At 40.6% G+C, this 288,358-nt stretch overlaps 4 protein-coding genes across 6 annotated transcripts in view; 3 read left to right on the top strand and 1 right to left on the bottom strand.

The window, feature by feature from the left end:
* The first annotated feature begins 7,257 nt into the window (after window positions 1–7,257).
* cux1a (cut-like homeobox 1a) lies at window positions 7,258–190,209 on the top strand. The gene is made up of 25 exons (XM_071547106.1): window positions 7,258–7,401; window positions 11,009–11,115; window positions 59,760–59,811; window positions 74,567–74,645; window positions 83,414–83,551; window positions 88,537–88,611; window positions 88,711–88,759; window positions 103,147–103,223; window positions 106,215–106,281; window positions 121,654–121,702; window positions 128,362–128,466; window positions 129,381–129,569; window positions 133,511–133,569; window positions 134,815–134,863; window positions 134,974–135,067; window positions 141,088–141,864; window positions 147,768–147,848; window positions 153,788–153,889; window positions 155,656–156,137; window positions 161,266–161,622; window positions 162,774–162,933; window positions 178,364–178,681; window positions 182,387–182,575; window positions 188,298–188,592; window positions 189,780–190,209. Exons 1-25 carry the CDS (start codon window positions 7,258–7,260, stop codon window positions 190,207–190,209), a joined length of 4,524 nt encoding a protein of 1,507 aa, XP_071403207.1.
* A 36,242-nt stretch (window positions 190,210–226,451) lies between these two features.
* Window positions 226,452–242,603, top strand: kctd7 (potassium channel tetramerization domain containing 7). 2 transcript variants are annotated; one of them, XM_071547113.1, is made up of 5 exons: window positions 226,452–226,766; window positions 231,160–231,195; window positions 233,864–234,033; window positions 236,417–236,595; window positions 238,962–242,603. In XM_071547113.1, the coding sequence occupies exons 1-5, from the start codon at window positions 226,452–226,454 to the stop codon at window positions 239,336–239,338; spliced, it is 1,077 nt and encodes a 358-aa protein (XP_071403214.1). In that variant the 3' UTR covers window positions 239,339–242,603. The 2 variants fall into 2 exon arrangements, with proteins under 2 accessions (XP_071403214.1, XP_071403215.1); XM_071547114.1 differs by lacking the exon at window positions 231,160–231,195.
* Window positions 242,604–248,708: 6,105 nt separating this feature from the next.
* rabgef1 (RAB guanine nucleotide exchange factor (GEF) 1) lies at window positions 248,709–271,124 on the top strand. Of its 2 annotated transcripts, XM_071547109.1 has the most exons (11): window positions 248,709–248,786; window positions 250,456–250,647; window positions 251,384–251,601; window positions 254,050–254,130; window positions 259,404–259,424; window positions 261,691–261,857; window positions 262,113–262,194; window positions 262,657–262,789; window positions 263,496–263,587; window positions 264,460–264,716; window positions 268,464–271,124. In XM_071547109.1, the coding sequence occupies exons 2-11, from the start codon at window positions 250,469–250,471 to the stop codon at window positions 268,872–268,874; spliced, it is 1,641 nt and encodes a 546-aa protein (XP_071403210.1). In that variant the 5' UTR covers window positions 248,709–248,786; window positions 250,456–250,468; the 3' UTR covers window positions 268,875–271,124. The 2 variants fall into 2 exon arrangements, with proteins under 2 accessions (XP_071403210.1, XP_071403211.1); XM_071547110.1 differs by lacking the exons at window positions 254,050–254,130; window positions 259,404–259,424.
* Window positions 271,125–287,456: 16,332 nt separating this feature from the next.
* Window positions 287,457–288,358, bottom strand: part of LOC139667624 (protein NLRC3-like) — an 11,236-nt gene continuing 10,334 nt past the window's right edge. Inside the window, exon 14 of the mRNA XM_071547115.1 lies at window positions 287,457–288,358. This exon is cut by the window's right edge and continues 1,090 nt beyond it. The gene's annotated coding sequence lies outside the window, so the exon portion shown is untranslated.

Below are 288,358 nucleotides of genomic sequence, written 5' to 3' on the forward strand. Positions count from 1 at the left end.
ACTAAAACATGTACCGCACTTTTGTAGGCGTGGCCTTTTTGCAGCGTCATCGCCATTCTTCATCTTTTTTTTCTGGTATGATTCAGACCGAAGAAAACAAACTAGTCATAGTATTCTGTTACATCACCACACGGGCATCTCAGTAGGAAAATAACAGGTGATTGTAATAAATTAACAGCTGATTATAATCAAATGACAGTCATAGCCAATGAGCTGTGTCTATGGTAAAGTGCCATATTGGTAGGAAATGCATGTGACATCATGGGAATGCTATGAATAGGTGTGATCACAATGAGCGCTTGGCACCAAAGAAAAGAGGATATATTGTTACAAGGTTAGACTGTGTAACCGACTGAAAGGTGGCTTGATCTCTCTTTAATAAAACACTCCAACATCGCAGCATCTCTTCCGTTGAAACCAGCACAGACATGATTATTCTTGAGACTGCATAGGGTCCCCTGATGGAGTCATTCCTATGTTCCCAGGGTCATATGTTCCCCAGATTTATATGGCACATAATGGGAACATGACAAAGGGTCCTATGTTCCCAGGGTCCTATGTTCCCCAGATTTATATGGCACATAATGGGAACATGACAAAGGGTCCTATGTTCCCAGGGTCCTATGCTCCCCAGTTCTAGGGTTAGGGTTAGGGTTTGGGTTAGGGTTAGGGTTAGGGTTAGCTTACCTTCAAAATCAAATAAAAGGATAACCATTGGTTTTGTTGTGTTTATATAGCTGTTTTGAAGCCTTGTTCCAATAAAAAAATGGATAATATTTATGAAATATTTTAACTTGAAACGGGTCAAATTTGACCCGAACACAATAGGAGGGTTAATGTGTGTTAACAGAATATTGAACTGGGGAACATAGGACCCTGGGAACATAGATACGCTCCCCAGCTGATGCCTTGTCATTCATAGTGATTTACAGCAGTAGTCCATTATGAATTATTAGCATGTGGAATGCAGTGTGTCTAGCCCCATAGCGGGTCCTTTCACTGGTCCTACAGCCTCCCTACACGCTGATTTAAGTGTTACATGTCGGAAATTACCGTATAAATGTACGATGATGAGACGGCATGTCGATTAATTGGATGGAGTGGGTTGAGTGTTACTGCCTGGAGGATGTCCTCTCCCTGTGATCACCATTTATATTGGAATGCTGTGCTCAGAATGTGCTGCAAATTAGTGTTTTCTCCAAAGTACCCTTTTTTTTATTTAACAGGAGCAGTTCTTAGTTCAGCGTTCTTTAGTGTTATATTGATATATCGTGCTGATATTACAAATGGGATCTGGTCCAGTCTGATATAATGGATATGATTGATACAGATTTATTGTAGAAGTGATGAACACAACTCTTGTTGTCTATGGCAGTGGTTCTCAACGTGGGGTCCGGGGACCACCAGGGGTCCTTGAGGGCGTTCCAGGGGGTCCTCAGCAAACTGATGAATTGTTAAACTTCAGCATTATTATGCAAGAAGTTAACACAATCAGAGAATGTAGAAGAATGGCTACTTTGGTCATAGTTATCTCTCTACCTAAAATACAGTCATGGAATTCTGGACAAAATCATATCTAACAATAAAAATATTCTCAGTTTTGAGTCAGAGGGGCAAACCCTCGTCAAATGGGGGTCCGTGGCCCTAACGTTGATTAAATTAGGGGTCCTTTATATGAAAAAGGTTGAGAGTCACTGGTCTATGGGAAGACCTTAGCCTGAACTGATTCTAATGTGACATTTTGATTAGGTTCAACACGTGTTCATGTATTTTTATTATTATTATTATTAGCAGGCTATTATTATCCTGGATATCAGTGGAGAGTTTTAGTGTCCCATTATCTAAATGCTGTTTCAGAGGCTTTTCTACCTTGCCAAGAATCTAAAAAAAACAAAAAAAAACAAAAAAAAATTTGCTATCACCAGCTTCAATCCCTAAAATCTATATTGGCCTTGAAAAACCCATATTGGCTGAATGTGTCTACGGGTCAGTGGTTTTCATTCCTATGCTATCGAGGGCCGAGAGTCCGAAATCAACAGCTGCTTCGAGATCTGATCCTTCCTCTCTCGTTTTATTTAAATACACTGGCCTTGAGACCCCTCTGCCCCTTATTGGCTGGCTTGGCTGTCCGTTCAGGCAGCAAGAGGAAGATCAGAGCCAAGGTGAACCTGTCCAGGCTCTGCTCAGCTAGGTCAAGGCATCCCGGGGAAATTACCCGAACCAACAAGCACACAGCATCATAAAATGTCGCCACATTCAGAATGCGTGAATAGGGTTTTACTTCATTTATCAGAGTGGATGGAAATGTTTTCTCTGCTGTTGTAAAGGGACAGTCCTTAAAGCAATCGAGGCACTTGAGCACCATGAAAACCAGAATATAAACTAATCACCAAGACTGAATGCAGCTGGGACGTTCAGATTTTCACTTTCCATTCATTTGAACGAGGCCACAAAAATAGCCTGAAAACTGATATTTAATCCTCACCAATGCAGAACTGTAAATGCTCGCACCACCGCAGACAGGTCACAGTAAGTCTGACCCACATCCACGTCCACTTAGATTAATACAGAACAGGGTTAATGCAATGTGACAAACATACAAGTCAGGCAGACCCATACTCAAACAGGACAGTATATCGAATGAAATTTTTTTGAACAAAGTGTTTATTTCTACTTACGCACATTTGAATTGGACACAGCTGCTTTGTCAGGAAATGAAAATAAAAACAACATGAAATACAAAAAAAAAAAAAAAAATTTAAGGGGAAGTATTCAGTTTGGCAAACATACATAAAAAATTATAAATCATGGCATCACATGCACCCACATAGAGAGGAGTCTCCAAATAAAATAAATAAATAAATATATAAATAAATGAAAGAAAAGTACCAGATATTAATCTTGGCCAAATTCACATTCAAGTCAGTACAGCTCCTTATCACATTGGTAATTTAAAATAAGCAATTACAGGAGCCCATCGGTTTGAAAACATGTCTGTCTTTACTTGGAGTTTTGCAGTTATTTTTTCCATTGAGTACATCTTGCCATTGATGTAAAGGTCATTTTTTTTTTGCCACCAATAAAAGGATATGCAGCAAGTAAGCCTTTCTCTTTTCCATAGCTCCATCAGGGATTTCTCCTATAATATTATACAATGGGTCTAATGGTAAATCAGTGTTCAAAATGGCAAGTATTTCTAAATCTAGTGAAATTTCTCTGGCATTAAAAAGGTCTTAAGACTTCCCTGTCTGAAACCTGCAGATACCCCGCTAAACTGGGACCAGACCACTTCAAGGTGCTTTCGTAGTCCAAATCCACTGACTAAAGGTTTAGTTGTCCTTTGATACCCACATACATGCACTCCTGTACTATTAATAGATGGGCCCAGTCGGACCACCTTCTTGGGAGACTGAGGTTTTCTTGTGTAAACGCTGACCCAGCTGTTTGAGCCCGGGGTCAGCGGACTGCAATTAGCATGGCGGAGCGACAAAGCAAAGTCTGTTGCAAAAACAAAAGGCTCTGATCGCAGGTTTTGCAATTCAACCAGATTAGCCCACCCTCCTTATGCCAGCAGCTGTTTGCCATTGGTTTGAAGCTCCGTTTGAAGTGGTCTCCTCTAGGTTGAGATGGATATACCGGGTCAATGTTGGCCTTTTATTAAATATCAGATATCCGGCCAGTCATGTAGTCCACCTCTGATATGATGGAGGTTCTTTCCTGACCACAGCTGTAGACAAACAGTCTGGTAAACCTGTTTTTCATACAATTTTTTTTTTTTTTTAGGTAGACACTTTTTATTTGTCCCTGTGGGGAAATTGGTTTGCAGCAAAATCACAAGGCATTTCATCACAACATTACAAAGTCACCAGTAGACATACTCAAACATACCCATATCATAATAGTCACCAATAGACATACAAAGTCATCAATAGACATACTCGCAGACATAATAGACATACTCGCAGACATAATAGACATACTCGTAGACATAATAGACATACTCATAGACATACTCGTAGACATAATAGACATACTCATAGACATACTCGTAGACATAATAGACATACTCATAGACATAATAGACATACCCGTAGACATAATAGACATACTCATAGACATACTCGTAGACATAATAGACATACTCATAGACATACTCGTAGACATAATAGACATACTCATAGACATACTCGTAGACATAATAGACATACTCATAGACATACTCGTAGACATAATAGACATACTCATAGACATAATAGACATACTCGTAGACATAATAGACATACTCATAGACATACTCGTAGACATAATAGACATACTCATAGACATAATAGACATACCCGTAGACATAATAGACATACTCGTAGACATAATAGACATACTCATAGACATAATAGACATACCTGTAGACATAATAGACATACTCGTAGTCATAATAGACATACTCATAGACATAATAGACATACTCGTAGTCATAATAGACATACTCATAGACATAATAGACATACTCGTAGACATAATAGACATACTCGTACATATACCCATACACATACCAGGAGGAGGGGGACGGGCCAGACCAGCTGGACATCTTTTGTGGCCAGGAAGGAGTGGCCAAAGTGCATGGGGGACAAGGTGCTGGTGCATTACCTGTTTAAAAATGTAATGGCTTGTGAAACAAATGAAAACGTGGATCTATTTTTAGTGAATAGAGGGGGGCAATATCGTCACCCAGATGGCAACAGTTCAAATGAGGAGGCAAGGCGGTGCCTCTGGTCACCCACAATGTTGTTTGCCTTCTTCAACGTTCTATCTCTGTAGATGCATTCCATACTTGGTAACGTAATCCCTAACAGTTTACTGGCCGTTGTTACAGTTTCTCTGACAGTCTTTTTCTGTGCCTCAGTAGCATTGCCAAACCAGCAGATGATGCAGAAGGTTAAAACACTTTCAGTAAAAGCACAGTAAAACATTTGGAGCATTTTGTTGTGGACATTAAAAGATAGCAATTTCTTTAGAAAGTACATTCTTTGTTGTGTCTTAGTACTTCAGATCAGTCCACAGGTCCCATTTAAGTTTATGGTCGAGGACAATACCTAGGTACTTGTAATCTGTAACAGATTGTACTGGCTCCCCATTTATAAAAGTAGGGTTGGAGGATTGCAGCCTTCTAAAATCAATGGACATTTCCTTTGTTCATTTGACTTCCTTGCACATCTTCTATGTATGAAAGTGGCTTCTGATTTATGTCCAAACTAGTTCATTTATTAGTTATGAGATTGCTTAGTGTCTTGAAACTCCAGTGGGTTTGAGTTTTTGCTCCAAATCAGAGTACGGACAGTGTGTTTTTGAAAGTTGGAATTCTCAGCACCTGACCAAGTAAGAGCCCTAGATGTAGGGCTGAACAATTAATCGAAATATTATCTAAATCGCAATATGGCCAAGTGCAATATCCAAATCGCAGAAGCTGCAATTTTTAAATAAAGGTAAAATGTATGACAAAACACCGTTATAAATGAAGTACTGTAGTGCTGCAGAGATGCCCTGGCCTACAAATCTTGTTCTCCAGATGTAAAAAAAAAACATGTTTCTTTGGTACAGACCCCAACAAATGTCACATCATCATAGGGCTGGGCAATATGGTTGAAATCAATATCATGATAATCATAAGGATTTTTCTCGATATCAATATATATCACGATATGGTTCATGTATGCAAAATCACGTTAAATAATCAAATGAATGTTCATCTCATTGAACCGAATGGTAATGTTAGGTGTGATGTCAAACAAAACAGAAATATTCAAATAATATTCCTACCATACCTCATTTTATCAGAGTTTTTAAGTAAAATTTGCTTGTCATCATCAATTTAGACGGCAGAAATGTGTGTCAGGATATTAAAATATCTTCATATCATCACGATATGATTCCACTGAAAGACAATAAACGATAATATTGAATTATTGCCCAGCTTTACATCATCATAACTTAAATAGTTTTTTCAGTGAAAATGAAAATGGTGATGCAAAAATGATCATTCACACTCATCGTGAATCATATCGCATTCATAATATCTATCAAAATAATCGCAATATGATTTTTTTTTTTTACCATATCGTGCAGCCCTACCTAGATGTATTATGGTGTGTTTGTGGCGTGACAGGAAAAAGCCTTGTTTCACCTTTTGAACAGGTTTCCTAGTTGCTGTTCCTCAGAAGGTATCGGAGACAATCGAGTGTTTATCGCCGCCGAGTCATGTTGTAACGGCTGCACGACTCATCGCTAAGTGGGGGCTCTTGTCTTGCCCGAACACGACGATGTGGAATTAGCCGTGACAGCTATGTTAATAATTCTCTTCTTGGCAGAGCCGCTCTCTCCGCTTGGCCCTATCTTCTGCTCCCCGGGTTCATTTCGGGTTTTTTCACAGCTCCGGCAGACTGTTGTGTCTTGTGCTTAAAACAAGAATTAATGAGCGCTCCGTTTTTTTTTTGTTTTTTTTTTTAGGCCTCATCAGCGGCGGAGCGGCGGAGCGGTGGAGCGAGGCTTTTTTTTTTTTTTTCTTTTTTTTTGGAAACCCACATATTTCACGCACCTGCTTACTTTTGGGGAAAAAAATTGGGTCAGCTGATGATCGACAAATTGGAAAATGAGTTTGTCTCTGTGTGGTTGTACCTAACAATAGGAGCTATAGAAGAAGGCTGTTTCGCTGTTGATTGGTTTCACTCTAGTAATTTAGACCGGCGGGTCCCCACCCCACCAGCTCTCTGTCCCCCCCCCCCCCTTTTAATGACCACAAAATTAAATTAGTGCTGCTGACAATCTCCATAGGCCTTAGTTGCCTTAGTTGTGGTGGTGGTGGTTTGGTTGGGGGGTGGGGGGGGCTGGTTTTGGTATTCACGCCCCCCCCCCGACACTCGTCACTCGTTTTTAAAGTCAGACTCTGCAACCCACTTAGGTTTCTCACCGCGGCCCCGTTTCTTTGTCTCATCCACGCAAAGACGGGGGATATAAGAGAAAAAGACAAGAGGAAAAGAAAGAAAGAAAGAAAGAAAGGAGAGAAGAAACGGCCAGAAAGAACAGGGCCCCCCCCCCCCCCCACCTCCCTCTTCATGTGTACAGCTGATAGCATCTGGCCAGGAAAGCACTCCAGGGAGCGGAGTAATCTGTTCCATCAGCGTTTACTACTGAACAAATTAACTAAGACAAGCACCGCTGCCTGAGCCAGCGAAATGCGTCCATTAGCCAAATTATAAAGCCATTATGGAGCACAATTTGGTCCATTTATTCAAACACAGCACTGTGCGAGGCGCCGTGGGCCCCCCCCCTCCCCCCCCCCCCGACGCAGGCGGACGGGCCAGGGACGACCGCGAAAGGCCGCTGGAACATACAGGGCCGTGGGCAAAGGCCTGTAAGGCATCCAGATGAAGGGCTTGGGTGGGTGGATTAGCTGTACCACTGCTTTGGTTTGATATGGAATAAAGCCGCTAATGGAGTCTGCCCCCCTGAATATACATGGCTCCATAAAAAGGCTGAAAGACTTAAATTGTCTAAATTCAAAGCCTCTACCAGTAGAATTTGACAACCTGCCGACCACCTGAGTTCCTTAGTGAAGAGTGAAGACATGTATACAGAAGAGGTGATGTGAAATTACTGAATAATGGAACTGGAATGAACTTGTGGAAGGGGGGCGAGTTATTTTTCCCAAGTCTGTCGCAAGTTAGTCTCAAGACTTGAGGCACACATCTCAAGTCAAGTCCCAAGTCTAAATGTAGATTACCGAGTCAGGGCCAAGTCAACTCCATGTCATTAATGTCAAGTCTCAAGTCTAAATGTAGAACACCAAGTCAAGTCCCAGTCTAAATGTAGAACACCAAGTTAAGTCCAAGTCATTAATGTCAAGTCTCAAGTCTAAATGTAGAACACCAAGTCAAGTCTCAAGTCTAAATGTAGAACACCAAGTCAAGTCCAAGTCATTAATGTCAAGTCTCAAGTCTAAATGTGGAACACCAAGTCAAGTCCAAGTCATTAATGCCAAGTCTCAAGTCTAAATGTAGAACACCAAGTCAAGTCTCAAGTCTAAATGTAGAACACCAAGTCAAGTCCAAGTCATTAATGTCAAGTCTCAAGTCTAAATGTGGAACACCAAGTCAAGTCCAAGTCATTAATGCCAAGTCTCAAGTCTAAATGTAGAACAGCAAGTCAAGTCCAAGTCATTAATGTCAAGTCTCAAGTCTAAATGTAGAACACCAATACAAGTCTCAAGTCTAAATGTAGAACAGCAAGTCAAGTCCAAGTCATTAATGTCAAGTCTCAAGTCTAAATGTAGAACACCAAGTCAAGTCTCAAGTCTAAATGTAGAACACCAAGTCAAGTCCAAGTCTAAATATAGAACACCAAGTCAAGTCCAAGTCATTAATGTCAAGTCTCAAGTCTAAATGTAGAACACCAAGTCAAGTCAGAACAAGTCAAGAGTCCAGTATCAAACCGTACCTGGGGACACAGAGAATAAACACATAGAAAGCAACACATAGAATAAACCAATTTTCACCACAAAGTTCTCATTTTTCTGCAGCCATGATATCTATAGTCAATGATAAATTGAGGTAAATATTCTATAGGTAGGGGCTTTCAGGTCTTAAATGATTAAAATATCATCAATACAGTTATAAAGTTTCATATCAAAGCACAACAATTCCACACAGTGTAGCTAAACCCACTCAGCTGTTCCTCAAGCCAGCTTCCCAACATCTAAAGGGATTTGGGCCGCAGAGGAACCGCCAATTGCTGTTGATAAAAAATATAATTATCCCCCCTCTCTATTCCCCCGGACGGGGCCGACGAGAGCTCCCCGGACGGCACCGGCACCGGGAGGCGGCGGCGGGGGGGGGGGGGGGGGGCTGGGGATTGCCGTTAATCAATTTGAAGTGATTAGGCCCAATCGTTTGCATAATGGGCTCAGCGGCGGTATCTGTTAATCAGTCTCAAGAGCGCCAACTCGATAGAGGCTTTTCACTAAGTGGGCGTCTCTCCTCCTCCTCCTCCTCCTCCTCCTCCTCCTCTCTTCCGCCCCGCCGCTGTTGCTTTTTTTTTTTTTTTTTTGCCCTCACCACTTCCCAAGATCCATCTGCAGAAGAAGAGAGAGAGGGAGGGCAGCTGCTATAGGCTGAAGCACCACTCAGCTGCCCCAGTCAAGCCTGCTTCATGCTTCATGTGGAAACAAAACGCGGTCAGAATGACATAATTGCGGCTGAAATTACCGGGCGTATTGATTTTTTTTTTTTTTTTTTTTTTTGGCTTTTAACTTTACATTGTTTTGATGAGTTAACATCAGGGTCCAAAATGAAGTTTTTGGCTCAGAAAAACTCAGAAAATTTACCAGCAAAAAATATTTTTTTACCAGTCATAAAACTACATCATGCCAAATTTCATGAAAAATGATTATCTTAAATTCTTAGTATGCAAATTCATGTTATCCTCACTTTAAGGAGCCCATTATGAAAAGTTAACATTGAATATACAGCTTTTATTCATATCTTTTTCAATGAAAAATCAACAGGTATGTTGCACCGTTACCTCATAGTACTTTTGGTACTCTGGTACTCATAGTACCAGTGCCACACACACACACACACACACGGGGCTCATGTCTTGTTCTGACGCCACCTTGCTGAAATCCCCTCTGTGACTTTTCTCATTGTCTATCTCTTCATCTTCATTTTTTTCTTTTGCTGATTTGACACTGGCGATGTGTCCGGGTCAGTGAGGGTCATATTAGCCTCAGCCGGTCTAAGCACATGAATACAGTGTTGTAAACCTGGCCGGTGATCCCATTTTATTTTTCCACCAAACCCAAAATTTACCCGCATTTGGCGCTCGGCGGGTGTTCATGTTGGAATATTTTATTTTCAGATTTATTTTACATTCATACAGAACACAGAACAACAAAGAAACCCCAACTCCCCACCCTTCCTGCGTAAACCCAAAATAAATAAAACAAAATAAAATAAAATAAAATAAAATAAAATAAAATAAAATAAAATAAAAGTGCATAGAGTGACACACAAAGAGACACTGCACCAACACAGTGTTATATCCTTTAAACAGGCCTTCTAGCTAACCAGAAATGATCATATCCCTATGGTGGCATCAGTGATGTGCCTATATACTCTAGGTAAGGCTGCCAAATTTTCAAAAAGGTGTTGTGGTGGGTGTTCATGTTGGACCCTGGTTAACATCGAGCAAAAATGTATGCGACTGTTCTCCAAGCGTCGTTTTCCAGACGTTTATTCCTGTAGTCTTTCAAATAAAAGTTGTAGAGTGTGTGTGTGTGTGCTGGAATCAACTTCTCCATTTTGCAGTTTGTCAGGTGGAACTATTGTTAATGAAACAAAATCACATCTAGGGCTGCAACTAACGATTATTTTCATTGTCGATTAATCTGTCGATTATTTTCTCGATTAATCGATTAGTTGTTCGGTCTATAAAATGTCAGAAAATGGTGAAAAATGTGGATCAGTGTTTCCCAAAGCCCAAGATGACGTCCTCAAATGTCTTGTTTTGTCCACAACCCAAAGATATTCAGTTTACTGTCATAGAGGAGGAAAGAAAGCAGAAAATATTCACATTTAAGAAGCTGGAATCAGAGAATTTTGACTTATTTTTCTTAAAAAATGACTCAAACCGATTAATCGATTATCAAAATAGTTGGCGATTAATTTAATAGTTGACAACTAATCGATTAATCGTTGCAGCTCTAATCACATCAGTAGGGAAACATAGAAATCTGGTCACTCAGCTCTATAGGAAATGAATGGGCTTCCACTGACTTGTTGACTGTGTTGAATTTTACTTGCATTTGGAGTTTCCCAGATTACATCTCTGCAAAAGGCATGGGAAATCCTATAGAGACCAGTTTAATCACTGTCAATGTTTTTTTTTTCTTCTTCTTCTGCCCCCTCACCTCCATCTCTTCCTCCTCCTCCTCCTCCTCCTCCTCTTCCTCCTCTTACAGAAGGACCTGGATGCCACCGCCACAGCCTTGGCCAACAGACAGGATGAGAGCGAGCAGGCCAGGAAAACGCTCATCGATCAGAGCCGCGAGTTCAAAAAAAACCACCCCAGAGGTAATCTCTCTCTCTCTCTCTCTCTCTCTGTCTTACACACACACACACACACACACACACAGTCATAGGATGCTGTGTCTGAGGATAAAGCGGAAACGGCAAATTGTTCATGCATTTCTGGAATATGAAGGAATTTTGAGATGTGTATTCCAGGCAGGGAAAGTCAGGGAATTATTTCTTTATTCATTTATTTGTTGATTTATTTATTTATTCATGTCCTTCAATATTCATAAAGTTCCACGCCTCCACACTGGGAGCAGTACAACCAAAACTGGTCTCATCCGTTAATTCTAAATGGCATTAAGCCTTAGCGTTAATAGATTAAATGACCATTTTATTTACACTATTGTAAGTGTGATTGTTAAGAAAACTTTTTAGGGTAGAGACACAAACTCATTTTCTTTTTCTCCCCAGTATCTCTCTCTCTCTCTCTCTCTCTCTCTCTCCACACACACACACACACACACACACACACGGTGACTCCATTGGTGGACGTTCAGCCGCCTTTTAGGGAATATTCTTATCGCATGGCTGGCCAAGGCCAGGCTGTTTGCCAGTTCTAACTGGCCTGTTGAAGTCCTGTCCTGAGCTGTGTGTGTGTGTGTGTGTTGTGTGTGTGTGGGGGGGGGGGGTGGTAACCATGCGTATGAGCTGCTTTAAAGGATGGGCACTTCTTTATTTACACGAAACACAGTGGTTAATTATGGCTCTGCAATTAAAGTGTGATGTCTGGCAGGTAGGCATACTGCAAGACGCACAGCTTTCTCTTCAGCTGAGGACGAATCTGTTCCATTGAATTTTTTTTTTTTTTTTTTTGTGTGTGTGTGTGTGTGGGTTCACGCCCCCCCCTCCCTCCGAGTTCTTCCATCGGTTAATTTTTAATCGGTGCCACTTGTTCTCGTGAGTCCTAGGAATAGATATTTGTACAAACCTTTTTAGCTCATGTATTTTTTTATCTGATGAAGCTTCATTTGGACCGAAACCTCATCGTTTGAATATGATGAGGAGGCCAGAAAGTCATTGGTATCGATCAACAACACTATCAACCCCCCAGATATAATATGCTCATATGAATTCTGTTTTGCCTTTGACTGAAACAATGGATTTGAACCCACAATCTTCCATATGAGAGATTGATGCTTCACCTACTGAGTCAAATACCACTGATAGCTTCTTTGAAGAGAAAATAAGTAAAGAGAGAAATATTATAATAACGCTGCATATGATTGAAAGCGCTAACTTTATAGAACTTTATAGTTCTCTCCATTAAAGAGTAAATTAATACTAAATCACATGGGGCGGAAAATTGCTGCTGCACTGCTCTCTATTGGTTGAAACTTTAAATCATGTTGCACAAGTTAAGTCATGTTTATTTATATAGCCCTTTATCACAAGCTTGTCTCAAAGGGCTTAACATCCCATCATATACAGTACATGTCATACCATACTACATCATTATCTATATCTATATACTGTATATCCCAAAGTCACATTGACATGATTGATGTTTTGTCAGACTTGGGAGAGAGTTTCCTATCAGTCGGTGATGTCATTGAAACCAGTGGTTCTCAACGTGGGGTCTGGGGACCACCAGAGGTCCTTGAGGGCGTTCCAGGGGGTCCCCAGCAAACTGATGAATTGTTAAACTTCAGCATTATTTCATTTACAAGAAGTGAACACAATCAGAGAATGTAGAAGAATGACTGTTATGACTGTTAGTTTCACTGTTATCTCTCTACCTGCAGTACAGACAGTCATTGAGTTCTGGACAAAATCTAACAATAAAAATATTCTCAGATTTGGGTCTGAGAGACAAAATCTCATCAAATAGGGGTCCGTGGCCCAAATGTGGACTAAATGTGAGGTCCTTGATATGAAAAAGGTTGAGAATCACTGATTTAAGCCGCTCCCCCTTTCCTGATTTTGATCATCTATATCTATTGATTCCCAAGTCATATTGAGATGTTTAATCGTTTATGTGTGTTAATCCCAATTAACATTGGCATGAGTGGCAGAGTGAGAGTCCTTTTGATTGGTGATGTCATTTCAGCCCTTAACCCTGTCCTGTTTGGCTGTATTTTGAGTATCTATTTCTATTGATTCCAAAGTCACATTGACATGACTGATGGATTATTGGACTCGGGATGGAGAGTCCTCTGGAGGGGTGATGCAGTTTAACCCCCTCCCCCGTTCCTGATTGGCTGTCTTTTGATTATCTATGTTTTATTGATTCTGAAACCACATTGTGACGACTCATTGGAAACAAGAGTTCCCTTTTGATTGGTGATGTCATTGAAGCACCTCCCCCTTTCATCATTTTTTGGTTCTTTGATCATCTGCTATTGATCCAACTTTGGGATTAATGGTAACTATGATGAATCCAGTATGCAGGACTTCATTGATAAATCTATTCTCACAACATTTAAGAGCTACCAGCTATGTGATGGAAGCACGATGCATTGTTTTAAGTAACCAATAAGCTGTATAGGGCTTTTGTCTTTGGTTTCATAGAGCCAAATTGCAGTGTATCATCCATATATGTCTGATAGAATTCAAGCCAGCCAGTAAAACCAGTCTTTAGTTCTTGTTTATTCTTTTACTCTGCACATTGCCATGTTATTGTGCCGCTGTGCTACTGGACACCAGGCCTGTTTTATCACCTGGGCGGCGTCACATTGGTTTCCCCTCAGTGACTCCTGTAAATGCAGGGAATGCGTGACTGGCTGGTCGCATGCCAAGGGCCGCAGCCGGAGCATCCGGCACCTCCGGCCGCCTTTCACCTCTCTCAACAACAGGAGAGACGGAGGATAAGACGGGAGAGTGAAGAGCTGAGTGATAGGTAATGAGGCGGCTAGAATAGGAGAGATGTTGGAGATATAGAGAGGTAGTGGCTTTAACACCGCTCCTCTGCTGTGCACTCACTGGCACTGGCACAAAATGTAAATGAAAGGGAAGGATAAAGAAAGAGGCTATATCTCTGTATACCCACAGTCCAGGCCAAACAGGCCAGAAATGGGCCAAATTATATACTGTAGATTGTGTAAAGGCACCAAACCTTTGCAGAATTAGAACTACTATTGCAGTGCCCGTTCACAAAGAAAAACACATAATAGGCGTAGGCTATCAGTCGCTTGCTTTGAGCCCCGCTGCTGCACAGAGCGCTGTTCGCTTGTTTATTCAAAGTTTATTAATATTGAACGTGTCGCGTGTCCAATCCAACACTGCACGTCCTTGGGTCCCCAGCAATACACCCGCCAAGTGTGAAGTAGATCGGACGAATGGTTCTCAAGATATGTGAAGGACACACATACAGACAGAGATTCCTTGCTTTATAGTATGATTGCAAAAATAGTACAGATGGGCCATGATGGCCAATTTCTTTCTGCGGCTGATGGGATTGAAATAATATGTCTACACATATGATGATGGCCAAGGAATACAACATCAAGGAAAACATCATAAACTGTTCAAATCATCATATAATGATGAATCCAATGATATTGAGTAAAGAAATACTGTAATTGTCAGAGAATTGAGAACATGGCCATTTTACTGTCATTCAGGCATGTGGGGAAATGAAAATGTTCTCATTCTCTTAAAATCGATTTGGCGTGCTAATACCGAAGTTTTAGCATTGTCTTTAAGCCATCCTAGAAGCTGCTTGTTAGCATTGCTAGCGTTACCCATTGAAACCAATGGTTATAGCTTGTTGCAAGGTAATTAGTTAGCTCGCAGCTAGCAGAACCTTTTGGTTTCAATGAAGAATACTAGAAACGCTAACAAGATGGAGTTTTTTTGGCCAGAGATGCCAATACAGAGACATATGCCACCAAATTATGGTCTCAGTGCAATTGTTTGGCTACAAATAGTGCTGAGTAACTAAACAAAATTTGGGTTATTTTTTGGAAATTTACCAACTTTGGTTCAATTATTTGAATTATGCAAAGTTCGGTTTTCAGTTTGATTCGATTTACTGAAATTCAACAAAAACAAAACAGTGGGATTATGCCGCAGGAGCTGTTGAGAGATATTTGCTGATCATTTTCTGCCCTTTTTGGAACATTTGGTGGATGCATCTGGTGCTTATATGAACTTTAGTAGATGATGAGAGGAATTTCATTTTTGGGGTGGACTGTTTCTTTAAGCAGTCGTATCCCAGGCGTAGCCCCGCTGAAGGGAAGAGCTTGTGTTCAGATGTCAAGGGGCTGTGATCTACTCGTCTACCTCTTTTACTCCACCTCCCCTCTTCTCTCTCTCCCCCCCCCCCCCCCACTTTTTTTTTTCTTTGCTTTATTCCTTTTTGGGCGTCTCAGGATTCCTCCCCCGGTTCCCACTCCCAGTGAGTGTCGATGAATAAATGGAAAAACAAAAACCTGTTTTGTCTCCAGCTCCCTAATAAATCAGGCTTCTTTTCCACTGAAGCTGTCCAGCATGGCAATTTATGTTGAGGCTTAATAACCCATTACTACATTAATCGTGCCGGGGCTTTTCGCTCGGAGGCTGTGTTCTCTGGGAATTCTCTGAACTCTGTACGAGAAGGAAGGGTCGGGGGGGGGGAGAAGTGTGACGAGAGACAAAGGGCGGAAAAATAGACAGCCTGCTTGCTAGAATGAGTCCCGAACCCAAGGTCCGAAACTTCAACGGGGCTCTGGCAGAGGATTGGACATTTCGTCCCGATGCTCAAAGCCTGAAAGCTTAGAGTTTAAGTCACTGTAGTATTTCTCTCTCTCTCTCTCAGATGGAAGCGGGGGGGGGGGGGGGGGGGGTGAACCTAATGCCAGTCTGTTTTCAAAGTGCTGAGTGTCACTTTGCTGAGCATCTTTTGGACTTGATCAGCTGACCTCCATTTTGACTCGGGAGTGCAGACTCAGCTGGTGCTGCTGGGACTTTTGACTCTGACTTCTTTCGGTGTTAAAGTGGACAGAGGAAGCATCGACTGAACTGCCGCTGAACTGAGTTTATTCAAATCAGTTTCGGTAGCAAGTCCGCATCATCTTAACGGTTGTTGATACGGAAATTGATACAGCAGATGGCTTCACGGTTTGATGTATTATCTATTCTAATGCGCAAGGATCCTCTGGCAAACAAATAACACAGTTTAATAAAAGAGGGGATTTCTGCCGTTATCTTCTCCTGACCTCATGGTTGCATGGTGTTACTACAGTGTTGTTTATCGTTTTTATTGTTTTATTTAGGATCCCCATTAGTTATTACCGCAGTAGCAACTATTCTTCCTGGGGTCCACACAAAAGACAAGACATTCAAACATCACATAATGGACAATCCACAATATCAACAAAACGAAATAAAAGTAAAATAAGAGAGAAAAAAAATAGTTCTCTCACATACATAATGTCACCTCAACAGTAAATGGTTAAAGCAAATAATAGAATAAGTAAACTAGGTATATATCAGTATATATAACTGCCCAATACTACTAGTGCACAGTGAAGCATTACCTAAGTTAGCACCACAAATATAATCAACCTTCAATACAGAATATCATATGTAGCCTAAACTGATTTCTTTCTGAATGATTGCTGTTCTTAATTTCTTTTTAAAACTGATTTTACTAGTAATCTGGGTTAAATGTGTTTCCCCTACCATAGAAATTGAACTAAAGCCCTGAATATGTTGCCCTGAGTGATTTTCCCCCCTTAGTTCAGTTCAGTTCATTTCGGTACGATGGAAAACCGGCCATAGGGATGGACTGAGCGCTCCAGTTTGAAGCCGGGCCAATCAGCGAACTATCGGGACTGGTTGAAGGTGGTTTACATGCAGGGGCCAGGAACGCCGACACCGGAACGCCGACACCGGAACATGTGTCCTGGCTCAATTTTTTTTCTTCAATCTCTGACAAAATATAGATACAGAGCAGTTCCAGTAGTCGCACAAACGATTCGTTTGTTTGTTTTACACACCAAGGTTTTGCCGGCTCGGCGGAGTTTGGCCCTTCAGGCAAATCGCAGTGCTTAAAAGTGGGAAAACTCCACCCAACCGGGAAGCCGGGCCACTTTAAAACAAACACACAATCCCACGACAGGCACAGATAGCGAAAATGCCCGGGAAAGCAGAAGCTACACATTCTTGTCTTATGTTCAACCCAATGTGAGCAATAAAGCGGATGTGTTCAAGTGAATTTAACTTGAATATAAGTTCAATTAAAAACAAAATTCAATAAAATTACCTCAGAGCTTACTTCAGACCCTTTAAAAAAAAACGTTGTAAGGAACTGGGAAGTTTTGAAAGGCTGTGTTCAACTTCCGGTCCGTTTTGCCAGACGGAGGTTCGTGAAACCTATCTTTTTGATCAAGATAGAAAAAAAAAACAGCCCGAATGCAAGTGGTGAGTACACACACCAGAGGGGGGCAGGTCATTTCAGAGGTTGGCAGATAACAAAATCACGGCAGGTATTGAAAATTGACATTGTTGTACCAAACGTTCACTATGTACCAAAGTGAACATTCACTTCAAAGCCATAGAACGTCTCGGATTCAGTCCCGGATGTGATCTCTAACCCAGTGACTCTCAACCGTTTTCATATCAAGGACCCCTAATTTAGTCCACATTAGGGCCACGACCCCCATTTGACGAGATTTTGTCTCTCATTGGACCCAAATCTGAGAATATTTTTTATTGTTAGATATGATTTTGTCCAGAATTCCATGACTATCTGTATCGTAGGTAGATAGATAACAGCGACCAATATAGCCATACTTCTACATTCCCTAATTGTGTTAACTTCTTTTAAATGAAATAACGCCCTCAAGGACCCCTGGTGGTCCCCGGACTCCACGTTGAGAACCACTGCTCTAACCATTCCAGACATCAGCGCGTTAGTTGCCCAGAAGTGCATGACGTACCGATACAGCTCAAGGGAGAGTATAACATGCGCTGTGTTTGTGGAAGCAGGTACGATTGGTTCTGTCAGGTTGACCTGCTGTTTTATGTCAAGGCTAAAAGCTGGGCTGGGCCTGTCAACAGAGCATTGAAGTTATTCGCTAGTTCCATTTACATGCAGGGAGAACACTCTCTCTCTCTCCTGTCTCCTACACGATTGATCCTGATCCCCCTTCTCTAGCCAAGGCCAGGTCCCATGGTGAGACAGGCTTTGGTCTGGGATTTGCACATATGTGAACAGTCGCCGCTGGCCGAGGGTGAAAGAGGCTTTAGTGCGATAAACTGCTCTGGAACGGTCACTGGAGCCGATTCCCCTCTAAAAAGTATTTAAATAAAGATATATTCATCCCCCTTCCCCCCCGCCTGCCTATTTCCCCACTCACACATTTTCACTTCAGAGAGGTATTAGAAGCATAGGGGCCGGGGCGTTTTTTTTTTTAAATAAAAAGCTATTTGTCGGTCCACCACATGTAAATACCCTGCTCAGCCTAAGTTGGCCTTTTGATAGGAACTCAATTCCAAGCCTTTAATCATAACTCAAACATCCAAATGTGTATTAAAAGGGTGTATTCAAGCTATGAGGGCAACAGTCTGATAAAATCAGCATATTGGACGCCATTAAAGTGCAAAAATAAAATGAAATGGGAAGAAGGCACGCAGAGTCGGTAATGGAAATAAAGAGAGTAAGAGAAATATATACAGATCTATAGAATATTGCGATTCTGGGTGATTTGGACGCTGCAAAGAAAAGGAAAAAAAACGTCAATTCTATAACTTATACTAGCCTTCATACCCTTTCAATTACAGATAAAAAAAATGGCTTTTAAATTCCCCGTGCATCGCTGCCCCCCCCCCTCCCCTTTTCAATCAGCAGTGACAAATATTTCACTGTGGCTGGTGTAATCGTCCGGTCTCCTCCAGCCTCCACTCCCGTTCGCCTTGCCTTGCCTGCCTGCCTGAGAAATGCTGCCTGGAGGACCGGGGGATTTCTCATTGCTGCCAGCCTCTATCAGCAGGAGCAGCAAAGTGAGCGTTCCTGACAAAGTGAATATAGTAATTAGGGCTGATCCGTTGGCATGGCGCCCATCCCCGGCTGACTGGCGTCTCGCACAGTTAATTATAGCCCTCCTGTTTAACACCACAATGCGGGGATATTTCAGCAGACAGACAGCTAAACTCCCCTCTATTCCTCCTCCTTGCCTTTCTAGTCTTCCAAAAAAAAAAAAAAAGCCCCACTATTGATTTCACAGGCAGAGCTGGTAATCTGGGGCCGACTGTGGAATTTGGGTGGGAGGACGGAGGGGGGAAAGAGCGGGGTACGTCCGTCTGACGGCGGGACGGGGGGGCTGAAATTACCCCCCCCTGCCAAGTTCCCCCGAATGGCGCTGAGATTTGTTTGCGGTGGATAAATCAATAAGGGAACTTAGTGTCACCCTTGCCGCTAACTTTTTGACACGATGGCATTTGAATACCTCAGATACTGTATATATGGGGATGGGGTGGAATTCCGTCACACTTCATGATGAATGTAGAATGTGTTTACCAATGTGTTTACCATATCCATAACAATTGCGTGACACAGTCTTTTCTCTTAATATATGGAGTTCTGCCGGTGGGAACTTTCTTTCTTGGCCATGGGCTAGGGCTGGGCTGATATGGACCAAAAATCATATCTCGGTATTTTTAGGCTGAATGGCGATACACGATATGTATCTCGGTATTTTCTACGAAGTGGGCTATTGATGTTGACTATTGGTGCTTTCACAAAATATTTACACAATGAGATTTTTGATAAATAATCATCAGTAATGTGGATGTAATGACCAAGTGGGTAAAAGCAAATAATAGAAAAGCTAGAACAGCCTGGTAAATTCAGAAAATGACATCACTTTACTGTACACTTTACAACACTTATGCCATATCACGATATTACGATATCCAAAATCTAAGGCGATATCTAGTCTCATATCACAATATCGATATAATATCGATATATTGCCCAGCCCTACTATGGGCGTGGATGATCAGGGGGGGCGTTTAAAATGCAACACTTCATTTACATATCGATTTTCATTGGCTTTGACGATAACGCCACGGTGACTTTATGAGTCACCTTTACCGTCCCGCAGTAAAGGTGCGCAACGCTGTTACCACTGAGTTTTATGAATATGGGCCAATATCTGCTCTAGAACAGGGTTCCTACGGGTGCTGGAAATCCTTGAAAACACTTGAGTTTTAATGTGGTGTTTTCAAGGTTTGAAAAGTGCTTGGATTTTGAATGAAAGTGCTCGAAACTGCTTGAAATTGTAACGTTAATTGCATTACTTTTCATAATAAATCGCTATCTGACTGAATAGTTCGATTTTTAGATAAAGAAATAAAATAAGTCGGAGAGAGAGAGAGCCTAATTGCTGTTGCCTTTCACACAAAATGAAGACGACTGGGAGGCTAACAGACGACATGCCGGGAGGTCGCCGTTTCAATGAGCGTTGGCTTGAAAACGAAAAATACAAATCACGGTTGAAACAAGGACCAACTCCTACATAATCGTTACAGCATTGCTGTCACAAAACATCATTTTGGTTGTTTATAGCACAGTAACATCTGATTTAATGTGATGAAGCAGTGAAATAATCATTTTGAGCATATATATGTATATATGTAATTTACCACAGCTGTAAGGTGCTGGAAAAGCTTGAAAATGCACCTTGAAAATGCTTGAAAAGTGCTTGAATTTGACTTTGGAAAAGGTGTAGGAACCCTGTTGAAAAGCGGTAGGGTACAAACTTCTATTTCTATGAAAAATGGATATCAACTATTTTGGCCGATAAAAAATATTCTTGGTAAGTGCTGCACTGGTCCTGATATCAAAATATCCATGTGCGACCCCACCGTTTCAATGAGGTTTGTCATACGGTTATGATATATATATATTGTCTAACAGGTATTTTTTTTAATTTTTCTTCAGAAGGTTATGATAATTAGTATCAAAGTATAAAGTATAATGGCTCCAGTGAGGCGTCATCCCTCTTTTGTATATTCCGCCAAGGCATGTATAGCAGGCCCTCGATAATTAGCCTCCCACGCACAAAGCAGCATAGAGCAACAAGCGGTCATTTCTTAGGTGCTGAAGTATGTGATTAGCATTTCAGCTGCTTCAGTGCCACATCTCAGCCAAATGAAAGGAATCCAGTGGGCGAGCGAAACTGAACTTTTGCACGAGACCCACCTCGTTACGCACAAGGGGGCTCTATCAGTGCCGGGGGCCGTAAACGTATGTAAGGTCGGTCTGTTTGTAAGGGCCCCTTCAGTAGTGTGTGGCCTCGCTTGACGTACATCAGTGACTGACCGCCATCCATGTCCCAGACCCTCCAGCATCCTCCTCTACCTCCTACTCCCAACAACCCCAGCCCTCTGAAACCAAATTCCCGCACTGCCACATGAATCCGCTGGTCATGGAATATCCAGAACATGATGGAATTGGAGAGGTATTTTCCCGACATGGAGAGTCAAGGGAATTTCATACATTTTCCGGGGGAAATCGGGGAGTTGTACAAACGGGTCACTTTCCAGGAATATAGCAGAATGTCGTCATCGTTATCATGTCCTTTTTCTTATACTATCACAACTTTCATTAGCTCTGGTCAATTAGAAATACGCTGATTTTGCTTTGTTTCCGCATTTTCGGTTTTAAACGCATCTTAAATTGAATTCAGTTCTCATTAAAAAGGTCTTAAAAAGTCTTAAATCTGTCTTTCTAAACCTGCAAATACCATACTTTTGTATACAGAGGTGAAGGCCAAACAGATTACAGTTACAAGAATGGGACTTCTGATCTCTTCTGATCTTCTGTCTTACATTTTTTGACGGGGGAGTCTGAGCTCGAGGGAAAGAACAACACGCTTCCTACAAAAACTAAAGTCCGGGCTATATTCGCCATTAAAACCAACCATTCAAGTGCCCCCCCCCCCCCTCCCCGCCCCTGTTGTTAAGCCTCCTTGTTTAATGCACTGGTACATTGAATATCTGCCTAAAGGATTTGCTCCGTCTGGCCAGTTAATGCCGCTCTTGATGGACAAACTGAGCTGACAGGAGTTTAGTGCATGCCATCGTCTCTACCCTCGTCCCGGGCTGCGATTAGCTTGTGGCTCTCCGGGATGAAAGGAATGGAGGAGAAAAAGAAGAGATCTTTTGCATGCTGGAGTTTTGTTTGTTTGGTTAGGACTGCAGGCAGGGTGAATGGGCATGGTCGGGGTTGCCCTCCCTCACCTCTGCTGCTTCCTCTCGGTTGGCATGCAGTGCGGGCCACTGGATGGCAGCCTGGACATGCTATCCTGCTTTAGACCAGGGGTTAAATTAAAGTAATAATCTGCAACATTTTCATATAAATAAATGTCCAATTTGCTATATTGATGTACCACAATAATGATTCAACCTATAGCCAGTTCATGAGCTTTCCCATTTGATGTTCACATCAAATGGGAAAGCTCATGAACTCATGAACCTTGGGACAGATACATAAAACTCTGTGTAGATTCAAGACTCAAAATATTTGTATGCATAAAATTGACAGTCTTCGCTTCAGACTTATAGAATCCTGCTTAAAGAGTAACTAAACCCCAAACCCAAATCTTTCACTGGCCTTCTGCTATTGGCTGGTCTTTGTGCCAGGTGATGTGACCACCTGTTGTACTCTATAGAGGGTGACATCACCTGGTTCAAACACCAGCCAATAGCAGAAGGCCAGTTCAGTACCCTACTTTTCACCAGTAGGTGTCAGGCTTCACCACAGATTTGGGTGGGGTTTAGTTACTCTTTAAGTGGTGTTCTGTTTTATCTCAACCATCTTGAAATAGTTGATACAACAGCATCTTGGTGGCTATCGCCGCTCATGCTAACTACCCGGTTCTTTTTCTAGCCTATTTGTTCCAAACAAACCTGAAAAGTAAAACGCATCACTTCCTGTGCAGCAGAGGAGTTTTCCCAGGAAAGAGCTACCAGACACCGGGTGTTCGGAACAGCAAATTGAAAAGCTTTCATGAACTAGCTATAGGTTGAATCACTATTATGGTATAGATAGAGAGGAGCAAAATGGCCATTTATTTATATGAAAATGTTGTGGATTTTTACTTTTTACTTCTTTAATGTGCCAGGAAAACTTTATTCTGATCATTTTGGCTTGGGCTGATATTTTATAATATTGAGTATCGCGATATATTGCGATTATCTAAGTATTTTCTGCGGTATCAAATATCGCTGAATAATTATTGTTATTATTATTATTCATTGCCTAGAAATGTTATGTGAACAAAATAAATAGAAAAAACCCAGAAAAACAAAAACAAAAAACAAACGTAATATCGTAGAAATATCGTATATTGCGATATTTTGGCCGGACCGCATCGCAATATTCAATTTGGGATATTGCCCAAGCCTAGATCTTGTCTTTTGCAAATTTCAAAAGGAAATGGCAACCATTACTCAAAATGTTTTGAAAAGAAAAATAAAGAAATAGATAATGAATCAAGAAAACTACAAAAATGACAAAGGCAGAACTAAGCTATAAACCAAAACATAGGCTAAGCCCATGACGTGGGCCCTATGCTAATAGGCCAGCCTTCCTGGTCACAATTCCTGGCTGGAGCGAGGCAGAGTGAGCGGGCACCCATAGGTGCTGGCCTCCTATATACTCTAATCCCCTCCTATGAAGAGAAAACATAATTAGTCTTCAATTAACGCAACAATACATCAAGGGTCTGATTCAATACAATGATTATTACATTGATATAACCATGTGACAAACATAATAAATTGCAATGACCCTATCATCAGTCTGATGCATTAACAAATAGATGTATACTTTTATCAATTTGGACCCCCCCCCTCCCCTCTCTCAACCACACATTCCACCCCTCTCTACAAATGAGGTTGGACTCCTCCGCCTCAGTTTCGCACTCCAGGTCTAAAACCGGAACTGCTAAGTGCAGGAGAAGAAAAATACACGGGGTAAGAGTAATTTGCAAACCGTTTCATTAAACGTGATAAATAATTTAACTTTTGAATGAATTATATGACGTGTAAAGATTGCGGAGTTATGTCAACAATACTGGTAGGCCTCCCAGTATGGCTGGAACACTGTAGTGAGACACAGACTACAATGAAAATGTGAGAATCTGACAATCAAATCCAAAACGCACTAACACTTAACTAACATCTCTTAGCGGCACCAAGATGTAATCTATGGTAAAGAAATGAAAGATAATGCAGGTAATGTTTGGAGGTGTATGTTAATATAGGGCATCGGGACAGAATCTCTTTAAAGTTTGTCTTTTTTTTTTTTTTCCATGCGGTGTTTCCATTATCTTGAGTGCTGACGTGGCTTTTGTACATCTCACACGCTCACATCCTCCTTTTCTTCTTCTCCTCCTCATCCCACCGTGGGTGGTCCTGAGGCGGGAGGTGCAGCCAAAAACTCCCCGCCGCTCAGGTTTCAAGTGAGGGGAGGAGGCTGGCGTCTGTCACTCAGAACTCTGTCCCGGACACACACACACACACACACACACACACACACACACACACACACGTACACATAGCTGAGGCTCTATTTACAAAGACTCCTCTTACAGCCAGTCAACAGCATGCTCGACTTTCCTTTGCTTTTCACCACACACACACACACACACACACACAGGCAGGCACTGTAGCAACCATTATCCCTCTATCTCTCTTTTTTTTTCTTCCTGTCTCCTTTGCTCATTCATTCATTCATGCTCTCTCTGTTTTTAACTCTCTCCTACTCTCATTCATCTCTTCTTCTTCTCCCCCCCCCCCCCCCCCGCCCCCTCGCTCTTTCTCCACCTCCTTTCTCCTACTGGTCTCGTATCTCGTTTATCTTCAGTCTTAATTTGTGTTGTTCTTCAGGTTCCGTGTTTGAGTTCATGATTGGTACACTTGAAACGGAGAGATCTGTGGATGTACCGTGTAGATACCCGTGACGCTTTCAGGTGATGTAACACACCCTCTGGCGGCCATATTGGAGGTCCTCAGCCAGTGGCAACAGTGGCTGTGAACAGCTGATTGTGTTTCTAAACGGACAACTTAGCCGCCTCAGCAGAATCGAATGGACGCGGTCCGTCCCCATTCTCGTGAGCGCGATATCTCAGGAACGCCTGGAGGGAATTTCTTCACATTTGGCACAAACGTCCACTTGGACTCAAGGACGAACTGATTCGAATTTGAAGGTCAAAGGTCACTGTGACCTCACAAAAGACGTTTTTGGCCATGACTCAAGAATTCATACGCTAATTATGACAAAATTTCACACAAATGTGTAATAGGATAAAATGATGAAGTGATGACATTTTATATCCAAAAGTTCACAGGTCAACTCCACTGTGACATCATAATGTTTTGCTTACCGCTGTAGCTGAGAAAACGATCTTGGGTCATTCTACAAAAACGGTGGAAGTGCTGTCACTTACTTTTGCAGACACCAAATCCTTTAAGCTGACCTAATAATCACATTAATTATATATGTTCAATAAATAAAGATTGTCCTTGCAATGATAAAACAAAGTTTATTGGTGGAGGCATACAACCGCGAGGCGGTTATTTCTAGTTTGACTGGGATCAATCTTTTTCAGCTATCTCTTATCCAGCCAGGTCTTTATACATTTAGACTTTATTACTACACAGCTAATTCTCTAATGGACCTCTATAATGGCACCAGCTGTGGTTGATAGATTTGTGATCTGCAACTGCAGAGCCTCTATAACTCCATTTTGTAAACTTGCAGCAGCTGTAAAAATACACAGCATGTAATTGGCTTTGATTGTAGCAAAGAGTAGATGATTGGTTAAGAGCAATGGCCCATTGTATAAGTATATGAAACCAACTCTACAAGTACAAGCAGAATGTTACTTAGAGCAGTGGTTCTCAATGTGGGGTCCGGGGACCACCGGGGGTCCTTGAGGGGGTTCTAGGGGGTCCACAGCAAATTGATGAATTGTTATACTTTAGCATTATTTCATTTGCAAGAAGTTATAGTTCATAGTTTCACTGTTATCTCTCTACCTACAATACTGATAGTCTTGGAATTCTGGACAAAATCATATCTAACAATAAAAATATTCTCAGAGTTGGATCCGAGAGACAAAATCTCATCAAATGTGGCTCTAATGTGGACTAAATTAGGGGTCCATGATATGAAAAAGGTTGAGAATCACTGACACAGAGGAAAGGCCTCACATGGAAAAGTTTTGGAATGAAATCACACATGAATATAAATCATGCTTTTGCAGACATTAACTTGCAAGCATGCAAGAGTTTGCAAACTGCATACATGACCTTAAATGTGAGTACAAAACAGTTGCTGCGAGGTTACAAAATAGAACCGTTTGTACAAATATTCTGTCATTAAATTAGAGCCACACAGTAAAGTATTAGACATGGGTTGAATAATACAGCATACCCATAACAGTGAGCTGGAGCTTGGCAGCCTTTAAAGAGCAAATCAACACTAATTCACATAAGGCAGAAAATGTGTCTCGCAGTGCTCTCTATGTGAAGATATGCAACATGTTTGAAAGTTTCAACCCATAGAGAGCAGTGCAACAACAGTTTTCTGCCTTAAATGATTTAGTGTCGATTTGCTCTTTAAGTCTAGCACTGTCAGTGTTAAAATCCTAAGTATAGCAGTGATATGGTTCAAGGCCCAGATTGGATTTCAAGGGCTTTCAACAAGCCTGTCCAAATATGGAATATACAGAACAAAGACGCCTACTGTTTCGCTCTACTTGTACATTAACATTTCACATTGTAGGCATTTAGCAAACACGGCTATCCAGAGTGATTTGCTATTGGTGCAAAATTATTATTATTTTTTTTGCAAATGGAAAAACAACGTCACAGAAACAGTAGAATATGTAGAAGAAGAAATAAAAATCTACACTGTTTTTTTCATTTATCCTTTATTTAATCAGGTAGTCTCATTGAGATAGAGATGTCTTTTCAGCTGCAACCAGCAGCTAGAATAGGTTGGTCCATCTGTCAGTCCATCCCAAAAAATGTTTTTATTTTTTTTGCTCGTTTTTATCATCTGTATCTATTGATCCCGAACTCACACTGACATGAGTGATGGCTTGTCGGACACGGGAGTGAGGATCCTATTGATTGGTGACGTCATTTAAGGAAAACGAAACTTATCTCAGCCAAACTCTCCCTGTAGTTCAAGAGGGTTTAGGCAGCTGTTCTAGCACCGTTCTCCACACACAGGGAAGCAGGCGTGTATTGTAGCCGCGATTCACATACTCTCCCTGTGCCGAATATGTGGGGTTATGGTTGAAAATTAAAAAAGAACACCACACAAGCATAAAGTAACATTCAAAGGCCATGAATATGCGGATGGCTCAATTTTGATTAAGGAAAAAAGCCAGATTCAACCTTATAATTCCTAGCTCACAAGTTTCATATTTATGTTTTATTTTGACATGAGTGATCATCTCTCATTGGACTCATTGGCTCCTTGGACTCAGGAGTGAGTAACCTATTGATTGGTGATGTCATTTAAACCCCCTTTTCTGATTGGCTTTTTGATTGTATCTGTTGATTCTGAAACCACGAGTCAGGAGTTTCCTGTCATTTAAGCTAGGCTTGGGCGATATCCAAAATTTTATATCGCGATACTGTCCCGCCCAAATATCGCGATATACGATATTATCGCACAGGGTTTTGGGGTATTTTATTTTATTCCTTCCAAATTCTTCCAAATTACATCCAATTTCTAGGCTGTTAATAATAATAATAATTCGAAATTTGATTCGATATCGCGGGAATATCGTGATATTCACGAAATATCACGATACTCGATAATATCGACTATCGGCCCAAGCCTAATTTAAGCACCTCCCCCTTTCATCATTGACTGTTTTTTGATCATCTAGCCAATTTCTATTCATCCAAAATGTCACCTTGTTGGACTCAGGAGAGAGTTTCCTATTGATTGGTGACCCCTCTTCTTTCTTGGTGTATGTATCCTCACACTGTATGTACAAATTAAGAGCTAACAATTAGGTGATGGGAGCAGGACGCATTGTTTTAAGTGACCAATAAGCTGTATCATGCTTTTGTATTTGGTTTCCAGCATGAATTACCTGCTTGCTCTTGAATGATACTCTATTACCTATCCATATTCAAAGGTATTTGTATGATTGTATACGTCTATTTGGGTACCATTGCGTGTATGGACACCAAGACTATAGCAATATTAATAGTGAGTCTTGGTGAAGAACACATATTGGTACGACAAATGGCGTATTCAAATCTTTCATTCCTTCCCCTTTCAGTGGTGCACTGTACATCAGCAGGGTTCAGGGTGGCAGTGCTTATTATGCTGTTAAAAGCAGAGTCTCAGTAGGACTGCTTGTTCAGAGTCCATTAGCATGAAACAGCAGCCCAGTAATGGGCCTCAACAGAAAGTCACCAGCGCTCTAACACTGCTGCACTCAGTGTGTGGATGTGTGTGTGTGTGTGTGTGTGTGTGAATAAGTTTACTCTGTGTCTAAAAGTTGATGCTAAGTCTCTGGACTTTTGTGAAATAGGCCAAATTGGATTCAGCTGGCAATGAGTTTGAGTTTTATTCAGCCTACAGGTGGAATAATAGTAATAACTAGTAATGAATATTAGTTGTAGTTTTATTCAGCCTACAGGTGGAATAATAGTAATAACTAGTAATGAATATTAGTTGTAGTTTTATTCAGCCTACAAGTGGAATAATAGTAATAACTAGTAATAAATATTAGTTGTAGTTTTATTCAGCCTACAAGTGGAATAATAGTAATAACTAGTAATAAATATTAGTTATAGTTTTATTCAGCCTACAGATGGAAGAAGTTGACTACACTTTGTTTTTCATTTAACCTCACTATTATAGTTTCCACTTATTCTGAGCCTGAGAACATAAAGTCTACTTCAGACATAAACTGGCACTTTCTAAATGAAACAATACTGTTTTATAATCTTTGCTGTAACTTTGAGCCCATGTTGTACGCTTATTATCACAGGAACTGATATGAATCTTTCTTAAGAGGATTTAGCTATAAAAGTCTCATTTTGGTATCTCTTTAATATCTTAAATTCCCTTTATCTCTTTAGTACAACTTCAGTAACATTTTTACCCGGGCTTACCATTTTTTTTTTACCAATTCCCACAGTTTCACAACCAGAAACCACCACCAACCCCCTCAAAGTGCATTGCAATTTTTTTTAGAGAAACGCAAAAATGGAACATTTTTGGCCACAGTCAGAAAAAAACGAGAAAAGAAATGGAAATGCTGGAGGGACTGCCTATGGCCAAAACCACCCCAACCACCCTCCTTGCTCCTAAGGTGGCACCTATAGTGACTATTACCAGCTCAGACATGTTGGTCCACAACCCCTGTGACTCAATGCCAGCACTGTTTGCTTGTGGATGTAATGGAATTTTGCTCAAGCCGTGCTGAATACAGTAACTCCGTTCTTATGAAGGGTAATGGTATTTCTCAGTGTGGGGGGGAAAACTGACCGAGCTAAAATGTTACACTGACCGGAGAGCAGATTATCCACCTGTAAGGAACGCGGTTGCTAGATTTGGTGGTTCATGGTTGCAAAACAGCGAGGTAATAGTGTGTTAGGGTCAGACAGGCTACAGTAAAATAAAGAGATAAATCTATAGTTTTACTAGTCTGTCCTCTCACGTCGATAATGGTGGAACATGTGGCCATCCTTAATTTGATTTATATTCTAGGTTAAAGGCCCAATATGCATTTGTATGTGCGCCACCACAGCCAGGAAATGACCACCACTGCTGGAGAAAATGTGAAATTAAAATGAGCATTGTAATTTAACTTCTAATCTAACTTTGTCTCTCGGATGTAAATCTGACAATATTATTGTTAGATATCATTTTGATCCAGAATTCCAGGATTATCTGTATTGTAGGTAGAGAGATAACAGAGAAACTATGATCAAAACAGTCATTCTTCTATATTCTCTGATTGTTTTAACTTCTTGTGAATTAAATAATGCTGAAGTTTAACAATTCATCAGTTTGCTGGGGACCCCCTGGAACCCTCTCAAGGACCCCTGGTGGTCCCCAGACCCCACGTTGAGAACCACTGATCTAAAACTAAAGTAAGTGTAGCCTAGTTCAAATGTTTTAGAAGTAATTATTATTATGATTAAAAACATTTTTTGCAGTACAACCTCAGCTTAAATCCTAACTTCGACCCAAACAGCAACAGGTATGGGACAAAAGTAGTTGCCTGTGTGTTTGTGTTTGTGTGTGTGTGTGTGTGTGTGTGTGTGTTTTGTAATGCCATCGACGTAGTATTTACATAGAGTGTATACAGGTGTACCGTAACACACTTTCTATTCTTAACACCAGCTCAGCCGGTTCCTAACTAGGTTAGACAGCACTTCCTATTATTTACCAGAGAGAGAGAGAGGGAGAGTTTGTGAAGTATGATTCTACATAGATGTATGTAGTCGGTGTGTAGATGTATTTCTTTAACAATGCAGACAGTATGTGAATGTGAATGCCTCTGTGTTAGCTGGGCATGCTAATGTGTGTGAGAAGCCAAAGCTATGCGGGTGTCGGTGCAGGCTCTACTGTAACTCAGCAGCCAGCCTCCTCCTCCTTCCTTGTTTCTCATTACTGACCTAATGAGTCACTGTCTGTGAATGCAGCCATGCGTGGACGTGAGGAGTGATGTTAATGTGTTTACTCTGGGTCTGTTCTGTTGGCTGCCGGTCTGCTGGCCCCGCCCAGACTCCCTCCCCCCCCTGCCCCCCCCCCAAGTGGCCTGACCCCCTCCAATCCCCCAACCTTCAGAGAACACACACAAGAATGGTAATAAACAGACTACATTAACAAAAAAAAAAGGTTATTTTTGACCTGCTACCTTGAAACTGGTGCACATCTACTCTGGAGCAAAACAACTACAAAATGTTGTGTTTGTGGATGCAGACGTAGGTATTTCAGGGGAAATGGGTCGGGTTTTCAGCAGGAAAGTCGGGAGTAGGCATAAAAAATTGAATGCCAGCTAACCTAATTTACATAGCTCACTAAATGTATTAATATTAAGCCATCTGAGTTAGGCTAAGTGGCATTCAATTAGATTAGATTAGATCAGTGGTGGAAAGAGTACTAGAATGTCCTACTCAAGTAGAAGTGTTACTTTGCTGATATTTTACTTAAGTAAAAATAAAAAGTAGCTCATTTAAAATGTACTCGGAGTAAAAGTTACTGAGTCACTTTTTTAGGAAAGAGAACATTTTCAGATGTGATCTTTCCCATGCAACTGTAAAAGGATGAGAGGACAAACTAGATTATTTTAATTGGAAAAAATAGAAATTACAAACTAAAATGAAGCGCAAAAACAAAGTAACACCAGATTACTCTTCTCTTCTTTGCTGACTGATTGTTCGTTGTGAATGGCCAATTTCTGACTGTCCAGTTTCTGATGCTTATATACAGTAGAGCCTATAAAATGTGTACTCTGTAATGGATGTGATTTGAAATGTAGTAAAGTACTGTACTTCAGTAAAAATGTTTTATTACTGACTTTAACAAAAACTCAAAAAAGTATAAGTACACGAAAGGCTACTCAATTGCAGTAACATGAGTAAATGTAATTGGTTACTTCCACACTTAGATTACATTACATTACATTGTTTATTAGCCACACAACCAAGACTGGTGGAATTTGTTGTCAATACAGCATGTTTAACTAACTATGTCATCTTACATAAATGCATAAATACAGTATACAACAACAAGCATTCAACATGGTAGCTGAGTCGTAACTAACATTAGCTTAACTTACATGCCACAAATATTTTTATGTTGGCTAACTAAGCTAACACCAATAGAATGGCTAAAGTAGCTAATAGCTAACGTCGCTATGTTCCTCTTAGCTACAATCTTAGAGAAAAATAAGTAAATGATCTACTTACTTGTGACAAAGTGTCTTCCATAAAAACAGTCATTTCATGGGTGCCAGTCTTTCCCAATTCAACGTGAATCAGCAAACTTACTAGCTCACTAGCAGCTCTTTATTGCTTCCGCTCCTCTTCTCGCTTTAATCTTTTCACCCAGGCCTTTTTTCTTTTTTTTTTTGCCACCGCGGGGGAAAACAATATCGCTAACAAACCGGCAAAAGCGGGCGATCGGGAGGAAACGCTTCAGATACGGACAGCCTGACAAGGTTTTTCCTGTTTTCGAGTAGACAAGTATGTCAGTTATTATCGACAGACTTATTATTTCAGCACACTGCCTCCAACAGAGAGGGAAATGTACATTGAAAAAATGAACTTAATTGGCCTCCATCAATGTCCTTTTTCATTACTCCAGTAAAGCTGATAAATGATCCCACACAGTGAAATACTTCGACATTTACCACTACTTCATTTAATCACCAGGTAAGATAATAAATTGACCTTGAATAATTTCACTTCATATTTAAAAATCTGAAGTAGGCTACAGCTATGCTTTTCAGACTATAAGTTTGAGCGACACTTTCGTGACACTGGCTATTAAAGTGGATTGTTGTTAACCATCTTATGTTAGCTAACAAGTCAGTGAGATTTCTCATTACTTTTGCACCCTGGACTGACAGTCAATACAGAGCAAACTATCCTGAGACCCACATGAACACAACTCATCTGTTGTATAGAGAGGAATTGGCTCAGTAATGTTAGCTTAGCAGCCTAATGTTAAAACAGCATGGTAGCTTTTAAACACATTTTAACATTCAGGTTATCTTACAAGAATATAACTAGATAATTACTGGTAACTTACTGACCAGTGACAAAATACTGGCCACATTATAAGTGTATTTACTGTCGGGGTCCCAAAGTTTCCCCCACTTCTATCATGAGCCACTGTCAGCTCCTCTCTCCTTACGGTCTGGATCCACATTTTTCTTCTCAACGGCTCCTTGTTTTGCTCGGGAACACAAAAAACTGTAATTCGTGATTTTTAAGTTTGTTGGCTGTGAATCCCACCACATAACAGCTTTTAGGCATGTTTCATTTGGGCAATAATGACAATGATGTGCGTTCAGTCACACAAAGTGAATGGCGAGCGGTGCAGTGATTTCCCCCACGATGGGCGTGGCCTATTTTATGCGCTGTCTCTATGGAAGCCGAAAGAATCCAGATCCGGATCCCCTCGAAAACAATGCCATTTCCACCCAATGCAATTCAGCATTTTGGTTGCAACCCATTAGCCTGGCTAATGTTACAGGTATAGCAAGCTAGCATAGCTAAAGTTTCAAAACATAAAACAGGACTAATTGTGCCAAAAGTCTCCTAGCTGTTTGTGAATTGGCATATACTGTATAACAGTATTTAGGAGGTATTTCCTCTGATGTTGTGGTGCTAAAGTTGGCTTTCTTATAATATATATAATATCTAATATCTTGGTTTTCATTTAAGATTTTCTTAGCTAATTAGGACAATGTATTTACCCAGTTTGTCTTCAGTATCTTGTAGGCAACTATTTTTTTTACTGTGCTAATATAGTCTAATTGTGTCTTTCTGTTATGCAAATGGTGGTTTGATCGAATAGGCTAGACCTACCGATAGTTAACATGGTCATTTGATATCAAATTAAAGCATTTATCCATTGGTTTGAGTGTTCAGGCTTGTAATGGAGCAATTGTGAGCAATTGGAGGAATAAATTGGTGCAATAAATGATACTAAAGTACCATCTAAAAGATTCCTCTGCTCATGTCAATTTCTATATTGTGTCTGTAAGTAAGTTGCCTTGAACAGGGCTCAAAACTCTTTATACCCAGTAGCTCTTCAGGAGTTGGCCTTCTTGGCAAATCCCCATGTAATTTTAATATAATAACTGGGCTGTTGTGATCAATGGAACTGCAGGACAGTAAGTCATTTTTTGTGGTTTCAAGAGGACATGAATTATGCAAATCTATTGTAAAATTGCACCAAATTGGTTTTGAATGGCCATGTTTTTCTGGGGGTGTACCCCTAGTCCCCCTGATAGGGGTACAAGTTTTGGTCTGGTTACGACATTCCTGCATGTCATTCCCTCTCTCACTCTCTTTCTCTCATATTTCATTCTCCACTGTATAATATAATATATCCTTAATATGACGCAAACTAACCAGCAGTTTGTAGGCTAAAAATCAGGTGTCAGATAGCAGCAGAGATCAGAGTGCATCTTGGTCAACATGAATGAATGGGAGTGTGCATGTTAATTTCATCTGTTCTATTGATATCATTGTTTTCTTGCTTTTCTTGCTCTACCTGCTCTTCATGTTTGGAAAACAAAAATGATATCTATGATGACAATTCTGACTAAAAACACGTCTTCCAAAATAATGACATGATAATTTGTTCGGAGAGAGTTGATACATGTAGGACATGTTTGGGTTTTGAAATATGTTTTCAGTAGGGGCCGAAAAAATCGTTTCAAGTTAATGCATGTCCATCGTTTATCACAGATACACATACCAAGATGTTTTTGGTATTCTATCAGTTTTTACACCAAACTGAAATCTAAGCCAACAGGTCCAGAAATTTGAAAAATCCAAACCTTAAACTAACACTCTCTCTATGTCTGTCACATACACACACACACACACACACACGTGCACACACAGACACACACACACAAATATTTTCTCTTCAAACACACAAAGTCAGACTCCAAAGCCAAGAATAAGAGCAGTTTAGCCTCAGAAGGGCATAAATTAAAGAACCTGGTGACCCAGCCCAGTCATTCTCCTGGTTAAACTGGGACATGTATGGGGCCCTGTCCATTAAAACACACACACACACACACACACACACACACACACACACAAACACAGTGGGTCAGTAGCTCTCTACACGTGGAGGTGAAGGATTTACTCCGTTTTCCATTAGCAATGGACCTTTTTATGGTTTTAATGTTTTTTTAGCGCCAGGTGAATATGACTTCTCTCTAAACTCTCTGACTGTCCAAATAAATTTTTACATTTCATGCTATAGAAGAGGAACATGAATTCAGCAAGACTTTAAAGGAGCATACCACTCAATTTAAGAGCTGGAATGCTGTGGGGCGCGCCCCATTTTGAGTTTCCCCAACTGAGGTACAAATAATGTAATTAAAAAAATAAATAAAAAAATAAACTAAACTTTGAACTTTGGATTAAACTAAATTATACTTCTGCGTTGAACCGGGCTGCAAATATATTGATTTGTAGGACACCTCATCTCGAAATTATAAAGACTACCAGATGTCACTTCATCTGCGGTGAGAAATATGCTAGAACACGAGCTTGAGAGAATGTAAACACTAATACTTCTTCTGTTATTATTTCTGCGTTAACAAAGCACGCCACTGCCGTCTTTCACCGATGCAGAACCATACGACTTACCTCATCGGGAAACCAGGGAACTTAAAATTAATCTTCCACCAGCTAGCCAAGCGCTTCCACAAAAATTGCATGGAGAATTGAAGAATCTTCTTTTCTACGATATGCATTTCTACAGGCTAACAGAGGGGTCGTCTCAAAGCCCAGCACTCCCAGCACAGCAAACCTTACCGAGGGTTTTTTCCGGCAAGCTGGGGTGGACCCGGTGTTATGACTTATGATAGTCCGCTCAGAAAACCAAATGTATTGTTTTGTCATATACCGTATTTCCTCTAATATTGGCCCGGGCCTTTATTTACCTCAACTGCAGAGGGTACCAGGCCTTTATTAGAAGCAGGCTTATATTAGAGACAGGCCTTTATTTCTAATTCCCTCTGTTTGATAAGTATATTTGCTCATATTTTAGTACGAAGCTTCCTTGTTTTCTGATCTGCTTCTGTTGGGGTTCGTTAGGTAGCGTTTTTTTTGTTACTGCAATGCTTTAACGATAATTATGGTAATCGACAACGGCACGCTCCAGAGACTTCCACCGGCCGAGCCGTCTTGTGGCATACTGCCATCTTGTGGCACTTGTACGTTACTACAAACTACAGTTACATTATATAACAGGCACCAGGAGTTTACCGGTATCCACCATTGTTTTTTCCTTTGTTTTTTTTCCCCGGCCTGTATTTGGGGCCGGCCTTTATTTGTTCGTGTCGACCACGGACCCGGCCATTATCGGAGACCCGGCTTTTAATTGACTACCGGCCACTATTAGAGGAAATACGGTAGTCCTTTTTCAAACACGCAAAACTGCGTCCTGAAGTGAACCAAAATGAAGACCAGAAGCTAACAAACTCAGTTCTCTTTGTGTTGACATTGTCCTCGCTTTCATAAGGCCCCAATCCAATTGCTGTTATGGATAACAGCTTCATGAGGTGAAAACAATAATAATATCATAATTTTACTGCAACATATTTACCACTGATGTTATCCAACTTGCACCGTCTTTCATGAAATTGCCCAAGTCCACCTCACCAAACAAATGTGCAAGCTGGGGCTGCTACACTGACGATGAATTGCAGAGTATTTGTACTAAGCATGCGTTTAGCATGTATTTCTTGTCTATAAAAGAGCCATTTCCACTGGTAATGTTCCTAAACATGGCAGTAAAACAGACCTGTATTTTGAGTTCTTACGCATAATGGAAATTGCAAAAGGCTTATTATACATTTCAAACCTTTCCGAAAATCTGTGCAAATATCTAGACAGTGAATATGGAGAAATAAATACTGGATTTGGGCTTTAACAAAACTCAGCAAAGAGCAAGTAGCTAAACATTAACTGAGCCATCCACTACAGTCTGTCTGCAGAGAGCTCATTATAATGAGTAAAACGGGACTTTGGCATTCTCCACCTGCCTGACAAATGCCGTTGTTAAATTAAACATTAACGTAATTTTAATTTTTCCGCAGTCCCCGGTGCCCACCAGCTGTGGCCCTTAGTGTTCAATGCAGATTTGAAATTATGAATAGCTGATGGCTGTAATGGATGTTTGATGTGGCGGCGTGGCTGTAACTCGCCCTCTGAGAGCCGCACTACAGAGGAAAGCAGATGTTTGTTTGGCGATAACAAATTGGTGTGTATATATAGGCATTGGCTCCTGCTTTCTCCTTCCCCTTGTTGATTCCGGGTCGGTGGATTGCACCGTTCACTCTCACTATAGTGTCGTATTCATGTTTTTTTTGGGGCATTTCTGCTTTATTGACTAGTCTACAGGAAACAGGAAAGATTGGAAGAGAGGGGGGTGACATGCGACAAAAGTCCCATGCGGATTCAAGCCCAGAATGCTGCCAGGTACATACATGGTATGCGCCACCAGAACGCCCATCACTATAGTATTTTGAGTTGCAAATTGAACTGAAATGAGAAACAGAGAGCCAATCGCATGTCTTATGTGTGGGAAGAAGGAATATCTTTCCTGTGTATGGGTATGTGTGAGAAAGAGCGAGAGATGAAATGTGGATGTCCTTTCTATCTTCCCTGTGTGAGTCTCCTTTCATGACTCCACATAGAATCAGCGGACCGTCACAGCATCCATTATCGCCTAATAGTCCAGGCCAAATAGGCCAGAAAGAGGCCAAATCATTCAGAATAGCATAAAAGCACCAAAATTGGTAAACATGTACAGTTTGTTCCCCTGAACATTTTCAGAATTGGAGCCAAAGTGAAACTGGCATTTCTGAATTGAGCATGATAGGATAAAAATAGATCTTCACCTTGGCCTAGAATATGACTAACGAAAACATAAACTGTGTAGCAAATTCAATGATATTGCCTAAAGAAATACCAAAAATACGAAGAAACTTTGCCATTTTCCCATAGACCTGGTTGTCACCACCTGTTTTGTCTGTGAAGCTGACCAATTTAACGTATCAAAGTAAAGTATCAAACCCACTTATGTCAATTACACATTCAAAATTAATAATTGCTAATAATCTAGGCTACATTGATGACAACATCACACAAATGACAAAAATAAACAAGATCAAAGGTAACCTATTTACGTCTATAAATGATTTTAGTGTCAGCGGTCATGAATCTTAAAGTGCATGATATATACACACTGCATGGTATCAAATATGACTCAAACAAAACGCCACACCACAGTATCACACACAGTAACACAGTAACAATAGCAGCGGTAGCTTGCTAGCTAACACTTCAACTTATACAAACGCTAGCTAATGTTAGCCAGCACTTAGCGTTAGAGTGTAAACACAGGGAAATCAGCTCTTACACTAAACAAAGCCTAACTGTAACGGTAATATTAGTCAACATGCTGCATTAGGGCTGAACAGTTCATCGAAATTTTATCGAAATCGCAATATTTGTTAAAGGTGAAATGTGTGTCAAAATACCTTTTTAAATGAAATATTGTGGTGCTGCAGAGATGTCCTGGCCTACACATCATATTCTACAGACTTAAGAAAACATCTTTGTTTGGTACAGATCCCCGCAAAAATCACACCATAATCATTTTAATACGATTTTCAATGAAAATGAGAATAATGATATAAAAATTGTCATTCCCTCTAATATCGCAAATCATATCGCAATTGCAATACCAGTCAAAATAATCGCAATTAGATATTTTTTCAAAATCGTTCAGCCCTATGCTGCATCAACAGTCATGTGATTTTAACATCAATTTGAACTAAAACTCACAGAGTAAACTAACTTCTAACCTTGAAATCAAAAAGGCGAACCAAAAACGATACAAACCAAGGCCCACAACAAAACAGAGAATAGGCACTCCAATATAACATTTTGCTAAACAACCAAAAGCGTTCGCCAAGTCACTCATAACAAGGTGTCCTATTGTTACCACCCTCCACGGCCTAACGTTACAAAGGGAAACGCAATAACGGTAGCAAAAGTAAGTTTACTTGCTAGCTAACGTTACAACTTAAAAGAACATTAGCTAACGTTTGCCAACACTTCCATTGTTCACAAAGAAAAGGCAGCGCTCTCAGCAAACAAAGCTTTATCGTGATGCTAGCTACTTAACATGTTGCATAATCAGTTGTGTTGTGTCAACTTAAAAAAAAATTCACACAGTCGCACCATTTAAGCCAGGCCGACGACGAAATACAAATAACGTCAAAACATCAAAACTGGTGATAAATATGTCCTAACATTCACACAAAAAAATATGAAAAACTAAGTCGGATGCTGAAAAATGATAACTTGAAAGGGAGTGTATCTATGTTCCCAGGGTCCTAAGTTCCCAGGGTCCTATGTTCCCAGGGTCCTATGTTCCCAGGGTCCTAAGTTCCCAGGGTCCTATGTTCCCCAGTTCAATATTCTGTTAACACACATTAACCCTCCTATTGTGTTTGGGTCAAATTTGACCCGTTTCAAGTTAAAATATTTCATAAATATTATCCAGTTTTTTATTGGAACAAGGCTTCAAAACAGCTATATACACACAACAATACCAATGGTTATCATTTTATTTGATTTTGAAGTTCTCTAACCCTAACCCTAACCCTAAAACTGGGGAGCATAGGACCCTGGGAACATAGGACCCTTTGTCATGTTCCCATTATGTGCCATATAAATCTGGGGAACATAGGACCCTGGGAACATAGGACCCTGGGAACATAGGAATGACTCCACTTGAAAAGACAAGAAATCTGTCCGTTAGTCCACAAAAAGATAACACTCCCTTAGCTGCTTCTGCTTCTGCACTTTCTCACTTAACGCCGTGTGCAAGGTGGAACGCGACTACTTAATCTTTTCCTTTCCCAAAACGAATGGTAGTGATCCCACCGGTCATGAATTACCTGGAATATCATGGAAAAACGAGAGATGTATTCCAGACGGGAACAATCTGGGGGATTTTACAAATGGCTCACTTTCCAGGAATATAGCAGAATGTGTTTTCTGACTTGTTTCACACATTCATCGGTTTTCAGACTGAAAAACAACATTAACAAACCAGGATAGAAGAAGAACAGGTCCTGGAAGCCCCTCTGACTTAGTTGTGGAAAAGTCATGAAATTTTACGTCAGGGCCATGGTGGGAACCCTGTTATGTGTAAATCTGTCTTTTTGGGATGTGATGATGTGTGTGTGTGTGTGTGTGTGTGTGTGTGTGTGTGTGTGCGTGAACACATGTCCATGCCTGGTCTCTGGCTCTCCCTTGGCGCTCATAGACGATCTCAAGTTATATTTTAACGGCGGCTCCATGGAAAGTTTCTCAGTAAATGGATCTTCCTGACATGCGTAACCCCACTGCTCTCCCACACACACCGCAACACACACACACACACACACACACTTCGACATCAATTGTTTGAAAAATCTGATTAGTTGACAGCATTTAGCATTGTTCGTGTGTTTCAGCGGAGGTGGTTCTGACATCTGCCATGGCTGCCTCACTCCGATGATGCTGGAAAGGGCAGAAAAAAAGTTGTTGGAAATAATTAGTTTGAGGGTTCGTTCACTGGAGGTATTTACGCTCAACATTTTTGAAATGTCTGCTAACAGTTCGGAGCTGACAGCCAGCGGCGCCGGGACACGAACTCGGCTGATATTTTTCATTGACTACCTGTTCCTATCTTAAAGGAATAGTTCACCCAAAAATGAAAAATCCTGTCATCGTCTGCTCCCCCTCATGCCAGATGAAACACAGGTGAAGTTTGTCCATATAACACACAGGGAGGTTGCCAGCACGACTCCATAGCAGCCTTCTCCAAAACAACTGAAGTCAGTGGGGACCAGTCAACAGGTCCCCATTGACTTCAGTTGTTTTGGAGAAGGCTGCTACCAAGTTGTGCTGGCAACCTCCCTGTGTGTGTGTTTCATTTGGCATGAGGGTGAGTAGATGATGACAGAATTTTCATTTTTGGGGTGAACTATTCCTTTAAGTAAAATTGTGACGGCATATTCAATCGTCTTTGCATTTTTACTCAATCCCCCCCCCACCCACCCACCCACGTGGGATCCATCGGTTGTGCCCACTGCATTGTTAACACTTGCCTTGAACGATTTGCTGTCACCTGTCAAGCTTTAGCGCAATAAACTTCAAATAGGTAGGGCACGATTTCATTTTATTCTCTCTGTCTTTTTATCGTTTATCGCTTTTGCATTGTGTCATTTCATAATCGAAGTTGCTTTTATTGAGAACTTCTATGCCAGTGATTCTCAACCTTTTTCATATCAAGGACCCTAATTTAGTACATATTACAACCACAGACCCCCATTACTATCACTTGGATGTAAATCTGATAATATTATTGTAAGATATAATTTTGATCCAGAATTCCAGGACTATCTGTATTGTAGGTAGAGAGATAACAGAGAAGCTATGACCAAAACAGTCATTCTTCTACATTCTCTAATTGTGTTCACTTCTTGTGAATTAAATAATGCTGAAGTATAACAATTCATCCGTTTGCTGGGGACCCCCTGGAACCCGCTCAAGGACCCTTGGTGGTCCCCGGACCCCACGTTGAGAACCATTGTTCTATGCGGTTGAAATGAGGAAAATCATTGCTTCTGCGTTAGTGCTAAATGTGTCCCGTAGCTGTTCATTGGGTGGTTGTTGTAGTCTGGTGAGTGGTCTAATTGTTTCAGTTGACACATGATGATTGTTCAGATTTAAATATGGATTTTGATGCGGAATATACTGCAAAAACTCTTATCTTTGTCTCCATCCTTGATGCTAAGCGCTCATTGCTGTGGTGTTTCTGCACTGCACTTCCCAGAGATCACCTGTCAATCAAACAGTGTGGGCGGGACTGTGACGTCTTGGATTTTCCTTGGATTTTCTGTTGATGAAGTTTGAGATTCTCTCTTCTGTCTATCAAGTCATGTCAAGTCGTGCTCATGCCTGTTCTTCTTGTGAACTCGGACAAGTATAGTGTGGACGCACATAATGTGTGTGCCTACGAACACACACAGCCAGCAGAAGCAGAGGGACGTGGCTTTTTTTTTTTTTTTTCTATCTCTTTCCCTGCATGTTGCAATCTGCACGGCTGGCTGCATCTCAGGTTTTTCTCCCGAAGCCACGGCTTAAAATAGGTCTCTTTGCCGCCTCAGTGCCGAACACTGCCTTGCTCATCAGAGCTAATTGCAACGGAAAACGTAATTTTTTTTTTTTTTTTTATCCTACCGCTTTTCTCCCCTCCTTCTCTCGACCGTGCCTCCCCTTGGGAAGAGGAGCCAGTCCTCGTTGGGGAAGAGTGATGGATGGTTTTAGTCTGATGGGTGGGAGGAAAGGGGGGCAGGGGGGTGGGGTAGGGTGGGGGGTGTTCTAGTCTACTGTGGTCTCCCATTGTCTTGGGTGTTTGGGTGAGCCCCCGCCCCCCCCCCAAAGGCTGCTGCTGCTGGCAGAGGGCTGGGGGTGGGGTGGGGTGGGATGGGCTGGAAGTTGGTGCTGATGCTGGTGTGGGACTATGGGAGATTCTTGACCTCATTCCCATACAAGCTGCAATCTAGGGCAGAGAGGGCAGTCGGGGTGGTGGGTGGTGGGTGGTGGGTGTCTGGGTCTGCACCAACTCACTAAATCGATTGCCTTTGCATTTTTTGGCAAGTGCTGTGATCTGGTTTCTGTCGACCTGCACAGCACTACCGCAAAGGCTTTAGTTAAACTTGCGTCAGGGTCTGCAGGTCCTCAAGAAGACTTAAAATGTCTTCAATTCCATAATCTAAACTTAAAAAGTTTAGAGGGCTTTAAGTCTTGAATATAAGCATTTTAAATCTTAAATTCAGTTTTAGAGGTTTTAAAAATCAGAGATGTGGACTCGAGTCATTGTGACTTGGACTCGAGTCGACTCGAGTCACTGTTTTGATGACTTGCAACTTGACTTGAGAGAAAATAAATGACTTGAGACTCGACTTGGACTTGGAAGTTAAAGACTCGTGACTTGACTTGACTTGAGACATGATGACTCGAATGACTTGTTTGTGTTCATTTTATGTTTTCAGTTTAAATAGTAAATATAAAGTAAGTGTCTGTGTACACGCTACAGTGTACAAGTGTCTGTAGTGTGTAACGTTACCCGGTATGTGAGCTCACTCTGGGAAAGGCAGTGTCCTGATTGGATGACGACCCTGTCAGTCAAGCTCCTCACTACCTGACGTTTTTTTCAGCGAGAAGCACTCGTTCGTCGTTACACCCCCCCGGTCTAGACTGTTTCGTATTCCTGGTGGTTACACGCACACAGTATTGTGTGTGTACAGTATTGTTTGATTACATTGTAGTCTGGCTGTCAGGATTTCACTGTTTAAAAGTGATGAGGAGGGAATATTTTTTTGATTGAGAAGAAATTAAGAAATAAATAAGCTTTTATAAAGTTATTTGTTTTTTGTTTGATGACATTTATTTCACTGAATATCAATAATTATAATACAAATTCAATTCATTGTCATACTTTTTGAACAGGTTAGATAAATTGGCCAATAATATCATTATTAGACAGGTACTAATACCTTGTCTTTTCTCTTTATAAAGACTGGATACTGCAGGTAAGACTGCAGTATCTTGGGGGGGGAAAAAAAGTGACTTGACTTGACTTGACTTGCCCAAGAAAAAATGACTTGGGACTTGGACCAAATGGCTTGAGTCACATGTCTGTTAAAAATGTTGAGGTTTCTTGAAATCATAGAAATCGTGTCATTCGGTGATATTGAAATGTTTGTTATATGTCTGTCATTTGCATTTCGAACATTCACTGTTCCGGATCGTTCCGGCCCAATTTAACCTATGGGTCATAGCAGGGGCTGAATTTTAGTGCGGGATTGCGGGTATTGCACATAATTTCATAGATTCCATCTCTCGCTAAGCATATACAGACAGGTTTCAATGATGTGAACTTGAAGGCACGCAAACATGGACCGCTGGCTAAAACGTAAATCTACATCATCTGACGGGGAACCCGCTCAGAAAAAAAAACCCCGACCCCGAAAGGACTAGCGCAAACAGCAGTACCAGTGATGTCAAAGTGAACAACGTTAATCCTCCGCATCCCCGGACAGGTAAGGGTAACGTTACTAAGAAGCAGCAGTCCAGAGACAAGTTTCAGGCTAACTGGCTCAGAATAGATCCGTGATTTGAGTGCGATCTGAGCTGCAGACTCTTTCTCATCTGGGATTCAGAGGAACGCTCAACAGAGAACCAGTTTAGAACATTAGAAATGAATTTTGGAGAACGACTTTTACTTTTATACTTTAAGTAAATTTAAGACCATGTACTTATATACTTTGACTTGAGTAAAGGATTTGAAACGGTACTTTTTTCAACTTCTACCAGAGTATATTTTTAGATGAGTGTATAAATTCCCCCTATGTGAAGCATTTAAGGGGGGAATTCCCCCCTATTTTGAAAAATGCATTTCAGGCACTGGGTCATAGGCATGCGATCCTAAAAATAAAACAGCTCAATCTTTTATACAATGCAGTGCCATTCTTTTAGACTCTCATTATTCACAAGTCACTAATCTAGAGTCCGAGTCCAGTCTGAAGTCATTTGAGGGGAAGTCCAAGTTCAAGTCTGAGGTCAGTTTGTACGCGACTCAAGTGCGACTCGAGAGGGAGTCACAAACTCCAAGGACGTGTGCAGATTTTATTAATTCGAAGGCAAAATTATTGATAAAGATACAGCTGTCCCGACTTTGCAGAAGGCAGTTACCTTACAATACTGCCACAACGAACTTGAGGAATCACCTGCTCAGGCATTACTTGAAGCTAAGGAAACAGAAAGTTGGAGTGGAGCGTCACCAGCAGGACCACAGCCCCGCCTCTCAGACTGTTCCCCTCACCACAGTCGGCCCCAGGACCCTCGCCAGACACTCGTAAACATGCCACAACTCATACGATGACAAGATTCATAAGCAGTGATATACGGCCCATTGGCGTTACTGGGGGAGAAGGGTTTAAGGATCTAATGAAAGAGTGGAAAGAAAGAAGACTCAGAGCCAGACTACAATCTCCAAAAACATAGTCCAGCTGTGTGACAGCACTCGTGATAATATAAGGACCGCATCGTATCGAGGGATAAAACCATCTCCTTGACGACTGATGGATGGATTCTAAATCGATTCCCGTTCCAAATGAAAATCAACCCAAAAATTTTACTTTTACGCTGGTTGGCATTCAACCAATGCAGCTTGAATTTCTCCATCTCCCCTGCCCACTTGTTGTGAAATGGATCAGACCAAGGCAATTGAACACAGATTAGCACAGATAGGCCTAAATCAGAATGAATGAATTACAAATTTGTTTAAATTAAACACTTTCTTCGATTCCAGAGTTTGGAGTTGAGATTGCAACAGGATTAGACTCCAATTCCGTTTATTAGTAGAATCGATTCTCAGAACTGACGTGATGGAATCAAGAATCGATTCTTTTGGAGTCGACTCTCCATCCCTAGATGTATAAGTAAAGTTTATTTATGTAACACCTTTCACAGAGCAAAGTCACAAACTGCTTCACAGGAGTAAAATAGTTAAAATAAGATCATCAAATAGTAAGAAACAATAAAACATAAAAACAAAGGACATATAAACACAGAAATACAGACACAAGAGGCTAGACAAAGGCCAGTCTGAACAGATGAGTCTTTAGCTGCTTTTTACAAGTGTCAACAGCATATATTGCATATATTGTATGTATTAGTTATGTCAATCCATAGTATAGATAATATCACCTATATTTTTCCTATGTATACCAAACATCAGCTCTTATTTATAGCCTGCCTTTTGTTTTAAGTAGGCCCAATCATGATTTCCTTTTAAAGAATTTTGCAACCTTAAACTTACATGTAGAACGTTGCAAAGAAAACAGGATCTTCTTCTTTTTTCCCCCTCTTACTCTGACTATCACAGACAGAATGATGTCACATTTTTGGAAGATGCTTTACAAATCCAGCCAGCGAAGAATGTACGCTCCTGAACAAAGCAGCCTTTCCGGATCCTACGCTCCGTCACCCGGCTCACCTGTCACCCCAACAGCAGCAACAAGTACATGACAGCAAATTACAGGATGTGCCACCGAGGGAGAGAGAGGGAGACTGAGACTGGCAGCAACTCTGACAGCACAAACTGAAGGGGGGGGGGTGTAACAGCTCTGGATGGAAACGTATTCAAGATGGCCCAGTGGAGGAGGACACTGGAAGTATACCTGAAGGAGACCCCGCTATCTGCAGAAGAAAACCCTTTGACTTGTGGTGGAAAGATACTGGAAGAGACAGATACCCTCATCTGATGCAGCTCACCTGCAAATACCTGTGCAGTCAGAGAGGAAATCGAAATAAAAAGAGAGCCGCACTTGACTCTGATCAACTCCATCCACTTGTATTTTTAGCCAATAACTTGTAGGGATCATATCAGATATCCCAAGTAAGACTGTATTGCCATGTATTACTGTGTTAATCCATTGCACTTAAACGCACATGGTGTAGCCTATGGGTCGCTGCTTTTTTTGTTTTGGCAGGTCGATTTGTTATAAGTCTCAAGGTAAGCCTACCTATTAAAGGAATAGTTCACCCAAAAGTGAAAATCCTGTCATCATCTCCTCACCCTCATGCCAGTTGAAACACAGGTGAAGTTTGTCCATATAACACACAGGGAGGCTGCCAGCACAACTCCATAGCAGCCTTCTCCAAAACAACTGAAGTCAGTGGGGACCAGTTCTTCAGAGTTCCAAAAAGACCTACAGTATATTTACACCATCATTTAGTGCAAATCTTAACTACAGCTGATTGATTTGCAACAAATAATGGTGTATAGGTCTTTCTGTTCACAGTGTGATTGTTTGGCTGTTTTTGTTTTGGAACTCTAAAGAACAGGTCCCCATTGACTTCAGTTGTTTTGGAGAAGGCTGCTACCAAGTTGTGCTGGCAGCCTCCCTGTGTGTTATATGGACTAACAAATTTCACCTGTGTTTCATTTGGCATGAGGGTGAGTAGATGATGACAGAATTTGCATTTTTAGGTGAACTATTCCTTTAATGTTAATGTTATTATATTAATAAGACTATTGTTGTTGCTGCTTTTGTTCAAAGAATCCTACGTTCTTGATGAAGAATGATGTATAGTAAAGTTAAATGACAGATGACATAGACCATCTTTGGAAAAACAAAGCCAATAAGTAAAATACACTGGCACACTACATACTATGCATGTATATTGTCAGTTACATTTGTTGTTTAGTTTTATTTATTATTTGAATTTTGTAATTAAGGACCACAATAAGAGTAAGACGGAGGAGTGGAAACAAGACTTTTTAGTTGCTGCGACTTGTGAGAAACGTGTGAGATAATAGTGCAATAGAAACTTGTTCCCAGAAGCCGAGACAAATAATCATGATTTATAATTGTGATCACAGCATTTAGCTGTGGCCACAATTTCTGCCATAATCGTGCAGCCTTATGTGAAATGTATAGTTTTCATTTTTTACGTTTATTTCAGTGGCAAAATTGGTCTTATATTTCAAAGTCTTTAAAAGTTTGTTGAAGTCAAGCGTAAAAATCTTCCAGAGCAGTGTAGCCTTGCCTCACTGCGTCTTCCCTAACAGCCTTTGACCTTCGACCCCGTCCCGACACTGAGGGGGGAGTCACAGCGCCCTAATTGTGAGGCGATCTGGCCCCGTCCAGACAGAAGGCCAGACTTTGTGTTTGAGGTCTGGGAGGATGGGGGTGGGGGGGGTGTGGGTTGAGGGGAAAGCAATTATAAAATGGCTGGGTCAATGTCAGAGGTCGCGTTGTGATGTGTCGGTGTCAGTGAGGTGAGGGCTGTCGGGTGGCTGGGCTACTATCGCCATGACGACACAATGCTATTATGTGATGCTGAAGTTGATTGATTACAATTTATCCAAACTAGGGTTCAACCAATATGGGGTTTGCAAGGCCGATATTTAAGATCTGTTTGACCTTATTCATGGAAAAGCCTCTGAAACAGAAATTAGACCATGGGACACTAAAGCGTTTCATAGAAACGCAGGAGAGTAATAATAATAATATTTTCTAATATTAAAAGATCAATATAAATAGAGCAAACCAATATACGCTGCCCGTCAAAGGTTTGGACCCACCTGATTGAATGTTTTTTTCCATTCTCTTAAAGCCATTCTGATCTAAAGGCTTATGCTTGAATGCTTGAAATTTCTTAAAGTTTCTTAGACAAATATAAATAGTGAAGTTGAAAGAAGTTTAAAGAATCTAAAATATAAGATAGTTTGGGTTTGTTTAACACTTTTTTGGTCGCTGCATAATTCCATTTGTGTTATTTCATAGTTTTGATGTCTTTACTATTATTCTAAAATGTGGAAAATAGAAAAAGTTAAGAAAAATGTGTTGTGTCCAAACTTTTGACGGGCAGTCCGTGTATATAATGTATATACATATATATATATATACAGTACTGTGCAAAGGTCTTAGGCATATGTCAAAGAAATCCATTAAGTGAAGATGCTTTCAAAACTAATGAAATGAAAAGTTTCTGAATATCAAAAAATTACAATAAACAGCAGTCTACTGACACACTAATGCAGAAAACAAATAAACATTGAAGACTTCTAAGAAATTTATATAAAAAAATCTATGGTGCCTAAGACTTTTGCACAGTATTGTGTGTATATATATATATATATATATATATATATATATATATATATCTATGTATAGTACTGTGCAAATGTCTTAGGCACATGTAAAAAACATCCATAAAGATGCTTTCAAAAATAATGAAATGAAAAGTTTCTCCATCCATATCAAAGAAATGGACTATAAAGAGCAGTCTACTGACACACTAATGCAGAAAACAAATAAACATCAAAGATACATTTTATATAAAAAAGCTAGGGTGCGTAAGACCTTTGCACAGTACTATATAGTCTAACCCTAATCTAAACTAAACTATTCTAATATAAGATGGTGTGAATTATTACCAAAGTTCAGGAGACAGGGAAGCACAAACTGAGTTTGATTTGTAATATCCATTCTTACCCATTTGGCAAGGAAAAATAAATTGTAAACGGTGCACACTTATTCATGCTGGAGTGTGCTAAACGTATATAAAATGAAAAACACATATGCCAGTATGGGTACATACTGTGAGCTCCGAGTATGTGTGAAAACCCTGGTGTCTGTGTGGTAATTATCCATATCACACGATTCATCAGAGAGAAATCAAAGTGGAAAGCAGAAAAAGAGGAAAAGAAGGGGAAAGATTGCAATAAAAGACAATTAAAATGATTGCTTACATAGCACCTCGACTCTTGCCTGGTACCTGAGACACACACACACACACACACACACACACACACACACGGGTCCCCAGAGCAGGGAGTGTTGGACAGCGCCTGAGGAAGAAAGCCTCGTCAGTCCTGAATAATTCACACCACCATTTCCAGCATTTCCATGCCAACTACAGATGGAACAATTTACCCCAAAACAAATCCTGGCTCTCTAAAACACTAAAACAGATCATGTGTGAAAAGAAACCTGCTTTTAATCAAGGTGATATAAACATAGAAAGCTATAAAAGACCAAACTTGAGTTACAGTAACAACTGAACTGAACTCTCTGGAAGGACATGAAAGCGATGGCGGGGTCAGTTTTGATGGTTTAAACTCAGACAGTCGACTGATTAATTGAGGAAGTTCTGCCTGTGGTTTGAAAACCATGGTTCTGCAATCCAGTTTAATTATGTGAGGGAAAAGACAGTCTTGTCAATCAATCACTATTGGTGTAAACACATGTGGACATACCTGTTCCAGCTCATCCAGTGCAGAAAGAGCCCTAGACCAGATAACTTAAAGCATGCTTATAGAGCAACTCTGCATTCTCATTTTTCCTTTGATATTTATTATTGAGAATACTAACGTTTCGGTCTCTCTTTAAGAGTATTTTAAACAATTCTTACAACAATGATCTTAATAGATAATGCTCCGCCCATTCTGTGTGCACAGGTGTGGGACAGTTATCCTCCTGTGGGAGTGTCTCTCAGTAATTGACAGTGACATGTGTACAACCTGTCGCATTGTAGTCCACACATAAGAAAAAGAAAAGAAAAACATGAACAAGTGAGACACCACGTCACATACTTATGTCTATTTACCAAAATATTTACAGAAATTGCATATTTAATGAAAGAAAACATCAGCCTCGGAGCTTTCACAAGTCATTCAAAATTGTGCAATCATATGAAATACTTAGTATCTTGAGCGCACCATAAATATGTCTGTTTGATCCCAAAGCTCCTTAGAGCATGACGTGCCATGGAATCTCATCGTTCAATCCTTTGGGGGATAAAGTTTGCAAATTAAATATCCAGTATACTTCTCTTCTATTAAGAATTTCATGTTACCACCTCTCTCTGAGTCACCTTTTCAGTGCCCTGGAACCTGAATGGTGAGATGTCATGTTTGAAGTCATTGAAATGTGCTGCTATTAGGTAATCTCTATCATTCCTCCTTATGGAGCTCTTGTGTTCACTTATTTTCTGTTTTGTCCTTTGATATCTATGCTATCCAGAGTTGATATTTGGTGAATAGTACAAACCTGTGGCAAAACTTCTCCATTGTGCTTTGTAGTAGAGTGTAACAGCTTAGCGAGTAGCTAGCTGTTTTTGTCTTGTTCCTTATCGGATGACAAAGTTTGACGGATCAAACGAGGACACGCGCTGATTCGCTGTGAGATTAGCCTATCACCAAGCGGCTCCCAGCGCTCAATTCGAATGGCCTACAGAACACAGCTACACCAGACGTCCAGTCGAAGCCAGTAAGCTTGCGAGACTTGACATGTGGCTCCACGAGACTAATCGTACCCCAATCTCGGAACCCATCGTCTATCAGTCTGACGACGATTAGACTCTGGGGGCGATGTCCGGTGTAGCCAGCGGACATCCGGACCAAGACTTCCTCTTCCGTGTGCCAGTCATTGTTTACAGTCCGATTAGCAACTTGAGACGCGAGAATGGAACGTTCCTCCACACAATACGCAAACATCGATACTTTTTGTAGGTGTTTTAGGTCCAGACGACATTTCGGCTAATCTCTATAAACAGATATCTGCATATGAGACATCGTCTCTCAACTCCAACTGCATACTCCTTTACAGGGCTTGCACCACAGAACTTAAATGGATAGAACTGTCTTTAACATTCAAATCAACGTTCCTGGATGGTCGGAGCGGCAGCCATTTTTATGCCTACCGTTGGGCTAGCTTCCCTATGAGCCGACTTACGGCAAGTCGCTGAGGTGTTGCAGCAAGAACCAAGAACCACAACTTTTACAAGTTGTTGCTGTCTTTTTAAGTAGGTCAAAAGTTTTGACATTGTGCAGTTAGTGGAAGTGATAATGAGTTAATCTGTTTCAGCCGATGTCCATCAGCTGTTTGAAGTTAGCGAATGATTTTGACGAGAAGAGCTAGCGAGAGAAGCACAATCTTTGATAACGCTGCGTTAACCTTGTCGCAAACAGCAGCTTTCCAGTGAGTTTTGACAGTTTGCTAAGCACTCATCTAGCTAAGACTCATCTGCACACTTCTCAAGCAAGTGTGACACACTTTACGGCCTTAATGCCCAGACTTGCGTTGTCACGATAGCAACGAACAAACCCTTAAAATTCCATAGTCACCATTTTAAGGTATATTAGCCAAATGATGTCACCTTCTATAGAGTACAACAGGTGGTGACATCACCTGGCACCCAAGATCAGCCAATAGCAGATGGTAATTTCAGTAGCATGCTTTTTACTATTAGATGTCAGACTTGGGTTTTGGGTTTAGTTCCTCTTTAAAGCCCCCTCTGTCAACTGTTTGAAAGGTAACCATGTCCTTACATACAGGGTGACTACAGATTTCTGCAAGTTAAATTCAAGACTCAAGACTTTTGTAACGCCAGCTCAAATTTAACACCAGTCCCCAAAATAAGCCTGAAGAATAAAGACAAACCCTGAAGACTAAAGGCAAACCCCAAAAAACAAATAAGACAGTAGCAGTAAGAATAAGAATTTTCTTCATGTTATTGCTTAATGCTTTTTGACAAGCACTCCTATCCCACGAACAAAATTTGTATTACTAGAAATACTATACTGAACAAAAATATAAACGCAACACTTGTTTTTGCTCCCATTTTTCATGAGACATGCACATTTTAGAGTGGCCTTTTATTGTGACCAGCCCAAGGCACACCTGTGCAATAACCATGCTGTTTAATCAGCATCTTGATATTGCCACACCTGTCCGGTGGATGGATTATCTTGACAAAGGAGAAGCGCTCACTATCACGGATTTAAACAAATTTGTGAACAAAATTTGAGAGAAATAAGCCTTTTGTGTGCATAGAAAAAGTCTCTCTATTTCAACTCGTGCAAAATGGGAGCAAAACCGAAAGTGTTGCGTTTATATTTTTTGTTCAGTAGAAACAAATGGCAGCAGTATCAGAGTATACTGTATGTCTGAGCAACCAGGTAGAATTCTGTGTCTGCTAATATCGCCTAACCTCCGTAACCGTGACATAACAGCAAGTGACAATGTGAAACGCTACCAACTGAGCTGTTCACTGCAAGGACACACAGGGCCTCGCATATTCTGCAGAGACATAGAAGACTGCACAAATACCGACTCTCATCTATAATCATTAGCATATACAGTAGGAGGAAGACGGAACGATGAGTAAAAAATAAGAAAGAACATACTTCTGTTTGACCACTGCAGGCACAAAAAATACAGAATTCTCTCCCAGTGGTGCAGATTGCAATATCAAGAAAGCAAGAATCCTCTATAATATACGCATGTTCTACCCCAAACTACCAAATTTGTTCGGGAAAAAAAAAACTATTTCTGTAGCGGTCTCGTTTGTGGACGGAGCGTCAAGACATTGTACGAACCTAGACGATTTCACCCCGCGGGCTTCTTTTCCATTCAACATGGGTCAGACGCACTCAAGCTCAAGAACGCCACGCACTTAGCGGCCCCGGCCATTAGGTACAGAAGACGGGGGGGGGGGGACGGGAGCTGCTTTAAGAAAGAAAAGCGGAATATGAAAAGAAGCATTGTCCGTGTCCTTGCCTGGCACTAAAGCAGCCGGCAGGCCCCGGGTCGGAGTTTTAGCGCTGCTGTAAATGGTTCATTTGTGTCGGAGAGATCCCTGAAGAGAGGATGGTAGCCGAGTGGAAGAGGGCCAAGCCAAAAAAAAAAAAAAAAAAAAAAGACCCGGGAATGCGTGTTGGGAAGTTCTCTCCACTTTCTCCCACTCCATTACTCTCTTGTAATCTGTGTGTGTGTGTGTGTGTGTGTGTGTGTTCTTGTACTTCTATCCTTGTGAGAACCGGTTTGAGCTTTACACCTTCAGAGGAAGGACAGTTTGGCCCGGTCCTTACTTCTTCAAGGGGCTAGTTTAGGGTTAGGGTTTTGGTTTAGGTGTAGGGTTATGGTTAGAATTAAAACTAGGTTAGGGAATGGATGTAGTCGATGGAAGGTTCCTCACAATTGTCATAAGACAAGTGTGTGTGTGTGTGTGTGTGCCCTGGAGTTCTGGGCTTCTTTCCAAGACAGGAAGCTTCATAGGATAGACGAGCAAGCAGTTTACACCTCTCTCTCTCCCTCTCTCTCTCTCTCTCCCCATCTCTGTCTCTCTGGCTATTTGTTTATCACTGCCTGTTTCAACCGCTACTGCCCCACCAATACACACACCACTTGGTTTCTGTTTTCATAGGACACCACACCATTTCCCTCCTGTTCATCGCAACGTCACCGCTAGGCATGAGACACGATATGAAAATTTCATGTCACGATTATCCTGGCCAAAATAATTGCGATTCACGTTATTATCCCGATGATCATTTAAAATATGCTTAAAACTCTTAAAATGGCACTAAAACATACTGGAATCACTTTACCTTACATTTTGTTAAGAAACAAATATTTTTATTGCATCATAGGACACATTTTTTTGGTGAACATCCTTTTTAGTGAAAAACAAACAAGGACAGATTCAGACTCTCGAGAGAAAAATCCATTAATATAAAGAATCTACCTATCAACCTGATATCCAAGCAATTCACATGGTTCAAAAGAAATCAGGAAATCAACAGGACTGCACGTTAGTGAGCTAGACAGCTTTTTCAAGTCGCTCGTGAGGATATTCACGATTATCCCGGTAATGGAAATTCACCAAGATAAAATTATCTTCAGTGTTTTTATCGCGATAAAAGATAAAATCATATATCCTCCCATCCCCAGTCACCGCCTCTGATTCTTTACGGAGAGCATTTGAAGTCCAAAACTCCTATTTCCTGGTCACAGCTTACTTGCCCCCCCCCACCCACCACCCACACACACACCAGCACCACCGCTCCTCCTTTCGCATCCGCTGCCACCTCCTGTACATCGCTCCCGTAGGGGTTTCTCCATGTGAGAAGACAGAAGAGGCGGGCCTCAACTTTTACGGGTCACATGTTGCCACTTTTTAAAGGGGCCATCAGTCATCCCTCGGACCTCCATGTGAGGATGGAGTCCATGCGGTCGACGTCCCTGTATATCAAATCAAAGACGCGTTCAATGGCATTCCCAGGCCTGTTTGCACGCGTGTGTGTGCGGTAACACACTGTACATCTGCATTTCACCGTGCATCTGTTTCTGTGTGTGTGGGGAGCAGAGGCTGGGGAGCAGTGTGTTTTTTTGGCCGGGGCCCCCGCCATGTTATGTTGAAACCAGATGTGGAGGGATGTTTCCTCTTCGTCACGTGGTCGGTTCCTCCGCTGCAGCCGCACAGCTTGCAGACGTTTCAGCTGTACAGTAGCCCGGCGCTGACAGCAGATCAGCTGGACCTCCACCAGGCCTCAGCCTCAGCCTCAGCCTGGCCCCGGCTCCGCTTAAAGGAACAGTTCGCCACACCGGAAAAATGAAAAACTCCGGTCGGCTATCTAGTTGTAGCCGGTTCGCTTCTGCTTTCACCTCATCTTCATCGGAAAAAAAAACAAAAACGGTTGAAGTGAATGGGGTCGGGTTGTTTAGAGCAGTGATTCTCAAGCTTTTTCATATCTAGGACTCCTAATTTAGTCCACATTAGAGCCACAAACCTCCATTTAATGAGGTTTTCGTCTCTCGGATCCAAATCTGAGAATATTTTTATTGTTAGATATGATTTTGTCCAGAATTCCATGACTATCTGTATTGTAGGTAGAGAGATAACAGAGAAACTATGATCAAAACAGTCATTCTTCTACATTCTTTAATTGTGTTAACTTCTTGTAAATGAAATAATGCTGAAGTTTAACAATTCAGCAATTTTCTGGGGACCCCCTGGAACGCCCTCAAGGACCACTGGTGGTCCCCGGACCCTATGTTGAGAACCACTGGTTTAGAGCAGTGATTCTCAACCTTTTTCATATCATGGACCCCGAGTCCACATTAGAGCCACAAACCTCCATTTAATGAGGTTTTCGTCTCTTGGATCCAAATCTGAGAATATTTGTATTGTTAGATATGATTTTGTCCAGAATTCCATGACTATCTTTATTGTAGGCAGAGAGATAACAGTGAATCTAGTCATTCTTCTACATTCTCTAATCGTGTCACTTCTTGTAAATGAAATAATGCTGAAGTTTAACAATTCATCAATTTGCTGGGGACCCCCTGGAACGCCCTCAAGGACCCTCTGGTGGTCCCCGGACCCCACGTTGAGAACCACTGGTTTAGAGCTCCAAAAAGGACATAAAATGATGATCAAATTTCTCTAAACGGCTCAATCAAGTTGTTTTGTAGCCAAATTATTTTTTTTACAAGAGAACGATTTCTGGTATGTTCATTCCTTTTGTATCCTCTGCATTACATGATTGCTTGTACTACTTGAAAGGCTGATTGTCTTCCTCCCAGTACTCTGTTCAGTGCAAGCTTTCCTGTAGTAATTACTCAAAGTGTCAACCAAGGTCTGGAATTGCCACCCACCGAGCACAAAATGTTGGTAAAATGTGTCTTTGGTGGATAATTCAATAAGGGTCACCGCCACACTGACCGCTAACTTTTTCAGATAATGACTTTAGAGTGCCTCAGTTATATACGGTCTTTTACACTCTCTGACCACGAGCCAATCCAATCAAAGTAAAACAATGGCCCCGTATCCAACCGACTCCTGATTGGCTGCCTGCTAGCCCTAACATTAGTTTGAAACTGAACAGAAAGAAGAAGAGAAAAAATAAGGCAGACAGAAAAAAGATCTGTTGTGTGAGTGAATGAGCAAGTTTAAAATGAAAACTCTGAATCTGCTTGTATCTTTATTAAATGTTTCACACTTATCTGATTATGTGCACAAAATAGCAGTGAAAACGGGTAGGGGGAGCGTACATATTTCTATGAAAATGTATATTCATTATTTTGTTTGTTTAGTTTTTTTTAGTTCACCAGCACTTGGCTGGTAAGCCAAAAAGTTAATTTCAGACACTGGTGTCAACTAATGCAAAAAAAAACAAAATGATGTAGGCTTACTTGTTAACATATAGTGATGAATTCATGTTCCAATTATATACTTTCATTACCTTAAAGCCATTCTGATCTAAAGGTTGTTGATGCCTATGTATGAATTTCTTTCCAAAGCCTTTGCCTTTCCATCAAGGCAAAGGGCGGCTACTTTAAAGCTTTGGTTCTCAACGTGGGGTCCAGGGACCACTAGGGGTCCTTGAGGGGGTTCCAGAGGGTCCCCAGGAAATTGATGAATTGTTAAACTTCACCATTATTTCATTTACAAGAAGTGAACACAATTAGAGAATGTAGAAGAATGACTGTTGTGATCACAGTTTCTGTGTTATCTCTCTACCTACAATACAGATAGTCATGGAATTCTGGACAAAATCATATCTAATAATAAAAATATTCTCAGATTTGGTCTGGGAGACAGAATTTAATCAAATGGGGGTCGTGGCCCTAATGTGGACTCTTTATGTGTCCTTGATATGAAAAAGGTTGAGAATCACTGCTTTAAAGAATCAAAAATATAAGATAGTTTTGATTTGTTCAACACTTTTTTGGTCGCTGCATAATTCCATTTGTGTCATTTCATCGTTTTGATGTCTTTACTATTATTCTAAAATGTGGAAAATAGAAAAAATGTGGTGTCCCCAAACTTTTGACTTGAAAAAATGAAAAAAAATGATTCCAGAACATGACTTTTTTTTTTTGCACACTTCCTAAGCAAAAATGACTCAAGAGCGCTTCTCTATTGGGAGTCATATCGGTGAATGTTGGTCAACTATTTCTCCTAACGGTTGTCAATGCAGCTACTGTATCAGCCAGTTTTATTGGGCATGTCTACTGGAGATAAGGACATTGTGATGCCGGTCAATGCGTGGTCCGCTCTGTCTTACAGCATACTCGGCATTCCTCAGTGGACCGGCCTCATGTGAAGGCCCTTATTTAGTCCAGCTGAGATGTATTCAGGGGCGTTCTGAACCACTCCTCAGGATCAAACACACACAGGCCTCTCGCCAAATGAAAGGACACATTGAGACCGGCTGTAATCAGATCTGCCTTAACGACAAGGCGTCGCAATTGAAACCCCCATTGTAGGAGATTCATAATTCGAGTGCGCTTGAGAACAAGGAGGAGTGCTTGTACCCTCCCTTTTTACTATTTCATATCAAAGTCACAAAGAAACAGCATTTCGATGGTATTCGGACCCAGAACAAGGCGGTTTTATACTGGGTGTAGTGGGTTAAGCAACTGTGAAATGCTTTTCTTCTTAAATGAATAAATCCCATGGTGTCTTAGGAAAAGGAAGCAGGGGGTTTTCACTGCTGTTGCCACTCTTGTCACTTTTAAAGGTTTTATTCGAGGGGGTTTGTTCCAAAAAATCTGATAGAATTTATTGGTTGGAATTGTTATGCATGCCTACTAGTACCACTAAAAATACATCATGTTCCAGGCAGTAAAAGTAATGTATTTTTATTTTTTATTTTTATAACTTTATCTTTATTGTTTTCTTTTTTAGAGTATACTTACAGAGGGTAAAAAAAGAAAATAAATGAAAAAGAAAGAAAATACAATAAAAGGTGAACAGAGCCTGAGAGGGAGGAACAAGTCTACATTGTATTTAAACAACATTACTATTTATGCCTTTTTTTATTTATATATTAGCTATTTTCCCCAGCCTTTTGCAAAACATTCTTCCTTCATTCTCTATATGTGAGATTCTCCATCACTAGGATATAATCTATGATGATCAGCCATTGTTTGTAATTTGGTGCATCACTTGAGCCAGTTCTTAGTGATAGTAGGGCTGAGCGATATGGTTTAAATCAATATATTGGTCTTCTGTATTCACAATTCCTTCCATATGACCCAGGTATAAAACAAGACAGGGTCGAGGGATTTCATAACCCAATACCTCACACAGAACAGAATGTATATCATCCCAGACAGGTTGTATTTTCATGCAACTCCAAAAAAAATGTGTGTGTGGTTTGGTCCCATGTGGTTACATAGTCTCCAGCGTGGTTGTTGAATATTCATTTGTTTACTTTTAATTTTGGGTGTGATGAAGTAAACGAATTTCTTCCAAATAAAATCTCTCCATCTCAGTGATTGTGTGGTGGTCTGGTGTATTTTCCACATAACATACCACATGTTTTATGGGATCTCTCCGTTCAGCTCTCTTTCCCAGTTAGCCTTAACATCAATCAAACGAAAAAAGTAATGGAATTTTGATGTACAAATATGACAAATTAAAGTGTTTCAAATTTTCAATGTGGATGTTTTGATATGGAGATTTAGCTCAGTGGTTCTCAACGTGGGGCCCGGGGACCACCAGGGGTCCTTGAGGGGGGATCCAGGGGGTCCCCAGCAAACTGATGAATTGTTAAACTTCACCATTATTTAATTTACAAGAATTAGAGAATGTAGAAGAATGACTGTTTTGATCAGAGTTTCTGTTATCTCTCTACCTACAATACATGGAATACTTGACAAAATCATATCTAATAATAAAAATATTCTCAGATTTGGGTCTAAGAGAAACAATTTCATCAAATAGGGGTCCGTGGCTCTAATGTGGAAAAAAATTAGGGGTCCCTGATATGAAAAAGGTTGAGAACCACTGATTTAGCTAACAAGGTGAAAATGTAATTGAATTTCATTGTGAGTTGTTGTACTTAAAATCCCCCGAGCCGCTTTCTCCTATTGGCTGGAAGACATTTTCCCTCCCCTCGGACCTTAAAATTAACGAGCGCTACTTTTTTTTTTTTTTTTTTTTTTTTTTTTTCTTCTTGCCTCTCTCGTCCTTTTCACGAGCGCTGATTTAACCAGAAACAGAAAACAACTGAGTCATGCAGAATGCGTGCAGTCGGAAAAGGAGGGCACGAGGAGGGGGGGGGGGGGGCGAGGCAATGTGCAAATAGATATACAGCAGCTTTTCCTTTAAGCACACACTGTCCTCTCCGCTCTCATTCAAGGATAGCACAAGGTGATACTCTTGTTGTTTTGTGCTCTTTTCCTTCCATCTGAGAACAGACCTTCCCTTAGGGATCTGTTGGCCAAATTGAGAACTCTGTATTCCTGTGTTTAACAGTGTGCTCTATGCCATGTGTATTGGAGCAAAAGGCCAGTGACTCTACACTCTCCATCACAGATGACACGAGATATTTCCAAAGCATTCCTCCACACCTATATTGATTAAATAAATGTGGAGATAAATAGCTAATTTATATAAAAAAATTAAAAAAAATCACTCAGGTGTGGTAAAAAAAAAGTCAAATGTTCTTGGTGTGTGCTGGTTCTCATTGAGTTCCCTTGGGGTAATAATCATCCTCTGTCTTTTTTTTTTTTTTTTTGTGTTGCAGGATCTGCGAAAGCAGGTAGCTCCGTTGCTAAAGGGTTTCCAGGCAGAGGTGAGTTTAAAAAAAAAAAAAAAAAAAAAAAATTCATTTGGATCTGTTTCGGGAATGCCCTTGCATGTTTTTTTGAAGCGGATCAGGGGTCGGCTACAGTTATGGAGGTGAACAAGTGCTCTCAGCGAGCCGAGGGTCCGGGACGTCCCGCTACATATCGGGTCTTTTTTTTTTACGCCGGATAGGCCGAGCTGCCAGCTGTTAAAGGGTGTTGAGCAATTTAAATATCTCTGCTTTCCCATGACTTCTCCGAAACCGATGCTGTTAGATATTCAAAATCATGTGAGGAAGTAGTAGCTCTAATTATATTTAGCCTGTTCGATTGACAGCTCAATGGGACTCACCCGGTTAAATAAAGGAGAAATAAAAAAAATAAATGTATCTGTATTGATCAATATTTTGCAAATATCAATACATTTTCCGCGATATCATATATATACTGTATAATAATTAGCATTATTAGTGGCCTAGAAATGTGATATAATTTGTAATTTAAAACAGAAAAAACCTTAAAAAAAAAAACGAGTGACACCCCCTCAGTCTTATAGTCATAATTCAAAAAGGGCTTGTATCTGTGTCCATATCAATTTTTAAAAAATGTCATTCCGATTGGATGAAAAGATTTTTTTTTGCTTAGCGCTGGCCAGATCCACAGCACAATTTCCTTTTTTATAATAGAAATGACAGTGAAACATTAATGCGAGGATAACATCTGATGTTTTGGAAATGAGGAGGGGGGAGGAGGGGGGAGGAGGGGGGGGGGGGGTGCGGGGGGGGAGGGACCAGTCCAGTTCCACATGTTAAAGCTGTCGAATTTTTTTGAAACTCGATGACTTTAACGCCCCCCCCCCCCCTCGAGTCCCTTAGCGGTCGTATTTTACATCGGTGTCGCTATGGCGATAACGCTGGAAGTGGAGTCTGCACGTTTCACACTGAACTGACCCCGGGGTCTCAGCGGTCTCCTTTCTTCTCCCCGCCGTTATACTACGCTATCAAAAACCAATTTGCGAGTGATATATATATATCGCGGTACATATCCCACACATTAAGGGGCTTGAACTGGGAACGGTGGGACATTTTTGATTTCAGTTTTTTTTTTTTTTTTTTTTTTTTTTTTCCCTTCCCTGAGACGACAGCCTTTCCCCTTCCACACCTCATAAAGCTGACATGTGCTGTCTGGGCTGGGCTAGATTCCTGCTGGCTGCCTTCCTCTCGTCTGGAGAAAAAAAAAAAAAAAAAAAAACCCAGTCCCCTTCCTCTCTCTCGTGCCCGGCTCTCTCTCTCTCTCTCTCTCTCTCTCTGGGGGACTCCATTATTTGTGTCCTTTCGTGAAGCACTCTCGCTCGCAGCCACGTTTAAATTGCATCCCTTGGAAAGGAAAAAATAAAAAATAAAAAAATATACATGCCAGCTCAAACTGCTCCCGATAAGAGGAGGCCATGTTAAAGAACCCCCTCGGAACAGAACAGACGTGCCTCTTTACCTCCGGCGTGTTTCGTCAGCCTCCCACTCGTTCCCCCTCTCCGTCCCCTCGCCGCCTGACAGCCATGTGTCCCGTCGTGCCGCCGCCGCGCTCTCGATATACCCAGGATGCAGTGCAGCGGGCCTGCTGATATTATCACCATGCAACACGGAGAGAGAGGCTACATGCCCGACTTACCCTCCTTTTTTTTTTTTTTTTTTTTTTATGTTGTGGCGTGGTTGCAGCAGAATGAAATTAAAGGGGGGGGGGTGTCCTAGCATATGGCAATTCTTAGTATTTCTGGTGATTTTGGTACTTGGAGGTGTGAAGTAATCACAGTAAAAAAATGGAATCATGTTACTATGCCGTTTCCCCACAGCAGTGGTGGAAGAAGTACTTAGATCTTTCACTTAAGTAAAAGTAGCAATACAACAATGTAAAGATACTCCATTACAAGTAAAAATCCTGCATTCAAAATCTTACTTAAGTAAAAGTAAGTAAGTAAACGTACTCATTATGCAAACTGTCCCCATTTAGAGACTTATATTTTTCATAAATTATTAGAATAGCTATTAATACTGATTTATTGACATACATGTACATGTAAGCAGCATTTTAAAGTTGTCAACGTGAAGCTAATCTTAACAGTTTAGCTATACTTTTGGGTAGTCTAATCTATAACAATGCTATTTTATAGTTATTTTAAAAAGATGATCAAATGTTTTAAATATAAAATATTGATCTGAAAAGTAACTAGTAACTATAGCTGTGAAATAAATGTAATGGAGTAAAAAGTACAATATTTCCCTCTAAAATGTAGTGGCGTACAAAGTAAGTACAAAGTAGCATAAAATGGAAATACTCAAGTAAAGTACAAGTATCTCAAAATTGTACTTAAGTACAGTACTTGAGTAAATGTACTTAGTTACTTTCCACCACTGCCCACAGTCACCATCTATAAAACACGCCCCCTTGTACAAGCCAGTCAGATTTTGCTCCAGTGTCTATGTAGACACTGGACTGTCTGAAATTGACCAATCAGCGCTAAGAGGAGGACGGGCCTTCCAGAATGGCCAGCCAATCAGAGCAGCAGCTCATTAGCATAAGAAGCTGCTTATGTAAAACAATCTATTTTCTTGTAGGTGGGAAACAAACACTGGCAAGTGAATAGCTAAAGCTACAACTAAACGATTTTTTTTTTTGTTCAAAGTCTTTTTATTTTACAAATGGTATACAAATGACAATGCAATTTTACAATATATTCACCCTGCCCCCCCCCCCCCAGTCATTCTCCAACAGAGCCCCACCCCTATTGCACCGTTGCTTCATCTTTAGCCAATAGTAGTTAAGCAAAACCAGACTAGTAAAACAATTTACAATATATACTAGACGTACACTGAGAGAATATATCAAGACATATATACTGTAAATCGGAACTCAGGCAAAAATAAATAAAATAAGATCATAAAATTAAATTATTATATTTATATATTTAATTATATATGTATACATACACATATATACATATATACATATACACATAGAACTACATTTTTTTTATTTTTACTGAAAAAAACTTAAATGTATTTTATGGACACCATGCAATTATATAAAGGTGCTGAAAAAGCAAATGATACCCCTCCTTTAAAGCTACATTATGTAACGTCACAATTTGGCGGCAGCTTGTGGCCATGAGTGGTACTGCTCAGTGTTTTTTTCTCCCCCGTCGCTTTTAGTGATGTCACCGATCTTTAGCGTGAACCTCCGTTTTTTGCTTTTGCTCGCTTCTGTTTTTTTCCCGGACGCCTGAAACGACGGCTCGTTTACCCAATATGTGAAACGCAACGCTTCCTGTGTGCCGAGAAATTGTCCCGCCACCGGTCACGTCCGACCACAGGAGCTGGGATGGGACACAACACACACACACACACACACACTTAGGCTACGTCCACACTAATGCAGGTCAATTTGAAAAGGCGTCTTTTCTTTTCCATTTTGGCCTTCCATCCATACTAGAAACGCCGGAAACTGATCTTTTCAAAGTGGATACGTTTTAAAATGCCCGTCTAGGGTCATAGTATGGGCGGGAAAAAATCTAGAGTTGTTCCGATACCGATACCAGTATGGGAAATGCCTCCGATACAGCCTAAAATGCTGGATCGGGTATCAGCGATTACGTGCTATTAGCCCCGAAAAAAAATCAACTTTAAAGTAGTTTCACCCGGATAAAACGCCCGTTTTCCCGGAAATCTATACTTAAATAGATTTAACAGTTTTTTAAAGGAATTGTTATTTATTCCTAGATTTATTTATTTATGTTCTTTTCCAGTTATGACTGACTGTCAAACTAGATAATAAAGTTCTATGGCATTCATTCTCTGTATGTATTTGTTCATGTTTTACAAAGGGTTTAACCTGAGCTAGGCCATAACAACAATGATTGCAATCATATCACATCCATACAGGGTTAGTAGTATACAGCTGTTAAAAAAATAATAATAATATATATATATTTTTTTTGGACGCACTGGTATCGGATTGGTACTCGGTATCGGCCGATACGCAAGTTCAGGTATCGGAAAGGAAAAAATGGTATCTGAACATCTCTAAAAAAAAATCCTTACCTATGAATGTCATGTGATCTTACTCAGGCGGTTACATAATGTAGCTAATGTGCCTGGTCAGACAAGTAGCAGAAAATGCATGTTTCTGTGTGTGTGTGTGTGTGTGTGTGTGTGTGTGGTGGACAGGATGAGAGGGAGCTTTAGGCCTAAATGGAAATGCAGCTCAGCACCGGGCTAGCGGGGCAAAACACTGACGACGGCGGGGCTACGGGGGGCGCTGTAGCCCTGAAGCGCCCTTTAAAATCCCCTGACCCTGAACAATGCAGGCTGACAGGCCGGGGCCAGCCAGGGGCCAGAGCGGCCCCCCGCAGTTTAACATCTCGTCCTGAAAGGGCCTACCCCTCGCCGCTCCGGAAAGTACGGGGGAAATCTTCGGGAGCGATTTGGGTGACATTAATGCTAATAACATGGGCTGCGAGACTTGAGGGAGTGAAGTGGAAAGAGACCTGTGTTTTCTGATGCCAGCCTCTTAAATCCCCCCCTCCTTCCTTCTCAAGTGCCACTTCTGCCGTAAATAAGAGCTTTAATGGAGAGCATCTTAACGGGGGCCCGCGGTCTCACTGGCTGCTGCTGCACTGCCTGAATCTGCACCGCAGCTTATTGCAAATATCAGATCTGTCATAAAGTCCTGCCTCAGTGTGATTTGAAGTCGGCACGATTGGAAAATTCGGTGTAGCGGCCGGTTAATCAGGGCTGAATTTATGCTAATCGAGGCTGATGATTTACAGTACCGTGCAAAAGTGTTAGGCACCCAAGATTTTTTTTATATAAATTTTATTTTTCTTAGATCAGTGGTTCTCAACCTGGGGGTCGGGACTCCCCAGTGGGTCGCAAGATAATTTTCGGGGGGGGTCGCGGGGTGATTTAAGGCAGTGGTTCTCAACCTTTTTCATATCAAGGACCCCTAATTTAGCCCACATTAGAGCCGCGGACCCCCATTGATGAAACAAATCTGAAGCTGTTTTTATTGTTAGATATGATTTTGTCCAGAATTCCATGACTGTATCTGTATTGTAGGTAGAGAGATAACAGTGAGAACTATGATCAAAATAGTCATTCTTCTACATTCTATAATTCTTCTTGTAAATGAAATAATGAAGTTTAACAGTTCATCAATTTGTTGGGGGCCCCCTGGAATGCCCTCCAGGACCCCCTGGTGGTCCCTGGACCCCATGTTGAGAACCACTGATTTAAGGAATAGGAAAAAAGCATATTTCTACTATACAGATGTTTTATCATGCCTATTTTTTCAGATTTTTCCTCAATTTTTGCTTTTTTTCTTGTAAAATACTGAATTGTTTTCAGCCTCTGTGCCTCTTTTGATAATGAATCAAATGAAACAACCTGAAAAGGGAAAATCATTCGTTGGTTTAAACTCTATATGCTTGTGAAAGGGATTGCGAGTAGACATTGCTTCGTTTTAAGGGGTCATGAGCCAAAAAGATTGAGAACCACTGCCTTAGATGTTTATTCATTTTTTTTCTGCATTAGTGTGTCAGTAGACTGCTCTTTATAGTACATTTTTTGATTTTTAGAAACTTTTCACGTAATTGTTTTAACTTTTTTCCTTTTACATGTGCCTAAGACTTTTGCACAATACTGTATGTGCAGCAATGTGCATGTCCGTGTTTATGTCAGCCGAAGGATGTTAATTCCAATATCTCACCTTAAGCACAATGTGTCCATAACACCGCCAACTGCAAAAATTTGTCTGCTGTTTTTTTTTCTCACTTAATATTTCATTTCGAAAGATGACGGAGGCGTGTAATGTTTTACCGATGTCTGTACGAGTGCATTTTGAATTCGGAACACGTCAAGGTGCGCTCATTTATTTATGACCCAAAATATTTCTCCTGCGCATTTTGCCCCTCGAATGTAAACGTGAACTCTTTATGTCGTCCGGATGCTTGTGCACGCCCGTGGTGAAAGTGCTTGTGTTCCAGTTAATGCGTCGAGGCTCGTGCATCATACAGTGCATCGATTTCTGTGAGCACCGTTTAGCCGTTTCATGACCTTTTTTTAGACTCATATAAGCCATGTATATGTGAAAGGGTTTAGTCACTACTGCTGTAGTTAAAGCTACACTAGGCGAGATCTTTATGTGAAAAATACACCCGTCAGTCTGAATCACCAAGTCGGGCTGCAACAGAGAAGAGCGTCCCATTCCCACTGACTGAGACGCTGTAGATTGGCACTATTTGTCCAAATTAAATGCTGGTGTGGTTACTGGAGGGAAATCGCATCCAAGCTTAAAGGAATAGTTCACCCAAAAATGAAAATTCTGCCATCATCTACTCACCCTCATGCCAAATGAAACACAGGTGAAACTACTATACTACACTACACTACAACTACTATACTAGATAAAAATAAATAGAATAAAAAGTAGAACTTTTAACTGTGAGGCAAGATATTGCTATTAATGTTAGGGCTTGGGACTTCTGGTCTGAACGTCCAATAAAAAAAAAAAAAAAGCTAACCCTAGTGCTACAGCATGTGATGACTCAGTGACGGCTCTGTGCTTGTTAACAGCCCTGCCTGGGCAGAAGTACAGATATAGACCTTATATATAGCCCAGACAATCCCCAATAAGAAACACAAAGATGGGATTGAATAAAAGAAGAGGGGTGACGTGTCTTTTTCCTTTTTTGAAGATTGCTGCAGACGTCTGTCACCTGAGCGGAGCTGAGATTCCCCCTTCATTGCCGACACCTCCCGATACAGGGCCTCTTCAAGTGGCTAAAAGCACTGCTTTATAATTAAATAGCGAGAAGTGCTATTTAACTTTCATGAAGCTCCCGGTGCAGGGCTGCCCCTCTCTCCCTGGAGCGCCCAGGCACCAGGAACTCTTGTCTGGTTCATAATGGTTCACTGTGGGCATTGACGAGAGGCCGAGGGGCCTCTATTATTGACAGAGGTAATTGCCCCTCCAGCTTAAAAAAAATGTCTGCACTGTCAGACTGTGGGGGGGGGGGGGGGGGGGGCAGGGGGGAGGATCAGCAAAGAGAAGACACAGTCCCCTGACCTTGGCAGACTGTCCAAACTTATCATCCCCGCATCCATCCAAGCATGAGTCGGGTCGGGGGGGGGGATGGGGGTGGCGTTTCTCACTTTGATGTCGGGAGCGCTCGTTGTGAGAAAGGATTTTGGACCGTTTCGGCGGCGGGGGGGGGGGGGGGGGAGGGGTGCGGCGGGGACGGAGTATCGGCGCGATTTGCGTGACCCAGTCTTGACCCGGTTGACGTTTCACAGGAAGATGGGGGGGGGGTGAGAGGGGAGGGGGGGTGGGTCACATGCTCCGCTCGCAGGCCGGAGCAGCACACTCACACACACACACACACACACACACACACACACACACACACACACACACAACCTTGGCATGGCCTGCAGGAGGTGACGGCGAGGGCATGATATGTGTTGCGTATGTTTAGGCTGCTGCGTTGCATGATAGCGCTCTTCCTCCCACCCTCCTCTTGTCAAGAAATCAGGAAGTGAGAAGACAATGAGGAGCACAACACCCACCATTGGGGGTATGGAGTCTATTCTCTGAGTCAGTCATTCTCAACCTTTTTCATATCAAGGACCCCTAATTTAGTCCACATTTGAGCCCCGGACCCCCATTTTATAAGATTTTGTCTCTCAAACCCAAATCTGAGAATATTTTTATTGTCAGATATGATTTTGTCCAGAATTCCATGACTATCTGTATTGTAGGTAGAGAGATAACAGTGAAACTATGATCTAAATAGTCATTCTTCTACATTCTTTAGTTCTCTAATTGTGTCAAACCTCTTGTAAATGAAATAATGGTGAAGTTGTAACAATTCATTAATTTGCTGGGGACCCCCTGGAACTCCCTCAAGGACCCCTGGTGGTCCGCGGACCCCACGCTGAGAACCACTGCTCTAAGTGGACAGCGAGTAGGTCCATCAGCAGATGTGATGTGATGGCTGTGGTACATGAACACAGTGACAGAGGAGGCCAGCAAGCTTGTGGGTCACTACCAGTTTTGCATTTTTGCAGTGAAATTTTGTGACAGCTGGTGTGTCTGTGTGTGTGTGTGTGTGTGTGTTTGTGTGCGTGTGTGTGTGTGTCTGTCTGTGAGGGCTTAGAGGGATGTGAAAGTCAAGTTGGCAGCTTGTACTGTGATAGTCTTGAGTAGGTGTGGGCCTGTAGACCAACTTCACTAAAGACCAGGAGCCGGATTCACTAATGTGTTCTTAAGATAGATCTTAAGAAATGACATAAGAGGAAATTTTAGGAAGTTCTTAAGAAGGCTCTTCAGTGCAATTCCTCTACATTTTCTTACTAACAGTCTCATTTCTTACGAATTTCTTTAATTTTCCTACTTAAGGACTTCTCAAAATAGGGCCTGAATTAATTCTGGTTAATAAACTTTAGGCTTACTGCCATTGAGGCTAGGAGACAAGGCTAGGAGGCTAGGAGACAAGGCTAGGAGACAACCCAAAGTGCCTCCATCTACAAAACAATTGAGGAAAAACCTATTTAGGGCAACTAGAGCAAAGATTTAAACATTGGTTGCTGTTGGTAACTGTAAAATTTGCTATCTTATTTTCAATAAATATGAGACAGAGGCCTACCTGGCCCTACACCAAATAAAGCTTTACAATAAATGTTCATCTTAATGTTAGGTGTAGGGGAACCTATGAAGACTTTGAACCATAACCTACTTGTCTACTTGTCTTGCGTAAGAGCTGTTGTGTGATTGGTTCGGGAGTTTGCGAGGCTTATGGGTATTGTAGTAGGTGTCATGGAAGCGTATGCGAGTGGCGATAAAAAAAAAAAGCATATTTTTCAACACAGAGGTTGAAATATTCACAAGTAATCACATAATGGAGTCTTGCTTCACCCCATACAAGATAATAAACCGACTGTAATTAACCAAAGAATGTTTGACGGGTGACTAACATGGGGGAATCACTTGTTGAACCACAGAACTACGTGACTAGCCAGCTCTACTGCTCAGTCAGAGGGAGGGGAATATTCTGTTAACTGCTTCATTGACATCAACAAAGAAACTCAATGGCAGGGGATCAAAGGTTTATGTTAAGAGCTTAACCTGAATAAGACATTAAAGGAATAGTTCACCCAAAAATGAAAATTCTGTCATCATCTACTCACCCTCATGCCAAATGAAACACAGGTGAAATTGGTAGCAGCCTTCTTAAAACAACTGAAGTCAATGGGGACCTGTTCTTTAGAGTTCCAGAACAAAAACAGTCAAACAATCACACTGTGAATAGAAAGACCTATACACCATTATTTGTTGCAAATCAATCAGCTGTAGTTAAGATTTGCACTAAATGATGGTGTAAATATACTGTAGGTCTTTTTGGAACTCTGAAGAACTGGTCCCCACTGACTTCAGTTGTTTTGGAGAAGGCTGCTATGGAGTTGTGCTGGCAGCCTCCCTGTGTGTTATATGGACAAACTTCACCTGTGTTTCAACTGGCATGAGGGGGAGGAGATGATGACAGAATCTTCATTTTTTGGGTGAACTATTCCTTTAAGAGCTTAACCTGAATAAGACATTAAGCAGAGTATGACCAATAGCCGGGATGCTCTGGCATGGAACTGTAGGCACTGTTGAAATGCGAAAAAAAAAAAAAAAAAATCAATAAAGTATCGGGCTGCAGTGTGCACCTTTACCATGATAAAGTCCCCCACATAAGAACAGATTTAGCACTGCGATCTGCACTCAAATCAAACCCGGGAGCAAAAAATGTGGCCAGACGTGGAAGCAAAACTAAAATTACCTCCAATCACCACTTACCAGAAAAATCGTAGGGGAGGCACTGTTGACAATATGTCTATCTCTCCGTCTCAGCACTTGGCACAAGCTGGGAACTTGAACAGCTGTGTGTGTGTGTGAGAGAGAGAGAGAGAGAGAGAGAGAGAGCGTAAAAGAGAGGGAAAGGGGGAGGTGACTCGCCCAGCCTGGTTAGTTCCAGATGTTTTCCGGCTGAAGCCCATCTGAAAATGTTTAATTTCTTCCTCTGGCCTTTCGGTGGCTGACGCTGCACCGGCTACTCGCTGCCGCTAACTGCCTGTCTGCGTTCATAAATCAAAACTAACCGCAACAGATCCCGGGCACCGAGGACTACAAGCTCTGTGTGTTATTGATTTTCTTTCTTTCAAGAAAAAAAAAGAAAAAAAGGCTTTGATAGACTCTTAAGTGGACAGTAACGTATGGTGCGGTTTGTAGCGGAGCTGTTGTCTCCTGTTAGGCAGGGGGAACACTGCCATCCCATGGGTTGCAAAGGAAACCGTGTGTGTGTGTGTGTGTGTGTGTGTGTGTGTGTGTGTGTGTGTTTTGCATGACAGTACCCCGACTCCTTCTCCTCCTCCCCTAGCCAGTGATGACCCAGATAGCTGGCGCTGACTGGCCTTGGTTCACCAGCAGTGCCAGGACTGGAACACTGTTCTAGCCCGGCTGAGCTGTTTTTGCCAGGGGGGTTTCATAGGGCTGGGCGGTATGGTTGAAATGAATATCATGATAATCATGAGGATTTTTCTCGATATCAGTATATATCACGGTTCATGTATGCAAAATCAGGTTGAATAATCAAATTAATGTTCATCTCATTGAACCAAATGGTAGTGTTAGGTATGATGTCAAACAAAACAGAAATATTCAAATAATATTCCTACCATACCTCATTTTATCAGAGTTTTTAAGTAAAATTTGCTTGTCATCATCAATTTAGACAGCAGAAATGTGTGTCACGATATTAAAATATCTTCATATCATCACAATATGATTCCACTGAAAGACTATGGCCTATAGCTTGTTTCATTATTGTTCCACCTATAAAATGAAGAAGAAAGTGTAGCAAGGATCTACACATGTTATCTACATGTGTAAAGTGAAGTGAATATATCTGGAAGGTGTATATAGTTCTACATGCCCTAGTCACTTTTGTACATATGTATGGCCTCCTGCAAACCAGTTAGTGTGCATATCATCCTGTCTCTATGCTAGAATCCTTCACATAATGTCTCATACTCCTCTCTTTGTTCTATATTCCATATTGATGTATTTTATAGTTTTCTAACTTGCCATCTGTGTCATAATCCACATATTTCACACTGTCTGTCTGACTCAGTAAGTTTTGGTGCCACTGACACTATTGCGGCTATTTTACATCCTGTTAATACTGCAATCCAGACTTTTTTTTTTTTGGACATGTTCATTCATACATTTCTACGGAGCCCCTAAAGTCCCGAAAGGTGATATTTTTTTTATCTTGTGCGCACAAGTTAATTATCTTGTGGGAACAAGTTATTATCTTGTGTGCACAAGATAAAAAAAATATCACCTTGTGCGCACAAGATAATTAACTTCTTGTGCGTATTTCGGGACTTTAGAGGCTCCGTACATTTCTACTTAATATGTCAGAGTGTTGGAATTGCCAGTTGTGTATGTGTATATAATAACCCTCATTTGTACAATTTGTACAAATCCTATTCTTTTTAAGCTGTATCCTCATGCTAATGTTGTAGCCTGATGTTATTGATGTAGCATTGTAACATAGTGTTACAGTAGTTGTGCTGCTGCTGCGGTTGCTAAATTGGTTGAAGTAGCTTACATAGCTAGCTAGCTACAATATTAATATACAGTATATTCCCAGATTGTGACAGGTGATCTTATTTGGTTGGGGCTGCAGCTCTGACTGACCAACTGCATCCATTATGTTAGCTTATGTTAGCAGTCAGCTAGGTTAGATTTATCTCCAAACCAACTAGGTCCATAATGTTGGCTAATCTTAGCATTCAGCTACATTAGAGTTATCTTCAAGCCAACTGTTAGCTAATGTTAGCAGTCAGCTACGTTAGATTTATCTCCAAACCAACTATTAGCTAATCTTAGCATTCAGCTACATTAGAGTTATCTTCAAGCCAACTATTAGCTAATGTTAGCAGTCAGCTAACAAACCAACTAGGTCCATAACGTTAGCTAATGTTGTAAATTGTAAATTGTTTAAAACTGGCCACATTTTTACTTTTTTTTATCTATTCCTTGCTATTTTTATTCTTTTATTTTTATTTTTTATTTCTATCCTATGTTATTATGTACATATAGCTTTTATGATACTTGTCATTTTTCCCTGTATATCCTTTATATTATTATATATCATTATTGATATCCTGTTACTACATTCGCTATTTGCACAGTTGTCGGAGTTGTTGCAACCCCATTTTCCTGCTGTTGTACATGTACAATCATGCATGTGACAAATAAATCTCTTGAATCTTGAATCTTGTTAGAAGTCACTACACTACATGTTGTCTTTCCAACATTTCCAAGGATAATTTTGATGAATATATTTTTTTTTGTCCAAAGAATGATTGAGTTTTCCTATGTTTCCACCTGCTTCCAGGTAGAGTTTTCCACCCAGAATATGACATTAATCAAATATGGACGCCGTTATTCATGACATGGAGACCAAACGTAGTACAACAGCACTATATATGCTATTGAATAGACTACTGTATAAAACAACTTCAAACGTCCTCTAACCATCCTCCCTTTAGCGAAGTCCCCTCTCTCCTCCCTCCATCTCTCCTCTGTCTTCTTTCTAGTGCCGGTTTGCAGTATTGCCTTCACAAAGAACTAAATCTTTGACCTGAATTTGACCTCCCCACCCGCTTCTTCCTCTCTAAGGACAAGGAGAATGCAGTACAAAACGTGTCAGAGCTGTGGGGCTCATATCCAGTTTAAAATGCAGCTTTCCCAGTATACAATGCAGGAATTTGCTTTAAAGTTGCTAAAAATTTTATGTTTGACAACTAGAATTCATTATTTCTTGGCTGTTAATTCTAGTCGAGGTGGAATGTACATGAATTGTTCAGATTGGCGTAAAAGCACCAAAGCCGATGTGCATGTACCTTGAATATTTTCAGAATCAGAACAATTGCACGAACGGTAACATCAGCTACGGCGGCCATTTTTCTTTCCTCTATTACTTGCAAATGGTTTTCCTCCATATCTGCTGAACTGACCATGCATGATATGATTGAAAAAATTTCTATGTTTTGGCAGCCAAGGAATACAATAGTGCTAAGGAAAACATAAACTGTTCATTGTCCATCGTGTAATGATTAATTTAATATACAAATTAGGGCTGAACAATTAATCAAAATTTTATCGAAATCGCAATATGGCCTACTGCAATTTTCAAATCGCAGGAGGCGCAATATTTGTTAAAGGTGAAATGTGTGTCAAAATACCATTTTAAATGAAATATTGTGGTGCTGCAGAGATGTCCTGGCCTACACATCATATTCTACAGACTTAAGAAAACATCTTTGTTTGGTACAGATCCCCGCAAAAATCACACCATAATCATTTTAATACATTTTTCAATGAAAATGAGAATAATGATGTAAAAATTATCATTCCCTCTAATATCGCAAATCATATCGCAATTGCAATATCAGTCAAAATAATCGCAATTAGATATTTTTTCAAAAATCGTTCAGCCCTAATAGAAATACATGAAACTGCAATTTTAAGAGAACCAAGAATAGTGTAATTTTAATATGACAACCTGGTAGGAAAATGCCAATGTTGTCAGTTCTCTTAAAATTGGACTTTCATTGGCATCCTGGCGCTCTCTTGAAGCTATTTTACCTGTCTGGGAAGTACATGAGCGACACTCTCCCTTCCCTGACAAATGATCACCAATGTGCTTATGAGCAAGACACTTGAACTACAAATCTTCTTCAACTAACCTGTGTATTAACCTGTGGAAAAGTATTGCAAGTACATATTATTGTGTAGTTTTCTTGATGAAAATCTCCCTAAATACAAACATACAAACATAATGTACTAAACTAAGCACTTACAAAAGTGTTCCAGCACCTGACATAAGCGGGGGTGATCTTACCATTAGGCAAAGGTAGGCGACTGCTTTGGGCCCCGGCAGCCAGAGGGCCCCCAAAAAAGACAAGAACAGAACTAATGTAAACTTATTAATCAATATAAAATAAATGTACTTTTTGTTACAATAAATTATTTCAATCTTCAGTCATGGTCTTCCACCCTAATTAATCAGGCTATAGCGGGTTATTCCACTTCTAGTGCGATTTTGCTACTTGTCTACTATTTTGTTACTATTTCGGTACTTAAGAAAACAAAAAAAGCAAGCTACACAAATGGGGCAGAAAAACAACAAAAAGTGCCCTTGCATGCATAGTTTTCTCAGCCCCAACTTGATGGTAATATGTAGAAAGGATGGATTAAAAAGGGAGAGGGCTGGGATTCAGGGGGCCCCATGCTTGCCCTTGCCTAGGGCCCCCAAATCACTAAGTCCGCCCCTGGACATAAGTAGTGCTGAGTGATGTGCCACTTCCCACTCTTTCTTTATTGAATTAAGGTTATGTTGTGCCTCACTGAGCACGAAGGTGACAGGTTGTAATATATGACGTGATGTTTGATTGTTTGCCAACAGAAAATGAAGTAAATTGGACCAAGTGTTTGTATTCAATTTTGTTCTCCATATTATTGTAGTATGTTCAAGTTGTGATGAGCAGTAGCCAGCTGACCTTGGTTGAGAGTGAATGCTTGAAACGTACTTGCGATGCAGTTTCGTAAAGAAGACCCTCATCTTCCTCTCCCTCTCTTGTGGTTCTGTCGTTCCAGATTGACGCTGTCAGTATAAGGAGTAAGGAGTCGGAAGCTGCCTTCCTAAATGTCTACAAGAGATTAATCGATGCCCCAGGTAAGGTCACATGATACGTACGCGCACGTGTGTGTGCATGTTATAAAATTCGATGACCATCAATATCCTAGAGCAGTGATTCTCAACCTTTTTCATATCAAGGACCCTAATTTAGTCCACATTAGGGCCATGGACCCCCATTTGATCGGTCCCAAATCTGAGAATATTTTAATTGTTAGATATGATTTTATGCAGAATTCCATGACTATATGTATTGTAGGTGAAACTATAATCAAAACACTCATTCTTCTACATTCTCTAGTTGTGTTCACTTCTTGTAAATGAAATAATGGTGGAGTTTAACAATTCATCAGTTTGCTGGGGACCTCCTGGAACTTCCTCAAGGACCCCTGGTGGTCCCTGGACCCCACGTTGAGAACCACTGCCCTAGAGAACCAGAACCATCAATGCGTCAGACCAAGACCGGAAAGATCTGACCAAACCTCTAACATTACACCAAGAATTTATACAGACTTACAATGGAGACCCAGGAGTTAGACACTCTCTAATGCTCTAATGTTGGCTTTACATAGATGTACAATAGAGACCCCGGAGTTAAGCCAGAAATGCACTGGAAGCATCAGATGGAGCTGCAGTGCAAAAGGATAGGGGTAAAATAATGTGGTTGGTTTTTTTTCCAGGAGGCGAAATTCTTGTCTCATCTAATGTGTCTATCACATTTGCATCATCTAATGCGTGTCTGTGTTATTTTGATTCATTTCTATATAAATATATTGCAGGGTCTTTTTGAATTTAATTAATTAGTACCCTTTGACAGCCCATCAAATCGGCTAGTTTGTAAAGTTTTATAGAATAGAGGGACTATATACCAGGTTATAGAATTTATGTATAGAATCAGAATCAGCTTTATTGGTCAAGTATGTACACATACAAGGAATTTGACTCTCGATGTACTTACACAGAATAAATATACAGCTAAAAACAAGGACAACAAGATGAATAGAGGTAAACCTAAACATTTAACTACTATGTACAAATATGCATATATATAAAAAGGTATATATACATACATATGTGAACAACACTAGGACAATAGTGCAATGGTGCAGGGTGCAAAGATGCTGGAATAAATATGGAGTTGTTGGTGTAACAGGTTACATTATATACATGAGTTATTACACATTACATACATTATACACACATTATATACACATTAGAATCAAGAATCTTCTTTAAATCAGATATTGTACAGATGATGATGATGGGGGAGGAGGAGCAGGAGGAAATCCCTGAAATATAGGTAATGATAATATGATAATATTATATATTCATATAATGATAATATAGGACATAATTCAGACTTTACCTTGCGAAAAACAAACATTTTACCTCTCACATACATATATGAGATGCTTACATATTCATATGTAATGAAACACACTCACATCCACTACTGAAACACTCATAAAAGCACTGAAATGTGTTAATATACACCTCTGAAACTGAAAACCTCTGACATACTGTACACTATTGAAACACTGTCATAAACACTACTGCAATGTACTATGCTCATATACACGAGTAAAACATTCTTACATATACCACTGAACCACTCCCGCACACACTATTGAACTGATTTCACTAATGTATGTGTGAACTTTTTACTGGTGTGTGTGTGTGTGAAAGTTTTACTCGTTTTACTAGTGTATGTGTGAATGTTTCTCTAGTGTTTGTGTGAGGATTTCACTTGAAAAGGGAGCCACTGCAGTAGAAAAGAAAGAGGCCGGAATAAAAAAAAAAAACATTTGATTGGCTTATTTCCCAAGAGCTCTACCTTTCTGTGCGAAAACGAGGGAGACAGTCTTTTCAACAATGGCGGCTGGGGAATAAGTGGAGTGAGCGTGGGCTAGCTTAGGACTGAGAATTCTATTTTTGTCCTTATCTGTGTCATTTGGAACCAAGAGGTGAAGGACCTGTGCGGCTGCACTTGAAGCTGTTTCCAAAGACACTCCAGAATGCTGTGACACGTTAACTGAGTCTCAGTCACTGTATCATTGTGTATTTCCGTGACATTATCAGCATTTCTCTGGGAGAAAAATTAAAGGGGAATATCACTGAATACCATTGAATATGCTCTTCCAATGGACGAGGACAGTCTGACTGGAAAACCTGGAGCTGTGCTATACTATGTTTAGTTTAGTTTAGTTTAGTTTAGTTTAGTTTAGTTTAGTTTAGTTTAGTTTAGTCTAGGGCTGGACGATATGGTTGAAATCAATATCACGAAAATCATAAGGATTTTTTTCGATATCAATATATATGACGATATGGCTCACATAAGCGAAATCACGTTAAATAATCAAATTAATGTTCATCATATTGAACCGAATGGTAATGTTTGCTGTGATGTCAAACTAAAGTGAAATTTTCATGTCTGAGTTTCTAAATAAAATTAGCTTGTTGTCATCAGTTCAGACAGAAGAATTGTGCGTCTCGATATCCCGAAATCACCATATCATCACAATATAATCCCACTGAAAGACGATAAACGATAATATTGAATTATCGTCCAGCCCTAGTTTAGTCTATTGGTGCAAGAAAGTAAAATGTCAATAGACAGAATTAATCAAGATTGTCCAGTATGCAGTCCAGTATGTTTGAAAAAAAACCTAAGGGCTTGTGAAATGACCATCTACTGTATATCAAATACAACTGAGTCACTGAAAAGGAAATTAACTTACAAATGATTAACTTACAAATAAAATGAAAATGACTTACAAATGAAGATGAAAACAGTAGTAAAAATAGGAAAAAGAGCACAAAAGTAATAATAATTTACGCAAAGCAATAATAATGTCATGTAAAAAAAAAACAACAACAACCAACTAAAAAATAAAATGTAAGTAGATAACATTAACGATTACAAATTGATTTGTCTAATTTACACAAGATATGTTAACAAAGACAACTTTAAATGTTTCTTAAAACAATGCAGAGATGTGGAACCATGATTGATCTTTATATTCCAGTAATACATGAGTTCTGAATTAATACACAAAGCCCATTGGGGTGTAAGGAATCAGTGGAATTCTAATTAAGTGTATTAGTTCCATAACCACTCAAGCATGTGTGTTTGAATGGGATTATCTCTTGCATAGATTGATAGCTCTGTGTTTATGGATATTATTAAATATGTGCTAATATATTATTATTTATGTATTGCACCTTTATCTCAAATCAAAACCAACACAAATAGAAAATTAATTTACTGAGCACACTCAGGAAATGTTTTTTATTTTACTTTTACTTTTGAACTAAAGGAGGAAAGGAGGAAGAAATAAATCAAATTTGTATTCAGTGTGTACAGTTTTTTATCAGTTAGAATCTTTCAGATATTTGGTTTTCTGTGTTCTAAATGCCTTGGATTTGGTGTCTGGAGCCTTTCAAATGTTTTACACTGAGAAGACCCAATTTATTTATTACTTACTTGAACCTCAGGTTCAAATTCTTTTTTCCCCTTGTATTATATCTGAAAATGTAAGAGGGTGAAAATGAGGAGCTCAGGCTACAACTGAAATTTATATTGAAATTGACCTGATCCTGTTGCCTCAGTCACTCCAGATATTTAAGCTATTCCACAACTAAACTGTGTGCCAGATTTAATTAACAAGATAAAAAGGGAGACTCCAGTTCAACATAGCCTGGGGACTGTTCCAAAAACGGAGGCCACAAAAAGTGGGGCTTAATATGATAAGGCAGACTTGAGTTAACTTAACAAATCGATCCAGGATGAAGCAGTTCCACAAAGGCAACTTCCAAATAACCTAATCAGGCTAATTCAACTCTGGTTTGTCCACACACACAGCTTTAAAACACTGATCTGAGATGCCAAGTAGGGAACATACTGATTCACAATGGAAAAGACAGAGACTTGTTCACGGCCACGGAGCAGCAGCTGCTCATCAAATAGTATTAAGAATAAAAATATAACAACAAAAGGCAAAACCATTGGCACTGGGACAAAGCCAAAGAGAAAATTTGCCATTATATTGCAAATCAGCACAACACAGCACAGACTCTGACAGGAATAGGGTACCATGGTAAAGTCTGAATTATGTCCTTAAGTACAACAAGAAAAGAAAGAAGAAAAGCAAAAAAAACATAATATAACACTAAAAACAGCCAAAACTATAAGTATACATACTTGCAGTTGCACATTTCAGACACCTACATGTAGCTCTCAATCCGTCCAGATTCTGCACTTGTAACAGGTTGCTGTGCCACACTATCCACACAGGTCTCTCTCAACTATTGATATAAGCTAGGTATGTCCCCCATTTCAATGCATAAACCTCTGATCTATTATGCATCCTATAAGACAGATGCTCATACGCCGCAACCTTTCCCAGTTCAGTAAGCCATTCCTGCATGGAAGGTCCCCCTGTTGTCTTCCACCCTCTCATTATGATCTGCCTCCCCACCATGATGCTAGTCTGGATCCAATCTGCAACATGACCCCTACAATGGGTGAGCAGCAGAGGGTCCCCCAACACATAAAGTCTAGGGCTAAAGGTAAAATCAACGTTCATAATGTCACAGATTTTCTCGTGAATTTGGTGCCAAAAATCTCGGAGAACAGAGCATGACCATAACGCATGTACCCTCTGACCTCTGACACCTCCAGAAGTCTGCTGTGTCTTTCAGCCCTAGTCTCTAGTCTATGCAACCTTGATGGAGTCCAATAGAACCGATTAAGTTTTTTAAATTGAATAAGTCTAATTCTAATATCCCTAGACATTTTCTTGGAGTTCTGGCAGATGCGGTCCCATTCCTTCTCACTGAATGAAAGGTTTAGATCATATTCCCAGACCTGCTTTAGTTTAGTTGCTCAGACTTAATCAAAATGGTCAGCGGACTGCCAATTTAATAACTCTGCTGTCCATGGTCCTGAATCTTGTCGGCAGGCATTTATGCGTGAAGACGTCGGATGTAGGGAAATAACTATCAATGTGGCGATATCCTGTAAGGTGTAAATGCATGAACCTTTAAATAGTCAATGTAATGTAGTGTACGTGTAGTGTAGGTGTCATTTACACTCTAAGCCAACACTATGTGAATGCTACGTGAACACTACATCTAAATGAAACGCATTATGCCAATGTTACAGCTATGCTACCATGTGGGTCTCCATTGTAAAGCCAACGTTTTAGCTATGCGACATGTGTCTAACTCCTGGGTCTCCATTGTAAGTCTGTGTAAAGCCAACGATTTAGCTATGCGACATGTGTCTAACTCCTGGGTCTCCATTGTAAGTCTAGAATGTAAATTCTTGGTGGAACCTTAGACACCAGGTCACTTTCAGGTCTTTGTCTGGCGCTGGGTGTTTCAAGGTTCCAGTTCTCTAATAGGATATTGTCTGTCTTGGAACTTCATAATATGCACTTACTCACGGCATGCTCTCTCGCTCGCTCTCTCTCTCTCTCTGTCTCTCCCTCCCTCACTCTCTCTGTCTCTGTCTCTGGGGACCATTGGCTCTAATGGAATCATATGATTGCATAATTATGCCAGCTGTCTCATTAAAAGAACTGAGTGGAATTGGGGCATACAGTAATTAGCGGTGCAGCAATTAGCTGTGATGTTGCCAGGCCAGACTTCCCTCTATTTCTAACGTCAATTTAGCTCTGAACCAGTTAGGAGAAATGTCTGCTATATGTTACTTCCAATCACATGAATTCAGCAACAAACCAAGCGATATGGCCGAGCGATTAGAGGGTCCGATTCTGCTTCTCCTGTCTCTGTGACTGAGTTTGCTAGCTTAGTTGAGTGTTTCCCATACACTGGTAATATTTCGGCGGCTTGCTGGCCAAGTTGTTTTAGATTCATTTCACATGCTGTGATGCACCAAGCTGAGGTTCAAACCTGATGTTTCTTGTTGATGTAGTTTATGTTTCTCTCCAAGCCAACTAGGTCTAATTGTGTAAGTTCAAGCCTATAACTAGTTTTAACAGTATTAATTCACGAAGAATATGAAGCAAATGTTTGAATAATTCTAAAGATAAAGGCTCTTAACGCTGTCAGTTAATAAGAATTAGACCTAGTTGGAGATATATCTAACCTAGCTGACTGCTAACATTAGCTAACGTAATTCACCTAGTTGGTTTGGAGATAAATCTAACCTAGCTGACTGCTAACATTAGCTAACGTAATGGACCTAGTTGGTTTGGAGATGAATCTAACATAGCTGACTACTAACATTAGCTAACGTTATGGGCCCAGTTGGTTTGGAGATAAATCTAATCTAGGTGACTGCTAACATTAGCTAACGTTATGGGCCCAGTTGGTTTGGAGATAAATCTAACCTAGCTGACTGCTAACATTAGCTAACGTTATGGGCCCAGGTGGTTTGGAGATAAATCTAACCTAGCTCAATGCTAATATTACCTAATGTTAACGCGTTCTCGCGGTTTGAAAACCAAAGTGAAGGTTAACATTCCACACAGCTCCAAACTTGCGTGTGTTACTAACAGGATTTGTAAACTGTAACATGATAGCACGTCGTCTGCTGCCCTACAAACTTTAAAAGTAGGTACCGTTATTACCTTATGGTATAAGTAATGTTAGTGGAATTAGGTAATTTAACCGATAACCGTGTCACAGTGCTTCAGTGCGTAGAATTGAATTGAATTGAATTGAATTGAATTGAATTGAATTGAATTGAATTGAATTGAATTGAATGCACGTGCCATGAGTCTGTACAGAATCTGTGCTTGTTCAAAGACCAGTTCAGTCTGTTTCCATGTTTTTGCCTATTTCCATCTACTTTGCTGTCTACTAGCATCAAGTATGACGTAAATCAAATATGGCTGCCATGTGTGAATAAGATTAACAGTGCCATTTCCCATGCTAGAATACCATTAAACATGGGCAAGAGCTGTTTAGAATATAGTCCATTCATCACAGAACCAGAATGGTTCAGCCACTACTAGGCACACCTAGGTTTCATCCATTGACAGATGTCAGTTCCATGTTGTTTCTAATGGCAATGCGTCTCACCATATAAGCCAAGACATGTCATATGCTGGGTTCCCACTGGTCAAGGAACATCTTGAATATCATGGAATTTTGAGAGCTCTATTCCAGGAATTTTACAAATGGGTCAGGAATATAGCACAATTTATCAACTTGTTTCACACGTTTACAGTAGATGGTTTTCAGCCCAACTGGACTGGAAACCAGACTGAAAAACAACATTAACAAACTGCAAGTGCTCAGATTGAGTTATGGAAAGTCGTGGATAAGTCCTCCAGATGACATGAAACACGGAAATCCCCCCCATCCTACGCATAATTTGCATGTATCATCTGTTTGTGTTTGTGAGTGCTTATGAGTAATGAACATTGAAAAGTGTGTGTGTCCGCATGCACATCTGTTGTCATCTGTTAGCTCTTTGCATGCAAGACATCTTCTGCTTTAACTTTAAAGGGTGCATGACATGCAAATATCCTTTCCTGTCATGTATGCACCCTGCTCCCTGAGGATTTCACTAGCACCTCCATAAACATTTTGCTCATTATTAGCTTTTTTTTAGTTGATCTCCCTGATGTGTCTTTGTCTCTTATCTTTTGGCATTCCATTCTCTCCTTCTATTTTCCCTTTTCCTAATCACATCACTAGGTCCTTTGGTTCATCTGTCGCTTTTTCCTTCCCTCTCTCTGCTCACCTCTTCCCCTGAATGCCGTTTTTCCTTCCTTTCAGTTTGTCTCTTGAACTGTCCATTTGATTGTACATATTGGCTTTGTAATTAGAAACGTCCTGTCTTAAAGACCCACTCCAGAATTGGATGTAGCACCATACATTATGTGGCACCATCCCACTACTGGATTTGTTTTGAAAAAGTCTTAAATCATCTAAATGTAAGGCCTTATAAAGTACTCAAATGTCTTAAATCCAGTTATTTTTACTTGTTTATTCGCCATGCAATGAGAGGTTTCTTTTCACTGCATGTCCACTCTTAGATTCATGCCCTTTAACATTTAATTTACTGCTGTCCTTTTTCTTATTCTGCCCATTTATACTTTCACAACCTTCAGTAGATGAAGCTTAGCGTAAAATCAATCGGGAAGACTACTTCACTCAGATCCATTCCCCTCTCTTCATTCACTCCTTCCTGCATAATCAGTTAAGGCTCCATCTCTTTGGTTCTACTTCATTCAAATTGTCTGTCTAGCCTTGCATGTGCTTCTTCTTATCCAATCAGTTTAAATCTCAAGAAGGCATCATCCAATCAGCTTAGTTGAAGCATTTCCTCACCTTGGGAACAATCACGAATCGATGCAGACTTTATTACCTCATCGGTTCTTTCCGTATGCCGCTGTCATTCCAGTGCCGCTGCTGATCTGCACCATCAAGGCTCCATTTGGATACCCAGTGCGAAGCAATATCTACAGCCCCAGGGGGGTGGGGGGTCATTATTTTTGGCCAGTTATGGGGTTCTTCTCCCCATAATTGGTCTTAAAAAGTCTTGAATTTGCCATTCTGCACATACCCGAAGTAATATCAGTTATGTGACCAGACAGTAATTCTTTAAGTTTATTGAAGCAATAAGTTAAGGCGAGTTAGGTTGCTATATGAAAGTTGCATTTTCGTTTTTTGTTTTTTTTGATCATCCATAAGCCGCCAAGAAACTGTAGATAAACAAACTTGATATACCCTCAAAACCCATATCTGCACGCACTCTTCCAGTCTTCTAATAATCCATGCAATAGAGAATGCAGTGTGAATAACAGTCCTGTGTTCCTCTGCCACTCTAGACCCGATGCCAGTGTTGGAAGCCTGCCAGCAGCTCCAGCTGACGGTGCAGAAGGTTCACGACCTTGAGACCAAGAACCAGAACCTCCGGCAGGCCCTGGAGGGCTGCACACAGGACCGAGCCCAGATCCTCAACCACGGTCAGGACATGCACACACTCACACTGTTGTTAGACATACTGTATATATTCGGCCAATATTATTATTACAAGTACAGGTCCTGTACAGGCTCATGGCGCGTGTGTTGAATTCCACTAGCTGCGGCCACACTGATCCGTCGGAAAACGGACAGAATTATTGACGGATAGATTTCTGTCCATTGGGCTGTTTTGGAACATCAGCATAAATAATAATAATAATTAAAACAAGTTAAATTCACTTGAACACATTGCTTTGCCAAAACTAAGAACATCTTCAAGCATTCTTTTATACCAAATGCCATTAAGGCACTGAATGACACCATGCTTCGTTGAACTGTTTCTTTTATGTATTTTCCACTGTTGTCCTGCCTTTTGCCATGAACAAAATTGCGTGTAAGTGTTGTTGTTGTTGTTGTTGTTTTGTTTTTGTACTGTTGTGATTTTAATTGAGACCGAAGACAAATTTCCACATTGTGGACAATAAATGAAACTAACTAACTAACTAACTAACTTTATCACTCGCATTGGGCTGAAAATAGGAAAGAATGTCTAGTTTCTTGTTTCTTTTATCAAATTTATTTTATCAACAAAACTGAAATTACATTAGACACATGTGGAATAAATCTGTTACTGACAGGCTGAACAGATTTGGGAACCGCTGGCTTAGGCTGTGCAATTGGGACAAGCCGCTAATAGCATACATTTGTTTGTTGATTGAACAGGAATTTAGATCATTGAACTGACGAATAACCAAGCTACAATAAAACAAATAAAGTTTTTCCACCCTGTTAGTGATAGGGGGGCTCCACACTGTCCCAATGTTATGGTTTATGTGGAAAAAAACGGTCAGTGTAGACATGTACCGGTCAATTTGTACTTTACCTGACTTTGTGGTACGTATACACATGCACTGGTCAATTTGTACAGACAGTGTGGTACGTGTATGCATGGACCAGTCAGTTTCTACATTAACCACATTGTTAAATGTGCCAAAAATTCTCACATATCCCAGTTTATCTGCACATGCCCCGGTTCATGTGAAAACTACATTGCCGGTTTGTTTACAGATTGCAGTTGTTGTTCAGCATTCAGTCACAGCTTCACTCCAGTGTAAACAAGACACACGTATTTTACAGCAGTTCACAGGCACCAGCCGATTGGTTTAGCCGCCAGTGCCAAGCGGCCAAAACTACGGGTGAATTTTGAAGCCAATAAGGAAGTGTCGACAGGCAGCAATTCCTCTAATGTCCACTAGGGGCTGGCTCCAAAAAGACTGCAAACCCGGCCCAACTCCATGCAAGTCAATGGGACCACAACCCAACTTCTCACTCAAAATATAAAGTGTGGTTTCTGCAGACTAAGACAGTCTCAGTGCTGTGGTTTCTGCGGACTAAGGCAGTCTCAATGCTGTGGTTTCTGCGGACTAAGACAGTCTCAGTGCTGTGGTTTCTGTGGACTAAGGCAGTCTCAATGCTGTGGTTTCTGCGGACTAAGACAGTCTCAGTGCCGTGGTTTCTGCGTGCTAAGACAGTCTTAGTGCTGTGGTTTCTGTGGACTAAGACAGTCTTAGTGCAATTGTTTCTGCAGACTAAGACTGCCTCAGTGCTGTGGTTTTTGTGGACTAAGGCAGTCTCAGTGCTGTGGTTTCTGTGGTTTCTGCGGACTAAGAGAGTCTTAGTGCTGTGGTTTCTGCGGAGTAAGACTGTCTTAATGCTGTGGTTTCTGCTGACTAAGACAGTCTCAGTGCTGTGGTTTCTGCAGACTAAGACAGTCTCAGTGCTGTGGTTTCTGCGGACTAAGACAGTCTTAGTGTTGTGGTTTCTGCGGAGTAAGACTGTCTTAATGCTGTGGTTTCTGCAGACTAAGACAGTCTCAGTGCTGTGGTTTCTGCAGACTAAGACAGTCTCAGTGATGTGGTTTCTGTGGACTAAGACAGTCTCAGTGCTGTGGTTTCTGTGGACTAAGACAGTCTCAGTGCTGTGGTTTCTGTGGACTAAGACAGTCTCAGTGCTGTGGTTTCTGCAGACTAAGACAGTCTCAGTGCTGTGGTTTCTGCAGACTAAGACAGTCTCAATGCTGTGGTTTCTGTGGACTAAGACAGCCTTAGTGCCTTAGTTCCTGAGACAGCCCTTGGCCTCCTTTTCTTGGAATCCCCTCCCCACCAAGAGCTAATTGACTCAGCTCAACACCGGCAATATTTTATTTAGCCATTGATTTTTTTTCCTGCATCATTCTGTTCATTCTCTCTCTCTTCCTCTCTCTCTCTCTCTCTCCTTCTGTCTCTGTCTCTCTTTCAGCCAAGGGGCCTATTGATTTGCCGCAACCTAAATGTTTGAATTTCAATTTACCAGTTAAGGGGAGAAAAGGGGCTGCGAGGGTCCTCGTCCACATTGATTATGTGTCAAGGCTGAATGGGCATAGTTTAAATCACCATAGAGGAGTGAGACTACAGAAAAGGAAGGAGGTAGGTAGGAGAGAGAGAGAGAGGGAGGAGAGGAAAGTGGGAACGTTCAGTCTGTAATGCACTATGATCTGGCGACAGATTTGGAAGTGTCAAGCTTCCATAACCAAGTCATTGCATATGAAGTTGGATTTCTGCCACAATCCTAGAGAACCGGAACCTTCAACGCTTCCGACCAAGACCTGTAAGATCTGACCAAAACTCTAAGATTACACCAATAATTTATACTGACTTACAATGGAGACCCAGGAGTTAGACACATGTAGCATAACTGTAACTTTGGCTCTCAGTAGTTTTTATGAGTATGTTAGGGCGTTTTCATACCTGCGCTTTTAGTCCGGTTAAATCGGACTCTGGTTCGTTTTCCCCCTTGGTGCGATTCGTTTGGGCAGGTGTGAACACAGTAATCGCACTCGGGTGCGGACCAAAACAACTGCACCGAGACCCTTTAGAGGAGGTGGTCTGGGTCCGGTCCCAAACGAACTCTGGAGCGGTTCGTTTGTGGTGGGAACGTGATCCGACTTCCATCCGACCCAACTACCAGGTGTACTCAATTTACTCCAGTTTGAGCTAAACGGCTCCTGTAGCCAGGTAGCAGGTGTAGCAGGTATAGCAGGTATAGCAGGTATAGCAGGTATAGCATTTTCAAGACGTTTCCTCAAAGTGCATTCCGCATTCTGCTGGTACAGTTTTGCCTGGTATATTGCCCAGATAATTACAACAGTTATGAGCAAATGCCAACTCTGCCGTTGCTCCATGTTGCGTAGCAATGTGCACTAGTCCAGAACACAGGACCTACTTCCTGTATTTACTTTCTTGCTCCCGTTGCAGACACATCTGACCAATAAGTGGAGTGAACGTTCTGACGTGGTTTGTAGTGATGCGTTTTGGTTCGCTTGGATTTTCCTCTGTGTGAAAAGAAACCGAACCAAGGAGAAAACGCTACAAGTTTACAAACTCATCAACTGATTCGCACCAGAGCAAATCAACTATAGGTGTGAAAACGCCCTTAGTTCAGGCAGTTGATGGATGGATGAGGATGAGTGCAACTATTCTCATCCTGTCTTCCCTTAAAAGTGAATGTTACCATAAGTCATATAACAGCAGCTGGTTCCTTCCCAGCATCTCGGTTCTTCTAGTTAACAACCTGCACAAAGATGGATTGCATATTTCAAAGGAGTCATCATACTGTTTAGGGCTCCATCCACCAGAAAAACAATATCAAAGTGAAGGCTTAATATGATGTCAAAATTGTAAAAAGAATTACCAACTCATGCCTAATTTCACTGAAGCAGCGAGATTGTTAGTTAGGTTACTGCCAGCTGGCTGCTAACCCAACAACAAACAGGACAAAATCAAAGCACACCAGCGTTGCCATTTTCAATCACATTCATTTGCAAGACTCAGACATGTCTGTTACTCATTACTCACAGATGATTCTTGGCATCGTTAAAAAAGTCCCTAGTTACTAAGACCCTAGTTGTTCCATCTGTACACTGTAAAAACTCATAGTGCAATTTAGTGAAATCAACTCATCTTTATCCAATAACACAATGTATATAGATGAGTTTGTCAATTTCAACTTAACTAGTTATGAGCTTCATGACTTAAAATCATGAGTTCACATCTTGTGACTTAAAATTACGAGTTGAAAGAACACCTTATAAAGCATTCACTAAACTCAACACTGTTAGTTTATTAGCAGAATTCCCAGTATGCATTGCATTCGGTTTAACTCTCCAGAAACTCTTCCTTCTTTTGGTTTGAATGAAGTTACAGGATAGAGACTTGTTATGTATGTATGTTTGGTGAATCATAGGTCAATTTCTGATTTAAAAAAAAACATGATAAAATCTAGGAATTCACAATCAAGTAAGTTTCTCTCTGATGCACATGGCAAGTACAATCCTCTAGAAGTAAGTGTATTGCAGCTGCATACTATTTGCTGAACTGTGTATTAATCATGTGATACAAGAGGAACTCAAACCTAAACCTAGCAAATCTTGTGAAAAAATAAATAACACTGGATTTCAGTTCATCAATTAATGCATTCAACTTGGAAACAGGAATCAGCATGACTATACATTTGTTTTGAACTTATTGTCTTAAGTTCACTCAGTTAGCTTTTCTACATTAGAACAACTAACTAATGAACTTTGACCTAACTATTCAGTACTACTTCAGTCAACTCACAATTTTAAGGCAGCAAGGAAACTTATGTTTTTAAGTTGAACTGCCTTAATATTTTTTGCAGTGTAGCTATTAGTTACATTTCAAAACCAAATAATACTCCTCTATGATGTATTTTCTCACTTCACATTGTGTTTTGCGTGATCACAAGGCTATAGAGTGTAAAAGTTGTCCCAAGGTTATGGCGGCTACTTGTCCCTTTTCAAGTCGGCCATGCATAATTTGAATGAAGGCTGAATTATATATGTTTCTATAAAGGTCTTCTGCTCCATGTATCAGATGTATTAAATCTGAGTCTCTCTTCTGTCTCTGTCTCTGTCTCTTATCTCTCTCAGAGATGACAATTAAAGCACTTAAAGAGCAGATTGAGGAGTATGAGAGGACTCTGAAACAGCAGGCCAAGGAGCTGGGGCAGGAGGAGACGCAAGGAAATCAACAGGGACAGCAGGAGGAGGAGGAGACAAAGGAGGAGAAGGAGACGACGGAGGATGAGATGAAGGAGGACGAGACGAAGGAGGAGCAGGAGCAGGTTCACAGCGACCATGCGGAGGAGAAAAGGTCAGCGCTCCCTGTTGTCACTGTTGTTATCGTTATCGGGCTCCCTGCTTACCAGCTACATATGAACAGCAGTCTACCACAAAGGCAGTTATGTTAAAGAGTAACAAGCAAATAGTAAACATGTTGTCCCCCACCAGTGATGTAGTTCCACCCTTGGGTCAGTCAGTGATTGCTGAGTGTACTTGAAATATGAGTGAAATTGTATAAGCATTTTGGTATGGGACAATGAAAGGACAGATTGACCATATATTTCTGTTGCCTACTCTCCTCAGAATTAGGCTTACAAGTTATATCTTGAAATATAGTAACTGTAATTGTCCTGTTTTTACTCAATACAGTACAAAATATAAGAACTACAATACGCAATAAATACAATCCGTACATTACACAATGTACACTACAATACAATTTATAATACAGTATACAATATAACATACAACACCAGGAGTGTGAGTGTTATGAATAATATGCTAAATGATAAGTGATATATGGTATTGCACAGTAGGTAAGTGGTAATATGATATAAGTAGTCAACACTGAGGCACAGTGGTAGTGCAGTGATGATGCAATAACAGTTCAACAGTCCAACAACTGGACAATAACTACAGTGTCTTGTGGTTAGAGGTTTGCCCAAAAATTCTCCATTGACTCTCACTTCAACACATCAACCCAGTCTGATGTCTCCAAGTGTGTAGCGTGTGTAAACTATTATGTTACCTATGATAACTTTAACTGTATTACTTTACCACTGAGTCCCCATTCATTGTCAATGCCGTCCCCCTAGCGGCACAAAGTCAACGTTACAGTGTGACTAACTAACTAACGATGTCACCACCTGTTGTACTCTATAGAGGGTGACATCACAGGGGACAGAGACCAGCCAATAGCAGATGACCAGTTCAGTACCCTACTTTTCACCCTTAGGTGTCAGGCTTCACCACAGATTTAGGTGGGGTTTAGTTACTCTTTAAGTTAGGCCATGCTCACATAGGACGCTGTTTTGATTGCACCTATGCCTTATTCACAGTTCAAGTCCACAAAGGGCTTCTGTTGTGACTGTAAAATGGGGCCACTCCAGTTTGCGATGGTCGGATAGATTGGAGACTCTAAATTGTCCATAGGTATGAATGTGAGTGCCTGTCTTTCTGGACTGGAGACCTGTCCAGGGTGTCTCCCTGCCTTCTAGCCGATGTATGCTGGGATAGGCTCCAGCCCCCCACTACCCTGAAATGGATTAAGCAGGTAGAGAAAATGAATGAATAAGAATTTGAGGTGACAGAGAACCTTGCATTGGACCAGCTTTGGTAGAGCTGTATATTTGCTGTTGGTCATTGTTGTTCAGTGCTTGAGGCTTTGTGTATCCTCCTAAATTTTATGTCCTCATGCATCTTTTTATTAGGATGTGTAGTTTTAAGAGGTTACTATGAGTGCCTCTCCCTCTCAAAGGGATCGCATGTCTGAATTATTATAGGTGTTGTAATTATTTCAGTAAGACAGGATAATCTTTGTATTGAACAGAAAGGCAGAGTCTAGATCTTTGACAATAATTCTCATACGATTAACTTGTCTGGCTTTCTTAAAAAGTGTATGGACAACAGTTTGAAGAACAACTAATTTATGTGCAGCAGTGGAGAAATAACAAGTACATGCGTAAAAGTGTATTCCATGGAAAATGGAATGAAACTGATGTTAAATGGACCGTTGATTAAATTCAGTTAATCAGAATTTTTTTTTTTGCAATTTTTCACCTTTATTACATAGTTGAAAGTAGAGACAGACACGAAATATAACACATGGTACACACCCCAGGCCACTGGGTTAGGGTTAGGGTTAGCCCTGCTTGCTATGTTCTTTTACATTATGTGCTGTTGCTAGTAGAAAACCTGGGTAAAATGCATCATTTCATTGGATCAGTGATCGGCCGATCACACTGTTCAAAAATCAGCAATCAAAATTGTCTCTAGAAAAACCTGATCGGTGCATCCCTAAATGGTCAGTATTACTAAATAAAATTATGGTTGTGTTTAAGATTATTGTCATGGTTAAGATTTTTTAAAATGAATTAAAATTTAACAAAATATACAACACAGAACATACATATACTTTACACAGTAGGGTTGGACTGATATATTGGTTTGTTGATCGGGCCGATATTAGACTTTGGCTTTCAATGGAGAGTTTTAGTGTCCCAAGATCTAAATGTTGTTTTAGAGGCTTTTCTATGGAGAGAGATTGGACTCAATATACCGTATTTCCTCTAATTTTGGCCCGGGCCTTTATTTACCTCAACTGCAAAGGGGACCAGGCCTTTATTGGAAGCAGGCTTATATTAGAGACAGGCCTTTATTTCTAATTCCCTCTGTTTGATAAGTATATTTGCTCATATTTTAGTACGAAGCCTCCTTGTTTTCTGACCTTGTTTTCAATTACCATATGTATTTTTTGCAATAAGCATACACAAATGTAAAATTGGCTTGTGAAGTGTTCTGCATTTGTGGATCAAGTGACACACGTACGTTCAGTGGCGTGAGTTTGAAACAATATGCGCCCAATGCGAGCAAGCCAGCTACCACTAGGTGGCTGTCTTCTTCTTCTGTGGTGGTAGTGGTGCTGTGTTTCGGGGAATCAGGCAAAACAGAATTTGGAACATTCCCATTTCATGCACGAGTTGCAGCCAAAATTGTATCAGCACAACATACTGTCGGCAACTTCAATCCTAAAATACCGGTATCGATAAAGCCTTGCAAAACTCATTTCAGTTGAACCATAGTACATAAAACACAGAAACTTAGTTAATATACTGTGACCAGTAAACAGGGGGTCACAGTCGAAGAAGCAGTTGAAGAACAGACAGTTGAAGACAGCAAGCCTCATAGCTTAGATGGAAAATAGCAGCTAAATATCGGATGATGCGACTCGGAGCATGATGCAGCATGATTTATGGTTCCAAGTGTTCCTAATGTGTCAAAACAAGGTCTGTCATTGGTTGACTTTGTGGATTGATTTTTTTTGTGGAGTGCCTGTGGTCACAGCTTCCCAGGAGGTTATCACTGGGGAGAAGGTGAAGCTTTGAAGGGCACTGGTATGGAGCTAGCTCGCTATCAGACAGTCATACTCTCACTTTGGGAAACAAGGCAAATATTGATTCGAGAAGAGAAAGAGATATTGATCATTCTTCTAAAACCGGTTTGTTCATCTGGACTCATGTAACATTTGTGGTCTTTTATGATCGCATTTTTAATATTACCTTAGTTGGAGAAGGTTGGAGAACGATAGAGGCCAGCACTGGACCAGAAATTACGCATAGACCCACATCCTGTACAACCATGCACCTTGTAATCCCTGCTGATTGAGACCCAATTACTGTGTTACGCTGGATACTTAAATAACATTGCGTCAGTTACTTAAAGTACAGTACAGTTAATATTGCATAGTAACTTGAGATGAGTGAGTTGATGTTTGGTGTCCATGTCTGGCATTGTGCTATGTGGTGGTAACATTACTTTTGTGAATCAAGACTCAAGCGCATGCGATAAGTAAGTTCACGGTGCAAGTTCCCTTAAGCATGACCAACAGATTTTTGGCAATTTTGTGACCAGAGGCGCTGGCACACAGGCGGTGTAGTTGTAAAAGGGGTTGGATTAGGAGGAATACATTACCTGTAGGTGTGGTAGGTGCTGGCATCAGTCCTAGCCAATCAAATCAGCTCCCCTCATTGCCTTTTAAAGCAGTGCCCTCTCCGCCGTGGCGCACTGACAGTTTGGTCTTGGAGAGGAGAGTCTAGATCAGCTTCTCCCAAGAGGAAACTGATGTCCTTGTCTGTGAGGTGCAGAGTCGCAAGGTGTGAATATATGGCACCTAGCTGTTGATGTCCCTTTTGAAGTTGAATTCACATTTCTGGAGATGTTGAAATCCCCTGTCACCAGTTAACAAGGCAAAAAAACTGAATATTTTGGTCACTTGATCGCAACACAGATTTCGGTGCCTCATTTCGATGCCACTTGAAAATACAATGCCTGAGCTGCCAATTGAAATATCCGCCTTCTGGTGCTCTGAAACGTTACAGGCAACAGAAGCATCCCAGTGCCATTACTAGCGTCCCAAACACTTATATACAAAGCTAGCTACCAAGCCTTTCATCTTTTTGTGCGGTTGCCAAACGGCTACTCCATGGTGGCTCAAACTTTCATCCTTCCTCCTAAGTCTTAGTATCATGTAGAAGATACCATCAAAGTTCCAATAAAGCCTTTCATTTTCCCAGAAATGTAGCTTTCGAGAGCTGGGAGCTAAAGCTAATGCTACCTTATATACAACACTTATATACAAACACTTATATACAAAGCTAGCTACCAAGCCCTTCATCTTTGTGTGCGGTTGCCAAACAGCGACTCCATGGTGGCTCAAACTGTCATCCTTCCTCCTAGGTCTTAGTATCACGTAGAAGGTACCACCAAAGTTCCATTAAAGCCTTTCATTTTCCCAGAAATATAGCTTTTGAGAGCCGGGAGCTAAGGCTAATGCTACTTCGGTGATGGCGTCGCTTCTACGCTGCCGCACACACAGGTCACACAGCCCTTCAAGATTAAAAGTCCCTCGGTAATATACCAAAACCTGTGAGAGAGAAGGGGTGTAGAAGTTATTTACTGTTAAATTATTGTAATTGGGTTATTTTTTATTTATGATGTAAATTTTTGTTTGTTAAGTTATTTGTTAAGTAAATTTGTTAATAATGTTTTGTATTTATTTATAAGTATATACATACAGATCCCCAGGGAAGCTGATGTCAGCAGTTGACTGGTCATGAAACTCAAATAGAAGAATAGACGCGAGATTCACCAAAGTGAAATATTGCTCGAATTTCCTTTTTATTTGTTTCTTAACTGCCTTTTATCAGCATGCACATTACCACACATTACCAATTGTGAGTTGAATTAGATCCTGAGTTCTGCGTCATTATGATCTTGATGCTCTTAATGCCACATTATTATTACTCACTATTCATGTAGCACACATAGCCATTACACAAAGGCTTTTACAACCGCCATCCCCTGAGACAGTGCACACAAAATCCACATACCCACTGACCGCTAATCCCATTGACTGGTAATAACTTTAATTCATCAATATTAATTTAGTGCCAACAGCCCTGGTACGGTGATAATTCCCAGGCTGAGCCCTGCCCATGATACCCACTGCTAGCTTGCCACTGAGGACAGGGGCGGTCGTACCATTAGGCAGAGGTAGGTGACTGCCCTGGGCCTCAGCAGCCCCCCAAAAAGACAAGAACAGAACTAATGTAAACTTATTTTTAATCAATATAAAATAAATGTACTTTTTGTTACAATAACTTATTTCAATCTTGAGTCATGGTCACCCACCCTAATCAGTCAGGCTATCATGGGTTATTCCACTTCTAGTGCGATTTTGCTACTTGTCTACTATTTTGTTACTATTTCGGTACTTAAGCAAATTTTACTTGCCAATGGACAAATGGGGCAGAAAAACAACAAAAAGTGCCCTTGCATGCATAGTTTTCTCAGCCCCAACTTGATGGTAATATGTAAAAAGGATGGATTAAAAAGGGAGAGGGTTGGGTTTCAGGGGGCCCCATGCTTGCCTTTGCCTAGGGCCCCCAAATCACTAAGTCCGCCCCTGACTGAGGAAACATTCACCATGTCCTTTATCATGTGCGCAAGCAGCGGTAGCAGACATGAACCCCACCATCGCTCTTCTCCACCTTCATCACACTCACCTGGTACAAATTATTCTACAGTGTGACCACAACCCCATTCTGCTTCCTCTGGTTTTTCTACTGTTTCAGCAGACGCTAAAAATAGCACGCGAGCAGCGGGTTTGTGCTCCTGACCAGTGTTGAGGTGTGCAGTCATCCAAGCAGGCAGCCACTGTAGGGCTAGTCAGAACCAATGTGTCAGAGTGATGCCGTTTCCCCACTGCAGCTTTAGGTAATGTGCCGCCACCTTGTTTTGTCACCTTTTGAAGTTGAAAGCTGGACCAGAGAGGTTGATACCAACAGGGTGCCCTCTGGCCTGTCGTCTGCTCCTTAAAATCAAGATCAAAAGGGGATTGTGGAGTTTGTAAATTTGAAAAACACTGTGTGACCAGTGATCAGGCTGTGTTTTGGTGATGCAATTTGTGGTGCTTACTGCAAGATTTGTTTGACTTTGTCTGGGAGAGAGATTTGATAATAGAAAACCTTTGCATTTTAGGGGTCTAAAAGGGCCAACAAGCCATTAATTGACGACAAGCCACCCTGCTGGTGAATTGGTGGTTAATGGTGAGAGTTATTCTCTCAGTTTTCATAACTATGGTGTTGAATGGTGGAGAATAATAATAATAATAATAATAATAATAATAATAATAAACTTTATTTGTATAGCACCTTTCATACAAGAAATGCAGCTCAAAGTGCTTTACAACAAAGAAATTACATGCACCAAGTGCTTTACATAAAACCTGATAATAATAGTGAAAATAAGATAAAGATGAGAATAGAATACATAGAATGCATCTTCACATGAAAATAGACATAGAATGTGCGTAAAAACAGGGATAGAATGCCATAATTAATGTAAAATAAGACGGAGAATAAAACCCACTTGATGATAATAATAGTAAAAATAAGATAAAAATAAGGAATGCATAACATAAGATGGAAAATCAAACCCACTGAATAATAATAATAAAAATAAAGTTAATAAACAGAGTACATACAATGCATAAAATCAAGTAAAATACAACATTTTAAAAGAAGACTGCTGTTTGTGTGTTCTGGTTGGCTTGATTCATTGATATAAATACTGGAAACTTAATTGCCGTAATGATGTCCCACTGGTAATCCTGGCAGCGGTGTGGTTTGCTGTGGGGAAGTAGATTTTTCTCATAATACTACAACTACACAAATATCCACATTTCGTCCTTAGAAAGATTTAGAACTGATTTGGAGCTATACAATAGCAAAATGAATTTGTGACGATAAAAGGGTGAACATGAGCCTGTGCAATTGAAATTAAAAAAAGTTTAATAAATGATAAAAATCATTAGAATAACGTAGAAATTGTTCATCAGTGTAATTTTAGGGGACACAAGAATGGGTCAGACACATGATTCTTTAGAATCTCTATGGGATTGACCAGTCAAAGTATGCTATCAACAGAGGGCTTTCTGGTGATGTGGTGTACACTCTGGGGGCCATATTGGAGGTCCTCAGCTCTGGACAGCAGTGGTTGTGAACAGCTAATTGTTAACAGTATGAATTGGTATTTGGAGTCTGCTCAACTACACCTTGTCATTGAGGTTAATGCAAACTGTGAAAAGTTGGCCGGGTGCCTTCGAGTCAGTGGACAGAGTTTGTGTGGGTGGAAAAAAGGTGATGAATCCAACCTGCCCACCGGTGCATCAAGGTAAATGTTTCAAGCGCACCTAGGAGACTAGGAGGAGGGGCTTGACAAGTAGAAGACTATTTTCACAGTTTTCTGTAATATTCTATACCTTACATTCCTAATGAGTATTTAAACTGTTGACATTTGAAGCTTTACGGTGTTTTTTTTAACCCTCTTGCTGCTTTTTGGTAAATTTAAAGAAATGCCTCGGAACCTCTGGTCCAAACCAGGCCACGAAGCATCAAACTAGCTTGAGAAAGACCTGCAAGAATCACTGGACTCTGACGTGGTTGGCTAATGTCCATCTAAGTTTGTCAAAGTACAGCTAAACCAGATAAAACTCCATCGAAGTCTGACAAAAGACAGCTAAACCTGACGCAAGACCAGCTAAATCTGACAAAGTACAGCTACGAATGAGATTAGATGGCTAATGTCCGCTATCAAAAACTTTGGTGGCCATAATTGACTTAACTAAAGCTTCATTGTCAGGTGAGCTTCTCAAGAACATGGACAGTTGTTCAAGTGATCTTCATACTGAAATCGATCGTGTTTATTCTGAATTAGCCAAAGCTATGCCTCCTATATGATGGGGAGGAGGAGCATGGGCCAGTTCTTGACTACTTCCTAAATTGGTGTGAAAAGTCAAACCTTCTCCTAAACACCTCTAAAACAAAGGAAATGTCCATTGATTTTAGAAGACTGCAATCCTCCTCCCCTAAATGGGGAGCCAGTACAATCTGTTACAGATTACAAGTACCTAGGTATTGTCCTCGACCATAAACTTAAATGGGACCTGTGGACTGATCTGAAGTACTAAGACACAACAAAGAATGTACTTTCTAAAGAAATTGCTATCTTTTAATGTCCACAACAAAATGCTCCAAATGTTTTACTGTGCTTTTATTGAAAGTGTTTTAACCTTCTGCATCATCTGCTGGTTTGGCAATGCTACTGAGGCACAGAAAAAGACTGTCAGAGAAACTGTAACAACGGCCAGTAAACTGTTAGGGATTACGTTACCAAGTATGGAATGCATCTACAGAGATAGAACGTTGAAGAAGGCAAACAACATTGTGGGTGACCAGAGGCACCGCCTTGCCTCCTCATTTGAACTGTTGCCATCTGGGTGACGATATTGCCCCCCTCTATTCACTAAAAATAGATCCATGTTTCCATTTGTTCCACAAGCCATTACATTTTTAAACAGGTAATGCACCAGCACCTTACCCCCCATGCACTTTGGCCACTCCTTCCTGGTCACAAAAGATGTCCAGCTGGACTGGCCCGTCCCCCTCCTCCTGGTATGTGTATGGGTATATGTACGAGTATGTCTATTATGTCTACGAGTATGTCTACTGATGACATTGTTTGTCTATTGGTAACTATTATGTTATGTTACGTTATATTATGATATGGGTATGTTCGAGTATGACTATACTCCTACATTAGACATTTTTTCAGTAGAAAAAAAAACATAACTGAACAGATAAAGATTTACACACACACACACACTCATTAACACTTTAAGCTTTGAAACACTGTTTAACTTCTGATGGATGAGTGCCTTCACTTTGGCCGGTGTACGGTGGCCATTTTAGGACATCCTCAGCCACCTTTGTCATTCGTAGCTGTATTTTGTCAGATTTAGCTGGTCTTGCATCAGGTTAAGCTGTCTTTTGTCAGACTTAGATGGAGTTTTATGTGGTTTAGCTGTACTTTGACAAACTTAGATGGAGTTTGTCAGGATTAGCTGGACTTGTGTCAGGTTTAGCTAACTCCTGCAGAGGTGCAGACCTTCCTCAAGACACTGGAATAATCCACAATGTAACAATATAGTAACAATATATTTCTTATGGCTGGAACTTCACCTATTCATATTCTCGGGTGGCCTCAAGACATTTTGACACCAATAGATGGAGCCACAGGTGTGGCTCATTTATGCATTTCTTTCTCCAGGTTTCACTTTAGACATCTGGGTGTGGGAGGCAGGTTGGGATATAGGAAAAATTAGGGATTTCTTTCTTTATGAGAATGTTGATACTTTATGGCAGTGTGCACTAATGGGACTCTATCTTTTCTATTTTATTTTTTAATATAGAACTGATAATTTATTCCCTTCACAATCAATCTTCATTCAGAATTCTTCTCTGACAACACCTGTTATTTGCAGCTATTATCTGACTTCATGTAGATATCAGCCATTAATACTAAGGGTATCAAGCATGTAATTAAGAGACATAAAATCCTCTCTCAGCTGAAGAAAGTTAACTTTCATATAGCCATGCTTCAGGAGACTCACCTCACTGACCTTGAACACTTAAAACTGAAACGAGACTGGGTGGGTCAGGTATATTACTCATCATTTAATTCAAAAGGTAGAGCAGCAATACTTATTCAAACTGGATAAGGTTACCACAGATACAGAAGGAAGGTTTGTTATGATTTCTGGCTTCTTGTATGGTGAACATATAGTATTGGGCTCTCTATATGCCCCCAACACATTTGTTTCATTCTACTCCAAGCTCATGGCAGGGGTCTCCTCCATATCCCCACCATATGTGATCGTTGGGAAGGACTTCCACTGTATCATGGATCCTGAAATGGACCCTAAGCCCCTTGTAAAATGACCCAAGCTACAAAGAAGTTCTGTTCTGACCTGGGCCTGCTTGATGCATGGAGAGTGGTCAATTCAAGTGAAAAGGATTATACATTTTTATCTCTCTACGTCACCATTTCCTCTCGAGGATTGATTATTTCTTCATGTCGAAGATGTTTGTGGAACAATTTGAAAAAGGTTGCCTTCCACCTAGTTTTAAGCTAGCTAATATTTCATTAATTTTAAAGAAAAACAACTCCCCAGAAAACTGCGCCTCCTATAGGCCTATAAGCCTGATTGAGGTGAATTCTAAGTTCTAACCAGCCTGGTTAAGCCTGATCAAACAGGGTTTATACATAATAGATACTCTTATACAAATGTTCAGCGATTTCTTAAAATAATTTACTATTGACAGAGTACTCATAACAGAGTTCTTGCTGTTTCTTTAGACGCCGACAAGGTATTTGACATGGTGGAGTGGGAGTACCTGTTTGAAGTCATGGAAAGGTTTTTTGGATGTTTCTTAGGATGGGTCAAAGTATTGTACAGCTCTCCAGTGGCAGTGAGGTTCTTGTCAATAGTTGCTCCTCAACTTTTCTCCATCTCGGTAGACAGACTTGCCAGGGTTGCCCACTTTGTCCACTCGTGTTTGCTATTGCCCTCGAGCCATTCGCAGAGACAATCAGTGGCCACAGGGGGAATACAGGGGTCCAGCTTAGGAAGAATACCATCAGATAGCCCTGTATGCAGATGATATTTTGCTATTCATTAGCAATCCTGAAACGTCCATCCCAGAGGTCTTATCTATTATGAAGAAAATCAAAAAAAGTTAATTTTGATAAATCTGAAGCTTTGCTCCCAGGTGACTTGACAAGTCTCTCTGTTGCCTTTGAATCTATATAAATAAAAATTTTCCCCAACTGTGACAAACACTAAAAATGACCTTAATCGCTGGTACTACTTACCTGTATCAAGGTTAGGTAGTGTTATTAAAATGAATATCCTCTCAACGGTCCTCTATCCCAGTGGTTCTCAACGTGGGGTCCGGGGACCACCAGGGGTCCTTGAGGGGGTTCCAGGGGGTCCCCAGCAAATTGATGAATTGTTAAACTTCAGCAATATTTCATTTACAGGAAGTTGAAACCATCAGAGAATGTAGAAGAATGACTGTTTTGATCATAGTTTCTCTGTTATCTCTCTACCTACAATACAGATAGTCATGGAAGTCTGGACCAAATCATATCTAACAATAAAATATATTCTCAGATTTGGGTCCGAGAGACGAAATTTCATCAAATGGGGGTCCGTGACCCTAATGTGGACTAACTTAGGGTCCTTGATATGAAAAAGGTTGAGAATCACTGCTCTACCCTATGCAAATGTTACCATTTAGGATTAATACATCTGCTATTTCTATTGAAAAGGCCCTTTCTAAATTTATATGGGAAAAAGCCACAACTGAAGTTAAAGACTCTACAGCTGCCGACAGAGAAAGGACCTGCTTTACCTAGTCTTCTCTATTATAACTGGGCTTGTCACTCTCGAACAGTATACAGCTGGATACAGAACTTTGAAATACCAAAGAGCTTGGTGTTGCTTCCCCCTCACCTTATTCAGCTTTTTGGCAGACGACGTACAGCTTCTCCCTAAAATTAGGAAAAATCCAATGGTAATTAATACACAAAAAAATTGGCATCATATCACCAAATGTGCAGGCCGCAACAGTTATCCAACAGCTTTACTCCCATTAGCTCAAAACAAGGCCTTACCCCCAGGCCAAGGAAAGGGCATTTTTGAAGATTGGCACATGAGAGAGGCTAGGCTTATGGGGGATTTGTACAAACACTTCATCCTATCCGACAGGTTTTGGGAGGTCTGGGAGGCAGACATTGGGGCTGATCCTGGACACAAAGCACTGTCCGTTGTGATTGAGATTGCTAGGAAAACCTTCACTTACAACAGGCTTCGGTGAGAGCCAGTATAGGATTCTCCATAGTCAACATACACCTTATTTCTTGAGAAAAATCAACCCCTAGATCTCTCCCCTTTGTATTAAATGTAAAAAAGGAGGTGGAAACTTATTATATGGCAATGCCTTGCAATAGGTTTGTTCATACTGGGTCTCCCTGCAGAGGATCTCTCCTTGACCCCTAAACAGTACAAACTAATAGAAAAAAATACTACTTCTAGCTGGAAGGTCTGTTATATTTCAATGGATTAAAGATGGTCCTCCCACTGTTACACAGTGGTACAGAGAGACATTCAGACTTCTCCCCATGGAGCGTCTCAGTAGTTTAGTTTATTTTCATTCCACATATGCATGACATACATACAGGGAACAAAACATCATTTCTCTTGGACTACAGTGCAACATAGAACACGTAACATATATAAAAAGTGCCACTATAAAAGGCTGTTTTCTAGAATATGGTCTGTTTTCTAGAATATGGCAACCACTGTTAGATCACTTAGCCAGAGATCTTACATATCTGCTATTGAATGGTAGACCAATTTGTATTGGAACCCCACTCCTCGTTTTTTGATCGTTTCCGATGCAGATTTGCCCTTGTGTCATTTTTAAGGGTGTAACTGCAAAAAACATCTATATTAAACAGTGAAGGTTTTATTTCATTTTTTTCCTCATTCCTCAATCTAAATATGAATTGATTTAGATTATTTCAATTGGAAAGTGGGAGCGGGTTCTGGGGGTGGATAATAGGGCCCAATGACTAGTGCTATGATGGTGTGATAACCTCATGTTTCAAATTGATTTTACTTTATCTCTTTGCAATGTGCCAGTAAAAATGAGTGCCAGTTTCATTTGATGAACTGCAGCCCTAACATGACTCCATGAGGCAAAAAACCTGTTCATAAGGTTCTACTACAACAAAAACATTTCAGTCAATATCCTAATCTGATTAAATTCATCAAAAGACCCTTGGGTGCAGAACTGTAGTGTTGGAAATACATGACCAACATATACATTTATCTACATTTAACAACTGTATGGTAAATGAGCACATTTACCTGTAAATGTATACATTTACCATTTTCCCACATTTACTGCAACATGGAATGAAATGAAAAGAAAATCTTAATGCCGTGACTCAAAAGAATTTATAGTATGGAAATATTCTCATGAAATGGTAGGAATGTCTGAATTTGTTGAAACTGACAGTTTTGCTATAAACGGATGATGTTCTTGGTGGTGTTGTCTAGTATGACTGTGCTTTTCTGCCATTGTTAAGACCAATGTCAGATAGCTGCTGGTATTTCCATCCAAGGTAAACTCTATAGGTTAGCTGTTACAAACACAGGCACACAGATCCTTCATTAAACAGTTATTGTTTCTCATCCTCTTGACATATCAGTCACTCCAGCACTCTCCAGCTCCTTATAATCAGCTTTACTATGTGTTGCAGTTTATGATGGCGTCTATAGACTCGAAGTTTGATAAGATGATAAGCAGTTAGTCAATGTCAATAGATAGTCACAGAGGTCAGAGTAAATGCCAATTCCTCAGGTGGAAGGATACTGATGGACTCGGCTGCTGTGGTAGCAGGGCTGGCAGGATGATAAAAGAGCACCCTTGGGTGGCCCAGATGCTCTGGTATTAATAACCTCACAGATCGGAACAGCACAATAGGGCACTTGTTTAGTCGGCTAAAAATACACCACTTAGTGCACCTAGGACACTTCTTCGTCCTGCATTTGAATACTTGGGAAACTGGATTCAGAGTCAACATGAGTGGTAACATGCTGTCTTGTTTGAAATACTTATGTTCTGTCCCTTGAAGAGTGGGGTGGTGATGCTCTTGATGGGAATGGCTAGTGACTAGTCACAACTATCTTTGACGCACTATGTTTCATTATATTGTGATGCCAACTTAATCAGATATTCTAGCATAGAGTCAAAATCACTTAATCTTTCAAAAATGTAACCCTCCCTAAAATAGCTGCTAACCCTCAAAGAATTTCATTAGTCTGGAATTCAGTGGAGAGTTTTTTTCCTGTTCAGCCTGAAAATTGTCAATTTTTTTAAATATTTTGTTAAATATTGGCACAAAATATTCTTGTTATTATTATATAATAATATCTTATTATATCGTAACATCTTAACTGAAGGACATGGAACGAGGACAACAGGACCTCACATGCAGTGCAGTGGGACAGTATGATAGAAAACAATACAAACCATACTCAGTATCTGTACATGTTGTACGTATCACATATAGTACTGTTGCAGTTGAAGGAAGTATGGTGAGTGTCCTGAAGTAAGCTATTAGTTATACAACACAGAAATAATTCCTAAGTCTCCAAAGTGGCATAGTTGCAGAGCATTGCTTATTGTGATTAGCTAATGCTAATCTATATTGTTCCTCCATTGACAGAGAGCACAGCGAGAGGCAGGACTCAGCACTTTCAGACCTGGACGAGGCAGACGGCAAGGCCCGGGCCTTGCAGACAGGTACGTACTACCAAATGATGAGCTTCATCATACTATAAAGCAAGGAATCTCTGTTTGTATGTGTGTCCTTCACATATCTCAAGAACCGTTCGTCCGATCTACTTCACACTTGGTTGGTGTATTGCTGGGGACCCAAGGACGTGCAGACCCAAGGACATGCAGTGTCGAGTGTGAAGTTGTTTGGATGAGCGGTTCTCGAGAAAGCTGCAGGCATGTTTTGAACGGGCACTGCACTAGTAAAGTTAAAAGCCGAAAAGCTTTTTAGAACTTTGACCCATCTTAACGCAAGATTTTACTCCAGTGTTGGAATTTCTCCGCCAACAAAGTTTGAAGAAGGTTATGTTTTCACCTCTGTCTGTTTGTCTGTTTGTTAGCAAGATATCTCAAAAAGTGAGCTCCAAAACAAAAGGAATTAAAGGAATTGTTCAGCCCAAAATGGAAATGAAAATTATCGTTGCCTACTCCTCCCCATGTCAGCGGCAAATGAAGTTCATACAACCACAAAACACAACGGGTTAGCTACTGCAGTTCCATCTTGTCCTTCTAACAAACGAGTTCCAAAATGAACATTAAATGACTATAAATTTTGAGTCGGTGTTTTGTAGCTGAACAATTTATCTGAGTCCAAAAGGCCTAGATTTATCAAATTATGTGGCAACACTTTACAATAAGGGTCACTAAATTAAGGGTTCGTTAATGCTTAATAATTGTTAGTTAATGCTTAATAAGGGTACTTAATAAACATTAACTAACCCTTAATTAACAGTTAACTAATGTGTAATTTACTAATGGTGTTCATGTTAACTAAGGTATTAACTTATACATTATTTAATAGTTTATAAAGATGACTATTAAATAATGTAGAAATTAATACCTCAGTTAACATGAACACCATTAGTAAATGATTACTAGACACATTAGTTAACTGTTAAGTAAGGGTTAGGTAATGCTTATTAAGCATTAACTAACCCTTAATTAATGTACCCTTATTGTAAAATGTTACCAATTATGTAGTGTTATTCTAGGCAGAGAAAACGGTAAATACCTCTTCTTGTGTAGTGTGGCAACCCAAACAAGGAAATGGGCTGATCCTGCTTCCAACTGGCCAGCCAATACAGGAGGTTGGGGGCACTAATCACTCATGCTTTCAAAAAGGAAGACTCATAGTACAACATAATGAGGTAAATATAGGTATTTTGGGCTCAGTACAATTGTACAGTCTCAGCTGACATTAGGGTGAGTAGACCATGAACAGAATTTTAATTTTGGGGTGAACTGTTTATTTAAAATGCCCTGAGAAACACTGTAGAAATCATTGTGGAATGCTATCTCTGGAAAACCGAGCCACCAAAAGTATGGGCATCCTTTCTTCAGCAAGCAGAAATCCAAATCCATACACACCGCCACCCGTCCAGCATTATTCACTTCTCTATTCGCTAGTGTCTACATGCACCATTACAGTAACTACGCCATTATATTAACTGCACATCTCTGGGCTGCGTGACCACTGAAGATGTCAAATCCCCCTCCCTCTTCCTCTCCGTCTGACTGGCAGAGTGCTACCGCTGGCCTAGCGAGTGTCTAATCTGCCGCTGCCAGCTGCCTGCATGAGGGCCAACAAGCGGCCTGTCATAGTGCATCAGTGCTGGTCCAACATGCAGACTCTGCAGTGGCCAAGCGGATGTGCTGGACTGTCACAGCTAACGTAGCTAGCCAGCTTAAAGGAATAGTTCACCCAAAAAGGAAAATTCTGTCATCATCTACTCACCCTCATGCCAAATGAAACACAAGTGAAATTTGTTAGTCCATATAACACACAGGGAGGTTGCCAGCACAACTTGGTAGCAGCCTTCTCCAAAACAACTGAAGTCAATGGGGACCAGTTCTTTAGAGTTCCAAAACAAACAGCCAAACAATCACACTGTGAATAGAAAGACCTATACACCATTATTTGTTGCAAATCAATCAGCTGTAGTTAAGCTTTGCACTAAATGATGGTGTAAATATACTGTAGGTCTTTTTGGAACTCTGAAGAACTGGTCCCCACTGACTTCAGTTGTTTTGGAGAAGGCTGCTATGGAACCTGGCAACCTCCCTGTGTTTCAACTGGCATGAGGGTGAGTAGATGATGACAGAGTTTTCATTTTTGGGTGAACTATTCCTTTAATAGTCCATTTGAAGGATAATTCCAGTTATTTTCAACCTGGGCCTTATTTCCCTTCTTTTTTACCATTATGACAATTGACTGTGTTCAAAATGTCATCACTCACATCACTGTGGAGCTTTACATACCTCCAGGTCACCGGGAGGGTTGCTGTCCAATTCTCACACACACACGCACACACACACACACACACAAGGCAAAAGCAGTAATCTCCAACAGTTGAATCCAAAAAGCGACCAAAAAAAAAACAGTCAAACTTGTGTAAGGATACTGAAATGTATATACACGCTAAATATTTTTTAAAAGAAAGCTAAAAACATATCTCTTCACTTTAGCCTTTAACTAGCTCTGACTTTCCTGATACAGGCCTGAAACTCTTTTTTTCACTTATGCAGTGCTGCACTTCTTTTAAAATGTTGTATTTTACTTTTATGCATTCTATGTACTCTATTTTTTTACTTTATTTTTATTATTATTATTCAGTGGGTTTTATTTTCCACCTTATGTTATGCATTCCTCATTTTTATCTTATTTTTACTTTTATTTATTTTACATTAATTATTATTATTATTATTATTCTATCCCTGTTTTTATGCTCATTCTATGTCTATTTTCATGTGAAGATGCATTCTATGTATTCTATTCTCATCTTTATCTTTTACTATTATTATCAAGTTTTATGTGAAGCACTTGGTGCATGTAATTTCTTTGTTGTAAAGCACTTTGAGCTGCAATTCTTGCATGAAAGGTGCTATACAAATAAAGTTTATAATTATTATTATTACTATTATTTCACACATGTCTAAACAAATGGATTTTTCTTGCAGCGCTTGAAGCAACTCAGGCTGAACTTTTGGACCTGAAAAGCAAATCTGACAAAGAGTCGACGACAAAGTAAGTCCTCTTCCCCGCGGCTTAAGGAGTACATTATCTCTGTCTCGTCTCTTTATTCATCTGTCTCTCTTATTTCCCCTCCCTGACTCTTAACTTCAGCTGTCTGTCAAAACCTCAACAGTGACGATCACACAGACAAACACTCAATCACTCCTTAAAACCTCAGAAGAACTCCGCCCTTTGATTAGGGGCTAGAAACACCCTGTGGTCGCCAGCTGGAGCGATTCCACCTGAATCTGTGGAAAACGCCATCTCCTCGCAGCTCTTTCCATAACCATCATATCACACCGCCTCATAATACTTTCCTCCCAGTCACACACTTTTCATCTCCGCCGAGATCTCTGTGTGTGCAAGCGCCAGTAAGTATATCCAGCCTTGCCCTGAAATGAATGGAGCAGAATGGAAATTGTAATTACCGAGCGAATTGAAAAGTGGCTGACGAGAATTATGACCGCAATGGTGCACAGACATGCTCAGATGTGTGTGTGTGTGTGTGTGTGTGTGTGTGTGTGAGAGTGTGTTTGTTTATTTGTTAGGATCCCCATTAGCTTTGCCCTAAAGCACAGCGAGTCTTCCTGGGGTCCACATTTAAAAACATACATTAAACATTACAGTCAACACAAATGGCAAACATAAACATAAGACATATATTTAAAAAAAAAAATAACATTATTATGTATGAGTAAAACTTACACTGATGACTCTCTCAACAGTTACCAGCAAAAACAACAAATCCGCATATGCATAACATCCTACAAATATGATGTTCCTAGGTGTTTCCTTATTTGCTTTTTAAACATTGATTTCTGTGTTCATTTAGTCAGTAACAGTGGTAAAGAATTCCATGTTTTCTTTGCTCTATATACTACTGTGTGTTTAAGGAGTGTGTGTGTGTGAGTGTGTGTGTGTGCCCTGTACAAGACTGGGATCTACCAACATTTGCTGGGTACACACTAGAGGTGTTTTTTTTTTCATATAATTTTTTAATGATACAAAAAACATGCAAGAATAACGGGTCCTAGTAATTGCTACACAGTACCACAAAGTACCAGGACACATACCACCAAGTACTACAAAGAGCCACAGTATACCACAAAGCGTATCACAAAGCGTACCACAACATACCACAAAGTACCTCAATGTATCTCAAAAGTGTACTAAAATCACAAAGTACCTCAAAAGCTTAGCCACAAAATACCACAGTGTACCGCAAAGAACCACAAAGTACCTCAAAGCGTACCACAAAATACCACCGAAGAACCACAGTGTACCACAAATGTAAATGCGAGTAACTATATTAACACATAAAAAATATCTGTTATGTATACCTTTGAGCGAAAAGTTCTTTGATACTACATGTGTTTTGAGCTTTCTGGACAATTCACACTGTATTTTAGAACCGGAGGGTCCAGCCTGGTCTGAGCAGATAGTGATGGAAGTGATGGATGATGATCATTCTGAAAGCTCCAGACCATTTAAAACCCTCCAGATAGTTTCAAATCACGGCTGATTTTTTGGCTTGAAAAAAAAGCAACAGCGGGATGCTGTGACTGTGAATATTCCTCCTGAATCTGATGAATCGGAATCGGAGCTCCATGCTCTTTTCCAGCCCCGCCCGGTTTCACATTCATACGGTTCCACACATTCACACTGGGAGTTGGCCAGTACAACCACAGTCTTCTGCTGTCGGCCACAAACCCTCATGCCGGCTGAAACATGTTGGTTTTACTAATAAATATTTGTTCCCAGTACTGCAAGTGTCGCCGGATTTTTCTTTCCTGGACAGTGGGAGCTTCCCAGTGCAGCCGCGGTCTTCTACTGGTGGCCACTGAGCAGCAGTTGGGTGTGTGTGTGTGTGTGTGTGTGTGTGTGTGTGTGGTGTGCATGTGTGGTCTCTCCTGACTGTTTGGATGGTATAACCTGTGGTTCAGGTGATTTCCACATTGGTTTCTCACCTTAAATGTTGTCTGTTGTTTCCCTCTTCCTGTCCCGCGTTGAGTGCCACAGGCTAGTTCAAGTTTCTCTCTCTTTCTCTCTCTCTCTCTCCCTCTCTCTCTCTCTCTCTCTCAATTTTCAATTCAATTCAATTCAAGGAGCTTTATTGGCATGACGTACATGTGCACATGTTGCCAAAGCATAGAGTCAAACATAAATGAGATAGAAATAAAGTAAAATAAAAATGAAATAAACTGCATATTAAATATATAGATTCATCACATAGAATATTTCTGGACAGTAACAACAATAACAGTGATGATTACAAAAAAAAGCAAAGTTAAAGAAGAGTTTACGGAGTTGATGGAGTTGATTTGATCTCTCTCTCTCTCTCTCTCTCTCTCTCTCTCTCTCTCTCTGTGTTTCCGCCCCTCTGCATTTACCAGTCACGTTCTTAGAGGAGACATAATTACAACCACCAAACCAAGATTCCAATTACCAGTCCTGTGTCATTTCCCCAGTACTCACCTTTTACCACCAATTTGGAAGGGAAGGTTTGTGATTTGCTCTATGACCAGACCTCTTTATCTCAGGGTGGTCTGAGGCAGAGAGCTATTAGAGAGAGACACGTAGGCCTGCAGAGAGTGAAGACGAAACAAAAAACGAAAACTCAATTTCCTTAAACTTATTTTAGTAGAATCTTTTAAATCGGGGCTTAAAACGTTTCTGTTCGCCAGGGCTTTTAAAGAAATTTAGGGCAACACTCGTCTGCACTGGAATATTTATTTATTTGTATCTTTTATATTTTCTTTTAATGCACTTTCACTTTTCTTCATCTTTTTTTAATCTTCTTGCACTGTCTTTTTTTTTTTATCTATGTCTTTATTTTTTATTTTATTTATGTAAAGCACTGTGAATTGCTGTTGTGTATGAAATGTGCTATATAAATAAACTTGCCTTGCCTAGTTTAATTTCATCACGACCAAATTTGGTAAGAAAATGTAAAGTTCAGTTCAGTTTATTCACAAATCAGTTAAAATACAAGTACAATCATATGAGACATAATGGAGATATGTGAAATGGGACACCCTGATAAGCTATCTGAAGCTTGAGAATAGGGGCCCAGACACTAAGCAGATAGTATTTAAAATATATGTTTACTAGCACGTCTAGATTAAAAGTGCATGTATTATAAGTAACATTTACAACCTACAAAACATTTAAGACTAACCTAAGACCCTAAAAAGTCCTACTAAATGGTCCTAAGACATTTATTCCATCAGTCTAAACATTGATTAAATAGGTAAAAAATGTAAAAATAGCAGAAAGTCCAGTATGGTGGACATTGAAAGCGATGTGTGAGTAGGACTCAGCACCTTCCAAAGAATCTAGGGACGCAAGAATTTTTTCTTCACCACAAACGGTTCAGGAGTTATTGGCCAAAACGTAAAGTTGCTTATTATAGCGCCACCATCTGGTCAATGTGTGTGGGCTGCCTTGCCTGAGCAGTGGGGGGCCGTAGGAGCCCACCTGCCAAATATGGTTTCTGTAGGACTTATGGTCTCTGAGCTGCAGGCCCCTTTAGCGGAGAAAAAGAAGAAAGAATCAGCAAAATTGGCATCCTGACCATGTTACAGTTTTCGTGCAGGAGCTTGCACAGAGCTCGTCTGACCTGGGAACAGTTAAGACTCGAGACATTTTTTTGCACACTTCATGTTCCTCGCTGGATTTGTCTCAGGTCCTTTTTTTTTTTTATATCTGGCTTGAGGTTTGAAATCGAAATGGCTGGTTGACCTTATACTAAGATGCAGAGTCCTAACCTCCACGGAGATTTAAGACCGAAGTCTCGAAGTCTCGATATAAAGTTAGCTTTCACGTTTCAAACAAACCAAATTTATGATTCAGTCGCTCAGCCACAGCCATCCCGCTACATCTTTACGTGTCGCGGCTTGAGCGATGTGGAAGATGATTCGAGCAGATGTCTTCCGAAAAACGCTGAGGGGGAATCTCTTAAATATTTCCGTGGCGTTCGAGTTCCTGAGATGACAGTTGAAACGGTGGAGCCTTGACCATTCATGTGCGGAGAGATTGAAAACTACATCTGTTTCCTTTCCTGTCTTCACATCCAGCGTCAGACCCGGGCGCTTCGGCACAGGGGGGGGGGGGCTGCTGGGACAGGAAACTTTGCAGGAAATGTGATATTAGCGCTTTCCTTGTGTGTGTGTGTGTGTGTTCATAAGTGTGTGACTGCCTCCCTCCCTTAACTTAACTGCTTGAGGAGTCAGTGTGTTTTCTCATGGGAGCCGCTAAGATGTACAGCGAATGCCTCGTGTCGGGAGGCCAGTTCCCGTAGTCTGGCTGGTGTCAATGTGGTTCATATGTTCAGAAAAAACATACAGACTCATATGAACGAATAGTCCAGTGGTCAGTGCGTACACATGAAGGAATAAGGGTCATTCTATCTGAAATCAGGCAGGCTGTCACAACTATGTCTCAGAATTCCAGTTAAGGTCCAGGATGGCCATTTATTATTGGGACAATGTTTTCAGATAGCAGTTTCTCTGGAAATGATTGTGATAAAAAGCAGAATTTAGGGGGTGAGGTAGCTTATACATAACTTAACGGTCCCAGATGGTGTAAAGCAGGACTCCCCTTGCCTCTGTGATGATAAAGGAGTTGGATGGTCTGTCTAAAACTGGTGAAAGTATCAAAACGCACGGTCGCCAACTAAATCCAGAAAAGCGAGCCTCTAAACGAGCCGCTTGGACTTCCGTAAATTTGTGGCGTCACAAAGGTTCGCTCATTATCATTTTTGTTAGAAATAATAGACTAACAAAGTGTTTTTTGTGTTTTGATACTTTCACCATGTTAGATAGACCATCCAACTCCTTTATCATCACAGAGGCAAGGGGAATCCTGTTTTACACCATATGGGACCTTTAATTTGTAAAGCACCTTTCAAGCATAGAGCACAAAGTGCTTTCCAGAAGAAAGAAGGATAAAATACAAAGACAGAAACAGCTATAAAAACAGAAATATAAAATGCAAGAACAAGGATAAATGCAGAAACATAATGATAAAACTGCAATAAAAAAAATCCAAAAACAGGGAATAAAATACAAAAACACAATGGTAAAAAACATGGACACAGCACTAACATGTAAAGAGCAGCACTATCAAACATTAGGGAAAGCAATTTTGTAGAAATGGGTTTGAAGGCGAGATTTAAAAGCATAATGTTTTTTTAATATATTTAATTGTTACTGTTAAAAGCCGTTTATAAAAGTTGCAGTGAAATTATCCAACACCGGGAACACCCCCTTAGTCATGTGGAAAATGATTTAGCCCAGCCCAGTGTCTGCTGGTGTTCCAACGATTTTCTGTGGGAGAAGCGACTCATCAGGAATAGAAAACTGTAGTGGCATTACCAGTCTAAACTCTGAACTCACTAATTCACTCCTACGGCACAAGACACTCAAAAAACCCTCACCTCCCACTGTGCCACACCTCAAGAAATCAAGTTTCAATTCGATATAGAGCAGTCACAGTTTGGGATAAATTTTCTTATTTAGCAGATTTATCTCCCTTCTTAAATGCATTTAAAAGAAGACTGCTAATACTCTCAATTATACATTTGATCGCTTACCTAATAATAATAATAATAATAACTAGAAGGGCACTCGGAGAGCGCAGACCTCCACCAAGGTTCGTGCTATTATTGCTTGTTCGTGAGTCGGATCCGGATCCGGATCCGGATCAAAATTTAATGGGTTCTTCCTTGGCCCATGCTACACCCTTCCACCAAGTTTCATGAAAATCGGGCCAGTAGTTTTTCCGTAATCCTGCTGACAGACAAACAAACAAACAAACGGCACCGAAAACATAACCTCCTTGGCGGAGGTAATAATAATTGTATTTTCATTATTGTAACTATGAACTCTCAATTTTTGTAACTTAATTATTATAACCTCAGTGAGGTTTTGATATAAACTCATCTTGGGCTTTTTCCCTCACCTGCACATGTACATTTCTTTCCCTTTCTTTCTTTCTTTGTTAATTCTCTTAATGTATTTTTCCTTTTTTATTATTATTATGTATATATATTCTTTTGCTTGTTGTTTCTTTTTAATATGCAAGTAAACCAAACGAAGAGAAAAGAAAGGAAAGAGAGGAAAACAGGCATTTACACAGTTTCATCAAGAAAGGTTCCGTGGTTACTTTTCTACTGAAGAGAGAGAGAGAGATTCTCAGAACTCAAATATTTTCTTGACATTTGGCCCTAATCCTCTTCCGTACGTTTCATAAACTACAGTAGTAGTAGTATAAGTTCACATTCTGTTGTTTCAGTTGAATTGTAGCTACAAAAAGCCAAAATGTCTCAGCAGATCCCCCCACCTGATGAACAAGCTTCAAGCAGAGGGAGGTGAGCTTAGTGTGATGCTAGAAACATTTATAATGCTAGAAACAGAGATAATATAAGTCTGAATAGGATTTTTATGCAGCCTCATATGATCAAAACGCCTGCAGGCCCATCTCTGGATCTTTTTTACATGCTAATTATACTCTCATACATTGTAGTACACTTCATTATACCCATATTTGTCCCCTCACAAAATGCATATACATATTTTATATCATCTCTTAAAAATATATATTCAAATTATTCAATCAAAGCCAAAAAAAAAATAGCTAAAACTTGATTCGAATATTTCACGAGCTAATACGTAATATTCTCTTGATTGGTATTTCTGTCATTTAAATCTGGCATCTCCTGTGTGTGTGTGTGGGTGTGTGTGTGTGTGTGTGTGGAGGAAGGTGTTGCTAACCTCTCTTGTCTATATTTATAAGTGAAATCACAGACAGTGCTGTGAGAAAATATTTGCCCCATCTGTGATCTTCTACAGTTTTGTACATTTTCATATTTAATTTGATCAGATATTAAGGCAGAGAATCACACTGGAGGCAGCTACTTTTGATGCCACACATCATCACATCATGCATCAATGTGTTTTAACTACATACTAGATATTATCATTATTAGGGCTGGGCAATATATCTATATTATATCGATATTGTGATCTCGTAATATCGTGATATGGCATAAGTGTTGTCTTTTCCTGGTTTTAAAGGCTGCATTACAGTAAAGTGATGTCATTTTCTGAACTTACCAGACTGTTCTAGCTGTTCTATTATTTGCCTTTACCCACTTAGTCATTATATCCACATTACTGATGATTATTTATCAAAAATCTTATTGTGTAAATATTTTGTGAAAGCACCAATAGTCATCCCTACAATATTGTCGCAATATCGATATCGAGGTATTAGGTAAAAAATATTGTGATATTTGATTTTGTCCATATTGCCCAGCCCTAAACATTATTGTAAAAGGACAGTTTGATAAGTTGGACTCCTTACCTTGTACAGTATCCAACAGGCAGCATCTATTATCTTTGGCAGCAGTAAGACCTAGTGTTGGAAAGCAAGATGGTCACAAGGTAAAGTTGTCATGGGGTATCAGCGGCTCCATTGATTTTACCCGAGCTCGTCTTTATTTAGCAGCCATTCAGTGAAAACCTTACAGAAATAACACACCAAGAACTGGAATACATATTGCACTATAAAAAACCTGCTTCTAGTGACCCATATTAGGGATTTAAGGTGGCTTTCATACCAGCATCATTTAGTCCGGACTTTAGGACCTTTTTGCTAAGTTCAGATCTTTTTTTTTTTTTTTTAAACTTTGTTTATTGGATTTTCAACATAACCAGCATTTATACAATAATTGCACTTGTAAGTTATTTAGTAGGAATATAGAACAACACATCAACAACAACAATACGACAAGACAGGGTAATCACAAAAAGAAAAAAAAAAAAAAGAAACAAAAATATGTTTTGGTACAATTGTTTACAGGTCAACTAGATCAGACAATACAGTCCTCCTTAACGTCCTAGATGTCGTGTAAACACATGCCAGGCCTCTTACATCACCAGAATGTGTCATGTCCTCACCTCCATCCAATGAGGATAAAGATAAAAAATATGTATAAATATACATCACTCTGGAACTGAAGTGTAGTCGCTTAACATAAGAAAAGAAGGGGGCCCACATTGCACAGAATTTGTTCATAGACCCATTAAGTGTGTGTTTAATTTTTTCCAACTTTATGCAGTTTAGAACGGCTTTAATCCAAAGAGCATGAGAAGGGGGTGCAGAGGATTTCCATCTAAGCAAGATTAATCGCCAACAAAGTGACAAAGGCAATTACTTATTCATTTTGGTCAGTCGTAATGTGGGTGAGGAAACCCCAGATAACGCAATAAAAGGGTCTGGTCCGATCTGTGTGCCACTTATTTCTGAGAGTGTGTTGAAGATGTCTTTCCAGAAACCAACAAGAGATGGACAACACCAGAATATGTGTACATGATTTGCAGGGGACTGGTTAGGGCTGGGCGATATATCAATATTATATCGATATCGTGATATGAGACTAGATATCGTCTTAGATTTTGGATATCGTAATATGGTGATATGGCATAAGTGTTGTCTTTTCCTGGTTTTAAAGGCTGCATTACAATAAAGTGATGTCATTTTCTGAACTTACCAGACTGTTCTAAAACAGGGAAGGAAACCCTGTCTTTGCATTTTATTTTGATCACAGTCTTGTTTTAATGAAAGTGCTTCTGACATCTCACATGTGGCTTTGACTTACAACTGAACATTTAGCCTACTTTGTAGAAAATACCGAGATATATATCGTGTATCGCCATTCAGCCTAAAAATACCGAGATATGATTTTTGGTCCATATTGCCCAGCCCTAGGACCGGTTACATCTTACACAGTTAGGGTTCACAGTTCAGATCATTTTGACAGGAGTGAACGCGCCATGCGGACTCGGGTGCGGACCAAAGTCTTGCAAAAGGTTCGTCAAAAAACGGCGGTCTTGGTCCTCTTCCATTCGGAAAGTGGCGCGGATCATTTTGGTGTGAAAGCAGCTTTGATAAAGTCCGAACCAAATGACAACGTGTGTAATGATTTGCTCTTTCACAGCAGGTTGTTTTTAGCCAAATTACACAGAGTTTCCGACTCTAGCTTGCTCGGTGTTGTAGCGACTGTGGAGTCAGTAGTAATGATATTCTTTTCTCCTTTTTCGGTCGGAAAAGGAGACGCTGTTTTTCTTCAGTTGAACGCGGCACATCCGCCGCCTCTAAGTCTAGCTCCCATTGAGACCAAATTTCACAAAAAGATAAACTCCATTCACTCCATTTCTTTTTGTGAATTGTATAATCCAGTCACTTTCTTTTGTGTAATATTGCCTCACCTGGGCTCCAAAATCTAGTCTGCTCATCCAGCACAAAAGGAATAGGTAACGAGCTGATTGATGCAATTAGTTTGGGGATGGAACAGACACGGAGACATGGAAAAAGATTTCAACCAGACATAGACAGCTTAGAGGAATTTTCAAATGACATCTGAATGTGCAGTGACTGAAGAATATAATTCTAAATATGTCCAAATAGCTGAGCAATTTCATCAACCTTCTTGTGTCTGTACGATGCAGTACTTCCTTGCGGAAATGCCTATGAAGTGCAATGCCCCTGCTGTCCAAAGTGCATATTACATCAAAACATGCATTAAAATTGAACTTATGATAAAACTTTTTTTTTTATATATAATGTTAATATGTTGTACACATTAATACATACCATCATGCTTAAATGTGAAAGATACAAGAGTCTACTAATATGCCCACATGTGACTTTTTATCCCTGAAGATATACAAAAAAATATTTTAAATACATCCTGTATCCACAGTTGCATCAATACCTTGGTGATTATGATCACATACACTTACCCTGTGTCTTTAAAAGTATGTAGAATACCATCACCAAAGTTCCATCTGTTTTCATTTGAATACATGAGGATTGTGTGAAAATTTGAGACCCAAGCCTGTAAAACTCGCAAATACTGTCTGATTTCAGATGGAATGACTAACCTGAATAACCTATATTCAGGGGGTGAAACTAAAACACCATGTGAAAAAGGAGTTAGTTTAACTTTGAAGTAACTAAATCACCATTCCAAAGGCAGCTAAACAGGCAAGTCATATTAAGTTGAATGTCAATTACTGTCAGCTTCAAAAGACCTCTGATAATCACCACTTTTAATATTTGAATTGTCAAAGCAACATGAGGCAACTAACAGAAATCTGACGCTTAACAACATAGTTGCTTAATACCACAAAAAAAAAAAAAAGAAAAACGCAAAAAGTACCACAGAAATGAACCAACACTTCAACAAAAACTGCATATGTATATGTAGCATGAATGATACCATGCAGGTCTATGTCACCCTCTTTCCAGCCTTGTCACATAATGGTCTCTCTAGATAAGAGTTCATCAGGTGCAAATGACTGAAAATGGAAGTACAGTTAGTCAGGGTAAATTTGGCCATGATCTAGTCCCACATCATCCTGTCTCTGGTGTAATTCAGATTTATTTGGAAAACACTCTTATCAGGGGATTGGACATTAGGTTCTACCATTGTAGATCACCCATTAGTTTTAACACCCATACCCCCCTGCCCCTTCCCGTCTATCTCCCATATCCAACTGCTGATCCTCCTCTCCCCAAGGCACCATTTCCTTTGCCTCGCTAATTCCCAAATCCAGGCAAATCCAAAGGTATTTAATAAAATGTTGCATCTGTGTACTGTGATTGAACTATCAAATTCCATGCTATTTGGGTTGCATTAGCCAGGCACAAGCACACATTGTTAATGTGCGCATTATCCACTAGCCGGTTAATATCAAATGCAAGCTGGTCAGAGGATTTGCTTTGGGTATTGCATTTGATTCCGATAAATGCCATGAGAAATACACTAGTGCTTTTAACGTTGCAATAAATCAACTGAAACTAGGGCTGGGCAATGTGATATGGTTCATGTATGCAAAATCACGTTAAATAATCAAATTAATGTTCATCTCATTGAACTGAATGGTGATGTTAGGTGTGATGTCAAACAAAACTGAAATTTTCAAATAATATTCCTACCATACCTCATTTTATGAGAGTTTTTAAGTAAAATTTGCTTGTCATCATCAATTTAGACAGCAGAAATGTGTGTCACGATATCAAAATATCTTCATATCATCACGATATGATTCCACTGAAAGACGATAAACGATAATATTGAATTATCGCCCAGCCCTAACTGAAACTGTTATTTGGATCAAATCTACAGATCCGAACTGTCTATATTTAAGCTAAAATGACTTTGTCTATACTGGCTTGAAACACTATTGTTTTATCATATAACATAAATGATGACAGTGTTCAATATCGCTGAAAATATTGCGATATTCGATATTATGGAATATCAACCCAAGTGTAAAGGGAGGTGCAAGTACATATAAATGCAAATATTATTGCATTTATTATTATTATGTTTTTACAATATTTTTATTATGCTTTTAAACACAAACACAAATTAAACAATACACAGTGGCCACAAGAACTAAACATCTGACTTAGATCCCTGATACATGACACATATAGCACGTAATATACTTGAAGAAATGATTGCACACAATCACATAAATATGTTGTGAAAAATGTCACAGCATCTATGTATGTATAAGTATAAGGAAACGCTCAGTCCATTACAATCGACGGTGATGCAACAACTAAACATCTGGAGAAAAAAAAGGAAAAAAAAGAGAACAAATTATAATTAAATAAAGTAAATAAATTAAAAGATTTAGAATGTTAAGAAAACTCAGAAAACAAAGCACAGAAATGAATAAATAAAAATCAATCAACAAATAAATAAATAAATATACCACCTTATGACCCAAAAATGTCACTTTGCCATTTTTCAGTACCGCAATCTATCATTCCCTTTAATACAGTATTCATCAAGTCTTTTACCAGCATGTTTAAAGAAGGATGTCCAAGTCTTAAAAAATATCGCCCGTTTTACATTTAAATGTGTATGTTAGATATTCCATTGGCATTAGCTCAAATATCAGTTTATGCCATCCCACAATTGTAGGTGGTGTACTATCAATCCATCTAAGCAATATATTTTTACGGGCAGCAAATGTAAGAATACTGAACAGCCTTTAATATGAGGACTGGGTGCACCAAGGAGCAAAGCCTGAGGTTCAGTGTCAAGGTGGACATTAAAAATCAGGCTATTATTTTATTTTATTATGACACTGACTGACATTTCTACATAACTTCCATCCCCGAGAATCGCATGTACATCTACAGGGGGTTGACAAAACAACAGAAATACTGTCATTAAGTAGAGTTTTTGTTGAGACAGAGGTGTCACAGAGGTGTAAATTTAGAGTCTGTCGTTTTTGTGTATTTTTATTTGACTCCTGCAGATCTCTGTTGGTGTCCTCATGTTGCTTTGAAAATACATATTGAAGTGATAATCGTCAGAGCTTTTTATAAAGCTGACACATACTGGTAATTGGCGCTCGATTTAATATGACTGCCTTTGGGATTGTGATTTAGTTACTTCAGAGATCAATTTTTTTTTCTTTTTTGTGTGTTTTTCTTTCGCTTTCCCCCCCTCCCCCTGCATTTTTTCTTAATTGTATCAAGTCTTTACAGTTGTTGTGTATTGCGATACACATCGCTTGTTAGCCATAACAATGCATTTGAATATTAATCCCCTACTGATCACAAATATACTACATACCCGGAAAGCTACAGGAAACCCCGTTATTATCATCACAGCACTATGCCAAACAATCAGTAATTAGTGGTTGCCATTCCATTAAGTGTGGTAACGTTTTGACAGGACACAGCATGTGGCTCTGAAGCCTTAAGACTCAATGGAGGAGGCCTGCTGAGAGAGAAGCAGTCTGAAACACAGCAATTCTCAGCTCATTAAAAGACACACACACACACACACACACTGTCTGTGTCATTGGGTTGGCACCTGCTCTATTGATAGTTGAATCAGAATTTGATGTTGCATTGCTATTTAAATGCACCCTCATACACAAAACCTAAGGTCACACAGACATACGCCTGCCGCTGCCAGGTAGCATGGATTTTTATTTCTATTCACTGAAATGATTTTACACCAGTGCTGAAGGCCATTTAAATAGTCATAGGTGTTTTTATAAAATGTGGTGCAGACAGGGGTTCCAATAATTCCAACATGTAAATTTGATGACAACATCACACAAACGACAAAAATCAAGAAGACCCAAGGCATCAACAAGCTCTCTCTCTGTCTTTGTCTCTCTCTCTCTCGCACACACACACACACACACACACACACACACACAGCTCCACATGAATGTCACTCGGCAGTTTTTTCATGCTAACCGCCACTATAAGTGGCTCGCTCAAAAACAGGAAGGTGTGCATAATACTACAGTGATCTAAAGCAAACACAAGTTGTTGGAGCAAAGATACGCAATTCTGATATTGTGGTAATTGCGCTTAAATTTATAGATGGCACATTTTTGTAGAAACGCAGGCTATCGTTTCTCGCCGCAAAACACTTGGAGAGAGAGAGAGAGAGAGAGAGAGAGAGAGAGAGAGAATGTATGCATCTGTATGTGGCTCCACAGCTGAGCCTGTGGCAGTTGATGAGTTCTGTGGCAGTTGATGACATCACTGCTGTGAGCATTCCATCACATGTGGAATAAGTTAGTGACAAAACGTTAAATATCTCGAAAAGTATAGAGTATGAAAAAGTTGAATACACGTCTCTCATTCCTTTAGTAGCTGAACAGTTTAAAGTTTGAATGAGGTTTGCTGGTGAAAGTATGAAGAATAAATAAGTAAGACTAACAACAATGTTTCTCTAAAAAACTGAAGATACCCCATGCACAGCAGTGCTTCTTTCCTGGGTGCCAGCTGGTGCAGGGTAAACCACAGTAAACAAAAAAATCAATATTCCAGCACACACCAGGATACTAGGATTGACACTATTTTATTAACAGATTACATAAAAAAACAAAAAAACAAAACAATGTTTCTCTGTTTTGGTTTTGCTGCCACTGGAAACATACCGTGGGAATATAGGCTCTGATTGGTCGATTGACAGCCAATCGCATGGCTCGCTTAAAATGAGTGCTTAGCGCCAAATATGGAGACAAAATAAAAGAAACACCTAGCTGTGAGAGTTTATAGCATCAAAGATGGAGATAAAAAAAAACAAAAAAAAACACAACAACGACCGCTTGGCACCAAAGATGGAAACAAAATGAAACAAAAACAGGATCTCAACCCTTCATGCAAAGTCTTCATTATGTGCAACATTAGTGTCCATTAGCTAACCAGCACAGAAAAGACCAGGCTAAACAGCTAAAGAAGATTTATTTATTTATTTATTTATTTTTTAATTTATTTTTAAATGTATTTTTTAATTTATTTTTAAATGTATTTTTTTATTTTTTTATTTTTTTATTTTTTTATTTATTTATTTGATAGGGACATAGCACGTTAATAAACATCAGTATAAAAATACAAGAAGTAAACATGCCGGAGTTAGCAAAAATGCTAATTTACATCCATAGTCCCTAGGCAGGTAACAAAACCAGGAACATTACAAGTGACAATATACAAATACAAATATACAAATACACAAGTAGAAAAAGACAAAATACATTGTACAAGTGCAAGTACAAGTCTTTATGAGTGCTCTTAAAATGCACATATATATGGGCATAAAGTTTTACTAGATTTGTAGCAAGGTGGTTCAAAAAAAAGAAATTCAGGAACTTGTTTGTCCCGCTGTCTTCTAATGCCGATGACCCCCAACCCTACAAGCACACCTATGAACAAAACACACTGTAATAAAGAATCTGTATACCATATGCCTGTGTAGTATGCATATTACATACTGTTGGCTAGAATCTGATGCTGTTGTTGCTTGTTGCTTTTGTCATTAGTTGACGAAACAACACAAGAAAAGACTAGAGAGCAGACCTTCCAGCTCACTGCTATCTTCAGTGCTCTGTGAAGAACAACACACATTACCCACAGATATGTTATACAGACAAATGAGGCACTTTAGAATGCTTTGGAGATCTATGTTACTTGGTGGTTGTAGTAGAAAGTCCAAGAGACCCACCCGCCTCATTTGTCTGTGTAACCTATCTGTGGGTAATGTGCATTGCTCTTCACAGAGTGCTGAAAATAGCAATGAGCTGAAATGTCCCAGGTTTTTTTTGTTTTTTGTCAGTGTGCAGAATATACCTCGCTCCTGTTACCTCAATTGACGCTTTATTCCAGGCACCTGCACTAATAGTGGATCATCAGAGCGCAACCAGCATCTCTCTCCTTTTTTTTGTATAGCAGTTTGGAAATGAACTCTTCAAAGACTGTGATATTGCTTTGAATGCGTCTATCTTGATGGTTATGTTCCAAGACTCAGCTTTGCCCATTTTCCTTCTCCAGGGCAGATGAGATTAAGGTTGTGATGTCAGAGCTGGAGCGAGCCAATCAGGTGAGTCCCCATTCTGGTCTTTCTTTAGCTAAACTTTGTTATCTTACTTAAAACCACGCAAGGGCCATGAGCATCAATTTAAAATATAAAGCATCTCCGTGGATGAACATTGAATTAGATTAAGCTGATTCTTGTCATTCCCATATTCTGTTATAGTGAAAACTGTGGAGTTTCTATAATAATGGTTCTCAGTCACTTTAGCCAACAACAGTTAATAAGCCATCTAGATCATTGGTTCTCAACATGGAGTCCGGGGACCACCAGGGGTCCTCGAGGGGATTCCAGGGGGTCCCCAGCAAATTGATGAATTGTTAAACTTCACCATTATTTCATTTAAAAGAAGTTAATGCAATGTAGAAGAATGACTATTTTGATCATAGTTTCACAGTTATCTCTCTACCTACTTTGTAGATAGTCATGGAATTCTGGACAAAGTCATATCTAACAATAAAAATATTCTCAGACTGGGTAAGAGAGACAAAATCTCATGAAATGAGGGTCTGTGGCTCTAATGTGGGCTACATTAGGGTCCTCGATATGAAAAAGGTTGAGAATCACTGATCTAGATTATTACAAAGCCAAGATAGCCAACAAGTGAGCTAACATTAACCAAGCTGAACACTTCCAAACAAAAGCATACTAAACAACAGTTGCCACATTTTCAATTTTTGAAAAGCCACCTGAAAGTATAGCAATGAAAAAAATAATAAAATCAGCAGCAAGTGTAGCACTTAGAAGCTTGATTGCAGTCAGCTGTAGTTGGTCACCATTGTTGGCTCTCTTGGCTTTGTAGTAATGTAGATGGCTTGTTAGCCAAGATGCTCACAGCTAACAAGCATGGAACTAGCACTAAGCTAGTTCTCACTTGTTTGTACTAATGGTTTGGTTGGCTGTGGCGACTGAGGGTCATTATTGCAGAAACCCCCCAGTTTTCACTGTAACAGACAAAGAAGAATAAGAATAACTAGAAACTTGCAATACAATGGCAGTGAAAACGTGCTTCAGTCTATAAAGGTTACTACCACAGGCATTTCAGGCATGGCAGTTCAACATGGAGATGCCGGCCCTTCTGGCAAGCAGGAGAACAAGGGCCATGACTCAGTAGACTCAGTAAAAATAAGCTGCTGTTGGTTAGAATGAAAACCTGCAGACTGCTGGGCCTTGATGGCACATGGTTGAGAACCACTGCCATAGAGCATGAATAAACTAGCCCATCCTAAAGCTCTGATCCTCCTCTTCCAATCAATACTCACCAGCCTCCCAAACACCATCACAGACATTATTTACATTTTGCCAAGCCCTTTGATATCAGCCCAGAGCTAAGCCAAGTTAATGAGCAGCGGCCTAATTACTCTCAATGGCCCGCAGCAGGAATCCTTTAATGTGTAATGAAACACGCATAGTGATGGTTTAGTGGTGTTGTCACTGATGTTGTTTCTTGTTTATGCTTTCAGTTGATCTATGAGCTGACTTTGTACCTATTCTCCAATAGACAATTAAGGGAGTTCTAGCATGATCCAGACGTGTCCGGATCGTGCTAGATCTCTACCTCTACCTAAATAAGTCAAAAAGACTGTTGTCGGTCAATGACATCATCTGTCCTCTTTTCCAAGATAGGCCCATCTCATTTCACCCAGCAAAAATAGCAGCTGTTTACAATCACAACTCCAACTTCTGAATTGTGTCTTTGTTCTCTCCTTCAGGTTGAAAACCTTTTTACAGCAGCACCTATTTCATTATACTGACCTACACTATAGACAAAACAAAGAAAAGCTTGTGTACTTACTCCATTCGAGATATTTTTATTTTTTTTTGTATTTTTCAATGCAAAAGATTAAACATAACCTGAATATAAAATAACCTTTTATCAGTCCCTGAGGGGAACTTTACCTTAGACATAAAAAAAACACTGCTGCTGCCACACATTGACAACATAGAACTTGAAGGTTACTTGTGAAAAATAAACAGTCAAAGTCAGTGTATGGATTTGGACAGTTACTCATCTCAGATTACATCAATCTGCTTTGCTACTGTAATCGTAATAAAAAAAATAAAAAAAAATCTGGTTACAAGCAGCCACTCTAGGGGTCCAGGCAGGGGGGTCTTAAGTCACATTGTATGTGCTATAATCAACACCTTGAAAGATCAGAAATCACAAATTTGAATTAATTGCGCCGGCTGGTGGACTAGTGGTCATTACACACAATGACAAAGAGTGAAAGTTGCAAGCTTACAAATGCATCATTTTAACTTTACTTCCTGAGGGCAGAATTCAAAATAATCTCAAAAAATCCTTTTTAAAGATAAAATTCTGTTAATGGCCATTTTTTATTAGAACAATATGTAAATGTTTGGGACTTGTTTTTACTAAGTTTGAACACTCCTTACGTTAAAAGTTGATGTTTAAAGATGCTTTATTTTCCATTGGCTATAATGGTTTGCATGAGAGGAGCATTCATAATGCTGTCAAAAATGTATTTTTTGAGTTTAAATTAATAAATTAGGCATACTTCATCTACCATGACTGGAAAATGTGATTTATATAATGGATATTCAGCATTATTAAGGGAGAACTTACAGTGACTGTATGTAGTGCCATTTACAGTCAGATATTTCCATGCACTGTGGTCTCAATTTTTGAGATTTAAAAAAACCGCTGAGGATTGTTTATTGATGAGGGTCTGTTTTGATTCAGATGGTCGGTTGCCATTTGGTCATTTGCATGTTTCCTGAACATACTGTATTTCTTGAATTTCAGCATAAGATCATGATGAGTAACTTGAAAAAATTGGATTCGCTTCCTCCTCTTTTTGCATAATATAGTTCATTTGTTTTCACAAACTAACAAATATAGATAGCATCGATTTGTGTGATTACATTAATCAAATTAGATGATTCTTATTGAAATAATATAATCATGGGATGTACTTGGGAAAAAAAAAGTATCAGATCACACCCTCATTACTTCCAACTTTCAGAATAACTCAGCAGTGTGAGAAATGTTACATTTTCATAATTCCATAAAGATAAAATGTGATTCATCTAAAGGTTGCATGTTTAAACACCAACATGTACTAAGGCGTTATGATGCCACTCTGATTTTAATTTGTGTTATGTTGGATGATACAGAGAATGGTATGCATTAGTGTAACTGAAACTGACCAGTTGTTATTCATAAACAGTTACAACAAATTCTAACCTGGTCCAATTGTTTAGTGCATGACATAACCCTCTTGCTAAGTAAGAAATAATGCAAATGCAAGTATGTTCAAATAAAAAAATATATATGTATACAGTATATATATATATATAGATTTGTCTCTCATCAATAAACAATAAAATCCATAAATTGTTAAAATTTGTGTGGCAGCCAGAGAAAAGTCCTCACTTAATTTGAAATTGCTGAAATTCTTAGATCAGAAGCCTTTCACAGAGCAGTCACAATGTGCTTTACAGGAGTAAAATATTTGTAAAGAAGAGGTACCACATCATAAAATTCCAAAAACCATATGTTTTTGGAAAGTTTCCACTTCATTTAATTCTAGGTTTCAATTGCAGCAGCCTCACTAGTTAGACTAGACAAGACTAGTTTAGACTAGAATAGGTGAATTAGCAGGGAAAAGCCGCTTCCAAGGACTTTAAGGACCACTGTGTGCATCTGAAGCTCAAATCAATCAATCAATCAATCAATCAAACTTTATTTATATAGCACCTTTCAAATGCAATTCAAAGTGCTTTACAAGTGATTGACAAAACGTAGGATGTTAAAAATGGATTTAGAGACTAATGCACACCAAAACAACCAAAAAACCCCAAAAAAAGAAAGTTAATTGAACAACAATTGACAACAATAAAAGATAAACAATAAAAGATAATACAAGCAATAAAAATAACAATAAAAATAAAATTATGAAATACTACACAAATATATGTATTATAGTAAAACAGTAAAATGTTAATGAACCAAACATACATATTTGACATTTGGACAAGGGCCAAACGCTGCACTTAAAATCGTTTTAGGTGTTAGCAAATATTACTACAGTACATATACAGGAAAGAAATGGATTTTGGGACTGGATTTAAAGGAGCATAAAGTTAACTACTTCAAACAACTTCTGTCGACCTCTGTGGGCAACCAGCGAGAATCTAAACAGCACGGACCAAAACAGAACGGGCTGGAAAATGAGTTTTGAAAGCCAGATATCACAGCACTGGCCAAGTAGTCATTGAGTCATTGGTATTAATTGACAACCCTATCAACCCCTGCGGATATATTATGGTCTGTTTATGATATAGGGCAGATGATTGGCACAAGAATAACTTTTGGCCGAAAATGAACAATTCAACAACTTGTTGTTACACCCAGAGATATAATTCCTATCACTTAAATTTTAACTGAAGTTGACTTCTTGACCCTGCAAACATCCCTGTAGGACTTGGAATCAAGTCAAGTTTCATGCCGTATTTCCTCTAATATTGGCCCGGGCCTTTATTTACCTCAACTGCAGAGGGTACCAGGCCTTTATTGGAAGCAGGCTTATATTAGAGACAGGCCTTTATTTCTAATTCCCTCTGTTTGATAAGTATATTTGCTCATATGTTAGTACGAAGCCTCCTTGTTTTCTGATCTGCTTCTGTTGGGGTTCATTAGGTAGCCGTTTTGTTAATGCAATGCATTACCGATAATTACGGTAATCGACGACGGCACACTCCAGAGACTTCCGCCGGCTGAGCCATCTTGTGGCATACTGCCATCTTGTGGTACTGCTATGTTACTACAAACTACAGTTACATTATATAACAGGCACCAGGAGTTTACCGGTATCCACCGTTGTTGTTTCCTTTGTTTTTTCCCCGGCCCCAAATATTATATGTATTTGGGGCCGGCCTTTATTTGTTCGTGTCGACCACGGCCCCGGCCATTATCGGAGACCCGGCTTTTAATTGACTACCGGCCACTATTAGAGGAAATACGGTAGTTATGGCTAAAAACAATAATCATCTAATGGCAGAAATCGGTCTGGATCACTGCCAAAATCTAATCAGTTGCTTCTTGGCCCAAGGCCTATCTGTCCACCAAGTTTAATTGAAATACACACATATATGCCCTGCTGAGTGCTGGCAGACAGATAAACTACCTGTTTGCACAGAGGTGTTGGCAATTTTCTGTGTCTCTTTAGCCATTTCACACCAATGTTTGATGCTAGTGTTCAAGGGACGACTGAGGCTATAGCATGATCCCGCAAACTCCTACTGCTTTGTGTGGAACGGTACCTTTTCACATGGTTGGTGGTGTGATTAACTCAGGCCATCAATATATTTTGCAAAGAGTTTTGCCATTTCTATATGACAGAGGCTGTGTGACGCTACTGCTTTTTCATGGTCGCTGTCACTGTTTCCCTCCTTCTCTGGCCTGCTCATTTTTACATCTCGCTAAACTGGATCCACTTAATCACCACTAACTGTGTTATCTTCTGCAGTAACTGAACAAGCGTGGTCACTCTGTGTCATGTTGTTGTGAGTGGGTGGGTGCTTCAGCAACGTGCAAGCTTATTTTTGCTTTCTGATTGGCTGTTGCTTTGTCTGCACCCAAATGTGACTCCATGACAGACTGGCGGAGCATGCTGTATGCACAAACAATCCCAGTTATCCTGTGGCAGTCAAGCTCAGCATCCCAACCCATTCCCTTAAGCCTATGGCCATTGAGGTCATCTGGTGGCAGGTTGTTAGTTGTACCTCTATATTTATGCCATTGCCGTGTGCTGTGCATTGTTCCCTGATGAAGGCCAGACTAGGCTGCAACACATTGCTGCAATGTTTGTTCTATTTGGTGCCATGTGATGCCATGTGAAATAAAGGCATTTTAGTTTTGCAATGAGACAGAGTACCTAGGACAACGTTTTTTTGCTGGGAAATACTGTTTTTGACCAGATCTTATAGTCAATTTACAAAGACTTCACGCATTGTCTTAGAGCACCTGCTCTATGGATGTAAGAAATTCTACTCCATTTTACAGTAAGGACCATAAGCAGCTGCCATTCCCTTCTGTTTTTGTACACAACCGAAAATATTTTTTTTCAAAAATAAACCATTTTATCGCTCAGTAGTTTGACAGTTTGCCAATGAGTAGCTGCAACATTAGATGGGTTATTTCAGACCAGTGATCCTCAAACTCTGCATTCGGACCTACTGATGGATTTCAGCTCCTCCTGTTCTCCGCTGCTCTATCATCCTTTATCATTTAGTATTTTGAAGGGGAGGGATTATTGACTTTCACATGTGCACGTGTGTGATGGGTAGAAAATACACCTCGTTGTGAGTCCTGTCATGAAAAAGTTTGGGAACCCTTATGCTCGGCTAATTCTGTAAATCAGGTCATGAAATTACCACCAGCCAAATGCTGGTAAATTATGGCTGTGGCTGGTATTTCTACTCTACCCACCACTGTGGCAAGTCATCCAACTGTCATTTGGAAGTCCTAAAATGTTGGCCCTTCTAAAAATTAAGTGAATCCTGAACTATACAGTAGTTAATCCTGTGACTGTGACCGATGGACAAGAAAGTTAGTTTCCTGCACTAAATGTTATGTCTCGATGGTCAACTATGGGTTATCAAACTGACATGGGTCTGCTTTTCACTTTTTCCATTGTCCACAGAGAGCGGACACAGCAGAACGGGAGGCAGAGACTCTTAAGGAACAGCTAACATCTGCTAATAAGTCTCTACAGCTTGCCACTCAGATCCAGAAAGCTCCAGATATGGTACGTTGGCAGCACGCCTACAGCCAAGAACTCTAGTTGGAGATAGTGACTGATCTTCTGTAATGGCTTTCTATCAACTCCAATGATGTGGTTAGCCATGACACAAAAAATCCTGAATATACAGTGAGCTCCAGACATATTGATTTGTTTTTTTTTCCAACTTCGCGTAAGGGCCAAAGCTGCACTTAAAATCATTTTAGGTGCGAGCAGTAGTGGAAGAAGTACTCAGATCTTTTACTTAAGTAAAAGTAGAAATACCACAGTATAAAAATACTCTGTTACAAGTAAAAGTCCTGCATTCAAAATGTTAGTTAAGTAAAAGTACAAAAGTATTAGCATCAAAATGTACTTAAAGCAACAAAAGTAAAAGTACTCATTATGCAGAATGGCCCATTTCAGAATAATACAGTATATATTATATTATTGAATTATAATTATTGATGCATTCATGTGTAAGCATCACTTTAATGTTGCAGCTGGAAAAGGTGGGGCTGATTTCCACTACTTTATATTGCTGGGTAGCTTACAGTAATCTATAATAATACATCACAATTTATTAGTTGATTAATAACTGAATCTGCAAAGTAACTAGTAACTTAAGTTATCAAATAAAGGTAGAGGAGTAAAAAGTACAATATTTCCTTCTGAAATGTAGTGGAGTGGAAGTATAAAGTAGCATAAAATGGTAATACTCAAGTAAAGTACCTCAAAATTGTACTTATGTACAGTATTCAAGTAAATGTACTTAGTTACTTTCCACCTCTGGGTGCGAGTAAATATGAGTTTGTGTTACAGAAGACAAAAATCATACCTTTTCCACCTTTAACCACTCCCTGGGCACAGGTGTTGGTTTTTCATGTATGGGTAGTTTCAGCCATATCAGATTGCCAGAGACGCGTGTATGTCATCCACAGGAGCAAGCCTTGGAGGTGCTGTCACGCTCCAACCTGGAGGCGGAGCTGAGTGCCAAGCAGCGGGAGGTGCTGCAGCTGGCGGAGGATGTTCAGAGACTGCAGGCCAGTCTGGACAGCATCCGGGAAACCTCCACCACGCAGATCAACCAGCTGAGGCAGGAGCTCAGCACCAAGGAGGCCACACTCAAGGTCAGTTCAACAATGCTAGACGTGCACCCATGAGGTTCCCATTACTGATTACAGATTTCTCTTCTATATGATTGCCAATTGAAATGATGAATTTTAGCTGGACTTTCTACTAATAACGGCACATGTAAACAGTTACCAGTAAAATGTCAATCTATCAGATTGTTCTTATGGCTGGAGGACGTTGCTGCCTAACCATGTGGAAATAAATCATAGTTTCATCCAGACACAGTTTTTGTATGTACGTGTGGGTTACGCGAAAAAGGATTGGGCAGTTTAAACAATGATCAGCCAATCATTGATAATCTATTTAGAACGTCTATCAGCCAATGGCTGATAGACGTTTTGGGGGTATTTTCCAATTATATGACAACAGAAACAATAAGCATTATGTCCAGCATAGTCATATTCACCACATTTAGTACACAGAGTGTACTGTGGTCCAAACAGGCATTCAGTTGTCGTCTAAAAAAGTTACTGTCATTATTGACATTATTGATTGATTATTGATTTATCCACCAAAGACACATTTAAACTAGAAGGGCACTTGGAGAGCGCACACCTCCGCCAAGGTTCATGCTGTTATTGCTTGTTCGTGAGTCGGATCCGTATCCGCTCCAAAATTTAATGGGTTCTTCCTTGGTCCATGCTACACCCTTCCACAAAGTGTCATGAAAATCGGGCCAGTAGTCTTTCCGTAATCCTGCTAACAGACAAACAAACAAACGGCACCGAAAACATATCCTCCTTGGCGGAGGTAATAACATTTTGTGCTTGGTGGGTGGTAATTCCAGACTCCAGACTATAGTATTATACTAACACTAAAAGTTAATGCTGTTACTAGCCTGCTACCCGCATTTTTTTTAAAATTGCCAGTTCAGTCAGAATACTCAAATCGCCTCAGAAGAAGAAGCCCAGTAGGCACGGTGAATGAGCAAATACAAATAAAACAAAAATGAGAGATTAAGAGGGCATGCTAAGGCAGCCTCTCCCCTGAGTCTGGCCGACCTAAAGAGTTGCAGTCACATTCTTCAGACTAGCGGGTGTCACTTGTAATCCCCCTTGGTGCTGTCTCCTTTATTTCCATTTCCCAAGCAGATTTTCAACAGATGTGTCAAACACACCCCACTGCTGTACCCAGCATCGTTACTTTACATCTCACAACACTTCAGCTTCATCTGATTAACACTGCAGCACTATGCCCTCGCTGCCTCCATAAATGTCAGAGTCGTTCTACTGAACTCAGCGGGGTTTCCTCAGCACAAACCCAATATTTCGGGTTTGACTAATGTCTCTAGGGATGCTGGGAGACTGAACAGAGCAAACTTCTTCAGGGTGTCTTAAAATATCTTGGACTCAATTACCCAAACTCAAGGCTTTAAAAGTCCCCGAATACTATTAAATAGAGCCTTTAATCTTCAGTTCCGTTTTAGAGGTCTTAAAAATGCTGAGTTTTTATGTTGCACTAATGTTCTTGTGAGAAATCAGCCCATTCATGCAGACCCACACTCACCCATTTTTTACATAAATTTATTTCAATGGCAAAATTTGTCTTACATCTTATTCTAACTGCCATTAAAAAGGTCTTGAAGAAACCTTGATGAAATTTGTTCTTTTTGTGTGTGGTTTTCTGCCTTTTGACTGAGAATCCACTGTAGAGCAAAATACCAGATGAAACCTGTTTATGAATTCTCTTATGCTTCTCGAATTGTGTTTTAGCTTGTGTGTCTCATTTGTTAGGGATGTCCACACACTTTCTGACACCTTCTGACAACTCATTGGGCCTTGTTCACAAATATTTTCTTAAATTCTTCTTACTTTTTTAAAAATGTAAGCACTGGAATGACAGCAACCAAGACAACAAGCACAGCTCCTGTACAGGCCCACAGCGCATGTGTTCAACTGAAACACTGCAGCACAGTTAAATTACCTAATTCCACTAATGTTACTTAAATACTGCAAGATAATAACGTTACCTACCGTTAAAGTTTGTAGGGCAGCAGAAGACGTGTTACTCTGTTGGATTGAGTTCAATGCTGCTGGTCTGCTGTCTGTGCTTCTCCACATCACAAACATGACGTGATGTGCACATCAGGTGCGCCAGAGATCGATTTAGATGAATTTCTATACACTGACCAACTTTTGACTTTGTGCCTCTGTATGGGAAACACTGCATCTCACAGTCAAAAACGCCCTCTAGAGGCCATCTGACGAAGCGCATCATCTCACGAAGCGACAGATGTCTGACTGACTGCCTAACCTGACCTTGGCTCCTGATGCCCTCAGCTGTACTGTGGGAAAAAGCATGGCAAGACATTACTGATGCTGTCAATGCTGGAAAATCAGAGACACGCGCCTTTGATGAAATTATGTGCAGTTTATTAGCTACAGGTAGAGGGAAGGCCAAAAGGAATAGGAAGAACAATAGGAGAGACTCTACTGTTAGGTGTCCAGTCATCAGCGGAGTTGGACTCTAATTTCATTCAAGCAGCGTCTCCGTCAGATGGTAAGCTCAGACCTTAGGCTATAAAATAATGTTGTTGATTTTGGCTGTAGCTCTTGACAGGAGCTTACTGCCTGCAGTGTCCAAGCACATCCAGCAGCCTTTCAGCACACCTATGGTGGAGTGAGTGCATGTATGATGATAATTATATGATTGCTCCTGAGGGGTCTGAGGGTTGGTCAGGTGTGTCATCAGCCATGTGTTTAAGGCGTAAGGCGTTCAGTCTGTGGAAAAGGTCACTTACCAATGTGCCATGCATACCACCACACTGCTGTTTAACCAGTCGTGGCTCCCTTCTCTCCAGGCCAGATTTAGGTTGCTGTCGCAGATTAACTGCATGTTAATGGAGTGTTATTGTTTGCAAATTCAATAAGGAAAGAGTTTGGGACATGGCGCTCCGATTGCTTCGATTGTGTTTGGCAGGCCAGCAATAGCATGGAAATCTCTTTTTTGTTTGAGTCTGTTCTACTTCACAGTATGGGAATTTGATATATTTTGGTGCCTGCTTAATGAGACCATGCACCACATTTGGGAGTGTGCGGCTGACAGATGGCTGCGATACGCCGGCCCGGCCACCTATTTCCCTCTAGAATGCCCCTGTGGCCAGGAAGGTGAGAGCAGACAGCACCTGGACAGGCTGGGACCTCTTTGTTCTCCTGCTCAGTTGTGGCTCCAGGGTGTTGAAGAGATCCAGGAGAATTTCCCTAAGTAGTCTAAAGTGCATCATGAGCCATTCATCGCGCTCGGATACCTGCACAGTCCCTAAAGACGTGCTCTTTCCCCAAGGCTGCTCCAATAACAGCCAATGTACCATTGTCGGGCTGGGCTGCACGCTCATGGGTCTTTATATCGTAATTAATCACTTTGGTCAGTCAGCTTAACATGGGTTTCTAATTGAAGAATTAACAAATAAAACTTCAGAAACCTCTTCAGCCTATCTGCCCTCACGCATGCTTCCAAACACACATAGATTTTGATCGTACCAAAGAACAAACTCAGGTAAGAAAAAGACGAATGCCGAAATGTTCTTGGGAACGTTCAGAGGTACACTTTGAGATCAAATCTGATCGTACGCAGGTTGTGAATGTGAATGAAGCCCAATAGTTTTACTCAAAACACATCATGTGTTTACAAGACAGTCTGCACATCTCTGATAAAATTAGTTTTCTTGATTATCTCTCATAAATATATACTGGAGCATCCTGGTGGCTCAGTTGGCTAAGACACATACCATGTAACTGCGACCTCCTGGATTCAAATCCGGCCTGGAACCTTTGTCACATCATCTACCTCTCTCTCCAATCTTTCGTGTCTCTCCTTGCTGTTAATTGTCCAAAAAAGCGTAAATGCCAGAAAATAGTCTTTAAAAACAACAGCTACCCAAGCATTTAATCCAGAATATGCCTACTGAATGTAACCAACCGTCTTCCTCCAATAACAGCAACTGGAGGAGAAGCTCCAAGAACAGACAGACTATGAAGAGGTCAAGAAAGAGCTCAGGTAATTGACTTTTCCTATGTCCTCACCAGTCCTTCACCATTCCACAGGCATCAGTTCAGCAATCCATACAAATGAAGCGGGACAAATTTCATTCCTAGCTTCCAGCCCCAGACTCGCGATGTGGCGGAGGTGAAAACAAAAGTTGGCCGGCACTCAGGTCTGCTCTTTACAGATCCACACTAATGACATTTGCACGCTCTGCCAAGCCACCCTCGAGACCATCATTAACCTTTAGATTTAGTCTTTGAATGGGAACATGTCGAGGCCACACCTCATTGGTTAGCTTCTGCTCTCTGCTTATCAGAAGCAGCCACTTTGATTGGATAAGAGGCTGTTGGATTCGACTTAGCTGCTTTTCAATGGGATTGAGTTGTATAGGGGTATTGAGACAGACATTATTATGGCTGAACTGTAGGACTGTTGGAGGGTTACACATCAGATGTTCTTCTCATAAAATGTAAGTTACAACATGCCGTAATATCTGTACTAGTTGAGTGAAATGCTTCAATAGCAGTTCTCAGTTCTGTCGTTTTGCATGTTGTGTCTTAATTTACTGTCCATAACTTGGAAAATGAAACTTCTTTGTGTATAACTAAGTAGCCAGTACAGTTCCAGAAATGACTTCAAACAGTTGCCTCCTTTGTCTGTCTAGTGTCGATCTGTGCCTTATCTCTGTTCTAACCAGTATCAAAGAGTCTAACTCAGTTAAGGTTGGCCGATAAGCTAATTGGGAGGCAGTGCTAATGTTTAGGGACCGTGGCTAGAGATTGTTGCCAGGAATCTAACAGTCTGTGGCCGTCTCGCCACTCATTTGGGAACCTGGCTTTCTCTGTAATATTCCTAAGTAGAAGTTATTAACAATGGTGAATAGGGCTGTTCATAGGTTCTTCCATACTCCACATGGTCAGCCAAGAGCTGTTTGCTGGGAGCTGTGAAGGCAAGAATTCCTTTCTTAATAACCCCTAAAGTGTCTTTTACTCTAAATGTTTTCATTGAAAGTTTTTTTCCTTTTGTAGATAATATCACTGGGAATTCAATTTGCATCAAAGAGATTATTGGATAACCATTATAAATACCAGCCTGATAGGGTTTAAGGATTTCATTGAATTATCAGATTTCAGTGGTCTGACTCAAGTCGAGGAACTTGTGTGGGGTTTTTCTTCGCTGTGGCTGACATGGAAGAAGAAGAAGACACTTGCTTTCGGTGAGTCGTGTAATTCAACATTTGTTCTTGTTCCCCAACAGCATCCTCAAGTCCATGGAGTTTGGGTCGTCGAACGGTTCTTCAGCCCAGGTATGGACACAGAGAAAAATGACAAATGAGAATATTCCTTTGGCCAACAACATGTAGACTCTGAATTCTTGCAGTACCTAATCCTTAATAATGGCCGCCCCCTCCCTCAGGACCTGAAGCCAGTGGATGTGTTGCTGCTGGAGAAGAGTCAAAGGCTACAGTCGGAGAGGTCATCTTTACAGCTGAGCAACAGCGAGCTGAGCGGTGAGTCCAAACACACACACACGCATACATACACACACACACACACACACACCCCAATCACACATCAATCACACGCAGATTCCTCAGTGTAGTAGTACAAACACTTGCATGCATAAGCTGACTCATGCTTCTATTCAAGTGTACACACACTCATGCATAATCACATGATTTTGTAGCTTGCTGAAACACATGCACACACACAAACGAACAGGGTATAATCAATGAAGATGTTATGTGAATTTTTTGTGATCAGCTAAGATAGTGCTGTTATAACTGTTAATGTAATAACTTCAAATTAGACCAATGAACCATTAAGGTAATAACAATTTGCAGCTAATAGTGTAATAATCCTGTAATAAGTACACTTATATTATTGGGGTTTATTACATTAGTCGGACACTTGAAATTTTCAGTTTTCAAAAATGTAAGGACTCAACTGATAATGTAATGATAGCCAAAATTGAATACACCGTTCACGCATTTGGTTATGAACTATGGTGCTACATCTGAAAAAGGGATGAACATGTCCAGAAAAGGTGTTTGGTGATCATTGTAAATGGCTTGCATTTCAAAAATTTCAACTTTGCCTAATGGTTATGGTAAACAATAATAAAACTCAACAATGTAAAAATTATTACATTAACAGATGAACAGTTATTACATTAATAGTAGGTAATTACAATAACAGGATAATTACACTATTAAATGCAAATTGTTATTACGTGTTAATGGGAAGTTATTACCTTAACAGTTGTAACAAACATCACTTTCTCCAACTGCTTTATTCTTTCATAACACCATTAGGAATTTTATGAATGTTAAGAATTTTTACCATGCCAATATCATATTGTCAAAATGTTGCGCTTGTTTGGGTTGGCATTCAACTTGGCCGCTTCCTGTATGTTGGCAACTATCACTTGGTTCTCATATATTGCATGATGTACTGTATGTCTACTATGCCTTGGGGGTTAAGTGTGCTCCCCACAGTATCTCATGCATAGTGCTTTTTTTTCATAACTTTATTTAAAGAGTTTTACATTTATATAAACATATACACACATGAACAACCATAATGAACTCGCACGAACACAACCCCACATAGTACCCACCCCTTATCCCTCCCTACCTCCCCTGGGACCAAGAGCATACTCAAAAGGAAGAAACAATGAAATTATGCAGATTAGCAAACATTTAGGGGAGAGAAGAAAAAGTGAAGGAATAAATTAAATGATAATCCCTAAATAAATTTTTTTTTAAAAAAGGTCCAATCTATAGACATTAGTCATAGTAGCAATAGGCTAAATAGGAGAAACATCAGTCAGGTGGCATGGTATATCAGAGGGTCAGTTCCTTTACATATTCAATAAATGGGGACCATACCTTAGTAAACTTGTCATAGGACCTGCTCAATGTATGTCTTATTTTCTCAAGCTGGAGCAAGGACAACACCTCCTGTATCCATCTCTTGACGGGGGATCGTGCATACTGCTTTGATTCATTGGGGAGCATCCTCAAGAGCAGAGCCTTTCCCGCGAAATACAACTGTATAACCATTTGCAATAAATTGTCCAAACTCCTGTGACATAAGTGTCTCTGACTGAACCAGCATGGTTCTGAGCGCTCGCACACCCACAACCCAACCAGCCGAGAGACAGGAATGCCATCTCTCCTGAAGCTGATGTTTGATTTCCACTGATTGAGCGCTGCACGGCAAAGCTCACATTACTATTCCTCTGTTGAGCTCAAAGACATTATCACTGACATGCTGTGACATGCCAAGTTATTTGAACCATGCGCCGCCCACGTTAAGCAGCCTCCCACACCGCTAGTAACCCCAACACAGACGCTTTCACCGGCAGCAAAGAAAATGAATTCATGCAAAAGAAACGTCTAGTTCATCACTATACTGGCAAACTGGAAAAAGTGCTTCAGTGATGATACAGAAGTGCCATGTTCAAATGGTGAAAAAAGTTCCCGTTAGATCATAAGAAAGTTCAGGCTGTGTGCCAGGGTGATTGAAGTTGTAAAGCAGTTGGACTTCTTTAGTTCCTACATCTGTGAATGGCGTGCCTCTAGGGGCTGCAGACGGGAAGTCTGGCTGGCAGACAGGAAATGCTGCCAGCAAATTGCAGACAGCAGAAGAAGAGCTGTTGAACTCAGAGCAAAAACAATTACAATATCTCTGGAGAGAAAGAGCTCTCTGATAAATATAGTCTCACTTGAACAGAGCACAGCCACTATTTGAGTCGGGATGGCGGTGTAAAAGGAAGAATAGGGAAAGCAAACATGCCTTGCCTGAAATGCATAATAGGTCTGAGTTGTATGGTTCGGTAAATCATTAAGACTCGAGTGCAGCTTGGCTCTGCTTTGCTGCCTTGGGTCTGATCCTTTGAATCAAATGGAGGAATTCTCCAGGAAGATAAATCCACATAGGTCCGATATTAAATTACCTAAATTTAAGGCCTTAAAATTATTTCAATGTTCTAAATCCAGTCATTTTCCACCATGCATGTCCATTCTTAGATTAATACAGAACAGAGTGAGTAGTCCAATATGTATCCTATCTGCTTTTCTAAACCTGTGATTCTCAACCTTTTTCACATAAAGGACCCCTAGTTTAGTCCACTTCAGGGCCACGGACCCCCATTTGTCTTTTTGTCTTTGATGAGATTTATTGTTAGATATGATTTTGTCCAGAATTCCATGACTATCTGTATTGTAGGTAGAGAGATAGTCATTCTTCTACATTCTCTAAATGTGTTAACTTCTTACAAATGAAATAATGGTGAAATCTAACAATTCATCAATTTGCTGGGGACCCCCTGGAACCCCCTCATGGACCCCTGGTGGTCCCCGGGCCCCACGTTGAGAACCACTGTTCTAAACAACAAAGCAGGTTTAATAGAACAATATGCATCTTATATGTGTTAAACACAGTTAGATTTCATGCCCCATTACAATTAATTTCCTTGTTGTCCTGCCCAGTCAGAAATAGGTTGGTTTTTATTTTGGTCTTTAACTTGCTCGTTGATTTAATTCCAGGCAGTATTAAAACGGTCTTAAAAAGGCTTTTTGAAACCTGTTGTGCAGGGTTCCTACGCAGGTCTGGAAAGTCTAGAAAAGTATTAAAAATGAATTTGATCATTTCCAGGTCTTGAATAGTTTGGGAATTTGAAAAAAAATTCTGGAAAAGTATGGAAAATGTTGTGGTTCAGGTCCAATACACACATCATTCTAGCTTTTATGTTGTTGTAGACCCACTTTGAGTCCACAGTTTTTGTTGATGTGAAGAATAATGTTCAGATAGAGGGACGCTCTTATTACCCAGCCGCTGTCAGCGTGCATTATATCAAATACCCACCAAAATCAAATCCACTCAAGAACATAGGATCTGGGAAAAATATGGAATTTCAAAATGGAAACCGTGTAGGAACCCTGCCAATCATCTCACATATTCTGATATTTGTCACTGTGAAGAACAATCTTCATCTATACAGTGATATGACCTAGTTAGCAAGGGCAAGATGTCTATCTGCGTAAATCATATTGAACACCAGACAAAATCTTCAAAACAAATCAAGGTCTGGAAAAAGTATCGCATTTTTTAATTGAAAATGTGTAGGAACCCTGGTTGTGTTTTAGCTACATTTATCTTAATTGACTGCACAGTGTCCTGTATACGCACAACATTTTGATAGGACAAATGCACCACAGACAGTTGTCAGTCTGAGTCCCTTCCAGTGCAAACACAAGCATTTGTCTCTTCTGGGTACTTGAGAGCATGAGAAAAAATGACAATGTTGCCCACTCTATAACTTTAGTTTCATATCAATTTCTATGCCGTATCACCGTATAACTTCTTAAAAAGACATGTAAACCCCATTGCAATGAAATCGGAGTCTAGCTACACAAACAGGTAGTGATGAGCAGCCATGTTCAGAGGGCATAGCTGACTTCTGCTGGCCTGGTCACAGTGATCCAGTATGTTAATGAAGCCCAGTTCTCTTCCTCACTATGCTCTTTAGCACTCGGTGCACTTCGCCGCTCTGGAAATGTCATCCTAATTGGCTCTGGGTTGACCCTGCCAGCCGGCAAAAATAAGCATTTCTTTTTGCATGCGTACCCCATTTTGTCTTTGTGTATCAAGTTTCTGTCAAATCACAGGTCTCCTACTGGCTGCTTGGTTAAAGCTCACCCCATTTAATGAATTGCTCATGCAAATATACAGTGTGTTTATCATTTTGAAGTGTTTATGAGTGCTACCATGATAACTTGATGTTATTTGCATGATCTGTTTGATTAGCGTTTTTTGCATTTTGAGTCGTTGGCTAATGGTACCCTACGGTTAGGACTCAAGGTCCTTGCATAATTCAAATTTCAAAAGAGTAAAAAGATGTTCTATTTCTGCGTACACTTCTCTAATACGCTGACAGGTTCAGTCTAGCGAGCCTTTTTCTGATGAATTCTCCAGAATTCGGAGAACTCGACCGAGGTAGCTGGTGGCTTGAAGGGGATTTGGATACAGGAAGAGAGCAAATGTAGGTTAGGCATGCCAGACAGAGCAAATAGCAGGTAAGCCAGCCACTTCTGCCTGTGTCCATATCCCATGACATGCCTGCCAGACGCCTCCCTTCACCACGGCTCAGCGTCCATACCAGCCAGGGGCCACACGCATACATTCCAGCAAATACCATGTTGAATAAATAATCTTTAACACTAGAAAGGCCAATACATTTTGGGGGTCTACGAGAAAGCCAACAAGCCAGTAATTGAACAGGGTAAATATAATTAGACTATACTATACTATTTCCTTGTATGATTTTGAAAATCTTACATCACTGGTTTGTATAGAAATTGGGTCTATGAAAAGTCATGGAGCAACCTTTTGAAAGCTGAGATTCTCCAATTTTTGTTCAAATCAAAACAGCTGTCAGTTGACTATACTAGGTGTATTCCTCGACTCTAATGAAGTAAAGAAAGTTGTCCAGTTTTTTGCAATTGAGAAACATCTCTAAAATTAAATCCTTTTTTTATCCATTGCCAATATGAAAAAAGTCATGCATGCTTATATTTCCTGTCAGTTAGATCAGTGGTTCTCAACGTGGGGTCCCGGGATCACCAGGGGTCCTTGAGGGGGTCCCAGGGGGTCCCCACCAAATTGATGAATTATTAAACTTCACCATTATTTCTATTAAATTATATTTTGATCATAGTTTCACTGTTATCTCTCTAACTGCAATACAGATAGTCATGGAATTCTGGACAAAATCATATCTAACAATAAATATATTCTCAGATTTGGCACCGAGAAACAAAATCTCATCAAATTTGGGTCCGTGGCTCTAATGTGGACTAAATTAGGGGTCCTTGATGTGAAAAAGGTTGAGAATCACTGAGTTAGATTATTGCAACTCTCTGTATTGTGGTACTATACGATACAAAATATTTTATTAATCCCCCAGGGGGGAAACTGACTGCCACCATACATATAGGACAGACAACAGGTAGGACAGTAGGAAAAGGCATGTATCTCAAGGCAGTACAAAATAAGGGGAGAGCACAACACCATAATACATAGTGTAAACATCAATGTGACTGTACGAGTATATGTTAGTGGTTATATAAGACATCAACATCAACATGGTATCAGTAAAAGATCACTCTCCCGTCTACAACTGGTGCAAAATGCAGCTGCCAGGGTTCTAAAGGCAGAGATCACATCACTCCAATCCTTGCATCCCTTCACTGGCTATTAATCCAGTTTAGAATTGATTTTAAGATTTTACTGATCAAATTCAAAGCGCAGCAAGGTTTGGCGTCTAACTGCATCTCTGATCTTTTAACTGCCTATGAGGCAAATCCCAGCCCGAGATCCTCAGGCAGAGTCCTCCTGGCCTCACAGCTCCAGGTTAAAGAGTAAAGGGTGATTGGGCTTTTGTGGTCCATGCCCCCAGACTATTTTGAATTGCTGTTGTGTGCCCATCCTGTGATATTTGATCTGTGTTTACTGTACCTTGTAGGTGCGTCGGGGCGAAAGGTCAAAGAGTCACCAGAAGGGCCTCAGCGTCTCTTGGCCAACCACATGAGCACCAACCTGCAGGGTTCTCCCCCTCTACCCTCCCAGCTGCTCCTGCGCTCTGGCTTGGGTAAGGGTGCCTCCGAGGACTCCCCCGCCGCCGCCAACGGCACGCACCACTTCTCGCCTTCAGGAGTCGGCATAGTGGGCGGCCAGGACTTTTTCAGCCCGTCCTCGATGGCGTCAGCAAGCACTGCCTTTCCCCTGGCGGGCAAGATAGCACTTAACTCCCTGCTCCATCGCCAGCTCATGCAGACCTTCTACTCCAAAGCCCTCCAGGACTCGGTGTCCTCCTCCAGCACTGCCTTGCTCTTCTCTCCGGCCCACTACCACACAGCGAACTCTCTGTCAGGCAGCCCCCTGCCGCCCCATCAGCCCCAAACCCAGCAGCCGTCGGCGGGAAGCCCGGACGTCAACGGGCTGGCGCCGTCTCCCAGCCAGTCGGAAGGAGCCGGGAGCGTCTCCGAAGGCGAGGACATGGATACCGCAGAGATCGCGCGCCAGGTCAAGGAGCAGCTGATCAAGCACAACATCGGCCAGAGGATATTCGGCCACTATGTACTCGGACTGTCTCAGGGTTCGGTCAGCGAGATCCTGGCCAGGCCCAAGCCCTGGAATAAGCTGACCATCCGGGGTAAGGAGCCCTTCCACAAGATGAGGCAGTTCCTGTCCGACGAACAGAACATCCTGGCACTGCGCAGCATCCAGGGACGCCAGAGAGGTGAGGTTCATTTCGGGGTGGTAAACGGAATACTTTTGTCTTTTTGGGTGGAAAGGTGAGGTCAGTCAAAAGCCCTGATCATCTGATTGCAAGTGGGAACTTGTGGAAGGCTTTATCTGGGTTCTTTTCCGTTCTGCAGATAAAAGCTTGCATTTAGTTTCTGAATGCTTTACATCAGGGGAGAATGTATTGGTCATGTTCACAGTCTGTCCTTAACTGTTGAACTCCTTTAGTGGATACGCCTTATCGTTAAAGGAATAGTTCACCCAAAAATGAAAATTCTGTCATCATCTACTCACCCTCATGCCAGTTGAAACACAGGTGAAGTTTGTCCATATAACACACAGGGAGGTTGCCAGCACAACTCCATAGCAGCCTTCTCCAAAACAACTGAAGTCAGTGGGGACCAGTTCTTCAGAGTTCCAAAAAGACCTACAGTATATTTACACCATCATTTAGTGCAAATCTTAACTACAGCTGATTGATTTGCAACAAATAATGTATAGGTCTTTCTATTCACTGTGTGATTGTTTGGCTGTTTTTGTTTTGGAACTCTAAAGAACAGGTTCCCATTGACTTCAGTTGTTTTGGAGAAGGCTGCTAAGAAGTTGTGCTGGCAACCTCCCTGTGTGTTATATGGATTAACAAATTTCACTTGTGTTTCATTTGGCATGCGGGTGAGTAGATGATGACAGAATTTTCATTTTTGGGTGAACTATTCCTTTAAGGGTTAAGGTATCTATGTGCAATTATCATCTCGTTAATTTTTTTTTCCATCCATCCTTCAAATGTACAGGCATTGCCCTGGCCTTAACCTTTATGAATGGACAGCAATCCTTATCACTCTGCTGCCTGTCATGCTGCCAGTGAAAGATGCCATCCAGATTAGCCTCCTTAGTGCATTCCATTTCCTATCACTATCACTTCATGCCTGCCATCGTAGAAAAAAAGAAAAAGCCTATAATATATGACACAAGGAGGCATTTCAGCAGCCAGTCTATCAAAATGGCATTTGTGTGTGTGTGCAATTCAAGGTCTCACTACTTGCTCTCTGGCTGCCTGCCTTTTGCTATTGATTTTCAGTCTTTAGTGGCTCATAGGCATGCTCTGGGGAGCGCTAAGAGAGTTGTTGAGTTCACAAGTGGGAGGTAAGATTGGAGAGAGATGGTTTTTCATCAGTGGTGTGAATAGGCTTATCAGCATTCAAGCGGCAGTCAATAGCATGTGGGTCCCAACAGTTGCAGATTCTATTTGTTGAACGTTTGTGCATTCAGTACGATTGATCGCTCTCTGTTTTCAAAACCTGAATGGAGAAATGACTTTGGCAGGCTTCGCAGAGTAATTGAAATCAAAATGATTTTGTCACCATAAAGGCTCGCTTCACCTTTCCAAACCGCTTCCTCACCGATAATTACACTCAATAGGACTTTGCTGATCCTCCTTTCTTCTCCCCTGGGTGTCTGTTCTTTCCCACAGCTCTCTTCCTGTCCCCTTTCACTCTCCTGGAATGATTGAATGAAACACTGTGAGCTTGGAAGCTGTCATTGGCCTGGTGATTAGAAAGTCCATCTTGTAAACTGACTCTTACCTGGTCCAGCGGCGCCACAAATGGCAAACCCTGCACTCAAACCCATTCATTGAAATGCATACCTGTATATGTGTCTCAGAGGGATATGCCACAAATCCCTTATTGACACTACAATAGTTTATACACTAACTACATGTAGTTAGTGTATACGTCGACTGAATACTCTAAATTCCTTTCAAAAAGAATCCATTGTGTACATAGTGTCAGAGGATAAGGCTAAAGTCTGGGGCATCCTTGTCGTCTGATATTGGAGTTCTTCAGTCAGGCACAGATAGGGGCCAGATTCACAAAACCCTCTTAAGAAAAAAATCTTCTCAAGTGCCATTTTTTGGAAAAAATGCTATTCTCAAAAACAGTCCTTATATATTTTCTTCTTACTTTCTTCTTATGTTTCTCCCTAAGAAAAACTAATATCATATATTTAAACACATTTTAGACAAGTATGTTATGGTTCAAAGTCTTCATAGGTTCCCCTACACCTAACATTAAGATGAACATTTATTGTAAAGCTTTATTTGGTGTAGGGCCAGGTAGGCCTCTGTCTCATGTTTATTGAAAATAAGCTGCAAATTTTACAGTTACCAACAGCAACCAATGTTTAAATCTTTGCTCTAGTTGCCCTAAATAGGTTTTTCCCCAATTGTTTTGTAGATGGAAGCACTTTGGGTTGTCTCCTAGCCTTGTCTCCTAGCATCAATGGCAGTAAGCCTAAAGTGTATTAACCAGAATTAATTCAGGCCCTATTTTGAGAAGTTCTTAAGTAGGAAAATTAAAGAAATTGGTAAGAAATGAAACGGTTACTAACAAAATTATTGAGGAATTGCACTTAAGACTCTTCTTCAGAACTTCCTAAAATTTCCTCTTATGTAATTTCTTAAGATCTATCTTAAGAACACATTGATGAATCCGGCCCCTGAACAGTACTGTGCTCGAGGGCAAAAAAAACATGTAGCTTGTAGCTTTTCTGCGTTTAAGCAGGGTATGAAGCAAAAGAATGCACACTTGTGTCTACTGTTTCTTGTCTGGAAGCACTTCAAGAGGCCGGTCTGGCAGCTGGCCTCGAATCTGTCTGATGAAGCGTTGAAGTTAAAAAGATGTTAGGCAAAAAGGAGCAATGCAGCTTGGATGCATTACAGTTAGATATGTTACAGTTGTGCTATGATTGTTTCTGTTCTCTTAACAACCAAAACCACAGTGCATGGTTCAGTTATCCCAAACTCCTATAAATGTCTGTTTTGGGTAATAGAGGGAGTTTGATAGGTGGTTGGAATTACAGAAAATACGAGTTTGACTTGAGTGCTCTCAGGAGTTTAGCCCTGTGTGTTAGACTGTTAGCTTTGTTAACGTTTCCATGTTTGACATTTAGATTAGAGCCTGCTGTGAGAAGCTGGTCTGGCCAACAGAAGGAAGCATGTCTGTGTACATTAACACTCATGTCGCAGTCTGTTCTGGAGGTCTAGCCTGAAATACCTGGTCATATTTATAGTCCCATTGGGTCATGAAGAGTTATCATCATTGTTTAACAGAAAAATAAGTGTGCTTTTGACATTGTGCTGAAGTACATCTACGCATGGAGATTGCCAACACCTCAGACAGAAGGGAAATATGTTCCTGTGATCTTGGACGGTACAGTGTTGATTTGTGACCATGAACAAATTGCTCCCAAAACTACAAACAAGTGAGCCGGGACTCTCCAGACCAGTGATTCTCAACCTTTTTCATATCAAGGACCCCTAAGTTAGTACACATTAGGGCCATGGACCCCCATTTGTCTCTCGGACCCAAATCTGAGAATATTTTTATTGTTAGATATGATTTTGTCCAGAATCCCATGACTATCTGTATTGTAGGCAACCGTTAAACTATGATCAAAACAGTCATTCTTCTACATTCTGTAACTGTGTTAACTTCTTGTAAATGATATAATGGTGAAGTTTAACAATTCATCAATTTGCTGGGGACCCCCTGGAGCCTCCTTAAGGACCCCGGTGGTCCCCAAACCCCATGTTGAGAACCACTGCTCCAGACAACCATGATCGCAATCTTAGAACTTCTCCATTGACAGTGAATAGGTGACTGACTTTGAGGACACAGTAAAAGTACCTAACATGATGTTAACACGGATCCCGAGACATTTTCTAGTTAATCCTTGGCAGAAGTTCAATGAAAAATGAATTTGTGGATTGGAATGTTTGAGCACTTACATCCAAAGTAGGTTTCCAAATCACTATCAGTGGAGCAGCTCCAGGTTTTGTTTCCTCATAACATCATGGATCAGAGACTTGGCACCCAGCTTTCTAGCTTTGGGAGAGTGTTGTTCATGTTCACAAATCCTTATTGAGTTATCGAAGATCATAGGAATAACATGTGACTTGTTGTAGCGTGGATTTCTTTCTTACCTTTAACAGGGTTCCTACGCAGGTCTGGAAAGTCTGGAAAAGTATTAAAAATGAATTTGATCATTTCCAGGTCTTGAATAGTTTGGGAATTTGAAAAAATGTCTGGAAAAGTATGGAAAATTTTGTGGTTCAGGTCCGATACACACATAATTCTAGCTTTTATGTTGTTGTAGACCCACTTTGAGTCCACAGTTTTTGTTGATGTGAAGAATAATGTTCAGATAGTGGGACGCTCTTATTACCCAGCCGCTGTCAGCATGCATTATATCAAATACCGACCAAAATCAAATCCGGTCAAGAACATGGGGTCTGGGAAAAATATGGAATTTCAAAATGGAAACCGTGTAGGAACCCTGCCAATCATCTCACATATTGTGATATTTGTCGCTGTGAAGAACAATCTTCATCTATACAGTGATATGACCTAGTTAGCAGGGGCAAGATGTCTATCTGCGTAAATCATATTGAACACCAGACAAAATCTTCAAAACAAATCAAGGTCTGGAAAAAGTATGGAATTTTTTAATTGAAAATGTGTAGGAACCCTGCTTCAAAGGCACCCTGACAATTCAAATTTTAGTCTTTTTTTATGACCACTTGTCACAGTGTTGGGAAAAAGTGTACATATTGTTGCTTTATGAAAAAAAAAACATTGTTAGTATTCCTCAGTTCACTTGTTAGTTTGCAGCGTATACCAGTACCAGTTTCAATAAGAAATGCTTACACAAGCCTTTAGGGCAGTGGTTCTCAACGTGGGGTCCGGGGACCACCAGGGGTCCTTGAGAGGGTTCCAGGGGGTCCCCAGCACATTGATGAATTGTTAAGCTTCACCATTATTTAATTTACAAGAAGTTAACACAATTAGAGAATGTAGAAGAATGACTGTTTTGATCATAGTTTCACTGTCATCTCTCTACCTACAGTACAGATAGTCATGCAATTCTGGACAAAATCATCTAGAAATAGAAATATTTTCAGATTTGTGTCCGAGACAAAATTGTCATTAAATGCGGGTCCGTGGCTCTAATGTGTATAAAATTATGGGTCTTTGATATGAAAAAGGTTGAGAATCACTGCTTTAGGGAACTGCAAAATTGTAGAAACCTTCTTCCTCATATTGTGACAAGTGCAAACAAAAATAATATACAAAAGTTGAAAATGTCAAGGTATTAAGTAATGCTTTGACATAGACGTTAAGACAACAAATATATGAGGTCTTTGTTAAAGGAAAAATCCACCCTTAAACACTGTAACACTGTTAAAAAACAACTATTGGCGATGTACCTTGCATTCCTGGGTCCATTTTGTTGTATTTTTCTTATTCCATAGATAACTGGCCGAACGCAGACAACATGACGTCATGTTGAGATATTTTCCCATGCTTAACAATCCTACAGAGAAATTAATCGTAGAAGAAACAGAGAGACCAATTTCTCTACCGGCAGTAACCTCAATAGTCCATGAGGCAATGCAGCCACAAGACATATTGTGTTATGAGTATGATCATAGACACGCCCTAATGTTCACAAACTAGCCAGCTATATTTATAAGCTCATACGCCCTCCGTTGATTGAAAGCAATAAGGTCACACCCCTTCTACAGGGGTTGTCGAAAGGCATTCTGGGAAACGTAGGAAATCACTAACTGAAGTAGACGTTGACGAGGCAGGTCGAGGAAAAGCGGATACACCAAAAAAGTAAATTAAAACACTTCATCACAAAATAAATCCTGGAATGCATTGAACATCATAGACTGATGATACCTAATAGTGTAAGAGTATCCGAGGGGGTATTTTCCTTTAAGCTACAGATTCAAAGTGGTCTTTTGAGATCCATCAGCTCTTCCATCCATCCACCATCTAGTCCAGGGGTCCTGACTGCTTACTGTCTTATCTGTCGCCGCTTGTTTTCCAACAGAGAACCCAGGCCAGAACCTAAACAGAGTGTTACAGGAGGTTCCGAAGCGAAGAACCAGCTCTGAAGGCTCCTCGAGGCCAGGTCTGTTCTTTGCCTTCCCTATCGTGATTGGAGCTAGACGTGTGTTTATTTGGAGCTCGGCTACTCTGTTGTATAAGGCTGCCAATGTTCTGTAGACGCTGTCCGTAGTTTGACAATTCTGGCCTGGAGTCTTGTTGAAAAATCGTAAGGGGTTTACATTCAAATGGCGGTGATGTTTCATTAAATACCCAAGGACTGCTTTTTATAGCAGGATAATTTCACATGCAGGTGACTGACTTGAGGTTGAAGGTATGCAGCAATATCGGTGCAAAACATGCATTAGAGCAGTGATTCTCAACCTTTTTCATATCAAGGACCCCTAATTTAGTCCACATTAGAGCCACGGACCCCCATATGATGAGATTCTGTCTCTTGGACCCAAATATGAGAATATTTTTTATTGTTAGATACGATTTTGTCCAAAATTCCATGACTATCTGTATTGTAAGTAGAGAGATAACAGAGAAACTATGATCAAAACAGCCATTCTTCTACATTCTCTAATTGTGTTAACTTCTTGTAAATGAAATAATGGTGAAGTTCAACAATTTATCAATTTGCTGGGGACCCCCTAGAACCCTCTCAAGGACCACTGGTGGTCCCCGGACCCCATGTTGAGAACCACTGCATTAGAGAGCCACAGGCTGAGGAAAATCGATAGTTGCACCAAAAAGTGATTATCGGTCTCTGTGATTTAGAGGTTTCACGGAATCACAGACAGCGAAGAGGTTGAAGGGTGAGCATTGTTAGCAAGGGTGCACTCTTTCAGCCAGTAGGGAGAGTGCGTCTGTAAAAAAAAACAAAAAAACCAACAGGGAAAAAAAAACAGTGTAAAAACGAGTCCAAACCGATCCACGCAATCTGTCTCCCACTTTGACATCAGGGCAAAACCTCATATGTATAATTTCGCCTTTAAAAAGCTCCTTTATTTGCCCAACTATGTACTTTCCCCAAACCGATGCAGCGGTTCATGTGTCGTGAAAGTGGCCTGGGTGTGGTTGCTACATGCTGTTTGGCACTTCAGCAGGCCACATGCACAAAGCAATTCAACCCTACTAGCTTCATGAGCAGCAGCAGTGGTGGCCTTCAACCAGTTGGCATGTTTGGAAAAGTGGAGGTCCTTAGTTGTTGCTCGATCCTAACCAGGGGGCCAGATGCAAAGACAGACCTAGTCTTAGACTTAAATGTGACCTTAAGTCAGACTTGCGATAGACACTTATATTTACCCGTTCCTACAACTTCTTGATTGTTGTAGATCTCTAATGTGTTGTTTTCTGTCTCATTCTCTTCTTCAGGTCTTTCCAAAATAACAGAGATTTGCCGTCTTTTATGAAACAGCTCCAGTATTTAAACTTCCCACTCACAGTTAGGCTGCCTCGTTGCCATAACAACAAAGTTCTTAACTCAAGATTAGCCAGGGGGAAGGTGGCTATCTTTCCTACCTCAAAATAAGTCTTAATCATAATAAGTCGTAATATTTAAGTAACAGTCTTAATTAGCCTAGTCCAACCTGAGAATCCAAGACCAGTCTAAGGCTTAGACTAGTCTTAAACTAGCTTTATGCAACTGGCCCCAGATTCTTCTTTTTTTTTACCAAAAAGTCCCAGACACCACTTTGGAGTAGCTGACATGGTTGCAGGCATTAGTGAGTTTTAGTGGATCTCATTTGATTAGGTCATTCCCCCTGGTGACACTAGTTACCTTGTTTGCATTTAAGTTCCTCACCAACCATTTAGTTATGAAACTTTGGCTTTGAATTGTATGCAGCCTATCCAAACGGTAGATCAGAACCCTCCTTGCCAAAGTAATGTTCTGTTTCTTTGGCGTAACAGCTGGGCGTCTGGTTCTGCCAGAGCAGTGATGATATGTGTGTGTGTGTATGTGTGTGTGAGAGAGAGAAAGGGAGGGAGAGAGAGAGGGAGAGGAAGAGCGAGAGAGAGAGGGGTCAAACTGGGTCAGCTCACTGGTACCACCAGTAACCACCCCCTCCAATCAGACATTTGGCCGTCTTTGCCCTTGGCAGGGTCATCCCCGTTTCAGCCTCAAATTACTTCAACTTCATGGCCAGCTGCTCCCCCTTTTCTCACTCACTCACACACACACACTATTTTCACACACTTTAGCGAGTGCGACCTTGCGCAATAACTCTTACCGCTGGCTAAGGACAACATGAGGCCAGGCAGTGGGATCATGAGGCCACTGCGTCTCCCCCCATCATGTATAACCTCTAACACCAATTAAGCTCCCCACTACTGAAGCCTGCTTTGTTTTCTTGTGGGGCCCATCCAAATATTCCCATTTTAGAAACAGGGAGGGAGGGGGGGGAACTGGAAGCACCCTGCTCTGGTTTCCTGGTTCATGAAGAACATGTGTACAGTAGCTGTGGCCTCTTGTGTTAACAGGATTGACTGTGTTGTAAAAGCTGAGCCCAGGGGAGATGGAGGGAGAGGGGGTTGATTTGTTGAAGTTACAGAAGAAACTACATAGCCTGCTGAGTCTCCTGCTGTTCACCAAAGAATCCGTGAAAAAAATGTGGGCATGACAGCACTCCAAAAAACACAGTAGAAAATGAGTACAACTTAAAGGCCCAATATGTAACTTTTCTGCATTAAAATGTCTAAAAACTACTAGTTTAAAGTCCCACTGAAACGGAAGTTAGAGCGTCTTTAGCTTCTGCACTGTGACGTATTTCCCAGTGAAACGGAATATTTGAGCGGTGTACAGTTACAAGAGGGATTTAAATCAAATCCTTCGCATTTGATTGGACCGCTAAACAGTGGGCGGGGCTTAGAGTTTAGCGCGATACGGAGCTACAGAGAGAAACTGAGCTACAGAGGACTGTTGGCTCCACACACACCAGGTTGAAGAATGATTGATGGGTGGATGTCATGATATTATTGGTTGAAATTGGTTGGTTCATGCTTACGTAAGCACACGGCATATTTTGTTTTACAGGAAGAAAACATGATTGGATTTTGATATAAGAATACAAAGAAATTGATTTTTTTGTATTTTTTTTTGCCATATATTGTTAAATAGGTGCACAATATGACCGGGGATGTGATCTAAAAGGGTTAAAAATGCATTTTTCATTTCATCTCGACTTTATTGTTTCCAACAATTTTCAAACCTAGAGAAATCCGTAATTTTAATCAAGGTAACGGTCAGTTTCATTTGGTCGCCTGTCAATGGTGTCATATCCCCTTTACCCTCTCTATTACGCACACAAGATGATGATCATCTTGTGCGCATGCGTCGGCATTGTGGTTGTTCGCCAGAAGCTCTGTCATAACATGGCAACAGTGGATAACATGTTAGCACAGCTTCAGCCAGGCTCATAGCCGTGTCCTGTAAAGGCACATGTGCTGTCATTTTTTGGACTGACCGACAATAAGTGGCTCAGCCACTGTGTGACCGGCCACAGAATAACATTATGAATTCCTAGAAGCATAATTGGTTACCACAGCTGATGCGGTGTTGTCCTAAAAAGAATAATAAACTCCACCAACACATCAGTATGAATAGAACAGGATGTATAAACAGGATGATTAAGTAAATGAATCACAGTATGTGATTAACAAGAAATGCAACCAGGATAGCGTTCAACTTTATTACATATTACAATACACATTAGTGAGATACAGGCATTAGTCATACTTGCAGTGAACAGCACATTGGATAATGGGATGAATTACTAAATAATTCTATAGCATGTGAGTAAGGTGAGGCACCACAGGTGAAAATGGTAATTTTTGCTGGATTGGTCAATTTTGCGACATTATAATTTGTTACTGTAACTACTAGTTTCATTAAGTATACAATACATTAATCAAAAACAACTATAAATATAGCTGCGAGCAGCATCGCACCAGTTTCCACTGCATGAGGGCAAAGATCGGAAAACAAAGTTATGCCCAATAATGTTAAACCTAATGTGACATTAAGTACCAGGTAGACACACAGTTTTTGTCGAAGACATCCAAAATAGCGGTTGCAATTCCGTCATATTTAATGCCATTGATGTCATACTTGGTAGGCTGTTACTAAGTTATTAATGTGGGTGCTTGTGCCAAGTTTGGTATTGATAGACCATTTGGAGCCGAATAGTCTATTTATGAAATACGCCATACCCTAATTTGCATAATTAGGAATCAATATTTGGGGTATTTTTTGACTAAGTTCAGGCACGTCCAATGGGAAGTGAGAGCCGCGGTGAATAGGAGGCTGAGGTGTAAGCAGAGCTTGATTTAGGTCTCTGATTGACCCTCTCTCACCAAGTTCACACATGTGCCTGTGTTCCATCTCTGTGATTGGTTAAGACACGCCACCCAAATCCAGCAGCGTTCAGCGGCAGGTACACTCTCTAACTTTTTCCCTTGATGCTGACTCTCCTGCCACTATTTTCCATCTTCTTTTGCTGTTGCTTTTGTCGTGGCATTGGTCGATTTTAGACTTGTTATCGTCAAAGGCTATGCTCAAAGTTATAAGGATTTGTGGTTGAAATGGAAATGGAATTTTAAAAGTGTTATAGTCAGGGAGATATGATGCATTATGAGAAATGGAGCTCAGTTAGACTTTTTGCAAAGCTAGCATGAGAAAAGGGGCACTGTAGCTTGAAGTGTAGTCAAGTGCTCCCTAATCCCAAACTCGGTCCCCTTTTGTTTTTTGCAGGAGCTAGGGTTTCTCAGGTTATGCTCCCCAATGAGCGTATATTTTGTCCCAATTCTCAACGTTTGACTCATCTCATAGGAAGTGTAATTGTTGATGAAACAGCTTTTACATCATCAGTTTTGGGTCTTGGATGGATGTCGCCTAGGAAGACCTGTATGCCAGAGATCTAAGTAGGCTAGGCATTCATAATCAACATTTTCAAGCAGGTTTAGAGGTTACTGGTAGAATTATTAGTTTAATGCTGTATTATTTAATGAATTAGAGGGGAGAAACACTACTCCGTTTTGGCCTTCCATCCACACTAAGCCGGCGTTTTCGACCACTGAAAACGGAGCTTTCCGAAAACGCTCTCCCAGTTGGATGAATTTGAAAATGTCGGTTTTGTGTTGTAGTGCGGACGGGGAAAACGGTGACGTGTGATTGTGATGTGATCTCAGGCGTATCATTGTCATGTGATCCATCCAGGCTGTATCGGCTGTTTCAATGCCTCAAGGAATGGTGGTTGTGGCTGGAGCCATCAAAACTTGCTCTCTACGGTGACCACTTTTTCACTTTTCGATTAGATCTTTTCTGAAACTTAACTTGCTAATGGACTTCGTTCTTCACACCCAATTAAAATAGCTGCCAAATTTTGTGTCATTCTGACCTGCGGTTCATGAGAAGAGGATTTATAAAGGTTTTTAAAAAAATCTAAAATGGCGGAAAAATTATAGCCTTAGCTTCTGCTATTGGCAAAGTTGTTCACCATGAGGAGATAGTGCCATGTTAAAAAGAGTCCACTCTTTATCGCTGGGTAGGGGGGGCCTAACAAAAAAGGTTACTAATTTAGGGCCAAGTTAGGAAAAACACAGGAAATTATAATAATAATAATAATAATAATAATAATAATAATAATAATAATAATAATAATAATAATAATAGGAATTTCAGCAATAATTGTTAATTTACACATTTTTATATGACCTAAATCTGAGATTTTTGCCATATTCATAGTGTAACGGTGTTGGTAGAAGGTTCACAGATTTTTGCAGCCTCTGCTGGCTGCAAAAATCTTGCACCTGATAACTTTTACCAGAGATGTAGTAGTTTTAAAAAACTATCATTAAACTAAAATTAAAAACATATGTAGTTGAGTTACTGTAGTTTTATTTTTTCTTTTTTTTTTTTATAATTAACGTCATTAAAATCTCTCAAATGTTCCATTCCTAGGCTCCTCTTTTGCCCTTTATGTTTCCTCCGGTCAAGTGAGTATTCTGTGTCCTCTCCAGGTAACATCACCACACGGATTCGAACCCCAGAGACTGGCTCAGATGAGGCCATCAAGTCCATTTTAGAGCAGGCCAAGAGAGAGCTGCAGGTTCAGAAGGCTGGTGAGTAGATACATTTTAGAGATGCACCAATGCCAATACCGGTATTGGATATCAGGCCAACTCCAGGCTAAAACTAAAACTGTATGTACTGTGCAAAGGATGTTATAAGTAGAAGTTAGAAGCTGTTTTCTAAATTATTTCTTTTAATTATTAACAGTCTTTCAGCATTCTTGTCATAGAGCCATACTACGTTCCACTGAACCAATTGAAGCCTTTACTTTCTAGAAGTTTGTGTGGCTTTGATAAAGACAGAACTGCAAATGAAAGCAGCTAGCGAGGGATAAGGACAAAACAACCAACCAGGAGCCCTCTAGTGGCTGGTCTACGCCACAGCTCTTACTAGCCAATTAAGTTCTACCTAGTTCACTCTGTTAATATTACTTTGACAACATATCTCAATATTTAAAGGTTCAGTGTGTAGTATCTCTGCTTTCCTGAAGCATGATATGACAGCAGGGGTTGCTGAATGGTAGTGAGTGAAACAAAGTAAAGTAAGTCACAGTGCACCTGCTCCGAAGATTTCTGCATTCAAAATACAGTACAGTGCAGGCCGAGGCTGTTTTTTTGTTGTTGTTTGAAGGGGAGTCATTCCTATGTTCCCAGGGTCCTATGTTCCCCAGATTTATATGGAACATAATGGGAACATGACAAAGGGTCCTATGTTCCCAGGGTCCTGTGTTCCCAGGGTCCTATGTTCCCCAGATTTATATGTCACATAATGGGAACATGACAAAGGGTCTTATGTTCCCAGGGTCCTATGTTCCCCAGATTTATATGGCACATAATGGGAACATGACAAAGGGTCCTATGTTCCCAGGGTCCTATGTTTAACCCTAACCCTAAACCCTAACCCTAACCCTAACCCTAACTAACCATATTAAGCGAATACAGAGCTGGGGAACATCTTTTTCAGGTTCCCATTATGTGCTATATAGAGCTGGGAAACATAGGACCCTGGTAACATAGGACCTTGGGAACATAGGACCATGGGAACATAGGACCCTGGGAGAGCACATATGTAGAACTGGGGAACATAGGACCCTGGGAACATAGGACCCTTTGTCATGTTCCCATTATGTGCCATATAAATCTGGGCAACATAGGACCCTGGGAACATAGGAATGACTCCTTTCTTCTGTTATTACTTTCACGTTAACAAAGCACGCCACTGCTGTCTAGTGTTTTGGTGGTGTACAAACCCAATCACCGACACAGAATCATAAATGCACCACCGTAGGCACCCATGCTGTCACTACGGTGGCAGCTCGACGCAGAAGTATTATTTACCCTTAATGCCTCCACGCAGCTTGTGGAGAGAACATCAGGCCAAGGTCTGGTCAAAAATGTGCCAATTTGTTTCCGCCTCGCTTATCGACAAAAACATATTGTGGAAAATATAACCTGAGACTTTTTTTTACCAACTAGAAGGGTGAGCTGGTAAATTTGGCATGTATATTATCTGTAAAACAAGCAAGCATTTTAAGAAAATCTCAACTTTTACATTCGGTTCACCCCTGCTGGCTCAGCAGTGTATTTATTTAAGACTGTGGGAATAGTGAATGTGAATCTGGTCTAAAAATTGGAAATGTATTCAAATAAATGCAGTTCAGTGGGTACTATATATACTGAATTGAAGAGTGGTGATTCGTTTTTTGATTATTACTTAAGCCATGTTTTATTTTGCTGATAAGTGAAAATAAGCATGAAAGTTTCTCCTCCCTAAACGTACTACATTATAAACCCCCACACCCCCTTCCCCCCTCCAGTCGACTCCTCCCAGCCGTCCTCCACCGGCGGCAGCAGCATAGGAGGCTCCTCAGACGACACCATCCACTCCATCCTAGAACAAGCCCGCAAGGAGATGGAGGCCCAGCAGGCTGCGCTGGAGCCCATCCTCAAGGCCTCTTCCATGGGCCCCGCAGACCTCTCCCTGCTGTCCCCCAAATTACTGGGAGCCCCTGCCGTCCTGTCTCCGTCCTCCTACTCCCCTTTGGCTCTGTCCCTCAAGAAGGCCTCCGGAAACCCGTCCTCTTCCCCCTCGCCATCTTCCCTCCTAGACTTCCACTCCGGTCTAGTGAAGAAGGAGGGGGGCGAGGTGGCAGTGGGAGAGGTCGGTGTGGGAGGAACACTGTCGGATGGAGGAAGCAAGCAGGGGCGGGGCTCCTGGAGGGACCAATGGTGGAGCAGCGTGAACTCAGGAGGCTGGGCCATGAGCGAGGAGGCTCGGAGTCAAGAGGACTGCAAAGAGGTAAAGTGCCTCGCCTTCCTCTGATCCTAGTTGGATCATCAAATCGCATTGACACCATTGGGGAAAAGTATGTAAAGTGTTTTATTATGCATGGTAACACTTAAATGAATACACTGAGGTAGGGCTGGGCGATATGGACAAAATCAAATATCACAATATTTTTTACCAAATACCTCGATATCGATATTGCGACAATATTGTAGGGATGACTATTTGTGCTTTCACAAAATATTTACACAATGAGATTTTTGATAAATAATCATCAGTAATGTGGATATAATGACTAAGTGGGTAAAGGCAAATAATAGAACAGCTAGAACAGTCTGGTACGTTCAGAAAATGACATCACTTTACTGTAATGCAGCCTTTAAAACCAGGAAAAGACACTTATGCCATATCACGATATTACGATATCCAAAATCTAAGACGATATCTAGTCTCATATCACGATATCAATATAATATTGATATATTGCCCAGCCCTACACTGAGGTATTGGGAGATGGACCCATTGGTCAACTTTCCTGTTAAGTGGTGAGAACATACATTATACACATACATTACATACATTACAGCATACATTATGTTGACTGATAGTAGCTCCATGCTAACACTTTAGCATACACTATGTTGAGTGATAGTAGGCCACTAGCATTATCTCAAAAAGGTGAGAAAATGAGAACTTATAGCAGCTTTAATGCTCAATGGTGAGTAGTTTTGTGTGGGAGATTGGTCAAATTTACAGGAAATATCATAAAAATAATAGTGTTACATGATTTGTTTTCATAGGAAGTGAAGTTGGTGGGAGATGGGAGACTGTACAGCTAGAAATTACTCTCACCTGAAATCGTAATAAACCTAGCTACATCGTAATAAACCTAGTAATAAACCTAGCTACATATATGGCCTGTAGAACTTTAAAAAGTTCTACAGGCCATATAATCAAAACCACTCACAGTCATCTTACTTTGGATAATGCTAATGGCCTACTATCACTCAACATGATGTCTGCTAAAGCGTTAGCATGGAGTCTACTATCACTACCTATACCTACAAACAACAAAATGGACCCAGGAATTCTTCCTTTAAAGGGTTAGCATGGACTCTGGAGGCAACAATCTACTCGAGGTACATGGATGATTTTGGTGTCTATGTTCTCATCACTTAACAGAGATGTTGACCAATGGGACAATTTACCAAAAAATGTGGTATTCCTTTAATCACTGCGCACATTTAGTGGATGTTATCCACCTTTGCATCATCTCAGAAGCCCCATAATCAGTAAAATTCTGAGCACAAAGGTAAACTGCTACCTAAGTGCTACCCTTATTATACAACAATACGTTGATCAAAGAGCTTATTGAATAAATGGGGGCATCATCCACGTATAGTATGACATGTCGGTAAATCAGTTCCACCAATTTTACTGCTCAAGACGTTGTAACATTACTGGTAAAGTTCCGTATCGACCGTATATGTGAGGAATGCCAGAACATTAACGGCACAAGCACACAAAAGGTTAGGACGCTGTGACGTAGGACGCTTTACGTTTTTGACGAAAATGACGAATTGGACAGACATGGAAACAAGAGATATCCTCAGAGTCCGGACGGACAAAGAGAATTCATCTAGCATCTTAATGGTATTTCCAGCGTTGTGTGAATGGTAGCATTACGTTAAAAAAAGCGGAAAGGCATGTCCTGTGTGAACAACAGAAACTGCTGCCTTTACCGGAAAAATTAAAACAGCAATTTTATGGGTTTCATGTGTGAAAGAGGCTCTTTTTGTTGTTTTTGATGTTTTTAGTCCAGCTGGAGTGGAAACCAGACTGAAAAACAACATTAACAAACCAGGAAGGAAGAACATTTTTAGGTCATGGAAAAGTCATCATCAGGGCCACGGTTGGGAACCCAGCTGTTAGCTTGTAGCTGCTAGTGTCATATTTTTTTACACTATGATCGATTCCTTTGATCCCATGGCCACTGTACCACTAGTAGTTAGTCATTAGCCTTTAGCAGCTTCCATAGAGGTTTTTAGCCCTTCTCATCATTCTTTGCTGAAACAGTAGTTCCGGTCCAGTTCCTGTCTCTAGATCGCCAGGCTTTTCATACCTAAAGTTACCTGTCCTATAATACTTACCCTTCATAGGCTACTAATAATTATTAATTTTGAATGGATCGCATAGAATATTTTCTGCTATATTTTTAAGTCATGGGGGGATTTTTATTGTGTTGGGTTGCAGGTTGGTTATCAGGTTGTAATAATATTATGAGTTAGTGAAATATATAGAAACATAACCTTTGATTAAATAACTCATTGGATTAGGATTGGATTTGATCTTTGTGTTTTTTACAGTAAAGAGACTGATGAGGAGTGATGAGCACATACTGAAAATCCTATATATTTAAAGTTTTATATATTAATGGATAACTGTCTCGCTGTTTATCTTTTGCACAGCCTGAAATTAACAAGAGAGAGGAGGAGAGAGAAAGAGAGATGTGGGGGAATAAGAGGAGGCAAGATAACAATTCGGGGGGGCAGGAGTGAGGAGAGAGACGACAACAGATAAGACAGACGGCACACTACAATATGCTTTATCACTGTAGGCCTGTACAGACTGCTGCTCAAAGTGTTTACTATGCTGCTTCATTTACACTGATGTATGTTCATGTCAACTTGCCCCAGATTTATGTATTTTGCTGAAACGGGGTGCGCCATCAAGCCTACTCCTTTCAATTCCACATACTTTGAGGGTGTGCTTGTCCCTGCTGCCTGTAGATTTTTCAACAGTCACATGGTTCCTGTTCCTTCCACTTTACTAGAACGGGGGTGATCTAAAACTTCACCTAAAACACAAGTAAAATTATTGTTTTTATTGTTTTATTTAGGATCCCCATTAGTTATTACCGCAGTAGCAACTATTCTTCCTGGGGTCCACACAAAAGACAAGACATTCAAACATCACATAATGGACAATCCACAATATCAAAAAAACAAAATAAAATAAAAATAAGAGAAAAAAAAATTGTTCTCTCACATTCATAATGTCACCTCAACAGTAAATGGTTAAAGTAAATAATAGAATAAGTAAACTAGGTATATATCAGTATATATAACTGCCCAGTACTACTAGTGCACAGTGAAGCATTACCTAAGTTAGCACCACAAATATAATCAACCTTCACATACAGAATATCATATGTAGCCTAAACTGATTTCTTTCGGAATGATTGCTGTTCTGGGTTAAATGTAGTGGTAGCTTGTTCCAGTTTGACATAGCCCTATACATTACAGTCTTCTTTAAAGCATTGGTTTTAGGTGAAGGTAACGTGAAGCGTCCCATAAAGGCATATCTGGTAAAATTATAGGTCAACATAATAGATATCAGATATTACCTTGACAATATACATCAAGGTATATATGTTTCTTTCTACTATCACACCCCATAAGCAAAAAGAACAAAGGATAATTATACACCAAAAGCAGAAACCGTCCCACAGTGACATCAGACACCCATAAATACTGTCGGGACAGTATAATAGACACACAGCCGTACTCTTTAACACGTGTGGGAAAACCAGGAAAAGGTATGTATGGTTTGTTTGTTTATTCTATGATATAATTAATAAATGTTATGAGATGGACCAGCATTCTATGTGTCTGTGTTGTTTGTGACAATAAGTAACTAACTAGCATTGGTTCATCCAAATGTTTGTTCAGTCTGAGACACTTAAGAGTTTGGACCATTGATTGCATATACACATACAGTTGTATTTGGCGGAAAGGCTCTGCTCTTGAGGATGCTCCCCAATGAATCCAAGCAGCATGCGTGAGATTCAGACATATATCATTCAATATATAAAAGCCATAACATACAACCAGACATAATTCAGAGATAGCTTGCACAACATCCTATGTACAACCAATAGCAGGAGGAAGTTGGGGAGGTGGAGGGAGTTTTGCAGCAACCTGGTCTATAGGAGCATTGGCAACAATCAACAGCAGAGTGAGAGTGTGAGCTGTCAGATTTATGAAGTAAAATTTGAATGTGATTTGTGATTGAGAGTCAGCTGATACCGATCAGCTGGATTGTTGTTTGGAGAGGACAGCTGATAGCCGATCAGCTGACTGCGGGCACGACTTGAGTGTTCTGCCTGAACTAATTGGAAACAGATGCTTAGTCATAGACCATCTACATACATTAAGGTGATTTTCTGAAGTAAAATTACCCTAGGACGACAGAGTTCACTCATGCAATACATTGGGTAATTGCAGCCAGAATTTTTACCTGGGTAGCTGGAGATTAATATTGAGCTACAATTAATATTGAGCTACTAAAGGAGGTCTGGTAATGTAGTTTTTACTTGAGTGAGTGATTTCAGTCCCGTGCGCAAACTCCCATGTCTTCTTCCAATTCTAGTAACGTCCAGATCAATGCTATATGATTCAGATATTACAAATACTTTGTAGAGTAGGCGTATTGACAGAAATGATGCACCTCTTTGTAATTTATAGGAGAAATAAAGTTATACATATAGGGGGGATTGTCGTGGAAAACGGGGACATCTGGTCACCGTAACATACATAGACTATAGGTTAGTTCTGCAGTGGCTCTGGGAACTCTCCCCTGGTTCTGTGGATGCCGCAGTGTCTCAGAACAAGAAGCAGAAATAATGATCATACCTGCAAATTAGTCCATAACAAAATCTAAAAATTGAAATCAGAGTTGCGAATAGTGAGCTAATGGGCCGCTAATTCGCTTAGCCACCAGCAAAGCCTTGCACTTGCCGAAATAATCTGCAATGTTTCTTGTCCTGACCGTACCATGATCAGTTTCCATGATGAATAAGTTATCAAAATGTCAATAATGTGGATATTACAAGATTTAATTTAACAGTTAAACGAATGAACAGTTGTTACAGTATTATGAAATTAACTTTAACTGTAAATACATAAAAATTGCATCTTTTCCACAGACCGGAACTACTGTTTGAGCAAAGGATGATGGGAAGGGCTAAAACTGACTATCCTCAGTATCTGTGCAGCTAAGATTTTAGCTGTAGGTGACCCCCCCACACCCACTACCCCAACCCACCAGTTGACTGTTGGTCTCTCTGTGTCTCTGCCAGAAGCCTCCCCGGCTGGCTGCCTCCTCCATGGACTACTGGAAGGACTGGCCGCGGGCCGACTCCCCGTACTCCCAGGCCGGCTCCGAGCCCCAGGGTCCCCCCAGCCGGGCCGACACCCCCCACAGCAGCCCGTCGCCCCTGGGCCTCGTGTCCGGCCTGGGTCCCCTGGGCCCGCTGCTGGTGTCCGGCTCCACCGTGGCCACCGCGGCCAAAACGCCCAAGCTAGCCGTGGCGCCGCTGAAGCCGGAGCAGTACGAGTTCTACATGTACCAGGAGGTGGACACTCAGGAGCTGACTCAGCAGGTCAAGGACAAGCTGGCCAAGAACGGCATCTGCCAGCGCATCTTCGGAGAGAAGGTTTGCCCCTGCCAGAACTAAACCACCACCACCACATGATGTTCAGTGGTGTGACAGTGTGCTACCGACTCACTCAGCTCTCCTCCAGTTGACCTTTTCTTAAAGAGTCGTGTCACAAAATAGGTTTTTACTCCTCAGCCTTTCAAATGCTCTAGATCAGTGATTCTCAACCTTTTTCATACCAAGGACCTTAATTTAGTCCACATTAGAGCCACGGACCCCCATATGATGAGATTTTGTCTCTCAGATGCAAATCTGAGAATATTTTTATTGTTAGATGTGATTTTGTCCAGAATTCCATGACTATCTGTATTGTAGGTAGAGAGACAACAGTGAAACTATGATCAAAACACTCATTCTTCTACATTCTCTAATTGTGTTAACTTCTTGTAAATGAAATAATGGTGCAGTTCAACAATGTATCAATTTGCTGGGGGCCTCCTGGAACCCTCTCAAAGACCACTGCTCTAGATGTCACCTAGAACAGCAAGCAAGAAGTTCAAGAAGTAGTTTCAGGAAAGGCCATGTTCACTGTGGATTTGGCATGCAAGTGTGAATTCCAGTACAGTGGTTCTCAACGTGGGGTCCGGGGACCACCACGGGTCCTTGAGGGAGTTCCAGGGGGTCCCCAGGCAAATTAATGAATTGTTAAACTTCACCATTATTTCATTTACAAGAAGTTAACACAATTTGAGAACGTAGAAGAATGACTGTTTTGGTCATAGTTTCGATGTTATCTCTCTACCTACAATACAGATAGTCATGCAATTCTGGACAAAATCATATCTAACAATAAAAATATTCTCAGATTTGGGTCCGAGAGACAAAATCTCATCAAATGGGGGTCCATGGCCCTAATGTCGACTAAATTTGGGGTCCTTGATATGAAAAAGGTTGAGAATCACTGCCATAGTACACGTTTTAAAGTATGCATGTGGGACTTTACCTCCTAATACAATTACAGCCTTTGTGATGACTCTTCTGAATGCCCTTGCCAGCAGGAACATAGATACAATGAGTCAGAGCAAGCATGCGGTTGTAACATGAGTAGCGTGATTATACATCAGAATGTCGTTCTCCTCTGACTCATTCTTAATGTCGGCGTGTATGTGGCTGCCTGCGTGCTCTTGAGCATGTGCTGTGTGTTGCAGGTGCTGGGCCTGTCTCAGGGGAGCGTGAGCGACATGCTGTCCCGGCCGAAGCCCTGGGCCAAGCTGACCCAGAAAGGCCGAGAGCCTTTCATTCGCATGCAGCTGTGGCTCAACGGAGAACTGGGCCAGAACGTCCTGCCTTTACAGGGCCAGCCGCAGGGTAGGCACCCAGCATGACCACATACACACAGCACAGGGGTGACACCAGTTGCAGAAGCACTCTTTATTTGCAGTTATACACAGGGTTCCTACGCAGGTCTGGAATGTCTGGAAAAGTATTAAAAATGAATTTGGTCATTTCCAGGTCTTGAATAGTTTGCAAATTTGAAAAAATGTCCGGAAAAGTATGGAAAATGTTGCGGTTCAGGTCCGATACACACATAATTCTAGCTTTTATGTTGTTGTAGAGCCACTTTGAGTCCACAGTTTTTGTTGATGTGAAGAATAATGTTCAGATAGAGGGACGCTCTTATTACCCAGCTGCTGTCAGCATGCATTATATCAAATACCCACCAAAATCAAATCCAGTCAAGAACATAGGGTCTGGGAAAAATATGGAATTTCAAAATGGAAACCGTGTAGGAACCCTGCCAATCATCTCACATATTGTGATATTTGTCGCTGTGAAGAACAATCTTCATCTATACAGTGATATGACCTAGTTAGCAGGGGCAAGATGTCTATCTGCGTAAATCATATTGAACACCAGACAAAATCTTCAAAACAAATCAAGGTCTGGAAAAAGTATGGAATTTTTTAATTGAAAATGTGTAGGAACCCTGTATACATTACTTTTCCGACCACGCATTGTGATTGGACGAGGGAAATTCTTTTGACTGCAATGTATACATTTGTGCCTTACAACTGTATCACTCTGCCTTGAACTATGAACTATTATCGAATGAAGCAAGCAACGAGGAAGGCCAAAATCAAATTAATTTAAACTGTAAAGATTGTATCTTTGTTTAAAGGTGCATTAAGTAGTCTCTCTTCCTACACAAGTCTCTGGCACCGGCTATAGCATTTTGGGGGCATCAAGCGCAAATGTCTCAGGGGCCCCCCTTGGGGAGAGTCAGCACAGCGGCGTTGAACATTTCTGAGTTGTGTTTGCAGGTCAAAGGAAGAGCTTTTTGCTCTAAATCAACACAACAGGTGTAGAATACTGAGTGCTGTATTTATTTTCAAATAACACAATAAATAGCAGCGCTGGTTCACACATCAAGAAGTATTTGGGGGCCCCCTCCCACCTGGTGATGATATAAGTCACTTATTATAAGTCCACCATATTGTTTCATTATCTAAACTAACATTAAACATGCTTTTAATAGACTGAAGGGTAAGAGAACTAACATTAGCTATTGATAGCTAACCAAGACATTACTTGGAAATCCACTTTGAACCCCTAATTCTGCACACGCAGCAAAATGTTAATGTTGCCACATAGCAAGCTTAGCAAATATTAACATTTAAACTTAAGACAGAATGACATTTTGCACCCATGATTGTTAAGATGCACCAACACAATTTCTGTAGCTGTAGCTTTTCTGTAGCCAAAAAGCGGGCATATTTTGAACATAATATAATAGTTTTGAACATAATGAAACTGAGGTAGTGATGAAGGCTTTTGTCTCCTAAAAGATTCGTTTTTATATTTTTAAACCTCTAGAGTCAACAGGCCCGCTCTGGGGGCCTAGATGCCATGCCTTGTACATTTTTTAATACAATTTGAATATATGATTAATTTATTTATTTATGAGTTTATGATAGCACGATTCTGGGTTTTTTTTGCATTCAAAACCTGAGATTTCAGACGTTACAGCAGTACTTCTATGTTGCATTTCAGCCATTTACAGGCGGAGCTAGGCTTTTTCGAATCATTTGCATGGTCTGGCCCTACGGCAATGTATATGGATGCGAGCCGAGCTAGAAAGCTTGCCAGTCGAAGGGAACGCGAAAGAATGAATGGTAACGAACGGGGGAAGTGTCAGGGTCGAGTCACACACAGAATAAAGACATGTGGAGCGCAACAGAGAGAGAGCGACGAGAGAGAAAACATGGATACACAACCTATAGAATGATAAAAGAATGATTATACATTTACAAATGGTCCAAAAACGGAATAAAAAAGAACGTATACATTAAAAGAAGCCTTGGTTCTCTTAGATAAGCGATGAGGATGGAGGCCCATGAATATAATAATGCGGTGCAATTATAATAAGTGACTTATATCATCACCAGGCGGCAGGGGGCCTTGTGTAATGGAAGAGACGGCACTATCTGGCGTGGACCTAAATTTAGTGAGAAAGCAGCCTAAACCATAAATGTTACAAGAACTCAACTTTTAACTTGTGTGCCGTTATGGGTCTGTGTGTCTGTGTTTGTGTGTGTGTGTGTGTGTGTGTCATGCGAGTATGCATGAGTGTGTCTGTACTTGAATAGAAGCATGAGTCAGCTTTGGAAGCCAGATTGCCATTGTCCTTGTCAGCAGGTTAAATTCTGCTGGGCCTTGGATAGTGTTGGGCAGAACAAATCTTTCGGTGAATCCTTCATAACGAGTCACTACCTCAAAATGAATTGGGGTTTTCACGTTTTTTTTTCCTTAGATTGAGCTATCAGTCATTTAGAAAAGAGAGGGCAGGGCATGCTAATTTGCTAGTATTGTGAAGGGAGTCAATGCAATACATGCATGGTGACAGCACATGCCGAATCCATTTAAATTGTATTTATTTTATAATTTTATCATGCCATTTTAATTATAACCTACGAAATCACGCAAAGTGTTTTATTTTTAATTTGACTGGTTTTGTTTGTCTATTTTATATGTTGAGACAAACACTATCCCACTACTATAATTGGAGAGCGGTTTGTGTGTTTGTGGGTCCCGAGAGGAGAGGAGGAGGAGACAAGGAGAGGAGAGGAGGAGAGGAAACAAGGACAAGGGAGGAGAGAGGAGAGGAGAGGGGAGAGGACAGGAGACAAGGCGAGGAGAGGAGGAGAGGAAAGGGGAGGAGAGGAAACACGGAGAGGAGAGGAGACAAGGAGAAGAGAGGAGAGGAGAGGAGAGGAGAGGAGGAGAAGAAAGGAGGAGGAGAGGAGACAAGGAGAGGAGAGAAGACAAGGAGAGGAGAGGAGGAGAGGAGAGGAGGAGAGGAGGAGAATAGGAGAGGAGGAGACAAGGAGAGGAGAGGAGGAGAAGAGGAGAGGAGACAAGGAGAGGAGGAGGTTATAAATTCTAGTAATAGTAATTTTCTATTTGGTGTGTGTTTGTTATTAAGAAAATAATTTGCAAACTACAAAAGTACACTTTTATTTAAGATTATTTACAATATTTCTTGAGTACAACTAAAACGTTAGTTACACCAATATACAAAACAATTAACTACCAACCAAGCTGAAAACTGCAGCCGCGAGCCTCACCCCACACCGCAGACACAGTATCTGCAAGCTGTCCCAGACGAGCAGCATCTCGAGCGTTTGATACTCCTGCCATGTGGAGTCGAGTTTGAGTTTTCAGTATCCAGGCACAGGAACGAGTCGTTCAACAAAGCAGTATCTGAGTATGGCAAGCCCCGAGGGGAAAAACACAAGTCGGCGCACGACTCAAAACTATACAAACCGCTCAATACAAGAACATACACTGGGTTGTCATACTAACACAAAGAATATTGTCTCTTTTTTCAGTGAAACCATGTCTATCAACTTAGCGTCCCTACAAAGAAACAGTAGTTCTTTTGTGGTAAAGTACCGCAGGCACAGTGTGATTTGCAGGCTGTAACTCCAGCATTCAGTACCGCTGCCATGTCGAGTCCAGTATTCAGTATACGGCAGTGATTCTCAACCTTTTTCATATCAAGGACCCTAATTTAGTCCACATTAGAGCCACGGACCCCCATATGATGAGATTTTGTCTCTCGGACCCAAATCTGAGAATATCTTTTATTGCTAGATATGATTTTGTCCAGAATTCCATGACTATCTGTATTGTAGGTAGAGAGATAACAGTGCAACTATGATCAAAACAGTCATTCTTCTACATTCTCTAATTGTGTTAACTTCTTGTAAATGAATGTCATCAGTTTGCTGGGGACCCCCTGGAACCCCCTCAAGGACCCCTGGTGGTCCCCGGACCCCTCGTTGAGAACCACTGGTATACGGGTTACTTACGTACTGAAACTCGAAAACCCGAATTAACGGCTCACTCAACAATGTACTACTGCCTCAAAAAGTCTTTGTTTGTGAAGGTACATGGCGGTACTGTGGCTCACTGTAGCATGTACTTTGATCATTTACAGAAGCTATTTGTCTCAGTGCATATGCTTGAACGAGAGCGGGTGGGGAGAAAGGCAACTAGCCGGACTTGTTCAATGAACTTGATGGAAACTCGAAGTGGGAGGAACCAGTACGTACCACTAGAGACTCGGTACGTTTCGAGCTCAAGAAAGACTCGTTCAAAATGATTTGTTCGTTCATTTTGGCCCCGCGCTGGCCTTGGATTGGAAGGAAACTAGCTAGATCCTGTCTGCCGTGTGCCATACGCACTCACTCATACACATATGGAGAGATTAATTCTACCATTAGGTGTCCACCATGATAATGTGATACCTACGGGAGCGTATCTATGTTCCCAGGGTCCTATGTTTAACCCTAAACCCTAACCCAACCCTAACCCTAACTAACCATATTAAGCGAATACAGAGCTGGGGAACATCTTTTTCAGGTTCCCATTATGTGCTATATAGAGCTGCGGAACATAGGACCCTGGTAACATAGGACCATGGGAACATAGGACCCTGGGAGAGCACATATGTAGAACTGGGGAACATAGGACCCTGGGAACATAGGGCCCTGGGAACATAGGAATGACTCCACACCTACTCTGGGGGCCTGGAAGTAAAGCACACTGGAAGCTTTCTGAAGTTATTAGATAACTCAATACCTTTGGTCACATTTTACATGATAATCAGTCATTTGAAAAATTCAGCACTGAACTTCAAGTCATGAAGACCCAATGGGGAAACAGTAGACTTCTACCACAATGGGTGCTTGAAGGCAGATACCAGTACCACTATTTTTGTATTGAAGCTGCCGATATTCAAGATCAGAATGTTGCATTAGAATTAGTTCAGGTGAAGGGTTTCCCATAGTCAACCATAGTAGTATATAATAAATATGTAATCAAATTGCATCATATCCATCATATCAGACTGGACCAGATCCCATTTGTAATATGTATTTATTTATTTATTTGGATCCCCATTAACCATCACCAAGGTAGCAATTACTCTTCCTAGGGTCCACACAAGTAAACATTACATCATAATGCAAAACAATAATGTATTTAAAATCCAAGGCAAAAAGAAACAGAGAATAACAAAAAAAAAAAACAAGCAAACTACAACAATGAAACAACAACAATAAAAGCAACCTCTTGATGCAGGCCTAGTATTAAAGTTATGACCACTACTACTATGAAAATTGATGGTACAGGACATTCAGGATTTATTATATTTATATAATAGACTTATATTTAATATAAGGATGATATCAGCAAACCTATATATCAGACCTACCTTAATAAATAGTCATTTTGAATGAAACACTGGCAGAGGTTTGGATCAGATCAGATGTCCTCTCTGGTTCAGCCTGCAGGGCCATGACTTTGGTTTAGTTTGCAGAAGTACAGTTTGGTTTGGCTTGGTTTGTAATGAATTGAATCAAGTCAAAATTGGCTCAGGCTGTTTTGAAAGATGAAAATATACTTGCTCCAAACGCATCTCTGTAACATCATCAAATTCAGGGACAGGTCGCTCCTAGACTTGATATAGAACTCAATCCAAAACAAAAGTACACAGCCACACCACTCACTGCTCGTTACCCACGACACACACACACACACCAGACATCACACAGGACCCGTTGGAGCCAATGCGACCGCAGACACGTTAATTGGATCCCAGCTAATTAAAGGGGAAGTGGGCTGGCAAGACGAGCAGCGGCCCAGCCAGAGGTACACTTTTAGGGAAGCTAGTTTTAAGTCTAGTTTTACAAGCTACCAGTTACTTCACACTGGAAGAAGTTGAATATTAATATATAGACGAATAGACAAATATAGTTTGGTTAACTAAAGTTACGTAGAAAAAGTAGTTCAAACTACTACATCTGCAATATCATATAATACAAAATCATAACTGCAAACACACCACTGATTAGTTAAAATGGTATCTAATTTGAAATAAAGTGAAGGAATGTTGACTGTGGTTCTAGTTTCAACACTCCAAGAGCTGTCAAACCAAATAACCCTATCTGGCTTCATAATGTTAATTGTCTGTTGGGAGTCAAGTCCATCACTCCTACATTTACACCAGACAAAAAAATTTTTTAAAAACAAATAAATAAAAGAAATAAAAGGATGGAAAAAATGCAATTCTGCTGAATTCTGCTAATACTGAATATCTGGAGAAGGAAGACTGATAGCCATTTCAACCACTTGTTTTTGTTCTTGTAACTTATGCCTGCCATACATTAGAAGGCATTTAGTCACTCTCACATTTAACAACAATTTGTCTCAAGTCATGAGTTTTTAGTCCTAGAGCTGCTCACATTTTAAGATTCTGTTAAGCCTGAGGATCATGCGGCATCACACATTAAAAGACTCCAGCAGGATTTTTCACAGATTTGGTAGTAGCTCCAGGTTTTCAGTGCATGTGAAGGATTATACAGGCTCACAAACACTGATAATGGCCTATGATGTTTGAGTGTGAATGAAGCTACAACATCCCCTTCCTCCACCATCACACACATACAGCAAACCACACATACGCAACACGCAGAGAGAGAAATAAAGAGAGAGATCGACTCTCGTTCTCTCCACAGCTTCACCAGTTTCTCCTCCGGTTAAACGGTCCAACGGAACCGGGACTGGTGCTTCCCCGCCGGCATCGCCGTGTTTACTACTCTGTCTGTAGAGCCTTGTCACCTGTCACTACAGGTGCGGATGTCAGCCAAAGACAGCGCACCTATTGGCGGTAACATAATAAATCGTTTAGTTGACAATCATGCACCGTTTGAGCCAAGACTAAAGACTTAAGATGATATTAAACATGTTTGATTTTGTCGTAATGGTCAAGACGAGAAAAAGACTGCATTAAGACGGCTGAGTTTTCCACCTAACGACGGGAGCACGCAGCTATGGAAGCCGAGAACGGCCGTGCTTGCAATTATTTTTTTTAATGCCGTTATCTCGCGATCACAAGTTAATTATCTCGTTATCTCGAGAAAACAAGCTTTGTTATCTCGAGATAACGAGATAATCAACCCGTTATCACGAGAAAACAAAATGTCGTTTCCTCTTATTACTTATAATGTTTATCAGAGATCAGGAGCCATGCCAGCATGCATAGATGGCGTCTTGACAACTGTAGCAACTGATTTAAGCTGAAAATCGTAACAGCAAACAAAACTACACATTTATGCCTTGACTTATTGTTCAGTTATGAATCCTCCCCGACAGTCGTGACAGTGATCTTGAATGCTGAAATCAGGTGTGATCAAATGAACCTGACACTCATTTTCGAGTTCTCCATAATTATTCCGTGATCTTGAGAAAACAAAAGTCGTTTTCTCGTGATAAATTATCTCGTTATCTCGAGAAATCTGCCTTTTGTTTTCTCGAGATAATGAGATAAATCAACCAAGAGCTTGCCTAGTCTAATCATATTGAAATGTGTAGCCTTTAAGTCTGTATTTGTCGCTTCCTCTGTGGAGAAGATTTCCCAGAGTAGGGGTTTCTGAGACAACTTCACCTACTTCCAATGTGCATGGAGAAGGGAAAAAGGTCTAAAAAGGTCAAAACTCCAGCAACACTTGTAGTATATAGAACAAGTTTATTGTTAGCCCAAAGCGTTTCGGCTTGTGGCCTTCATCAGGGTCATCATGAAACACATTACAAACAACATTTAAATAGGGTAACAGAAAAAATTCAAAAAGGTAAAAAAAATAAAAGACAACCAATCATATACATCCACACACATATCAGCCAATGGGGTACCTACAAAGATGGGTTGGAGAAGATTTCCCACCAGTGACTATAACGACAAATCGGGTGAATCTCAATCCGTGGGGATAGGACGTTTCCTGGTTTAGGCTGATAAGACAGCTGGATTTTACAATAAAATCTGCACTAATGCAAGATGTGAAATGTGAAAATCCCCATTTCACATGTGTGTTTTATTTTGTCAGGGTGTGAACTTATGGGGGGTGGGGTCTAGGAGAGCTGTTGTACTGAATTACAGCGTACGAACCCTGATGTATGATAATGAGAGGGGAGAATGGACACCCTAGCCTTACTCCCCACCAACACACACACACACACACTATGCCAGCTAATTAATATGCGAGCAGAAGTGGTGGTGAGTGATGAATAGGTTGGACCCAGATCCCCACTAGCAGTGCCCACAGTACAGCTTGATTGATTACGTTCACTGGCTGTCCTACATTAACTACCCTTTCTCAATCATTTTTACAGCAAATTAGCCCTGACAATACATGGATTACACTGATGACTTAGAATGGACAGATCGGGATCAGAGGGAGCAAAAAAAAAAAAAAGGGAAAGAAAAATTCATGGGTTACATTCAACAGCAGGTATTGAGAAACTGTCAAATGCTTAAATTCAACGTTTAAATGTTATTTGGTTGACGTTTTTTATATGAAAGGCATTCTACTACATTCATTCATTCTTTTTCCATACCCGCTTATTCTTAGTCAGGGTCATGGGGGGGCTGCAGTCTATCCCAGCATGCACTGGGCGGAAGGTCATCAGTTCATCACAGGGCTAACACAGATAGGCAGACACAGATTGATGGGCAAATATTTGTATTTTGTGAATGAATGTGAATGTGAGCATGAGTGCTCACATTCACATTCATTCACAATTTGCATTCTCCAGTTCACCTGTCATGCATGTCTTTGGACTGTGGGAAGAAACTGGATCTAAATCTATTGTCTGCTTGCATATGTGGGAGGAGGAAGAAACTGATATTTAACACTTAAAGCAGCATTCCTACTGGTCATGGAATTCTTGGAGTTTTGAGAGGGGTATTCTTAACAGGGAAAGTCAGGGAATTTGATCAATTCTGTGGGGAAGTCGGGGAATATCAGGGAATTTTACAAATGGATCACTTTCCAGGAATATAGCATATAGCAGGAATATAACGCTCTGACTCATTTATAGAAAGTCGTGTAAAAGTCATGGAATTTTACATCAGGGAGTGGAGGGAACCCTGTTAAAGTGACATTTTGTAAATTTAAACAGAAGTCCATGCAACGTGTGTGTGTGTGTGTGTGTGTGTGTGTGTGTTTGTGTGTGTGTGCATAAAAAGAGTAAAAAGTGTATGCACAGTAGAGCTGGATGGAGGGCATGGGACAAATAGAGAGTAAATGGAATTAGAAGGGACTATAGTTAGCAGGACTATATGTAGACTCTCTGAAGGGTTCTCGGGTGAAGGTTGAACAGTACACACACACACACCTTCAAATACCTCCTGTATCTGTGTGTGTGTGTGTGTTTGTCTGCGTGTGTGGCGCTTTAAGCCATATTTCACTTTGGTAGAACTTTTAGACATGCATGATTATCATTCAAGCTTTGTTTCCCTGGATGGCAATATCCACCGCTGTAAACAGGAACTACTAGTTGAAAAGTGCCTGGATCTACTGGGTTGACTATGGGTCCCCAGGATGACCAATAGAGGCTTTGTGTCACAAATCTCCTATCAACCAGGTGTGGCTCCATCATGGAGGTGCACTGGAGAATTGGCTAGTTAATATTGTCTAAATCAACCAGGCCTGAAAAAGAGAGATAGCTGAAACAAGCTTGTTGTGGTGTGGCTGTAGATCCATTCAGTGAGATTATAAGTAAAAGTGAATAAAGGTACATTTGTTTCCAAATCTATTTAGCCCTAGTTTCTACCTAGTTACACTCTGAGTTGTAGCTTGAGAAGAGTCAGCTCACTTAACCTGAACAAACATTTTTGGTTTTGTTAGCTAGCTAACTAGCCAACAGGCTAATTTAGCAAAGCAACTGATGCTAATGTTAAACGCACAATATGTAATTGTATTTGTAATATGTAATTTTCTTCCGTTAGGGGTCTCTCAATTAAAACAATAACAGAAGACGGAGTTTGATGACGTCGTGAAGTAACGTGGGATCATGGGAGTTGTAGTCTTCATTGTTAAACAACCACCATTGCCGTACGGTTTCTCACAGACAGACAGACGGTGCTCTGCAGTCAGCTTCTCCTGGTTAGGATTCCTTCAGTGTTCATCGTTCAGGAGGTTTTTACCGGGAGCCGAATTATCCGCAGAGGTCTCCTCCTCTCCAGAACAAACGGACCCGGTGATTAAAACCGGTAAAAACACTGAATAAAGCAGTTTCACGTTAAAAATCAGTGTTTCTCTGACGCTGTTCGGCAGACAGAGGACGAGCCGAGCTGCTGCTAACGTTTGCTCAGCTTGTTTCTCTGATAACTTAAGATCCAGACGTCCGATGACTAAAATCCTTCATCCGGTTAAAAGATATAGTTAAAAACGACCAAGATCTAAAAAGTGTATCGTAAAAATGTGGCTTAAAACTCTTAAAGCTTAAGCTTAGCTTAAAAATCAAATTTTCTGGCGGACAACCACAACGCCGATGCACGCGCACAAGATGATCATCAGGGTAAAGGGGATCTGACGCCACTGACAGGCAACCAAATGAAACGGACCGTTACCTTGAATAAAATTACGGGTTTCTCTAGGTTTGAAAATTGTTGAAAACATTTGGGATAATGTAAGTACACAACTCAACAAAATATATAACATAGGTCCAGTCGATTTTAGACATTTTAATGCGGAAAAGTTACATATTGGGCCTTTAATATGCAAATATTAGCCACTACTAACCCTAGCTGCTACTAGATACGCTAACTAGTGTGCTAATCAGATGTGTTAACAACAAGAAAGTAATGGTTAGCTGACCAGATACTATGGTTAGCTAGCTAACAAGCTGACATTATCTAAACACAAAATCAATCAGATGGATCAATAATGAAATAATCAGTTCCCAGTAACAGCACAGAATTTAACCATGTCTATTCAGTTCTGTTGAGATGCCAAGTTGCACATTGAAAACTAGAAGGGCACTCAGAGAGCGCAGAGAGAAGGTTTGTGCTATTATTGCTTGTTCATGAGTCAGATCCGGATCCGCTCCAAAATTTACTGGGTTCTTCCTTGGCCCATGCTACACCCTTCCACCAAGTTTCATGAAAATCGGGCCAGTAGTTTTTTGCGTAATCCCGCTAACAGACAAACAAACGGCACCGAAAACATAACCTCCTTGGTGGAGGTAATTACAATCAGCTGGTCAAGAGCTGAAGACCTCCAATATGGCCGCCAGGGGGTGTTTTATGCCACCCGAAAGCCTCTATAGATGTATTTGCCATAAGAAATGAAGTAAACTCTCCTATTAGAAGCACTCGCCGTGTCCTCCTCAGTCACAACTCATCCTTAATTCTTCTCCAATGCTAACACACACACACACACACTCATGTAAGGTCATAGATGGCTGCGGTGTGCAAGATTTAATGATTTTAAAGCAATGATATTTGACATTTCTACAATGTTTGCTTTTTATAATGGAATTTTTATTATAAATGGAATTCGTTTGGTGTCTCTTGAAAAACAGAAATCCATCTCAATGAGATTACCTGATTTATTAACAAATACAGAGTGAATGAAATGAAAAAATCAAAAACAAAGGTTCCAGTCGTATTCGCAAACGCTGTGTACACGCATATATGAAATATGCGATACAAGCTGTAACATATATGAAAAAGCCCCTGGGACGTTTTTTCCGACGCCCACCACACCACCACCTCCTGCCCCGACCCCCTCAACACGCATCATGTCCTTGGGGATCTGTACCACAGTAACATGGCTGGACTGTCAAGACGTCTTACACCAGGACGACTGGGCGGGATATCTAAACTGACTGCATACACACACACACACACACACACACACACACACACACACTCATTTTCAGCTGTTTTCAGCAGGGTGGTAATCACTAATGATGGCTCCTCTAGGCTGCTCACTTGAAGGCCGCAGCCACCACCCAAACAAACACACACACATACGCGCACAAACACACACACACACACAGATAAATCCTTCACATACAGACACCTTGACACAGAGTAAGAGGAGAGCCTCTCTCTGGATCTCTTTGTTTGCAGTGTGTGACTTCCATGTATCTTACGATCACAAACACTCGCACTCATCACAAGTGAAAGATGATTTTTTTTTCTTTCTGTTTACCTTCTGAAACGTCAAGCCATCGCTTGAGCCAACAGCATCAGACAGTGTTTGCTTGTATAACCCACAGTGGGATCGCCTGGTGTGAGACTAGACAAGTCAGTTCCATACTCAGTGGATAGGAGTCAGCCTGCTTTACACTTACTGCTCACTACACAGTTGAAGGAGTTGTCTTTAGGAGTGTGTGTGTGTGTGTGTGTGTGTGTGACTCTGACCTGCACCTGTAATGTATTCTGTATTTAACAAAGTCCAATTAAGCTCAGCAAAAGCTATCCAGCATTTATTTTTTCAGTTTCTGATATTCTCATTTATGTAACAGAACCAAATGTAAAGTTGGTTTGATTTTATTTGATTTTATTTGGATCTCTTTTAGCCCATTGGCTAATTTTCCAAGAGTCCACATTTAAACATACAATAATTAATAATAATACAACACATAATTGTTGACACACACACATATCATACACATACATGCATACATACACACATATAACCTACATACATTGGCACATATCCTGTATGGACCTACATATATACACATATTCATCTACATGTGTTCACCTATAATACCAATACTCTACAAACCTACTGACAGTGCAATACAATAGTGTGATGATAACTACATTTGAATCTTGAAATCTTGCAATCAACAATCCAACTGCCGTACTGTTCTTGAGTGAGTTATTGTAATGAATTCCATAATTTAACAGTTCTGAAAATAAAAGTAAAAGGTTTGATGAGTGCACTTATTCATGCACACACATATCACACATCATATGCATACCACCTTGGGTGTCACCTGTACCATCCTTGTTCCTCACTCTGACACACACACACACACACACACACACATACATACTCCCCTCTACTTGTCCCATGGTTGGCAGCTACAAGGACCTTGGTATGCATGTGCGTGTATATGTGTGTGTGTGTGTGTGTGTATGTGTGTGTGAGTGTGTGTACACTGTGGCCTTGCTCCTGGCCTCGGCTGAAGGAGATTGATGAGGTGTGCCTGCCATCTAGGTCAAACACATACACACACTCACACACACATACAGATACAGAGAGTACAGTGAGCTCTGGAAGAATCTGGACAACAATACATTGTTTGATGTTTTGGCCTTTTTTTGCCCTTTTCTTTGGGATGTGAGAGGACAGACTGACTATTAAGTGAATGTAAAAACTGTCAGTTTAAATTTAAGGGCGCTTTTAGCCATGTCCGATTAAAAATAAAGGCGGTTACAAAGTGCTTTATAGCAGTGGTTCTCAACCTTTTTCATATCAAGGACCCCTAATTTAGTCCACATTAGGGCCACAGACCCCCATTTGATGAGATATTGTCTCTCAGACCCAAATCTGAGAATATTTTTTATTGTCAGATGTGATTTTGTATAGAATTCCATGACTATCTGTACTGTAGGTAGAGAGATAACAGAGAAACTATGATCAAAATAGTCATTCTAAAATGACAAAATAATGAAGTTTAACAATTCATCAATTTACTGGGGACCCCCTGGAATGTCCTCAAGGACCCCTGGTGATCCCTGGACCCCACGTTGAGAACCACTGCTTCATAGTATGGAAAGTAAAAAAAAAATCAATGAATAAGATCATCTGCTATATATAATAATATTGTGGGAAAGTCAGGGAGTTTGTATCTGGGGAAATTGAAGAATATTTACAAATTTGGCCACTTCCCAGGAATATAACCACTTTAATTTTCCAATACACATTCATTACATTAGATGGCTTTCAGCCCGACTGGACTGGAAGCCAGACTGAAAAACAACATGAATAAAACCAGGAAGGAAGAACAGTTTTAGGTCAGGGAAGCGCTCATGGCCGTGGAAAAGTCATGGAATTTTTACATCGGGGACACGGTGGGAACCCTGTCTTCCTGTCAGGCTGTCATAAGGAGGGAAACTGATCGACCGTGCAGTGAGCATCATCAGTTATTGGGCGGTGGGATGTGAGGGAGGTTGTAGTGAAGCTGACAGAGCCCAGTATGACTGTTAGCCCTGGGCAACACCATTCATTCTCTCAAAGCGTTTATGCTGACAAGTCAAGGTTAAACATCTAGTTCATGTAGAGCCGCTGTTAGCAATGCTGAACACTAACCATGGGCAAAATGTCTTAGTGTGTTCCTCCTTACAGTAGAGATATGGGAAACTGGCCTCTACATGAGCAGCACTGTGATGACTATACTTGGCCTGTACTTGTTTAGGGAAGTCAGGGTATCTGTGGGACATTCAAAATAATAATAATAATAATAATAACTTTATTTGTATAGCACTTTTCTAAAAAACAATGTTTACAAAGTGCTTTACGTACAATAAAACCCCAAAGCAGTGATGTGAAACTACCACAATGAATGATAGAAAAATAAAAATGTATTTAAAAAATATTATATAATAGAAAATGGAATAAAAGGTAATATATGAGGTAAATAGGTACAACTAAAAACACACAAACAAACAGAGATACAATTAAAAACAGATTGAACTTTACATAAAAGTGTGTGCCGAAAAAAAAAAGAATAAAAAATAGGAATAACAGGTACAACTAAGAAAAAAAACAAAAAAAAAAACAGTTACAATTAAAAACAGATGGAACTTTAAAAAACGCCTGAAAATGTCTTAAAATAAATGTAAATATAAGGCCATAGAACAGTTATTAGAGGTCTTACATTTTCCACCATGTAATGACGGGTTTCTTTGTGTTGCATATCCACTCTTAAATTCATATTGAATAATAGTGCAATATGCATCCTGTCTGCTTTACAGAACAACAGAACAGGGTTAGTAGTACAATATGCATCCTAAACACAGTTGGACTTCATGCCCCTTAAAGCTGCAGTAGACAAGGTTTTTATGTAAAACTCCAGCCATCTTATCCTGTCAGGAAGGGGGGCTGCAACAGCGGTGTCCCATCCCCACTAACTGAGATGCCATAGATTCACCCTATTTGTCCAAATTAATTTTTTGTCCAATTTTTTTGTCAGAAATAGGCTGGTTTTTGCCATGGGCATCTTGGTTTTGCTTTATTTTATTTGGGTGTTTAAAACGGTCGTAAAGTCAATGCTAGGTAGCATTAAAAATCTCTTAAAAAGTCTTAAATTTAGCTTTCTGAAACCTGCAGATACCCTGGAAGTAACAATTTTTCGGCATCTCTCTCTTTCTTTCTGAACGGCTCTGCGGTTCATTCTAACCTATTTTCCCTCTTTCTTTCTCCTCCTACAGAAAATACCCCTAAGACCTCAGCCAGCTGCAGCCCCGCCCCGGAGTCGCCGCTGAGCTCTGTGGAGGATTCGCTGAAGAGCCTGGGGGAGCAGGCGGCCGGCGGCGAGGGGCTGAGCGGCGGCGGGGCGATAGCGGCCGGGCGTGAAGCCAGGGAGGCCAGCGAGCCCAGCGAGCCCAGCGAGCTGCAGCCCAGCACGCCCCTGCCCGTCCCCGGCCACTCGGGCCTCAGCATCCAGGAGATGGTGGCCATGTCCTCGGAGCTGGACACCTACGTCATCACCAAGAAGGTGAAGGAGGTGCTGACCGATAACAACCTGGGTGAGTTGGGAGTGGGTGTGGAAAATCACAAGTTATCACAATATCAGTGAATTCACCATTACATGATGAACTGAACCGTTCAATGTTTTCCTATTGCATTCCTTGGCCATCTAACATAGGTGTACATATTTTGTACAAAAAAAAAATGGCCACGGCACAATGATTTCAATGCAGATGTAGCTTTTACATGCACAAGGAATCGTGTTTTTTACATATTTTATTTTACAGTTCACGTCCTCCCAGTCAAGAAAAAAATGAACACGTACCAAATTTAAAATCAACTTGAACATTATTTTTGACCGTGTGTGTTTCAGTGTGCCTTTCCATGATGTGTTAGTCACGATTGTAGTCCCTGCCTAACTTCAACACCTTAATAACATGCACACTTAATGTTTTCTATCTACCATTTCTGTGTAATATGGTGTAATGCGGGCGCCCGGTGGCTAACTGAGTAGAGCGCATACCATAAGGCTCAGTCCTTCCCGCAGCGACCCGGGTTCGAATCCGGCAGCTGTCATTTGCTGCATGTCCTCCCCTCTCTCTCTCCCATACCTTCCTGTCTCTCTCTCACACTGTCGCTATCAATAAAAAAAAAGTAAGTTGACACTTTTTGACTCCCATATTGCCCCTGTGTACCATTGGATTCTACTGGACACACTGCTGTCACTGTAGGTAAGGACAAGTAAGGCCGTGATATACTGAAAAAAAGTCATCTGAGGGCAAGTAGATAATGATAGAATAATGACAGAGGGAGAAGGGTGGACTCGAGATGAACTTATGACCCCCCCCCCCCGTCCATACAGGTGTGTGTACCTGTATGGAGCCGGACGGCCACTCTACAGCAGGACTACAAAACAGTATGAGACTTATTTGTTTGTCTGTTTCGGTGTTGCTAGACTCACTGCTGCAGTATCACAAAATGTTAAAATGCATTCTGATTCACATGGATTTTTTTTTTTGCGCTCGGCTCATCTGGACAACGGCATCCTCGGTGACGGACGGCGCCCTGGGCAACTGCCCTTGTCGCCTATGCCTAGAACCAGCTATGTGTCTGCCTATCAGAGAAAACCAGACAGTTACTACTTTACATCAAGCTGGCCAGCTTCCTCGGGAGACTCTAGCCTCAGCTAAAATTAAATGTGTGCTTCTCTTGCACAACAAGGAGAGAGCAGCCAGTTCACACACCGTCCTTAGTTGTCAAGGAGCCTATGAAAAGAGTGGAGGGGTGGCCTTGTTAGAAACATTTCTGTTTAGTCTCTTTCTCCTTATGGTATTACTGCATAGAAATACCTGGAGTTTGCACTGATGACTTTCTTAGTTTTGTTTTGATTGGCCTAGTCTCATTTTTCTCTCTATATACCTGGAGAATTGAATATTTACCATTTACCATTATCCCACTTCCCCGGTCCCCAGCCTGGGAAGCCTTCATCGCACCTCTGCCTGCCTCCTCTGCCTTTGGTCCTGTCCTCTGTGCTACTCTGTGATGTACTGTGGTGTTTAAAGGAATAGTTCACCCAAAAATGAAAATTCTGTCATCGTCTACTCACCCTCATGCCAGTTGAAACACAGGTGAAGTTTGTCCATATAACACACAGGGAGGTTGCCAGCACAACTTGGTAGCAGCCTTCTCCAAAACAACTGAAGTCAGTGGGGACCAGTTCTTCAGAGTTCCAAAAAGACCTACAGTATATTTACACCATCATTTAGTGCAAATCTTAACTACAGCTGATTGATTTGCAACAAATAATGGTGTATAGGTCTTTCTATTCACAGTGTGATTGTTTGGCTGTTTTTGTTTTGGAACTCTAAAGAACAGGTCCCCATTGACTTGAATTGTTTTGGAGAAGGCTGCTAACAAGTTGTGCTGGCAGCCTCCCTGTGTGTTATATGGACTAACAAATTTCACCTGTGTTTCATTTGGCATCAGGGTGAGTAGATGATGACAGAATTTTCATTTTTGGGTGAACTATTCCTTTAAGCAGCCATCGTCGGAACCCCTCAAATCACTCCCCTGTCCCGTGGTTAGCAGCCAGCTAACCTTCCACTGGCCTGGCCTTTTAGCTGCTCTCTCTTCTCTCTCCTCTCTGTACACTTGTTTCAGCCTGGCTTACCTGAACGCCCTCCCGAAAGAGGACACATTAGCATGTGAGCTGTGTTGGCGCTTCCCTCCTTGTCTGATTTATGGCTTTGCTCCATAGCCACTGATGACGCACATGGTCTAAAATCGGATTGCTCATTGCAGTCATGGTGGTGTGGCCAAATGATGTGAAAAATGATTCTACATAAAACACGTTAGGCGTAATATTTAGGGCACAAAGGGCTCTCCCTCCTGCAACTGCTTTTTCCTTTACCTTGGTTGTCCCCAAATCCAATTTATTCTCAAATGGGTCTTCCTAGACTATATGTAATGGTCCACTTGACAGTAATAGGTATGTACTTTGATTTATGGCTAACAGAGAACAGTGATTTCATTTAGACCTGTGCAGTTCCATTTAAAATTGTCGGGAGTTCACTATCACTCATCGGTGTACATTAGATTAACCGGGCATGGTGTGATACCACCATACAAAATAGCACTATAATATGTATATTTTGTCTTCTCTATTTGGCTGAAATGCACTCTAAAGCAGAAACACAATTGGTCTCTGTCTCGCTCATAAACTATCACACACATCAGAACCCTACCAGTTACTGTCCTCACCTGTTTTTCTTTCACTCGCACAGTCTGGTTGCTGTATAATGCTGTCTCTTCCTCTATAGAGTAGGCCTTCCAAATCCCAGACCTCCCCCTACACACACACACACACACACAGATTTCTAGGCTTCCCCTGGGACTTGCCAAAGGGGAATCGGAGCTCCACGGTTCTTTCAGAGAGCTCATTTAAAGACTTTCAAGAGACTCTCAGCAGCAGTTATGCTGGAACACACAACAAAACCTTGTTTGTTGTATTTTTATATACATGCGAATCCACAGATCGCATTTTTTAACTGTCTTTGTTCTTTAAAAAATGCCACACTGCTCAAGCAACCGTGTCAAAGCTGTTTAAACCGTCTCTGCTGTTGGTTGAAGGGAGCCACCATCACAAAGTTTTGTCATTCTGAACACATTTCCTTCGCAAAAGCTGCACTATACACTTTTCACACGTTGGCGGTAGGGCTGAACAATTAATCAAAATTTTATCGAAATCGCAATATGGCTATATTTATTAAAGGCGAAATGTGTGTCAAAATACCATTTTAAATGAAATATTGTGGTGCTGCAGAGATGTCCTGGCCTACACATCATATTCTACAGACTTAAGAAAACATCTTTGTTTGGTAGAGATCCCCGCAAAAATCACACCATAATCATTTGAATACGTTTTTCAATGAAAATGAGAATAATGATGTAAAAATGATCATTCCCTCTAATATCGCAAATCATATCGCAATTGCAATATCAGTCAAAAATCATCGCAATTAGACATTTTTTCAAAATCGTTCAGCCCTATTTGGCGGCCCCTAATGGCAGTGAGAGGTAACTGTGAATTCTGAGGACTTCAGTACCCAGAAGTCCTGTATTGTGACAGTCAGTAAACTACACAGCATTTACCACGCTCTTCTCTGTTGCAGCCCCGCTTCCTGGTTTATGCGGATAAGTCGGGTGTGTCTTTACATAAATATCTTGCTTAATGCAGCTTTAAATGAAGCAAGTCCCTTCTCCAGGTCAGCGTCTGTTTGGCGAGACCATCCTCGGCCTGACCCAGGGCTCGGTGTCAGACCTGCTGGCCCGGCCCAAGCCTTGGCACAAACTCAGCCTGAAGGGCCGCGAACCCTTCGTCCGGATGCAGCTCTGGCTCAACGACCCTCGCAACGTGGAGAAACTGATGGACATGAAGCGCCTGGAGAAGAAGGGTAAGTCTCGGGATTGTTGTTCTCGGGATTTCAAGATTTGTGGACATTCATGCCCCCGCTCTTTCCTAAACGGAAGGTTACTGTTTTCATACTGTTTTCCCTGCGTCCTTCCTCGCTTTCCCCCATCCCCGTTGTTCTTTCCTTCTCTCTCTCTCTTTCTGCAAGCTCTACTGTTTTTCAAAAACAAATCAGCAGAGAGTGATATAGAGAGACATAAAACCAATGAACAAGATGCAAAAATACACTTAGACACGCCTAAAAATGTCTTAGGTGAAATTAAATCCATACATGGGGGAATAGAAAACATTTTTACCTCATCTTCAAGTCAACTTGATCTCTTTAAATGGAAACAAATTCTTTGCCTCCAGCTTGTAGACTAGACTCTTAGGTTATACAGGGCCACAATTAAATTATGAACCCACTAGAGCAAACGCAGTTCTACTAAGAAGGAACTGAAGCATATTCAAAGAAGCTACACGTTTGGTTTGCTCATTGATGCATCGCTTTGAAATGAGTTGTGATAACACACTCTGAGGCTAACTATCACCATTACAATGGGCAGCCCCATTGATCTGCTTTGAGATTTAATTTAGGCTGATTTGTGAATGCTCTGGCTTAATTCCTTGCAAAAGATAGGAAAGCTGTGTTTCAAAGGCGACAGGGAGGGAAATACTGAAAAATATGAACAGAAAAAGCTGAAAGGGGCTCCACAATTAGCTAACTGTTTGCTCTTGGTAGGATTTTGTTTTTTGGAAAACAATTTTCCTGACTTGGGCATGGATGGATTACCCCCAAGAGCTCAGGGGGGCCCCTAAGCCAGAGCCTGATACATGATGATGCTGTCACTAACTTTACATTTACTGCCCTGCAGCTTACTCATTTATATCAACACCAAAGCCCCAAAATTCCCCCTATAACAACCTAAACATTTGTTTTGAGGTGTCACCATGGCACTGTAAAAGTGAGGCTGGGTATTGGCAAGGACCTCACGATACGATATGTATCACGATACATGGGTCACGATACGATACGTATCACGATACATTGCGATACGATACATATTGCGATACATTGCAATACTATACATAATTTACTGAAAATGTAAAAATAGAGCTGAAAATACAACTTGCTGTGTACCACCTGGGTAGTCTAATATGTACATCACATTATATTGATAACTCAGCGGACAAATTGAGTCAAAACTATTTAATTCAGAGGGATTTGAGGGAAATTTAAGGACATTTTAAATCAGTTTAAAACATGAATAATTTTTTTTAATGTATCGATACAAGGGGCTGGAAAATCGATACAGTATCATGGAAAAAAATATTGCAATACTCAGCTGTATCGATTTTTTTGCACAGCCCTATGTTAAAGTGAGTGTTCCCCTCAGTTTATCTACAGCGCTTTAGCAGTAAAGCACTGCATTATTGTCCAAGGCCCTTACTAGGTATCTGTGCCCAGGGGCCCTTTGTCTCATAATCCGCCTGTGGACTTGGGAACAACCAACCACTGACCTGCTCACAGTTGCTCCATGCTATCAGATTAGTACCAATTTGTTCTATTCAAATGTATGAAACCAGGCTGCATGAGAGAGCAAGTGAGCTCATGCCCTTATGAGCTCTCTCAAGTTCAGGCTGGGCTACTACGCAGTATATGACCTTTGAAGATTATCTGCAATTGCAAACATCAAGTTTGAGAATGTGACCTATCTGTCTGATCTCTTGCGCTGAACAGACGTGAATGAAAAAAGACAACTGACACGGTCCAGAAATAGCGTTCCTTGCTGTGGCAAATTAATAACGGAGAGATTTGAAGAGAGAGTTTGAAAATCCTGCTATGACGTTCTATTTGATATATCCAAATGAAGCTGGGCACATCAGTAACTAAGAGAGAACAAAAGGTAATTAGCAGCGGAGCAGCTCTTGTAAATGTAGCGCAGCCTGAAAATAGAGAATAAAATGAGGCAAAGTGAGAGAGAGAGAGAGAGAGAGAGAGAGACGGAGAAAAAGACAGCGAGACCTCTTTGACTGCTCTTTTCCTCCTCTAATAGCCCAGATATGTCCATGGGCTTTCAAGTCAAAGCAAACAAGCCATGCGCTCCAGGTGAAAACGGAGGGAGGGGGGGGTGGGATGGGTCGAATGTGTGTTTGAGTGCGCATGCATTTGTTTGTATGTATATGATCTGTTTGTGTGTGTGTGTGTGTGTGTGTGCAGAGGGTGGCGGGTACTGTATGTGTTTCTAGGCGCTGTCGAGATGGATCTGGGTGCCAGATATCAAGGCTCTCATCAGACATGACAGCACCCAGCCTCTCCGGGGCCCTCTTATTTAAAGTCCAATGCACTCGTCAGAGCCCTCATTTCTCCCTTTACTCCGTCCAGCCTTCCCTCCCCTCCCGTCTTTCGCCAGCTAAGTGAACATTCTTGGAGTGATTAGGCCTGTTTAACACTCCTCTCTGGCTAAAAGTGACATTGATGGTCCTTGGTGTCGTGGCCGTGGTCCTAGGCCATGCTGTGATTCAGAGGCACAGCCTGGTGTTGTGCAGCATCATCAGCTCACCCCCAAGGATGGTCCTCATTAACCATGATGCTAAAGGCCCTACCGGATGCTCTGCAGCATGTTCGTTCACGCTCCACAGCCAGGATTATGAAGCTCTTGCGATATGGCACTGGGTTCTTAAAATGGCGTAGTCTTAAAAGTTGAAATAGAAAAGTGTATTGGTGAGAGTACACTGATGGAAATGGTCCTCAGCAGATAAATAAAGCATAGACGCTTTTTATAAGTATCTACGGAGCCCCTCTGGGGTCACATGGTAGAAAAAAAAACTCAGTGTGTAAATTCGTGCGAACGGATTTGTAAAAAAAAGCCGTGAAACTCCAAAAACACAAAGCTAAATCAATTTAACTCATTTCACTATCGTTAAATCTGCCATTAAATCTAGATAACTTACTTGGTGGATGTGGTCACCGCGGTCCATGCAAGGCAGGTCCATTCACTGAAGAACAGAAGAGTGCATGTAACCGTGCACATGGATTTGTAAACTGTGCGAACAGATTTGTAAACCGTTTCACAATCCGTTCGCACAGTTTACAAATCCGTTCACACGGATTGTGAATCCGAGGGCACGGTTTTGAAATCCGTTCGCACAGTTTACAAATCCGTTCGCACAGTTTACAAATCTGTTCACACGGATTGTGAATCCGAGGGCACGGTTTAGAAATCCGTGCACACAGTTTACAAATCCGTTCGCACAGTTTACAAATCCGTTCACACTGATTCTACCATGTGACCCCAGAGGGGCTCCTTAAGTATCATAGTTGGGTGGATTGAAAAAAAAAACACATTTGCTCCTGTTCCCAGTAGATAACAAACATGAATTTGTTCTACCCCTCCGTCCCTCCTCACTGTTTTTACAGCCAAGATGACGTTACATTAATGCTCACAGAGATAATCAATGTGCCTCCAATGGAAAAGCCATGGTTTACTTTATTTTCACACAGAAATTTTTAAAAGTCTGGACTGGTGCTGGGATTTTAAGTTGCAGCTATGTCATCCTCTGCATAGGGGAGTAATAGATTACATCAGTGGTTCTCAACATGGGGTCCGGGGACCACCAGGGATCCTTCAGGGCATCCCAGGGGGTCCCCAGCAAATTGATGAATTGTTAAACTTCATTATTTCATTTACAAGAACAATTATAGAATGTTGAAGAATAATTTTGATCATAGTTTCACTGTTATCGCTCCACCTACAATACAGATACCCATGTAATTCTGGACAAAATCATATATAACAATAAAAATATTCTCAGATTTGGGTCAGAGAGACAAAAATCTCATCAAATGGGGGTCCATGGCCCTAATGTCTACTAAATTAGGGGTCCTTGATATGAAAAAGGTTGAGAGTCACTGGATTACATGTAACGTCATTGCAGTCATCTGATTTCCAGAACTGGTAACTGTAATCCATTTCTGCAGTCAGATTACAGATACTTTTGCAAAATAGGGGGTTACTTATTTAGATTGTGAGACTGCCAGCAGTTTAACACATCTGGAAATAATGGGTGATATTATTTGCACCAGACAACACTATTCAAATAACAGTCTGTAAATTGGTATAAATCTGATGCTGCTCTACTAAATGTTACATAAACCTGTTTTAAATATGTTGGTGAAAAGAGGAGCTGGACTAGGAGACTCCTGATGGTTCCCTGTGTTTGCCATACTACCTAATGTTGATAGCGTAGAGCCAGGTATTTATCATCATCTCTATGGCAAGACTGCCCCCTGCTGGTGTGTTCATTTCATTTAAACACAGTTCCCTGTAGGACAATACCACCCCATCTGAAAATGCCCATAAAGGTTCAATGATGCTCGAGGCTGAGGTTAGGGAATACTTAACTGTTATATTGATTGTCTTTTATTGTGGATGTTGGCCTGTAACCTCAGATCTTGCTCCCAATGGTCAGGTTCAGCCTAACTGCTGAGGCTAGCCCATTAAGTGAGAGAATAAGGACTCAGTGGAGAGGTAGAAAAATCTGAGTTCCTCTCAAGCAAGGTTTTCATTTCTCTCAGGTTTTCATGGACCAGTCATATACCAGGAGCAATATACCAAGTTGGAGTGTATCAGTCAAATATGTAAGTTTTGAAATAATCCACTGTCTAACTTGCCAGTTTTGTTGAAATAAATTTGAATTTGGCATTAAAAGGCAATAAATTCTCAGTGCAGTCCATTGCTGATGCTTGAGCTTTCTTGACAGTTGCTTGTCTCATATCAGAGTTCCTCATCCAACATGATTTTGATGCACAGACATAAGTCATATCTGGGAAAACAGATGCATATGGCCATAGATTTTTCTTCTAAGGAATGATCTTGATCAGAGTTTCTGAAGTTCTGGATATTTCCTGCTCTCCTGTTGTTTTAGACCAGTGGTTCTCAACGTGGGGTCCGGGGACCACCAGTGGTCCTTGAGGGGGTTCCAGGGGGTCCCCAGCAAACTGATGAATTGTTAAACTTCAGCATTATTTAATTTACAAGAAGTTAACACAATTAGAGAATGTAGAAGAATGATTGTATCGATCATAGTTTCACTGTTATCTCTCTACCTACAATGCAGATAGTTATAAATTTCTGGACAAAATCATATCAAACAATACAAATATTCTCAGATTTGGGTCAGAGAGACAAAATCTCATCAAATGGGGGTCCGTGGCCCTAATGTGGACTAAATTAGGGGTCCTTGATATGAAAAAGATTGAGAATCACTGTTTTAGACAACCTTTTTTTTAGAGTGAAAAGACCTGTGACACATAAGTCAACAAGGAGAAAAGGCAACTTAGAATGACAACAAAGATAACATTAGTTGTATAGCGCTTTTCTAAACAGTGTTTAGAAAGTACAGCACTTCACAATCAAGGCAAGAAAACACAGACACAAGGTAACATAAGACAAGAAGAGAACAGTGGCAAAGACATGGTTAGGGGGAGGGGTGATGGGGTGGGGGTTAGCATGGAGCACAAACATCAACAATCTACTCGGGACACATGGATGATTTTGGTGTCTATGTTCTCATCACTTAACAGCTAAGTTGACTAATGGGACAATCTCCTAAGACCTTGGTGCATTTCTTTAAGGGACTTTCCTTCATTGAATGTAACCTCAACTACTACAGGCCATATAGACCCATTCACCCTTTCCTCTTTCTTCTCTGACCTCCATCAGCCTACATGAAGCGACGCCACAGCTCCGTGAGCGAAGGCCAAGGCAGCGGGGAGGGCAGCCTGCCGGGGACCGACTTCAGCCAGGGGGGGAGCCCTCAGCACGGGGTCCACCAGCACCAGCAGGCGGCGCAACACCACCTGAAGAAACCCCGGGTGGTGCTGGCTCCCGAGGAGAAGGAGGCTCTGAAGAGGGCCTACCAGCAAAAGCCCTACCCCTCGCCCAAAACCATCGAAGAGCTGGCGTCGCAGCTCAACCTCAAGACGAGCACCGTCATCAACTGGTTCCACAACTACAGGTACCAGAGGTGGTAGAAGTGTTGGACTGGCTAGTGTGTGCTGATGGAGTGTAGTCCTGTTTTGTTTCTGGACAATGCTCTGTCTGTGGGACAATGAACAATTGTAGATGTCACTACATCTGTTGTCCAGCACTGTACCCTAAAAACAGTGTTGGGGAGTAGTGAACTACATGTAATTAAACTAGTAGTTTAACTACATTTTGCAGTAGCTTGCTGGTAGTTCAACTACATTCATATTTGCATAGTGATTCAAGTAGTTCAATTACTTTTTTGCCATTTTTCTTTTTTGCCACTGAAACTACAAACTACAAACAATTTTTGGCCATAAAAAGACAGGAATGATTTTTTATTTTTATTTATTTATTATTATGTATTTATTAAACCCTAACCATTACTGTAATTGAACCCCCTTTGACCAGCCCCCCCCCCCCTTTTAGAATTTATACTGCGGGAGCGAATGGGGAGTAAGCATTCCGTTGTACTTGTTACACATTTATTAACAAATGTTCAGAGAAGTTGTTGGATGCTATTTTAGAAGTCACCTGGCTAACTGAGTAATCCTGCTTCCTGCAATACCCCCACCTGGACTCTGACAGTCCTTGCACTTTCCCATGAATAGTGGGGTATTTTATTTTTTGGTTTATGTACGACCTGTGAACAAGTGGGCACATTTTGCAATAAACTCAATTGAGTGGCATTTTTTGCTGGCATGTGACTTTTTTGTATTATATTTTGTAATATTTTCATATCACATGTACATTGTCAATTTGATCTTTTTTTTTTTACAAAGTAGTTTGAACTACTTTTTCTAAGTAGCTTTAGTTAACCAAACTAGATATCTCCCTAGGGTAGCTTTGCTGTAGTTCAACTACTTCCGGTGTTAAGTAATTCAATCAAAGTAGCTTCCCCAACACTGCATAAAAGTGTATTCCAGAGTATCTGCAGCTTCCTAAAGTAAAACAACGTAATATAAGTTGGAGTGTATAAGTCAAATATCTAAGTGTCTAAATGGCAACGTAAACAAACTGTTTACACATGCTTTACACATGCTCTGTGTTAGGTGTAAATTTCGTTCGGTCATACGGACAGTTAAGTCGGAGGAAAATGTTTGTAAACTGCTTGTTAAATGAGGCCCATTGTGTGTATGTTTCTAACTTTGTGGTTGATGTTCCTGTGGTGTTCTCCAGATCTCGGATCCGCCGGGAGCTCTTCATCGAGGAGATTCAGGCCGCGGCGGGGGAGGGCGGCTCCCCGTCCGGCCGGGCCGCCAAGGCCGGCGAGGGCGACTACTACGACGGCACCGAGTCCGAAGGCACCACGGAGAGTCGGACCGGCCTGGACCTGAGCGCCACGGGGGGGATGTCAATGGAGGATGACGGCGGGCTGGACCACATGGAGGAAGGCACCAGCAGCCACCACATGGGCAGCGCCCTGGATAGCCTGTTCAGCCTCCCCGACGGCAGCCACGCAGCCTCCGCAGCCACCTCCTCTGCCGCTGCCGCCCGTAACCCCCGTGACAGCAGCCTGCGCAAGAAGAAAGCTGCCAACCTCAATAATATCATCCACCGTCTGGAAAAGGCCGCCAGTAAAGATGAGCCTCACGAATGGGAGTTCTAATACATTCCTCCCGTCACAATATAAGGAGATGAGAGAGCCTATTTTTCTAGTGCCCAGACTGCACAGTTGAAGGCCAAGCCTGGTGCAGTTCTTGCCAGATGAGAACTGGCATCTTTTAAGACTTTCATATCATAGAGGGTGTAGAGGGGGTGTTGAGGGGTTTGTGTCTGAGAGAGAACACTAACCAGCAGCAACGACTTGGTTTTGTCTTGGAGATAAAGAAAAAAAAAGAAAAGAAAAGCACTTAGAACAGAGCCCTGCAGGCCACAGGGCCTTAACACCATCGGCCAAAGGTGCAAAAGAGTCAAGAGACACTGCACTACTCACAAAGAAGTGTCACTCCACAGGAAAAAATTCAGAAAGGCAATTTTGGGGTTTTATTTTTGTGTGTATGGATGTGTGCGTGTGTTTCCCTTTGAGTGATTGAGTTTTTTAATTTCACCATGTAAAGCAGACTTAAATATTACAATATTTCCTCCTTTCTCTGTTTTTTCTTGGATTTTTTTCCCTCCTTTTTACTCCAGTTGTAGTTGTTTGACTTTGAACCAGTAAGGATCGCCAAGCGATAATTAAAACAATAACAGTGAAAAGCCAAGCGCCAACAGGAGAGAGGAATGACCTGAGGACTTTTATCCCAAATCTCTCCTTTCTGTGCCCTGCAATTCGCCATTTAATGGCTTGGGGATTCTCAAGGAGCTATAGACTACATTGAGAAGGAAACAACATTTATATCAAATTCTTTCTGCCCTCTGTGAAAGGAAAAGTTTTACAGCAATTTGGTTGCCACTATGAGATTGCACAGTCGTTCGACTTTAAACATACTAATTTGACTCCTAAATCTTTGAAAAAGTGAAAATACTAATCATCAGTTTGAAAGGAAAGATAAAAATATATCACTCTAATTCCCATTTTTTAATGTTCATCAGCAAACGCAATGGTCATTTCAGGAAAAAGGTTAAAATATTGTGGTAGCGGACTGTAAGTGTTCTTTCTCATGAGTAGAAGCTCTTCGTTAAGTAGTGCACAATTCTTTCATAGCTTTAACGACTGCCAGGGGCAGGATTATTGGTGACACCTGGGCAGGTCTATTTAATACACTCCATCATAGGCCAAAATCAGGTTTGAGAAGAAAAAAAAATACAAAAGTTCTTGGAGAAGAAAATGATTTCATTCTAGATATAAAAAAAAAATGCAAGGAACCTTGCTTTTTAACCTCTTTTACTACAAAAACCACACTATTGAGACCTCATGGGCAGGCAGTGGAGCTGAAGGCCGCGGCACCTCACAGGCTGGCCCTTAGGAGGAGAGGCATTTCATTGGATGAAAAAGCCAGGAGATGCACAGCTCACTTTACTGTATATTCCTAGTTTCAGGCTCTTTTGCTCTTGGCTCTATCCTCAATGGGTGTATATATATACATATATATATTTGTACCTTGTTTTAAAAAAAAAAAAAATTAAGGAAAACGAATCCAAGATCCGCTTGTGAGATGGTCCTGAGATGCATTCGGACAGGAAGAGAATGGCTCACCTTCGCTTGTTCGCCAACACAGAGAGGAGGGACCTGTTCTTGAGCAACGAGTACATCGCTCCTTTTATTCCCTCTGAGATACATTCCCCATGAGTGGCCATTCCAGAGGTCATATATACCAAAACAGCGCCACGGATATTCACAATGACATTTCATGTACGTTTTGTGTATGAATTCAACAACAAATACCAAAACCAAAGTATCCAAAGTAGTCATGGGGTTGATCTCCACTCATCCAATTGAGAATTCAGTTCCCGATTTATGAATTCATGACTGTTAAATATTTCCTACACAAACCACCACTAGCCCCACTCTGAGGGAATCTATCTCAGAGGTCAAAATACGACAGAGATCAAAGAAACAAGCGAAGAGCCCTCGTCCTGGTCCTAGTAAAGCTCCATTAGAAAATGTAGAAACCCTCACTCCTTCATTCACAATATGACCTTCTCCTCTTCCCCTTGTCCTTCTATGCCACAAGCTCACAGTGCCTGCCTGCCCACTGCCTCTCCTTTTTCTATTTGTATGCGCATACCTGTTTAAAAGTAAGTACATGCGTGGGTGAGACTTTTTTATATGCATACTGAAAGCAGGGGTCGTAACGGACGTGAATACGGTCGAGCCTCATCGCTCTGCCAAACACATCCTTGAGAAAATGCGTGTGTGTGTGTTTCGGTGTGTTTTCTAAGTCTATGTTGCTTTGATTTATACAAACCTGCACACATGTAGAGTGCACAGCTGCCACCCTCTTTCTTATTGAGCTGTTTTCTCAGTTATGTGGCTTTGGTATAGCAGATTCACAGCACAGTAGCTCCCCTTAATTGCCATGTTAAAAGACTCATAGAGGTGTTGTTTTTTTTTAAATTTGTTTTATGTTTGATTCTGGTTATTTATAGGTGCTCTATTTTACATTTTAATGTCTTATCTTTAATTTCTGTATTATCTCATTATTATTATTATTATTAATATTATTATTATTATTGTATGGAAGGGACTATAAGGGGTTGTCACATTGTTACATTTTTACTGTTAGACTGATAGACTGCCGGCAGTATTGGGTCATACGTACAAGATGTAGTTGTCATACGTGTATATTAAATATCATTAAATATGTTTTGACAGTCATTTAGAGTAGAGGTGACAGTATGGCATTGTGTGGATTTAGCGTGCATCATATCTTTGCATGGTTTTTGCATTCAGTAGCGTTTTTTTTCCCCAAGAGGACAGTTCAACTCATAGCTCAAGCAGACTAGCAAGAAAGACATCTCTTAAAGAAAGGTTGGGCAAGGAGGGATTTGATCCATCATTTCATCTAATTACACTCAGAGCTAGGGCTTTTGAACTGTTGTTTGTCAGTAATTTGAATGCAAACAGTGGCAGTTGGGGTCCAGTCCAGTTATCAGAGGCGTCCAAGCAGGGAAAAAGCAAAACGAACACACTGACTCAGAGTTGTTGGCCGTAAAGTAGCTTCCTAGACTCTTCACTGAAAACCAGATAAAGATTCATTCTGAAATGGGTTGAAACCAGGTCAATATTTGTTCCTCTAACATTTTATTAGTTGTAATTTACATGTACATATTTTCTCAAACAGTACTTGGCACAGTTTGCGCAAGCGAACCTGAAAAAGGGCTTGCTGTTAGGAATCATGTACCCAGTTCCATTGGCATCACTTCTGAGAAAGGCATTCAAATCAGAAAACTTTATTATGGAAAGAATTTTAGCATGTGGTGACGACGACTTCAGTACGAGTTTGCAGAATATTGGCAACCAGCAAAAGCTATTTATACCTTTTTGCACAAATGCTGCAGAAGACATCCTTGTTTCCCAACTTATCAACCCCCTTTTCACCCGGTATTAAAATGCAATCTGTGTCTGGTAGAAAGTCATAGCTGTGGGTAGAAACATCATCACCAGGAGTAGAAACATCATCACCAGGGGCAGAAACGTCATCACCAGGGGTAGAAACGTCATCACCAGGGGTAGAAACGTCATCACCAGGGGTAGAAACGTCATCACCAGGGGTAGAAACATCATCACCAGGGGTAGAAACGTCATCACTGTAGGTAGAAACATTATCACCGTAGGTACAAACATCGTCGCCACAGGTAGAAACATCATCACCACAGGTACAAACATCATCACTATAGATAGAAACATCACCACCACAGGTAGAAACATCATCACTGTAGGTAGAAATATCGTTGCCACAGGTAGAAACATCATCACCCTAGCTAGAAACATCGTTGCCACAGGTAAAAACATCATCGCCACAGGTAGAAACATCATCACTGTAGGTAGAAACATCATCACTGTAGGTAGAAACATCATCACCACAGGTAGAAACATCATCACCACAGGTAGAAATATCGTTGCCACAGGTAGAAACATCATCACCGTAGCTAGAAACATCGTCACCATAGGTAGAAACATCATCACCGTAGGTAGAACCATCATCACCATAGGTAGAAACATCACTGCTGCGCCTCCTACTTCCACAACAAAGGAAAAGTAAGTTCAGGCTACCATGTTGGTTTTTGTTGCCACTTCCCCATGTACTTACCTGCTTTGCATAGTATGCACAAAAAATGAGATCAGATCAGAATGTGGACAACAAGAATGCATATAAATACCAAGTGTAAATGCAAAGGATCCGGATAGCATTTCCAGATGCAGATCACATTTCAATATCAGGTGTAAATGAGGCCATCCTATGCTGGAATCCAGCATGCCAACCACTCAGCTGCTCTTCCTTAAGCAAAGCTAAGACTAAGCTGATTGTTCTCCCAAAGCCCTACTGTTCATGTCCTGTCTGCTTTCAAACCAGCGTCCCTCAAGTGCCAGGCTGCTAGCCAGAGCAGCCACTTTTTAGCCCAGAATATTGAATTACTTGATTCACTTATAAAACCTCTTAGAGAGGTTAAACCTTTGTTGATGCAAGGACAAGGTTTAAGCAGAAATAGTCTCACCAACTGATGTGAGCTCAAATTGATTGTCCCCTTGAAGTCATGGGCCCATATTCCTAAAACTCAGTGGCAGGGTTACCAACGTGGTAGTGGATAAAGCCGTAGCAGTAGGCATTTTCCCATACATTAAAAAAAAGTTTTCACAACAAAATATCTGTAAAAGTTATGCTTTGTGAGGTGTTAGTGGCTAATAGATTTTCCATTATGTGACACAATCTCTATATACACTGCCTGTCGAAAGTTTGGGGACACCTAGCTTTTGAAATTGTTTCATAAAAAAAGCATGTTTTATTTGTCGGTTTGCAATAACTTAACCACATTAAAGAGTAACTAGGTTTAGTTTGAGAAAAAAAAATCATACATGCAAATATTTTTGATGATTACACTAAAACAGTTAAACTATACTTTCATCAAAAAAAACCTCCTTAGCAGCTGTAACTGCTGCACACACTTTGTTCATGTGAACAGTCAGTTTTTCCAGCCGTTCCTCAGAGACGCTCTGCCTGCCTCTTGCAGGACTTCCCAGAGGTTTATGGTGCTGGTTGGTAGGCACTGTATATGTGGAGTTCTGCTGGCGAGAACGGCTTCTAGTTTGCAATCCATTGTGCTTGCGCATGGGCGTGGATGATCAGGAGGGTGTTTAATATGCAACCCTGCATTTATATATGTAACGCCAGTAACGCCATGGTAAAGTACGGTGGCCGAGGCGTGCATATCCAAAACGCTTTGCAAATTCGAAAAATACAAGCGCATTAACGGAAAACACAAATGCAAAAATCACAACACAAATGCAAAAGCCACAACATAACAACGGAAGTGAGCAACAACGGATGTTGACAATGAAACGGGCCGACTATTATTGCCGGCGGACTACTATTGCCTGCACATGTGCAAGAGGAAAGTTCTTGCCCGTTTGAGAAGTAAGTGAAACGTTGTTCGCTAGCTAACTATGATTACTATCGCTATGTGATTGTCACAAATTAGCAACGTTGTTCAATGTCAATAATAGTCGGCGCGTTTCATTGTCAACATCTGTTGTTGCTCACTTCTGTTGTTATGTTGTGGCTTTTGCATTTGTGTTGTGGATTTTGCATTTGTGTTGTGATTTTTGCATTTGTGTTTTCCGTTAATGCGCTTGTGTTTTTCGAATTTGCAAAGCGTTTTGGATATGCAGTTCGTTCGACATGCCTCGGCCACCGTAGTAAAGTGCCTCTGCAGCAACAGCCACCACCACAGCAATTTTATGAATCATCTCAAATTACTTTGCCACAGATTTTGCACTGCGCAATGCTGTTACCACTGAGTTTTATGAATAAGGGCCATGATCTTTTAAAATGGCTTTTCATGTCAGGCCTATTTAGCACTATAAAACAAAGCTAAACACCTTAACGCCTAACTTTGAGGGAGTCTGACTACCTTAAATTCCTCAGAGTGCCTTTGTGATCCAAACTTATTAATCAACTGAAAATTATCTAATGCAGTAAAGTTAGACTGATCAGAAGAACTCATTCCCTTTGTCATTTAAAGTCAGTTTCTTGTTTTCAAGCCTTGTGATTTCTTCACAGGAGAATGAGACCTTGTTTGTTCTACTCCCTCCAAAAGCTTCATTTCATTTCAAACATATAGTAGACGTTTAACTCTGATGCAGAAGGGTTTTGTCTGGAAATGCTCCACATCTAGAGGTGATGCCAATGCTGCTCTGTGCTGATTTGGGGTCCAGTTCAGGCTTTGATGATTTAGAGCAAGTAGGGTACGAACAAGCAAATTTGTTCCTGTGGTAAAGGTACAAGAACTATTCAGAATTACAAGTTACTATTTGAGGGGATCGTATGCAGGTAAAATGTGCCATCTGCAAATCTGATTCCAAATGCAAGTTCCTGGGGTAACTGATTGTCAGAATATCTCAAATGTTTTCTATACTATTTTCCATATGCTGTAAATTAGGTTCACACTTAACATAAACCACATCTAAGCAGCATATGCAGTCACATTATGGTTTGGCCTAGATTGCCCACCAATAGAAGGTAGAAATCATGATTTCATGTGTTCTTATTTTAAGTTGTAAGTTTAAGTTGTGGTTTCTAAAATCGTCTCATAAAATATTCTCTGTGTGTATGTTTATATCTCTTCACAAACAAAAATTGAGCCTCCTGTGCCCTGATGTTGCAAAAATGCGTCCTAAAGATAATACGGAGGCCGAAATCTTGTCTCAGATCCCCAAAAAGCTCGAACCAGCCTTGGACTTTGTTTCCATGCACAATAGTTTAATTAGTGCCCTTACTCAGATTTAGAGTAGTACAATTACAGGATCATACACAAAATGTATTTTCCTTAGCAAACATGGTGAACCTGGGCCTCAGTGTTTTAGATGCTCTTTGGAGGTACTGAGAGTTACGAGAAGTAAAGAGAATTCCAAATTTCTGACAAGACAACAGATGGAAGTAAAAAAAAATAAATGAAGTTGTCAGAGCTAGATGTAAATGAAAAAAAATCAGTTACACTGTTATGCGCTTTGCCTCCAAAAAAGAATGTTCTGTCAGTTTTGCCGTACATCTCGTATACTACATTTGAACAAATTAAATTTGTTCGTATAGGCTACAAACAATGTCAATCATTTGCCTCTTGGTACAAACTAGAGGCATAGGGCTCCTGCTGTATTTAAGTTACACCCATGCAACTTTCAACCTTCTTATTCAGTGCTGAGATGTAGGCATAAAGGCTTCATGTAAACCAAGTCACAAATAGTGAAGCTCTAGAAAAATGTCTTCAAAGTGTGTTAGGAAAGTGTTGCGACTTGTAAATGGACGGGCTTAACTCAGATCATGTATAGTACCTGTCCTCCAATAATGCAAATAGCATAGCATAGTACTCCACATGCCTGAATTGTAGGAGGAAACCTTTTTATGGTCTAACATTTAACATGATTGATTTAACATGACCTATGCATCAATTGACCTTATTCACACAGCGGCCATTTTGAATACTCAGGGTGGGAAACTCTGGAATCTGGAAGAGTGAGTCCAGTCCTCTCTGTCCTACTGCTGTGAACCAAGACACTTCATACAAACATTTATCATTTCACAGATTCCCCACTGAAAAACATATTTGAAATGAATGGAGCTTTAATATATTTAGTCCATTATCGTTAGCGACCAGAGTCTAGCTAGCTAGTAGCTTACGAACTAGCTAGTAAACTAACTAACTACCCTGCTAAATTCGTTATAAAAAGTCGTCGTTCTCGGGATTGCTAGCTAATTTGGTAACTGTTAGGTTTATTTGTATTTTGTCTTCATTTATGAGCTGGAGTAATGCTACTTTTATATATATATACCAATGTTCCACGTAGAGTTTCCCACCCCAAATGTTCAAAATGGCCACTGTGTGAATAAGGTAAATAAGGGTACCCTAGAAGTGAATCCCTCTAGAGACCCAGAAAACCAGCTACAACGGCACTCAACTCGATAGAAAACATCACATATCACACACCCAATAGGCAATAACATTCAGAGAGAGGACCAAATAAGGCTTAATTACCTTTTCTGCAAATTACTGCATAGCGCCTCTTCATACACAAAGAACAGCCAATGTATATCAGTCTCTCACCTATACAGTGTTTATATTGTGAGGCGTCAAAGAGCTAAGAGGTTGATCCTCTTTCCGTTGCTTGTGTTTATGTGTATATTTCTGCCTTTGACAGGGAAGGGTTATCATTTACTGTCGGTCAGCTGTGTTGATGCAGAGCTGCCTCGTAGCTTCCTGAAAGAACGGGTAAGATTCAGAGTTTCATGAAGAACAAGGGGACGTGATTTCCAAGCACCCAAAGCAACACTGGTTTATACAAAGGGCATTTTTGCATGTGCTTGTGCAGTTTATTTTTGTTGTCGATGAAGAAAAAAACGCAGGATGTTCCATTCAAGTCTGATGTTCGGTTAAATAAGTGTAAAATTTATTGCAGAATCTGTGAGATTCTTGGGATGAATTTCAGGAATTTGCCTTTTGCAAATATTTTTCTATAGAACTAAAGCAGATTGCTATCAATATTATATACACTGACATATAAAATTGTACAGATGAAATATATCCTAATACCAACTTGTTCAGCATTACTATGGGTTTGTTTTTTGTTGTTAATGTTCAAAGTATTGGTAGTATTCTGTAGAGTTTGTGTCCATAGCTTTGTTTTTTGTCCCATTTCAAGACTAAGCAAACCTCACTCTTTTGTAAGGTGATTTGTAATGATGTCTGCAGAAGGTTTAGCAGTAGCCAGCGCTTGTCTCTTGGTGTTTTGTATATCATGGATTTATAATGCTTAGGACCCACTCTATCATTTCATAACTTAACATATTTGTAAGACAGACTCTGCATTAAGACCAATGCCGTGATTGGGTAACACTTTACAATAAGGGTCACTAAGTTAAGGGTTAGTTAATGCTTATTAAGCATTAACTAACCATTATTAAGCATTAACTAACCCTTAACTTAGTGACCCTTATTAAAGTGTTACCCGTGATTGTCATGGAAGCGTTACATCTCCATCGTCAGTCTTTATCGTCTTTACAAAAGAAATACTTCTATTGCCTTTTTTGGGTCTTCTTTTTCAGTGTGAAGTCACAAATAAAGTCAGTGGGGGTTTTTTTTTGCCAAAAGTGTGATGAAATTCAGAAATTTGTTGTATTGATTCGCCTTCCAATTGGATTTATTTATTATTATTATTTTTATTTTTTTTTCATTTTTGTGTCCTTTGTTTTTGTGCGTCTCAGGAGTTGGTCAGGTATGGAGGACATGTTGGTGATCATAGGGGAGGTACTTGCACATGTGGTTCGTCAGTGATGTTGGAAATGGAGGCTATGACTAGTTCCAAGCAAAGATTTCAGATCTAGTCCCAATCTGCTCAGTCCATGTAACCATCGTGTACCATCGTCCTATGAATTGGAAACCCCAATCAACTGTTTAGTTAAGTCGTATCAGACATGGTATCATATCAAAGTGTAAACCATTTGTTTTTTTTGGTCTCTCCTACTGTAAATGACCCTTCTTGCCTCTTCTTGACTAATTGTGCATTGAACAAAGCTAGCTATACCTGCACCTCACCTTTACTACTTTGCCAGAACTATAAGCACCCCTCTCCAGAGGTCTATTGTTTTTGTGTTTTTTATTTTATTTAGAATACTACTTTTGTTAAAGCATGGTAGTGGTCAGAGTTGGATGAAAATGGTGTGATTTCTCCCACCGTCATTCAACTTTACAAAGTGCCAGGAGTCTCCAACCTTATTATTATTATAGGGTTTTTTGGTCAGGCAGCCATCAAATCATCATTCATTTGGAACTACTGTAATGTCAGTTTGCTGTCTCAATAGATTTCACTTTATTATTACAATGCCTGAATACAGATAAGTCACTTTTGATGGTATTTTGAGAATATCTGCTCCCTAAGACACTATAATTTTGGACTATTTGGTTGCTCTTTTTGCTTTCTAAATGAATGGGAGGTGATGAAAGATTTTATACCAAATATTAGATTTATTTTCACTGCTTTTGTGTCCCTTGAGTAATGATTTTATTGACATCCTCCATTTTTTGGCCTTAGGAGACCATAGTTGTACAGATATACGTTCTATACGTTACTTTTTGCAATTTTATTTCTTGTCAAGGTTGTGAAATCTTTTTTTTTTAAACCAAACTTCCGCTTAAAGTTTCCCTAAATGTTACAAAAGAAAACCCCTTCAACCAAAAAAAGTGTCTTCTCAGTGTTAACACACCTCTGATGCATTTTACTTCACCTTTCCATTTAAACACTTTTTAATACATTTATCCACATCTTTGGCAAAAAAAGAAGATGCCCAATAAGGTTTTAGGCATTCATAATGGCATTACATGTGTTTGTGTGTTTTGGAGCATTGTACAGTTCCCTTGTAGTTGTAAGGACTTTCATCCTTCCCTTATTTTGTGTGTCTTTTTCTTTTTCTTTTTACTGACTGCTTTAGAAGTGAGGAAGTCGCCACCATCTCAGCTGGTCTAGTTTCGTCTCTTAAAGCTCAGGTGGAAATGACTTTTTACAGATTCCTCGTGTCACGAAGAGAAACCGCCAACTCCCTCCTCTCTGTCCTAGCGAGGTGTTGCCGGTTGCCATCAGCTGGTCTATTTTTTATATTCAAAGATTCTAGACCTTGAGGTCATCAGCAATGAGAGGTTTTATCCTCGGATGAAATTAAAAAGTAACAGGACCGCCTCCACTTCAGGTTGCTCTCTTGTACCTGTACAAGTGTCTCTTTTTAAAGTCTAGATACTTTGGTCATTTTTATGTCACGTTCACATGATCTGTTCTTAGCACTGTACGACAGCCCCTATACAATATGGAGAAGCAATATCACTGTATGAAACTCACTATGTATTATTGTTATTATTATTATTCACTAGCACCCTAGGTGTGATAATTGAAGTAAATATCTTTTATACAAACACAATGTTGGTATTCTGTGTCTTTCCTCTGGTTACATTTTCCTTTAACTGCTCTAATCTGTAAGGACAAACACATTGCTACACCTAAAGTGGGAATTGTCTTCATGTTGTCATTCTCAGCTCCTATCCTTCTGCCTTGTATCTGTCTACCTACAGTATCTATTATGAAGGACCAAAAGAATCACAATTAAAATCCAGTCACTAAATATTAGGGATGGGACGATGTGCTTATCTCACGATACGATTCGATACGCAATATGGGCTTCACGATTCGATACAACCACGATACGATGTAATAAATACAAGTATAACTGTGCAGAATTATGTGGTAACACTTTACAATAAGGGTCAGTTAATGCTAAAGTTAAGGGTTAGTTAATGCTTAATAAGGGTTAGTTAATGCTTAATAAGCATTAACTAACCCTTAATTAACAGTTAACTAATGTGTAATTTACTAATGGTGTTCATGTTAACTAAGGTATTAATTTATACATTATTTAATAGTTTATAAAGATGACTATTAAATAATGTATAAATTAATACCTTAGTTAACATGAACACCATTAGTAAATGATTACCAGACACATTAGTTAACTGTTAATTAAGGGTTAGTTAATGCTCATTAACTAACCCTTAACTTAGTGACCCTTTTTGTAAAGTGTTACCAATTATGTTTATTTCTGAGACACAAATCTTTCTAGCGATGATTTTGGCTCGCTAGAATGTAAACAGCCAAAATGTAATTAAAGTGCAAATAATAATGTAATGTCATTTTGAATTTTGATGAGCAAGCCATTTCATTTGTGATTACTACAGCAGAATACAATGCAGCTAATATTGTGATTCATTTTTCTGCTCCATGATATGTATTGTCACATTTTTGTAATAATAATAATAGTAACCTTTATTTGTATAGCACCTTTCATACACAACATGCAGCTCAAAGTGCTTTACATCAATAGAAGGCAGATAAGACAGATAAAAAGATAAAATTAATATAAAAGAACAAGCAAAATGCATTGCATTAAAAGAATCAAAACAAGTAAAATAGAAAGATATTTTTACCCCCTTAAAGGAAACACAGAATCAAGCGAAGTTACTTCTTGGTATTGAGTAGTCACTCTCACACTGGTGACACTGTCAACCAGTATACTATTAAGTGTGCCTTACCTCTCCAAAGATAATCACAATTTAAAAGACCTTTTGTCGGCCTCACCGGACAAAAATATGTATAGCACTATAACTTTTCGGAGAGTGAACTCTCTCAATTCTTCCTTTCAGAAGGAAATCAATTTAGATGAGATCATGAAGTATTGTATTGTATTACAATATATTGATTTTGCTGTATTGTCCCATCCCTACTAAATATACTTTATTTGTTGTCATGCATGCAATGATCATGCCACAATAAAAAGTAAATGAGAAAATGAAATTATAAATTGAAAACATTAAATTCAACAGATAAGTGAGAGCAAATTAAACAGAAAATTCAAATCACATACATACGGTAAGTTTTGAAAGTGACTGTTTACTTGGGTTTGAATCTTGGTTCTGCTCCGCTCTGTGTGGAGTTTGCATGTTCTCCCTGGGTTTCCTCCCACTGTCCAAAGACATGGAGTTGGTGTGAATGTGTGTGTGAGTGGCTTTGTCCGTCTATGTGTTGGACTGGCAACCTGTCTAGGGTATTTCCCTAGCCTTCTGCCCAATGTATGCTGGGACAGGCTCCAGTCCCCCCGTGACCCTGAATAGGAATAAGGGTTATGGAAAATGAATGAATGCCAATGCTGTTTAAGATTTTCTTTTGACATTTTCTATGTTCAAATTGCAAACTGTATGTTAAAAGAAATATAAAAAAGGGGCACCTGTCCCGCTATAAGGATTATAGCTCAATTTACCTCTCGGGTCCAATTAAATCTTGATGGTGCCACTCCCTCCTTGAGGTATGTTGTCTCTTTATCACATGGTTCTCAACGTGGGGTCCGGGGACCACCAGGGGTCCTTGCGGGGGTTCCGAATTGATGAATTGTTAAACTTCACCATTATTTCATTTACAAGAAGTTAACACTACTAGAGAATGTAGAAGAATGACTGTTTTTTTTTATCATTGCTTCACTGTTATCTTTCTACCTACAATACAGATAGTCATGGAATTCTGGACAAAATCATATCTAACAATAAAAATATTCTCAGATTTGTGTGCGAGACAAAATCTCACCAAATGGGGGTCCGTGGCCTTAATGTGTACTAAATTAGGGGTCCTTGATATGAAAAAGGTTGAGAATCACTGCTTTATCATATGAAATCCTTTGGCAAAAAATATTTTCCACACATGTACAGTATGTCTCCTCTTCACAGTACTGCCAATGATGCCAAGAACTGGGGTAACGGCGGCCAGTCATGCTCTACACAACTCCTCATAGTGCTAGTCCTGTGGAAAGTGATTGTCCCTCCATCTGTGCGCAAACTGTCTGGTCTCTCCTCACAATACACTGGCTAATTGCTATTACAAAGGACCTACAAGTATATCGCTGGTTGATAATTCTCACACACAGACTCTGGACCAGGCTGTCATCCAGTGCTTCTCGTCTCTCCTCACAACAGCCTTGGTTGCTATGGGAAAGACAATGCAACAAAAAGCAGTTCTCTATTTCTGATATTATTTTAGATAATTTGCAGTTTTCACGCATAGTGCCTTCGCATTATTTTGTAATCATGATCATGGAATCCCCAAAATATTTATTTAACGCTCTGATGTGTTTAATGCGCTATTTTTGTGTTAGCCTGGGGGCCATTGTAAATCAGTGAGGATGAAGCGGTTGCAGTGAGGGGGTTGAGGATATTGTGGCCCAACAGCACCACCCTGAAGGAGAAAAAGCAAATATATAGTCTTTGTAGGTGGCATATCCCTTTAAGGTGAAGGTTGATAATACATACCATAAATGTATGTTTTCATCAAAGGCCTCCCCCTGCTGAGCCAATGGGTTGATCTTGTTATGTCCCCCTGTAATCATCAATAACAGCAGTGGTTGTTTTCCTAAGGAAAATTAATACTTTTCCTGCAGAAGTTTAGTATTTTGAGGACAATAATTACCGTGCCCTGACAAAGTATTGGGGCACTGTCTATAGATATATCGGCATAAGATATATTCTAAGAAATTTATTCCATCATAGTTAAATGGAAATTCTAACACACACCTGAATCCCAACTCTTTATACAAATGTAAATACACTAGACACATCATAGATGTATTCCACTTTTGAACTAGAAGGGCACTCGGAGAGCGCAGACCTCCGCCAAGGTTCGTGCTATTATTGCTTGTTCATGAGTCGGATCCGGATCCGCTCCAAAATTTAATGGGTTACACCCTTCTTGCTACACCCTTCCACAAAGTTTCATGAAAATTGGGCCTGTAGTTTTCCCGTAATCCTGCTAACAGGCAAACAAACAGACAAACAAATAAACAAACAAACAAACGGCACCGAAAACATAACCTCCTTGGCGGAGGCAACTATGGTTAGATTGCTGTACAACTACATAACTGTGGGATATATTTTGGTTTTAAAGGAAAAGTTCGCTATTTTGAACCCTGGGCTCAAATAACATGTTTTCCGTCATGATCCCTATTAGTAGAAACCATAACTTCGCTAGCTGCCTGCTCCGCCTGTCCAGTAACACCAGGATGCCCCCTCCTACTCTACTGCAATAGAAACCTAGGGGCATACGGGACACTCTTTGAAAACTATGATAAACATTGTTTTGCAAAACACGACGCTCACAGTATAATCAGTATGTTATCTTGAAAAAATTGTAAAAAAACGAGCTGTCAACAGTTATTTTTGGATTCTTCTGGCTCTTGTGGATGCTTACGCCAGCTTAGAAGGTAGTGCATCTTTGAGAAAAAAACAGTTCCTATCCAAATAGAACACAACTATTGACAGAAAGCCCAAGAAAGCTTTTCAAGATAAAATACTGACAGGCGGAGCAGGCGGCTAGCGAAGTTATGGTTTCAACTAATAGGGATCATAACAGAAAATCATAACAGAAAACATGTTATTTGGGCCCAGGGTTCAAAATACCGAACTATTCTTGTGTGGGTTTTTTTCTCATGGTGCAAAATTAAATTACACGTGAAATGCTTTTTTTTTTTTTTGCAATTTTTTTTTTGTACAAAATTTCCCAGCCTGACACCAGCCAATGTGAAAGTGTGAATGAGTGAGTGTTCTACAAAATTTTATCCATTATTTAATGCAAATCAAGTCTTTCTCCATTGTATTTAGCGTTGTGTGGCCACGGTGGCCACACAAGGTTTGTGTGTGTGACAGTACGCAACGTCCATCTCGTGAGGTTTGGTAATGCGGAAGCTACAATGGAGAAAGACTCGATTTGCATTAAATAATGGATAAAATTTCATTTTTTTCCACTCACAGAGCGATCGTACGTCAGAAGACTTGGATTATGCTGCACGAGCTGTATGGAGTAATTTTATGGTTATTTTTTGTTATTTTTGGAACTCTAAAGTAGTGATTCTCAACCTTTTTCACATCAAGGACCCCTAATTCAGTACGCATTAGGGCCATGGACCCCCATTTGATGAGATTTTTTCTCTCTGACCCAAATCTGAGAATATTTTTATTATTAGATATGATTTTGTCCAGAATTCTATGACTCTCTGTATTGTAGGCAGAGAGATAACAGTGACACTATGATCAAAACAGTCATTCTTCTACATTCTCTAAGTGTGTTAACTTCTTGTCAATTAAATAATGGTTAAGTTTAACAATTCATCAATTTGCTGGGGACCCCTGGAACCTCCTCAAGGACCCCTGGTGGTCCCTGGACCCCACGTTGAGAACCACTGCTCTAAAGATCGGTCCTCAAAGGCTTTAGTTGTTTTGGAGAAGGCTGCTGGGAAGCTCCGGCAGTGTTATAGATGAGTTTCTGAGCAACGTCACATAAAGTGTGAGTGCATATCTCAGGGGCAGAAAGGCTACCAGCATCTCAGTTCACATTAGTTAGTTAGTAATCGGAGTTCCCAGAAGCGTTAGCAAAGATCTTAATTTAGTAAGTGGCCATATATTTTAACATCATGCTAGTTACAAGTTGCTAGTCGCAGTTCCACCCTAGACTGGAAAGAATAAATGCAACCCCCAAAATCAACAGTTACAGTCATAGGTGTCATTTACACTGGGGATGCTGGGGACATGTCCCCACCACTTTTTGAAATGGCCGATTTTGTCCTCATCACTTTTTAAAAACATAATTTGTTAAAAATGTTCTGAAAAATAGCTTGCACTAAGAAATGTTAACTATCAAATGGGAACGCTTTGAGAAAGGTTTATTTGCACAGTAAGAAAACATACAATGCAATGTAAATATAGAAGAAACAAATGCGCATTGTCCAAAAAAATTAACAGAAGCTAAAACAAGAAAAATCCCCCCTAGCCTACTGATTCTAAAATGACCCAAAAACGTGCATGCGCCGATCAGTAACTTTAACAAATACTTGACATGGTGTTGCAGCTGTGGATGTGATGCATATGGATGACTGTACTTGTGCGGTCGACGTTGTTGTGCATTTTATGCTGAGTATTTTCGTATTGTCGACTCTGTAGTAGCCTAGGCTATGCCCTTTTGGTGCACCGTTATGCAATTTTTTTCTCGCCATAATTATCTACTCTGACCTCATACCGATCCCCCCATTACATTGCCTAAAATCGCAGAAGACCGTAGTAAAAAATGTTTTTTCATCTGAGCCCTTATGTCCCCACCACTTTTCAACACAAAGTGACGCCCTTGGCGCTGGCTACACCAGAAACCCAGAAATATTGGCCGTCGCCCCGAGAGTCTAATCATAGCCAGACCGATAGACGATGGGTTCCAAGATTGCATCAATAATAGTCTTGAGAACTTCACAGAGAGGGATGCCATGGTCACATTTAAAAAACCGAGGATTACTATGAAAATCCCGACTAAAGTTAGCCTAACAAATCAATGTTGAATTAATCGGTTCCACAAAGCCCACGGGGCTCTGGTCCCTCTTCCTACCTGCTCCATCAGGTTCTGCTGGAGAAGAACAGGAGCTCCCAGCACTCTGCTCTGCTCAGACTGGGGGCTTCGGTCCGGGTCTGGGTTCCTCAGACAGACAGGACAGAGAGGACAGATCTCCAGGAGGTTTAACAAAAAACCTCTAGCTCACTGCACGCACACACACATACACACAGAAGAAACCAGGTCAACATCAGTGGGGTAGAGTCATACTATAAGACAGTAGAGCTACAGTAAAAATACTAGAGTTGTAGTAGAATAGAACAGAATCGTAGTAGAAGACAGTAACGCCTGTCATGGTAGAAGAGCCAGGAAGTAGCCTAATAATCTCCTTAGTTAACTGTTAATAATGAGGGTCGATGACAGATGTTGGGCCAAGACAAATTACCCCAAATTGACATCCATAGTGGGAATCATAGGAACGCATTCTAAACATAGCTAGAGTTAGCAAACAATTTCCCTACAATTACCTGTTAGCTGTTAGCTGAGTGTAGCTGAAGTGCTGGGTGCTGTTGGCAGCTGTTGGGATTCTGTGGGGAAGTGAACTGCTCCTCTTCTCTCCCGTGGTGTCAGGTCCTTATCCAGGTGCCGATAATATATTAAAGTAATATTAAATAATTAAGTAATATTAAATATATTAAAGTAATTTTTTCTCAAAATTACCACTTTATTCTCGTAATATTATGACTTTTTTAATGTCATTTGGCCCATGGGGCAAGACCAGCCCCATTCACTTTGATTGACAGGCGGCTGAGACATTATGAAAAGTGATATTATGAAATGAAAAGTGTTATTACTTATTTCAGATACTTTTTTCAGACCTTGATTTGTTTTGAAGATTTTGTCTGGTGTTCAATATGATTTAAGCAGATAGACATCTTGCCCCTGCTAACTAGGTCATATCACTGTATAGATGAAGATTGTTCTTCACAGCGACAAATATTAGAATATGTGAGATGATTGGCAGGGTTCCTACACGGTTTTCATTCCATGTTCTTGACTGGATTTGATTTTGGTCAGTATTTGATATAATGCATGCTGACAGTGGCTGGGTAATAAGAGTGTCCCTCTATCTGAACATTACTCTTCACATCAACAAAAACTGTGGACTCAAAGTGGCTCTACAACAACATAAAAGCTAGAATTATGTGTGTATCAGACCTGAACCGCAACATTTTCCATACTTTTCCAGACATTTTTTCAAATTCCCAAACTATTCAAGACCTGGAAATGATCAAATTCATTCATTTTTAATACTTTTCCAGACTTTCCAGACCTGCATAGGAACCCTGGGGATCTATTTTAGGCTAGACTTACATCTACTGTATGTATTGGTATATTGGCACAATAGTGGGCTTTCATTACATATCAGATATCAGCCAGTGTCGTTCACCTCTGATATGCTGGGGGTTCCTCCCTGACCATAGCTACAGTCTGTTTTTCTGTAATTTTGCACCCAGTTTGAGTTTTTCTCCACCTACTGCGTGATTTTGGAAAATGCAGGAAAGTGAGCGTGAAGATTGGGATTTGGGGTTGGGCTGGATTGGTGAGAAGAGGAACAGGGTGGAGTGTCATAAATCTAAACCTAAGTCACAAATTGGGGCTGCAACAGAGAAGAGCGTTCCATCTCCACTAATGAAGACCTGGAGATTCACCCTACTTGCCCAAATACACAGAAGGTGACCAATCAAAACTTCAAGAGTGAAATCTAATCTGTCTTCTAAACAGCAGTGAGCAGCACTCCGTCCAGAGAAAACTGGACTCACCAACATTAGATCTTTTGCCTCTCTCTTCTCTTTGGTATCATTTGGTATAAAGCATCACAGACAAACAGGCAAACATGAGCGTGCTGTGTGCAGTTTACTCACGTCACCTTACAGGATTTCTGTTCAAACAGTTCTCAAGCAGTTACCTCTCTCTGTCATTTGGAGCCGCCAATATGTGAAGTTACCATCTATTTCGACCTCACTCTGACCGTCACCACGGTCTTCAACTTGAATGATGCCATCCTTCTACGTATCTACGAGACCATTATATCAACAGAGTCATGTGACTGACCTTAAGAGGCTGGGCCCGGAGTCTATAAAGCATCCGGTGAACATGCCTCTTCCTCTTTGCCTTTCTCGCCTCATCTGAGACCGGTAAATTGTGCATATTAGGAAGCCAATAATCCGTCACTTTGTTGTGCAGGCACCTTGTGTCCCTGAGGATTTTCGACTGGTTTTCCTGTGAAGTCGCTACTGGTGGGGTGCTTTGAGCATCGCCTCCGCCGTAGTTGTGCTACTTGCATGTAACTTTCTGTTTGTTTGCAGGTAGGATAATTGGTACACCTGTTGTTGATTGTTCCCATAGCCCGTTGGCGTTTGGGTAAGTAACCTAAGTTGGTATTATTGTTTCCTTTGGGACAACAAGACAGCAGATAAATACAGTAACACAAAGTTAAATAGTTAATTGTTCCCTTCTGCTATTTAGCAGTCAAGGTTTTTCTTTATTTCCCCTCGTACGTTCGCGTGCAAGAGTGGTGATTTTGAGTAACTTGTTTTCTCCATAGTTGTATTTCTTTTTTGTTTGGATAAGTTAATGTATCTCCCTTTACCTCTGTGTGCAGTAGGTGGGATTGTTTGTTTATTCCCCCTCGTACGTCATTGTTCGTGAGTAAGGTGCACCCTACAAATACCAGGGTGGCCCATGTGTATCTATTTGAAACCTCAGCGGCAGAAGGCAGTGTGTTGAGATGTTAAATGTGTAATGGGTGATGGAGGTCTGATGTGTTTTGCAGCTGAAGGAACAGCGTGGGCCAAGTACTTACTTGTTTAAATCAAGGCCGTTTAAATCAAGTGGAATTAATGTTTACAAATCGTGAGTGCCATTTTAAAGAGGCTGAGGCATGCAGTAAGTGTGTAATGAATATATAATATATCCAGTGATGTAGTGGTAAATAAAAAGGTGGGTAAACTCTGACCTGGTGGGTTTACCCTCCACTACATCCCTGAATGTATCATGGTGTAGATAGAAACTTTGGTTTAGTGTGTTTAGCTCCATGTTGCTTGTTTAGGGCCTGTTTTATCCGGTCATGTCCAAGAAAACACACCGTATAGCCATTGCATTTCAATTCTGTATTTATGTTATTTTGCATAAGGATCATGCACAGACTGGTCTGAGGGCAGTGGCCAACCTACAAACTAAGAATTCTGTATTTATGGTAAAATATTTCACTGTTTCCTCTGAAATGTAAAAATGCAGTCATGTGCGGTGTGTGTGAGCTTAACTGTGCTCTGTGTGTGGTGTTTGTAAAGCTGTGAAGTTGTTTTATTGGCCCTTTTGAAATACTGTATGTAATTCTTTTTGACATATGTGTTGTGTTTTTGTTAAGTATCCACATCCATCCATCTAACAGAATTATGGAACTGGTGGATCTGTCATTGCTAGTTGTTTAATCTGATAATGCTCTGGTTACTGGTTACCAGACCCATCACCTGTCTTATCTGTTAATATTAATAAAGCATGCCTAAATAAACATCTTTGTTGGCTTGACTAAGTTATTTTTATAGCCACATACATAGATACATAGTTTTCCATGCAGTAATCATCAATAGAAAAAAATGTAATAAAAAAAAAATCAATTGTTCAAATAAGAAACATTCACCGGCCGGTGATGCCAATATGAAATAGCAATGTCATACATAATTTTCAAAACTTTTTTATTTTTATCAAGTAATTTAATTACTTGATAAAACCTTTTTCTAACCTTTTATTTTATAGTTACTGTTTTTTATATTTTATGTTTGCTGTTCATTTATTTACATATATTATTATATTATATATATGGAAATCTTGAATAAAAATGCGGCAGGTTTTTACCAGCCATAACTGCATCGCCTACATAGACTAATACTGTAGTCTCAGCCTACATAATAATATTCTTATTTTGTTCTTTATGATTATAGCCTCCATTCAGCTTCAATATGTTTGTCAGTGTGACTTAGGCCTACGTTGTTTGTCTGGATAATGCTTCGATTCGAAGTGTGTGTAGTGGTGCGTGTGTGTTGTTGTTTTGTTTTTTTGGGGGGTGGGGCGGGGGGGGGGTAACATATTTGGGCCTAACAAACATCGATATTTGATTGGTAACTAGCAGTGCAAATCGATCAAGATTTTTTTGGAAAATGTGCATCCCTATAGTCCAAAGCACTTTACAGTACAGTGCATAGATTGTTTTTTTGGCTCCACTTGACAATGTTAGTGCAGTGCTCTCTCTGTTGCTTACAGCTCTGCAGATAGATTCAGCGTACTTACGGTTTACTGTCTTTGTGACAAGGCAGTTAACGTTAAAACCCACAGCTATTGATGGGTTGGGCTGAAATAAAAGCAGGAAAATGGTTTTACTTAAAAGGAAATCATTGAGTGTTAAAATGCAAATGTTCATGAAATTCCAAGTTTCATGCTGAACTCCTAGTTATAGGAGTTATATATAATTATAATTTGTAGGAGTGTGCCACCTGCCGTACAGGTGTAGAATATCTATCATTGAATTGTCATTCAAGTGACATTAGACAGCATACTTTGAAAACCAATTGCACAACCAAAATGCACATATTATTATTCTTTGAGAAGATCACCGCACTCACGACTATTGAATGTGCTAAGGTGCCAGAAGACCGAAGAACAGTATTAAGGAAGAAGGTTCTGCACACTTAGATAAGTGTGCAGAACCTTCTTCCTTAAAAATGCACATATTATCATAAACTATATGCACAAGAATAATATAATTTAAATCTCACTTTTAGACCTTTAATTATATGTGTCTTTAAGTGTGTGTGTGGCTCAGATGAGTGTGGATTAGATATATTATGATTAAGAAGCATCCAGTCCTAGCCAATCTACCAGGAATTTATGCATGATTTGAGTGTCTATGTATGTCTAGAGGGACTAGTTTCAGCCATAATCCCTGAGCAGCAGTTCTCAGGTGAGTTGGTGGCCTTGCAACATGCAAATGATGAGAGTTGCCTATTAGCACCAAAATCATCTCTGTGCCTCTGGTAGATAGCTCTGTCTGGTGCACATGCTAATGCTGTAGCATACAGTATGTTAAGTAATTATACGACGACTAGCATTATCCTAAAAGTGAGGAAATGAGAACCTGTGTCAGCTCTAACGCTGGCTAATTTTAATGGCACACATGTAAACCTGCCAGGCTTGTTTAGGGGATTGGTAAAACAGGCCTAAATTCTATTAATATAATGCACTTTCAATGGCAGAAGATCTCTCTTCCTGTGAAACTTCAAGCATAACTTGATTTGTTAGCAGAGTTAGCAGTTAGTCAGAACGCTGAAGTGATGAAGATTGAGATTTTGTTATGTTATGAGCCTACAGGCCATAGCATAACAAGACTAAGAGTCTAACAGCCCTGTGACGCTGAATTTTGTGGAAGCGTCTGCTGAGATTTTACTGAAGCAGAAGGAAAATCACTGGTGTAAACACCTGCTCAATTAAAAAGAAAAGTATCTAATTTAAAATATACTTAAAGTAAAAGTTGCTTTTTAATAAATCAATTCAGTGTAATGTGTAAGAGGGAGGAATAAGGGCCATGATGCATGGAAAGTGTTGTGAAGCAATGTAAAGTATGTAAGTATTTTTTCATTATTGTTCTATAGCCAGTGTGGTTACATTGATTTTGTCCTGCTTGCCAGTCCCATCCCTGTTGTGAGCGATACTTCCCTTCTCCACAGCTTCAAAATGTTGCTTGTGCATCTTGGACCTAAAGCTTGTGATACAACAAGCAACATTTTGGAGAAGATGACAAGGCAATGTGTCGGTCAACAGGAATTGAAGTCAGACTTGCAGCATAATACCATAGCATTAGGAGCTGCCATGTAGACAATGTGAGAGTGTTTATCCATCTACTTAGGCTGTGTAATCCTGCAATGCTGACCAAAATGTTACACAGTGTGCGTATCAAGGATATAAAAGTGCTGACACACCTGGCCGTTTTTTAGGGCAATGTAGGCTACACTCCCAATACCAACCTACTAACCAAGTCAAAACACAGGATTAACATCTATTCAAGTGTTGCCTTGCAAAAAGACATTCCTGTGTGATTAAATAAAAAATGTAAAGGCAACTTATTGATCTAACTTGATCATCATATTTGCTGACATGTATTTTCCCTGGTCATCTCTGCCTGAACAGTTGAACCAAAACACAATCTGTCTGTCATGAAGAGCAGAATTCTACTCCCAGTCACTCAACAATAAGTGCATTCCGTCTCTCACAGAAACTTTCTCCCTGAACACCCTCTGTTCATTTCAGCCACCAGTATCAACTGTGTTTGAGTGCTTTTACATCTCTGCTGTAGTTGTGAGTTTGGTAGTTGGTTTTATTGTGTCGTTGTTTCTGCACTGTTGATTTGTCATCCAGTAACAAAACATCGATGGACTGGATTGAAGGAGAAAGGGTCATCTATAGACCCATCAAGGTATGTGAGGATTGTTTATTGCAGTTAAATTGTAAAGATTTTGAGCTGTAATTAAATGTAGCATAAGAGGCTTTTGAGTGACATTATCGCATTTCCTTCAAAGGCATTGCTCAATGTACCAGTGTACAGAGACACTGTACAGCTCTGCTGGGAGTGGAAGTACTATGAAGTACAAGTAAGAACCACTTTTGTTTCAGGCCCACACAAAATAAAACACCTGACAAATTCTGGTAAAGTGTCTCCTATGATAATACGTGAGAACATTTGATGTTTTCTGTTGTCATGTAGAAAAAAATGATGGTGCAGTTTTTGAGGTGTCAGCAACAAAAGCAGGTCCCATCTGAGCTGACAGCTGAGGACATGACTGACTGGCTGGTGGCGCAGGGCAAGACATCTCTCAGGGAGCAGTGAGACAGTCCACCACTCAATCTATCTTAAACTCTGCTCATGTTAAAGGAATAATTCACCCAAAAATGAAAATTCAGTCATTATCTACTCACCCCATGCCAGTAGAAAATCGGTTTAATGTTTGATGTCCACTTTAGTCTCTGTTCTGTATGTATTCTGCACAGTGTAATACATGCAGCGTTTATAGTTATGGCATTTTTCATTATTATTATGACATCAAACATTAATGTGGGTGCTCACTTATTGAATTTGACAATTAAATGCAAAGTAATTGCTTTAAAATAGTATTTATATTTTAAAATCTTGCGCTTTTATTTGGAAGGCTCTTGTTTTCTTGTTTACCTATCGAGGCTAGAATACGCGCAAACGTGACTGAATTTTCATTTTTTGTGTGGATTATTCCTTTAAGCTAGTGTGTTACTAATGAGAAGATAATAGAGCAACAGTTAAGATGTACCTTCTGTTTTCTTTCTATTTGAAGATTGTGGAGGTTTGATCTTGAGAGTTTTGATGAAAGTGTCCAGCCTCTCCTCACGCTGGTAAGACCAAGAACATGAAAAGACTCAGTTTGGAGTAAATTATCACATAACACTAGATTGATCCTGTAAATATGTCAAATCTGAATGGTGCATCCCATTTCTTGTTTCAGATGTGGGAGGTGAACATCAGTATGAAAATGATGGTTATTGAGTTTTTAGCCCGAATCGTGCTCAACTCACATGAAGCCAGCAGTCCTTGTTTTCAGTAAGTCACAGTTATGAGATAAGATGAAAGTCGAATGATACCTGTGGGGAAATTGTGTCTTTTCAGAAAACCTGTATTTCAACTCATTTTGAGCGACTCTCATTGACAGAGACCCTCAGATCATCCGTCTGGCTGACAAAGCCATCAGGAGCCTGATGGAGAAGCAGCAGCCCAGCTCTAGCCTCCTCGGCCCCCAGGAAGTGGTGATGCGGGTTGTCCCCAAAGTCCTGCAGGGCTTCTGGATTAATCCGGCGACCCTCTTGTCCGTACCCCCGCTGCAGCTCAGCGACTTGGCCGTCGGACTCACGAAGGCCGTTCAGAATAAGCTGTCTGCCTCTTTGACCTTCACGGACCGTCAGGCCTCCTTCTCCCGCTCTATCCGGGATGAGAAGGTCCTTTCTATCCAGAACAAGGTCAGAGAGAAGTACACTCCAGCCGTCCTGCTGGAGGAGCTGAAGCGCTTTGGGCCAGAGCTGCTGACCAGGATTGTTGACGTCACAGCGGGGGAAATCTGTGTGATGTTTGAGCCACAGAAACACATGGAAATGTCTGAAGTGCTAACCACCAAAGAGGTAAGAAGACCTGCGCAGATGTACGACTAAGTAGCTGGATACTGAAGATACTGTATAGTAAAAAAGAAAAAAAAAATGTTTCTAAAATTCAAATGGCTTCTCTCCCTCTTTAGGTGGAACTGGAAGAGAACACAACACCAAGCCCAGAAATGGACTCTGCTGTTGGTTCAGCTGCTCTGGTTCCTCTGACTCTCCCGACTGAAACTCCTGCGGTTCCTCTGAGCCTCGCTACTGAAGCTCCTGTGGTTCCTGTGAGCCTACCTACTGAAGCTCCTCTGGTTCCTCTGAGCCTCCCTACTGAAGCTCCTCTGGTTCCTCTGAGCCTCCCTACTGAAGCTCTTGTGGTTCCTGTGTGCGTCCCAACTGAAGCTCCTCTGGTTCCTCTGAGCCTCCCTACTGAAGCTCTTGTGGTTCCTGTGCACCACCCAACTGAAGCTCCTGTGGTTCCTGTGAGCCTCCCAACTGAAGCTCCTCTGGTTCCTCTGAGCCTCCCTACTGAAGCTCCCGTGGTTCCTCAGAGCCTCCCTACTGAAGCTCTTCTGAGCCCCCCCACTGAAGCTCCTGAGGTTCCTCTGAGCCTCCCAACTGAAGCTCCTCTGGTTCCTCTGTGCCTCGCTACCGAAGCTCCTGTAGTTCTTCTGAGCCTCGCTACCGAAGCTCCTCTGGTTCCTCTGAGCCTCCCAACTGAAGCTCTTGTGTTTCCTCTGACGCTAGCTACTGAAGCTCCTCTGGTTCCTCTGAGCCTCCCTACTGAAGCTTCTCTGGTTCCTCTGAGCCTCCATACTGAAGCTCCTCTGGTTCCTCTGAGCCTTGCTACCGAAGCTCCTCTGGTTCCTGTGAGCCTCCTTACTGAAGCTCTTGTGGTTCCTTTGGGCCTCCCTACTGAAGCTCTTCTGGTTCCTCTGAGCCTCCCTACTGACGCTCCTCTGGTTCCTCTGAGCCTCCCAACTGAAGCTCTTGTTTTTCCTCTGACCCTCGCTACTGAAGCTCTTGTGTTTCCTCTGACCCTCACGACTGAAGCTCCTCTGGTTCCTCTGAGCCTCCCTACTGAAGCTCCTCTGGTTCTTCTGAGCCTCGCTACCGAAGCTCCTCTGGTTCCTCTGAGCCTCCTTACTGAAGGTCCTGTGGTTCCTTTGAGCCTCCCTACTGAAGCTCTTTTGGTTCCTCTGAGCCTCCCTACTGAAGCTTCTCTGGTTCCTCTGAGCCTCCCAACTGAGGCTCTTATGTTTCCTCTGACGCTCGCTACTGAGACTCTCGTGTTTCCTCTGACGCTCACTACTGAGGCTCCTGTGGTTCCTCTGAGCCTCCCAACTGAAGCTCTTGTTTTTCCTCTGACCCTCGCTACTGAAGCTCTTGTGTTTCCTCTGACCCTCACGACTGAAGCTCCTCTGGTTCCTCTGAGCCTCCCTACTGAAGCTCCTCTGGTTCTTCTGAGCCTCGCTACCGAAGTTCCTCTGGTTCCTCTGAGCCTCCTTACTGAAGCTCCTGTGGTTCCTTTGAGCCTCCCTACTGAAGCTCTTCTGGTTCCTCTGAGCCTCCCAACTGAAGCGCTTGTGTTTCCTCTGAGCCTCACTACTGAAGCTCCTGTGGTTCCTCTAAGCCTCCATACTGAAGCTCCTGTGGTTCCTTTGGGCCCCCCTACTGAAGCTCTTCTGGTTCCTGTGAGCCTCCCAACTGAAGCTCCTCTGGTTCCTCTGAGCCTTGCTACCGAAGCTCCTGTGGTTCTTCTGAGCCTCGCTACCGAAGCTCCTCTGGTTCCTCTGAGCCTCCTTACTGAAGGTCCTGTGGTTCCTCTGAGCCTCCCTACTGAAGCTTCTCTGGTTCCTCTGAGCCTCCCAACTGAGGCTCTTGTGTTTCCTCTGACGCTCGCTACTGAGACTCTCGTGTTTCCTCTGACGCTCACTACTGAGGCTCCTGTGGTTCCTCTGAGCCTCCCAACTGAAGCTCTTGTGTTTCCTCTGAGCCTCGCTACTGAAGCTCCTGTGGTTCCTCTGAGCCTCGCTACTGAAGCTCCTCTGGTTCCTCTGAACCTCCCTACTGAAGCTCCTCTGGTTTGTCTGAGCCTCCCTACTGAAGCTCCTCTGGTTCCTCTGAGCCTCGTGACCGAAGCTCCTGTGGTTCTTCTGAACCTCGCTACCAAAGCTCCTCTGGTTCCTCTGAGCCTCGCTACCGAAGCTCCTGTGGTTCTTCTGAACCTCGCTACCGAAACTCCTCTGGTTCCTCTGAGCCTCCTTACTGAAGCTCCTGTGGTTCCTTTGAGCCTCCCTACTGAAGCTCTTCTGGTTCCTATGAGCCTCCCTACTGAAGCTCTTTTGGTTCCTCTGAGCCTCCCTACTGAAGCTCTTTTGGTTCCTCTGAGCCTCCCTACTGAAGCTCCTCTGGTTCCTCTGAGCCTCCCAACTGAAGCTCTTGTGTTTCCTCTGACCCTTGCTACTGAAGCTCCTCTGGTTCCTCTGAGCCTCCCAACTGAAGCTCCTCTGGTTCCTCTGAGCCTCCCAACTGAAGCTCTTGTTTTTCCTCTGACCCTCGCTACTGAAGCTCCTGTGGTTCCTCTGAGCCTCCTTACTGAAGCTCCTGTGGTTCCTTTGAGCCTCCCTACTGAAGCTCTTCTGGTTCCTCTGAGCCTCCCTACTGAAGCTCTTTTGGTTCCTCTGAGCCTCCCTACTGAAGCCTCTCTGGTTCCTCTGAGCCTCCCAACTGAAGCTCTTGTGTTTCCTCTGACCATCGCTACTGAAGCTCCTGTGGTTCCTGTGAGCCTCGCTACTGAAGCTCCTCTGGTTCCTCTGAGCTTCGCTACTGAAGCTCCTCTGGTTACTCTGAGCCTCCCTACTGAAGCTCCTGTGGTTCCTTTGAGCCTCCCTACTGAAGCTCCTCTAGTTCCTCTGAGCCTCCATACTGAAGCTTCTCTGGTTCCTCTGACCCTCACTACTGAAGCTCCTGTGGTTCCTCTGAGCCCCCTTACTGAAGCTCCTGTGGTTCCTTTGAGCCTCCCTACTGAAGCTCTTTTGGTTCCTCTGAGCCTCCCTACTGAAGCTCCTCTGGTTCCTCTGAGCCAACCAACTGAAGCTCTTGTGTTTCCTCTGACCCTCGCTACTGAAGCTCCTGTGGTTCCTCTGAGCTTCCCTACTGAAGCTCCTCTGGTTCCTCTGAGCCAACCAACTGAAGCTGTTGTGTTTCCACTGACCCTCCCTACTGAAGCTCCTGTGGTTCCTTTGAGCCTCCCTACTGAAGCTCCTCTGGTTCCTCTGAGCCAACCTACTGAAGCTCCTGTGGTTCCTTTGAGCCTCCCTACTGAAGCTCCTCTGGTTCCTCTGAGCCTCGCTACTGAAGCTCCTCTGGTTCCTCTGAGCCTCCCAACTGAAGCTCCTGTTGTTTCTGTGAGCCTCCCTACTGAAGCTCCTCTGGTTCCTCTGATACTCGCTGCTGAAGCTCCTCTGGTTCCTGTGAGCCTCCCTATTGAAACTCCTGTGGTCCTCCCAACTGAAGCTCCTGCAGTTCCTCTGATCCTTCGTACTGAAGCTCCTCTGGTTCCTCTGAGCCTCCCTACTGAAGCTCCTCTGGTCACTCTGAGCCTCCCTATTGAAACTTCTGTGGTCCTCCCAACTGAAGCTCGTGCGGTTCCTCTGAGCCTCCATACTGAAGCTCCTCTGGTTCCTCTGAGCCTCCCTACTGAAGCTCCTCTGGTCACTCTGAGCCTCCCTATTGAAACTTCTGTGGTCCTCCCAACTGAAGCTCGTGCGGTTCCTCTGAGCCTCCATACTGAAGCTCCTGTGGTTCCTCTGAGCCTCGCTACTGAAGTTCCTCTGGTTCCTCTGAGCCTCCCTACTGAAACTCCTCTAGTTCCTCTGAGCCTCGCAACTGAAGCTCCTCTGGTTCCTCTGAGCCTCCCTACTGAAGCTCCTCTGGTTCCTCTGAGCCTCCCAACTGAAGCTCCTGTGGTTTCTGTGAGCCTCCCTACTGAAGCTCCTCTGGTTCCTCTGATATTCGCTGCTGAAGCTCCTCTGGTTCCTGTGAGCCTCCCTATTGAAACTCCTGTGGTCCTCCCAACTGAAGCTCCTGTGGTTCCTCTGAGCCTCCCTACTGAAGCTCCTGTGGTTTCTGTGAGCCTCGCTACTGAAGCTCCTGTGGTCCTCCCAACTGAAGCTCCTGTGTTTCCTCTGATCCTCCCTACTGAAGCTCCTGTGGTTCCTGTGAGCCTCGCTACTGAAGCTCCTCTGGTTCCTCTGATCCTCCCTACTGAAGCTCCTGTGGTTCCTGTGAGCCTCCCTACTGAAGCTCGTCTGGTTCCTGTGGGCCTCCCTACTGAAGCTCCTCTGGTTCCTCTGAGCCTCCCTACTGAAGCTCCTGTGGTTCCTGTGAGCCTCGCTACTGAAGCTCCCCTGGTTTCTCTGAGCCTCCCTACGGAAGCTTCTCTGGTTCCTCTGAGCCTCCCAACTGAAGCTCTAGTGTTTCCTCTGACCCTCGCTACTGACGCTCCTGTGGTTCCTCTGAGCCTCCTTACTGAAGCTCCTGTGGTTCCTTTTAGCCTCCCTCCTGAAGCTCTTCTGGTTCCTCTGAGCCTTGCTACTGAAGCTCCTGTGGTTTCTGTGAGCCTCCCTACTGAAGCTCCTCTGGTTCCTCTGATACTCGCTGCTGAAGCTCCTCTGGTTCCTGTGAGCCTCCCTATTGAAACTCCTGTGGTCCTCCCAACTGAAGCTCCTGTGGTTCCTCTGGCCCTCGCTACTGAAGCCCCTGTGGTTCCTCTGATCCTCCCTACTGAAGCTCCTGTGGTTCCTGTGAGCCTCCCTACTGAATCTCATCTGGTTCCTGTGGGCCTCCCTACTGAAGCTCCTCTGGTTCCTCTGAGCCTCCATACTGAAGCTCCTCTGGTTCCTCTGAGCCTCCCAACTGAAGCTCCTGTGGTTCCTCTGACCCTCGCTACTGAAGCCCCTGTGGTTCCTCTGAGCCTCACTGCTGAAGCCCCTGTAGTTCCTCTAAGCCTCCATACTGAAGCTCCTGTGGTTCCTCTGACCCTCTTTTCTGAAGCTCCTCTGGTTCCTCTGACCCTCCCTACTGAAGGTCCTACCATTACTGCAGTCCAGGAAGGCTTGACCAGCAGACTGGTTGGCACTGAAGAGAAGGAGGTGCAACAATCCTCTGACACCACATCAGGTAGGAGTTCTTCATCAGGTCCACTCACACTGTAGCTCATGTCTACTTCCATGATGATGAATTGAGGCATTGTCCTCTTTTATTTTTCAGAGATCAAAAAGACCAAGAAGAAGAAGAACAGAGTCTGGCGCTTCTTCCGTCGGCTGGTCCAAACACTGAGGAAAACAGCCAAGGAAACTGAGAGGGACTGAAATCCCATGGCAAAAAAATAAATTCAGTGTTGCATTGCAATCAGTCCATGTCAGTCAATTTTTTTTCATTTACTGTGAATTGATGCATTATAAAATTCTGAAATTATCATACAGGAATATCCATATACAGTCACCTCCAGAATTATTGTCACCCTTCATGAAAATGAGCAAAATGTATCAAATAAATAAAATTCTATTGTTTTCTTTTTAATTGATCTCAGAATCCAGAAACTGTATTGCTTTCATCATTTCCTGTTTCACTGGGGTCAAAATATGAGGTTGCATACATGTAAAATCCATTTGTCATCCATCACTTTGTGGAAAATCAAAGAGCTTTCAACTCAGAGACAGATAGTTAAATACCACTAAGCACAGTCAGGGCAATAATCAAAATGTTTTAGAAATATGGAACAGTTGCAAATTCACCATGTGCATATTGTCCCCATGAACAGGGAGGAAGATGGTGAGGGAGGCAAAGAAGAACCCAAGGATCACAGTTTCACAACTCCACAGCTGGAATGCTGAGGATATCAAGTGTCAAAATCCTCCTCCATGTCAACAAGCTCTTTGGAAGGGTTGCAGGAAAGAAGCCCTTACTGAGTGCAACCCATAAACTGAAGCGCCTGAACTTTGCCAAGCAACTACAGTTGAAATTGTGTGTTGTGGTCAGATGAGACCAAAATGGAACCATCGGCATGTTTGGCGACAAAAGACGACTGCATACAAGGAAAAGCACCGGATGCCCACAGTGAAATATGGTGGAGGATCTTTGATGTTTTCGGGCTGTTTTATTGCTAGTGGTCCAGATTTTGTTAAGATCGATGGCATAATGAATTCCACTAAGTATCAGGATATTTTAGTCCAAAACCTGGTTGCCTCTGCCAGGAGGTTGAGACTTGGCCGTGGAAGGACCTTTCAACCAGACAACGACCCCAAACATTGTAGTGGTGATAGGTATTAATGGTGTCTGATATCAATATAATTTAGAGTTAGCTTCAATGAGAATTAAGAACGGGGCACCAGATAACAGACAGCATCAACAGGTCTCATCTGAAGGAGTGAACTCTCGGCATGTTTGAATTTAAACCCACACACTGAACACAGGAGGTGACTTTATGCAAGATAATATGTTTATTACTAAACTAAAGCACACTCAATAATCAGGTAAATACAAGTGAATATAGTACAGTATATACAAGCGGTATACCTATGAATTGTGATGAATCAATGGCAATAGGAATAAATGATCATGAATATACAATACTGATAATTAAACCAATATTTTAGCAGACACAATCATGGAAGCTGAGCAGTGGAAGACATGAGTCAGCAAGATAGGAATAAAGGGCGACAGTATAACTATCTGGAAAATTGACTCAAATGAATCTTTGAATAACTGAATGCTTACTATAACTATAGGGAGCCGTCATAAAGTGTGTGATATGTGTGTGAAGTGTGAATGTAATGGAATAGCTATGTGTGATGTATGATATGATGCCCAGTGGACAATGATCAGTACATACGACACCAGCGGAGGTCCGGAGGGAGATGAAGCACGCTGAGGCCGGGAGGCTGTGAGGAGTCTCGGCTCGATGAGGTGCTGGAGGATGAAGATCCGACGTCTGTTCAGTTGATCTCAGCAGGCCGCAGCAGAGTGAAGCACGCAGGCTGGAGCAGGCAGGCTGCTGGACAGGGCTGTGGGTCTCTCAAGGCTAACGCCGACCCACTCTGGAGGTTCCGATGATTCTTCAGAGTTAAACTCAGCAGGATAGCTGATAGTGAGGTTGTAGCAGGCAGGACACACAGACACACGTGCTGGTGTGTGTGTATTTGTCAGGCAGATAGGCAGGCAGCAAGGCAATCTTCACTGTTTCGGATGAAACAGGCTTCTACTTGGCTTGATGATGATGATGCAGTTGAGTCCGTCTTTGGAGACAAACTTTGGAACAAAGTTGTTGTCAGACTCCGTTAGCACACGTGTCGCGACCACGTAAAGTGCATGAAATCCGCGTTGGAAATGTGTGTGTTTGGTTTTGTTGTGATCAGTTGAGGGGTGTGTGCGTGGGCTGGCATGTCTAGTTTTACGGCTCATTACATATGCATGAAACCCTAATTTTGGTTCCCAGATCTATCCAATATAATTGACCGTCGTAACATTAACATTATTAAACTCAGCACAAATTCCTGAACACTTTAATATCAAACATGGCTATCGAAGCCCTATGTAAAGATAACGAAATTGAATAACGTAAATAACTATTATATAAAACATCACAGTTACACATAAAATTAGTCATATACATTAGAGTCCACCACAATGTGATACCCAAAGTTTCATGAGTCTGTATCAAAGATTTCTCTTGATTTTGGCAACATTCCAATGGGTGTCATCTCAGACTCTCTGTCTCTTTGGGGATTACCAAAGACAGGGCTGAGTGTTGGTGTTTTATGGTTATTTACCAGGTCTGGTCCTTGATACCAGCTCTGGAGAGTGAAAATGGAGTGATTTACCAAGAGGTCAGTGGCCTCCTTTACGATCCAACCACTTTCCATCCACTTTCCTGATCCGTTATCAGGGAAGAGGCTCACACACAGGATGCAAGGCCCTTCCAGATGTGTGATGACAATGACGGTGTGGGTGCAGTTACTACAACATACATCAAAATCATCACAGAAATGGTTGCAGGAACACAAAATCGATGTTTTGCAATAGTCATCTTGTCTCCAGAACCCTAGTGAAAATCTGCGGTCTGAATTGAAGAGGGCAGTCCACAAGCACAAACCTAAGAATATCAAGGATTTTGAAATGTTCTGCATGGAGGCACGGTCCCTCCCAAAGTGTTCTCCAACCTCTCAGACATTACAGTAAGAGGCTATTTTACTAAACCATAGAACATTTTATGTTTGAAGAACGTATTTTGTTAAAATAAAAGTGTACGACTCTCCCATATGTTTGAGCCCAAAATATGACTCATTGCGTGTTGCACATGCATGTAAAAACAGTCAACATTAAAGGGATGTAAAATGTCAAAAATTAGCAAAAACTCAAATCACGCTGGAGTTGTCCTTTAACATACTGTATGCTAAAGCGTTAGCAAGCGCACAAGGTAGATTTATGCACCAGAGAGACAGAGATGATTTTCATATATTAGCTCCCAAAAAGTTGTGTAGTCTTTAATGTGTTAATTACCAGTAACCTGATCCCAGTGTTTTGCTACAAAAATTAAGCTCTTCTCCCAGTCCGCACATGAAAGCTAAGAAAGGTTTCATCCCCCCGGCAGTTCTTAAAAGATCCTAAGCCAAAGGTGGCACACTAAAGTAACAGTAAACTTTAACGTCCTCTCATTCCAAGGCAGCACATATAGCACAGGTAGTTAAGAGTTTAAAAATGGTTTATTAGAAAATCCACTTGCTCCATAGATCCAAGTGGACTCAAGTCAGAGGTTTGTGCCCAGTGCACACTGCGGTGCCTAATTACGGTACGCGCTCTTTAAGCCCATAGACTGTTTACGCCGCAATATGGTGGCGTTCACATGTGTATTTGTACTACATAAAAATTACTAGTTATGAATGTACTTCGCTGAGACCTGTGCATTGCTGGATGGCATGGATTGATAGAGATCAGTGCGTGAAAATATCAGTCTGTTAAAAAAGTTGATACTAGCTGGACTTTTGACAGAGGCCAGGTAAACAAACTAGCAATCAGGTAAACTGCTTCAAAATGTTTCGAGACTCAGCAACCCACTGCAACTAGCCTAAACCTAGGTGGTTTCAGCAGAATTCGACAGATGCCAAATGTTCCATGATTGGCTTGTACACCAGGCAGTAGGCTAGAAGTCACACACATGGACAGGATCCTTGTTGCAGCCAGTGGACATTCACTTACCAGGAGATCAGTGATTTTACCAGTGAAGTCAATGCATGAATTAAATCTTTTGTTTTGATCGTGATTTCCATTCATTGGTTTGAGATGCAAGCTAAAACAGACAAGCAACTCTGAGTTGACTAAATGTCAAACGAAGGCTTAAGCAGGTAGTTTCATCAAGAACAATCTCGGAACCCATCGTCTATCGGTCTGATGACGATTAGACTCTGGGGGCGACGGCCAATATTTTGGGGTTTCCGGTGTAGCCAGCGGACATCCGGGCCAAGACTTCCTCTTCCATGCGCTGGTCATTGTTTACAGTCCCATTAGCAACTTGAGACACGAGAATGGAGTTGGAGTTGAGAGACGACGTCTCATATGCAGATATCTGTTTATAGAGATTAGCCGAAATGTCGTCTGGACCTAAAACACCTACAAAAAGTATCGATCTTTGTGTATTGTGTGGAGAAATGTTCGACTCGTCGCATCTCAAGATGTCCGCTAGTATAGAGTCTAGCTGCAGCCCCGGGCCTGCAGCTGGGTGCTATTGAAGTAGCAATCCAGCTAACTTGGTTAGCTAGCTTCATAGTGTACCCCACCCCCCCACCCCCGGTTAACACTTACCAGGCCATATATGTACAATTTGTTGTCAGGATGTGGCCTTTTTCAGTACATACACCCATGCATCAAAGGGCTTTGCCTTCACACTGTGACGCTGGCTGGGTAAGACCTCTGCTCTGAACACACAAAACTCACCTGAGATTTTTAGAGGAATTGTGGAAACAGCATTATCACATTTTAACAATTCAATTCCTCAAATTTGCTTGAAAAGTTTGTTGGGTCTGTGGAATCTGCAGAAGAGGATTAGGGCCAGGTCTGTCTGTGTGATGGACTGGCCGGTCTGGTCTGTCCAGGCCAGGGTCTAACGTTACCTGACTTCCGCCCAGTGCATGCTGGGAAGGGCTCCAGACCCCCAGTGACCCTGGGAAGTGAGAGGATTGGGGCCATATGAAAAATGTATTTGAGTTCTTTAATCTCAGAATTCTGAGAAAAAGTCTGACTTAATTCAGAATTCTGATTTAAACTCCGAATTTAGACTTTATTGTCAGAATCTCAGAATTCTGACCGGAATCTCAAACTTCTGACTTCAATCTCAAAATTCTGACTTAATTCTCAGAATTCTGACATTAATCTCAGAACCCAAATAATTGTTCACGTGCCCTCCTCTCTCTTCCCAGAGTTCTGTCTAATATGTGAGGAGAGAGAATGTGAGAGAGAGAGAGAAAAAGAAGAATGTCTAATTTGTTGCCCATGCCCACATAATTCGTAATTTACAGCATCAAGAGATTTGTATGCTCTGAGGCTGTCTTTTGTATATGGTAGGCTTTTCATATATGTCTGGCCATTGGATCGGACCATTGGCCACTTGGCCATGTCTACAAGCCATTCATCAACTGGAATTGAATAAGGGTCCAACTCCGATAGCCACAGCAGCTTTTCTGCCCCTAAACTGCGCACGCACCCTCGACTTATAGTAAACTGGAAACTCATCTATATGGAATAACAAACTTCACCCATGTTTCAACTGGCATGGGGGTGAGTAGATAATGACTGAATTTTCATTTTTGAGTGATATGAAAAAGGTTGAGACGAATTTAACGTTATTATTTTGAAGGCAGAATCGCCCTACTTCCGCTTTCGTTCTGGTTCATTGTGTGTGTCTTTACGCAGCCACTGGGTTTGACAGCACCTCCCCCTCCTCCTCCAACGGTTGTTTTTACTCAGTCGCGCGCCGTGACTAGTGTGTCATCCTTGGGACTGGTCTGACCTGGCCCGCCGCGCGCATGCAGCAGAATGGCTCGCCCGGTTCCCACGGACCCGACGGTTCAGACGGCTGCACCGGGGAGCGTCAGGCCGGGCTGTCCTTCAGCCCACTGCCCGCCGCCACGGCACGGGCAAGGAGGTTCGTCCAGGAGAGACGGACGCTGCCTCTGCCCAGAGTGATGGTGGTATTCTCGGCCGCAGGTGACACCGACAAACCGGCCGATGCCATGTCGAGCTCGGACTCTGCGGAGGACGATTTCCGAAAGCCGGCCCCTCCGGCGGCGAACCTGAACCTGGGCAAGGCGCTCCGCTCCTCGCTGAACACATCTCAGGAGGTAGGGCCGCCTTGGGGGACTGACGGTTTCACATGGGAGTGGGCAGTGGCCATGTCAGGTCTTTAACACTGCCAGTCCAATTCAGTAACTTTATTAGAATGGCTCTTATAAATACATTGCCAAAGCACTATACAAAATGTGGCTAGCAGTTACATTTTCACAACCAGCAAACACCAGATTACATTCAAACCATGAGGTGATATTTAGCTTGAAAACACGCAAAACACAATAATAGTCAATATCTGTAATAACGATTAAATGTTTGGTTTGAAAAGATGTAGGCCTAATATCGCCAGTATTTATAATAACGGAAGACTGCTCCAAAACAGAGAAAATGGTATACAAATCATTCCAAAGCTAATAAGGTGGCAATAAGGTGGTAATAACTGTGTGTGTATCTGCCGGTAAAAACATAACAAATGTTTTACTGGCTTTTGGCCTGGGGCTCTGTGTAAAACTACTTAAAGTTTAAGTACCATAACACTCTGAGCCTTATCTTTCACCACATTAATTAACGCCCAGGCGATATTATCACCATTGTTATACTATGTCTGCTGTCCATGGCTAATTATACAGAAGTATTAGCCATGCCGTTGTCCTCCAGTGGTCGATCATGTGATTGGTCTAGTCGACCATGTGGGGGCTGGACCCTGTCGTGATTGGTTGGCAGATGTGTCACATGGCTTTCGTGTTATTCAGGAAGCCCGGATGTGCCATATGTTTTAGGACTAGCAAGCCAGCTGATGGATCCAAACATGGCTCCTGCTGTAATAGACTTCAGAATAATCCTCTTATTTCTGTGGTCAGACAGTGTTATGGTGTTTACAGCCAAGGGAGATGTGTACCTCAAACAGGCAGTGGTGGAAGAAGTATTCAGATCTTTGACTTAAGTAAAAGTAGCAATACCACAATGTAAAAATACTTTGTTACAAGTAAAAGTCCTGCATTCAAAATCTTACTCAAATCTTAAGTCAAAGTACAAAAGTATTAGCATCAAAATATACTTAAAGTAGCAAAAGTAAAAGTAGTCATTATGCAGAATGGCCCATTTCAGAATCATATATATCATGTTATTGGACTATAATTATTGATGCATTAATGTGTTAATCACTTTAATGTTGCAGCTTGTAAAGGTGGAGCTAATTTTTTATTTACTTTATATACTGCTGGGTAGCTTAACCTACAATATTTCCCTCTGAAATGTAGTGGAGTAGAAGTATAAAGTAGCATGAAATGGAAATACTCAAGTAAAGTACAAGTACCTCAAAATTGTACTGAAGTACAGTACTTGAGTAAATGTACTAGTTACTTTCCACCACTGCAAACAGGGTATGCCTTGGATCCTTGAAAAGTCTAAACAGTCTTAAAATATCCTTATTTAAGGTCCCAATAAGCATTAATATGTCTTAAATCCAGTTATTAGAAGTGTTATTCTTTTCACCATGTAATGACAGGTTTCTTTGCGCTGCCCATTTATAGTTTCACAACTTTCATTAGCTATGTTCACTCAGAAATAAGCAGGTTTTGCCAGCTTTGTTTCTTTATTTTGGTTGTTAAATTGGTCTTAATTTCAATTTCAGATACCATTAAAAAAAACCAAAAAAAAGTATTAACTTTGTCTCTGTAAACTCTGCGGATACTCTCCAAAATGAATAACAAGGTGCAACCTTGTCTTCCCTCCATGTCTCCCCTTCATCTTTCCCAGTTCTTCTATTGGTTAATTTCTAATCAGTGGACTTGTTCTCATCAGCCCTAGGATATTTGTACAAACCTTTTTCCCCTTGTATTTTATCTGATGAAAGTTGTTTTGGAGTTTCACTTTGGACTGAAATATCATACTGTTAATATGATGAACTATTAAAGCTTGAGTATTTTTTTCCACTGACGGTGCTGCACTAGGGCTGGGCGATATGGACAAAATCAAATATCACGATATTTTTGACCAAATACCTCGATATCGATATTGCGACAATATTGTAGGGATGACTATTGGTGCTTTCACAAAATATTTACATAATGAGATTTTTGATAAATAATCATCAGTAATGTGGATATAATGACTAAGTGGGTAAAGGCAAATAATAGAACAGCTAGAACAGTCTGGTAGGTTCAGAAAATGACATCACTTTACTGTAATGCAGCCTTTAAAACCAGGAAAAGACAACACTTATGCCATATCACGATATTACGATATCCAAAATCTAAGATGATATCTAGTCTCATATCACGATATCGATATAATATCGATATATTGTCCAGCCCTATGCTGCACTTCATCTTGCCTCGATGGTACGGTGTTCGTCAGTTGGAAGGCACAAGGTCTATTTACTGAATGGAGTGATTGAAGATATCCACTTCAAATTCTCCTTGTAGGATCGTCATAAAAACAGAGTTAACACTGGTCCTAGAACTTGTGGAATATCATGGTACTTAGAGAGGTGTATTCCAGACAGGGAATATAGCAGAATGTATATTCCAACTTGTTTCACACATTCATTACATTAGATGGTTTTCAGTCGAGCTGGAGTGGAAACCAGACTGAAAAACAACATTAACAAACCGAGAAGGAAGAACAGTTTTAAGTCAGGGAAGTGCTCCGACATAGTAATGGAAAGTCTACGAAAAGTCATGGTATTTTACATTAGGCCATGGGGGAGACCTTGTAAAAACAAGTAAAGAACAGTTTGCCATAGAAGTCTCATTCAATGTGTCATTGTTAATGGGCGCATTAGTGAGGGGGAGAGGGGTGACAGGAGAAGGGAAGTGTCTAATGTTGTGATACGAATTCTTTTCATAAGTTAACTGTGCTGTGTCAATGTGGTTAGGTGGTCTTTAAAGGATAAGGCTGGTGTTTTTTAATGCATTTCTTACTGTCAACAAAGCAATGAATTTATTTCGCTAACAAGTCTCGTCCATGTAGCCGGTGCCCAATGAAGCCATGTCCCAGCAGCCATAGAACTCCATTGTATTAAAAAAAACTATTAAAAACAAGTCACAGAGCCATGCTGTTGCTCTGGCAGCATATTTCATCATCACGATGCACCGGGCCAGTTGACTTTTTCCTCAAACAACTTAATAAGCCGGCTGTAAACACGTTTTCCATCTCAGAAAAGTAGTTCCGTACCACCGAAAATAGTCCCCGGCGTAATGAAGAATTTGTTCCCATTTGTATTCGATTTGGTAATAACTACAACAGCCTGACTTTTCATGGTAACAGTTAGCGATTTTTAAAATGTAAACTATGTATTTGTGAGCTGTATTTCAAGGTTTTTAGCTTGAAATACAATATAGCTTTAGGTTGAAGGCTAAAAACGGAACGTGGGAAGTCAGAAAGTAACGGGAGTAGAGCAAACGCATTGTTGATTTTGTTATTTTCATAGGATTTGTTGACGATAGGAAATGTATTTAAAAACACCAGCCTTATCCTTATCCACTTGTCTTGTGCGCCAACTTTGTCTTTGGTTGTTTTAGAGTTAAATGGAATTTCAACTGCTTTGTGTATAATTTGGATTTTAAAGGGTAATAATTCAAGGTAACAAATCACAGAAAGACTACCTACGTGCATGTTAATTAGGACAGTTGGTCCAGTCAGTTGGTAATAACCAGATTGGCCCACCTCTCCAGTTTCTGTTTGGAACACACATTAGCTAACTAGCTATGCAAATATATTATTCCAACGTAGTAGCAATGTAAAACAGGAATTTTCAGACAGCGATATCTCTGTTGGTTCACAACCAATCTCTATGGCCACAGGTGGACCCCTGTGAAAATGCTAATAGAACTCCAAAAGACTCCTCTATCTGTCATTACATAGCAGACTTTTTCTACTCTCATGGCTGTGAAGTTTATTAAAAAAAAATATATATTTTTTAACGGGAACTCAAAATCCATTTTTAGATCCAAACATTCTACTGATTCTGAGCCCATAGACATAACATAATGAAATGCGTTGAGTTAGCCACATTTAATGCTAGTAAGTCCAGGGGGTTCCCCAAGTGCCGGCTGCAGGCTATTTAGCCGTCTACTCACCTCTGTCTGGCCGGCTGCTTTTATAACTGAATGTCACTAAATGTTCACACTACCAGAATTTGGTAGTGACAACAGAATTTTTGGATGAGAGTGACTGTGCATGTCTGGTACACACTGGAGCAGACTGAAGTAAAATGACTAGACTCAGACTGTCTGTATGGGTTCACACTACTGAGCCTAACCGAATCCGCTCTCAAATTCAGTATCACTAACTGAATTTTTCAGGTAGTGAGTTTGGTTATAGAATATGGTTATCACTCTCCTTAAGAACGGAACTGTGTGTGAAATTGCAAGGGGAGTTGTGAGTTATTTTAGATGTTTCAAAATAATAGCGATCTCTGCCGAGCCTCTGTGCAACACGCAGCGAACGGCTGCCATGGTAACGACGGACTCAACTGAAGTGTTACAGCTGAAACTAGCTAACACTAAATACAAGGTCTTAGCTGAGGAGATCATTTTAGGGGCTTCATTACCATGACCATGTAAAATCATTATTTAAACTGATTTATGTTTCCATAATTATTGGATCTTAGTTCTGTGAGTGCAGTAGTACTCTGGAGAGAGATCCAGTCTTGCTCTGAGAAGACTACAATATGCATTTGGTATTATATTTATTACTATTTGTAATAATATTTTTGTTTTAGACTACTTATTTCTTCTGCACTGACTGAAGAAAGAACATTAAACATTCACAATTAAAAAACATTATCAGTTCATTTTTCAATTGAGCATTGGTCCTGTAATAAAAATGTTTATTTATGTTATTTTAAGTCATGCTTTCATAAACATATTTAAGGTTTGTTTATTAATCCTGTAAAAATGCATCACCGGAAAAATGTATCTTGCCATCACAAACATCCCTTAGCCGGCTACTTTTCCCATCTGGTTGGCTATTAAAACATTTGGGGAACCCCCTGTAAGTCAGAGATGAAAGAATTCTTAATTCAAAAAGAACTTTAGAACAAGTGACTATAAATTAGCACAAGGATACTTGTTTGACTGAGCCTGCCTGCTCCGTCTGTCTAGCTGGTAGAAGGAGGTTTGTTAAGCCTTCTCTTCTCACATTTACCATGCTGTAGGTAGCTTACAGACTAATGAATAGAAGTCAGTCCGGGCAGACTAGAGTGTTAACTGTCAAAACCTCAACACTGCTTAACCACTACCACACAAATGATGTTACTGGTGCATATTGGTAAAGGTGGACGGACTGTAGCTTGACATTAGGGCTGAACGATTAAAAAAAAAAAATCTAATTGCGATTATTTTGACTGATATTGCAATTGCGATATGATTTGCAATATTAGAGGGAATGATAATTTTTACATCATTATTCTCATTTTCATTGAAAAACGTATTAAAATGATTATGGTGTGATTTTTGCGGGGATCTGTACCAAACAAAGATGTTTTCTTAGGTCTGTAGAATATGATGTGTAGGCCAGGACATCTCTGCAGCACCACAATATTTACTTTAAAATGGTATTTTGACACACAAATATTGCGCCTCCTGCGATTTGAAAATTGCAGTAGGCCATATTGCGATTTCAATAAGATTTCGATTAATTGTTCAGCCCTACTTGACATTGCATTAGGCCATCTGTTATGACTTGAACAGCAGTGCACACTGCACACTAGAACATTTCATTTTGAAGCAGTAACTACGTTGTGCAAATAGTTCAGGACAAATCGAGGGCAACAAGCAATAAAGCTATAAAAATCTTCCACCACAATATTTTTTCACATTCCACATTTGTCCACATTTGTAACAAGTCCCTCTCTCGCTCTCGGGTAGGTAAAACAACCTCCTAATATTATGCCTCTGTTATCAACTATGTGGGAGCAAGATAACCAGAGGTCAACCCGCAGCAAATAATAAACATAACCGATAGGATTACATGTAAACTCTGACAATCTCAGCTATTCATCCCAGCCAGTTGGCAATTTATTTTCATTCCTAAAAAATGATCCGTGACTGTGTAAATCCTCCCCTGATAACTATTTGTTAGCTAACAATAGTTGCTCACCAGAATGGAGCCTAACTGGGACATTTCCCTTAGGAAGTGAAGCAGTCATCATATTCAAAGCCAGTATTACCGTATTTCACTGATCTTTAAAAAAATATTTCTATTATCTGTGGCAGCGTCTCCAAATCCAGTCCTCAAGTACCCCCTGTCCTGCAAGTTTTTGTTCCAGCTCTACTCTTGCTCACCTGATCTAATTAAGGCCTTAATGCTGATTGGTTGGGCAGTAGAAACATATCTACCCTAACAGGGCCAAATTTGAATATTGACATGTGAAAGCAGGGCGCAATGAGCGGACAGCGCATTCTAAACAGCTAGAGATTGTATCCGGAGTTGATTCACACTTTGCGTTATTCAGTTTCTTCATGAGATATCGTGAGAGCGACAGGGAATGATAGTCTTTGGAGCCAAGGCATTTCGAGCCGGTTATACTTAAAATCGTCTGGAAAAGTATTCAAAATGAATTTGATCATTTCCAGGTCTTGAATAGTTTGGGAATTTGAAAAAATGTCTGGAAAAGTATGGCAAATGTTGCGGTTCAGGTCCGATACACACATAATTCTAGCTTTTATGTTGTTGTAGAGCCACTTTGAGTCCAGTTTTGTTGATGTGAAGAATAATGTTCAGATAGAGGGACGCTCTTATTACCCAGCTGCTGTCAGCATGCATTATATCAAATACCCACCAAAATCAAATCCAATCAAGAACATAGGGTCTGGGAAAAATATGGAATTTGAAAATGGAAACCGTGTAGGAACCCTGCCAATCATCTCACATATTGTGATATTTGTCACTGTGAAGAACAATCTTCATCTATACAGTGATATGACCTACTTAGCAGGGGCAAGATGTCTATCTGCGTAAATCATATTGAACACCAGACAAAATCTTCAAAACAAATCAAGGTCTGGAAAAAGTATGGAATTTTTTAATTGAAAATGTGTAGGAACCCTGCTTTTACCCACGCTAAGAAACCCTACTTCACTGTCATAACCCACAGCCTCCCCACCAAATGACCTCTTTCACTTTCTTTCCATTCCCGTTCAAGTTCCCAGAAGTCATCCCTCTGAATGTGGGCGGCACCTACTTCACCACCCGCCTGTCCACCCTGCGCCGCTACGAGGACACCATGCTGGCCGCCATGTTCAGCGGGCGCCATTACATCCCGCGCGATGCCGAGGGGCGCTACTTCATCGACCGCGATGGAGCATACTTTGGGTGAGCGGCGCTGCTGTGCGTAAGCCTCGCCCGGGCTGTCCTAGACCCAGGAGGGTGGAGTCAGTGGATCTCCACCATGTGCCGTAAAGACCCGAGAGTCTGTAGGTTTTCACTCTAACCAAACACAGCAAGCAGCTCATTTCACTGATTAAAGGAATAGTTCGCCCAAAAATGAAAATCCTGTCATCGTTTACTCACCCTCATGCCAAATGAAACACAGGTGAAATTTGTTAGTCCATATAACACACAGGGAGGTTGCCAGCACAACTTGGTAGCAGCCTTCTCCAAAACAACTGAAGTCAATGGGGACCTGTTCTTTAGAGTTCCAAAACAAAAACAGCCACACAAACACTGTGAATAGAAAGACCTATACACCATTATTTGTTGCAAATCAATCAGCTGTAGTTAAGATTTGCACTAAATGATGGTGTAAATATACTGTAGGTCTTTTTGGAACAGTCTTTAGAACTGGTCCCCACTGACTTCAGTTGTGGCATGAGGGTGAGTAGATGATGACAGAATTTTCATTTTTGGGTGAACTATTCCTTTAACATACTTTAAACCAGCTCATCTGCTGTAGAGTCAGGTTGGAATGAAAACCTGGACTGTTGGACTTTGGTAATACATGCTTGAAAACCACTGTTGTAGGTGAACACACTTTCACCAAATAGATGATTCAAATCTGAGGTCCAAATTCAAGATTTTGTTATGAGGGCCCTTTGCACATTTTTGTGTCTGTCAGCTGCTTGAGTAGAGAGAACAGAGTTTTCTTCTTATCCGCTAACTTAATACAATTAACAAGTGAAGGAAGGGAAAAATTGAAAAATTTATGATGAAATACTTGCTGGTGATGGTGCTTCGTCTTGCAGCAGTGATAGCAGTCGTTCTGAGAGTTGCATGGTCTTGCCTACATGTAAGCATTGTGGGCAAAATAATGAGATATCCATATAGTACATAATCATGACGGGCACAAAGAGGCTTTATGGTTTGACCAGCCCTATTTAGCAGCTTTCCATTCATTGCACATGGCAAATGAATAGCATGGCTTTCTGATTTGGTCATTGTGGTCAAACCTTAAGTGAATCTGGGCCTCAGTGTGTTCAGTGTATACTGTATACTACCATACTAACCCACTGAGCACTAGACGTGATTTTTTTTTTTTTTTAATGATTTAAATTACCAGAGACATACATCAATACAGTAGAGATACTGATAAGCAGAGGTTTTACACAGTTGAATTGCATCATTATGCACATGTACAATTTTCCTCTTTCCTTCCCGAATTCCCGATTTTTTTAAAATTTATTACAACAATTGTAGGTTTCTAGAACTTCGTACAGGCTGATAAAGTTAGGTGTGTCTATATAGAGTTGGGAGAGGTTTCGACAAATCAAATATGGGGAGAGACAAAAGAGAGAGGTAGGACACCAGAAAAAACAATGATGGGTTTTGTTAATAAAAATAAAACAACCAAAACAGATTATTCATTTGTCACTTCCACAAAATCTGTCCGTAAGGGCCGCACATAAAAGACCCATTTCAACCAGAATTTAATGTATTTTTTTGTAGATGGAGTGAAAAAGTACTTTTTTTCATTTGATATATTTCATTTACCACTAGACGTGATTTCAACATTGCGTCTCTGCTTTACCTCTCATATAGCCTAGGATCTTTTTGGCAATGTATAGCCCAGTTTTAGACATATTACATATTTAAACATTGCATAAACAGCTGTAAATGTCAAAAATATGCAGCAGAGAAGTACGGACATATGTACAAGATAATACTTTATTTTTGTTATTATACCACAGAAGACAGTAGATGTCTAATTAGGGCTGGGCGATAATTCAATATTATCGTTTATCGTCTTTCAGTGGAATCATATCGTGATGATATGAACATATTTTAATATCGTGACACACATTTCTGCTGTCTAAATTGATGATGACAAGCAAATTTTACTCAAAAACTGATAAAATGAGGTATGGTAGGAATATTATTTGAAAATGTCAGTTTTCTTTGACACCACACCTAACATTACCATTTGGTTCAATGAGATGAACATTAATTTGAATATTTAACGTGATTTTGCATACATGAACCATATCGTGATATATATTGATAGAGAAAAATCCTTATGATTATCATGATATTGATTTCAACCATATCGCCCAGCCCTAATTATACCACAGAAGACGTCTAATAAACTTTCACTTACTGACATCTATAACAATTTAGACGTCTTTTGAACAGCTAATCAACATAAAATGGCTCAGTGGGTAAAGAGCACAACATCACAGCAGCGTTCCTCAAAGAAGGACTCGTCATGTAGGAATACAGCTTTGTGTGGATACGCACCAGTGATACGGTTTCCATCCCAAAGGGACATCTTGAACTTCCTGCGAGAAGGCGAGCTTCCTCACAGGGAGCGGGTGAGGGCGGTGCATAGAGAGGCTCAGTACTACGCTATTGGACCCCTGCTGGACAGCCTGGAGGACACTCAGCCACTCACGGGAGAGAAAGTTCGCCAAGCCTTCCTTGATCTGCTGCCCTACTACAAAGGTGACAGGTGTTTTCTTCCCTCACCACATCCACATAGCACAACCAGCACAGTACACAGATTTATTTGTTTATAATAGTACATCTGCTACTTAAGGCTGTCATACTAAGTTGATTGTTAAAGGAATAGTTCACCCAAAAATGAAAATTCTGTCATCATCTCCTCACCCTCATGCCAGTTGAAACACAGGTGAAGTTTGTCCATATAACACACAGGGAGGCTGCCAGCACAACTCCATAGCAGCCTTCTCCAAAACAACTGAAGTCAGTGGGGACCAGTTCTTCAGAGTTCCAAAAAGACCTACAGTATATTTACACCATCATTTAGTGCAAATCTTAACTACAGCTGATTGATTTGCAACAAATCATGGTGTATAGGTCTTTCTATTCACAGTGTGATTGTTTGGCTGTTTTTGTTTTGGGACTCTAAAGAACAGGTCCCCATTGACTTCAGTTGTTTTGGAGAAGGCTGCTACCAAGTTGTGCTGGCAACCTCCCTGTGTGTTATATGGACTAACACATTTCACCTGTGTTTCAACTGGCATGAGGGGGAGTAGATGATGACAGAATTTTCATTTTTGGGTGAACTATTCCTTTAATGACTGGCTACCTGCTGCCCTTAGGCCAATTTAATTGCTCTTTTAAGGTGCTGCTTGTACAATTTTACCATCTATAAAACATTAGTACATTCATTTTGGCCATATACTGTATATACTGTACATATACAGTATATATATTACCTTAAACCAGTGGTTCTCAATCCTGGTCCTTGGGACCCAGAACCCTGCTGGGTTTTATTCTAGCCAATCAGGGACTAATTTACACCTGGGATGCAAGGTGAATGTAAATACTTACAATTAACCACCCAGTAGAATATAACATCAGCAGTACTCTCTATCCCAAGGATTGGGATTGAGAACCACTGCCCGAAACAAACGAGACCATCACATAGAAGATTGTCAGCCTCTACCGACCTCTACACCAGTGGTTCTCAACGTGGGGTCCGGGGACCACCAGAGGTCCTTGAGGGGGTTCCTTGGGGTCCCCAGCAAATTGATGAATTGTTAAACTTCAGCATTATTTCATTTACAAGAAGTTAACACAATTAGAGAATGTAGAAGAATGACTGTTTTGATCGTAGTTTCACTGATTTCTCTCCACCTACAATACAGATAGTCATCGGGATTCTGACAAAATCATATCTAACAATAAAAATATTCTCAGATTTGGATCCGAGAGACAAAATCTCATCAAATGGGGGTCTGTGGCTCTAATGTGGACTAAATTAGGGGTCCATGATATGAAAAAGGTTGAGAATCACTGCTCTACACTGCATTTGTGTGCCACAGGGTGGAAGGAGTTAAAGGCCGATGGAAAATCACTTCCAACATGTTTAGCATCTTCAGGGAGTGGGAGGGGGATTTATGAGAAATGTGGTCTTGATTTGGAGAAAATGTAGCACCAACACTATCACTGATGTGAGTTAGAGGCTGCCAATCGTCTCGTACATGGTCTCATTTGTTTATAGTAGTAATACCAATGTAGTAATATTAATTTGACGATGATATATTGATGTTTAAAAATGATACACCTAGGACCCTTAAAGGATAAGGCTGGTGTTTTTTAATGCATTGCTTACCGTCAACAAATCCTATGAAAATAACAAAATCAACAATGCGTTTGCTCTACTCCCGTTACTTTCTGACTTCCCACGTACCGTTTTTAGCCTTCAACCCGGAAGTCATTGGCTCCAATTGTAAGCTAACAACCTTGAAATACAGCTCACAAAGACATAGTTTACATTTTAAAAATCGCTAACTGTTACCACGAAAAGTCAGGCTGTTGTAGTTATTACAAATCAAATTCAAATGGGAACAAATTCTTCATTACGCTGGGGACTATTTTCGGTGCTACAGAACTACTTTCCTGAGATCGCAAACGTGTTTACAGCCGGGTTATTAAGTTGTTTGAGGAAAAAGTCGATGATGAAATATGCTGCCAGAGCAGCAGCATGGCTCTCTGACGTGTTTTTAATCGTTTATTTAATACAATGGAGTTCTATGGCTGCTGGGACATGGCTGCATTAGGCGTCGGCTACATGGACGAGACTTGCTGGCAAAACAAAATCATTGCTGATTTTGTTATTTTCATAGGATTTGTTGACGGTAAACAATGCATTAAAAAACACCAGCCTTATCCTTTAAGTCCAGGTTTGAAGTCACTCTAACTGGTTGTACCACTGCTGGAAGAAGTGAAACCAAACACATGCAATATCTTTGCTCTCTTCATGCTTTGCTGAACAGCTATATGACATCAGTGAGTCATTATAAATATTTAAAAAGGTCATTAATAAGTAGTTGTTGTTGCAGACAATCTGGAGCGCATTGTGGAGATTGCCAAGCTGCGGGCCATGCAGAGGAAAGCGCGTTTCGCCAAGCTGAAGATCTGTGTGTACAAAGAGGAGATGCCCATCACGCCGTATGAGCGTCCTCTGTTTAACTCTCTGCGCTTCGAGCGCTCGGACAGCGAGACGAAGCTCTTCGAGCATCACTGCGAGGTGGACGTTTCCTTCGGACCTTGGGAGGCGGTGGCGGACGTTTACGACTTGCTGCACTGCATCGTCAGTGACCTGTCGGAGCGCGGCATCACCGCCGACCAGCAGTGCATCGGCGTTTGTGACAAGCACCTTATCAACCATTACTACTGCAAGAGGCCCATCTATGAGTTTAAGATCACGTGGTGGTGAAGCCGGGAGGAGACGGCCTTCCTGTTCTTCCTACTGCTGTGGCTGACAGGACCAGAAAGCAGATGGATGGATGGCCCCTTTTTACAAGGGTTTAACCGCAATGGGTTTTTGTATTGAAGCTGCCGATAGCCGATATTTTGTGCTGATATTCAATATTTTTAAATTTGACCATTTTAGTGCCCAAAACGATAGTTATTCAGCATTTCCTCTGAAAAAGCATTTAGACCAGTGGTTCTCAACGTGGGGTCCGGGGACCACAAGGGGTCCTTGAGGGGGTTGCAGGGGGTCCCCAGCAAATTCATGAATTGTTAAACTTCAGCATTACTTCATTTACAAGAAGTTAACACAATTAGAGAATGTAGAAGAATGACTGTTTTGATCATAGTTTCACTGTTATCTCTCGACCTACAATACAGACAGTCATGAAATTCTGGACAAAATCATATCTAACAACACAAATATTCTCAAATTTGGGTTTGAGAGACAACATCTCATCAAATGGGGGTCCGTGGCCCTAATGTGGACTAAATTAGGGGTCCTTCATATGAAAAAGGTTGAGAATCACTGATTTAGACCATCATGGGATACACTCAAAACTCTCCACTGAAACCCAGAAACCCAAATTCTGGGGGGTGACCCCCCCCCCCCCACCACCACCACCACCTATATGGTGGTAGGGAAACTCTGGGATACATTGCTGCCCTACAAAGGCAAACAGCATTATTTGTACTTTGTGTTTTAAAGGTCAAACGTCATGACTAAGGTTTAGATTTAATATCAGCAAAAAGTTACCTACCCGTAATTGCTGTTTAGATGATACAGAGTTCACTTCTGAACCAACATTACTTTAATCCAGCCAGAGGAATTTCTCTGTTTCACTTCTCATGCTACTTACTGCTTTGTAGGACAGAATAGGCCTTTAAATTAATAATGAATTTACCAAAAAAAAAAAGGTTCTTGCACAATTAAATGTAAAAATAAAATGTGCAAAGAAAATCAAATGTCATGTCAGGTTTTCCAGACTGTTTGTAGCTGTGGTCAGGAAGGAACCTCGAACATATCAGAGGTGGACCATATGACTGGCTGATATATGATTTTTAACAATATCGGCCCCATGTATCGGCAAACCGATACATAGATATATATTTACCCAAATCTAGGTTGAGATGGGATGGAGTTCAGATGACGTTTCACCCAATATCCAGAACTGAAATCAAAGAAAATGAGCTTGTAGTAATGATTGTTCTTTTTTACAGGAAGTGTGTTATTACAGTCCAGTCCTTGGTTCAGGATCCAAATGGGTTTCTGTTTCTGTTGGATACACTTTGAGTATATTTTAATAATGCAACATCCTGAGGTGAAGCTAAATGTCGGCAGTTTTAATTCCTAGCTAAAAAGTCAGGGTTAGCAGTTAACATCTGGTTAGAACTTTTTATTTATTTATAAACTTTTTATTTATTTATAGTTTTGTGTCATTCACTTTTGCTTTTTTCAATATTCCCTTCAGTGGCCACCTGCTTTTGGTCTTATCGTATAAAACTCTGGGAATTTCATATACCTTCAAGCATAAGCTAATATTCTCTCCAAGTTTTTTAAGTTTTCAAGGTGAAATTCAAATTGTGGTTACTGTCGTTATTTCTGTCCTTTTGGCTCCAATGTTACTTATCCTATTGAATGTTTTTTTCATCATCACAGTGTTTCTTTGCTAGCTGTGTCTTTGATTCACAACTGAACTGAATGCAGCTTTACCAGCTGATAAGAGATTTCTCGGCTACTGTAAATGCTAACATTTAAAGCTGAAATCTAGGATTTCACAGATTTACCCAGTTTGTCCCCTCTGCCAGCGGAAAGTATTCGCTGATGTTCTGATGTGAAATGATGTTTGCACTATAACCAAACAACCACGGCAGTATTATCAATTATATATCAATTAAGGTGTAGCAGCCAGTGTCACTTGTATGCCGTCAGAAGTAAACACTAGGGCTGAACAATTTTGAAAAAATATCTACTTGCGATTATTTTGACTGATATTGCAATTGCGATATGATTTGCGATATTAGAGGGAATGATAATTTTTACATCATTATTCTCATTTTCATTGAAAAACGTATTAAAATGAGTATGGTGTGATTTTTGCGGGGATCTGTACCAAACAAGGATGTTTTCATAAGTCTGTAGAATATGATGTGTAGGCCAGGACATCTCTGCAGCACCACAATATTTACTTTAAAATGGTATTTTGACACATTTCACCTTTAACAAATATTGCGCCTCCTGCGATTTGAAAATTGCAGTAGGCCATATTGCGATTTTGATAAAATTTTGATTAATTGTTCAGCCCTAGTAAACACCCTAATAAAAATATCATCCCTGGACTAGGTACTTTGACTTTCAATGACTGTAGCTTTTGTTATAAAATTAGTATGTTAACTAGCTAGCATGCTAGTACTCTATGCTAACTAGCTAGCAGCTACCCAGTGCAGGTAACTTCTGTTGGTTAACATTAGCTGGATAGTTGGCAGACTTTCGTCCTACCCAGTCAAAAATTTGAATAGTGGTATATGGAGAATGTCTCCAACCATGGTAATACTGCTAACTGGTATTGTGTAACCTGACTCCACAGTACAGATGGATAAAATAGCTATTTATTACTGGAAAGAAATCCTGGATTCTAGCTTTAAATAACTATTTTTGTTACTGATGCAAGCATTTTTAGCATTGACATGACTTACTAACTGTTATATAGTTTGAAATGATATTAGAAATACCCCACAACCAAAGGAATCATATGCATGAGGGTTTGGAAAGAGTACAACCAACTTTATACACAGACAATAGTTTCAACTTATGAAGAACTAATGAAAGTATAAAAGACAATCTCCCTAGATTGATGAATTCAGATTGTATTTTGAAGATGTATGCGATTCAGTAAACATCAGTACAAAATAGATAGCCTGCAACTATATTTTGAAGCACAGTGAAATCTTACAGTTACAAAGAGGTTATTTTCTATCAGGAAGTGTCACCTTTCAGAATATGTGTATACATACAGTATATTTCTAAATGAGACGCGCAGAGAGATGAGAGATGAAATTACTATTAGTTGTTAGCTGTTAGGCAGTCCCTCCAGGAATTTGGGATTTTGTGATTGCAGGTTTATTTGCAAAAAATGAACAGTTCCCCATAAAAAAATAAATACTGCACAGGCACTTTTGTTGCATATACCTCCGCATCCTTAAAAATGATCGCAACGTTCACCACTAAATCACCACAATTTTATCATACTTAAAAATGGAATCAAAGCTCAACCCCGATTGTTGCAACTGTAGCCTTGTGTGTCACACTTTTTGGCAATCATTGCACCTTCACAGGAATTAAGCAGAAAACACTATATATTTTCCTGTGGTCACTGTAAAACCAAGTGTTTTTGGTCACAATAAAATCACATAGAAATCCTGGAGGGACTCTTTCTGTTTTCTCTTTAAGTGAACCCAGACCCAGAGTTGCACTCAATTGGAAAAACTAAGAGTCTAACTGCCCCGCAACACTGCATATGTGTCCCTGCCAGGAATCAAACCCGAGTCTCCCAATTGAGAGTCTGCAATCTAACACCCTGCGGCACACTTTCACCCATGTGATCATAAAGTGGTGAACAGAGCGAGCGAACGACAATGCCCCTGCTGCCACGGGGGCTAAAAAGCACTATGTGATTTTTTAGAGTCCCAAACTGGCCAAATGGGCCCTAGATAGAAGGTAAGGATTACAGTATACTCTATGTAGGGTTGGTCGACTGGACAAAGACATCGCCAGTGGAAATTCCCTTGCCTTTCTTTCTGCCCATCACACCTACAGTTGGTTTTCTTTGGTCCGAACCAGGTTTACAGGAAAGGTTTACTTTGTTGCATTTTTGTATTTGGTTTGTTTAGATTCACACTGACCAATTACAAACAAACCACGGCTTGTAAACAATTCGGTAACACTTTACAATAAGGGTCACTAAGTTAAGGGTTAGTTAATGCTTAATAAGCATTAACTAACCCTTAATTAACAGTTAACTAATGTGTCTGGTAATCATTTGCTAATGGTGTTCATGTTAACTAAGGTATTAATTTATACATTATTTAATAGTCATCTTTATAAACTATTAAATAATGTATAAATTAATACCTTAGTTAACATGAAGACCATTAGTAAATTACACATTAGTTAACTGTTAATTAAGGGTTAGTTAATCCTTATTAAGCATTAACTAACCCTTATTAAGCATTAACTAACCCTTAACTTAGTGTACCCTTATTGTAAAGTGTTACCAACAAAACTCACATGCACTCACAAGTAGCTTGTTTATTGGACAGTTAGTAGTGTAGTAACTTGTCATCCCACCAGGTTAGAGCTTTTGGCTGTGAGGGGGGCAAAACAAATCCAATTCCAGTCTCTGTTACTTTAGCTAAGCACGATGGATTTATCTGCGCTCTTCTTCTCTGGTGTTCAAATCAGAGAAGCACACATGAAGAAATAACTGCATTTGAGCATCAGTCCAGTCTTCATTTTGCTATGCTACGTTCTCCAAGCATGTTTTTTTGGGGTTGTTTCCTTTAGTTGGTTCAGATTATGTTCACTCCTAACAAACCACACCTGAGACTAACATGTTCAGGCGTCTTGGTGCAGATATTCGGTGCCGCCTGATTTTCTAATGCCATTGTTCCCACCCGGCCAAAAGAATCAAATTCCAGAGGGAAATGCCCCAGAGTCCAAATAAACAGCTCTGAACATGCTGGGGGTGAACATGCCTTTAAATGATCTTTGCATCTTAAAACGTAGCATAGTGCAAGACACTCAAATGGGGATGCACACACACACAGGCAAAAATGATGCTCAAGTTGAATTAAAATGTATTTTAAACAGCCAAGGTTTCCCAGAGCCTTCCTCAGGGTGGCTGGTTTAGTGCTGCTCCTTCCTATTGGGAATCAGTGCACTACCACCTCATACTTGTTCATACTTTTTTTTACTTTGCATGTAAAAACTAAGTTTCAACTTAAGTAAATATGCCCAAACCACAACTATGGACAAATACATGCATTGTATATGGTGCATTGGAAACATGAACTCCTCATCTTTCAAACAAGCATAGATATATGATTGTCAGCTGTATACAGCGGTCAGTGGAGCTCTTCCACCTCCCCAGACTCTCAGGTGTTACCAGAGATTTTACTTGCAAAACTTAAAACTAATAAGCTGAAGACATGCACTTTTTTGCTTGCGAGAATATATCTTGGCTATGGGCATTTTGCATTCCCAGTTGCAGTGGCTAAATAACTTCACAGCATTTAATAACATTGAAACCGGTTCTAAAAACAGGTGTTATCGTCTCTCTTTTTTTTTTTCCTCCCCTCACATCAGGTTTCCCACCCATAACCCAAGCTACATGTATAAAAAATTCAAATTAAAGTAACTACGAGCATAACAATATAGTGACATATACATTGAGTTTCAATAGAACTATTAGATAAAAATAAATACGCTCAATTACAAAAAATTTAATGGATTTGGGTATACGGGAGGGGAGAAACCAAAACAAAAACAACAAAGAAATAAAAATAAAATAAAACAACAAGAACAAAAATTACAATAATAAGACAAAATTCTGGATTGCATACTGCTTGATTGTATCATGATTCTGTGTTCACGCCGTGAGACCAGACCATGTGATTCTAAAAACAGGTGTTATAACTGAATCATCACACATTTCAAAAATAAACTACAGGGACCCTAAATGAAGTAATATTGTGCAGAAACATGAGCAGCCCAACAAGAAAGCTGTCGGTAAATTTAGGCCATCTCCACAGTAAAAACTGTGCTGTCCTGTGATATTGGGAAAATGGGCTTTAAAGTCACAATGAAACCTTGTTAGCAAATATTCCAAGCCATAAAATATATGCCTATTTAACAAAAATGCCACAAAAAAAATTTACAAAATGAAAAAAATTCTTGTACTTTTATATTAAAATCCCATTACATTTACTTCCTGGAAAACTGTATCTTTAATGGTGACCTCATGCTGTATGCGTCAAAATAAGGAAGCAAGATGTTCTCAAAATGCTGTTTCATTGTGACTTTAAATGGATGCAGTTCAAGTGACGGGAGGGAGAGTCTATATGGAAAGAGAGTAGTGCCAGAAGAGACTGAATTGCATACATTTTAATTTAACCCTTCCCGCCACTCAATAAAATAAAAAAAGACTGAATTGTGAGTTTTTTTCTCGCAATTGTGACTTTATTTCTCATAATTCTGACTTTTTTTTTTCCTCACAATTCTCACTTCTTTTTTTTTGCGAGAAAAAAAGATTCAGAATTGTGAGGAAAAAAAGTCAGAATTGTGAGAAATAAAGTCAGAATTGTGAGGAAAAAAAGTCAGAATTCTGAGAAATAAAGTCACAATTGCGAGAAAAAAACTCACAATTAAGTTGTTTTTTATTTTATTGAGTGGTGGGAATGGGCTTCCATAGTCTCAGAGAGCTCCATCTGAATAAAAAAAACAAAAAAAAACAATTTGAAATTAGAGTTAAAAGTTAAAATTCAATAATAATAATCACATTCACTTTCAAGCTATTTTATAATTTTTTTTCAAATTAACAAATTCACATTTTTAAATAATTTATTCAAATTGAGCGTGACATTCAAATTTCTCCAATTCAAATACAATCTCTGCTGGCACTAATCACCTTAGAGGTCAGTCACAATCTTCTGTAAGCCTGACACCTAATGGTGAAAAGTAGGGTACTGCACTGCTCATCTGTTATTGGCTGGTCTTTGTGCCAGGGGATGTCACCACCTGTTGTACTCTATGAAAGGTGACATCACCTGGCTCAAACACCAGCCAATAGCAGATGGCCAGTGCAGTACCCTACTTTTCACCATTAGGTGTCAGGCTTCACCAGAGATTTTGGTGGGGTTTGGTTTCTCTTTAAGGTCTCCATAAAGCTAGGACTATACATGTATAGACCCACTACATACTTTACGGATATAGGGCCTACAGAAGTAAAGGATTTTATATTTTCAGTCCTACTACTACTACTAACAGTACAAAGCAGAAAACAGTACCTGTCCAGCAGTGATGCTCTTATCACTAAAAACAGCAACTTGTGAGTAGTTTTGATTGTTCTTTGTGTTTTACATTTTAATTATTTCGGTAACTCCACATAGTGCTTATATTAAAGTATATTTCAATAGCTACAGTTTCTCTTGCAGCATGGGATAAATTAGTTTTCATGAAGTTTCATAGAGATGTCTATTAAATCCAGCTTAAGTGCCTTTTCTTAAGTGCACCACAGTTTTCACTTCACTTACTAATTGTTGGCACTACAATGTGACAGTTTTTCTTGATTTTCATTGTTTAAATTTAAGTTATTTGAGGGACTGGGCACAAATAACAATGTGAAATTGATTCACATCTCATATAAAACCTACCATCCTGAAAAGCTGTAGTAATTTTTGTTGATGTCTAACTGTATTGTAAAATATTTGGATAAAACAGCAGCACATTTATGATAGCTGAACAGACAGTAGAGTGTTGGTCCTACCTTTTGTGATGGTGATGTCCAGTAAAATCAATTACAAATGTCTAATTTGACAGTTGTGGGCTCCAGCATGTGAATGTTTTTGACTGGGTTTACTAAATTTGAATTTCTCAATTAACAACTGGTGAGTTAGAGTTCTGAGCTATAGGTTACCTTCCTACTGTTGGGTGTCCTGTTTTCCTTTCTCTCTAAACAAACTGTAGATAGTAGGCTGCCCTTCAACTGTTTTGCAGGTATATTGTGTAAAAACCTTGGATATAATGATTATTGTTCTGGAACTCTCTGAATTCTCTTCCTTTACTGGCTGTTGAATGTCATTTGCAAATGTCTTCGCTGGCTGTAGCTGCACACTGCTGATGGCTCAGTAAAGGTCAAATAATTTGCAGCTTTACCAATGCTCACAATTCAGTCTGCAAGGCAACTCTTGCATTAACATGTTGCATTATTTGTTGTAATGCTATGCTATATTGTGTGAATAGTAAGTCATGTATATTTTATGGATTTTGTAACAAAGTAAAAAAATACAGTTTGCCTTAGTCTGTACAAAGCTGTGTCTTTGTGGTAATTCAAAAACAGCCAAACAATCACACTGTGAATAAAAAGACCTATACACCATTATTTGTTGCAAATCAATCAGCTGTAGTTAAGATTTGCACTAAATGATGGTGTAAATTTACTGTAGGTCTTTTTGGAACTCTGAAGAACTGGTCCCCACTGACTTCAGTTGTTTTGGAGAAGGCTGCTATGGAGTTGTGCTGCCAACCTCCCTGTGTGTTATATGGACAAACTTCACCTGTGTTTCAACTGGCATGAGGGTGAGGAGATGATGACAGAATTTTCATTTTTGGGTGAACTATTCCTTTAACATGGAAATGTCATATTGAAATAGTAGAAACAAACTGTAAAAAAAAAAAAAAAAAAAAAAAAAAAAAGTGATGAGATGTTTACCCAGTACTGGATGGGGAACAGATAGAATTGCCCTAAAAAAAACATTACTCTTATTAGATCAGTATTGGATTATGGTATGGGTCGGCAGCTTTAGATAGTTTTCAGGCTCAAGCACTGATGATATGTGTTGCTTTTAAAACTACATCATTAGCAGCATTATAGGTAGCCTAGAGCAGTGGTTCTCAATGTGGGGTCCAGGGACCACCAGGGGTCCTTGACAGGGTTCCAGGGGGTCCCCAGAAAATTGCTGAATTGTTAAACTTCATTATTTCATTTACAAGAAGTTAACACAATTAGAGAATGTAGAAGAATGACTATTTTGGTCATAGTGTCACTGTTATCTCTCTACCTACAATACAGACAGTCATGGAATTCTGGACAAAATCATATCTAACAATAAAGTTATTATATATTATCAGATTTGGGTTTGAGAGACAAAATCTCATCAAATGGGGGTCCTTGGCTCTAATGTGGGCTAAATTAGGGGTCCATGATTTGAAAAAGGTTAAGAATCACTGGCCTAGAGGTAGGCGAAATGCCTTTGCAATTAAGGAGGAAGCAATTAATGGTCAGTTATTAGACTAATGTCTAAGGACATTATCATCATCCTGTGAAGAAATTGAATCCAGGTTGTGCAGCTGAAGATTAAGAACGTCTTTTGTGGGGAATATATGAATGAAGTGGGTGTTAAGGAATGGAACATCAGTCCTACAGTTCCTCAGCCGTTGGTAAACTAATATTTGCAACAAACTGGTCACATCATTAAACTCTTAAATCAAGGACACATAATGACCAGTTGGTGGCGATAATACCTCGGTGAGGAGGTGATTCGCCATTAAAGACGAAGAAGAAGAAGAAGCAGCAGCAGCCGCACACTGGAGGTTAATGTCAGCCTCTTATCCTTGAAAACATTCTCCAAAAGAGGTGACAACTTAACCAACTTAGATAATGAAATGCATGTTCATAAATTAAAACATGACCGCTAGAGTCGTGCGCATAATTTTGCTAGCATGTTAGCATGTTAACAGTATATAAAATAGCTTAGCATTTGTAGCTTAGCTGAATTATGTAGTCGTATCGACCGCTGTGCTGAGCCAGCAACATACACAGAGGACAAAACGATACCACCAAATCAAAGAAACACATTTTTAGGGGATACAAATTTTGGACACCTGTCGTTGCTCTAAGCTAACCCGCATTTTATTTTCAGGTCGTGAGGTCGAAGAGTGACTGCGAATCAAAACCTCATTCTAGCAGTCTGGCTAAAAAAGTAGGCAGTCTGTCATTAGGTAAACAGCAGGTATTAGCCCAGGTACTTGGCCCAGACCCAGAACTAGACTGTGTTTTTCTCAGGCACAAGTGTACCATTACATGTCGGAGTTGATATGTTAAGTGCGGGTTTGTTCGGTGATGGTAGTTACAGGCCTGCTGATAATCTAGTCCAGTGATTCTCAACCTTTTCATATCAAGGACCCCTAATTTGGTCCACATTAGAGCCACGGACCCCCATTTGGACAGTCCGCCATTGAGATTTTGTCTCTTGGACCCAAATCTGAGAATATTTTTCTTGCTAGATATGATTTTCTCCAGAATTCCCTGACTATCTGTATTGTAGGTAGAGAGATAACAGTGAAACTATGATCAAAACAGTCATTCTTCTACATTCTCTAATTATGTCAACTTCTTGTAAATGAAGTTTAATGATTCATCAATTTGCTGGGGACCCCCTCAAGGACCCCTAGTGGTCCCCAGACCCCACGTTGAGAACCACTGATCTAGTCAACATATCTGGTAAAGACCCACTTTTCAGTGGTGCTGGCAGAGTCAACCAACTTCACCCTGAAAATATTTCACTGATGTGACTGCATGTGTCAATAGGATGCCAGGACATGCTTGCATTCCCCTCCCAATTAACCCCCTCCCTCTTTTCAAGAAAATCTTGTGATTAATATTTCACGCTTGAAATGTAATACAGTTCCAGTACTTATTGTATAATGCATCCAGAGCCAAACATTCATTTAGATTAGCTTAGATGAAACTTTATGGATCGCTGTGGGGAAATGATTTTTGAATAGTTTATGGAAAAGTAGTCACGTCGTCATGGTAACAGATTCAGCTTTGTGAAACAGGTGCATAGACACTAGCAACGGCACAATCCAGCCGGCAATGTTGGTGTTTTGTACCTTACTGCTCAAACAATAAACGAAGACAAAATTCTAATGGTAGCCTAACCAGCATAGCTTACTAACCACAAACAATGTACACTGGCTGCTTTGTAACAATTTACTAGTACAAGATACATAATATAACAACGTTAATGAGGTAATGACTGCCAAAAGATGACAGCGGATGAGGAGAAACTGAAGCAGATGGAGAGACCATATACAGAAAAAGTGACAGTGTGCAAGAAACATATAAAAAAAACTCAAAAACACTCATAATCAGAAAGTTACATACAATTATACTGAAAACGAATGAACTATGTGCAAGAAGCAGTGCAGTACAGATTGGTCCATAACATAGGTAGTCTAACATAGCATGGAAAGTGCATATGAATATGCAAATAATTGAGATGATGACTTTTCCCTGCCAGGCTGTCTGGCATCATGAGTCAGCGGACAGAGCGGCGTGGGATCCATGTGGACCAATCGGAGCTGCTGTGCAAAAAGGGATGCGGTTACTATGGCAACGCGGCGTGGCAGGGCCTGTGCTCCAAGTGCTGGAGGGAGGAGTACCAGCGAGCCAGGCAGAAGCAGATCCAGGACGACTGGGTCTTGGCTGAGAAGTAAGAGCTGCTGTTGCTTCAGCACCAGCACCATCCTACATACTCACTAGTTTGGGATTAGTGTTGGGATTGGGGATTAGTACTATCACCTCACACCCTGAAGGTCCTGGGTTCGAAACTCTGCCCGGGTCCTTTCTGTGTGGAGTTTGTATGCAGGTCAGGACTGAGGACTCTAAATTGTAGTAGGCGTAGGCGTGTTTGTGTGTGTGTGTGGGTTTTTTTTGTGATAAAGGGCTATATAAATAAACATGACTGACTAGACTATGCAGGGCTCTGGGGCTCTGCGCTGCCTAAACAGTGTGTAACACTGCATTATGTAATAACACGACAAAATGTAATACATTTTCACTTCATTATGTAATAACACCCACATTTTGTAATACAGGCTCAGGCTCTCAGGATTTTGTAATACAGATCTCAGGCTCCCACAAGCATTAGGCCAGTGCTGCTGTCAGTGTTTGGGATTTCTCAACCAGCTGCTGTATGCCACTCTGATATACTGCCTTGAGTCATCTGCGCAAAGAAAGGCTGGTTCACTTTTATTTCCTGTCAAAGTATATCTCAGTGACAGGCTGACAGGCAAAATTATTTGGACAAGATGCAAACAATTGACTAATTGTTATCAAGCATGTGCTGCAAGTTTTGTTCACCTGTTTCTTCTTCTTGAAACCCATCATTGTGATTTTCCACTTAATATTTGTATATGTTCTGGAAAATTTCCATGGTCCCTCCATAGGTTGCAGCGAGAGGAGGAGGCAGCATATGCCAGTAGCCAGGGAGCACAGTCCCAGTCCCAGTCCCAGTCCCAGTCCACACCACCACAGGCCCAGCCCGGCCAGTCGTCTTTAGGGCCCTTCTCAAAGTTTGAGGAGAAGAAGACCAATGAGAAGACGCGCAAAGTGACCACCGTTAAGAAGTTCTTCAGCCCCTCATCACGTACAGCCCCCAAGAAAGGTAGGAACTTTATCGCAAATACAAATTTGTCCACTTGACTTTGACTCAGACGAGCCACTCTCTGCCTGGCCTGTCACCTAGCTTCCAGTTTCATGCCTTGATGGAGTTCCCCAGAGAGGTTGAGCACGGTTGGGCAGTAGCCTGGTTCCAGACTCCTGAATTGCATCCTGCCCTTTTTTCAGATTTTGTTTCGGCTTTTTTTGATCTTGTCAGCTTGTTCTAGCTCATTCGTGTTAATTGTTTTTCATTGGCATTTCAGCAGAATAAATTTATTTAATTTGAAATCTGAAAACAACATCAGAGCGGCCCGGATACGTCAGCCACTAGTGATTGGTTGGGGGGAAATCAACCCCCCACCCGCACAGAAAACAGCTAATGAGGAGGCAATTTCAGGCTAGGGTTGGTGGGCGGTGTTACCGGTGGCATACGGTCTTGGAGTCCACACTGGTGGCATTAGCCCCACACCGGGAATACCGTTATTTTGTATTTTGTAAAATAAAAGAACATATTCAGAGCTTCCATGTTCAAGTTAGCCTACAAATTGATAAATGGACATACTAAAAAATCTGATCACTAAATCTGATCACTAATATGACAGATTAGGATGAATAGGATTAATTATTTGTCTTTACCTAGTGACAGCAATGTGTTCAGTACAATCCAATGGGAGCCTAAAGAAGGGTAATATGCGAGAATCTGCACTGCACTCACATTAACTCCCTGAGTGTTGAGCAGTGTTATAAATCGCTGATTAAAAAGTGTTACCGTTTACAAATGCTAATACAGTTTGGACAGGAATTTTAAGTTTCACTTTTATTGTAGTGACGCGGACTTTGATAGCGCTTAGACCGCCCTCTAGTGGCGTCAACAACACCGGTGTCAAAATGGCACCACCGTGACAACTCTACAGGTAGTGAATATCAGGCTAACTGGGGAGCCAAATAAAGAGAAATTCTTTACAGGTCAGTTTTGTTGGCTGAGTCTTCCTTTGTCATTTCTCTTATCTGCTGCAGGCTGAGTAAGGCAGTAATCTGATATCCTGCTCAAAGTCTCAGCTGTGAGCATCACAAGTAACAGAAAGAGCAAGAGGTCAAAGGGAACAAGGAGCGTTACATCATTGTGGTTGGTGTTTAACACAGCTTTTGACAGTATCTTGCAAGTGATCTAATTAGCCAGAACGCGTGTTACGTCGTCAAATTCACTCCGGGAACAGCGGTGCATTCTGGCCCAGTGACCCCCTAGATTCTCTGTCAAGAGACTCGGGGCTAGTCAAAGTTTTGCAGGACAGAAGAAGATGTAGATGTCTGTATATTGACGGCGAAGAGTGTGGCTCTGTATGAGTATGGGACCTGAATGTGGCATTTAGCCCATAGGCGAGAGGCCATCTCATGAAGCAACATCTCACTAAGCGTTGACTGACTGACTGACTGACTGACCTGAATTTGCCGCGTGATGCCCTTGGCTGTGCCACGGGAAAAAGCATCCAGCATGATCACAGCCTAAAGGTTATTCTTGTTTGGGGATCTGTGCTGACTGAGCAGGTTTTGTTCTGTGCTACATTTTTACATCATTACTTTTCACATATCACCTTAGTCTTCATTGTTTTGCAGTGCTTCATTGTATTTTATGTCCATTGTATGTCCAGTTATTCCATGTCTTCCTTGTTAACCTTTCTGCTGCCATACCCTCTCTTGATGGTTTCTAAACAGCCTTCTCCTGTTCATTTTATCTAATTTTATTCAGCCTAATCTCACTTAGGCTACTTGTTGCCAGTTTCGTCATCCATCTCTTGTGCACAGTGTTGGCTAGTAGTTTTATTATATGGAATTATTTTGCAGTGGTGGTAGTTCAACTAAATTCAAATTTGTATAGTGTTTTTAGTAATTTATATTTTTGTCATTTTGGCGTAGTTATTGAAAACGCCATGTATTTTTGGCTATTAAAGAAAAGAAGGGAATTGCGTTGTTTCATCCTAGCGTTTGTTGACTATTTTTTGCTGGCGGGAGTGTTGAAATTAGAAGCACAGTCAACATTCTTTCTCTTTATTTCAAATAAAAGCAAAATTTGTGTTAACATCCTCATCAGTGGTAAATTTGCAGTCGTTTTTGCAGATATTATTTTTTTGTTACAAAGCAGTTTGAACTACTTTTTCCAAGTAATTTTTGTTAACCAAACTATATTTGTCTTGAGGGAAGCCTTGCTGTAGTTCCACATCTTCCAATGTGAAGTAACTGGTAGCTTGGAAAACTAGACTTAAATCTAGCTTCCCCAACACTGCTTGCTAATTGTTGCCATTCCTGTCTACCTATTTACCAATCCCAACTTTGCACGTTTCACTACTACTTCTGCATCATCTTTGTCAACCATTTTGTCTTCCCTTCATCTCATTGCCTTTCCCCCCGATGGCTGCTCATTGCAATACATGGCCTCCTCCCATCTTATTGTCAGCCCCTTCTGAGAGAGAGAAGAGCCTTAGAGATTGGAGAGGCATCTTTACCCCCTCATGGGAAATGGGCTCCCCTACTGAAGGTAAAGGCTTAGCATCCTAGTCCCTGTAGTTTCACTAAGTTATAGGATAACACCGGTGTAATTTTACTATTTTCCTATCTCCATTACTGCCCATGAAGATCTGAAGGTCAGAAGCTACTATTGTCTGCTCTACTGCAGGTTTGCCCTATCTCCCGGAAGTCATATGCTCCCATTGTTTTCAAAAATACATTAAAAACAGCATAGACATTGACTAACATAATACATCATGTTGAACAACATGTGTATTGCAGTTTTTCTAACGTGACTAAAGTAATACATTATGTTGAACAGCATATGTATTAGGGCTGAACGATTTTGAAAAAATATCTAATTGCGATTATTATGACTGATATTGCAATTGTGATATGATTTGCGATATTAGAGGGAATGATAATTTTTACATCATTATTCTCATTTTCATTGAAAAACGTATTAAAATGATTATGGTGTGATTTTTGCGGGGATCTGTACCAAACAAAGATGTTTTCTTAAGTCTGTAGAATATGATGTATAGGCCAGGACATCTCTGCAGCTCATTTAAAATGGTATTTTGACACACATTTTGCCTTTAACAAATATTGCGCCTCCTGCGATTTGAAAATTGCAGTAGGCCATATTGCGATTTCGATAAAATTTTGATGAATTGTTCAGCCCTAATGTGTATTGCAGTTTTTCTTACATATCTTTGTCACACAGCCAATTATTGCACTTAATGGGGAGTATATTCACTTTTTCCATTAGTGCACACTGTTACTTCTGGTGGCAGTGAAGAGGCAAATACGTGCAATGTTCTCTTTACGTTAAACTCTGGCAGAATGGAACTACTTTTGATTGCAACTGCAATGATTGTGGCCTCATAAAGTCATTTTAAAGTCATGTACAATACATGTGTTATTTAAAATGATGAATTACATCAGTCACTGCAGCAGTATGTCTCTGCAAGCTGTTTGTAATGGGTTAGGGTTCTGGGAGGTGAGGCTAACCTGCTGCAGAACACACAGTAGTAGGTTATGATATTGGTGAGTTTAGACTTATCAGTCAAGTCTTATCAAGTCATCTGCATTAATGGCGTTGGTAAAAAACGAAATAACACCGGTGTTATCTTTAAGAAACCCTCAGTGCCTTCTTTAGTGTGCCATGCTAGTTGAGATGGGTGAGTTCAGTATGTTTTGTTCCCACAAATACTGTCTGATTGACAGATTTGTGTGCATCAGACTGGTGGTCTGCCTGTTTTGCTGTGAGATCTTGTGTGATCTATGCCTGTTGAATAGAGTTGAAACATTGGGTATTAGTAAGTAAATTTCCCATTCATTTTTCCCTTGGGAAATTTGAATATGAGCTATAATGCCTGAGGAGCTCAGGCTTGCTAAATCAGTATCTTCTTTTAAATCGCTTCTTAAAACATTCTTCTTTCGAAAGGCCTTTTATTCGTATTAGTTTTCTTAATTGTGTTTTATTCCCCTATTGTTTTGTTTTTCATTGCACTTTAATTTAATTTCATGTCAAGCTTTGTGTTACCATGTGTTTGATTCTGTCTACTCATTTTACTTTTGCCATTTTCCTTTTCAGTTTTATGTGAAGCACTTTGTAACTCTGTTTTTGATTAATGCTATACAAATAAACTTTATTATTATTATTATCATTATTATCATTATTATATTGTTCTAACAATGTAAGGTAGACTTACCATGAGCTATCAGATTGTGAAACCACTATGTTCCTGTGGAAGCCATCAGTCACCTAACATGGAACAGTCACAGAGTTCAAATAGAAAATGTATTCACTGTGTTACAAGTGGAACTGTCACTGAGTTCCAGTAAATATAGTTCCCTTAAAATAACATGGAAACTTCAGACAGACATGTCAAATAGTGACTAAAAATGTCATTGAAGTGCCTGGTATGTGTCATTATTTGTTAATGCTGTTTGTTGAGACTAGGCTGTTTTGGGAAAGGTAAGTGCCAAGTTCTTTTTGATGAAGTGAAGCCTCTCTGCATGTTCTATTTCTGTTTTCATCAACAATGTGACACTGAGCAAAACAGGCAGCAGCCACTGGAGCACTGCTCAGTGATGCAGACGCATGCTCATCTGCAGTTTCATCAAGCACACTGTCCAGACTGCTGCTAGACTGGTCCTTCCATGGCCGTCTGACAGGTGGTTCCCCATGTTCCTCTTGTGTGTCTGTCTCTCTCCTGTAGACATTTTCCGCAACTCCTCCATCACCATCTTTTTGGCCTCCCCCATTTGCCAGGTCCACGGTTCCCTGCCCTTTTGGTTTTGGAGTATATGGGGCGGTTTTTCGGTGACTTTTGCACTGGAGGTTTTAGTGAGACCTGGCAACCCTGTCCTGTTACTCAAGACTGTCCCTGCTGATTAATTTGCTGTCTTTGGGATCCCCATACATTACGAAAAGGATGATGGATAATGATGTGAGTACTGACTGAGTCATAATACAGTTCTGAACAGAAGGGATTTTCTTTCCCAGGCTCAGAGTGACAGTAGAATCACAGTAGAATCAGTCTGAAGGTGGATTTGGAACAGACAGGGGGCTAAATTAGTTAACTATCTTGCGCTGCTGTGCTGGATTAATATCTAGCTAATAAGGGAATGTTCATTGTTTCGCCTGCCTCTTCCCAACCACGCAAAAAGTGGCAATTGTTCACTTGTTGTGTATTCTAACATTACATGCAATGATTATTTTGTTTGCATATTTGGCAGGCAAGCAGAATCACTTGCTTTCTATATGCGGACGTGATAGGAACTTGTGCTGATAGCCAGGTGCAATGATAGTGCAATATGAGATTTATTTTGTTAGGAATTTTATATTAATTTCATGGAATTGAAGGGAATGTTTATTTTATCATTTTAGTTACTGAATGTTTGATTATTGCCCTAGAGGTTTTATAATTCTATATTTCATTGTTTCAGTCACTTTTATTTCAATCTGTAGTGGAGAGGGGAGATGATGCATAAAGAATTAAGCTAAAAAGAGTGAGTTCTCCGGGTCCTTCTTTACCCATGTTAACCCTCTTACTTACCCGCATTACAATAGCATCAGTGAGTGATAGCATGGATAGCATGGATTGGAAATGTTTTGGCCCTTTGGCACACAGATGACATCTGTTGAACAATAACTCCACTTTTCCAGTAACCCTAGTTATATGTTTTCATATTGTTTAAGTGTTTTTGAATTTTTCGACAAGGAATTAGTATGAGAATCATCCCTTATGTGAAAGAGGATCAGCTGTGCTCACTGACATGCTGGAAACTTGCATAACTGTAACTCTATATGCTTCTTACTGGAATTCCTCTTACATTAGGGTTAAACTAAGCAGTAGTGTGAAACTGTGTTGTAATTTCTAGAATTCGAATTAGCTCAACATCAAACCGGCGCATCAGTGCATTGCAGGTTGTGGCTTTAAGGAGGCGAGGTGACAGGTGGCTGGAATGAAGGACCAAAAAAATTGTTAAATGTTGAAATTTTTAGAAAAGGTTTGATTATGTCTGTACATAGACCCTCCTGCCCCACCAGTATATAAGTAGTACTCTGTGTCTTAGTTGGATGATATTCACTAAATGCATTGCTCATAAACATACACTCAATAGGTAGTTTAATAATTGTGGTTGGGGCCTCCATATCAATAGAAATTGTGTTTCGGGCCCTCAATGTCAATAGAGGCTGTGACTTGGGCCCCATAATCCTTCTACACTGTGGCCACAGTTCAACCGACATTAGTGAAATGTTGCAAAATGCACTGAACACGGACGCGGGACTCAGAATCTTTTGGGGCCCCTGGTGGTCCGGGGCCCCGGGGCATGAGCCCTGCAGCCCCAGTCGGCCCTGCAGCCCCAGTCGGTAATACAGACATGAGTGCATTCATAGCAAGTGAGCCTAAAAGAATCGCTGATCAGCCGATATGCAGATCTTGGTATGAGTTCAACAAATAAGATCTAAAGTAAGCTATTTGTCCCGATGCAATTTCAACATGATTGATCTTGATCAACCTAACATGGCAATATATGCGGTGAATATCATTTGACATTCTCAATGTCTTCTTGTGTCATCCTCAAAAACTGTAATACCTTGCATTTTCCCTTTCGCTTGTGAACAACTCCAAATGCTTCTCAATCAACTATAACCAGCCACATACTCTATACAACTATATATTCTTGTGTGAAATCAAACACCCATATTAACATCACACACTGCACTATTTCACTATCCTTTGCCTAAGTACAAATGCTGTGGATCTCTGCCCGAACAATAACAGACTGCTGCTTATCAATGGAAATATGCAACACCTGCACTTCTCAATCTCACCTAGAAGATATCTTACATGAAAAACAGATAATTAGTCAGTACTTGGTGTGTCAGCATTCATCTTACCCAGTGGTTCTCAACTTGGGGTCCGGGGACCACCGGGGGGTCCTTGAGGGGGTTCCAGGGGGTCCACAGCAAATTGATGAATTGTTAAACTTCAGCATTATTTCATTTACAAGAAGTTAACACAATTAGAGAATGTAGAAGAAATGTAGACTATTTGGATCATAGTTTCACTGTTATCTCTCTACCTACAATAGAGATAGTCATAGAATTCTAGACAAAATCATATCTAACAATAAAAATATTTGGGTCAAATGGGGGTCCGTGGCCCTAATGTGGATCACATTAGGGGTCCTTGATATGAAAAAGGTTGAGAATCACTGATCAAACCCTTCACCTGTGAGTTGGAGTAAAATTGCTCTGGACAACTGCATAACTGTAATTCCATATGCTCCAAACTTTTACCAATAGCAACCAGGTCATTCCCATCTCTTGTCCTCATGTAGTGAACCCCCGACGCATCACTGCCATGCAACTATGTTTAACTTTTCTTTTTTCTTTTTCTTTCTTCTTCCTTCTGCCTTTTTTTCCCTTTTCCTTCTTGTTTGTTTTGTTTCATTAATTTGTTTACAATTTCTTACCCTCAGAGGCTTCACAGAAAATGTAAATGCTTGATGGCGGGTGGAGGAAAAACTAGTAGCTGGTTGGTTTGGTTTAAACCTTAAAACTCTTTTAAGGAATATCTGAATGGGATATTTACTTCTGGAACCAGGACCAGTGAAAAAAGGGGGTGGGATGTTTCAGCTCTAATCCTGTCTGAATTTGTAGTGTGTGTCTTAGATGTACAAAACTGTTTTGTGTGTTTCACATTTTGTTTGGATGTGGCTTACCCATTCTGTTAATTGTTGCACCCCCCACCCGGGTCATGGTCGTTGTACTGGTACTGGCAGCATTGGTGGCCAGGCTGAGAGGTGGGTGTCTGTCTTACTGTCCGAAATACACATGGAACACATAGGAGCACAAATACATCACATGTCCTAAAAGCCTTGAGTCGCTCCATTATTCTTCATGGTAGACTTGCTCTGTCATTAGAGCACACAGGTTACAGGGTGTAAGCTTCCACTGGGTCCCGAGGGGCCTCATTTATGAAACATTGCATGTGCACAAAACCGGCCTGAAAATTGCGTGTGCCACTTTTCACACGGATTTTCGGATTTATAAAAACAAACTTGGTGTGAAAATGTGCGCACCGCCATGGAAACTTTGACCCATGCGTGCACACATATTGGAGTGGGGAAACGGTGACTGAGATGGCAAAGTAGTAAAATAAAGCAAAAAATGGCCTTTGCACTCTGTTATTTTCCAGGCTGACTCCACATCAACTTAGAAACCCCTCTATTAATAATAATATTCCATGTCGGAAGAACGTCTATAGGCTACAACTAAATAGCGTCTTTGTTGCTTTAGTTTCAAAGCCGATGAGTACAATACACATTTTTTTACAATTTACACTGTTTGTAGGTGTTTTAGGTCCAGACGTCATTTCGGTGTGCGTTATAAATCCGATTATTTTTGTATGTACGTAATTTTCCTCTTTTGTGCGCACGTAACCTTTTAGTGTGGAATCCACGCACAGTTTTATAAATGAGGCCCCAGAACACTAACTTACATTTGTAGTCCATAAAGAAAAGAACCAATGCCTGTAACCGTCTCTGACCTGTACACAGTGATGTAGTGGTAAATAAAAAGGAGGGTAAACGATGAGCTCTGGTCAGTGATCATAAGGCAAACAAGCAACAATATAGACCAGAAATACATATACACATAACTTACATAGGCTTGATGATAGTTTTAGTGATGTATACTTTGACTTTAGATCATAAAGACAGTCAGCTTAAAAAGTGGGAAAACCCCCACTACATCTGTACATCTATGAAATGTGCTGGTTGTTCTAACCACTAGAATAGCCTTATTAATGCTTTACGTATTGTTTGTGATAACATCACAGGTCTATCACAGGCCTGGTATGATTGAAAATGTTCTGTAGTCAGCTGAAAGCCAGATTCTGAATTCGTGAGGCATGAAATTAGTTGACCAAAGTTGTCCTTAACGAAGCATTTGCTTGGCTTACTAGAAGTCAATATATTTTTTAATGGTAGGCTGATCTTGAAGGGGCATTTTAGTTTCCCTGTCTAATAGGGGTTATGCGCAACTGATTTCGGCATTCTGTTAAACAGATTTACTTGTTTCCGGTTCAGTTCCACTTTACCGAAAACTCGTTGACGAAGACATTGTTGTACCAGCTACGTGTGGATATGCCGTTATTTTATTCACAGTGTCTTCGGGAGCTGCCAAAGATGAGCATTTCCAATGTATATCAAAGTTGACCTCCAAGAAAAACGGGAAGCCATACAGCTTGAGAGTAGGGATCACTAGTCTGTTCACATGCACTTCCAGTTCCAATTCCAGTTCAGGGATCTGATATTAACCAGATAAATATAATATGATATTTATCAAGCCTCTCACGATAGGAGTAGGCTAATCAGGGATCATGATGACTGACACCGATTTCGCCAGTCAGCCTGTCTCTCCGATACTGGTGAAAATAAAACGACAACGTGATTATGTAGCCATATATAGCAATTATTAATCAGAAACTTGCTGGGGTGAGACTCACTCAACAACAGTTTTAGGAAGCTCCCAAAGACACTATGAATAAAACAACGCCATATTCACACATAGCTGGTACAAAAATGAGCTTTCGGTAAAGTGGAATTGAACCGGAAGCGAATTAATCTGTTTTTACAGAATGCGGAAATCAGTTGCTCATAAGCCCTACTGGTACCCAGAAATGAGTAGAACCTGGAGGTGCTCAACTCAAAAAAAAAATAATTATCTCTCTTTATTCACCAATCATGACTGCTGAACTGCTAAAGCAAATCATTATTTTGGTATAGAGCTGGGTATTTCTTCATGTCATGTCTAACTGAGGTGCCATGAAAAAAACAGTGACTGCAGAATCTCAGTCCACAAAGAGCATATCTGTCCTCTTTGATGGATTAATGATGTTATTTTCCAGGCATCTAAGATGGTTGATGTGAGGTAGCCATTAGTAAGGTCTTGCTTATTGCTTTGCTGTGTTCATGTTAGAGGTATAAAGCCAGTCAGACAATCCAGTCATGAAGAGAGACGCAGCCAAAAGTAATGTTCTCGCCAAATGTGTTTCTCCCTCACCAGAAACCCAAGACGGTAAGACACCCAGCCCATCCATTAGCCGCCAGTCCAGCATGGAGACGGACAGAGTGTCCAGGGACTTTGTGGACTTCCTGAAGAACCTCCAGAAGCCCGGCCGGGAGATCCATAAGCAGTGTCGGGCCTTCATCGAGAGCATGTCTTGCAAGAAGGTGTGCCCTTCACAGAAATCAAGAAATACTCTGGCATCTAGTGGCCGAATTTCCTCTCACTTTATTAAGCTTCTCAGAAGTTTTTCCCATAGCTCAGATGTCAAATGCTCCTTGCCATATTTATCTTGAGAATGTGATATGTACAATGATTGAAGCCTTTGAAAAGTGAACATTTGCATACTCACTAGGGCCTTTGCCATTGCCTTTAATTGAGCAAAATACCAGTCATGGTCTTGTGACATTTTGTCTTTACAGGATCTCACTGCTGACGAGTTGTCAGAGTGCGTTCAGGATTTCTACCAGAACATGTCTGACCGCCTGATGAGCCACTTTAAAGGTTGGTTCAGAGAAGGTTCTTATTTAAACTTGAGCTAGTACCTATTGTGTTGAGATTCCAGTATTTTAAAAGATGTGTGACAAATTTTTGATTTGTGACAAACTCCAGACGCCGAAACCATGAGCTAACCCTTAAAGAATTTCATTAGTCTGGGTTTCAGTGGAGAGTTTTAGTGTTCCATAATGGTCTAGTTTTTTTCAGATGCTTTTCCTCCCTGACAAGAATAAAATTCTGTAAACATTGAATTTTTTTAATTATTCAGAAACCAGATTTTGCCAGCTTTGTGCCTTTATTTTGATTTTTAAATTGGCCTGAAATTCACTTCCAGGTAGCACTGAAAATCTTGAAAAAGTCTTAAATTTGGCTTTCTGAAATCTGCAGATCCACTGATACAGCCCTAACTAACATGGTCTGAGAAATCTTTTCCATATGTGAAGTGAAGCCAACTGTCCTCTTCACCAGGCTCCTCAGAGTGTGTGGAGCAGGTGATGGACCAGGTGGAGAAGTACATCATGACTCGTCTGTACAAGAGTGTTTTCTGTCCAGAAACCACAGATGATGAGAAGAAGGACCTGGCCACACAGCATAGGATAAGGTAGAGCCGCTGAGATACAAAGCATGCAGTGATATTCAGCCTGCACACATCCAAGCTGTTTTCTACTGAATCTGCTTTGGATTGGAAATGGAGACACATAAGGACACACATTAATCTAGCCCTGCAAACACAGCATTTCCCACTATTAGAGAAAGCAAATGTACTTGTATTTGTAAAACTGCTCAAGTCTCTTTGCTTTGATTTCTTTTTGTCACATGTTCTCCCAATAATTCTCCCTATTTATGCTCGCGTCTGCCCCATATCTAATACCAGTATTAGGACAATTAATTAATTGTCCCACTGGAGAATTGGGATCAATTTGCAACATCATAATGCCTCATCATTGATTGTGCCAATTATTCTGCAGTGGCTGTGTAGGTGGTATTATGTATCAGTGCTGCAGCAGTATTTAATGAATTTGAAAATTTCATAAACTATTTTTTTTTTTGTGAAAATCTATTTCTGTTGCCTCTCTGGATTTATTAAGAAGACTGCACATTCTGTTGCTCTACCACTAAATACAACTATAATATTTAGATTAGACTGTATGGAACTTTTGTGCATTGGTCAAAAAAGTGACATTTTGACTTTTCAATAAGTTTTGTTACACTGAAATGTTGAAGAAAGTGTGTTTTTATGTACAGTACACCCAGACAAACTGTAGGCTTACTGTATATGAATATAACCCTGATTCTCTGTGTTCCAGGGCCTTACACTGGGTGACTATCCAGATGCTGTGTGTGTCTATGGATGAGGAAATCCCTGAGGTCTCCGACAATGTGGTCAAAGCAATAACAGGTCAGATCATGTGGTTTAACTGATTTTTTAATCAACGTCTTAGAAAGCTGGACATTGTCAAAGTGCAGCAAAAAACCTTGTATCTTGGCATTTCCTGATTTTGTTTAACTGACAACTCAGCTGACATCATTCCCTACATGTAGAATGCTTTTCTCAGTCCCATTGAAAGTGCATTAAAAATGGCAGCATTGGTGCCTGGGCTTCCAGGTGGCTCAGTGGCCTAAGACAGACCATGTACATGTAATGTGGTGAATGTGGCTGCTGAACTCTGTTGCATGTCAGCTCCCCTCCGTCTCCCACCCTGCCTGCTTCTCTCAACTGACCATATCTAATAAAGAAGAAATACCTTATTGTCCACATGAAATGCACATAAATTGTTCATATTTAGGTAAAAGCACCAATATACAATTGGCCATAATGGCCATTTTTCTTTATGTCATTACTAGCCATAACATAAATATGGCTAGTACAAGATTGGGCCTAGTTCCAACCATCCGTGCGGGGGAGGGGTTTTTTTTCGAAGAATGGTCGACAATGGTCGAATATGTCTACTACACTACTACTGGTAAACAGTAGTAGTGTAGTAGACATATTTTCAATATATTTTCAATCCTTTCATGGTCAGTTAAGCAGATTTTCAAGAAGAGCCATTTACTGGTAATGGCATAAAGCAAAGAACGTAGTACCTTGTAATACCAATTTTTGTGCTTGTACACCAATCTGAACAATTTCTGGCCTATTTCGTGTGGACTCAACTTTATCATTTTGTGACAAATGCACATTTTTTGCAGCAGTCTGATTATATATTTTAGTAATAAGGGATAAGGGAATGTGTCCAGCCTCTGACCTGTATGTCTCCCTGACCAACCCAGATGTCATTGAGATGGACTCTAAGAGGGTTCCTCGGGACAAGCTGGCATGCATCACACGCTGCAGCAAACACATCTTCAGCGCCATTAAGATCACCAAGAATGAGCCAGCCTCGGCCGATGACTTCCTCCCCGCGCTCATTTACATTGTGCTGAAGGCGAACCCTCCACGGCTTCAGTCCAACATCCAGTACATCACCCGCTTCTGCAACCCCAGCAGGCTGATGACCGGAGAGGATGGCTACTACTTCACCAACCTGGTCTGTTACTGTGCCTGTTCTTGCACTTCTATCTTTGTGAGAACTATTTGAGCTTTAGACCTTCAGAGTGAGACAATTTTGGCCAGTCGTTACTTCTTCAAGGGGCTAGTTTAAGATCAGAATTTGGGTTTAGGATTAAGATTAGAATTAGGATTAGAGTGGTGACGGTCAAAGGAATACAGTGAATTTTTGGGAGGTTGTCCTGTTGGTCAATTTCCCCTTTAAGTGATGAGACCATAGACACCCAAATCATCCATGTGTCCCCAGTACGTCATTGGCTCTGGTGCTCCCTGTTAACACTTCAGCATACATTATGGCTATGTTCAGACAGGCAGCTCCAATCCAGTTTTTTGGCATATCCAATATTAGTCAGACATTTGTTTCTTGTGTTAACAGCAAAAAAATCATGTGGAATCCGATCTTTTCAAATCAGATATAAGCCACATTCATATGTGGCTTATATCTGATTTGATTCATATTACATTTGTGGACATGCAACTCAGTTTGACCCATTGTGATCGAGGGTTGGGTACCGAAACCCGGTACCACTATGGCACCTGTTCCTATGTGACCGGTATCTACTAGGGTTGGGCGGTAGGACGAATATATCGGCTATCGGTGATTGGCTGAGTCCATCGGCGGTTGATTTTTTGGGGTGATTTTTGTCATTTTATTTTGCTAATTTAATGGTAAATAATTAACTGTAAAGTGCAATTCAAAGGGTGTGCAAATAGGAACTGGCAGTTGGAGTTGGGCCATATTTTGCACGTTCTTGTTGCACTGATTTCCGACGAGTCTTTAACAAAACAGGGCAGTGAGTGACTAAATGACAATTAAGCCGTCTTTAGCGGTTGCTGTCCGATCGATTTGTGCTGAAAAGCAATGTCAATTCATAAATCATATTTGAGAACTAGACCAAAAGCTGTATGTGCAGTTGTGCACCCTGATCATTTAATAGCATAATATGTTATCCCCACCTGTTTGTTTATTTGGAGGCCGCAAGCGGAGGGTGGCTCCTTCATCTGACGCCATCGGACTCTTTTTCAAATAGTGTTGGACAGCTGTTCAGCCTGTCTGTACTCGTTTGCAAAGACGGCAAATTACTTCATTTAGGTCCTTCGGCTTGCCAGTTTCATCCGGTTTAAAACCAGAATAATCCCAAATAGGGGATTTAGTATTCTTTTTGGCAACGAGCTCTTCCATGATTGTTCGCTGAAGATGGCGTGTGGGGAGTGGGGGACTCCCCTGCCCCCCTGTGCGCGCTGCATACACACCTGCACGAATATATCGGCAATCGCTGGTTGATGGGCTGGCGGTGGCCGGTTGGAAAATTTTAACATATCGCCCAACCCTAGTATCTACCTGATAGAATTGCAATGCAGATTTCGGTGCCTCATTTTGGTGCCATGCCTAAGCAGCTGATTGAAATATCCACCCTCCGGTGCTCCGAAACGCCTTCACTTATCGTTACCCTTCACTTAAATATTATTGTTTGGAGCACACCACTTGAAATCCATTGTATTCCTCTGGTATGACGCGCAGCTGCTTTCCTCTCCCGTGCGACTCCCCTTCCTACTTTTGGTGGAAAGCCAAACAGCAGCACCGCTCGTCGATGTCACATTTTGGCCGCTTAGCCAATCAGATAAAAGAAGAAAATGTTTTCACTACCGATAACTTCCGGTTCATACAAACTGTCAGTTATTTGTTAATATGTAACGTGAAAAGTACATGAAAAGTAATTAAGGACAAATCAGTTTAGTTCATAAAATACAGTTTTAATAACTAGAATGCCACAATAAATAGAAAATGTTGATGATGTCATGAGAGGAGTCATATTTTGCCAGAGAAGTAAGTAAGAAGTTAAGTAGAAGAATTTGTAGAAGAGTAGAAGTCTAGAAGTTTGCACTTGGTATTTCTTTTGCTGTTATTTATTAGTATTGTAACTGTTATTTACTGTTAAATTATTGTAGTCGATTTAGGTTTTATTTATTATTTATTTATTAATATATTGTTAAATTTCTTTGCATTTGCAATAAAAAAGGTGTTCTTTAATGTCGTTTTTTGCACTTTTGAGCCCCGCCCCGATCTGTAGCCCCACCCCGTTCTTCAGGCTGCAGCTGGGTGCTTCTCAAGTTGACCAAGGGGACAATGTATCCAGACATCCCGGTTTGTCCGGGATTGTCCCAGTTTCAAGATGGGTGTCCCGAGTCCTGACAAATATCTGTAAACACTAAAATGTCCCGGTTTTCAACATTCACTACCAAATTGTCCCGGTTTTCACCACAATTAAAATAATAATAATAGTATTATACTTGTTTTCAGCGCTTACATAGACGTTCATCATGTTCTGTCCCGCTCATTATTACCTAACCCAATCAAAAACATAAACAATGCACCACATAAACTATGTTTTGGTGGATTTTTGGAGACAAAACATCATTTTTGGTTTGCTGAGGCTCTGTCCATGGTGTTGAAAGGTGCAGTCACTAGGTTTGCTAAGCGCTGAAATAATTGTCCCCCATCCTGATGAAAACACCTATGGTGCGTGCATAAGCGCATACATGTGCACGTGCATGAACGTGCGGGACACTTAAGGGTCCCTGTTTGGGGGCTTGAAAATGTGGTCACCCTAACAATGTATCAAAAACTTGGTGTATTCCTATTAAGGTTGGGGAATATATGTAGTCAATACAAGGCCCTCACGATTACAGGAAGTCAAACATATGAGTGTTGGTTGGGAAAGTGAAGGCAGTCGGGACTCTGGACACTGTGGCCCTCATTTATCAATCTAACGTAGAAACCAGCGCAGATCCAAGCGCAGAGATCATCTTACGACAGGGTTCACGTGTGATTCATGAAACGTTCGTATCTCGCCAATCACAGCGTAAGAATGATCGGGCGTTGATAAATGTGGAGGCTGAAAACAATCATTTAAATATCACGCCCCTAAATATTCTCGGTTTAGAGGCCTCGCCCCCAGAGTTTACGACATGGAGAGGCGTAATATGTCCAAGAAGAGAAACTTCTCCGACCTCGAAATAGAAACTCTAACGTCTAAAGTCCAATTGAACCAATTAGTTCTATTTGGCAGCCTGAAAAGTGGCATCAAAAGAATTGATGTATAAATTTAATTTATACATCCGTGATATGTATAGCCTATATATATAAAATAGTAGCCTAATATAATAGCTTTTATCGCAATTCTTTACATTTAGGTGAAGAAAAAATGGTCAGACCTCAAACAAGTAGGCTCTAGGATAGTAGGATCTCAAAATGAAAGAGAAATTAATCTTACACCAGAAAACTGTTAACCACGTTAATTGCAAACAATTTGAAAATACCTATTTTTGTTAGGGATGGGCTATATGACACATAGTCGATGTAGGCCTTTACAAAATATCATATTTTGCCATAGGCTACATATTTTTAAGTGATGAATATGTGGCTGCATATGCTTAGATGCCAGTCAGAATACTATATGATCTAATCCTAACAGTTCTCTGACTCAGCCAGATTTACTCTGCTGCACCGCAAGTCCACGCCGACTCCAAAACTTGCTACACAAGTTGAGACTTGACGTAGCCTCCGCTCACGTCCAAATTGATAAATGCTGAGCTTTGCGTGGAAATGACTGTATGTTCGTTTCGTAAATGAGGGCCTGTGTGATTGAAGTTGATGTTGAAGGCTTGCTGTCAGATCTCAGCTCCAGAGTTTCTCAGTCGGTCTGTCTCCTGTGTGTTGCTGTAGTGTTGTGCCGTGGCCTTCATCGAGAAGCTGGACGCCCAGTCTCTCAACCTTTCCCCGGAGGAGTTCGAGCGCTACATGCTGGGCCAAGCCTCGCCCCGGCAGCACGACGCGGAGGGCGACTGGCCCCAGACCGACCCGGCGCCCGCCACCAACCCCGTCCTGGCTCAGCTCCATCACAACCTGGAGCTGCTGTCGGGCCTCAGCAGCCGGCAGGACAAGCTGATGGAGGCTGCTCAGACCCTGCAGAGCGACCTCCTCTCTTGGCAGGAGAACGTGCAGCGGGAGGTGAAGGACATCCTGGAGAAATACCCCCTGGAGATTCGGCCTCCCGTGGCTTCTGCCATTGATGCCGACAACGTGGAGAATGACCGCCTTCCACCACCCCTCACACCCCAGGTGTTCGCTGGCTAGTGGAGTCCATAAAGGGAGGACTTAGAATTTTACGAACAAAAGGACACGTTTGAATCTGCAGTGTGAACAGGCTTGCTTGCTTAACTTGCCGAATGCTTCCACACCAGCCCACACTGTGTGATCATCTGCTATTGGTGTAATATATCACAGTTGGTTGTTTTGCTTGCATTGCAGATTGCTGATTCCCCATCTTACATACCATACAGTAACACTCTGGTCAGTTTGTTGTATTTTGTTTGTTATATTTTGTCCTGAGCTATTCATGTGTCTGTTACTGATCTGGATGGTCACCAGTCGATGGAGTCAAGTCATCAAGTCTTGGGAAGAGAACAAGACCTTGAACAAGAACACAATGCCTTTGTATGCAAAGTACTATCATTCTTAACCAATAGAACTATCAAAGGCAGGCCCTACATTTGGCTGTACTTCATGCTAACCTCTACACGCATTATATTACCCATGTTCCTCAGTTCATTCTTGTCTTAAAGGTCCCATATAATGTAAAACAGGATTTCCCTCACCGCTGTGATTATAAAGGAGTTGGATGGTCTATCTAAACATGGTGAAAGTATCAAAACACACAGTCACCAACTAAATCCACACAATACATATTAGAAAAGCGAGCCTCTAAACGAGCCGTTTGGACTTCCGTAACTTTGTGGCGTCACAAAGGTTCGCTCATTATCATTTTTGTAAGAAATAATAGACTAACAAAGTGTTTTTTTCAAAGCGGTTGAGCGGTTGTCATTGTTTATTACCGGAGAGTTTTCCCTACCTGTAGCCGCCGGGCTTCGGCGTCTCACGTTTCACTCTTGAAACGGTTAACCAATCGGAACAGAGGGGTCGTTAATATTAATGAGCCTTAAAGACACGGCGACAGAAACAGCCTGTTCTTGGCAAGGCTCAGAGAGATGCTGTAAAATGAACGTGTCAAAATGGATTGAGTGTGTTTTTGGTTCAGGACACCACACACAGCTCTGAGACATAAAATAAAACACTGGAAAGTGTAGAATATGGGACCTTTAAATCGTGTTCATTCACAAAAACATTATAGAATGGACTTGGAAATGTTGATTTCTGTGATTGTGAGGGATCGGTGCAGAATTCTGTCCACTTCTGTATGTTTTCTTTCAGTTTGTCTCACCGGAGACAAAAAACCCCCAAAAAAACCAAAGGGTTTTTTCAGAGCTAGACGTTAAATTAGGTCAGCATACATCTTAGCTAGGTCAATACAAGGCTACTTTAAGGACCAGGCAATGTTAGGGTATATTTACGCTAATATGAGTCCCCTTATCCTTTTCTCAGCATGACGGAGGATCACTGACATAATGATGGAGATCACAACTTAGTCTAGTCTTAGTCGAGTATCACATTTTGGTCAAAGATGTATTTTCAGTCGATTCATGTCCATATGCTTAAGCTACAGGATCCATGTGTAGAACTATGCCAGAACGCAGATACAGTGACATGCAGATGTGATGTCAGTATAAATGAATTTCATCAAACATACACTATCTGTTCAAGCACTCACTTGATAAGGGAAGTTTTATATACCATATCGCTGACAGTCTTTTGCACATTTTATTTACATTCTGCCCACTGGAACACTTTTTGGTTCAAAAGACAAATGTTGTTTTTATCATTTTACTGTGTTTTAATTGTCAAGGCTTTCTGGATGTTTCCCCACTTTGATGCATCATTATGTTGCATAACCTTGCGTGCTGAGTCACACCCCACACAGTAAGTTAGGTGAAAGCATCCTGACAGCTGGTCCTTGAATCTTCCATGCACTAACGTTTATTTTCAAACGTGTCTTTTAAACATCGATGTATGTTGTCAGTGTATGTTGTTGTATGATACTGTATGATACTAATCTTTAAAAGGGACTGTTTCTGTATGATTAATTGTAGCAGGTACTCAACTTCTAACAATTTTTTGCCCCATTCTGTAGCTGCAGTATATGACAACCTCTGATGAAACACTGTCATCCCGCTTTGTTTGTTTTGATTCATTGGCTTGAAGATATGTTTTTTGTTTTTTTGGGTTTTTTTGACTGACATGTAGTTTGAGTCACTCTTAAGAATTTGTAAATATACCTAGAATCTAATATATGGACAAATACAAAAATGTGTATATTTGTCAAATTTTGAAATGGAACGGCATAATACACCACTGTTATAATGTAACTGTCATAGAGTATTTATTGAATATTGTGATGAACACTGACAGTATGCATTAAAACCTGTTAGATCCATGTTAATGAAAACCTTGTCACCTTACTGTGCTACCCAGCATGCCTGCTCTAAATGTCCTGCTACTGCCACACACACTGACACAAGAAGAGGGGTTTGACTGTTTTTTATACTCAATGAATGTATGTTCCATATGATCAAAGATATCAACATAGATGCTCCATTCATATGCACACAGAGCTCAGTAAGGAAGCATATAGTTCATCTAATTTAAATGTTAATGCAAAAAAAGGAAAAGTGCAATCCCCTATAAGTGTTTTAATTTTCAATGTATGCAAGCATTATTTGTGTAAAAATAATCAATTTTGCAAGAAATTTGATTAATTCAAAGACTAGCCACGTAAATTTCATAAAGGTTGTAACCCATTTTTCTAAATTAAGTTCATTAATCCGGGGCAGGATGCTAGTGTTCAAAGACGGCTGAACATGGGTTTAACATGTAGTCTGAGTCTGTAAAAGGTTTCTAATTACCTTCATCATGTTTGTAAAGACTGATGTAACTCATCAGTCATGTATGGGTTGCACTCGGTTATCGGTTGTCAAAACAAATCACACATCCCTACTTTGAAGTGTCAAAGGAAAAAAATGCAAAAATCTTTAAAAAAAAAAAAAAAAAGAAATAATAACAATAATACTAATGAACTAACTAATTCTATTGCATTTGAATTTTCATACTCTATCATATGTTTCTGACGCTAATTTGAAAATGTTACTGAAAGCTAATTGACATGATAAAAAGCAACTGCAATAAAAGCAATTTCCACCTATTTTTCATTAGGATGATTGCATTTTAAAATGTTTTGTGGGATTGCATTTTCATTTTTAAATTTGCATTGACATTTTAATTAAGATAATACATTTTCACTTTACAATAAGGGTCACTAAGTTAAGGGTTAGTTAATGCTTAATTGTTGGCTGGTTTTTGCCACTGAATCCGAGCGGGTAGGTCGGCCACTGGGAGGGTTTTAAAACGAGCTCAAACTCCACCTAACCGCTACATCACAACTCAGATCTCAAGATCTTGTGAAAATAGGCTGACAGTTCATCTCAGTGCAGCCAGCCTGAATCTGTTCAGCTTCACTAGGGACGGTAAAAATGGCAACTCTGCTTCTCCCGCCATTCTTGATTTAGTATTTGGGTCAGTTTGTCCTGCAGATCAACTCACGGTCCCAGTCAGTGCCTTCCACAGTGCTATTTCATGGTACTGCAGACTACAGCTCTGCATCCAGATAAATGGTTATGGATTATGGTTATTTTTGATGTTACACCTGGAGTCCCATTAGGCCAAACTGGCAAGATTAGACACAGACACTCTTTAATAGGAAATGTAATATTTAGCTTCTCAAATATGTATTATTTCCCAACACAGGAAAAAAAAAGATTGGAAACTGCATCAAAGGGTGTGTGTCCCGTACATAATCACATACAACTGCTGTTGGCATCCTTTTTTTAGGCAATTGTGTTTCAGGCTTCATTCAAGCATTAGCTTTACTTCCGGTGTTTTCAGCTTGAATCCCTCAGTGATCTCTGCCAATTTTACTATATTTATATTTTCACTTAGTTTGTCGATCCTTTGGCTTTTAGTTGTATTGTAAAGGTCCCTTATGGTCCCCTAGTGATGCATTTTTAATGCGGTTTCCACCTTGACAGTTTCAAAATAAAAGTTCTGGTTTAAGCGAGGCACTTGCAGTACTACACCAGTAGATGGAAGTATTACTTACTTTCTTGACAGGCCTTATTGCCAAACTATTGATTGAAGCAGGAACAAACCTCTTTTTTTTAAAGCTTAGTTAGCTCTTGTAGCCTAAATAAAAGTTAAAAATGAAAAATATCATTCTGAAGGTGACCATGGAGATCACTCACAGCTATTGTGTGAATTATAGGCTTCGCCAGCCAAGCAAGCACAGACGGTAACAAATCACATCAGCATTACAACTGAAGTCTGCATTGACAGCAAATCTAATGTAGCCTACATAGGGAAAAAACACCATAGCCTACTTCAAAACTTTATCTTTTGAATATAAACAACACAATCAAATTAGTGTCTGTGTATTTATTTGTTAAATAATAGATACAGGGGTAAATGGAGGCATATTACTTTATTATATTAAATCACACATCACCAAAAGCACTTGACTGAGCAAAACTACAAAAAGAACTGTGCAATTAAATGATAAACAGTAACAAACTATAAGTTACTTAAAAAACGTGACAGGATTCTTCAACCATTGGGAATTTACTGCATGGAATTCTTGGAATACGCTTTTACGCACGCTGTTCCACCATCATCTCAAAAATGAGACTTAAAAAAGCATTTTCCTTTCCGGTTATAACTACTTCCTGTTGTAGTTTTCCTCAGTGGGGGCTTAAAGCGCCTTATGAGTTACCTGTCTGACCATGCAGCACAACTCCTAGTACAGGCTCTTATAATATCACACCTTGACTACTGCAAATCCTTACTGGCAGGTCTCACGGCATGTACGCTCAAACCTAAACTAAGTCTCTATCCAGACTCTTCTTCTGTGGTTCCTCGGCGGTGGAACGAGTTACCAAACTCCATTCGATCCGCAGAGTCCCTCTCAATCTTTAAGAAAAGGCTAAAGACCCAGCTCTTTAGAGAACACCTTCTCACCTGATCGACTGTGTACTTTCTTAAAAAATAATAATAAAAACATTTAAAAAAAAATTCTTTGTCTGCCTCTACACACTCTATGCACTGCCTCTACGCACTGCCTTGTGGCACCTATGTCCTGTCAGACTAGAACTTAGCTTTATGGCACTTACTCTCGTTCACTCCTGACTAGATCTTTGCTTGCGTTGTATTAAAATCTCTTGTGTACGTCGCTTTGGATAAAAGGGAAATTTGGCCAAATGGGAAATTGTAAATTGTAAATTGTAATTCGTGGAGCACTGTTGAATGAAATTTAGTGTTTGTCAAAAACCTCAAAAGAACGGAAATTCAATTGGTCATCATCAATGCTTCAGCTAGGGCTGTGACGGTTACCGCATTACCGCGGTCATGTGACACCTACTGCGGGGTTGAGCTCATTACTGTCATTTTTTTTTTTTTTTACATTTTATTGTATAATTTATTATATAAAATATTGCAGGCACATCGCCAAAATTGCTTGAGTAGCAAAACGACAAAAAAGGAATTACCAATTAAATGATAAACAATAAACTATAAAAAACATGACAGGATTGTTCATCTGAATTTACTGCATGGAATTATTGGAATGTGCCTTTACTCACACACTCATCTCATATTTCCTATAGCCTATGTTACAGTATATATCATATACAACAAAAAGAAATAACCAGCATGAATAACATTTGTTTAATGTCAAATATTTATACACATATGATGAGCTCTGTCCAATAAATCCTTTTGGGAACATGATTACGCACGCACCTCGTCTCTCTCCTCTCCCCTATTCCTCCGACCGACAAAACTCTGACAGGATTTCTCTGAAGCGGTTCTTTGGCATGGTTTGTCTGAAAAAAGTCTGTTTATTTCGACTAGCTGTCGATATTCATGTTTGGATATTCCATGGAAATACAGAAACGCAATACTACTGCGCAATGAATGCTTTCAGTTCATCCACGGACAGACTATCATGCACCTCAACGCAGATCGCGCCTCATTGTTGTTCTAAAGGTATTTCAGTAATCATATGTGTGAAATTACTTTACACATTTTGATGGCGCTGAATTGCTGGATGGAAAAAAGGAGGAGAGGGAGAGATTTTCACATCTGTCTATCTGTGCTGTAGCCCGTTGTACTCGCGCAAGTTGCAGGTATGTTGCAGGGAGAAAATTGCAAAAATGTATTTACAATCCTCGTTTTTTATGAAAAGGCCTTTAAAGGCCAAATATTTGAAAAAAAACTCACGGAAGGATGAGACCGTAGCATTTCCAGTGTTTGAGAAATGTAAATTTTAAATGTCAACGCCAGCCGGTGTAAAGGTCCAATATTGTTCTTGAACAGCTGCGCAAGCGGTGCTTTAGTGACAGACGTGGAATGGACATATATGTAGGCATTTATTTAGAGTATAGACCTACAAATAGGCTACAGCACGATTTTCTTGCTCATTACATATTCATAACTACGAGTCTTAGGCAATATGAGGCGCTCTAGCATCCTTCCCCTTAGTCTTGTGAGTGTCACTTGAGCGCTTGCTCCTCAAACTACTTCTATTAACTCTTGTTCTCAGTCTTTATCATTTCACGGGAAAATAAAAAAATATATAATATTGTTAAATATATCAATAGCCTACATATTATATGAAATATAATATTGATAAACAATATAAAATGTTGCAGTGTCTGGGGTTGGCGGTAAACCACAGGGGGGCACTACTTTTTCACTGCAGTAAGAAAATTTCAATACAGTCACAGCCCTAACTTCAGTCAGCTACAACTGCTACAGTCCTATAGCTATGTCTACTTTAGTGTATGTGTGTGTGTGTGTGTGTGGATGTGTTTGTGTGTGTGTGTGTGTGTGATTTGTGTGAGTCAGATTTGTCTTAAAAAGAAATAAATGCACACAAGTTTCACAAATGTATATCACGACTTGTAAATGAAAAAGGATAATCACAAATGATCACAAAAAATGTTCAAATGCCACTCAATTTGAATAAATGTCAAACAATTCCACATATATATTTCCAAGTTGGAAGTTTATTTTTCCAAAGCATGTTAGGTTTTTTTTTTTTTTTTTGCATTTATTTACAGGTTGTTGAATCTGCATTCACAAATCACCAGACAGGTGTGGATTCGGTTGCATTTATTTGTGGATTTTTCAGACAAATCTGACAGATGTGCGGCCTTCTGATCGACAAACGTGTGGTGCGTTCACATGCTAGTGAAAAGGTCCGACATCTGGTACTTCCCTATGTGGCTGGTGGAGAGGGCTAGATGCTGAACCAAGAAACAAGCCCACCCCCTTGAAGAGACAGACGGACAAGAGACTGCCTCTTGTCCGTCTCTGCCCAGGTGTCGTCCAGCTGCTAAGCTATTCCTGTCGGTTCTCTGCCTCCTCTCTGCCAGAGAGAGAAACATTAGCAATTGGCTAGTTGTCTCCCCGAAGCCCTCTCCACCAGCCACGTGGGTCGAGTAATGAGAGTAGCCCGCTCTCTCGTTAGGCTCCAGGTCGTTAACAATCACGGGGCAAAGCTCCGATGCATCTACCGACCGGTCCAGCTGAGAGCAGAGCTCGCTGACAAGTCAGGCTGGCCAGGCTTGTCAAGCTCCTCAGACATGAACACCCTCAACAGCCGATTTTCAGATGTCGGACCATTTCACTAGCACTTGAATGCACCACACATTTATGGATCGGAGGAGCACAAGCACCAAGAGTGTCACACTAATAGTAATAGCTGCAGAGCTCTCATTGAAGTATTTTATTTATTTATTTAAAAGGGACAATGTACAGTTCAAACATAAATGTCACCATTTGATGCACCGTACCAGATTATAGCTGCAAGCTAATTCGCATCTGTAGTCCCTTTTAATATAACTGATTAATTAAAAATAAAGTAAGTCAAACAATTTATTAAATTACTAATTAAAATGCATTTAAAAGGTGTCAAATAATAAAACTTTTGCATAATTATCAATTAAACTTGAAATTAAATTGATCTATTAACAATATCATTTGATAATACTTTTTTGTAATCCATAAATAAATCGCTTAATTTATGATTTCATTTGCAAAATGGCTCTTGAAAAGACTTAAATTCATCCTTTCACTTTTTCATTTGCATATTCCTTTTCCTTTTCCTTTAAACGCACAGTATGTAATTTCTGCCTCTAGGGGTCTCTCAATCAAAACAATAACAAAAGACGTAGTTTGATGACGTCATAAGTAGCGTGGGATCATGGGAGTTCTTTTTACGGGGACAGCTTCGGCAACAGAACGCGCAGCAAACGGGAATTAATAATTGTGATCCATCACGAGTGAGCAATAAAAACAATAGAACGAAAAAAAACAACAGAGCGGGTAGCTAGCTAGTTGGCCGACTTCCTTCCTCACTCTCTAACGTATCATCTGGTGTCTCCCGTGTTTCCCCGGAAGTTAGGGGGTAAAGGGGATATGACGCCATGGACAGGTGACCAAATGAAACGTACCGTTACCTTGAATAAAATTACAGATTTCTCTGGGTTTGAACATTGTTGGAAACAGAGCCGGGCCGCCCTATACGCTCACTACGCAAGTTGCGTAGGGCCCCGCAAATTACGCAAGGGCCCCGCCTCCCCCTCGTGTCAAAGCGTGTGTCAATGTTTACAACTTGAAGCGGAGGAAGGATGAAGCAGAGCTATCCCTCTGGTCACAGATTGTGAATTGCGGGAACAGTAATCAGGTAACCTTGTGTTCTCTCCTCTCCAAGTTTGATGTCAGCAAATAACAGTAACGTTAAGTTGATGTGCTAGCTTTCAGTGCATCTCTCTCTAGTCTGTCTGTCTTGCTAACCTAGCTGGGCAGTGCATCTCTTGGTCTGTCTGTGTCTTGCTTGCTTGCCAGCCACTTCCAGAGCTGTGTTCTGTGACTTTGTGCCTGAGAAAAGTGAGAGTGAAATACAACTATTTATTACGTTTGATAAACGCCAACGAGCAACAGTGTTTATAGACTGCAGCTCGGAAAAGATAACTGCGTTGCGCGTGAACACACGTTCATATGCGTGTGCACAAAATGAAACTTGCGCTTTCCAACAGCAACCTCTGTGGGGACAAATACAAAATACATGATTATCTAGTCTCTCAGTCAAGGTTTAGTTAGCCTACAACTCTGGACTAATGCAAGATGGAAAGCAATGGATTGACATTGACTATTGATTAAATATTGAATTTAAAATGTTGATTAGCTGGGCATACTGGGCAATATGGATGCACATTTCTCAGTAAATAATAACCATCAAGTATTCAGCCAAGCCATAGAAAATAATATTTTATATTTGAAAATGTATAAAAGGAAATCTGGGGGAGCCAGTTTGAATGGGCCTGATGCAGCTGATAATATTAATAATAGTGTTGTTATCTATAATTTACAGGTGCTATGCTTAAGTATGTCAGTAGAGGAGATGCTGGATCATCAGCCAGTACTAACACAGACCCAGTACAGCCGGCTTCAGCAAATACTAACACAGACCCAGGTGAAGTACAAGCAGCCTCAGCCAGTACTAGGACAACCAGAGATGTACAGCCAGCATCAGGTACAAGCAGCTCAGACCCTAATAGAACAATTGCTGCTCCACCAAATGACCCAGCAGATTGGCCCCCAGTCTTAACAGACTTTATGAGGACTGAGTTAGTGCGCAGAGGTCCATTAAAACCAGGACTGGATTTTTCTTACCCTAAAGACAAGTCTAGAAGAGGTTTCCATTCAGGCTTATTACAGAGACAGCTGTCAAATGGGGAAAAGATTACCAGGAGCTGGCTTTCATACTCAATCAAAAACAGCGCTTTGTATTGTTTTTGCTGTAAGCTCTTTTCTACAAAAGACTACAAAATAATAAAGGAAGGCGTGAATGACTGGTCAAATATCAACGCCATTCTGAAACAGTCCTGAACACACAAACAATATGATTAAGTGGAGAGAACTTGATCTGCGCCTAGGTCGGGGACAGACTCTTTACCAGATACAAATGACAATTTTGGAGGCTGAAAGAAAGAGATGGCGGGATGTCCTTACACGTCTCATAAGTATCACCCAGTCTCTGGCTGAAAGAAACCTAGCATTCGGGTTCATCAGACAAACTCTTCCAATCAGATAATGGAAACTTCCTAAAAGAGGTTGAATTACTGGCAAAATTTGACCCCATTATGGAAAATCATCTCAGCAAAACTAAAGATGGAGAGACACATGCTCAGTACCTTGGGAAGCACACACAGAATGAGCTGATACAGATTGTGAGACAAGATTCTGGAAGCAATAGTGACTCAAGTAAGAGACTCAAAGTACTTCTCCATTATCTTAGACTGTACACCTGACATTAGTCACCAGGAGCAAATGTCCATTATTTTGAGAAACGTGGCTTTAAAGGGAAAGCCAGAGATCAAGGAGCACTTCCTCGGCTTTGTGAATGTTGAGGTTACAACAGGCTTGAATCTGTCCACTGTCATTTTAGATAAGCTGAATGAGCTGAAAATTCTATTTGAAGATTGCAGAGGGCAAGTTTATGATAATGGGACCAACATGAAGGGCAAGCACCAATGAGTACAAGCCAGACTGCTCAAAAAAAATCCCAGAGCCCTGTTCGTCCCATGTGGAGCACTAAACCTTGTTATTGCAGATGCTGCCAAATCTTCAAAAGATGCAGCTGGGTTTTTTGGGCATGTGCAAAAGATGGAGATGTTTTGAAGAAACACATGAACATAACCGTGAAGTCATGGAGTGAAACAAGATGGGAGAGTAGGCTCCAAAGTGTTCATGCAATCAGGTATCAGGCTTCTGAGGTTCGGGAGGCATTACTGGAAGCCAGATAGATGATCAACGATCCTGTGGCCGAAGTGGAGGCACAAGCACTTGCAGAGGAAGTTGGGTCCTACCGCTTCTTGATTTACTGTGTCATATGATGTGAGATACTGACAATGACAAGGTGAACAAGCTCCTTCAATCTGCCTCAATGCAGCTGGATATAGCAGTGAATTTAATCTCAATTGCAAAGGCCTCCCTCACTACATACTGGGAAACTGGATTCTCTGAGGCCCAGACAATAGCCAAAAGCATTTGTGAAGAAATGAATGTGGAGGCTGTTCTGAAAGAGAAGAGACTGAGAAACAGCAAGAGGCATTTCAGCTATGAGGCTCTTGATGAATCAGTGACTGATGCACTGAAAAACCTTGAAGTCAACTACTTCAACATTGTGGTCGACTCTGCTGTGACATCCATGGATAAGAGATTTGAAACACTCAACCAGGTGAAAACCAAATATGGACTGCTGCTGAACTTCAGCACTGCCTCTCAGATGTCCAGTGAATCTGTAAAGGCTCACTGCATGGAAGTTGAAAACACTCTAACCTCCAGAGATGACTGCGACATCAGTGGAATGGATCTGGCACACGAGATTCAGAATTTACCTGATCTGCCATCAGATAAGATGACTGCCTTTGAGCTGCTTTCCTTTCTCTGTGAGAAAAACCTGGAGGAACTCTATCCTAACCTTTGGATAGCCCTAAGAATTGCAGTCACCCTACCAGTAACAGTAGCATCGGCAGAGAGGAGCTTTTCAAAATTAAAGCTCATCAAAAGTTACCTGAGGTCTTCCATGTCACAGGAACGTTTGAGTGGTCTGACCATCAAGAGCATAAATCATGACGTGGGGAAACACCTTTCCTATGATGACATCATTGATGATTTTGCCTCAAGAAAGTACAGAAGAGGAATATTTTGACGTAAGGTTTTAATTCAAACATTCAAATGTTTACACACTTAGTAACATTTAACATTGTATGACAGAAGTGCATTTGTGTAAATGACTGCTTAACTAACTATGTGGCATACTTTCTCAATTTCTTCCAGACAGTCCAGAAAGACTGGTGCCCATGCTGATGCTGAAAATGCCCAGGTCGTAGAGGGAACCAAAGTTAATCACAGAGCTGTATAGGTTTTATTTTACTATTTTGAGATATATAGCTGCATATATTGTTTGTTTATACCTCATTCTGTTCTGTATAGATCTACTTATTCTTAGACCGACAGATGGAGCAAACTGTTTTAAAGGAGGGAGGATTGTAGTGGGAGCACTGGGGTGTCAGGTGTGACTGTGTGGCAATGGCAAATGGTTTACATGGCTCAGGTAGGAGGGCCCCTTAGCAGAATTTTGCTTAGGGCCCCAGGGAGGTCAGGACCGGCTCTGGTTGGAAACATTTGGGATAATGTAAGTACACAACTCAAAAAAATACATAACATAGGTCTAGTCGTTTTTAGATATTTTAGTGCGGAAATGTTACATATTATACCTTTAAGTAAATGCTTTAACTAAAGCCACAGGGACCAAGAGTATTATGCTAATAATAATACGAAGTCCCACCCACAGAGAAGTAACACAAACTCTCATTGGCCAGCTGCTGCTCTGTGGATTCTAACCCAAGTCAGCACAATGTCACGCACGGGGGTCCCTCGGCTTTAGCCGGGGGTGCATTCCATTTGGTAACGATTTCTCCTCGCCTCGTGTCTCTTCCTTGACTCCTCGGTCAAAGGTCACGGAGAAAACGAGGAGAAGATGCGAGGAGGCGAGTGAACCTGAGCTGCGTTTCATTAGTCATTTAACCTGCCCTCCTTCACTTCCCCTCTTGGTAATACGTAACGCGAGTGGCCACTTGCAGAGCAGGGGGGCAGGGTCCGAGGGAGAGCAGAATATTTTAAATGGAATGCACTTCCAGGCCTAATAATTAATAATAAGAATAAATAATAACAATTACACATAACGAGTAATAAAATATTGCAGATGAGTTAATTTCATAAATATGTCTAAATCCTCTAAATATTGTTTGTTTACTTACATTATACCTGTTCATGCACCGGAATTGACGGACGATCACAACACATCCTGGGAAAGATGCACTTGTGAAGTCTGCATCTCGGCCCTTGAAGGGTCAATCTCAGAAAATTCACTTGAGTAATGGAACGATACTTAAGATGGAGGAGGGGATTCCCCCGAGGGGAAGTCAACGAGGGCCAGTTGAAACGACTAAGGAAAGCACCGCTGGCTTGTCAATTGGAACGTCCTCGCATGCGCCATATTGAACTGACTGATTGGAGCGTTGCGTTGCGGCTCCTCTCACGCAGGATGACAGCTGTCTAAATTATTGTAAGGCTCATGTTTTATCCACGTACAAACTTTTAACAAAGGTCAGATTAATATGTAATTCATCTAAATTATGCCAGCCTCTAATGAACCATGTCTACCTCATGAAGGTAGAACAATTAAAAGAATTTCCTAACGCCTAAAAAGTGTCCCGTTTACGGATTTCTGTTTTTATTCTGTTTTTTTTTTTTATTCTGTCTGCTGTTTGCTACGTTTTCATTTTGTGAAGCCATTTGTAGCACTGATAAGAAAGGTGCTATACCAATGAGATTATTATTGGGCTATTAAAGAAATGTCTTGATCTGATGTGTGTCTGTGTGTTATTGTCCAACTTTTATCCTGTATGCCACTTGGATTAGACAACGATCATGTGGGCTGTTTGACACATCACTGGCAATGAACCAAAGTGAATTCTTTTTATTCCCAAATAAATTCCAAAATAATCACAGATCTAGCTGTAAGAGAATAATATACAATTTAAACAATGAAATGCTGTTGCGGTTTAGTCCTTGAAACTTTATTGAAGGATAAAACCCCTTGAGATAAATCATCTCGTTTTCAAGGGGGTCCCATAAACAAACAATACAATAAGAAAACAAAAACAAAACTAAGGATTACAAATATACACACACACACAATACAGAGGCTCACACCCACCCAGCTCCAAACCCCACATCCCTTTCCCACAAACCACAGGAACAGATATGCGCTACCTGAAGAGACAGATATTGCACCACCAGATCAGATCAGTCATTGACACATACTGTACAAAGAAATAAGTTGACTATAAGAGCAATGTCAAAAGCAGGTGCAAGAAGTTGTTTTTAGATGACCAAGCAGTGAATTCTTAAAGGTACAAAAAGAAGTAATGGCCTTAAGAGAAGTAGGCAGGTTATTCCAATCGGATGGAGCTTTGTATTTGAAAGCTCAACGGCCAATTTCTTTTGTGATTTTTGGATATATGGTATTAGATGTTTTAAATAAAAAAGATAATTAAAGTAGATACATTTCAAAATAAATTGCAGCCAGTGAAAGAGCCTTCTAGAGTTTGGCGGCAACCAATCAAGTGTCTCATACTAGAGACAATGATGTGTTTTGTAAGGACACCTCAACACAAATCTGCATAAACTATTTAATTGTAAACTATGTTTAAAGCGAGAAGATTTGTCTCAGAGGTATTTTGATATACAATGTCGGCATAGTCAAGAATAGGCAACAATAACTGTGAGACAATTATTTTCCTTATCTGCAATGTGAAACAATTTATAGAACAATATACACTGTAAAAAGTGTATTTCAGTAGTAAATTAGTTGAAGTGCTGCTTTAGTGATGGCAGTCTACTTTTGTGGAATATATCAACTTGAAATTACACTTTGTTCCCTTAACGTGCTATTCTTATCTCAGTGAAAGTGCGTCAATTAGGTTTCTCTTAGTATTGTGCGTCTGACGTCATGACGTCCACGACTTTTCCAGATTTTTCCACCTGCAGTTGAGCCGCCATTTTCTCTTGTCAGGGCGACTTGGAAAGAACGGTAAGTCTAATGCAAGACAAAATTATAATTTTTATATAAAATGTAATACGTTAGATATAAAATGGTCCACCTGAATTGGTTACATTTTGTTGTTTAAGTATTTAGTAAACTGACTGAACCAAACCGCTATGGGGTCATCCCTATGTTCCCTCAGCCCTATATTCCCTCATTAATTTTTTTCCCCATCATCCAAATTAGGCCCTATGTCCCCTCAGCCCTGTGTTACCTCAGCCCCATGTTCCCTCAGCATCAGAGGGTTAGGGTTAGGGGTACAGGGATAAAAGCCCAATTCAGCACCATGCTGAATTCTGTATCTCGGGAATGGAAGGTCGTAGAGACCTGAAACCAAGGTCCGTATATAGGGTTTCGGGACCAAGACTGGCGTGTTCAGCGTCCCTAAAAACCCACTTACGGAAGTTTGTTCCGAGTCAATACGACCTTCCGTTCCGGAGATACAGGTAGCTGCCATGTACCATTAAAAAAAATGCCAGGAGGAGCTTGCCAAGTGTCAAGGGCAAAATCGTTCCCCCAGAAAGTGTGTAGGAGCACGTCGAGTCCATTGTTGCCTATTTCTAGTGATTTTTTTCCAGAATGTACCTTGATCAATTGTGGACTTTTTGGTCTGGCCTCTCACCCAGGGGCTCTCTAGCATGGCTCTACCCAGCAGAGCATACTCCTGCCTTACCAAACAGGAGTAAGCTCTGCTGGGTAGAGCCATTCTGGAGAGTCCCTGGGATCACTGAGGCACGCAAGCCACACCACGCCAAGGCAGAGTCCACGTGGGGGTTTGTTTGTTTTGTTTTTTTACCACAAACTATTAAGTATGAAACACACACTATGAACTATGAAACACACACTATGAACTATGAAACACAAACTATGAACTATTGACCTGCTAACTGAGCGGAGTGCTGGCCTCATGTCAGTGTCCAGGTCAATGACCTGCACATCCTCAGGCTCCTGCTCGGGTTCCTCAGTCTTTTTTGGAGGTTTTTTTGCAGGATCTTGTTTTGTCTTGATTGGTTTTTTGGCCATTCTGTGTGGGACTGTGTGGTGCAGCATCCACACATTCAGGCCAAACACCTTTGGCAGCAGGTTCCTTAACTGGATCAATCGCCTCTGGAGTATGGACTGGGGGAGAGGCATGTCCTGAACCAGGTTTCTTGAGCTCCTCATAGCTGACATAGTCCCCATTCATCAGCATGCCAACACAGCTGACAAAAGTGAGCGCTGTCAGCTGGTCAGCCTTTGAGAGTGAGGAGGGTAGGCGCAGGAGTGCCGTCTCCACCCAGGGCATGCCAAAATCCTTGTACCTCTTTGTGGTACGGGGGTATGCAAGGCCGCGCCTCTCTATTTCCAGGCATATGTCCCCTGTCAGTGAGGCAGCTTGGGCGACCACAGAAGGCAGTGAGTTGGCTGTGTGCAGCTCAACATATTCATCTGACTTCCATGTGACCCTTTTGATGTTTTTCACATCCCTGAACTTGATGGCTGGGAAGAACTTGATCTTAAACTCCTGCATTCCTAGCAAAATCGTGGTCAGCATCCTTGATCATTTGCCTTGCCCTGCCAAAAGCATTTGGGTAATGGAAGGAATCCCGAGTGGCCAGTTGGTCCACCAGTGCCTCCATAGTCATTGAACCCTTGAGGATCCATCCATCTGGTATCTTTGAAGAGCTCATTCCTTCAAAGGGAATTGAGTCCTCTCCACAGGTCTCCCAGGAGGACAGTGATTAATGCAGTCAGTAGAATCTTCATACTGACAAATGTTACTCCCCAGGTCGAGACCTTTCCAACGATGTATTTTGTTTAGCTCTACGACAAAATTTTAATTTTCTCATTTCAGGGACACAAGCCATCCCAAGCCTAGTTTCAGAGAGCACGTTGAAGACCCAATATATAAAATGAAGCTTTTTGTTTCTTTGTCGTAGAGCTAAACAAAATACATCGTTGGAAAGGTCTCGACCTGGGGAGTAACATATGTCAGTATGAAGATTCTACATGGCTCCTGCTTTGTAATACTGTCCTTGGAACCTTGACCTCGGTGCATGTTTGAAGGCTTATAATTCAGCAACAAAAGGGGTTACAGACATGGGACCAACTGTTATAGAGAGCTCTTGACCTCAGCTCTCATGTGAGTATAGTCAATAACTGGGGGCGCTGTCAAATATGGGCAAAATATGGTTAAAATAAATTTTCACCCATTTAACAATTAGATATTTAAAATCTGATTACACAAATGCGTTTACCATCCACTTAAACTCCTCAGTGGACTCTCAATTCTGTATTTACAACTTCCAATTCTAGGAAAAACACTAATAATTTTTAGAAACTACAATTCCCTAGAGCCGCGCCATGCAGCTTGATACAAATCGCCATCAAAGTTGTAGTTCCTCTGGTTTGCAAAGCAGGGTGGTAAGTAGGTTCGTAAAAAGATATATCTACTGAATATATCAAATATGTAGTACAGCCGAACTAGTAATTACACTGCATCTAGATGATCTATGTTAAGAAAAAGTAAAGATGTCGGTTTATTTCAGATATTTTAGCCAAAACAGGAGTCGAACGCGCCACGTCCACCCACAACAGCCCTTCCGTGAGCCACGTCATCCGTGTGTGTGTGTTCGATTGTGTGTTGTTTATGTCTTGCTTCACCATAGTAACGGCCGCGGAGGCTCTTGGGTAGGCCAGCCTCCGCTATCGTACCAAAACTGACAAAAAAACTTGATTTCTTAGAATGGAAGGTGAAATAATTTAAACTGATGGCTATAACAATAACCTATCGTATTGTTGACTTATCAAGGACACTTTCGTGTTTTTGTGTTGAGAAATGTTAAAGATATCATAGGTTATGTTACGGCTTTAGCTGGCGTCTTGCTTCACCATAGTAACGGCCGCTGAGGCTCTTGGGTGCTCCCGAGTCCCGACTGACAGAAAAAAAACGTGGTGCAGGCACGAAAGTTACTTCCAATTGAAATACATTAGTTTGAAAGTCATGCTGAGTGACACGAAAAAAATGGAAAAATCGTGTCCATGAACACGAATCAATAGATTAAATTACGTGACTATTTCATGAACTGCCGTGAGACCGGGTTGGCACGTAACATCATTAATAAACTGTGATTCCCTGTGTCTTTTGGTTCGGTCTCTCACATGCCTTCAAAATTAAAGTGTCAAATTTTTCAAGAATCATGAAGTATTTGTGTGCAGAAGAACAAAGATCCTGTCAAGACACTGAAACTTTAATGATCCTTGTGGAGAAACCAGGTCACTGAAGCGGAAAATAGTAACAGAATACAGCAAGAAAAATATAATATGAATAAGAATAGAGGAAATGGGGGCATTAAACATGCTGTCTGTTATCCTTAATAAATATATTCATATCACAGAATCAAACTAGAAAATCTTACTTCCGGGATGAGCGACACATGATCGACCAATCAAAGCGGACCAAGGGATTTAGGACTTTTCTCTGATGCTGCAGTCAAGTCATGTTTGATCCTTTTTCATTTTCTGTTTCATAGATTTTCTCAAAACTATATTCTCACAAAGTATGTGTTTTTCATTTGTTTGATTTTTTCCTCAAATCATTTAGTTCCACTTTGTCAATACTCTCTTCATGCCGTAATGCAGACGTTTTTCATACTGTCACTTGTACATTTCTACTCAAGTTCTAGTGTTGAAATTGTCGGCTGTGTATTTATGTTCCATTTTATGTGTTGCCTTTGCTGAATCATATTACTGTTTGCTGCTGCAACAACCCAGTTTCATTGCAGGGATCATTAAAGGATAAATCTGTTTATTGTCAACCTGAGCCTTATTTTCCTGTTTTTGTATCATGATGACTGATTGTGTTCAAATTATATCTTACTTCACTGTAGAGCTTTGTGTAGCTCCAGTTCACTGGTATGGGGCGCCAACTTACCCTCTGAATTTCACTGCATGAAATACATTTTCATCGACAAAATAGAATAGAAAGCCTTTATTATCATTGTACAGAATACAACGAAATGAAACGAAAAGCGCTACTCCTGATCAGTGCAATTAAGACACAGGGAACAGAACAAAACTAAACAACCTCAGCAAACAAACATCCACAAACAACAACACAGGTTCTAAAATAAGTAAAAATAGATAAATACAATATAATTTTGCACTAGAATAAGTGTACTTGTTGCACTAGAATAAATGTAATTATTGCACTAGTATGAAGTAATTATTGCACTAGTATGAATGTAATTATTGCACTAGAATAAATGTAATTATTGCGCTAGATCCAGTAGGATGCCCTAGAAAGACAAATCCCAAAGAAAGAAATCCAACACCTTGTTTGATTTCATCCACAAAAACGTAGAAACACTTCATTTCTTGCAAAAAATTGGCTTTTAATTTTCTAGACGAAAATGAAGACGCTATTTTCATTTCATGGATGAAATAAGCTTAAATTTAATGAAATTATTAATTTAGATTTATGCATTATTCATGAAAGTATTTACCTAGATTTATGCAAATGTTTTATCATCATCAAAGTGTATTTTGTGGCACAGAATCCATTTTGTCAAAGCATTTGGCTGAGTGTAGAGCTACATGACCTGCCATTCATAAAAGTAATAATTTCTCAGAGAATCACTTCAGTGTTTTTTTGTAGTTACATAGTTCCCTCTGTATAGGAAAAATGAGATTAAACACACTACCACGGGAATATAATTAAAAGTTAGTCCATCATGAATATGTGTATTTGAAACCAAAAGGAATACATATAAAACCATTTTTCAGGCGGTGAGGTTCGATCATTCTCAGCTGCTGTCAGATCAGTTTCAGATCTTGACTTCTGAAGCCTTCAGCCAACAGGTATTTAAAACATGACAGATTTCAATCATCGTGCTTTTAC

This window comes from Centroberyx affinis, unplaced genomic scaffold (assembly GCF_046629955.1).
Source record: "Centroberyx affinis isolate AG114_WGS23_722 - 3 ecotype Tasmania unplaced genomic scaffold, CSIRO-AGI_Caff_v1 ptg005676l_1, whole genome shotgun sequence".
Taxonomy (NCBI): Eukaryota; Metazoa; Chordata; class Actinopteri; order Beryciformes; family Berycidae; genus Centroberyx; species Centroberyx affinis.

Excerpts from the sequence above, each read along its gene's own strand:
- cux1a (XM_071547106.1), top strand. The coding sequence starts at position 7,258 with ATGGAGCACAATTTGGTCCATTTATTCAAACACAGCACTGTGCGAGGC. Across the intron at positions 178,682-182,386 it reads GCTGACCGATAACAACCTGG|GTCAGCGTCTGTTTGGCGAG; the intron begins GTGAGTTGGGAG and ends TCCCTTCTCCAG. Across the intron at positions 188,593-189,779 it reads AACTGGTTCCACAACTACAG|ATCTCGGATCCGCCGGGAGC; the intron begins GTACCAGAGGTG and ends GGTGTTCTCCAG.
- kctd7 (XM_071547113.1), top strand. The coding sequence starts at position 226,452 with ATGCAGCAGAATGGCTCGCCCGGTTCCCACGGACCCGACGGTTCAGAC. Across the intron at positions 231,196-233,863 it reads TAACGACGGACTCAACTGAA|TTCCCAGAAGTCATCCCTCT; the intron begins GTGTTACAGCTG and ends TTCCCGTTCAAG. Across the intron at positions 234,034-236,416 it reads CGCGATGGAGCATACTTTGG|GGACATCTTGAACTTCCTGC; the intron begins GTGAGCGGCGCT and ends TCCATCCCAAAG.
- rabgef1 (XM_071547109.1), top strand. The coding sequence starts at position 250,469 with ATGAGTCAGCGGACAGAGCGGCGTGGGATCCATGTGGACCAATCGGAG. Across the intron at positions 259,425-261,690 it reads ATTGGTGGCCAGGCTGAGAG|AAACCCAAGACGGTAAGACA; the intron begins GTGGGTGTCTGT and ends CTCCCTCACCAG. Across the intron at positions 263,588-264,459 it reads TGTGGTCAAAGCAATAACAG|ATGTCATTGAGATGGACTCT; the intron begins GTCAGATCATGT and ends TGACCAACCCAG.